Below are 209,348 nucleotides of genomic sequence, written 5' to 3'. Positions count from 1 at the left end.
CTCATTCTTGGCTGACTTGCCCTTTGTTTTGGGTGCCTCTAATGATGCAGGCTGTAAGCACTGCCAAGACTTCTGCATCTTTCAAGCAGCCTGTAGCCTGCTGGGAAAGATATGCACACAATTTAATGCAGTGTAATTAGTTGTGGAATAAAGTTGTGTGGGAAAGCTCCATGAGAAGTTAGAGGTGGTGCATTCGAGCTGGGCCCTGGAGGAGGAGTGAGTGTTTGCTGGGAAAGGAGCATTGCTGGGAAGGAGAACATCCAGGGCGGTGAGGCAGGTGCTCAGGCAGAGTCCAGCTTCGTGGGGCTGCGGTGTGGCCTGGAGGCTGGGGCATGTCAAAGGAAAGACCTTGTGGATTGCACAACTCACTGAGAGGAGAGAGGCATTGGCTGAGGATGTCTGTTCCTTTACATACTAACCCATGTGGTTAGTATACATTTATTCATTCACTGAACAAATACGGCTTGAGTACCTGCTCCATATCAGGCTCCGTCCTAGAGGTGAGGACACATCTAAGAACAGCACACAAACCCCTGCCTCATGCTGCCACCTTTCCAGCGTGAGTCTCATTGGCGCTCAAGTCCTCATCATGGCAAGTTCGCCAAGTGCAGTCTGTCTTCCTGTTTTTGTTACACCAGGAGAGCACTTTTTCAGAGTCAAGAGGAGGAAAAAGTTGTCTTTCTCCTTGTTGACCAATGACTTCTTATTCTAAAAACCACCTAAAATTTTTGAAAGGTTTTTTAAGTTAACTGCATTGGCATTCTGCCTGCAGGTCTGATGAAAAAGGAACTTTCTGGTACTTCTACTTTGGAAAGTGGCCTGCCTTGTCTGCTTTCTCCAAAGAGTAGGGGTGGCAGCTGGGCCCTTTTAGGATGTGTGATTCTAGGATCCATCACTGTGGACAAGCTCCAAATGGAACCCACCTAATAGTGCATTGGTCACAACCTCAACAAAAGCTACGTTCTCTAAAGCATCAGGATCCCTTGTTTACTGTGGTTGCGGAGAGGAAGCTTTGAACTGTAGATAATTAGAAAGACAGCTTTCACATAAAATAGCCTCCCCCACAAGATGACAAATCTTATTTCCGAAGTTTCCTGACTTGTTCACAGTAGCTGGATGAAAAAATATCACTTGTTATGCTGTATGGGCCCATGTCATAACGAGGGTCAGCCCACATTTACTGAGTGCTGACTAAGGGCTGGGTGCGCCACTGCAGGGCCTCCGTGAACCTTCACATTGGCCCTGGGAGGGGAGCGCTAGCATTATCCAAACTTTACAGGTAAGGAAGCTGAGGGAGAGAGAAGTGAGGCATTTTGCCCCAAACCCACAGAGCTAGTGAGGGGTGGGACTGGAAGGGTCACCAGCCGGGCTGCTGAGCCCCACACTCCCTTGCCCCAGTTTTTGCAAGAGCTATGCCAAATTGTCATCAGTCTTCCATATACGGCATCTTTTCCTTTTTAAGCCTTTGAACGAGGCTACCTATTTTCTTTGGAGGGGACCTTATATTCCAGACAGTGGAGCAGAAAAATGGGAATTCACAATACAATTACTAGGCCATGGCTGTCCTCTCAATCTCAACTTCCCTCTGTGCCTATTGTGAAGAAGGACCCCCCTCCTCTACTGCTGATCCTCCTGGGGATCTAGTGGGAATAAACCAGCATGCTCTCAAAGGAAGACACTCTCTCTATCCCATGTCGTCTTGGTGGCGAACCCTGTGACATCACTTATTTATTCAACCAGTATTTACCATACATGACTTCTACTTAGGCCCTGGAGTCCCCATTACCCAGTGCAGCTTTGACTCACCTCTTCGATGTCACTATGACCTAGATGAGGAGGGCCACACCAAGGCTCTCTGCCAAGAGACTATGGAAGGCCCATTGCCCACTTAGGCCTTCCCATCAATAAAGGACACGTAGGCCTGTCGTCCCAGCTGCTCTGGAGGCTGAGATGGGAGGATGGGAGCCCAAGAGGTCGAAGCTTCTTTGAGCTATGATTGTACCACTACACTCCAGCCTGGGCGACAGAGAGAGACCCTGTCTCAAAAAACTAAAACTAAAAAAACAAACCCTTGTAATCTGCACATGCACCCCCTGAATCTAAAATAAAAGTTGGAATTATTTTAAAATATATATAAAAGTAAAGGACATTCAGCTTCCAGTGGCCAAGGGTCCCACAGGCAGGGTCTCTGCAGGAAGTATTGTTCAGGGCTCAGCCCAAACTGGGTGGCAAGGCAGCTCCCTGCCCACTCTGTTCCATGCAGAATTCTGGAGTCATTGCCTCTGCGAGTGTCCTTGTGGAGACTAGATGAGGTAGATGTGGCTGCTGGCTGCTGGCTGGGTTGAACATGTTGCCCAGAGGAAAGGGAAGCTTTATGTTGGGACAGAGTGACTAACCCACTTCCAGGCAGACGGCAGGGCAGGCTCTAACTGGCTGAAGCTTCCGGGAGCCTCCCCGGCTGTGGGTGAAGGCAGCGTGTCTGGTGAAGACAGGCTAGGGATGTAATGGGACAGGCGAACCATCTTATCCAAAGGGATGACCACAGGAAGAGCCAGGACGGAGGCCAAGGGCATGCACCTGAGGCCAGGTCTGAGCGGGTGGACTGGGGGTATTGGAGCTAGAGAGGCCCACTCAGGCCCTGGAGAAAAGGGCAGGGGCTTTTCTAGGATGCTCTTGGCCTTGCCTGGGGGCAGAGGTGAGGAAGACAGTCAACGCAGGGAGCTCTGTGTCAGAAATACGTCTGCCTTCAAAGAAAGCAGCCATCCTGGAGGAGAAGGCACCTGGGAGGGCCTTAGGGATAGGGGAAAGAGAGAAAGGCACTGGCCAACCAACACCATTGGCCAGCCAGACAGCCGGGCTGGGTGACACCTGGAGATAGCCCCCAGCCATGCACAGGGACCAGTGGGCGTGGGAGAACTAGTATCTGTTTAGTTACAAGCAGAACATCCAACACACTCGCCTTGCCACGCTGATACTGTCATCCCCCAGAAGGCGGAAAACACCATTGCTGTGAAGCATTCGAGCCAGTAATGACCAACAGAGACCAATAGGCTGGCCAAGTGGAAATAGAAACTCAGGGGGAGTGCCCATGTCCCCTAGGTACCCCGGAAGGTGGTCCTGGGTGATGGTCACGTGCACAGACTCTGGTCAAATGGAGCTAAGGGTCGATGCCAACTCCACCCTTACACCCTCGGTGACCCCAGGCAAGAATCTGGGACTCTGCTGACCCGGTCTGTAGAGTGAGGATAATAACAGCATGTACTTCCCAGGGCTGCTAGGGGGATTAAGTAAGGTAAAGTATGCAAACAGCTTTTCCCCATGCGTGACATGCAGAAAGCATTCAGTACATATGAGCAATTATGATCATTTTCCCAGCCAAGGAGAGAACGTTCGAACACTGTCTGGCATGTGACTTGGATTTTCAGAATACAAAATTCCAACACTCAGAGAAGAAATAAGCTTGGAAGGGAAAATTACATTAGAGGGTGGGGAAGTGTTCAAATATGTCATTCTGACTGTGCTGTTTAGACAACAAACAGTAGGCAGGAAGTGGTTAAACCGAAAGGGGGAGCAGAGGGTGACTCAGGGACAGAATGTGGGCATTGACAGTGGAGGGGTGGCTATTTTCCAGGTAGTATCTCACCTATGTGCTGTTCGGAAGGTCAAAACGACCCTAAGACCCCGCCAGCCCTACAGGGCAGCTCCTCTCATAGAGAGAGCAGGTCGTACAGAGGTGGCTCAGAGAGAGAGACAGAGCGAAGCCCTTGCTAAAATGCCCATATTTTGCAAGTATCTCATCAGAAGAGGCCAAATGACTTCAGTTCCCGCATTCACACGTACCTTTCTTTGCACTGCAAATTCAGAACAACCGTAGGTAGAGCTCTACCCAGACAGGGACAACTCCACACTTCAAGTATGACCTCTGAGCAACTGCAGAGGTTGTGATGATTCTTGGCTACTTTGCAGTTAATAACTTTGGTCAAAGAAGCTACCAGTCAATGCAGACTAGCACAGGGCATCGAACAGTGTGTGGCCCAGAAGAGGTATCAGTGGAAGAGTAAAGAGATAATCAAGATGGAACCTGGCCCTGCTTTCTCATCACCACACTTTATAATGTTAGGGAAAAGTATTCTTTTGGAACTCATTGCAGCAATCCCATTGCTTTCCCCTGAAAAACAGGTGTGTTTACCTCAGGGAAACAGTGAATCATGCAACAGATCATCTTTCTCTTCTCCCTTTGGCTGTCAGGAAACTCAGAGCCAAATTCACACTTCACCTTTAGTAATTTTGTGAGAACCTGTAATGTGCATGTTTGTGACCCAGTTTCCCCTTAGTCTCTTCTCTGGCCTTGGCTTTTACTCAACATTTTTCCTATTTTAGTATTTGTAATTTTGGAAGTTACTTCCGATCCACCTTTGTAGAGAACAAGAGGATACTGCCATGCGGAATCACAGTGTAAAATAAAAAATGCTTTTGCAAGCAGAGGGAAGTGAGGTTGACTAAGCAGGAGTGAGGTTATTGGGGTCAAGGGTGTGGAGAGGGAAGGTGAATGTGAGGGGTTTTTGGTTTTTTTGTTTGTTTGTTTGGTTATGGAAACAAACTTGCCAAGGACTAGGAGGGAAGTGCCCCAGGGCTGGAAATAATCCCTCCTGTCTAGAAGAACTGGGGCTCCTTTGGGGATATCCGCAGAGGCCAGAGGCAGTGGCAGTGCTGACCTGGGTCTGAGTCCCCTGCCAGAAACAGGAAGGAATGTCACCCTTTCTCCTCAACTGGAGAAAGTTCGTTGGATTGCAAGTAAATGAGAATAGTGGTTCTATGGAACTAGCTTTGAATCCGATGTTACAGATTTTTTAGGAGTAAGCCAGAGAGACAGAGGGAGAACCCGTCTCTCAAAAAAAAAAAAAAAAAAAAAAAAAAAAAAAAAAAAAAAAAATTAGCCGAGGTAGTGGCCTGTGCCTGTGGTCCCAGCTACCTGGGAGGCTGAGGCGGGAGAATTGCTTGAGCCCAGGGAGGTGGAGGCTGCAGTGAGCCACGATTGCACCACCGCACTCCAGCCCGGGCCACAGAGTGAGACCCTGTGTCAAACAAACAATCAAAATTAATCGCTTGCAAATTTCAGTATTTTATTACACCATCCTCGGCCCCACCAAGGTTTGATTAGCAGAGACAGGTCACGGTAGGAAGCTGTCCAGCGGCATGAAGGGGACACTGTCCTCAGCCTGTTCCACTCAACGTCAATACACCCATTTGCAGTCGGGTATGGATGGCACATTGTCTACATCTAGGGATGACCCCGTGGTTGCCAGATGGCACCGAGGGCCTGATAGAACCAGGATCCAAAAGTGCTTGACAGGCCGCAGTGGGGGCAGCTTGGACCAGATGCCTTTAGGAGGGATCAGTGGAGGCTCCGGGCTGGCTGGGAAGGCTTGCAGCCACGGAGGGCGGTGCTGAATACCGCAGCTCGCCCTGGAGGAAAGGGGGCTGGCTGCTCCTACAGAGTGGAGCCCTTTGGTCTCAGGAAGAGGCCCCGAGGGAGGGGGCTGCCCTGCCTCCGGGGCCACCGGACCCCACGGAAGCCTCCGAGGTCCTCTCCCTGTCTCCCGCTCTGCCCACGCCCCCCGCCTCCCCTGTAAATCCTGCCCTCCCGCGAATGCCGTCCCGCTGACAGCACTCAGGCCTCCCCCGCGGCGGGTCCCCACCTGATCGGGCCCTGTCTACCCCTCACCCCTCTCCTCACTCACTCTTCCCTGGACACCTGGGGGCCCCCACTTGGGGAGCCTGCCTGGCCGCTCCCCCCGGCACCTCGCGGCGGACTGCGCTTCACTCAGGTCTCAGTGCAAACGTCCCCGTGTCCTTGAGGACCCCCGAATCCACCTGTATAAAATCGCAGCTCCCTGGTCACTTTCTATCCGCTGTCCGCGCAGTGATGCATTTCACTTTCTCTTATCACCACATGACAACTTGTATTTTACCTGCTTGATGTTCACACGGACCTCTGCCGGAGCAGACCCTGCAGGCCCCCTGCGGCTCTGACCCAGTGCCCAGGACCATGCCTGTGTGTGCTCAGCGATGGCCACTTGGGGATGGATGGGCGAATGAATGAATGAATGAATGAACGAATGAACGAACGAATGAACGCTTTTTAAGAGAGACAGAGGAGAACTTTAGGCTCAGAGCTAAGGCAGGACAAGAGTCTCCAGTATCATATGGCCCCAAGCAGAGGTGATGAAACACAGCCAGTGAGGTTTTTACTAATCACTGGCCTTGATCACCATCGGAATTGTACAGTACAGTGAGGGCCACAGAAAATGCCTGGGTTTTGGAAAAATCCAGGTGACTGGTTCAAAAACAAAAGCAATTGGACAGAAAACAATTTGGTTGAGAACAAGTTGCAGAGGAAACAATTCAGCCCAAAGGACAATTTGGTCTAAAAGTATACTCCACATTATTTTTCAAAAATTAGAATTTTAATGCAGCATGAAGGTGAATTGCATCGTTTTGTGCCTTTTCAAGTATTTTGCTTACATTTCGGCATATTTAGTTTTACCCTGTGCTTTAAATTTCTAGTTAATTTTTTAGTTAACTATTTTCATTCTGTTCATTTTTAATGTTTTTTATCATGATTTGGCACATGCATATGTATTTGTTTGTTTGTTTTTTGAGACAGAGTCTCACTCTTTCGTCCAGGCTGGAGTGCAATGGCACGATCTCAGCTCACTGCAACCTCCGCCTCCCGGGTTCAAGCGATTCTCTTGCCTCAGCCTCCCGAGTAGCTGGGATTACAGGCGTCTGCCACCATACCAAGCTAATTTTTGTATTTTTAGTAGGGATGGGGTTTTGCTATATTGGCCAGGCTGGTCTCGAACTCCTGACCTCAGGTGATCCACCTGCCTCAGCCTCCCAAAGTGCTGGGATTACAGGCATGAGCCACTACGCCCGGCCAGCACATATAGATGTAAAAGTGCGTAAAACATAAAGGTGCTGTTTAATAGTTATTATAAAGTAAGCACCCACAAAAACACAACTGGTGAAGAGCCAGGACATCACTGGCCCCCAGGTACACCTGAGTGTCCTTCCCAACACAGCACCCTTGTTAGCCCTGAAGGACACAGCCACCCTGCTGCTGGAGTAACCGTGTCCTTTTTGCCTTTGTCCTCTTGCCTCCTAAGAATGCATCTCTAAGCCTGGGCTTTAGGTTTGACAATCTGTTTGAGAATACTACACAAATGAAATCATATTGTGTATGTTTTGTGTCTGACTTCTTTCATTCAACACTGTGACATTCGTTTTTCTTGTGTGGTTGCAGTACATTCTTTTTCATTACCATACTGTGAGGTTTATAACAGCAAAATGTTGGAAACAATCTAAATGTTAAAAAATAGGGGAGGCTGGGAGCAGTGGCTCACCCCTGTAATCTCAGCACTTTGGGAGGCCAAGGCGGGTGGATCACTTGAGGTCAGGGGTTCCAGACCAGCCTGGCCAACATGGTGAAAACCTCGCCTCTACTAAACACACAAAAATTAGCCAGGCATGGTGGCTGGCGCCTGTAGTCCCAGCTATTCTGGAGGCTGAGGCTGGAGAATCACTTGAATCCAGGAGGTGGAGTTTGCAGTGAGCTGAGATCACATCACTGCACTCCAGCATGGGCAACAGAGTGGGACTCTGTCTCAAAAATAAATAAATAAATAAATAAATAATAAAAAATAAAATAGGGGATTGGTTTAGTAAAGTATGAAAGTTTACAAAACAGAAATTACCATGTAATCCTATTTTTGTTAAAAGGAAAGAAAGAAAAGGCAAGAATGAGAGAGTGAAAGAGAAAGAATGAAAGAAAATACATTCATATGAGTGTATATAGAGAAAGGTCTGGAAAAATACACCGTGTTTGACCTAAGCAGGGTGAGTGGGTTCAAGGTTCTTATATATGTATATAAAATATGTGAGTGTGTGGCCCAGGCGCAGTGGCTCATGCCTGTAATCCCAGCACTTTGGGAGGCTGAGGCAGGCAGATCACGAGATCAAGAGATCAAGACCATCCTGGCCAACTTGGTGAAACCCCCGTCTCTACTAAAAATATAAAAATTAGCTGGGCATGGTGGCAGGTGCCTGTAGTCCCAGCTACTTGGGAGGCTGAGACAGGAGAATCACTTGAACCCGGGAGGCGGAGCTTGCAGTGAGCCGAGATCACGCCACTGCACTCCAGCCTGGGCAACAGAGCAAGACTCCGTCTCAAAAAAAAAAAAAAAAGTGAGTGTGTGTGTGTGTGTGTGTGTATATATATATCTATATGTATATTTATATATAGATCTATACACACACACACTCATATCATATATATACATACATATCATATATATATCTATATATAAACATATATATACATATCATATATATATCTACATATAAACATATATACATATCATATATATCTATATATAAACATATATATAGATAGATAGATATGATATGTAGCTCTAGATATAGACTGACCAACGTTTCTGCTTTTCCCACAAGGCTCACTCATTGCTTTTGCAATTAAAAAAAAATACTAAAGGAATTTGAACCATGAAAGCATAAACAAAGCAATAAAAATGAACAATCAAAGAAGAGGATGTGGAGTTTCAGGGGTTTTTTCTCTCCTAGTTTATTTTCAGCCAATTATGTCTCCTCTACTTACTCGATGATTTTTTTGGTGAGTTTTTTATTTTCATAAATTGATTTTTAGAATGAATATTTCCAACCACAGTTAACTGTTTTTGAGTTTTGTTAATAACTTATACACTGCTTAGCTAACAAAGACCTAGTTGTTGGTTACTTCAGCTTTTCAAATTCATTTTCACCCACTTGCCTTGCTCTGTTTATAATAGATTAAAACAACCTAAATTCATTTTAATAAAATCTTTGTTTGACCAAACTGTTCCAGCTAACTAAATTGAGTGCTCCAAAGTCAAGCCGGCTTAAATTCCAATCTCAGTTCAGCCACTTACCATTTACACAACACTGGGCAAATTAACCTCTCCCAATCTCAATTCCCCCATCTACTAAATGGGTATAAAACCTACTTTGTAGATGTTTTGTGAGAATTAGAAAGAAATTGCCTGGCCGGGTGCAGTGGCTCACTCCTGTAATCCCAACACTTTGGGCGGGAGAATTGCTTGAGCCCAGGATTTTGAGCAATATGGCAAAACCCCGTCTCTACAAAAAATACAAAAATTAGGCATGGTGGCCCACATCTATAGTCCCAGCTACCAGGAGGCTGAGATGAGGGGATTGCTTGAGCCTGGGAGGACTAGGCCACAATGAGCTGTGATCGTGACACTGCACTCCAGCCTGGGACGACACAGCAAGATCCTGTAAGAAAAGAAAAAGAAAAAGAAAGGAAAAGAAAAGAAAAGGGAAGGGAAGGGAAGAAAAGAAAAGAAAAAAGAAAAGGGAAGGGAAGGGAAGAAAAGAAAAGAAAAGAAAGAAAAGAAAAAGAAAAGGAGAAAAGGAAATGAAAAGAGAAAAGAGATTGCCACATAAGCAAGCTGTGAGTTACTTCATCTGGGGCTGGATAGTTCTTTATTGTGTGGGTTGTTTGGTGCATTGTAGGATGTTTTGCAGCCTCTGACCTTTACTCACTAGATGCCAATAGTCCCCCTCTATCCCCTATCCCCTGGAAGATGTGACAACCAAAAATGTCCCCAGACATTGCCAATACTGCCTTAGACCTGTCCCTCTCTCACCTCCATAACAAATGCCCTTAAGTCCTGTTGGTTCGTCCTTCATGTTACCTTTGGAATCAGTTCCCCTTTCTTACTAGCTGGCTTAGCCCTTCAGCCTGTACCAGGGCAGCACAGAACCCCCAGGGCAACCTCCCTCCATCAGGCCTTCTGCCCTGCCTCCCTCCAGGGGCTGCACAGCGGGGTGAGACATGAAAACATGAAGGTCTGCTTTTGCTCTTTGATTTTCTCCTGTTTCTCCCAGCTCAGGCAAGTAGCCAGGACTTTCATTTTACTGGGCCAAAAGCCAGTGTTGCGTGTAAGACCCAAGACGCTTTTCTTCCCCATCTTCTGTACCTGCCTAAACCATGGATCAGTGTATGACCCAGTGCTCTGGACAGGGAGCTGTGGGTGGTCTCAGGAAGAGTAAGGGAATATGCAGAGGGCAGATCTGGTTTGACAGGGGATGGACAGTGGTCAGTCCTGGGGACAACTGGCACCCACACACCTCTCAGCAGCCTCACTCCAAGCAAGTGGCGGGACAGCACAAGGGGTGGGTGCCTGGCGTCCCTAGAGAGGGAGGACATAAGACGGGGCCTCCTTGTGCCCGTGCATGGCACAGAGAGCAGCACAACCTTGTGGCCGGAAGGGCTCACATGTGCAGGGACGCTGGGCATTTCCATGGACACAGTGTGACCGCGACTGGGCAGTTACGACCTGCAGGGTCCTCTTTCTCTAATGCTTCACTGCTGCATAAGTTTCTGGGACCTTTCCCCCAATCCAGGGTAAAAAGAGCTCACCAAAGTGACTGAGAATGAATTTCTCAAATGCCTGGCTGAATGGGGACTCAGAGTTGGACTTAATTTTCTTTTTTTTTTCTTTTTTTCTTTCTTTCTTTCTTTTTTTTTTGTTTTTGAGAGCAAGTCTCACTCTGTTGCCCAGCCTGAAGTGCAGTGGCACCATCTTGGCTCACTGCAACCTCCACCTCCCAGGTTCAAGCAATTCTCCTGCCTCAGCTTCCCAAGTAGCTGGGATTACAGGCACACGCCACCATGCCCGGCTAATTTTTTTTTTTTTTTTTTTGTATTTTTAGTAGAGACAGGTTTCACCATGTTGGCCAGGCTGGTCTCGAACTCCTGACCTCAGGTTATCTGGCTGCCTCTGCCTCCCGAAGTGTTGGGATTACAGGCATGAGCCATCATGCCTGGCCAATTCACTTTAATTATGGAAAACTTTCTTAAATGACATCTCTCACATCAGCATCTATGAGTTTGTAAACTGAGGTTCAGATGCATCTCATGATGCAGATGCCATCAAGTCACTTTCCTGCCTCCAACCCTGCCCTGGCTCTCCATTGTCTGAGAATGAAGGCTCCTCATGGCCCACCACAGAAGAAGCAGGGGCTCAGCTTCCACTCCTGCTTCCAGGCCAGACATCACTAATCAATCATGGCATCTTGCTGGCTGTGTCTGAATACAGTCCCAGAATCCTTTGCAGCACTGCCCACTAGGCAGCCACATGGGTCTGAGCTGGTCCTTAAGAAGGCAAGTAGTTTCTCTATTTTACCCCCATTTCCCCATTTTACTGCTTCTTAGATCCAGATATACCATTGGCAGATACATTTGCATCGCAGAGGTGGTGGTTGTTTTCTCCAAGAATATTAATAAACTTAAAACACACTTTTGAATTGAGTGCATTTTAGAGCTGAAATAAAAGCAGCATCTCCTTCCCTGGTCTCCTGGAGTTTCCTCAAAGTCCATATGAGAGGATCCATGCTGGCCCCCGTCTTCTCCTCCTGTCTCTGTTAGCCAACACCAGCAGGCTGGTCCTTGCCTCCCTGTTTTCTTCCCTTTCCTCCCTCCACCCCAAATAATCCCGGGAAACATCCATTCATTCATCTTTAAAGACTCAACTTAAAGATCTCTAGGGAGCTGTCCCTGACTGCACAATGTCCCACCCAGCACAGGAGTGGGGAGGAGGTCACAGCACAGGGTCACTCTAAGCCCTGCCTGCCTCCCTCTCCCAGACTGTCCTAGAGGACAGGGCTCCCTTCATGTCCTTCCTAGTGCAGGGAGAGGCTCTGCTAGGAACTCCTAGAGACAGGAAGAGCACCACATGTGCCTTGGAGAAGTCACCACAGTCCAGCTCAGAGTTACACAGTTCTCCAGGCTTGGGGGTTACTGACCCACAATATCAAGCAGTCAAAACTTGAGAGCCAATTGATTAGCCCACAGTGAAAAGCATAACAGCTTTTCTTGCTACCCAGCCAAGAGGCTTCCTTACCCGAGGTTACTTGGCAACGGTGGACTCAGTACAGGAGCAGTGACTGATGGGCCTGGAACGTGAGGTGGCGTCATGTCTGACAGCTGCCCCAGTATCTCCTCAGTGTAGAGGACCAGGTGGGCAGACCAGGTCACCTCCCTGGAGCGTGGAGGCTGGCCCTTCCCTCGCATGGCCACAAGGGCAGGACTCATGGCCTTCAGTCTATGACTCCAGCTGCCCTCTTGATGGACACATCGTGTCCTCAGATAAGGACACACCTTGACACTGGTCCTCGAGGCACTCCCTACACACCTGGGAGACCTCCGCTCTCCCGCCAGCAGCTGCGCTCGGCTTCCTCATTTGTCTTTCTCATTTGCTGCCAAGGGCCACCCACACCTGGCACTGGGTGGGAGATCTGAATGAGTGGGTGCTCCTAAGCTTCTCTTCCATAGGTGCATGGGTTAGCAATTCGGAAACAACTTTCTGGGTATTTTAGAACTGGGCAAATAAGTAACCTGGAGCCAGGTTTCTCATTATTAGAGAAAGAAGTCACAAATCTCAAGGGGAAGGTTACGATCCTTTTGTAGCTTGTAAGCGTGATGATTGGATGTCTGCGAGAGCATGTGTGATGTGCCACCTCGCACCTTGTTACAACATCGGCACAGTAGCTGTGTGACATGAGAAATAATAAATAAAGGGGAAGGTTAGACTAAGTCCTAGAGTGTGGGGTTGGAATTGGAAGTATCAGCAGGAACTCATATTTTAATATATAGAGAGAGGGAGAGAGAGAAATATAGAGAAGTGGACTCTATGGTTTTCTTCTTAGCTCTGACCACTGAGAGGTCCTAGGAGTGATGGCATGCCAGTAGCAAGAAGCACACACACCTGACACCCAGATCCTTGTTTCTGAATATCAGACCCCACTCAAAGGAACCAGAGCTCCTGGAGAAATGGCTGATCCCAGGGCTGGTACAGGGAAGGGACAAGATGAGCCTGGAACATCTTGTGCCAGCAAATAAGGAAGGGCTCTTATGATGATGGGGACACGTCCCAAGGAGACAGGAGCCAGTTTGAAGCTGCCCCCATGGCCAAATCTAAAACAATTTGAGCATCAAAATAAATAATGATTGTAAATGAGTATAACTCATAGAAAAATAAGAATCTCTAAGTCCACATGGTATAAATCAACCAATAAATGAGTAGAGAAAGCTCTTCTGTAGAGTTGAGGGCCAGCTAATAGGTATAGAAGGATAGAATTAGTCCTGTAAGCCCAGCTACTTTGGAGGCTGAGTCAGGAGGATCACTTGAGCCCAGGAGTTTGAGACCAGCTAGGGCAAAAAAGCAAGACCCTGTGAAGAAGAAAGAAGAAAGAAGAAGGAGAAGGAGAAGAGGAAGAAGAAGAAGAAGAAAGCAGAGGAGGAGGGGAGGAGGAGAAGGAGGAGGAGGAGGAGAAGGAGGAGGAGATTAGAAAATCACCATCATTTGGTAATTTGGTAATTTGGTAATATCACAGTGACAATTCAGACAAAGATCACCAATGGGTGCTGAGGCTAGTGGTGACAGTCTTATGAGAAACAAGATATTTATATGGCTTCAGAGTGTCTCCCCACAAGACACTTACTCATGACGGGGGTAAAATAGTTATTTATGGAGTAAAAACCTGGCAAACAGCATTTTGACCAAGTGATGAAACAAGTCGGCAACATATGCCTCCTGATACGATGTACTGAGGATGCACCATCACTTCTGGGTATTCCTGCCCGAAACACACAGCCCGAATCTCACCACAACTGAACATCAGATTCAGCCAAACTGAGGAACATTCTACAGAATAACTGGCCAGGCCTCCTCAAAACTATCAGGGTCATGAAAACAAAGACAGAGGAATTACTCAGATTAAAGGAGATGAAAGAGACACGGCAACTAAATGCAATATGTAGCTGAATTCAGTCCTGGACTAGAAAATAATCTGGGGGCCAACAATGTTCTTGTTGGGATAATTGGAAACATTGGAGTAAGGTCTGAAGATCAGATGATAGTGGTATTACATCAGTGAACTTCCTGATTTTGATAACTGCATCATGGTTATAGAAGAGAATGCCCTTGTTGTTGTTGTTGTTTTCCCCTAGGAAATATACACTGAAGTATTTAGAGATAAAAGTGCATCATATTTGCAATTTTCAAAGGTTCCTATATATATAGATAGGAGAAAAGGAATGAGAATGAGAGAGATGATGAAGTTAATTGGAAAAATGTTAATATTTGGGGAAACTGGGTGAAACGTGGAAATTCTTTGTACTTCTCTTGCAACTTTCCTGTTAGTCTCAAATTAAGACTTAAAGATTTTCTGGATAAAAGCATAAAGAATTATCTAGTATGGTCTGGGGAACTGGCATGCATTCAGTTTGTGGTGGTCATTATTAGAGAAGAAGGCAGCTTGTAGGGGCCCCTTAACTAGAGGTATTAGAATGTTCTAGGCCAGGGCTTTTCAAACTCTTATGTCCCCTAGAATCACTTGGGGATCTTGCTCACTGCAGATTCTGGCGCTGGTCTGGGTGGGGATGGACAGTCTGTATTCCCAACAGGCTCTCAGGTGATGCTGATGCCGCCTTCCTGCTGGTTCATGGATCACCCTTTGGGCAGTACAGGGGTAGATGCCACTGGAATTTAGACCATGGGTTCCCAAGCCTGCTGCACTTTGGGACCACTGGAGGAACTGATGTTCATGGGTCTTCTCTGGTGATTATCATGTGCTCCAAAGGCTAAACCTTCACATTGATCCTGCATCCTCCTTTCCATCATCGCAAAAGCAGACCTTAGGTATAAGGACTGCCATGGTGTCCAAGCAGAGCCTTTGCTGCTGCTTTACTCCATCCTATACCCAGAAGCCAGATGAATCTTCCTACTCTCCCATGGTTCAAACACCCACTGTGGGAGGCAGGTGTGAACTCCTCACCCAGACAGCAAGCCCTCTGTGGTGTGGCCACAACCCACTTTTTCTGGCTTCTCTCCCGGGCTTCTCTGTTGTTTGATACCTGACTTCCCAGAGAGCAGCTGCTCACAGTCCTGCAGCTGGGTTCCACGTTGACGCATCTGCAGCTGTGATCACTCTCACCCGCATGCAGTAGCCATCTCAGCCTCACTCGGGTCTGCCAGTAAGAAGCACCACATGGTCCCTTCCTCCATGGGGGCCGTGCTTCAGATGTCACAGACCCCACCCCTCACTGTGCCCTCTCGGGGGGCCCACATTTCTCTAGGAGAGAAAACTGGCTGAGAGCTGGAGACCTGGGGGCTCAGACAGGCTCTCCTCACTCAGAGCAGGGGAAGAAGGTGTCGGCTGCTGGGACACAGCATCCCATTTGCAATTACCCAGGACAGGGCTCCGCTCCGTGTGGTGTGTGGGAAAGGGCGGGGAGGCTGGGGTATTGCTCTGGAATTCTGGCCTGGCCACCAATTCCTTAGTCCCCTCCCCAGCTCCCCACCCACCCACTTACAGACTCTTTACCCTCCCTCCTTCTACCCAGCACGTGGCTGGGATCCAAAGGACCTGGAGGAAAATAGGTCACAGGGAGGTGCCACCTGGATTGTTCCCTCGGGAGAGGGCTCGGCCCATGAGAGAGCAGCATGCGTTAGGCCACAGAGAGTGGGGCTGAAAATCAAATTTGAGAAGGGGGATGCAGGATCTGGGAGTCATCCAGAGACCACCCTTATCTCCAGTTCCCCCATCGCCTTCTCCAGTTCTCTCACCCCCTTCTCCAGTTCTCCCACCCACTTCTCTAGGCATCACTTTTCTGGAAATAGATTTCCTCCTGATCCCACACCTGTCCTTCCTCCACATGCCCTGGAGCTGATGGAGCTAATTTCGGTTAAGATGCTTGGCTGCCCAGGGAAGGGGCCTCGGTAAACCCCGAGGATTAGGGGCTGAGCCATGCCTCAGTTCCCAGGAGAATCACAGCTGGAATCGGAGGGAAGAAGGGGCCAGGGAGGGGCAGCTGATCCTGGCTCAGATCAGCTTCAAAAAGTCCAGGGGCTTCACTCCTGCCTTCTGTCTCTCTCTCAGGAGCTGTCCAGGTGGGAACTTCAAGAGGCTCATTCCACCCTGGAGGATGGAAAATGGTCCTTCATGCCTCCATCAAGAGGTCTGGGATCCCCGCATGTTCGAGTCTCTGACCTTGTGCCAATCTTCCTGGGCCCAAAGTTTGGAGGGTGCAGGCCACCCTCCCCTGAGAACAGGCTCGCCCGATGTGCTTGGTGGGGAGGCCTGAGATTTGGAACAAACTGGCTCCTCTGTGGAGACTTTTGTCCACTCAGCTCCTCCCTATGAGTTTCAGATTCCCAGCCCTGCTGCATTCCAGAAAAAGAAACAGAAATTTGGAAGCAAATACAAGATGGACCCCTAAAAGAGTTGCACACCCCATTCCCAGATCTGGGAATGTCCTCCCCTCCAACAGGTCATCTAGTTTCAGGCTCTGTTCCAAGTCCCTCCAAGAAGAAGCTGACCTCCCACCACCGGGACCCTGCCTTGCCACAGCCTCCCCCGTCCTCCAGCATGCCCTTGGGCTGCCCCACACAGGTCAACACTTGTCTCCTGGCCCTGCTTTCTGCCTCCGAGTTCTCGCTCCTGGACAGCTGTAAGAACCTATTTGCCCAGCAGACACTTTCCTGTTTGTTTATCATAACCATAATTTCCCAATCCCCAATCAAGACATCTCACATAAAACTTTAGGGTCACTTTTGGGTATAGAGGCAATTTGTATGCTAAAATACTACAGATTGAAATAAGTAGAGGAATTATGACGATTCAAAATAATGAGAGCAATTCTGGAGGGAATAAGTCAAAATATTTTATGCTGAGACTGTCTTAGAAAATCCAAGACCTGTCATCCCTGTGTATATGTTCTTATACCTCCAGCTAGGCACTCAGTAGACATGTGAATCTTCCTTGTCTTTGATGTTGACTCCCTCTCACATTCCTCTCATCCTCAATCAACACATTACATGGTTTTTCCATGAATCAATCTTTATTGGTGTTTGCAGCAATTGAATTATTGGCACAAGGCACAATAGGCTTCAAAGCAAATGACAGAAAGAAAATACGATTGTACAGGTGGAAAGGCTCTTCAGGGAGGTGTCCCAGAGCAACTGTGACCCTCACAAAGACCCTGCAGCTAGGACCCAGCCCAACTGAGACAGGCTTTGAGGACCTGAGAGTGACCAAGCCATACCTCAGGGAATCTGAAGGGGTCCCACAGTTCTTTCAAAGACAAGCATTTCTAGCTTCCTTGGGAGCTCTTCCAGCCTTTGAGTCTTTGTCATCAATAGCAGCTTGATGACCATGGGGACCCTGTCCCTCTAAGCCAGCCTGCTCTCCCTCACCTGTGCCTGTTCAGTGGAAGCCTCCCCTACCAGGGGCAGATTAAGGCCCCTGCAGAGGGAGGCAAAGGGGAGAGAAGAGCAAGAGTTGATAAGCAGACTGGCCAAGCCCAGTGACCCCCATGAGGATATGCACCCCCCCCCCCACAGCGGTGGGTCTTCCCACCAATATTTAGGAGGTTAAAGAAAAGGTGGCTTCTCAGTGGGATAGCTCCTGCCGCCCTTCTTCTGAGGAGGGGTCCTCCTCTATGAGCTCCAGGTCAAACTCATCTTCCAGGGACCCTCCCACAGGCAGAAGGCGAAACTTCTTCCCTTTCAGGGTGCATGTGCGGTGCTCAAAGTCCAGGATAGCATTGTGGTCCTGGAGCACATCAGTGCCAATGATGGCTTCCTCGGCACTCGCATTGGCCACTAGGAACTGTGCCTTCAGCTTCAGCTTGCCTAGGGACACCGCTGTATCCCAGACACCCAGGATCTTCATTTCAGCACCATTGGCCACCTTTACCACATTCTCAAAGGGCTGCAGGGTGTCCAGATCGCCATCAGTGACCTCCTCCCACAAGTTTGGGTGGACCACAGAGACCTGGGCCCCAGAGTCCACCAGGAACCTCACGGGCACTTTGCCAATCTTCCCCTTGAGATAGTAGCCCTTACCCATGCTGTTGGCAAAGACGATCTCTTTGGGCAGGTGGCTGGGGGCAGCCCCAGGGACCCCAAAGGCCTTCAGGAGGGCCTCTTTCACAGTCCCATAGTCTCCCTGGTCCTGGGGACTGAGCCTATTGTAGACATCCAGGGCCTCTCCTCTGAGGGACTCTTTCAGGAACCTTAGCTTGGTGATATTGTCCCAATGGTTGAGGTCATTGATGACTTCAAAGCGGTGCAGCCAGACGTTTGGGACGACATTGGCCCCATCAAAAGGTTCCGGGACGAAGGCATGCTGCCGGCGGCCTTCCTCACTCCTGGCTCCGCTCCCGGCCATCCTGCTGCTCTCCTCTGGAACCTCAGCAGCAACCCACGCCAAGAAGAGAAACCCACAGAGCAGTGTCGGCGCAATCACGCTGGAAAACGGGGCCTCTCGAAGCAGAGCGGGGATGACTTGCCCGGCCTTGGGCAAGCAGGAGGGAGCAGGCGCGGTCGGCTGGCTGACTGCTGGGGCAGAGGCAGGCAGTGCTGTGGCCTTTTCGCTCTGCAGAGCCTTTTTGATGCCTAGGCTGGCCCCTGGGCTCCCCATTCTCCTTTGTTCTGGAAGCTCCGCCCCTCCTCACCCCGCCCTCCTGCCAGCATCCGGCCGGACTAGCAGGATGGGTGCCTCACCCTCTGCATCCATCCTTGGACCAACACCAGCCAGCCCACATCCCAAGAAAGGCAAGCCTCTGTTGAAGGGGGACTACCCTGTACCCTCCCTGGCCTGTGTTCCAGAATAACAGATGAGGACACGGAGGATGTGATGACATTCAGGTATTTGTCATCAGCCAGTGAAGGAAGGGGAGGCAGGGACCAGACGCCCATCAGCTCAGAGACCGGGGAAGCCGCCATTGGCCTCCCCAACAAGTGACTACTTTGAGTGGTCAAAGGAAAAGAGTTTACATGTACTGAGCTCCTACCACGTGCCAGGCACTGGGAAGTGTCTCACACACATTCTAAAGCAGGTATGGGATCCTATGGGATTTCCTGGAGAGGGAGGCAGAGGAGGGTTCCAGAATAAAGAATGCACAGAAATGGTCTTTTTTAAGTGAGTGAGGACACACACCCACACACACACACACACACGTGCACAATCATCTTACATGGACTCAATTGCTGCAGTAATTTTCCTTCATTGATCACCCCTGATTCAGAGGCAGAGGGGTGGCCAAGCAACTCTGGGTAGGCCCCATACTGCACTCCATGAGCATTGTCTCCACCCTATCCACCCCTCTCCCTTTCCAGGAACTGTTCCAAGGGCCCCTTCCCCAGGCACTGCAGCACTTCCTCTCCCACTCCCCAAGCTGGTCATTTGTGGAAAGATCACGGGGAAATTTCACTCCCTTTTCATTCTGAGAGGGAAAATGTCCACTATGTTGGTGATGCCAGTGGTGAGGACCCGGAGGGCTCTGGCTCTGTGCCCCTCGCTGCAGGGGTAAAGGGTGGCACGGGAGGACATCCAGTCGTCTACAGAGGACATATGTGAGTCCAAGGGCTGGAGGCCTGACTTGGGGCTGTGCAGGGGCTGTTGAAGGGATCCACTTTTATGTCCCCATTCAAAGGTCACTCCATGGAGCCTTCTGCCTATCCCTAGAAAGGGCACCCACTCCTCGTTGAGCGTGTTTTACGGTGTGATCTGGTGGTTTGCTCACAAGTCTGCCTCTTGCTATGAACCAGAGTCTGGGGCTCACAAACCTGGCATTTGTGATTGTCTCCAGCCCCCAGAACAACTTCCTCTGGGACCCAGGGGCTCTTTGCTGGGCTCCAGGCCTAGCTGTGTGCTGTCACCAAACAGGAGTGATTAAGGATGGGAGAGGAGGAAGACTCGATGGCACACCTGTGGCTCTGGGGCTGTTTTTCCTGGCCAAGAGCCTGTCCCTCTCCAGCTCCCTATGCCATGCATCACCCAGTGCCTGGCGGAATCCCAGCAGTACCCTGCCTTTGGACAGTCCTGCCTCTGGATGGCCCAGGTCCCCAACCACAATGCAAGACTGTGCTGTCCCCAGCCCCTTCCACCTGATTCAGTGAGCCAGCAGAGAGGCAGTTGGGTCAACACCTCTCATCACAGCTGCCTGGCTAAGGTGGGGCCATTGTGGCATTCCAGGAGCCCAGAGGAGGGGAAATGGAGTCACCGAGAAGGTGTTGAGAGCAGGTGTTTCTTTGAGAAGACTGTATAATGAAAAACCTGCATCCAGAGAAATGGCCCAGCCACACGCAAGACCAGGAAGCCCTTTCTGCAGATGGACTTTTGCAGATAGCTTCCCAGCTGCTGGGATGAGTGTTGTTCTGTGGCTCAAAGAACTGATCCAGTGGTTTCCTGATTCCCTGGTATTCATTACCTCTGCACATCTGGTCCCCTGGAAGTGGAAATGAGTGAGGAGGTTAGCATGCGACCAAGGGAGGAGCGAGGCAGGTGGCTTGTCAGCTGACAAGCTGGGACTGCCAAATGCCCTGAACCGGCTTTTCAAACCATAGTGGTAGATGTTGAATTCCGATCTCCCTACTGCCCTTAGACTAGAAATCGGTGGTCCCTTGGGACCTCATTTGAGTGGGTTTGGTGTTCACTTTGGCAAAGCATTTTACACACATCACCTCCGTGAGGAGTATAACAACCTGGGAAGAAGACCAGCTCCGCTCCAGGACCCTGGAGCACAGGAGCTTCAATGGCCTCAGGTCCCAGGCTTTCCAGCGGCCAGAGAAGGGGATTTTGCAAGGACAGGGAGGTGAAGCGCTGGGCTGAGAGAGGTATAGCATAGGCGCCGGGGGCAGGGGTCTGGTGGGCAGTGGGCAAAGAGCTGCTTGTTAAATATTCAGGAATTTGGTGAGTCAATTGTTAAACCAATTGGTACTTGAAATCAGATTTGGTGGAAGTATTTACATCACCAAAATTGGCAAATGCTAAATCAAGACTTTTTCCCCCTCTGGAATGCCAGTTCCATCACACCCCTGCATGGAAGCCTTGGTCACACTGACTCTCTAGGGCAGGCAAAGCACTGTGGCTGGTGATGAACAAGCCCTACTTAGCTGCTTGGGCCCAAATCACCTCTCTCACCAAGGAGCCCAAGCCCACCTAGGCGCCATCCTTCCCCACAATCTTTAGAATTCTGTGCTGCTGTGGCTTGAGGCAGATGGCCCTTCAGGCTGTGTCTGTCCATACAGTTCCCTCTGGGACCTCCACAGCAGAAACACGCAGGGGCCTCATGGTTACCGTGAGAGCTGGAAGGAGTCGGCATCAGCCTCTGGCCGAGTCTGGGAGTCTGTCTCTGGCTAGGATCAGGAACATGGGTAAAGGTCAGTTCTCAAGTTCCCTTATGCCTTGGGAGGTACCCATCCCTAGAACAGCCTGGAAGCACACAGAGACCTTGGAATGGCTACGCCAGAGGTGCCCCATGAGCTAAACCAGCCAGGGCAGGCCAGGTGCCACTACCTCCTCCCAGAACCTAGGAAATCATGGTTAATTATTGACAAGTATAGGTATTGGGGCGGGACACCCTCATTATCACCCATTAGCATCTCCTGGGTGTACCCTGAAGCAGGCACACCGCACTGAACCCTGCAGGAGCAAAGCAGGACAATAAACAGGAAGGAGTGGGGCTCCCTACCCTCCACGCCCCCTCACTGAGATTTCTGGGCTGTGAGCTCAACCAGCCCAATTCTTTCTCAGCTCCCTGGTTCCCTTTTGCTGTTTCTTTTCTGCTGTTTTTTTGAAATTGTTTCACTTCTTATATTCACCTGGATCCTTTGCCTGCTTTAGTCTCCCTCAGGCCAGTTGGGCAAATCAAGACAAGCCCAAGACTGGGCCCATCAAGACAAGCCCAAGACTGGGCCCATCGGGCCTCCTGAGACCTGAAGCCCTTGGTGGGCAGTGAGTTCACTCCAAACACTTTATTATTTATTTATTTATTGAGATGGAGTCTCACTCTGTCGCCCAGGCTGCAGTGCAGTGGCGTGATCTCGGCTCACTGCAACCTCTGCCTCCTGGGCTCAAGCGATTCTCCTGCTTCAGCCTTCTGAGTAGCTGGGATTACACCACCACACCTGGCTAATTTTTCATATTTTTAGTAAAGACAGGTTTCACCGTGTTAGCCAGGATGGATCTCCTGACCTTGTGATCCGCCCGCCTCGGCCTCCCAAAGTGCTGGGATTACAGGCGTGAGCCACCATGCCTGGCCCACCTCAAACACTTTAGACCAGGGGTCCAATTATTTGGCTTCCCTGGGCGACACCAGAATTGTCTTGGGCCATGCATAAAATACACTAACACTAACGATAGCTGGTGGGCTAAAAAAAAACAAAAACAAAACAAACAAACAAACAAAAAACTCATAAACTCATAATGTTTTAAGAAAGTTTACAAATTTGTGTTGGGCCACATTCAAAGCGGGCAGGACACGTTTGCTTTAGATTGTTCCTGCGGCCTGACGACTTCCCAGAACACAGTGGCAGCTTGCACAGGAGCCTTTTTGAGCCAAGAGCCCAGGGCAAGAGACACCTTACGGACTGGGGTGCCCCTAGTGAGGCCCAGGCTGGAAGAGGAGGGTCAGGAAAGGGTAAGACCAGCACAGCCCTCAGCCACTCAGCCAGCCCACCTTGGCCACTTCCCCACACTGCCAAGGTCAAGGCCACCCTGGGAAGCCGGTGGGGAGAGAGCAAAGAGGGACCTAGGGGCCTTCCAAGGTGGCACGGGAAGGTTGGAAGGATACAAGGAGGTGCACTCCTCTGTGGGTGTGAGACCCACTCTGCGCTCAGAAAGGCCCCAGTTTGGGGTGATGCTCTGCTGTTTCTGTCTTGAAATTCCTGATAATTTTGAATGAGGGCCCCATGTTTTTCTTTTACACTGGGACCCTGCAAATTAAGTAGCTGGCTCTATCCCCACCCAATCTGGTGGTGGAGTCTTCTCTTCATACACATGCACGTACACGCAGACACACACGCTCCCTACTACACACTACATACATGTCCATCCACAAAAACACACTACCCCACACTGCACACACATCCTGCACCTGTAAAACACACACGGTACCCACAGTCACACTACAGTTCTCAGTGCAAAACGTCTGAGCAATTGCGTAACTTGCACATATAATTCAGATCCCACCTTTCATTTCATGTTTTTGCACCCACATTTACATTGAGTATTAAAATCCTATTTATTGGAGGCACCTGCTGTTTATTAGCCTCTGGGCACACTTGCTGCTTCAGAAGACCAGGTAGGTCCCCATGGCCACGGCTTACAAGCCAATGAAAACAGGATCTAGATGTTTAACAGCCAAGTTTTGAAGAGTTTAAGACCAATGTATATATGCAGGCTGACCCACTTAAAGCAGCCCCCATCACAACCACGCTGCTTTGAAAGGAACCAGTCTCTAAGTGGGTCAGCCTGCCTCCTGCTCCTGCCACCTGGTGAGGGCAGGGACTGAGGCCTCCATCCCCTGACACCCCCACCCCTCCCACCTCTGGCCATGGCCACCAAGACCAAGGCCCCCCATCTTCCCGCCCCTCTCCTGCACAACTGGGCCCCCCAGCCCATCCGAGGCCCCGGCCCAGAGTTGGTGTGAGTGTGTGTGGGGTTGATGGCACAGCTCCTCCGAGCACCGTCCCTAGCTGCATTCTGCTTCCAGCATTCCGCATCAGTAGGCTTATGGCACCAGGTCTTCAAACTGAAAAGAGACATGAAGAGGTGAATTTGGCACAAAAATCTGGTCAGGAATTCAGATCAAAGCTGGGTGGGCTTTGACCACAGCAAGATACATTTGGAAATCCAAGGCACCTGCAGTTTCCTTATCCCCAAACCTAAACCCCCAGACCACCCATGCCTGCTCCTACCACGTGGGCACCACCCAGCATTCACAGTCAGTCATGGCCAAGGGCACACGGGCAGGACAGCTTGACCTTGACTGGACCCCATCTTGGTCCCTGCCAAACCTCCTCAACATGAGCGTTCCTGCCACACTCCTCACCCAGTAGGCCAGTGTCACCGCTGAAGGACAGAGCTCTCCTGCCTGCAGGGCCCTTCCCCAGCTTGCCACTGTTCCAGAACCTGTTCTTCCCATTTGGGTCTCCCTCCTACCCTTCTTTGCCCCTAGCTCAGAACCCCTCTAACCAAAGTGGCCCAGCGCAGCCCACCAGCCAAATCCACTATGTCAGGAGGCAGCAAAATGCTTAATGCGAGTCCCAACCCTGGGGGGTCCTGGAGGTGTTTGGGGAGCAGTGGTCCTGGCCCCAGTGCCATTGCAAGCCTCCAGGCCTGGGGTCAAGGCCAGGACCAACCAAGAGTTGGTCAGACCAAGTTGCTGACTAACTCCTAGAAGTCCAATTTGCCAAAACCGGTTCTCCCCTGTTTTTATCTTTCAATCAAAGATGAAGATTACTAAGATGTCCTGAAGGCCTTCTCAGTTGCCTCCTCAGGGCCCAGCCCTCTGAATTGGGTTTCTGCCTTTTTCCCAATTGCTGGTGCCCCCACCCTAGACCAAGCCGTCATCCTTTCCTGCCCCATCCTTGCCACGGAGGGCCAGGGCCCTGCCTGGCAAGAGGGGCTGGCTCTAAGGAAAGACCCTATGCAGATTCCCTTCCTCCCATCCCCTCTTCAGGGTCCCCTCTGCTTAACTGAGGTTGGGAGTGGGACTTGTAACACAGGTCCAGACAGCTTTGGGGACATTAAGTCACTTTTGACAAACACCCCTGCAATTAGTGAAATATTCAGGCAATCAAAACATTCAGATTGGGTAATCTCCAACTACAAGTGGGCTTCTAATGACACCAGGAAACTTGGCTTAGAGCTGAACACATAGAGGGCTTCTGTCCAACTTAAATACCTCAAAGGCAGCTTTGAACTAATCTGGAAATAGTTTGAATTGTCTCTAATGATAACTAGTATTGTGAGCAATTAAAACCTATCAAATATCCTCAGCGCAGGAAGTTGTGTCTTTTCAATCAACTGCCAACCTAGCTTTGCTCCTAACATACAGAAGATGGGGGGCGGCGACAGAGAGGGGGTACCTTCCCTCTGGCATGTCAAAGTGATCCAGAAGATGTGGGAGAGGCAGGAGAGAGAGAAACGGAAAAACAGAAGAGCCCTTACATGTATAGAAATCTCCAGGTGGCTGGGCGCACCATCCACACACATTTATTGAGCACCTACTGTGTGCCAGACACCATGCTCGTGGCTGTAAATCAGTGTCAGGCACTCAGAGAGTCTGTGCCATAGACAGGAATGGACAATGCCAAATAGGTGGGTTGATTCAATTCCATACATACTTACTGAGGCCAACACCGCCTCACTTGGAGAGATGAATCAGACCTGCGCCCTACCCTCACAGAGTTCACAGATAAGTAAGAGAGACAGACTCCAACCTAGCTACTCAGGGATGAGCATAGGAGGTGCGGGGCACACTGGAGTCTTCCGGGCAAGATGGCAGCCCAAGGAGCCTCAGGCAACTCCCGCAACCAGATATCAGCCAGTATCACCAGAGAAAAACAAACATGAAAGGAATATTACAGGGGAAACATGCAGTAGCCCTGAAACCAGGGAACAAGGGCATCCACAGACCAAAATCTTGGATTAATTTTTGTTGCTAAAGGCAAACCATCTGAGGGGGGGATGTGGATAGTGAAGGCCCTGAGAATGAGTTAGTGCATGTGGATGCACAGGATAGGATGCCTCGGAGGGATTGGGATAGTCTCTGGGTAAAATGGAAACAGTGTCTATGAACACAGAAAAAAGACTAGGAAGAAAGACACCAAAACAATGACAGTGGTTATTTTGGGGTAGTAGAATCATGAATGATCTTAACTTTCTTCTACAGATATTCTGTAAATATATCCTCTAATAAGAAAAAGTTATTTCAAATTAAGAAAACTTGTTCTTGCCATTTTCTGTAAGCTTAAAATTATTTCCAAATAGGCCAGGCATGGTGGCTCATGCCTGTAATCCCAACACTTTGGGAGGCTGAGGTGGGTGGATCACCTGAGGTCAGGAGTTCCAGACCAGCCTGGCCAACATGGTGAAACCCTGTCTCTACTAAAAATTACAAAAATTAGTTGGGCGTGGTGGCGCATGCCTGTAGTCCTGGCTACTTGGTAGGTTGAGGCAGGAGAATTGCTTGAACCCAGAAGGCGAAGGTTGCAGTGAGCTAAGATAGAGCCACTGCACTCCAGCCTGGGTGACAGAGCAAGACTCTGTCTCAAAAAAATAAAAAATAAAAATAATTTCCAAATAAAGTTTTTTAATAGGGAATAAATAGGAAACCTCTGTACCTTTCACTCAGTTTTGCTGTGAAATCTAAAACTACTCTAAAAATAAAGTCTATTAAAATTTTAAGTTTTTTAAAGGGTGCTTTAAAAACTGGTACATCGACCAGGCATGGTGGCTCACACTTGTAATTCCAGCACTTTGGGAGGCCAAGGTGGGTAGATCGCTTGAGGCCAGGAGTTCAAGGCCAACATGACAACACCCTGTCTCTACTAAAAATACAAAAACTAGCAGAGGATGGTGGCACATGCCTGTAGTCCCAGCTACTTGGGAGGATGAAGTAGGAGAATCACTTGAACCCAGGAGGTGGAGGTCGTGGTGAGCCGAGATTGCACCACTGCACTCCAGCCTGGATGACACAGTGAGACCCTGTCTTGGAAAGCAAACAAACACAAAAAAAACTGGTCCATAAAATAAGATTGGCAGTATTAATTATTGTTAAAGCTAGAAAATAGATCTAAGAGGGTTTATTTGAGTTTCTCACCACTTTGGGGTGTGTTTGAAACTTTCCCATAGTAAAAAGTAAATAATAAGTAAGCAAAGGCTGTGCCAAGACCCTCCCCAGCCTGGCCTGCCCAGCTCTTGGCCCACTCCTGGGCCGTCTGCATGGGCCTGAGTCTCGGGCACTGGAACCCCTGGTCGCTGGGGATAAGCAGTCCCGACTGTGGCTCAGTGTCCCTGGTCTGTGTGGCGGCTGCTGAGCGGACTCTCCCCTGCAGCATGGGCGTCTCCCAGGGCAGCCGCTCCAGCCTTGCACCCTCCTGCCTCGTGTCATGTACACTCTTTTCCTGAATCTCCAAATTCTCACTCTCCGTGGGTTCCCTGCCTTTATCCAAATTAGCACACATGAGACTTTCACATCTTAAAAAAGAAAACCCTCACATGATCCTGTATCTCCTTGGTCAATGACCACTTGTTGCCTTCCTTGCCAGGCAGTTTCTAGAAGGGTTGGTCCACACTCACAGGGCCAAGGTGCACAGATGTCCCACTGTGGGGCAGGTGGAGGCTGAGGCGTAGCCTGCACTCCTCTTGCCAAGCCTATGTGCCAGAACGAGGGGTTGAATCTGCCTGGAGGAAGGGGTGCCCCTTTCTAATTTGCACACGGTGTGGCATGGTCCAAGGCAGCCCGCTTACACTCTGCCTCATGGTGTTACCTCCATTCACACACAAAGCCTCACCGCCCTCTGCCGTCAGCCTTGCCAGGGACATTGGCGGTTCCCCGAGGCTGCAGTCTGGCCCTCTCAGCCTCAAGGACTCTGGCCTTCTGAAGCCCTCGCACTGCTGTTTTCCTCCTAGGTCTTCTCTGCGCCTTTGGTTTCTGTGTCCCAAGTTTCTGGGTCTTCTGCCACTACGACCACTCCCCTCTGTCCTTTGTGGGTTCCTCTCTCCCTGGATACTCACAGATGTGGCTCCCTGAGGCTCTGTCTACAGGCTATTCCCCCTCATTCCACACACTCTCCAGGCCAGGGACACCCCTCTCTGCACCACTTACCCATCCTCTCCCCACTGCCCCAGCTGCCCACCTTACATGTCTGCCTACGAGTCCACTTTCAACAGTGAACATGCTGTCTTCTCACCAGACTCCCTCTGCCTCCTGTGTTTTTTGTTTGTTTCGTCACCTAGGCTGAAATGCCATGGCTCCCTGAAGCCTTGACCTCCCGGGCTGAAGCAATCCTCCCACCTCAGCTCCAGTTCCACCTTAGAGGGGATCAGAGGTGCACACCACCACATCTGCCTAATTCTCTTAAATTTTTTTTTTTTTTTTTGGTAAAGACAGGGTCTCCCTACATTGCCCAGGCTGGTCTCTAACTCCTGGGCTCAAGCAATCCTCCCGCCTTGGCCTCCCAAAGTGCCAGGATTACAGGCATGAGCCACCACACCTGGCCCTCTGTGTTCTTTATCTGGCAATGGCACTACTATCTAGCCAGCCCTCGGAGTCACAGACACAGGGGGCTTCCTCACCTCCACCCCTTTCTCACGGCCCCACCTGGACTGCTGGGTCGCCAGTGCCCTCAGCTCCTCCTCCTGAGTCTCTCTCCCGCCTCCATGCCTCTTCACACCCTGGCCTCGGGGCACCCTGCTGAGGTTGGTAGTCATCCTACAGGACTCCTTGCCTCCTGCCTCCTCTCCATTAATCCACCCTCCTCAGGCCACCAGAGTCATCTTCCAAAGATGTAAGTCTGCTCATGCCATTCTTCTGCTCAAAATTCCTCCATGGCTCTTCATCCCAAAATAAAATCTTGACACTCAACAAGACTCACGAAGTCCCCCTCCCTAGTTCATGCTCTACCTACACAAAATGGCGTGTAGCTCCCCAAACAGGACGGGCTTTCTCATACCTTTTCACAAGCCACTCAGCCAGATGAGCCCTCTGACACCCCTGTTCTCCTGGCAAACACTGAGAAGTCAACTAAGACACTACCACCTCCAGGAAGTCTCCTTTGGTTTCCCTAGCAAACTCAGGGTCTCCCTCCTCTAAGGTGCTATCACAAGGGACTGCCAGGCCCAGCTCCTCTCTGAGTTGCAGCACTGGTACAGTCTAAACATGAAAGTCCCGGTGTTTCTTGGCCTTTGGTCTCATCCACAACCTGCACATCCTCCAGCCCAGGCTGTCCTCACCCTTTTCCCATGAAGCATTGCCTGATCTTCCTCAGCAATTGCTTCTGCCTCGATGGCTTTGAATATCAGGCCTGGCAGTGCTCTTTATCTGCAGATGAGCAGCATTCAAAGTTGCCTTTTTTTGGCCGGGCGCAGTGGCTCATGCCTGTAATCCCAACACTTTGGAAGGCCGAGGCGGGCAGATCGCCTGAGGTCAGGAGTTCGAGACCAGCCTGGCCAACATGGTGAAACCCTGTCTCTACTAAAAATACAAAAATTTGCCAAGTGTGGTGGTGGGCACCTGCAATCCCAGCTACTTGGGAGGCTGAGGCAGGAGAATTGCTTGAACCTGGGAGGTGGAGGTTGCAGTGAGCTGAGATCATGTCACTGGACTCCAGCTTGGGTGACAGAGTAAGACTCTGCCTCAAAAAAAAAAAGTTGCTTTTTTTTACTGTACTCATAGTAAAAAGACATTTTTCATCATAATCCAGTACACATATCCATGAAGATATATGTAGCTAAAACAAAATGTATTTACTATGTGTAATATATTCTGATATTTTCTATTTGGGGCCACTTCTTTTTTAACTCTTTTAATGACACTGAAAACTAATCTCCCAACCCACTAATTGATCCCCACCCACCATTTGGAAAACTGCTATAGCCAGCAGGGATGACTAAGGGCTCCCAGCAAGGGATCAACGTGATTAGAATAGAACGTTAGGACCCTGCCTCTCAAATGTTCTAAGGTGCAGGATCGTTTTGTAAATTTCCAATCTGTCACATACTTTACTATTTAAAAACACAATAAGAATGAATTATCTGAAGGTAAAATAACAAAGATATTTAAAAATGCAAGTCTAGATTCATTATAATTAGATTCAACAGACAGCGCGGGGTGCTAAGAGCATCAGGTGCAAGAATGTTTGGGGAGGCCGGAGATGTGAGACGGCTTTGCCAGCCTTAGGATGCCCACAAGCCCTTGACATGTAGCCACGCCAGCCCTGCCAATCTCTGTCCTGGAGCATTTGAACTTGCATCATCTGGGGGAGCTTTGCTGAGGAGAAAGGTGCCTCTGCGCAGTCTTTTGCCTTGTCAAGAGGGCCAGGCTGCCTAAATTCAACTCCTGACTCAGCCACTAACTGGCTGCAAGCTGTGGATAAATGACTTAATTCTTTCAAGCCTTGGTTTCCTCCTAGGATTGTCCTGGGAGATTATTCAAGCAATCCGTACCATGGGGCTTAGCCAGTACTGCACCTGGTTACACTCGACCCTCTTGCTTTCATGGCTGTGATTCGGTTGCTGTCTTCTAGGTTTTCTTTACCATTTGTTTTTTTTTTTGAGACGGAGTCTCACACTGTCACCCAGGCTGGAGTGCAGTGGCGCGATCTCGGCTCACTGCAACCTCCGCCTCCCGGGTTCAAGAGATTCTCCTGCCTCAGCCTCCCCAGTCGCTGAGATTATAGGCACCCACCACCACGCCTGGCTAATTTTTTGTATTTTTAGTAGACATGGAGTTTCACTATGTTGGTCAGGCTGGTCTCCAACTCCTGACCTCGTGATCCTCCTGCCTCAGCCTCCCAAAGTTATGGGATTACAGGTGTGAGCCACCGTGCCCGGCCCTTTTTTTTTTTTCAAGATGGAGTCTTGCTCTGTCGCCCAGGCTGGAGCGCAGTGGCATGATCTCGGCTCACTGCAACGTCTGTCTCCCAGGTTCAAATGATTCTCCTGCCTCAGCCTCCCAAGTAGCTGGGATTACAGGCTCCCGCCACCATGCCCGGCTATTTTTTGTAATTTTAGTAGAGACGGGGTTTCACTGTGTTTGCGGGACTGATCTGGAACTCCTGACCTCAGGTGATCTGCTTGCCTCAGCCTCCTAAAGTGCTGGGATTACAGGCGTGAGCCATTCGCCAGGCCTGCCGTCCTCTCGGTTTTCACGAGTGTTCTGCAGTCCTCCTTACTCTTCCTCTTCCTCCTTGGTCCCTTTTCTTGGCCCCACACTGACTACTCAGGCCAAACCTTCACCCTTCCTCACTTCTCCACCTCCTGCTTGCAGAAGATGGCTTGGGTCCTGCTTGGCAGAGAAACGGCGAGCTCTCACTCCACCCTACCCCAGGTTTTCTTCACTCCTACATCCCTTTTCAGGGACTCTGTGCCTGGCTAGGCTAATCCTTCCACCTGAGGCCCCTCCAACCTCCTCAATAGCCTCTTTCCATCAGCCATTCCCACCCTCTTCTGGGAATCTTTCCAAAGAGTCAAATCTCTGGCCACTCCTCAGACTAAGGCAACCTGCCCAGTAGTATGCTGGTAGATGTTTAATTAACAATGAGCTCTCTGGGGAAAATGCATGCATATATACACATACATACATTTATGATAAATTTTATTGACACAAAGGATGGCTAATAATTTACAAATAATAAAAAATATATACTACTCTTTACTGTAAATTGCACATGGCCATTTGGGTCTTACAGGATGCTTTCATTGATTTTTGCCAACCTGCTGAATCTATAGCCAGCCTACAGTTGTAACTGATAAATGAATGTAGTTCCAACATGAATGTTAACTGATATTTTTGTTTGTACCAACTAGCAAGAAAAAAGTGAAGCCAGAAAGACAGATGTTGGAACTTCACTTGTTGTTTTTTTTTTTACAGAATGGGTTGCCCAGAACTTGGAGTGCAGTGGAATGATCATAGCTCACTGTAACCACAAACTCCTGGGCTCAAGAGATCCTCCTGCCTCAGATAGTGCACACCACGCCCAGCTAACTTTTTTATTTTTTTGTAGAGAACTGGTTTAGTTATGTTGCCCAGGCTGGTCTTGGACTCCTGGCCTCGAGCAATCCTCCCGCCTGGACCTCCCAAAGTGCTGGGATCACAGGCAAGAGCCACTGCACCTGGCCAGAACTTTACTTGTTTGTCAATGGTGTTAGCAATTTCTTTACTGAAGCAGAGAATAGTTTTTGAATACTGGAAGAATATTTCCTTCATTTTTCTGTGCCATTCACAATGCAATGGCCATTGGCAAAACATACATTTAAGTTTAATGTGCATTATTAGCATTTTCTCCATAACCTTCTTAAGTCTAGATAGTCAACCAAATAATGAATAAAGCCCTGATTTGTGGTGGTTGCTGCCCACTTCTGTGGTGTAAATATTCCCACTGTGGCTGATTTCAATCCACCAATATGATGTCACTGAAAGCAGACTTGGGGAAAAAGCGCAGTAACACAACATTATATAGTATTTCCACAGATGTAATAGATGTACATAATCTTAAAAGAATAAAGAATAATAAAATATAAAATTATTGCCAGGCATGGTGGCTCATGCCTGTAATCCCAACACTTTGGGAGACCGAGGCGGGCAAATCACCTGACGTCAGGAGTTCGAGACCAGCCTGACCAACAAGGAGAAACCCTGTCTCTAATAACAATACAAAATTAGCCAGGCATGGTGGTGCATGCCTGTTTTCCCAGCTACTCAGGAGGCTGAGGCAGGAGCATCCCTTGGACCTGGGAGGCGGAGGTTGCAATGAGCTGAGATCGCGCCATTGCACTCCAGCCTGAGCAACAAGAATGAAACTCCATCTCAAAAAAAAAAAAAAAAATTATTAGGAAGTGACGGTTTTTGAAAATTTATTATTTTTGCCTTAATATAATTCATTTAATTGTAAGTTTATATAATTTAAATTTAATTTTTCATAATAGCTGGGTCTAACCATTGGTTCACGAAATTCCTGAAGATTTAATAATCAGCTCATAGGAGCCGGTATGATCTGAGCACACCTGGATCTGAACCCCAAGACCAGCTCTTCCTTGAGCAGGGCCCTCAAAAGGCTCTCCAAAACCTGATGGCCCTGCCCAATGTATATTTTTCAGATCTATCAGCGAAACTGAACTCATTTTCTTTCTCTCCAGTCTGCTCCTCTGTGGGCTGCCATGTTGGTGGAGGGCTTCGCCATTCACCCTGGGGTGGCAGGAGTTGTGGATGAGAACTCTGGACAGGAAGAAGGCTGGGATCAGAGGATGGGGATTTTGGAATTGTTTAGAGCAGAGGTGAAATAGTTTTGGGTAATGACAATGTTGGGTGGGTGAAGAGTCCCTGGGCTGAGGAGGGCACAGAACCGTAAGGCTAGGCTGTTCCTGGAGGTCGGGGTATGGGCTGATGGCATGTTCACACTCCTGTTACATCTTCTGTCAACTAGCCTCCCTGCAACAAGCTGTGTCTGACAGTCCTCCAGAGCTCCTGGGGCAGGGGTCCCAGAGCCGACTGTGGGTCACACGCGACAAACTCCCACACCCATATTCCTCTGGGATTGCTCCAGGCTAAGGTTGGATTCTCAGGCAGGAGGAAGGAGGATCAGCCTTGGCCAGAGGCACAGAAAGCTGCAAAGCCCCCAGCCCCTCCCTTGAAGGGCAGAGCTCCTTTTGAGGACAGAGAAGGATCTGGAGGGGATGTGGAGGCAGGTGTTTAACAGAGGACTTGAATGTATCTGGGATTTCCATGGCAGTGATGCCTGGACGGAGGCCAGAGTGTCCTAGGTGAAGTGGGGGATTCTGAATGGAGCCCACAGACAGCAAGAGCCCAGCCTGCAACCCACCTTTCCTTTCACGTCACCTGACTCCCTGTCCGCACTGCTGCCCCTCGGCCTCCCTGCCGGTGCTGCTCCTCCCCCGAGAAGCTTCCCTGCCTCCTCCCATGTACTTCAGGGAACTGGTAAGTTTGGAAAGCACCCAGAATTACTTGAAGAAAAGACTGTAGCAAGTACAATTTGAATTTGCCAAGAGACTTTGCCACCAACTTCACTTGCCTAGAGAGAGAGGCGAAGTCCATGGGTTTCTCCCTGTGGTTCTGTGGCTTCACCGGGAAAATGTGGGCCTTGCTGAGCTATGGAGGGGAAAGGAGTGGAGCGTGAAGGAGACAGTGCCCAGCACGCAGTAGGGGCCGAGATGATGTGCTGAATGATGGGCCTCATGGTCATGTGAGTGGAAGGCCAGGCAGAGCTGCTTGTTTAATGTCTCCTACTCTTTCCCCCGTGGTCAGTGAATTTGCTTTTGGTTTTGAATTCGCTTTGGCTGAACCAGGGACAATTTCTACATGGCCTTGAGGCCACAGGCATATGTAGTCAACTGCACACCTCAGGGTGCAAGGGGTTACACCTGTTCCTTGCTCAAAAGTCATGGGAAGTTGCTAAACAGACCAAAAGAAGAACCAGCACGCTTACTGCTCTCCGTCCTCCCCTTCCCCACCCCACCCCCAGCTGTTAGCTCACAGAGGGTCAAAACAGGCAAGATAAAATCTGTCCAACTCACAGCTTCAAAGGAACACAAGTTAGACATGTGACCCAACCGCACCCAGCCTTGTCCCTCCCAGGTGCATGGCCCTGGAAGGCCCAACCCTCTGGCCACGTGGTCCGTGTAGAGGCCAGGTGGGCAAAGGCCCGGTGCTGCCCTCCCATGAGATCCCAATCTGATTTTGGTCTTCTTGTAGCTCTCCTTGGAAGCCAGGCCCAGCCCCACACTGCCTCCTCCTCACGCTCACCTGGCTCCCTCCAATCCGATCTGGGGCAGGAGGCGATGCGGACCGCAGTCTTCACCGCAACCTCGACCCTGAGGGCCCAGAGTCAGTGCTGGAGCCACCTACCAGGAGTCACTTCCATAGCCCTTGAGGCTGAATGAGAGCCCTCGGGTTCTTGGATAGCAGAGAACACAACCCAGACATGGCTCTGGATATGAAACAAATCCTTTCTGAACCTGACACCAGACTTTTCCCCAGAGGTGATTTTTTAAAATTATTTTTTGAATGCTTTCCAGATTTGACTGAATGAATGGGTGACAATGACCCTAAGTCATGAGCCTTCAAGGCCTGTACACTTGTGGGTTAAGAAAGCCCTTTCTCAGCCTGGCATGGCTGGCCCCCTCCCTTTCCCCCTCCAGGCACAGAGTGTCCTGGTAAGGTATGATGGCACAATACAGCCTCTCCACGCCTTATTTCCACCATCTCCTGTCACTGTGCCCCCATCAAAGCACACACAAAGAGAGTCCCAAATCAGACCAACCTATAGGAACAGAGTGCCCCTGACAAAACACACACACTCATACACTGAGGAGACACAAATTGGGCAAAAATGGGACAGGCAAGGTGACTCATGCCTGTAATTCCAGCACTTTGGGAAGCCGCGGCAGGTGGATCGCCTGAGGTCAGGAGTTCGAGACCAGCCTGGCCAACATGGTGAAACCCCGTCTCTACTAAAAATACAAAACTTGGCCAGGCATGGTGGCGCGCACCTGTAGTCCCAGCTACTCGGGAGGCTGAGGCAGGAGAATCACTTGAACGTGGGAGGAGGAGGTTGCACCACTGCACTCCAGCCTGGGCTACAGAGTGAGACTCTGTAAAAAAAATAAAAATAAAAAGGAAAAAAATTGGGCAAAAATGTAGAAATTCAATTTTACTGAACTTTTTAAAAAAATTATGGGAATTCCCAGTGTCTCAAAAGAAAATGACAACCTCCAGACAAGCACATTTAAGTAAACAACATAAAGGCACTGACAGCCACTGTGGGTGGGAAGTCACCGGCAATGGGAGCCCTGCCCCCTCAGGGTTCCGTCATTGTTTTGCAGGTGCGATTCCTGCTTCCCCCACCATTCTGTAAGTTGTGTAAGATGCTGTCGAAAGATCACGGGGCTGAAAGGCAGGAACCTCATGTTCCAAACCCAAGACTGGCCCGGTATCTGCGTGACCTTGGGCGAGGTCCTCTGCATCTCTGAACTATCGTGTCTCCATCTGTAAAATGAAGGTTGACCTTCCTGGAAAATTTCGTCTTGGGTTTCTACTGTACTCTCACTCTACCTGGCCCATTACCACCTAGGAGGGGCCTAATAAATACAAATGAAAAGAAGTGGCCCCAAATGATCTTTTAGTCAATATAACCCCAATTCTGGTTTCAGCTAAGATTTGGATACAGAAAGTACCATTTCCCCACTAGTTCAATGGGAAAGTTGGGTGGAATGCATCTTTGGAGGGTCACAAAGTGGAAATTAGTAACTCCAGAGGGGGGAGTGAAAAAAAGGAGGTGACAAAGTAGCCAGTGGGACCTGTTGGTGTCACCCTGAGTTGTGTCATTCCAGGCTGTCTGGCCTGTCCTCTAGGTCATGAGCCCCAGAAGTGGGTCCATGCCCTTGGGTGGTGAATGACAAGTGTGGGTATGGATCCCCTAGACACTAAATTCAAACTCAGACATCCCCTACCCTGCCCCAGCCCATAAAGGAAGCAGGCTGGGGCCCTATGGGCTTCCTTTGCACAAATGCAACTGGCCAGGTGCCTGTTTCTGGCTACAACCCTCTGCAGGGCGGGTGTGCTGGCAGTCTTGGGGCTTAAGGCCAGGCAGTGATCCCAGCATTCTGAGAAATGCTTGCTCCAACCCCCAGAGAAGCCTCTTCCCCAGGGGGCTCTGTACTCTCCCAACACTCTTTCCACCCCTCCAAGCCTCCAGGGGAGTCTCCTTGGGGAAAGTTTTCCCAGGCTGGTTCTGAGCGTGGTCACACACTCATCCCTGGATAGTTGCCCCACAGAGGGGACACAACCCGGAGGGCCAGGGAGCTCAGTCTGAGAATGGGACCAGCACTGCCTCACCCACTAGGCCACCTTAGGAAAACAACTTTGGGCCCCATTTTCCCCTTCACAAAATGAAAACGACAGGCCCAGCCCATCAAGCAGTTATGCGGATTAAAGGAGATAACGCATAACAGCCTTAGGCCAAACCCAGAGCTATCTCCCATTCACCCTGATGATTACGCAGAGCTACAAAAGCCCTCACAGATTACACCAACGACGGGCCACAGCAAGGCATGACAAGGTTAAGAAAGCCCTTTCCCAGCCTGACACGGGTGAGGGTGTCCTGGTGAGGCAGTGACTGGGAAAGGCCCCGAACACCGGAAGCAAACCTCGCGCCCTCCAACGTGGTAGCAGCCCGTGGACAGGAGAGCCGGGCTGCCTCAGAGGTCATGGAACCCTCCCCTTCATTGCACAACTGAGGAAACTCCCAGACGATGGGTGACTTGTCAGAGGCCACACGGCAGGTCTGTGCCATTTGGACAAGAGGCCATATCTTCATATTTCTTCTCTGTGTGGCCAGATTATTTCCTTAGATACTCATGTGTGTTTCAATGGTTGCATTTTTCCTCCCCCTCCCATTCCAAGAAGGTCTTGGACCTGTCCTCTTTTGGGTGTCCCTGTTGCAGGGGACGTGTTTTTTGTTTGTTTTTGTTTTTTTGAGACAAAGTCTCATTCTGTCACTAGGCTGGAGTGCAGTGGTGTGATCTCGGCTCACCGCAACCTCCACCTCCTGGATTCAAGCGATTCTTCTGCCTCAGCCTCCTGAGTAGCTGGGACTACAGGTGCCCGGCACCACACCCAGCTAATTTTTGTATTTTTAGTAGAGATGGGGTTTCACCATGTTGGCCAGGATGGTCTCAATCTCCTGACCTCATGATCCACCTGCCTCGGCCTCCCAAAGTGCTGGGATTATAGGTGTGAGCCACCACGCCCGGCCAGGGACGTTTGAGTTTCAGGACCAGGCAGAAGCCACCCCAGGCCCTTCTCTCCTTTGCCTCTTTGTTTCAGTGTCTGGGCTCCTTGTAGTCTCTGAGGGAAGAGTCTTGGGAGAAAATGAGAACAGAGAGGGGAGGAGGAACTGGGGAGTGGGAAGAGGGCAGAGGCCTGTACTATGTCCCTCTGGGAGGGGCAGGACACAGAGGTGGGGAGGCCAGCCCTGGACATGGGACCCCCCTCAGACTGGGCACAAAGGCCCCCAAAATGGCCTGGGGGCAGAGTCTCAGCCTCATGAGGCCCTTGAGAGTGACAGGCCCCTTGCCTGTCCACATTTCTGGGCAACCTCCTGGATTCTTGGGTGACCCTCACTGGATGGAGCCTAAAAATGACCAAGATGAAGTTTCCTCCTCCTCAGGCACCATGGGAGCTCAGAGTTGGAGCTGAGTTGATTTCAGGAGTGTTTCCTGCCACCTGGGTTGGTGGACTGAGCTCCACGCTCTCCATATGAGGCACTGCTCAGTCCCCTTCACCACATTGCTCTCTACAACACCATCACCCACTTGTAGGATGCTTTACACAGTGACTTCACGATCATCTTCTAGTACCTGAACAGGCCTAAATTGTGCCCATTTAATGGGTGAAAAAACTAGGGCTCAGAAAATAGAACGAGATTTCCCCCTGCCGCTGGCCTGCCCCAGAGAGCAGGGAGCCTCATTGTCGCTGGGTTCCACCGCCCTGGGCAGGCCTCCGAGGGAGAAACCAAGTCTGTACAGGGAGCACGTGGGCAGCCTGCCCTCCCCCATGGCCCCTTCAGTGACTTAGTAGGATGCAGCACCAGTCACAGCTTCTAGATGCTCACCTGACTCTGGCTGTGTGTCACCTTGAATGGAAGCTAAAGATCTAAACACTGACAAAAATTCCTGCAGGTGATTGAGAAATCAAAAACAAAGAAAAGCAACTGGCCACCAAACAGATGAAAAAATCCGTAAACTCATTAGCAATGAATTAATGCCCACTAAAGCCACATTGTTATTATTGCTGTTTCTCTTTTAAGTTGGCAAAGTCTTTTTCTCATTCCCTGCAATGCTATTTGTGGGAATATAAATTTATATGATTTTCAAGTGTATATGCACACACATACATACAAATGTGTATGTATGTGTATATTTATCTAAGAAGTCTCACAAATATTCACACCCTAAATACAACATGCTATCCTGGAATGTATCCCAGAACAGTAAAGGACATTCATGGAAAAAATGATGAAATCCCAAAATATCTGGAGTTTACTTAACAGTATCATACCAATGTTAGTTTATTAGTTTTGGCAAATGTACCCTGGTTAGGTAAGATAGGAATGTTAGAGGAAGCTGGATAAAAGATATATGGGAATTCTCTCTACTATCTTTTCAACTTTCTATAAATCTAAAATTATTTTATTTATTTATTTATTTACTTATTTATTTTGAGACAGAGTTTCGCTCTTGTCGCCCAGGATGGAGTGCAATGGAGAGATCTCAGCTCACTGCAATCTCCCCCTCCTGGATTCAAGTGATTTTCCAGCCTCAGCCTCCCGAGTAGCTGGGATTACAGGCGCCCGCCACCACGCCCGGCTAATTTTTGTATTTTTGGTAGAGATGGGGTTTCTCCATTTTGGCCAGGCTGGTCTCAAACTCCTGACTTCAGATGATCTGCCCACCTTGGCCTCCCAGAGTGCTGGGATTACAGGCGTGAGCCACTGCGTCTGGCCTAAAATTATTTTAAAATAAAAGGTCTTTTTTAAAGCTCACATTCTTTTACCCAGAATTTCACTTCTAAGATTTTATCTAAACTTATCAGAGAAATAGATGGACATCCTTTACTTGCAAGGATATTGCACCACTTGTGATAATTACAAAAAAGTATGAAAATTATCTATATGTCCAAGAACAGTAAGTAGATTAAATAAATTATGCTGCATCCAATGATGATGGAAAGTGGCCAGAAAGTATTACATTATAATATTTATTGACGTGGAAAATGCTTACAATAGAAGGTTAAGCGAAATAATTAGGACACAAAACTAGATACACTTTAAGCTCAATAAAATTTTTTAAACTACGTACCATATATTAAGAGTAGTTACAAATGGATCATATAATTAGAGTGAATCATAGTTTCTTCTAAATGCATTTATAAATTTTTACACAAAGAAATATGTTTATAATCAGGAGAAAAGGTTTTCTTTGTTGTTGTTTGTTTGTTTTGGGATGGAGTCTTACTCTGTTACCCAGGCTGGAGTGCAGTGGCGCGATCTCGGCTCACTGCAACCTCCGCCTCCCGGGTTCGAGCAATTATCCTGCCTCAGCCTCCTGGGTAGCTGGGTTTACAGGCACATGCCACAATGCTCAGCTAATTTTTTTGTATTTTTAGTAGAGATGAGGTTTCACCATGTTGGCCAGGCTGGTCCTGAACTCATGACCTCAAGTGATCCGCCTGCCTTGGCCTCCCAAAGTGCTGGGATTATAGGCGTGAGCCACCGCGCTCGGCTATTTTCTCTACTTTTAAATGATGCACAGGTTGGTAGAGCCCAGTTGCCTGTACCCCCAGAGCCAGGTCTATGTCGGCAGAGCAGGTGGCCATCTGCATGATGGAAGGGGCCCTGAGGAAGTGATCCTAACTGCAAATCTCTCCCTACGGGCTCCTTCCTCTCTCCCTCCCTCTCATCTATCCATCCATCCATCCATCCATCCATCCATCCTTCCATCCATCAAGCACAAGAGCTGCAATGCTCAGGAGGCCTTACAACAAGGATCTACTCTTCAGAGCTACCCTTTGAAGTGGACACTCTGTGATTAAATCTCTTCTATTAAGGCTAGGCATGGTGGCTCATGCCTATAAAGGAGGATCATTTGAGCCCAGGAGTTCGAGACCAGCCTGGGCAAGAGAGAGAGACCTCATCCCTACTAAAAAAAGAAAAATAGCCGGGCCTCTTGGCACATGCCTGTAGAGCCAGCTACTTGGGAGGCTGAGTTGGGAGGATCACTCAAGCCCAGAAGTTCAAGGCTGGAATGAGCTGTGATTCTGCCACTGCACTCCAGCCTGGGTGACAGAGCAAAACCCTGTCTCAAAAAATAAGTTTTCTAAGATTTTTAAATTGACCACCTATGTGGGAATTAATTGATCAGAGCTTTCTGGCCATATGGGTAGCTGAAAGGGGAGGAGGCACAGGAGGTACCAGCTGTACTAAAGAAAAAATAAAGGGAGAGGTTGGCGGCAACTGGTGCCTCATGGGACAGACGCACCTGGGTGAGGACAGGAGGACACTGGGCACTAGGAGTCGTCAAGCAGAGCAGGGAAGACAGAGTCATGCAGGCTGGGCAGTCCTGGGGGCTGCTTCCCCCTTCTCAGGCCTGCAGCTGGTCACCACAAAACCTTAGGCCTCTGAAGTGTGGCCCCTCAGACCTGGAAGCCCTTTAAGATGCCCTGAGCAGATGGCATCGCTGCGTCAGAACCCTGGAGCAGAAAGGGCTAGCAAGGCTGGCAGATGGGCCCCTCCCCTCACCCTGTGGGGGCCTCTGGAACCCTGAGTATTTATTTATTTTTTTGAGATGGAGTCTTGCCCTGTCACCCAGGCTGGAGTGCAGTGGTGTGATCTTGGCTCACTGCAACCTCCATCTCCAGCGTTCAAGTGATTCTCCTGCTCCAGCCTCCTGAGTAGCTGGGATTACAGGTGTGTGCCACCACGCCCGGCTAATTTTTGTATCTTTAGTAGAGACAGGGTTTCACCATGTTGGCCAGGTCGGTCTCGAACTTCCGAGCTCAGGCAATCCGCCCACCATGGCCTCCCAAAGTGCTGGGATTCCAGGAGTGAGCCACCATGTCTGGCTGGAACCCTGAGTATTTCTGTCTTCTTCTCATTGGAGCGTCTTGTACTGGATGCTCAAGTTCTAGTGGCCTCCCCATGAACACATTTTTGCAGGATTTGGCCAAGAGCGAAGTAAAAAGAAGAGCTGGTTTTGAAAAGGCAGAAGTAGGAAGAAGCAAATGGGGATTTCAGCACTGGCCTGAGTTCTGTTCCCTAGGGCATAGGGAATTCTGTGAAGAGCAGGTGAGGATTTGGCCTGGGACTCTCAGGGAGGGACCAGAAGGCAGGAGGCCTCAGAGCAGGGCAGCCTTTTGGGCAAAGCTGCCACCTCCTGCTCGGGCCCAGCTAGGCTGAGCTGGGCTGGGCTGGATGTGGCAGGCAGGGAGATGGTGTGTTGAAATTAAAATTGGTGGAGGAATCTGAGGAATGGGGGAGGGTAGGGGAGCAGTAATTACACAGTTCTGTGAATGAGGGCTGACCTGGAGGACCTAAGCGGGCACTGGTGTGGAGGTGGGAAGGTGAGGGATTCTCATGTGCGGTGGTCAACAGTTCTGCTTGTCCAGCAACTTCTGCTTCCCTTATTCTGGACAGCACCTCACTTTTCTGAGGGGGAACTACTTCTCCCCCAGTTCCATCATGGTCCTGGTGGGGCTGTCAGCACAGGATCCAAGCCAGCCAGTAAGACTGTCTGAGAGATTTGAACCTGGAGGTCACACAAGGAGACTAGCACTGCCTCTGCCCAGAAGCAGTCTTCCTATTCCTGAAACCCCAGTCCCTCCTTTCCCAGCCTTCCTGAGGTCTTGGGATTCAACCCTTTCTTCAACTCTATGAACGAGGAGGTTTTATTTTTATTTTTATTTGAGACAGAGTCTCACTCTGTTGCCCAGGCTGGAGTGCAGTGGTGCAATCTCAGCTCACTGAAACTTCCACATCCCAGGTTTAAGCAATTCTCCTGCCTTAGCCTCCCAAGTAGCTGGGATTACAGGGGTGCACCACCACACCCAGCTAATTTTTGTATTTTTAGTAGAGACGAGGTTTCACCATGTTGGCCAGGCTGGTCTCAAATTCCTGACCTCAGGTGATCCACCTGCCTCAGCCTCCCAAAGTGCTGGGATTACAGGTGTGAGCCACCGCACCCAGCCAGAAGTTTTTAAATAAATGCTCTTTTTGGCTTAAGTTCATTAAATCCAAACTGATACCTCATGCAAAACCTGAGCTATGGTAATACTAATCCCCATTATTTACAGCATGAATACACTGAGTTCTACCATGTGCTGAGAACAGTGTGGGACACATCACACACATTAATCTAATCTAATTCTCGTTTTACAGATGCAGAAACTAGGACATAGAGATAGAGACCATGTCTATAGATCCACACTTAAAAGAGATAGAAAGGGGATTCAGGTCCAGCTTTTTTTTTTTTTTTTTTTTTTTTGAGACAGAGTCTTGCTCTGTCACCCAGGCTGGAGTGCAATATTGCGATCTCGGCTCCCTGCAACCTCTACCTCCCAGGTTCAAGCGATTCTCCTGCCTCAGCCTACCGAGTAGCTGGGATTGCAGCCGCCTGGCACCACGCCCAGCTAATTTTTTTGTATCTTTAGTAGAGACAGATTTTCACCATGTTGGACAGGCTGGTCTCAAACTCCTGTCAGGGCCAGCTTTTTTTTTTTTTTTGAGGCAGAGTCTCGCTCTGTCGCCCAGGCTAGAGGGCAGTGGCGCAATCTCGGCTCACTGCAAGCTCTGCCTCCCGGGTTCACGCCATTCTCCTGCCTCAGCCTCCTGAGTAGCTGGGACTACAGGCACCCACCACCACGCCCAGCTAATTTTTTGTATTTTTAGTAGAGACGGGGTTTCACTGTGTTAGCCAGGATGGTCTCGATCTCCTGACCTTGTGATCTGCCCACCTCGGCCTCCCGAAGTGTTGGGATTACGGGCGTGAGCCACGGCGCCCGGCCCAGGTCCAGCTTTATCTGGCTTCCAAACCTACGCTCTTTTCTTTGCTCTTTCCTCTCTTCCTTCCTTCCTTCTCTCCTTCCCTTCTTTCCTTCCTTCCCTTTCTTCTCTTTCTTTTGGAATCAGACCTCAGGGACAGATTGCTGAGTTAACCACACTCCTCATTTCCTGGCACCTGATCGCCACTGGTTCATGCGAAGTCCTTCCCTTGTTTCATGACGCACATTCTTCCCATCTCACTAAATCCCCTTCCCATGGCCCCATGATCATGGCTCACATGTGATGGGCCCTGGCCTTTCACCAACACTCACTCCAGATACTTGGTTGAGTCAAGCCTTTGGGTTTCTTTGTGTCCTTGGGGATCAAAATCCACTTAGACTTAGGAAACTTTTCAGCAGTTCCATCCATTGGCCAACCCATCAGCCCTGTTAGGGGCTCAGCTCTGGGCTGGGCTGAGATATAGAACTAGTAAGAAAGGGAAACTTCAAGAAGTTTAAAATTCCTTCCATTCAACAAATGCATATGGGGCACTGACTTCCTGTGCAGGTCCAGGATAGAAAGATGAATACAACTTTCTGGCGCCTGAGAGCCATGAGCAATTAAGCAATTACTACCTTGGGTCACAGACTGCTGTAGACGAGGTGGTGAAGAGCTCAGACAGACATGGAACCCAGCCCTGGACATGAAGCAGATGGCAGTGTTAGCCACAGAAATCACGAAGAACCACACACCTACGTAAGCACAACCGTTTCTGCTCACCCGTCTCGGCATTGTGCAATCACAGTTGGCAAGACGGCTCATCGAATTTGGAGGGGAAGTTTGGAATGGCCAGACTTAAAACGCAGACTATGTGGCAAGCAGTAATAAAAACTCACTGTCGGGACAGGGGGAACACCTCAGAGAAGGAAGCAGTCATCCTTGACTTATGGAGACTCAGAGCAGGGGGCCTGTCAGACTGTTGAGTGGGACACAGATGTCCCCATCCATATATGCCTGCCCATGAACAAGTAAGCAAGGCGTCTAATATGAATCCCAATCAAAAGACACAAGTGCAGAAAGCTCTGCCCTCAGGTAGATTCATAGCTGAGCCTGCTTCCTGCATGGGCAACTCTATCTACATGAGGCCCAGGACACATGGCAGTGGGTAGTTTAGCTAACAGGGGGAATGGTCCTCCCCAGCAACCCCTCTGCTTAGCAGCTGAGAAGGCAGCAGTGAGCACTCCCCTCGCTCAGAGAGACACAAGTGTGCCCAGAATGGAATCTGCTCATGAGGGGCTGCCCTCTGGGGTAGGTCAAGGCCTCCCAAACCAGCACATCCACGTGGGAACACCTACAAAGGCTCTATAACTCAGGTCTGTGTCCCCAGCCCAGCAGTGCTGAGCAGGAGGGAGCCCACACTGGAAGTGGGATGACAACTTCCCAGACCCTCGTTCATGCAGCAGACCACAGGCGCTGCCCTGGGTTCTGATAGCAGTACCAGCTCCTCTTCAGGACCTGGGGACCCTTTAATCCAGATGGTGGGGGACAAGAGAACCATGAGACCCCTTTCTAGGGGGCCCTAACTGCTGCCCTGCTGGGCCAGGTGTCACCTTGCTGTGTCTGCTTTGATCACACCCATTGGGACACCATTTGTGGTTCCAGCTGTGCACACGTCTCACTGTGAGCCAGGAGAGTGGGAAAGGACTGGGAGGTCACTTAGTGGGCAGACTCTCAGCCTGCTCTGGCTGGAGCTGAAGAGGCGTCCTGTCGCACAGTACACAACACATACTATGCAATGCTGTCCACCCCAGCCTTGCCTTGTGGGGTCTGGGGCCTGGCAGAGAGGGGGCTTAGAACTGTGGAGAAAGCCCTGCAGAGGATGTGCACCTTCCTCTGGGCTTTGAGAGATGAGCCACCTTGGGTTAAGAAGGAGGAGTAGGAATGCTGCTCCCGGAAAAGGGATCAGGGAACAGCCGGAACGAAGATGCAGGGGTGGGAATGGGCGAGAAGTCTGGTCTGAGTGAGGGAAAGGCATTGGGAGGAAGAGTTCTGAAACACAGCAAACCACTAGGCCAATCGCCATCCCCTCCTGGTTCTTTCACTACAGCACCAGACACAGAAGCCGCGATGTTCCCCAAGGCTACATCCTTCTGGGCATCTCCTGTCTCCCTTCTCCTATCCCTCATCCCTGGTCCAAACAGCCAAGCCCCAGGATCACAGGAAACCCACGGTGGGCTATCCTTGGCCCCTGCCACTTCAGTCCCATTCCTCTGGGCCTCTTGACTCTTATCTTTGCCCTGGATGGACTTTTACATTCATGTTAAAAAAAAAATCAGTTCGGGGTGGTGGCTCACATCTGTAATCCCAGGGCTTTGGGAGGCCAAGGCAGGAGGATCACTTGAGGCCAGGAGCTCTAGACCAGTGCAGGCAACAAAGTGAGACCTCATCTCTACAAAAAAAAAAAAAAAAAAAAAAAAAAATTTAGCCGGGCAGCACATGCCTGTAGTCCCAGCTACTTGGGAGGCTGAGGTGGGAAGATCACTTGAGCCCACGAGTTCGAGGCTGTAGTGAGCTATGATCTTGCCACTGCACTCCAGCCTGCACCACAGTGAAACCTTGTTTCAATAAATAAATAAATAACAAATAAAGGATGGTTGTCTCAGAGCTGAACAGGGACTGGAATGGGAAGGTCTTGGGACCCTGTGTGGGTAGGACACTTACTGACTGGGTGCCACCTTCAGGTAGGAGAGTTCCCAGGTACAGCTGCTCTGAGGCCAAGGCCTCCCATTCATTCATCCAACAAATACTTATCAAGCACCTACAATGTGCCAGGCACTGCCCTAGTCTCCGGGGGTGCACCCGTGATGAAGAGGTTTAAAACCCCTGCCACACTGGGGAGAATGTGGAGAAACTGGAATCTGTGTGCATTGCCAGTGGGTATGTAAAGTAGTATACAGCCACTGTGGAAAATGATATGGTGGTTCCCCAAGTTAAACATAGAATTACCATATGATGCAGCAATTCCACTTCTTTAGGTATAGACCCAAAAGAACTGAAAGCAGGGATTCGAACAGATATTTGCGCACCCATGTTCACAGCAGCATTATTGGTTTGTAATAGCTGAAAGGAAGAAACAACCCAAGCGCCCACGCATGGCTGAACAGATGAACATGTGGTACAGTTACACAATGGAATATTATTCAGCCGTAAAAAGGAATGAAGTTCTGACACATGCTACAACATGGATGAATCTTGAAAACATTATGCTAAGTGAAAGAACCAGACATAAAAGGACAAATACTCTATGATTCTACTTACATGAGGTGTCTAGAGTAGTCAAGTTCATAGAGACAGAAAGTAGAGCGGTGGTTGCAGGAGCTGCAGGGAGGGAAATGTTTGGTGGGTAGTGGGAGTTAGTGTTTAGTGGGTAGAGAGTTTCAGTGTGGGAAGATGAAGAAGTTCTGAAGATGAATGGTGTTGATGGTTACATGATATTGTAAATATACTTAATGTCACTGAATTGTACACTCAAAAATCATTAAAATGGTCAATTTTATGTTATATATATTTTATATATATTTTACCACAATTAGAAACAAACAAAAAACCTTCCCCATGGAACTTACGTTCTTCTGAGTTGCCCCAGACGAGAGCTTATAACGAAGAGTAGTGTTAACTCTGCCACCTCAAAGCAGGGGTCAACAGGGGGTTCTGCAGAAGAGTCTGGAGTAGGATGGGAGGGGTCAGGAAGCAAGAGGTCACACACAGGTTCCCCTCAATCTCTGTATCCAGAACGGCTCTCCTGTTACCAATTTTGAGTGTATTCTGATAAAATTTTATTTGACAAAAAGGCTGCCACCACTAAAGAACTTTTTTTTTTTCCTAAACCACTGCCTTCCTTCTCTAAAACAACCACTGACCAGGAGATGCTTCCATGAAGAGTGAGCAGGCAGCGGCCACTTTGCAAGAATCTGCATGGGCAGGGGATAGGGCCCAGAGGGCAGGGCTCTCACAGCCCCGTCACACTTCTCCCGGGCTGGAGGGTCAGTTTTCAGATTTCTGGCTCCATCTCCTCCTGGAGGGCAGGGTTCTTGGCTGAGTCACCTCTGGTCTTGCCCAGGGTGGGGTATGGAAACGGCACCTGATTTTGGCATTGGAAACCTTGGCTCCAAGTCCTGGCTGGGCCTTTTATAAGACATTTAATGTCCCAGCCTATTTTCTTAGCTGTAAAATGAGAATGACCCTGACACCACCCATCTCCCAGGATCAGACACAACACCACAGCACAGCACAGGACAGTGCTTGGCACAGAGGCGGTGCACGTACATGGGGGGCCTCAGAGTTCAGGCCTTAAGGCCCAGGAATTGGGGGCTGTGGGCCCCAGGTGTGCCCAAGAGGCCCTGGGGCGGGTCCCTGAGCCCTTGGACCTGCCCAGCCAGCCCTGCCAGTCCTGGCCAGTCCCGGCGCTCATTTGGGGCGTGGAGGGGGCACTAAGTGCACAGCCGCCCCCAGAGTAAACAGCCTGATGAGCACGGGAAAACAAGATGCTGAAATGCTTCTGAGCCACGTCATGGTTTCAGAGGCCCTGGCCCGCCAACCCCAGGAGCCTTCCTGGGCCCCACCCAGGTGATGTGACCACACCCTGTGCTGCCCCTAACCCATCTCTGCATGTGACAATTCTGTGCTTTCTATGCTGGGCTGTGACTTCTTGAAGGTGGGGACCCACCCTACTGGTCTCTACTCCCCTGACACATAGACAGGGGTCAGTAACTGCATGTTAAATCAGCGGTGATGATGATGATGGTGACAATGACAGTTGCAGCAGCTATCCAGCACATGGCCCTTGCCATGGGTGTGGCCACAATGCTAAGAATCTTCATTTAACTCTTTTAACCCTCACGGAAATCCTCGCAGGTGTGTCCTGTTGCCATGATCCTCATTTTTAATGAAGGCACTGAGGCACAGAGAGCTTAAGTACCTTGCCAAAGGTCATACAAAGTGACAGAGGCAGGGCTTGAACCCCAGTGCCTTGGTTTGCCCTTTTTATTTTTGTTTGTTTATGTATTTTTATTTTATTTTATTTTTTTGAAACAGAGTCTCACTCTATTGTCCAGGCTGGAGTACAATGGCGAGATCTTGGCTCACTGCAACCTCCACCTCCTGGGTTCATGCGATTCTCATTCCTCAGCCTCCCGAGTAGCTGGGATTACAGGCCCCCACCACCATGTCCGGCTAATATTTGTATTTGTATTAGAGATAGGGTTTCAGCATGTTGGCCAGGCTGGTCACGAACTCCTGACCTCAAATGATCCTCCCACCTCAGCCTCCCAAAGTGCTTGGATTACAGGCATGAGCCACTGTGCCCAGCCTGTTCATTTATGTAGACAGGGTCTCACTCTGCGGCCCAGGCTGGAGTGCAGTGGTGTGATCAGGGCTTTCTGTAGCCTCGACATCCAGGGCTCATGTGATCCTCCAACCTGAGCCTCCTGCCACACTTCGCTAATTTTTTAAAAAATGTTTTGTGGAGATGAGGTCTTACTATGTTGCCCGGGCTGGTCTCTAAGTCCTGGACTCAAGCCATCTCCCTGCCTTGGCCTCCCAAAGTGCAGGGATTACAGATGTGAGCCACCACACCTGGCCTCCCTTTTAACCACTCCTCCCAACTGCCTGGACAAGGACACTTTCTCTCCTACTGACTCCTCATCCATGGTAATCATCAACTTCTCGGGAAGGGACATTAGGCGCCCTCGGGCCACCTTCATACGCAGCCTCTAAGATCCCTTCTGAGGTGTACCCTGGCAGAGAGGCCATCTTGAGACTGTGTAGACCCTCCTTTGGCAGGGAACTCCGCACCACACCGGCACTCATCTCAGATGGGACCCCAGCCAGCCTCCTCAAACGTGGCCTGCTGGACATAAAGAACGGTCCCTCTCTCATCTTTGGTGGCCTTTCAGCTATATAAATTCACCTCTCCTCTGGCTAACAGCCCCTGCATCGTCACCACTGCTCTGCCCCCACACCCCCTTCCTCTTGGTGACCTGCCTGGGGAATTCCTACTTGGCTGGGATCTGAGAGCTGCACCCCACACACGGGCAGTTGGCCCAAGAAGCGGGGATGGAGAAAGGCTGCAGCCCTCCCTGTGCTAGGTCCTTGCCTCCCATGTGTGGGGGGCTCTCCTGATCTTCACACTCTAGGTCCATAAGGAACCCATGGAAAACCAGTCCCCTTGGGCCCCCACACTCCTCCACTATGTATTTGAAGAAATCATTTTAGTGAACCCAAACATAAAATGTTACATTTTCCCTTGTAAAATGTCTTCTTTTTTCCACCCTGACAAGACTACTTTGAGTCATGACTTTGTTACCCCAAAGTCATTTATTGTTCCTCCGGGGGCTGGGTCACCTGCAGCCCAGAGAAGCCTCCCTTCAGGGGCTTTATTTGTTATTTTTTTGAGATGGAGTCTCACTCTCATTGCCCAGGCTGGAGTGCAATGGCCCGATCTCGGCTCACCACAATCTTCGCCTCCCAGGTTCAAGCGATTCTCCTGCCTCAGTCTCCCGAGTAGCTGGGATTACAGGTATGCACCACCAGACCTGGCTAATTTTGTATTTTTAGTAGAGAGGGGTTTCACCATGTTGGCCAGGCTGGTCTTGAACTCCCGACCTCAGGCAATCCGCCCACCTCGGCCTCCCAAAGTGCTGGGATTACAGGCGTGAGCCACTGCGGGGCTTTATTTAAAAAAAAAGAAAAGAGAAAAAACACATTGCTCAGCAAGTTTCTCTTCTCTGTCTTGAAATTTAGGACTAATAAATGGATTTGTCTCTGGTCATGCCACCTCTCTCCAGAAGTGCTGCTTTGGGGGCTCTGGCCAACCTGGATGACCACCCGTGGGGAACGTGACCACCTATGGGGAATGTGACCACCTATGGGGAATGTGACAAGTGGGTCGTTTTCTAGGACAGAGTTGAGAGAGCTCTATTTTACATTTTCTCTACTGTTAGGGGCTTCATTTCACTCTTAATGATCTTTGTTCCACTTTTTTTTTTCTGCCAGTGCGAGGACTATTCTCAAGGGAAGTAGAATTGGAAACAAAATGGGAATTGTGCACTTTTTTGTTCTCTCTACTCTGCGTCTTCGCCTAGCCAAGGGGAGTCGCTGCCTTGTCCATCCTCTTGCTCCAAACAGACCAATAAGGAAGCAAACAAACAACTTTGGTGCTGACCAGGATTCCTTTACAATCGTTGCTAATTCTAGACTTCGGTCCTTCTGGACATTCTGACATACCCATGGTATATCACAGCCAAGGCATCAGGCAGTGTGAAAACCCAGCAGGTTCATTGAAAACCTACACTCATCTGTTCTCCTTGGCTGCTGCCTGCCCCCTTCCTCCCTGTTAAAATCATTTGCGATTTCATCATCAAAATCTAATTTCCACTAGGTGGAATGCTTATGCCTGGCAGGTTTTCCTCTACCCCTCACATTATTCTAATCCCACTGAAATAATAATTCCTTTAGGCAGCTTGTTTGAGACCACCATTTTGATCAAGCCCTACTCCATTCTCGCCTTGGGGACATGTCACAGAGTGGTTTGTCTAAAATCTTTTCCTAGAACTTTGATATTGTTATTTTAGGTTATTATTGTGATTTCATGTTATCCTCCCCCCCTTTGGGAGAAATGGTTTCATCATTTTGTAATTAAATTAGATTTGCAAAATGTCAACAATAGGATGTGCAATGCATTACACGTGCATTACGTAGTAATCTATTGTCAAGACAGAGACCTCCTGGTGAGGTGACAGAGCCCTGGGCCCCACTGCCTTCTACTAGACTGTTGCTTTCTCAGATGGTGAGGAATAAATCATCCTTATCTAAGAATCCTTGTCTAAGAAATACCTGGCTTTTCTTTGAGATCCCCTCACTGACTGAAGCACCCCTGCAGTCACTCAGGGTGATTCACAGAAGCAGATCTGAGGACCACGTGGCCAGGGAGCGGGGAGGAATCAGGCTACCAAAGAAACAGAGACCTGGCCCTGCCTCGGCAAGTGGGCTGCCCTGGCTCAGGCCACGTAGCGAAGCAGGCAGAATTTGTCCTCAAGCCCACACCTGCCTACCCCTCCGCCACTGCTCCACAAACTGCACCCCTAGCCCAAATCTGAGTTGCTGTGTCCTGTCCCATGGCTACTTAGGCCATCCCACCAGGCCTGCCATCCCCAGGAAGTGTCCAGCTCAGAGTCCTCTCTCCACACCTGTCTCCAAGTGTCAGCAAGCTTTCAGACTGGAAAGGATTTATTCACAAACTCATGTGGGTGAACAAAGGAGTCCAACAGTAAGGGAGACATTTTCAGCTGTGAGGCCAACTAGGGCTGTGTGGAGAGGACTTGCCCCCTGAACCTGAGATCACAGTGACCTTGGTCTCCAAGGTCCTGTGAGAAGCACGGCCGGCCCAAGTCAGAGCCACTCAACAGCATCTTATTCATCCAGAGTCACTGAGGTTCCCATCAATTACATTTTCTGAAAATGAAACTTGAATTGCCAAAACACTATTTTAACCTTTGAAAATAAATCTTCCTAAAAGGTGGCCCATAGTCCCTAATGACTTAAAACCTCTCCTTTTCCCACTGAAGTGGTCATCATTATCCCTATGGAATGGGACAATAATGTGATTGCGTTTCCATGTGCTGTTTAATTACAACCTTCCTTACAAGCCTTCACTTTCCTGTTATCTACAAGTCTCTCTCTAAAAACCACCTTCCACCAGCCACCCTTCCAGGCTGTTTCTTTTGCAGAGCGTTGGGAAATCAGACAGCACTCCTGTTAGGACAGTGTGCTCCACAGATGTCAGCGAAGCTTGAGGCCCACAGAGAAATAAGGCACTTGGTTCAGACGCAGGGATTTTGATTAAGCTATTTCTGAGGGTCTTCTTTCCAATACCTTCCAGTTCACGGCTAAAATCCAAAGGCAGATGGGGCCAAGACTCACTTGCACGTGGAATGCTCCTTGAATCTATTTCTCATGGTCCTCTGACTGGTAAGATGTTTCTGTCGTCGTGTCACTGTCAGGCAGGAGTTCCAGGGCTTGCTCTGCTTCTATTTGTTATGTGTGGCCCTGCTAGATGAGCAGCGTTGGTGAAACCCCTAGACCTGAGAGGTCCCATTAAGAGGGATGAGATCAAGAGAGGTGAGATGTGCAGCCTGTGTCCCTGACCCTGACCTGGCATCCTTCTCTTACGTGTCTAGTGTGTTCTATAGACTTCAACCTCCTGACACAGCATCTGTGGCCATGGCCATTTTACAGCATGACCAACGGAGCAGTGAGAGTCTGTGGAAAGAGCAGAGCCCCTCAGGGAGACCACTTGGATGAGCTCATCATGTGCTAGCTCTTCAAGGAACCCGGGTTGCAGCGTGTGGGCGGTACAGTAACGGGCAGCCTGGGCTGTGTTTGGAGCTGCTCTGAGTTGGGAAGGGCTGGCTGTCACAGCTGGGGCAAAGATGCAGCCAGGATCTCACTCTATGTTGCTCACCTGGTGGGTTGTGACTCGCTACTGGGTCATGAAATCAATTTAGTGGGTCACAACCAGCCTTTCTCTTTAAAAAAATAAACAGAATAGGACAGGTGCAGTGGCTTATGCCTGTAATCCCAGCACTTTGGGAGGCCGAGGAGGGCGGATCATGAGGTCAGGAGATCAAGACCATCCTGGCTAACACGGTGAAACCCTGTCTCTATTAAAAATACAAAAAAAAAAATTAGCTGGGTGTGGTGGCAGGCACCTGTAGTCCCAGCTACTCAGGAGACTGAGGCAGGAAAATGGCGTGAACCTGGGAGGCAGAGCTTGCAGTGAGCCGAGATCACGCCGCTGCACTCCGGCCTGGGCGACAGAGCGAGACTCCGTCTCAAAAAATAAATAAATAAATAAATTAATTAATTAAACAGAATAATATCCAAGCACATCACATGTAGTCAGGGTGAATATTGTTTTGACAAAACTTTTGCGGCTGGGTGCAGTGGCTCACGCCTGTAATCCCAGCACTTTGGGAGGCCGAGGCAGGCAGATCACGAGGTCAGGAGATCGAGACCATCCTGGCTAACACAGTGAAACCCCGTCTGTACTAAAAATACAAAAAAAAAATTAGCCAGGCGTGGTAACGGGCACCTGTAGTCCCAGCTACTCGGGAGGCTGAGGCAGAAGAATGGTGTGAACCCGGGAGGCGGAGCTTGCAGTGAGCCAAGATCACGCCACTGCACTCCAGCCTGGGTGACAGAGCAAGACTCTGCCTCAAAAAAAAAAACAAAAAACTTTTGCTTCAGTGCTATGTATCCATACATTGAGGTGTGTCCTGGTTGGGACAGGAGATATCTTTCTCACCATAAGCAGTGGTCGAAGAAGTCGGAAATACAGTGGTTACACGCACATCCATCCTGCAGTTGATCTTCCTAAGACCCATCCCTGCCACCTTACCCTCAGTTGGGAAGCCAAATGGAATTTGTTCAGGGCCCTAGAACTAGCCTCACCTGGAAGGGACAGAGGAGTCTGGGAAGCCTTCTTGGAGGAGGTGGGGCTTGCTGTGGTGGGAGCAGGAAGAGGGACACAGGGCAGAAGGGAGGGCAGGGGCAATGGTCCCAAGGTGGGAAGAGCAGGAAGAAGGAAGCCTGGAGAGGCCTGGGAGGGGCAGTACTAGACACCGCCTTCTCATGCAGGCAGAATGAGGGCTGAGGCCAGGGTTAGGGGGAGAAAGAAAGCCCATTTGGTTTCGATGTGGAAACAGCCAAGTAATCTTCTACTTGATGCCTGCTTTTGCAGATGGTTGGAATCATCCTTAGTTAAGAACCAAGGCCTCCTCCTCCTTTATTCCAAATCCCTTTGGGGAGCACTTGGTAGTGGAGCAGTCAGGTGGGGTATCAGCGTAACATCCCTAGCTCTCACCAACCCAGAGAATACAACTTCATAGTGCCTGCTTTCCTTTTTTCAGTTTAAATTACAATTTTAAGGTGGGGTGTCGAGGTTCACCCCTGTAATCCCAGCACTTTGGGATGCCAAGGGAGGATCGCTTGAGCCCAGGAGTTTGAGACCAGCCTGGGCAATATAGGGAGACCCCATCTCTCAAAAAAAAAAAAAAACAAAACAATTAGCTGGGTGTGGTGGCACACACCTGTGGTCCCAGCTACTTGGGAGGCTGAGGTGGGAGGATTATGTGAGTCCAGGAGGTCAAAGCTGCAATGAGCCATGATCACAGCACTGCACTCCAGCGTGGGTGACAGAGTAAGACCTTGTCTCAAAAAAAAATTCAATTTTAATTCATTAAAATGAAAAAATCTAGTTCCTCAGTCACACTGGACACATCTCAAATGTTCAATAGCCACATGTGGCCAGTAGCTACTTCATGGAACAGCACAGAGAACATTACTATCATCATGGTAAATTCTAGTGGGCAGTGATGTTCCAGAACAACAAAATGAATAATTTATTCATTCCTTCAGGAATGCAACGTCTTTCATTACTTCTATGACACCTGAAATTCTAAATGCAAATGCTTCTGAGAGAGGCACTGGAATGACTTAAGTTCTTACCAAATAGTAACTGGTTGATGTCAAGGGTCCAAAGAAAGCCACCATCTACGGAAACCATCTACCTGAGGCTGAGTCTGTGTGACACATGGGGGCTGCAGGGATGTCGGACGGTCAGATACTGTCCCTAACCGGAGGTGCTGTCTGAGAATGCTGATGGATAAGGGTTAAGCACCTCCGTCAAGGAGTGTGGAAAATTCTGTGACCTGTGAAGAAAGAAAATGACCCAAAGTTATTATTCATCTTCAGATGAGGGGACAGTTTATTTTCCAACAGTCCTCAGCAGGGGTTATTGCATGAGAAACAAGCTCTTCTCTATTTCTAGGTAAGGCAGAATAAGAAGTGGACACACAAGGAGGCTGGGTGTGGGGCTCACGCCTATAGTTCCAACACTTTGGGAAGTTAAGGCAGGAGGATGGCTTAAGCCCAGAAGTTGAAAGCTACAGTGAGCTATGATCGCACCACTGCACTCTAGCCTGGGTGACAGAGCAAGACCCAGTCTATTAAAAAAAAAAAAAAAAATGGACGCAGGCCTTTGCAGAGGAGGATGCTTGTGAACTTGGCCCTCCTCTGCCCTCTACATTTTACTCAATGACCAAGCCCATGGCTTTATCCATCTCCTCCGCACCAACATCTCCCAGAACCATAGTACCGACCTAGGCCTAGAGATCTAAATACTAACTTATCCTCACCAGGAGCCCAGAAGGAATTGTCACAATCTCTGTGCCCTGCCCCCACCACTTCTCTTCCTGTAGTCCCTACCCTGGCTCATCCTCCACCACACTTGTCCAAGTCAGCACCTGTGAGTCACCCCGGGCTTCTCCTCCTTCCTCCCTCCCCTGTGCAAAGTCACCATGTCTTGGCCACCTCTCCTGTCTGCCTCAAGTCAGCCCTGCTCTCCTCCTCGCCAGCCCTGCCCCAGCTGCGTCCTCCTCCTGCCACACCTGCTCTCTGGCAGGGGCTGCCTGCTGGCTTCCCTGCTTCCAGTCATGGCCACCTCCAGCCCGGTGGCACTGAACCACAGATGAGCAACAGAATGACCTGGGGAGGCATTTAAAATCTAGATCCTGACTCAGTTGATCTGGCCGGGTCAAGCATGTGTATTTTTGCAAAAGTGCCCCAGGTGATTCTGACACATACTCCTAGTTAAGAACCACAGTTACGGCCGCCTCTTCCTCATCGTTATTAATAACAAGAGAAACAACAATTGACATTTTTTGTGCACTTACGTGCACTGCCTCATGTAATCTTCATGACAATGCTATGAGACAGGAGCTGTCTTCTACTCCCATTTTACAGTTGTTGAAACTGAGGCATAGAAAGTCTCATGGCTAGTGAGGGGCAGGACCAGCTCATGACCAGCCTGACTTCTAACCACTGTGCTCTCCATACCCCTTTATAAAGCCGAAATTCATATGTGGCTACCCTCCTCACACCATTTCCTGATAGTTCTAGAAAAAAAAAAAAAGCAGTGTGGGGACACATTTATGATTTCCCTCTCCACCCAACCTCCCACCAATAGCTTCTTAATGCTAAAAGAAGTCTCTTGATCAGGGTAGTGGGGACATAGTGAATACCTATGTAAAAATTCACTGAGATGTATGCTTAGGATTTGTGACTTTATGTTTGTTATTCCCTAATAAGAAAAGATCCTTTAAAAAGTCACTTAAAAAAAAAAAGAACCTAGCAAATCTGAAACAGAGAAAAATATGCATCTGCTAAAGAAACTGGGGAAAGGCCATAAAAATGCCAGCAACTGTGAAGAATTCTTTCTGGTGCCGGGCGCAGTGGCTCACGCCTGTAATCCCAGCACTTTGGGAGGCTGAGGCGGGTGGATCATGAGGTCAGATCGAGACCACGGTGAAACCCCGTCTCTACTAAAAATACAAAAAAAAATTAGCCGGGCACGGTGGTGGGCGCCTGTAGTCCCAGCTACTCAGGAGGCTGAGGCAGGAGAATGGCGTGAACCCGGGAGGCGGATCTTGCAGTGAGCAGAGATCGTGCCACTGCACTCCAGCCTGGGTGACAGAGCAAGACTCCGTCTCAAAAAAAAAAATAAAGATTTCTTTCTGGCAATAACACAGGTAAGAACAGGCTAGGAAAAGATCCCCAGAGCTAACCCGCAGGAAATGCTCGAAAGAAACCAGGCTGGGAGAGGGCATTGGCTAGAGGCAGGGCTCCGGGCATGACTGACAGGAAACCCCAACACAGTGGGCTTGATGGCAGTCGGCAGTCGGGCACAGGCCAAGAGCCATAGCAGTAACAGCAGCAGCGACACAGGGACTCTGAGGGCCCACAGGACTGTCTCTGGGCCAGGGACTGGGGGCTGCCCCAGGTGGAGGTCAATGACAGTGAGTTAACTCCTTAACTTTCACAATTCACAAAAATACTACAGATTCCATCTAGATTAATATTTATTTTATTTTTTGGAAACAGGGTTTCACTACGTAGCCCAGGCTGGAGTGCAGTGGCTAGTCACAGGTGCAATCGCAACGCACTACAGCCTTCAGCTCCTAGGCCTGAGCATTCCTCCTGCCTCCGCCTCCCAGGTAGCTGGGACTCCAGGTGCACACCACTGTGCCCAGCTAGATTAAGATTCAAATTAAAAAAAAAAAAAAACTCACTAAAATATTGAGATAATTTGTGTGAATATATTAATATAAATTCTGTAGCAGAAGTATTCCTGAAACTGATATAAAGACAGAAACAATGCCTATAATCCCAGTATTTTGGGAGGCCAAGGAGGGCAGATCACTTGAGCTCAGGAGTTCAACACAAGACTGGCCAACATGGTGAAACCTAGTCTCTACTACAAAATTACAAAAACTAGCCGGTGTGGTGGGGCATGCCTGTAATCCTGGCTACTCGGCAGGCTAAGGCAGGATAATCACTTGAACACAGGAGGCAGAGGTTTCAGTGAGCTGAAATCGTGCCACTGCACTCCAGCCTGAGCGACAGAGCAAGACTCTGTCTCAAAAAAAAAAAAAAAAAAAAAAAAAAAAAAAGACAGAAACCAGCCCAGTCCTAGTGATCCAAATACCAGTGACTTATCCGGCCAGGAGCCTCCACACAACAATCCCAAAGGGAATTGTCACGATCTCTGCACCCCACCCCCACCACTCCCCTTCCTATAGTCCCAATCCTGGCTCATCCTCTACCTGCTCACACCCTGCCCTCCTCCAGGTCAGCACCTGTGAGTCACCCCGGGCTCCTCCTCCTTCCTCCCTCTCCCACCCAAGGTCACCACATCTTGGTCCCCTCTCTCATCTGCCTTGAGTTGGCCCCGCTCGCCTCCTCTCTAGCCCTGCCCCACCTTCGGCCTCATCCTGCCACATCTGCACTCTGGCAGGGGCCGCCTCCCTGCTGGCCTCCCTGCTTCGAGTCATGGCCACCTCTAGCCTCATGGTTTGGAAAGCCTATACAGACTACCTTGATTACATGGATATTTTAGATTCATGAATGCTTTAAAAATGAACAAGACTAAATGACAAGTGATAATCTAGGATAAAATATTTGTAATATATGAGAATTGGGCAAGGTGGCTCACACCTGTAATCCCAGCGACTGGGCAGGCTAAGGCAGGAGTATAACTTGAGGCCAGATGTTTGAGGCCAGCCTCGGCAACATAGTGAAACCCTCATCTCCAAAAAAAAAAAAAAAAACCACACACACACACACACACACACGTAATATATGACAGACAAGGAGTTAATAGCCTGAATACATCTTTAAAATAAATAAGAAAAAAATAATATACCACACTAAATAATAATAATAAACTACACAAATGAAGTGGGAAAAATGGAGAAATATATCAATAGAAAACAGAAAACTGACTGGGCTCGGTGGCTCACGCCTGTAATCCCAACACTTTGGGAGGCCGAGGTGGGCGGATTGCTTGGGCTCAGGAACTTGAGACCAGCCTGGCCAACACGGCAAAACCCTGTCTCTACTTAAAATACAAAAACTAGCTGGGTATGGTGGCATGCGCCTATAGTCCCAGTTACTTGGGAAGCTGAGGTGGGGGATCACCTGAGCCCAGGAGGTTGAGGCTGCAGTGAGCTGTGATCACGCCACTGCACTCCAGCCTGGGCAACAGAGCAAGACCCTGCCTCAAAAAAAAAAAAAAAAAGAAAGAAAGAAAAAGAAAAGAAAACTAGATAAAGCACATAAGCAGATAATTCATCAGAAAGAATTACCAACGGCTGGCCTGTAAAAGATTCCAAGTAATAAAAAAAGAAAAGGAAAAGGAAAGCAAACTAAAGCAACAATGATATACTATTTGTTTTTGCTTATCAAATTTGCAAAATTTTCAAAAATGCTAATCCCCAGTGTTGGGAAGGACATAGTGAAGGAGGCATTCTCATAGGATTGGTGACGAGAGCCTAAGTTGATACATCCTTCCTGGAAGGCAATTTGACAATATGTACCAAATCCTTGAAAGTGTGCATACTCCTTGATCTACTCTATTTAACTTTTTAAATTAAAAAAAAAAACATTAAAGTATTGAGATAGTTTGTTTGAATATATTAATATAAACTCTGTAGCAGAAGTCTTTCTGAAACTGACATAAAGACAGAAACCATGCCTATAATCCCAGCACTTTGGGAGGCCGAGGAGGATGAATTACTTGAGCTCAGGAGTTCAAGACAAGCCTGGCCAACATGGTGAAACCCTGTCTCTACTAAAAAATACAAAAGTTAGCCAATGTGGTGGTGCATGCCTGTAATCTCAGCTACTTGGGAGGCTAAAGCAGTAGATCCCCTTCTACTTAAGGGGATGAAAATAAGGATGTGGCTGGGGTTGGTGGTTCACACCTATAGTCCCAGCACTTTGTGAGGCCGAGGCAGGTGGATCACCTGAGGTCAGGAGTTCAAGACCAGCCTGACCAACATGGTGACACCCTGTCTCTATTAAAAATACAAAAACATTATTAAAAATACAAAAACATTAGCCAGGCATGGTGGCACATACCTGTAACTCTGGCTACTCAGGAGGCTGAGGCAGGAGAATCGCTTAAGCCCAGGAGATGGAGGTTGCAGTGAGCCAAGATCTCCCCATTGCACCCCAGCCTGAGCAGCAAGAGCAAAACTCCATCTCATAAAAAGAATAATGATAATAATAATAAGGATGTGCACAGAGTCAGAATTATATATAATGGCCACAATTGTTAATAACCTAAAGTGGCAATAAGAAGGGATTCGTTAAATCATGGTAAATTCATAGTGAAATATAAGCGATCAATAAAAATTTCATTGACAAGAAAAAATGTTCACAATGTATTGCTAAGTACAAAAAGCGAGTCATAGAACAGACGTACAGTATGAACCCATTTATGTAATAAAATATATATGCACAGAAAAAATATCTCAAAGGATATAACCAAAACCATAGCAATGTGTATCTCTGACAAATATTAGCATGATTTTTAATTTTCTTTTTCTGTTTCCTACTTCTCTTGTAAGAAACATGGCAGTGTGCACTGGCAGAAACCCCGCAGGTAATGCAGACCCCACCATACCCCTACCTTTCCATCTACCTGGTGGGGTTCCCTGTCCAGAGCTGCCCTGTAGCTCTGAGCATTGATACCCTTTGTATGAGACATAAATGCTATTTCTTGTGCTGCTGTTTTAACTTTTCAAGCTTAATCTTGCCTCCTCAATTTGCTGTGGTAAGACTGGGTAAGGTTTGTGTCTCACATTTCTTGTGTGTTCTTCACACTGCCTACTACATAGCAAGTTCACAGCAAACAGCCTAAGAAAGAATGTGTCACTTCTGTGCCCAAGATCTCGTGGGCTGGCTGGCCCCACAGGTGTGGCATCTGAAAGAGCTCAGTTCTAGGCCAGCTTGAGGCTGCATGTTGTGGGCTACCTGTCAATCTAGTTCTATGAAGATGCCTATTGTCCTGCTAATTACTGTAGAGTGATGGGGCTGCTTGTTTAAAGCATAGGTTATTGCCCTCACACCCAGAGGCAAAGCCAATCCTGTGGCATCCTGTAATTAATGAGCCCATAGCATTTCTTCCTGCCTCTAGTGCAAAGTTGGCTTTGATCCAAGGGAGCACTTCCCCTCCATCTACAACTTCACATCTTTGCTGTTGGAGGCCTCTTCTGAGAAAGTACCTCCTTTCTTAAACTGGGGGGCTGATCAGAATAGCCCTATGTCCCTGGTGTTCAAAGTCAGCTTCACCAGCTCCCCCTTGTCCTTCTGAGTGATAGAGTATGCTCTTAAGTCCAAGCAAATCTACTATCCAACCAGCTCAGTTTATAGGCCCAGAGGCCAAAAGAACCCTAGAGACCACTGCAGGGGTGACAGACGGTTTATTCATTCAAATTCAAAAAGTAAATGTTTATAGTTGTCGATAATCTCTGCAATCAGCACTCACTTCAGTTAAATCCTCTGTAGAAAAATGAGTTAAATCCTCTGGAGAGGGAGTCAGAATCAGGGAGAGGCCAGACAACTGCCTCTTTTTCTCCTTGTGTATGTGTGAATGTGTCTGGTGCTCACAAGGTTCTTGAAGGAGTGGACGGAGGAGAGAAGTCCTGAAGTCTTTGCCAAGAGCACATGTGAGAGGCTTTATGGAGGCCAAGCCCAGACTTCCATCATGGGGACCTTGGCCAAGGTACTTCACAGCTCTGTGCCTCAGCTTCCTCATCTGTAAAATGGGATGATCATAGAGGACCTGCCTCACAGAGTGGTTGTTAATGGATGTTAAGCACGTAGAACACTGCCCAGCCCAAGGTGAACAGGACACAAGTATTTGCCACTGTTAACAAAAGCAGAGGGAGCCTTCTGAAAATGTCATCTTTTGAGTCCCCTGAGCACTCTCTTGCTCTCTCTGTGAAGAAAGATTCCACACAGCCTGGCATGAGAGCAAGCTCCCTTCCCAGGTGCTTTAGAAGCCAAAGAAGTGGCTGTAGCTGAGCTGGAAGACAGCTACTGGCCACAGAACATTCCTTTGGAAACTATTCTCCAAGCAGCCCACCAAGGGCCTTGGGTGTTGAGAGAGCCCAGCCAGCCATGACGGCTGCCAGAGGCCTAAAACGAGGGTTGTGCTGCGGTTTCAATGTTTCTCCCAGAAAGCATGTGTTGGAAACTTAATTCCCAATGCAAGTGCTGGGATGTGGGGCCTGAGAAGTGATCAGGCCATGGGGCAGAGTGAATGAATGCTATTATCATGGGAGTGGGTTCCTCACAAAAGGACAAGTTTGGCTCCCTTTTCTCTCTTCCACTCTTTTCCCCTTTCCACCTTCCACCATGGGCTGACGCAGCAAAGCCCCTCGATCTTGGACTTCCTAGCCTCTAGAACTGTAGGAAGTAAATCTCTGCTCATTATAAATTGCCCAGTCTGTGGTATTCTGTAATAGCAGCACAAAATGGACTAATACAGGGTGTTTGAGAGGAATCCCACACTGGCTTACGGGAGGGCCATCTGCCACAAACGGAGTCTTCTAAGGGTGAGGGTTGGCCAAGGCTCCAATTCTTGGAGGAAAGGTTTCTTTTCTGTAGCCTGAGAGTCTGAGATAGAAAAGCAGAAGAGGAATAGGAACCAACTCCAGATGGAGTCCTTGTTTTTAAGAGGTGGGGTAAGCCAGGCGCGGTGGCTCATGCCTGTAATCCCAGCACTTTGGGAGGCCGAGGCGGGCGGATGACGAGGTCAGGAGATCCAGACCATCCTGGCCAACATGGTAAAACCCCGTCTCTACTAAAATACAAAAAATTAGCCAGGTGCGGTGGTGCGCACCTGTAGTCCCAGCTACTCAGCAGGCTGAGGCAGGGGAATCGCTTGAACCTAGGAGGTAGAGGTTGCAGTGAGCTGAGATCGTGCCACTGTACTCCAGCCTGGCAACACAGCAAAACTCCATCTCAAAAAAAAAAAAAAAAAAAAAAGAAGTGGGGTAATTGAGTGCTAGTCAGTTGGTCTCATGGCAGGACACTACTTCAGACACATCAGTATTTGGTAAGAAGATAGACTACCTGAGTCATTAAGAAACTTTCATTTTCTTATATGGTAGAATCTGTTCTTCCCTCTGAACCTAGACTTTCTGAAAGGAAGTTAAACCTCTTCTCGTCTCCTGCTCTATCTCCTCACCTAAGCCTCAGCATTTTCTTGTTCAATCAACAAACATCTTGGTTCCAGGCACTTGAACCAGCCTTGGGCCTCAGGTGAATTGATGTCACTGGTCCCCGTCTGTTGTTACCTGCTCACTGGGGCTCAGAATGCCACTGCCTTTTGTCTATTTTGTTAAATGCTGTACCCCCAGTGTTTAGAATAGTGCCTGGCTCACAGTATGTGCTCAGCAAATAGCTGTTAAATGAATGCATGAAGATGTTGCAGTGTCCATCGCCCTCCCTCAAGCCCATGCCACCCTCACACAGAGAGGTTCCACTATGGTTTCTTATTATTATTATTATTTTGAGTCAGGGTCTCATTCTGTTTCCCAAGCTGGAGTGCAGTGGTAATCGCAGCTCATTGCAGCCTGGACCTCCAGGGCTCAAGCAATCCTCCCACCTCAGCCTCCTGAGTAGCTGGGACTACAGGCACAAGCTACTATACTCTGCTAATTTTTAAACTTTTTGTGGAGACGGGGTTTCCCTATGTTTCCCAGGCTGGTCTTGAACTCCTGGGCTCAGGCAATCTTCCCACCTTGGCCTCCCAAAGTGCTGGGATTATAGGAGTGAGCCACCATGTGCACCCAGCCTGTGGTTTCTTTTATCAATGTTTTTGTTCCACTTCTACATCCACTTTTATCTAATTCTGTTGTCTTCTTGACACGCATGCCAAATTGTCAATTTTATTTGTCTTAAATGTATTTATTAAAGTTACAGATTTTCTTGTTTCTAATTCATTAACTTCTTTTATCTTAATTTCCTCCAGTTCCTTCTTGTCAGTTTATTTTTTGTTGTCTTGCTTCTTGAGTGTCCAACTTGCTCAGTTAAATTCTATCTGGTTTAATAATAAAGCATTTAATTCCAAGCATTTTTCTTTGAGAATAGCTGAGCCACATTTAGTAAACTTTGTAGTGTCTTCAACATCCTTAATTTCTCCATAGCTTGTGACTGCATGTACAGAATGACAATCTATCCCACTACCCACCCCCAAACTTCACTAGCCATTCTCCTGTTCTTTGAGAGGGAAATTCGCATCTACTCATTGTTTATAAAAAGCTTTTTGTAAATACACCTTCAAGCCACTTCCCTTCAACCCAGACACCACCCACCCCTCAGCCCCTGTTACATAGAGACTCAGGAGCCATGGGGGAGAGCCATGCGCTGGGCACTGTCTGCCCTTCGATAGCCCAGGGTTTCTCAATGTCAGCACTATTGACACTTTGAGCTGGATAATTCTTTGTGGCCAGGCTGTCCTGTGCATTGTAGGATGTTTGGCAGCATCCTGGCCTCTTTCTACCCACTAGATGCCAGTAGAATATGTGCACATGCACATGCCCATGCCCATGTGCGCACACACACATACACCCCAAGTTGTGACGACTAAAAATATCTCCAGACATTGCCAGATGTCCTGTGCTGGGGCTGGGGGGTAAAACTGTCCCTGTTTGAGAACCACTGATACAGTCCTATAAAAGCCACAGCCATAGAGAAGCCAGGACACACAATCTTACCTCCCACCTCCGCAAAGGTCTGGGAGGACCAAGGCCTGGAGGTCCCACATTGGGGCCCCCTATGGTTAGGTGTAGGAGCTGCAAATGAGGAGGCAAAGGAGGCCAATTCTGTTTCCTTAGGTGGGTGTAAATTTTCCCTCTTGCAGATGGAAAGAAAATGGGATCTAGGTGGCTTCTAGCTGGGAGGTACCTTCAAACTTAGGAGACCAAGAGGGTACAGGGGCAGGCTTCTCCAGCACCCAGTGGCCTTGGCCTCGGTTAGAGGGCATAAGAGGACACCAAGACTCATGGGAGCCCAGTCCAGTCCAGAGGGGAGAGGGCCAGATACGATTCAGAGCTGAAGCCCTGGCCAAAGCAGAGAGAACACCCTTACTTCATAGAGCCTCAGGGTACAAGAACATCAGCAGCCCCTCTGTTCTCAGGAAGCAAGTGGGATCTGTACTTGGTCATAAAAAGAAGCCCATTACCCTTTACATAAAATAACATCCTGATCATTTAGTGCTATTAATGTGTAAAATGCACATACCCTTGACCTAGCAGGTACATTGCTATGAGTGTATTTTATGGCTATACCAGCACAAGTGCTCGGGGTCTACAGAGGGGCTGTGGCATACTAATCCAGAGTGCAGCCTTGGGTTGGGGCCTGGCTGCCTGGGTTCAAGTCCCAGATCTACCACCTACCAGGTATGTGATCTTGGGAAAGTTATTGACCTCTTTGCAACAGAGTTCCTTCATTGTGACATACAGGCAGTAAAAGGACCTATCTCTTGGGCTGCTACAAAGATTATGTAACTTACCATATTCCAACAACATAGTCTGTGGTCAATAAATGCTAGCTAAAAATCTGGGAATTTAAATGCCAATCATTGGTTAAATACATGTGACATATCCATTCTGTGAAATACTGGGTAGCCATTGAAAGAAATGAAGTAGAACTCTATCTACTTAAGCCGGGCGCGGGTTGCTCACGCCTGTAATCCCAGCACCTTGGGAGGCTGAGGCGGGTGGATCACCTGAGGTCAGGAGTCCTAGACCAGCCTAACCAACATGGAGAAACTCCGTTTCTACTTAAAAAAAATACAAAATGAGCCGGGCGTGTTGGCACATGCCTGTAATTCCAGCTACTTGGCAGGCTGAGGCAGAATTGCTTGAACCCTGGAGGCGCAGGTTGCGGTAAGCCAAGATCGCACCATTGCACTCGGCGTGGGCAACAAGAACGAAACCCTACCTCAAAAAAAAAAAGAACTATATCTACTTAAATAAGTAGAGCTTATTTAATAATAAGTAATAAATATGAATATATATAATAGAAAAATTGTGCTAAATTTTATAATATAGATGATACACATGCAGAAAAGTATATATCATTTGAGCTTATTTGCATATAAAAAGAGCTATGTATAAATAGCTATGTGACTTTAACTGCATAGAAAGTTTCTAGAACCCTCAAGAAGCTCATTATATCTAGGGAGTGGGACTGGAGGACCAGGGAACTTTTGCTTTCTCCTTTGATATTGTTTGAGTCTCCTACTATGAGTATGTATTTTTATTTATTTATTTAGCGACAAAGAGTCTCACTTTGTCGCCCAGGATGGAGTGCAGTGGTGTGATCTCAGCTCACTGCAACCTCTGCCTCCTGGGTTCATGCAATTCTCGTGCCTCAGTCTCCCGAGTAGCTGGGACTACAGGTACGCTCCATCACGCCTGGCTAATTTTTGCATTTTTAGTAGCGACAGGGTTTCACTATGTTGGCCAGGCTGGTCTTGAACTCCTGACCTCAAGTGATCTGCCCACCTCAGCCTCCCAAAGTACTGGGATTATAGGCATGAGCCACCGTGCCCGGTCTATTTTTTTTTAAATAATAATATTCATCTTTTGAATGAGATAGATCTATCTCATTCATTCATTTCCGCTGCTGTGGAAAATTTTTCAAGATTTCTTACTAATTTTTTTAAGTGGCAGAATATGAGTAATATAATACAAGCCATAGGAACGAATCTCCATTCACAAATCCAGGTGTGCAAGAAATCAAATTTTAGTCTATAACTCAACTCATTGATTATGGTAAGCTTCAATCCTGACAATAGAAAACTTAATTTCAGGTATGTCTGAATTCTCCAGAATATTCAGAAGTGCCAGGCATGGGGCTGCCGATGAAGTCAGCAGAGGCCAGGTCTGGCAGCCTCTGCTGCTCTGTGCCTCTTGGGGCAGCCAGGAACCTTGGATCAGGTTGCCTGTGTCTTCATGGCCTAGTCCAACCTTGTCCAACCCACAGCCTGTGGGCCGCATGCAGCCCAGGACAGCTTTGAATGTGGCCCAATGCAAATTTGTAAACTTTCTTAAAACATTATGAGATGTTTTTGTGTGATTTTTTTTTTTTAAGTTCATCAACTATTGTGTTAGTGTATTTTAGGTGTGGCCCAGACAATGCTTCTTCTTCCAATGTGGCCCAGGGAAGCCAAAAGACTGGACACCCCTGGCTAGCCCTACCATACGACTGCCTCCTTCTGGGATTGTAGTCCTGCCCCCAGCCAGCCTGGGGAGGACAGGGCTAAAAGGGTTGGGGTCCTTTCCACTCCCAAGGAAATCCTTCTTCCATCGTTTCCAGTCAAGGCATTCAGTCTGTGCAAGAGAATCCTCATCCTTTGATGAGCCACTCAGCAAATCCTGGATTTGCCCTAAATGCTTAAGCTTTCAGCACACAAAAGCCAGAGATACCTGAAGATTAATTCAGTTTTCTAACCTGAAAAGCTGCTCTGGAGGTAATGAGCTCCATAAATGTGAGGGCAGAAAAAGGGAAAATTCAGGGGAGAAAAAAATTAATTTCTCAGATACTATCCCTGCCACTCACATGTGTAAATGCAAAGCAAAAAGTGTAAACATTTCCACCAAATAATTAACAGTGCCTACCTGTATGGTAGGCTTTAGGATGGGGAAAGGGGTGCAAGAAGAGCATTTATATACTTCTCTATATATTTCCAAACTGTTTGGATTTTTAAATGATGAAGCTGTATTCAGCACTGCTTATATAATTTATTGTCTTATTTATATATATATATATATATTTATTTATTTATTTAGAGATGGAGTCTTGCTCTGTTGCCCAGGTTGGAGTGCAGTGGCACGATCTTGGCTCACTGCAACCTCCGCCTCCTGGGTTCAAGCGATTCTCCTGCCTCAGCCTCCCGAGTAGCTGGGATTACAGGCATGCACCACCATGCCCAGCTAATTTTTGTATTTTTTAGTGGAGGCGGGGTTTACCATGTTGGCCAGGCTGGTCTCAAACTCCTGGCTTCAGGTGATCCACCCACCTCGGCCTCCCAAAGTGCTGGGATTACAGGCGTGAGCCACCACACCGGGCCATAACTTACTATTTTAAATAAATACCCACACATCCTTTGCCTCCAGGGGGACAATGCAGGCCACATCTGTCTAGTAGGCTGGTGGGCAGACCTTTGGGAAGCCTATTTTCATGAGGGGTAGAAGGGTTCTGAAGGAAATAACTCTTTCTAAGGGAAGAAGGAAAACAGGCACAACAAGCTGACCCAGAGACAGTTGCGTTCAACAGCAAGAACTGATTCTGGGCTGGACTGGTATTTGTAATTTAGATGTATCTGTAGGGCGAAGCCCCATGGCTCTATAAGGCAATGCAGGGACCAGCAGCCCCACAGCACTGCTGCTATAGGAGTGTCCGTGACTCCCAGCAGGTATGGGGTGCCTGATGGGTGTGGCCGTGTCCAGCAAAACTGATAGCTACATGGGGTGTGGTAGGGGCAAAGGGAAGTCACAGAGCTGGAGAAGGGGAAAAGACGAAAAGGTAATGGTAATTGTCTAACCTTGTCCACTAGCACAGGGGAGTCACACACCCTGGGGATGCCCAAAATGCTCATGGGATGAGGGTATGTGAACTAGACAGGGGTCTAGTTCCCACACTGTCAAGTAGAGGCAAGGGAGACGCACAAGTGGAAAAGCTCTAAGGACGTGATAAGGGCACAAGAGTCCAGGTGTGTGTACAGGTGGGAAGCACAAGAGAGGGAGCCACAAAGTCTACAGGGGAGGGGCCAGGAAGGTCTCCTGAACAGCTGACATGGGGTGATTCACAGTTGGATAGATAGGCAGTAGGGATTTGCGTGGCAAGGGTGGAGGGCACAAGGAACTGCATGTGCAAAGGCCTGGAGCTGAGAGAGTGAGCAAGCAGCGTTTGGGGGAACTGAAAGCAGTTCAAGCTGATGACAATGAATACAGGGGAGTGGCAGACAACGAGGCCACAAAGGTTGTGTTTCATGATAAGGAATTTGGACTTGATCCTGCAGGCAGTGGTGAAGCTCACAAGAGAAGTATTTAACAGGGAAATTAAATGATCAAACTTTCCAGTAAAGTTTTTCACCACAACACTCCCATCTCTTTTAGTTAACTCCCACCCAGGCTGCAGACTGAACATGAGAGCTGCTTCCTCCAGGAAGTGCTCCCTGAACACCCTCAGACTCAGCCCTCAGTCAAAACTTCTAGGGGTTCCCAAGCACCTCTGCCATCTTTCCCCAGTGCACTGGGTCCTAATGACCTGTGCCCTGTCCTTTTCTCTCCTCCTTCATATACTGTGAGTGCTGGAGGTCAGGACAGTATCTGTTATGTCCTATTTTGTATTCCCACAGCCTGCACAGAGCCTGGTATGGTAAGTACTCGATATGTATTTATTTAATGAAAAACACATTATCCTTAGCAAACTAATGCAGGAACAGAAAACCAACTACCACGTTCTAACTTACAAGTGGGAGCTAAATGATGAGAACTCATGAACACAAAGAGGGGAGCAATACACACTGGGACCTCCTTGAGGGTGGAGGGTAGCGGGGGTGGGAAAAGGGAAAGGAGCGAAAAAAATAACTCTTGGGTACTAGGCTTAGTACCTGAGTGATGAAATAATCTGTACAACAAACCCCTGTGACACGAGTTTAACTATATAACAAACTTGCACATGTACCCCTGAACCTAAATTAAAAGTTAAAAAAAAAAAAGTGTGAGAAGATAACTCTTGTGGTTTCCAACCAGAACTGTAGAGTACAGGTTGAAAACAGGGGGCAGGGGGCCAGGGAGAAGACCCTTGCAATCGTTTAGGTGAGAAGGGATGAGCGCCTGAGCTGAGGCAGTGGTGGTGGGGCTGGAGAGCAGGGAGAGATTGGGAAAATGTTTAGGAGGCAGAACTGATAGGCCAGGTGAGCAGATGAGGGAAGGGAGGGAGCCAGATAAGGGGAGGAGGACTCCTGGGATTCTGGCTTAAGCATTTGAGCAGATGATGGATTAACCAAGACTGTCTATTCTGGAAGAGGAAGCAATGTGTAGGGGAAGACGAAGAAACCAGTTTAGACATGCTGACTTTGACTTGCCTGTAAAGCATATAGGTGGAAAGGTCTCAGGTGGAACCACAAAACTGGAGCCTGGGACAGACATCTGGATTGAAGATAGAGATTTGGGAGCTGTCAGCCTGCAGGTGATGGTTAAAGACCAGGGAGGAAGTAAGATCATCCAGGGAAAGGAGGAGGAGACGAAACAAGAAGAATGCCAACCTGTAAAGAGTGAGGGGAAGAGGAGCCACGGAGAGAAAGGGAGGCATGAGAGAGGGAGGAAAAGCAGGAGCTGAAAGCAGCATCACCGCTAAGGGAGAAGCAGCTTCAGGGGCTAGCAAACAGGGTCCAACAGTGTGAAGAAACAGAGCCTGCCCAGGCCTCCCTTTACGACTGAGGAAAATGAGGCCGAGGGAGGCTGATGGAGGGTGCTGGAGGCATGTGCTATTAGTACCCATGGTCGTATAGGCCATGGCTCTCAAATTATGATCCCTGGACTCCTGGGTCCCCAAGACCCTTCCCGGGGGATCCAAGAGATCAACATCATTTTTTTTTTTTTTTTTTTTTGAGATGAGTCTCGCTCTGTGGCCCAGGGTGGAGTGCAGTAGTGCAATCTCGGCTCACTGCAAGCTCCGCCTCCCGGGTTCATGCCATGCTCCTGCCTCAGCCTCCCGAGTAGCTGGGACTACAGGCACCCGCAACCACGCCCGACTAATTTTTTGTATTTTTAGTAGAGACAGGGTTTTACCGTGTTAGCCAGGATGGTCTCAATCTCCCAACCTCATGATCCGCCCACCTCGGCCTCCCAAAGTGCTGGGATTACAGGCGTGAGCCACCGCGCCCGGCCAAGGTCAACATCATTTTTATAATAATACCAAGAGTTTTTCTGCAGCATTCACTTTTCGGACATTTGCACTGATGATGCAAAAGCAACAGTATTTGGTGCCTTCTAGAGCCTTAAGTCAATGAAGAGGCACCAAACTGCACCAGGAGTCACAGTCTTCACCCCCATGTACTTGCAGTTCAACATAAAGGCAAACTTCATGTAAAAATGTCCATGATAGAGTAATAATTATTAATTTTATTAAAACTTATCCCTTGAATACATGTCTTATTAATACTCTGTACACAAAGCACTTCTGCTGAATACCTAAGTACTGGAAGCACTTACCTGATTGTTTGAATTACAAGCTGACTACCTGCTTTTTCATAGAACATCATTTTTATTAGGAAAAAAATGACTAACAAACTATGATTATTCAGACTTGGGTATTTGGCAAACATTTTCTCAAAAATGAATGAAGTGAACCTGTCACCTCATAGAAAACAACTGACAGTATTTGTTGCCAACTGTAAAATTTGAGCTGTCAAGTGAAGATTTAAAATTTTGGAAAATGTGTATCCATGCTGGTAGATACCTAAAGACTTCTTAACACCTCAAGACTTTTCTGATGAAATCAGTGGTAACACTGACAAATATGTTTTTGATATTATAGACTGAAATGTGCCTACATTTAGAAGATGTGCATAATTCACTGAACCATCATTTTCAAAATGACCAATGCATGATGTTACAAAATCAGGCATGAATAAAAGACCCATTCAAAGTGCAAGATAGAGCAATGAAGTTTAATATAGAAAAGTATGAGTTCACTGATATGGATTCAACTAATTTTTTACACACATTACAACTAATTTTTCAGAAACTGCCATTTGTCTAATTTTGATGACATAACAAAGAAGAGTATCCACCATGATCTAAAAAGGTTATTAAAATACTATTTTTTCCAACTCCAAATCTGTATGTAGCTGGATTTCCTTCATCTACTTCAATCAAAACATACACAACAGACTGAATACAAAAACAGATACGAGAATCCAACTATCTTCTATTAAGCCAAACATTAAAGAGAGTTGCAAAACTATAAAATGATACTACTATTATCTACATTTTTTTGTTGTTTTAGAGAAGACAGTTGTTTTTATAAAAAGTATGTTGGCCTGGTGCAGTGGCTCATGCCCGTAATCCCAGCACTTTGGGAGGCCAAGGTGGGTGGATCACTTGAAGTCTGGAGTTCAAGACCAGCCTGGCCAATACGGTGAAACCCCATCTCTACAAAAATTAGCCGGGTGTGGTGGTGAGCACCTGTAATCCCAGCTACTCAGGAGGCTGAGGCATGAGAATCACTTGAGCCTGGGAGGCGAAGACTACAGTGAGCTGCAATCGCACCACTGCACTCCAGCCTGGGCAAAAGAGTGAAACTCCGTCTCAAAAAAAAAAAAAAAAAAAAAAACAGTATGTTCACATGTAATGGATTCATTGTTGTTACTTTTAAATCATTAGTTTCTAATATGGCATTTTTCCAAAATACTAATTTTAATGTTTATCATATTTCAGACATGGTAAATATTGTTAAAACCACTAAATAAAAGTTATTTGGGGTTGTCTATAATTTTTAAGAGTGTAAAAGAGCATATCATTGGATTTGTCAATGATTTCTTGAATATAACACCCAAGGCACAGGCAACAAAAGAAAAAATAGATATATTGGACCTCATGAAAATTAAACACTTTTTTGCACCAAACGGCACTTTCAGCAGAGTAAAAAAGGTGATGCACAGAATGGGGGAAAATATTTGAAAAGCATATCTCTAGTATGGCTTAACATTGAGGATACATAGAGAAATTTAAATATTCCACAACAGAAAAACCAAACAACCCCATTCAAAAAAGGGCAAAGGAATTGAACAGACATTTCTCCAAAGAAGATATACAAGCACAATAAGCCCACAAAAAGATGCTAGAAATCGTAAAAAGCATGGGGAAAAAAAAGGAGACATATGGGACTACATCAAACTTAAAAATTTCTGTGCAACAGAGGATACAATTAGTGAAAAGGCAGCCGGGTGCAGTGGCTCACACCTGTAATCCTAATACTTTGGGAGGCTGAGGCAGACAAATCACTTGAGCCTAGGAGTTCAAGAACAGCCTGGGTAATATGGTGAAATCTCATCTCTACAAAAAATAAAAAATTAGCCAGATGTGGTGACATGTGTCTATAGTCCCAGCTATTTGGGAGGCTGAGGTGGAAGCATCCCTTGAGCCAGGAAGGTCGAGACTGCAGTGAGCTACATTCACGCCATTGTACTCCAGTGATAATAGAGCAAGACCTTGTCTCAAAAAAAAAAAAAAAAAAAAAAGAAAAGAAAAAGAGTGAAAAGACAACCCACAGAATGGGAAAAAACATTTGCAAATCTTATATCTGAAAAGGATTTACTATCCAGAATATATTTTTAAAATTCCTACAACTCAACAACAAAGGGCAAATGCCTTCATTTTTAAAATGGGTAAAGGACTTTGAATAGTCTCCAAAGAAGGGACACAAATGGCCAACAATCATATGTAAAGATGCTCAACATCACTAATCATTAGAGAAATGCAAAGCAAAACCACAAAGAATTATCACCTCACACCCATTAGGTTGGATACTATCAAAAATTTAAAAACAGACCCAACTATATGTGGCCTATGAAGATTAACTTCACATTTAAGAACACACATAGAATGAAAGTGAAACGCTAGAAAAAGACATTTCAGGCAAATGGAAACCAAAGAGAGCAGGGGTAGCTATACTTAAATAAAACAGACTAAGTAAAAACTGTAAAACAAGACAAAGAACATCATTACATAATGACAGAGGATCAATTTATCAAGACAATATAACAACTGTAAATATACAGCTGACCCTTGAACAACACGGGTTTGAACTGCACAGGTCCACTTATATGCAGATTTTTTCCAACCAAATGAGGATCAAAAATACAGTATTCACAGGATGGGAAACCCATGTACATGGACGGCCAACTTTTCATATACAGAGGTTTCGCAGGGCAACTGTGGGACTTGAATGGTGCAGCTTTTGTTACACACAGAGGTACTGGAAGCAATCCCACACCAAGGGACAACTGTAAATACATCCAACATCAAAGCTTCTAGATACATAAGGCAAATATCAATACATCTAGAGAGAGAGAGATTATAATACAATAATAGTAGGGGACTTTAGGCCAGGTGTGGTGGCTCACACCTGTAACCCCAGCACTTTGGGAGGCCGACGTGGGCAGATCACTGGAACTCAAGGGTTCAAGATGGCGAAATCACATCTCTACTAAAAATACAAAAATTAGCTGGACATGGTGGCTCCCACCTGTAATCTCAGCTACTCAGGAGGCTGAGGGAGGAGAATCACTCGAACCCGGGAGGAGGAGGTTTCAGTGAGCCGAGATTTTGCCACTGCACTCCAGCCTGGGTGACAGAGCAGGACTCCATTTCCATAATAATAATAATAGTAGGAGACTTCAATAGTCCACTTTCAATAAAGCCAGAAAATCAAAAAGGAAACATCAAACTTGAACTACACTTTAGACCAAAGGAAACTAACAGACATATAAAGAACATTCCATCCAACAGCAGCAGAAAATACATTCTTCCCAAGTGCACATGGAACATTCTTGAGGACAACTCACATGTTAGGCCACAAAACGAGTCTTAATAAACTTTAGAAGACTGAAATCATACCAAGTATCTTTTCTGACCACAATGGTATGAAACTAGAAATAATAAAAAGAATTTTGGAAAATTTCACAAATACAAAGAAATTGAACAACATGCTCGTGAACAATAGCCAGACAAGGACACTACAAGAAAAGAAAATTATAGACCAATGGGACTACATCAGCATAGATGCAAAAATCCTCAATAAGGCCAGGTGCAATGTGGCTCACACCTGTAATACCAGCACTTTAAAAGACTGAGACAGGAGGATTACTTGAGCCCAGGAGTTTAAGGCTGCAGTAAACCAAGATTATGCCACTGCACTCCAGCCTGGGTGACAAAGCAAGACCAGCAAACCAAATTCAACAACACATTAAAAAGATCATCCAGGCCAGGCTCATGTCTGTAATCCCAGCACTTTGGGAGGTGAAGGCAGGCAGACTTGAGGTCAGGAGTTTGAGACCAGCTTGGCCAACATGGTGAAGACCCATCTCTACTGAAAATACAAAAACTAGCCAGGCATGGTGGCAAATGCCTGTAATCCCAGCTACTCAGGAGGCTGAGGCATGAGAATTGCTTGAACCTACGAGGCAGAGGTTGCAGTGAGCTGAGATCACACCATTGTCCTCCAGCCTGGACAACAAGGCAACAGAGTGAAACTCTGTCCCCACCAAGGGAGAAAAAAAAAAAGATAATCCATTATGATCAATTGGGATTTATTCCTGGGATGCAAGGATGGTTCAACATATACAAATCAATAAATATGATACACCACATTAACAGAAGGAAGGACAAAAGCCCTATGATCATCTCAATTTTTTTTTTTTTTTTACACGGAGTCTGGCTCTGTCACCCAGGCTGCAGTGCAGTGGCGTGATCTCAGATCACTGCAAGCTCTGCCTCCCGGGTTCATGCCATTCTCCTGCCTCAGCCTCCCAAGTAGCTGGGACTACAGGTGCCCACCACCATGCCCGGCTAATTTTTTTGTATTTTTAGTAGAGACAGGGTTTCACCATGTTAGCCAGGATGGTCTCCATCTCCTGATCTTGTGATCCGCCCACCTCAGCCTCCCAAAGTGCTGGGATTACAGGCATGAGCCACCACGCCCAGCCTGATCATCTCAATTGATGGAGAAAGGTATTCAACAAAATTAAACATCCTTTCATGATTAAAAACTTTCAATAAATTAGGCACAGAAGGAATGGACCTCAACACAGTAAGGGTCATGTACGATAAGCCCACAGCTAACATCATACTGAATAGTGAAAATTGAAAGTTTTTTTCGTAAGATTAGTAATAAGACAAGAATGCTTATTTCAGACACTTCTATTGAAAACAGTATTGGAAATCCTAGCCAGAACAATTAGTCAAGAGAAAGAAATAAAATTTGTCCAAATCGCAAAGGAAAAAGTTAAATTGTCTGTCTGTTGATGACATGATCTTTAGATAGACAATAGTAAAGACTCACCAAAAAACTGTTAGAACTGATAAACATATTCAGTAAAGTTGCAGGATACAAAATCAACATGCATTTGCTTGTCTATTAGTATTTTTTTAAAAAAAGAAACAAAATCAACATGCAAAATTCAGTAGTGTTTATATACAATAACAACGAACTATCAAAAAAATGAAGAAAACAATCTCATTTACAATAGCTATTTAAAAATACTTCGGAATAGGCTGGGCGCAGTGGCTCGCGCCTGCAATCCCAGCACTTTGGGAGGCCAAGGTGGGAGGATCGCCTGAGCTCAGGAATTTGAGACCACACTGGGCAACATGGTGAAACCCCATCTCTACTAAAATACAAAAAATTAGCCAGGTGTCATAGTGCGTACCTGTAGTCCCAGCTACTCAGGAGGCTGAGGCACGAGAATCACTTGAGCCCAGGAGGCGGAGGTTGCAGTGAGTCGAGATCACACCACTCCAGCTTGGGCTACAGAGTGAGACTCCACCTCAAAAATAAATAAATAAATAAAATAAAATAAATGAATAAAAAATACTTAGGAATAAATTTAATCAAGGAAATGAAAGATCTGTACATGGAAAACACTGTTGAAACACTGATGAAAGAAACTGAAGAGGACACACACAAAACATGGAAAGATATGCTGTGTCCACAGTTTGGAAGAATTAATATTAAAATGCTCATACTACCCAAAATGACCTACAGATTCAAAGCAATCTCTATCAAAATACTAATAAAATTCTTCACAAAAATTGAAAAAACAACTCTGAAATTCCTATGGAACCACAAAAGACCCCAAATAGCCAAAGCAATCTGCAGCAAAAAGAACAAGGCTAGAGGTATCATACTGTCTGTCTCCAAAATATACTACAAAGCTGTAGTAACCAAAACAGCATGGTACCACCAAAAAACAGACACATAGACTAAAGGAACAAAATAAAGAACCCAGAAATAAATCTATGTATTTACAGTCAACTGATTTTCAATAAAGGTCCCAAGAACATACACTGGGGAAAGGACAGCCTACTCAATAAATGGTGCTGGAAAAACTGGATATTCAAATACAGAAGAATGAAATTAGACGTTCATTTCACACCATATACAAAAATCAAATAAAAGTGGATTAAAGACAAACATAAGACCTGAAACTGTAACACTACTAGAAGAAAGCATGGGGAAAAAGCTTCATGACATTGGTCTGGGCAAAAATTTTGGATATGACTCCAAAAGCTCAGGCAACAAAAGCAAAATAGGATTACATCAAACTGAAACCCTTCCACACAGTAAAGGAAACAATACAGTGAAGAGAGAACTTACAGAGTGAGAGAATACATTTGCAAACCATGTATCTGAGAAGGGGTTGTTATGATCTAAAGTGTAGATAAGAAACTCAAACAACTCAGTAGGAAGAAAACAAATAACCAGAGTTTTAAAATGATCAAAGGACTTGAACAGACATTTCCCAAAATACGACACATAAATGGCCAACAGGAATCTGAAAAGGTGCTGAACTGCACTAATCACCAGAGAAATGCAATTCAAAACAATGACATATCACCTCACTCTTGTTAGAATGGCTATTACAAAAAAGAAGAAAGATGACAAGCATTGGCAAGGATGCTGAGAAAAGGAAACCTTTGCACATTACTGACGCAAATGTGAATTAGTACAGCCATTATGGAAAACACTATGGTGGTTCCTCAAAAATTTAAAAGTAGAACTATCATATGATCCAGCAATACCACTACTGGGCATATATCTAAGGGAAATGAAATCAGTATGTTGAAGAGATATTCACACTCCCATATTCATTACAGCATTATTCACAATAGCCAAGATATAAAATCAATGTAAGTGTCCATCAGCAGATGAATGGATAAAGAAAATGTGGTACATATACACAATGGAGTACCATTCATCCTTTAAAAGGAAGGAAATCCTGTCGTTTGTGACAACATGAGCGAACCTGGAGGATACTATGTCAAGTGAAATAAGCCAGGTACAGAAAGACAAGTACCACACGACCTCACTTACATATGGAGTATAAAATAGTTGAACTCATAGAAATAGAGAGTAAAATGGTGGTTACCAGAGGATGGCAGGTGGGGAGATTGGAAGGATGTTGGTCAAAGGACACAAAATTTGTTAGACAGGAGGAACAAGTTCAAGAGATCCACTGTACATCATGCTGACTACAGTTAGTAACAATATATTGTATATTTGAAAATTGCTGAGAATAAATTAAGTGGTCTTATTACAAAAAAATGGGAAGTATATGAGGCAATGCATATGTTCAATAGGTTAATTTAGCCATTCCACAATGTGTGTGTATATATATATATATATCAAAACATCATGTTGTATACCATAAATCCATACAATTTTTACTTGTCAAAACACACATTTTTCAAAAATCAAAAATAACAAGTGTCGCAACGATATGGGGAAATTGAACCTCTCATGTAGAGTTACTGGGAATGCAAAATGGTGTAGCTGCTGGAGAAAACAACATGGCAGTTCCTCAAATAATTAAAAATAGAATTACCATATGATCTAGCAATTCCACTCTCGTTATATATACAATTGAATTGAAAGTAGAGTCCTGAAGAGGTTATTTATTCACTCATGTTTGTTGCGGTATTATCACAATAGCAAGCAAGGTACAAGCAACCCAAATGTCTATCAGTGATGAATGGATGGACAAAATGTGGTGTATACATACAATGAAATGTTGTTCCATAAAGAGGAAGTTCTGAAACATGCTACAATATAAACATTTAAGATGTTGTGGGCCGGGCACGGTGGCTCATGCCTGTGATCCCACCACTTCGAGAGGCAGAGGTGGGCAGATCATCCGAGGTCAGGAGTTTGAGACTAGCCTGGCTAACATGGTGAAATCCCGTTTCTACAAAAACACAAAAAATTAGCCGGTGTGGTGGCACGCATCTGTAATCCCAGCTACTTGGGAGGCTGAGGCAGGAGAATCATTTGAACCTGGGAGGCGGAGGTTGCAGTGAGCTGAGATCATGCCATTGCACTCCAGCCTGGGCAAAAAAAACAAAAAAGACATTGTGCAGAGTGATGTAAGCCACACAGGGAGATGTGCTATATGATTCCACTTACTTGGGGTGCCTAATCAGATGCATGGAGAACAGAGGGTACTAGTGGTGATCAGGGGCTGAGGGAGGGGAGAATAGGGAGTTTTCATTTCATATGGATAGAGTTTCAATTTTCAAGATGAAAAGAATTCTAGAGATAAAGAGCGGTGATGGTTGCACAATATAAATGTACTCAATACTACTGAACAGTATACTTAAAAATTTTATGTGTATTTTACCACAGCTTTTTAAATTTTTAAATTATATAATGGAAGCTGTATGTCCATTGAAAAATGCTCACCATTGCTCCCTCCCCCAGTCCCTGGTGGCCACCATTCCATTCTTATGTATGTGGAATATGCATCACATAGGTAGAATCACATGGTGTTTTTCCTTCTGTAACTGGCTTGTTTCACTTGGCACAGTATTCTTTAGGTTTATCCATGTTATCACAGATAGCAGGATTTCCTTCTTTTTTAAAGTTGTATAGTATTCCATGGTGTGTACATACCATTTTCTTCATCCATTGTTCTGTATGCAAGATGAATAAATTCTTTTTTTTTTTTTTTGAGACAGAGTCTCGCTCTGTCACCCAGGCTGGAGTGCAGTGGCGTGATCTCAGCTCACTGCAAGCTCCACCTTCCGAGTTCACGACATTCTCCTGCCTCAGCCTTCCCAGCAGCTAGGACTACAGGTGCACACTGCCACGCCCGGCTAATTTTTTGTATTTTTGGTAGAGACGGGGCTTCACCGTGTTAGCCAGGATGGTCTCCATCTCCTGACCTCATGATCTGCCCACCTCGGCCTCCCAAAGTGCTGGGATTACAGGTGTGAGCCACCACGCCTGGCCAAGATGAATAAATTCTAGATATCTGCTGTACAATATAGTACCTATAGTTAACAATAAGGTATTGTGCACTTTAAAATACGTTAAGAGAATACTTTTTTTTTTTTTTTTTTTTTTGAGACAGAGTCTCACTCTGTCACCAGGCTGGAGTGAGGTGGCGCGATCTCGGCTCACTGCAACCTCTGCCTCCCGGGTTCATGCGATTCTCCTGCGTCAGCCTCCTGAGTAGCTGGGACTACAGGAGTGTGCCACCATACCCAGCTAATTTTTTTTGTATTTTTAGTAGAGATGGGGTTTCACCATGTTAGCCAAGATGGTCTCGATCTCTTGACCTCGTGATCCGCCCACCTCAGCCTCTCAAAGTGCTGGGATTACAGGTGTGAGCCACCGCACCCAGCCAATACATTTTGTTTTGTTTTGTTTTGTTTTGTTTGAGATGGAGTCTGGCTCTGTCACCCAAGCTGGAGTGCAGTGGTGCGATCTTGGCTCACTGCAAGCTCCACCTCCCAGGTTCATGCCATTCTCCCGCCTCAGCCTCCTGAGTAGCTGGGACTACAGGTGCCCACTACCATGCCCGGCTAATTTTTTTGTATTTTTAGTAGAGACGGGGTTTCACCGTGTTAGCCAGGGTGGTCTCAATCTCCTGACCTCATGATCCGCCTGCCTTGGCCTCCCAAAGTGCTGGGATTACAGGCATGAGCCACCATGCCAGGCCTAATACATGTTGTCTTAAGTGTTCTTACCAAAACACACACACACACTTACACACACACACACACACACAAACACAAGCAGGCCAGGCACAGTGGCTCATGCCTGTAATCCCAGCACTTTGGGAGGCCAAGGCAGGAGGATCACTTGAGTCTGGGATATTGAGACCAGCCTGGGCAACATAGTGAGACCTCAACTCTACAAAAAACAAAAAAAAAGTTAGTGGGGGCATGGTGGCACATGCCTGTAGTCCCAGCTACTTAGGAAGCTGAAGTGGGAGCATCATTTGAGCCTAGGAGGTCAAGGCTGCAGTGAGCTGAGATCGCACCACTGCACTCCAGCCTGGGTGACAGAGTGAGACCCTGTTTAAAAAAAAAATAACACAAGCAAATTTTTGGAGGTAATGGATAAGTTTAGCATTTTGGTTGTGGAGATGGTCTCATGGGTGTATGCACATGTTCAAACTTGCCAAGATGTATACTCATCAAGACACATAAACCAAATGCATACTATTTTTTGTGTATAAATTATAACTCAATAAAGCTAAAAAAAAAATGAAGAAGGAAAAAGGGTATAAAAGGGTCCTGAGACCAAAACTGCTGATACAGGACATCCATTTCTGCCTCCTGGTTTTTAGGCCCAGTTTCCAACACACCTTCCCCTCTCATGCTTCTCCACAGAATACAGAATCATAAAATCCTAAAAACAAAATCAAAATCAAAACTAAAGAAGAGATAAGCCAGAAAGCACAATGAGCTAGAAAGAGAATAAGATCCACTCTTTCTTTTCAAAATAATTTTCCTTTAAGGGCAGGGCCTGATAAGTAGTCCCGCCAGAACAGTCTGGTTTCACCGACAACCCCTCCCCACTGCCACATGTGGGAGAAGAAAGATGGGGGCGAGGGCCTGAGCAGGAGTTCAGGTGTCTTGTCTTCTTCACCTTCTGAATCTGATGTGATACAACAGCCAATCAGGCAAAGCAGGTGGGGACATTTTTTATTAGTCATGATTTGCAGGGGAGGGAAGAGAGGTCTATGCCTTGCTGATTACTAGTAAATAAAAGACAGGGCTGAGAGCAGGGTGACCTCCCGGCTGTAGCCCAGGGTGCCCTCCATTGGGCACTCTCTCTCTACAGTAGATGCCTCTCTGAAGCTGCCTCTCTTCTCCACTCAGGCCTAGAGGTCCACCATTAAAAGATGCATTGTTGGCCAGGCATGGTGGCACACACCTGTAATCCCAGCTACTTGGGAGGCTGAGGCACAAGAATCACTTGAACCCCAGGAGGCAGAGGTTGCAGTGAGCCAAGAATGCAGCACTGTACTCCAGCCTGGGCAACGGAGCAAGACTCTGTCTCAAAAAAAAAAAAAAAGATGCATGGTTGTACTTGCTAATAAAGTATTTTCTTGCATTTATAAACCATGTAGATTTCTTTTTTAAAAGTCCTTTTTTCTATTATTTTGGATTGTTGGTCTTTTTATAATCGTTTGTAAGTGAAAGTGACCCATTGTATTACTTTTCAATTGCAAAATTAGTTTTTAAATATTAGAAAGAAAAAGTTAATGAAATAGAAGACAAACAATAGAGATGACAAAACAGGTCCTCAAAGAAAAGACAGACCACTAGTAAAACAGATCATAAAAAAAGGCTGAGGCCAGGCACAGTAGCTCACACCTGTAATCCTAGCACTTTAGGAGGCGAGGACAGGAGGACTGCTTGAGGCTAAGAGTTCAAGACCAACCTGGCCAACATAGCAAAATCCCGTCACTATTAAAAAAAAAAAAAAAAAGGCTAAAGTATTAAATAATATTAGCATGAAAAATGGAAGATAAACTCAAGCTTTAAAATATAGTAAGACTATGAAAAATTTATTCCAATAATTTAAAAACTTTTTTTGAGAAAAAAATAAAAATTACCAAAATTGACTGGATGAGAAGGAGAATAGTTTGGGTAATACTTAATAGTGGCAGCAGAAGTGATATACTAGGATCTCGTCATAAAGTGCAAACCCGTCAAGGCAGTCAGAACTAGTAAGTCGTTCATCAGTTGCAGTCTTCTGTGACAAAAGAAATGGCTCTTGCCAGCCTGGGCCTGTCAGTCTGGTTTGGAAGGAAAGGAGATGCTGAGAGAACAGAGAGGGGCTGGTACTGCCTTGTGGAGTCAGATTACTCCAGGGCTGAGCCAGGATGCCAAGAAATCTCCTACTTGCCTCCCCAAGGGGCAGCACCCCTGTCAATCTGGCTCAGCCCTAAGGTTGCCCTGACCACAATCCCCTTCTCACTAACCCTCTTCCTCCTTCCCTCCTCTCCTCACTTCTTCTCCCTCTTTCTCAATCCTCTTTCCTTTCCCTGCCTCCCCTATTTTCTGTTGGAAGACAGTTGTAGCTCCAGGTGTGACTGGTGTCATCGGGTGCCACACCACTTCTCCCCACATTTCGCCCCCTCCCTACCCCAACCTCCTGAAACTTCCAGACAGAGGAGTTGCAGCAAATAGGTGGAGTTCTAAGGCCTAACCCTCAGCCTGTCTTGCCCCATTCCCCAAACTCATTCCTAAGTCTGATCTCATGGACACAGAAGAGGTCTAGGAAGGGAAGGGTATGCAGTAAAGGGTGACAGATGTCATAGCTCTGAGCCCTGGTACTAGAGTTAATGCAAAAGATCCACCTTTTGAACCTTGCACTGTCTGTAGCTCAAATAAATGTTCCACATATATAAACACTATTGTGTCTCAAATTTGTCAATGTGATTGGATGTATAAAAATTAAATATATTTAAATTTGTTATTATTTTCATACCAGCTTATAACCACTTGTATTATCTCAATAGACACTAGACAGACACTAGAAGCACCACCATTATGACACGCATACACGCATGCATGTGAATGTGTGTGTGTTGGGGATTAGAAATGCATTAAATATTTTAATGATAGAAAGAGTGATCTCCTTCAGGAAAAGTATGGAGCAGGAGATGGAGGCTCATGCTTGTAGTTCCAGCTACTCAGGAGGCTGAGGCAGGAGAACCACTTGATCTCAGGAGCTCAAGGCCAGCCTGGGCAACACAGCAAGACTCCATCTCCAAAGGAAAAAAAGAGAGAGAAAAAGAGAAAAGAGGAGGAGGAGGAGGAAGAGAAGGGAAAGAAAAGGATGGAGATGACCAGTGTACCCAACATTGCTGTGGTCAAGTTCTGATGTCTCCTTATGGTTCTATCCATGGGGTGGGAGGAAAGGAGGCCACAACAGAGAGTTGGGTTTATGTAGAAAGGATTCTTTTGTGGATCGTGCCAATGATTTACTCCTGGACTGATGCTAGCCCTTAGCAGCCCCTCAGGCAGGTGCTTTGGTAAACCATCTACCTTGCTCAAAGCCTGGAAGGTGGGGTGAGATTTGGAGAGCAGATGCTCTCTGTGAACTCCAGCTTCTGCTGACACAAATGGTCTGGAGTAGCCTGACTATCCAGATACACAGATACTGATGCTGCAATGGCTGTGACCATACCAAAGGCCAGGACACTTGACCAGGCATGTCCAAATGCATTAATGGACACAATGGGTTGAAAGAATTAAAATATGGACCATACCAGAAGTTTGTGCTCCTTACCAAAGTCAGCTTCTGGTGAGAATATGGATTGGAATCTAGCATCAGAGAACTAAAAACCTGTAAGGATGAGAAAGAGATGCCACATCATGGGCACTTCCCAGTCCTCCTCTAAGATATGGAACAACAGCCAGGCACAGTGGCTCATGCCTATAATCCCAGCACTTTGGGAGGCCAAGGTGGGTGGATTACCTGAGGTCAGGAGTTCAAGACCAGCCTAACATGGTAAAACCCTGTCTCTACTAAAAATACAAAAATTAGTCAGTCATGATGGCGCACGCCTGTAATCCCAGCTACTTGGGAGGCTGAGGCAGGAGAATCACTTGGGCACTCCAGCCTGGAAAACAAGAGTGAAACTCCGTCTCAAAATAATAATATATATACATATGGAATGAGAAAAGGATGCTCACTTTCACTACCTTTATTTAACATAGACCTGGAAGTCCTAGCCAGAGCAATCAGAAAAAAAAAAAGAAATAAAGGGCATCCAGATTGGAAAGGAAGAAGTCAAATTATTCTTGTTTACAACAACCTAAAAACCTAAAGACTCCACCAAAAAACTGTTAGAAGTCAACAAAGAAATTCAGTAAAGTTGCAGGATACAAAACCAACATACGAAAATCAGGAGCATTTCTATACAACAGCAAAGAATCACAAAACAAAATCAAGAAAGGAATTCCACTAACAATAGCAAAAAATAAAATAAAATAAAATACTTAGGTACAAATTTAACCAAAGTAAAAGATCTCTACAATAAAAACTATAAAACAATGATGAAAGAAATTTAAGAGGATACAAAAAATGAAAAGATATCTCATGCTCATAGATTGGAAAAATTTATACTGTTAAAATGCCCATATTACCCAAAGCAATCTACAGATTCAATGCAATCTCTACCAAAATACCAACGACATTCTTCACAGAAATAGAAAAAACAACCCTAACATTCCTAGGGAACCACAAAAGACCCCAAATAGCCAAAGCAATCCTGAGCAGAAAGACCAAAACTAGAGGCATCGCACTACCTGACTTCAAAACATACTACAAAGCTATAGCAGGCTGGGTGTGGACACTCACGCCTGTAATCCCAACACTTTGGGAGGCTGAGGCAGGAGGACTACTTGCATCCAGGATTTTCACACCAGCTGGGCAACATAGTGAGATCCCGCCTCTAAAAAAAATTTAAAAATTAAAAAATTAGCTGGGCGTGATGATGTGCACCTGTAGTCCCAGCTACGCAGGAGGCTGATGTGGGAGGACCACTTGAGCCTGGGAGGTCCAGGCTGCAGTAAGCCAAGATCCTGGCCACTGCACTCAGCCTGGGCGACAGAGCAAGACCCTGTCTCTCAAAAAAAAAAAAAAAAAAAAAAAAAAAAAAAGCTGGGGGTGGAGCAGGATGTAAGTTAGTATAGCCACTGTGGAAAGTAGTATGAAAGTTCCTCAAGAAACTAAAAATATATCTACCATATGATCCAGCAATCCTACTGCTAGGCATAATACATACAAAAGAAAGGAAATCAGTATATTAAAGAGATATCTGCACTCCCATGTTTACTGCAGCAGCAGTCACAATAGCCAAGATGTGGAATCAACCTAAGAGTCTATCAACAGAAGAATGGATTAAAATGTGGTATATATACAAATACAGCCTAAAAAAGAATGAAATTCTGTCATTTGCAGTAACATGGATAAAACCAAGGCCATTATGTTAACTGAAATAAATCAAGCACAAAAAAGGTGATCTCATGGAAGTAGAGAGTAAAATGGTGGTTACTACAGGCCAGGAAGGGTAGGAGAGAGACTGATGAGAGGTTGGTTAATGGTTACAAACATATAGTTAGATAAAAGGAATAAGTTCTAGTATTCAATAGCACACAAGGGTGACTACAGTTAATAATCTGTCATGTTTCAAAATAACTAGAAGATTTAGAATGTTACCAACACAAAGGAATGACAAGGGTTTGAGGTGATGGATATGCTAATTAACCTGATTTGGTCATTATACATTGTATGTATCAGAATATCACATGTACCCCCATAAGTATGTTCAATTATTATGTAGTCAAGAAAACCCTACAGGGTAAGAAAGAGGTGCCACATCATGGGCACTTCCCGGTCCAGGGTACTGTAATTAAAGGTCCCTAAGGAAGGTCCTCAGATCCTCCAACATATCTAGTGAAATGATACCTAAAACCCATAATTAGAACTCTCGCTTCCTTTCACTGCAATTCCACTAGGTTGGGCCACATTGGGTGAGGCTGGGTGGAGCTAGAACCAGCATTATTCTGAGCTGTTGGCACTCTTTTCCACCCCAATACAGAAGAAGATACTGAGAACGGAGTGTGATGGGGTAGGTGTGGAAATAGATGGAAGTAATGACGAGAAGACAACTTTCTAGTATTACCCACAATTGATTCATTTCAGGTCTCTCTCCCATGAACCCCACTGAACTTATTTGCACTGAGTCTTTGGAAATTAGCAAGCACCTTCTTCAAAGTACTCACCCCTCCATGCCACCTGAGACCTAGGAAATAGGGTGCTTCCTGCATGGGCTCTCTGATGGCTCAAGGGCTACAAATTATGAAGTGATTAACTCAAAACCTTCCTCTCTGGGTGCCTCTGGAGGTGACATAGTAGGAACCCTGGTGCTGTGGTTTGAATGCATCCACCAAAGTTCATGTGTTGGAAACTTAATCCCCAATGCATCAGTGTTGAGAGGTAGGATCTTTAAGAGGTGATTAGGTCATGAGGGCTGTGCTCTCACAAATAGATTCATGTCATAGTCACAAGACTGGGTTCCTGATAAAAGGATAAGTCTGGCCCCCTCCTCCCTTGCGCATGTATACTTTCTTGCCCTTCTACATTCCACCATGGGATGACGCAACAAAAAATAGCCAGGCGTGGTGGCACGAGCCTGTAGTCCCAGCTACTCGGGAGGCTGAGGCAGGAGAATCACTTGAACCCAGGAGGCGGAGGGTGCAGTGAGCTGAGGCCGTGCCACTGCACTCCAGCCTGGGCGACAGAGAGACTCCGTCTCCAAAAAAATAAATAAATAAAATAAATTCTCCTTCCCAAAATATCAACCCTGGCACCTAAACTTCCACCACCAGAGAGGCCCTAAAGTTACTCAATGTCTCTCTGTTAAAATACAAATATCCCTCAACTCAGAGTAGGGGGTAGGGGACTGGTGTGATGTCATTCGAGAGCAAACCCATTGTAACCCTGCAATTTCTATATCTGGGGCTTATGAGTGGCAATCCAGCAGAAAGAGGATTGGGGCAGGGAAGTGGCAGGTAATTACATTGAATATTTATCTGGAATAACTTTGGCCAAGGGACTGACAGAAATTTGGGATGCTAAAGACATATAAGTGACGCCCTGACTACCATTCCAGCAAGAGAAACAAGTTGAGTGCAAAGACATTGGCAATAAAAACAAAAACAAAAACAGGAGTTCGGCCGGGCACGGTAGCTCACACCTGTAATCCTAGCACTTGGGGAGGCTGAGGTGGGTGGATCACAAGCTCAGGAGATTGAGACCATTCTGGCCAACATGGTGAAACCCCGTCTCTGCTAAAATACAAAAAATGAGCCGGGCGTGGTGGTGCGCACCTGCAGTCCCAGCTACTCAGGAGGCTAAGGCAGGGGAATCACTTGAACCCAGGAGGCAGAAGTTGCAGTGAGCCGAGATTGTGCCACTGCACTCCACCCTGGTGACAGAGCAAGACTCCGTCTCAAAAACAAAACAAAACAAAATAGGAGTCCTGGACTTAGTGGAGGACATCAGATTCAACTCCCTCCCCTACTTGGCCACTTTGCTTGTCAGAAGCAGGTAAGCACACCAAGGCTGAGCTAAGAAATATCCACAAGGGGTCTTGTGTCCTCAGAATTCTCATCAAGGACCCCTCCCTAGAGGAGGCTGAGGAGGGAGTACAGGTCCTTGGGCCACAAATGGTGGGAGAAAGGCACAGTGAATTGTGAGCTGTCTTATCCAGTCACATGATCTCTTTTTCTCCCTCCTCCTCTGGTCTCTCCCTCTCCACCCTTCCCCTCCCTTTGCTCTGTTTTCAAGATTTGGTTAAAATAGATGCAAACTCCAGTCTTTTCTATTTTTAATACCGAGCCATTACATAATCCACACAGTAATTGCTGACTTGAAAAACTATTGGCAACATTAGAAAATCCCCAGAGTTTTAAACAGGAAAAGGATTACTACAGCACAAAAGCCTTTGGTAGTTTCACTGACTAGTAAACCATTGGTAATCGTCACTTGCCAGTGGAAGTCACATGGGCCCTGGGAAACACTCCCCTATCTCAGGGAAAGCAGGCTGGGGGAAGGGATGAAATGCAGCCTCAGCTGGGAGGAGGAGGCTGCTGGTGGGGTGGTGTGCTGAGCTCTGAGTGGGGCTCCAACAAGTGACCTCCAGCCAAAAGTGCTGAAGGAGTGAGCTTCAGGTTGTCCTCGGGCCACCTTTTACTGCTTTTGTTTCTTGCTAGGGAGTGAGTGAAGTCTCCAGCGGCCCAGTCCTTTCCCTCTCGGTTTCCCACCTTCCTACAGCCTCCAACATATTCCTGTAAGAGCCTGAGGGAGGGTGGACTACTCCAGTTAAATAGATTTTATAAAGACACAGGAGCAGGGAAGGCTGCCTGTTTATCACAAAGACCTAACCCACTCCTCTGCAAGGCTTTCCAGACATTAGGCCAGAACCACACTATTTAATTCTTCAATAAAATGATCCAATGAAAGTTTAAGAACCAGTGGTTTGGTTTACAACCAAGCAGAAGTTAATTATCTAATTGAGACAAAATTCTCTGTATGTGTATGTGTGTTGGGAGTGTGGGCAGTGTATAAGATACAGAGGGGACAGGGACTACTCTCCCTGATTTTGCCACTTCTGCCACAATCCTAACCCCAATAATCAAGGAGGATCCGAATAACCACATGGCCATTCATTCAATAAACATATGCTGAATGCCACATACCAGACTAGGTGCTGGGGATGCAACACAGCAAAATCACTGCCCTGCTAGAACTGCTAGGTCAGTGAAGGAGAGACATTCATCAAAATATTACATAAACATATCATTACAATGATAATGAAGGCTTATGAGGGGAAGGTACAGGGCACTAGGAGCATTTAGAATAGGGGTATCAGATTGGGTCTGAGGGTTCCTAGATTATCCTTAGGACTCCAGGGTTCTTTTAAATCAGTACCCCTTCTTCTTCCCCTCACCCCACTCCTTCCTTGCTTCCTGTAGTTAATATTTACTGGTTTTTTTCTATGAGGAGGATAATGCCAGGTTCTTCACATGCATGATCTCATGTGATTCTCATGACAAACTTACAATTCAGCACTTTATGACAAAGGATTTGCTGAGAAAGGCTGATCCACATTTTGCAAGGAGAACTATATAAAATGTATGGCACTGATTAGTTAAAACTCTTCTGGCTGCAGGTGGCAAAATTCCAAATCAAATTTTCAAAAGGAGGGGTAAAAAAAGGGAAAACCTGAGGGCTGGGTGCAGTGGCTCACGCCTGTAATCCCAGCACTTTGGGAGGCCGAGGCGGGCGGATCATGAGGTCAGGAGATCAAGACCATCCCGGCTAACACGGTAAAACCCCGTCTCTACTAAAAATACAAAAAATTAGCTGGGAGTGGTGGTGGGCGCCTGTTGTCCCAGCTACTTGTGAGGCTAAGGCAGGAGAATGGCGTGAACCCGGGAGGTGGAGCTTGCAGTGAGCCGAGATTGAGCTACTGCACTCCAGCCTGGGCGACAGAGCAAGACTCCATCCAAAAAAAAAGAAAACCTGGGCTCATGTCAATGAAATGATGAAATGTTCAGGGTTAGACTAGCTTAAGGCACAGTTAGATCCAGGTGCTCCAAAGATGTCATGTGGCCTTCATCTTGCTCCATCTCACAGCTCAGCTTTTACTTATGCTGGTTTCATTCTCAGGCAGCGTTTCCCTCAGGGTGGCAAGATGGCCCTCAGCAGCATAAGGCTTACATTTTACAGGCTTGGGAACCCACCTGGAAAAGAAATGAGGTCACTTTCTTAACAGTTCCAACAGAAATCCAGAGTCGTGATTGGCCTGGATTTGGAACCATGCCCACGTCAACTGCTATTCTCTGACCGCAGTCATGTGTCCTCCAAGGGACTTATCCCACCAGAATCTGGTCTGAGAGTGGGGAAGGATGTGGTCCCCAAAAGGAAAATCAAAGTGTTCTTACCTAAGAATGGAGACTGCATGCTGGGCAGTCAAAGCCCACTGATCTCTATCGTCCTCAAAGTTTGGAATTACAGTGGATGTTAAGACTACGAGATAAATTCTTCTATCAACCAGGTCCTCCTCCCTAAGGAATGAGCAAGAGTGTTTTGTTCAGTGTGGCACTAGCTGCATTCACTCTGGGCCTCCCTCAGCTGCTCAGACACCTTGGCTTAGGATAGTGATTGGAGTTAATATTTGCTTAAGACCAAGTGTGGTGGCTCACAATTATAATCTCAGCATTTTGGGAGGCTAACACGGGAGGGCTGCTTGAGCACCAGAAGTTCGAGATCAGCCTAAGCAACCTGGCAAGACTTGGTCTCTACAAAAAAAAAAAAAAAATGATCTGGGCATGGTGGTATGCACCTGTAGTCTCAGCTACTCAAGAGGCTGAGGCAGGAGGATTGCTTGAGCCCAGGAGGTTAAGGCTACAGTAAGCCATGATTGCACTACTGCACTTCAGCCTGGGTGACAGAGTGAGATCCTATCTCAAAAAAATTTATTTTGCTTAGGTCCTTGCTGAGAGCAGTCTTCAAGTCCCAAGACTTTGTGTAAGACTTTGCCCAACCTCTTTACCCCTAATGATATATCCTACTCAGCAATGGTGTGGCTGAGGAGGCTGCAGCTCTCCGACTTTTTTAACTAGCATCCTCAGGTTCTGTGTAACTCATAAGGCAGGAAGAGTATAACAAAGTCCTTTGTTGGGAAGTTTGCTGTCCCCCTTTGGAGTCTGAATAGAGAGAGGAATAACATGATGGTTCCTGAAGCATACACAGAGCAGGATCTTGGGGACCACTGTTAAACACTGTATGAGTTACACAGCACTACAGCAATCAGATATCAGCTACAACCACCCTGTCCTTGGGCATGTTTTAAAAACTCCCTGAACCTCCCTATCCCAAGTTCTATGAGAAGTCCAAAGGCCTTCCCAGAATTTCTGCAAATCCCAGGAGCTAATGCTCTTCATAGTCCCTTTGGCTCTGACTCCATTTCTTGCTGGACTTCTTATCTCACTCACTTCTCACCTCCTGAGGCGGATCTCTTCCTCTGCTCTAAGCTGTCCCAGATACAGGACTCAGTCCCCCTTTTCCATGCTTTATCAAACAGAAAACACACACACACACACATATATATGCACTCACTCAAAACACTGTGTGCCCATCAGACTTTCCTGAAGGTATGAAAAGACTGAGGGGTTATTACCACACTGCTTGGCCCCTTTATCCTCTTCAAATGCTTCTCACATTGTGTTTGTGTAATAGGGCGGGAGAGAAATCCCCCTTATATTATTCAGAACAACTTAGCTCTCCACTCCCTTTTCTCTGACTTCCAATGACCCATAGCTGGAGTCACCCATAGTATGAACCATCCACTCCAGGTTCTATCTTTTCTACCCTTGATCAGCACCGAGGAACAAAAAGAAGTTTTGAACTTTCACTCACCACTACCATTCTGTAGTGGTAAAGGGAATGGAATAATTTTTTCCCCTATGAATACGAATTAAGCCACCCCTCTTTAGAAGAAGAACTGGCCACAGCCATTTTTTGTTTTAAATAAATTTCTATTATATCTCTCTATATCAACTCTCCAGCTCTAAGTAAAGCCTATGTAACAAGCCTGAAACAATTCCCATACACTCACTGGCAGTCTTCTGACACTGAGAATGTGATTAAGGAAAGCAATGCTGGCTGGGCGCGGTGGCTCACGCCTGTAATCCCAGCACTTTGGGAGGCCGAGGCGGGCAGATCACGAGGTCAGGAGATCGAGACCATCCTTGCTAACACGGTGAAACCCCGTCTCTACTAAAAATACAAAAAATTAGCCGGGCGAGGTGGTGGGCGCCTGTAGTCCCAGCTACACGGGAGGCTGAGGCAGGAGAATGGCGTGAACCCCGGGGGGTGGAGCCTGCAGTGAGCCGAGATCGTGCCACTGCACTCCAGCCTAAGCGACAGCGAGACTCCATCTCATAAAAAAAAAAAAGGAAAGCAATGCTTCTGTCCCTAAGACACTGGCTATCTTTTATTTATTTATATGTTTTTTGAGACGGAGTTTCGCTCTTGTTGCCCAGGCTGGAGTGCAATGGCGTGATCTCAGCTCACTGCAACCCCTGCCTCCCAGATTCAAGTGATTCTCCAGCCTCAGCCTCCCGAGTAGCTGGGACTACAGGCATGCGCCACCACACCCAGCTAATTTTTGTATTTTTAGTAGAGATGGGATTTCACCATGTTGGCCAGGCTGGTCTTGAACTCCTGACCTCAAGAGATCCACCCGCCTCGGCCTCCCAAAGTGCTGGGATTATAAACGTGAGCCACCGCGCCTGGCCAACACTGTCTATCTTTAAAAGAGAAAGGACTTGCTGTCCCTGTGCCACCTTATGATAGAATCCCTGTTGTTTCTAGACTGTAGCTTTGAAGCCTCAAATCCCAGTGAAATAGGCAGAATTAGAGTGAGCTTAAAGTACTCCACTCACCTAGGTTGATGGGGGTCTGAGACCAAGATTAAAACCAGCTGAGGGGCCTCTCCAAAAGAGAGGCAAGGACAAATGTGAGGGACAGGTTTCCTCCAATGACTGAGGTCAGCTCTAAACCTTGCCTTCCTGGGCCACTCAGGTTTATCTTCCCTTTTGAAGGAGATGAAGCAAGCAAGGCCTCCTATGCAGAGGCCCCAGCCCCTCCAACTGCAACAAAGGCAGGGGCAGAGAGGCTCTTGCACGGCTGTACATACCAAAAGTAAGGAAATCCTAGGAAAGAAGGAACCTGAACTTTGAATTCCATTATTCATCATACCAAAAAGTGCAACTGCAGACATCATGGCCTAGCAGCCTCCCTCAGGAATCCTTTTAGGCTAGGCACAGTGGCTTACGCCTGTAAACCCAGCTCTTCGGGAAGCTGAGGCAGAAGGACTGCTTGAGCCCAGGAGTTGGGAGACCAATCAGAGCAACACGGTGAGACCTCGTCTCTATAGAAGATTTTAAAATTAGCTTAGTTGGGCGTGGTGGTGTGCACCTGGAATCCTGGCTACTCTGGAGGCTGAGGCAAGAGGATCACAAGAGCCTGGGAGGTTGAGGCTGCAGTGAGCCGTGAGCATACCACTGCAATCCAGCCTAGACGAGAGAACAAGAAAGACCATGTCTCAAAAAAATAAAAATAAAAATGAAAATAAAAATTAAGATTTTTAAAAAAGGAATCCTTTTAGTCCGTGGGAACAGAAGGGTAGTGAGAGTTCTCTAAATCTTTTCCAAGGGCTAGAATTTATAATACAAGATTAAACTAAAAAAAAGAGGAAGGTGAGGATGCGAGGATGGGGAATAAGTCTTTTATCTTACATAAAAGAAAATCAAAGGTTAACATTTCATTCATTAAGATCATAATTAGTAAAATACAGCCTTGTCCAGGTGCGGTGGCTCATGCCTGTAAACCCAGCACTTTCGGAGGCAGAGGCGGGTGGATCACCTGAGGAGTTCCAAGACCAGTCTGGCCAACACGGCAAAACTCTGTCTCTATTAAAAATACAAAAAATCAGCCAGGGGTGGTGGTGGGTGCCTGTAATCCCAGCTACTTGGGAGGCTGAGGCAGGAGAATCACTTGAACCTGGGATGCAGAGGTTGCAGTAAGCCAAGACTGCACCATCGCACTCCAGCCTGGGTGACAGAGCAAGACTCTGCCTCGAAAAAAAAAAGAAAAACACAGCCTTAAATTTTAACCTAAAGGCACCCACAAATAAAATTTAAAACAGGCGCCAGGCACGGTGGCTCACACCTGTAATCCCAGCACTTTGGGAGGCCGAGGCGGGAGGATCACTTGAGGTCAAGAGTTTGAGACCAGCCTGGCCAACAATGGTGAAACCCCATCTCTACTAAAAATACAAAATTAGCCAGGTGTAGTGGCAGGCACCTGTAATCCCAGATACTTGGGAGGCTGAGGCAGGAGAATCACTCGAACCTGGGAGGCGGAGGTTGCAGTGAGCTGAGATTGCGCCATTGCACTCCACCTGGGTGACAAGAGCAAAACTCCATCTCGAAAAAAGAAAAAAAAAAAAAGTTAAAATTTAAAACAGGTTATATGTTTTTGTTTTGTTTTTTTTTGGAAACAGAGTCTGGCTCTGTCGCCCAGGCTGGAGTGCAGTCATATGATCTCAGCTCACTGCAACCTCTGCCTGCTAGGATCAAGCTATCCTCCCACCTCAGTTGGCTCAGTAGTAGAGACAGAGTCTCTCTTTATTGCCCAGGCTGGTCTTGAACTCCTGAGCTCAAAAGATCCACCCACCTCAGCCTCCCAAAGTGCTGGGATTACAGGGATAAGCCACTGTGCCCAGCCCAATATACACATTCTAAATCAAATAATTATATATTTTTTTTAATAAATGGGTGCCAGACAAGGTAGCTAATGTCTGTAAACCCAGCACTTTGGGATGCTGAGGCAGAAGAATTGATTGAGTTCAAAAGCAGCATGAGCAACATAGTGTGACCTCATCTCTACTAAAAATAAAAATAAATTAGCCAGACACGATGATGTGAGCCTGTAGTCCCAGCTACTCAGGAAGCTGAGGCGGGACGATCACTTGAGCCTGGAAGATCAAGGCTGCAGTGAGCTATGATTGAACCACTGCACTCCAGCCTGGGATACAGAGGAAGACCCTGTCTCAATCAATCAATCAATGTACCCATCAATGGGGACCATGCATGGTGGCTCATGCCTGTAATCCCAAATCGTGAGATTACACTTTGAGAGGCAGAGATGGGAGGATAGCTTGAAGCCAGTAGTTGGAAGCTGCAGTGTGCTATGATGGCACCACTGTACTCCAGCCTGAATGAAAAAGCAAGATGTTGTCTCTAAAAAGAAATTTAAGCCAGGCGCGGTGGCTCAGGCCTGTAATCCCAGCACTTTGGGAGGCCAAGGTGGGTGGATCACTTGCAGTCAGGAGTTTGAGACCAGCCTGGCCAACATGGAGAAACCCCATCTCTACTAAAAATACAAAAATTAGCGGGGCTTGGTGGCACACACCCGTAGTTCTAGCTACTCAGGAGGCTGAGGCTGGAGAATCACTTGAACCCAGGAAGCAGAAGTTGAGCCAAGATCACACCATTGTCCTCCAGGCTGGGCAACAGCAAGACTCCGTCTCAAAAAATAAAATTAAATTTAAAAATAAAAAACAAATGAGAACATTCTATCCATATTTTTCCTCACTCGCTTTTTTCACTGATACAGAAAGCTGCTTCCATCTTTTAACAGCCACATGGTATTTCATACTACACCTACTTGTAGATATTTACCACTGCAATAAACATCCTTGTCTAGAGAACTCTGTGCTCAAGGGTAAGCACTTCTTTGTATTTGCCCATTTTCTACCAAGGTTTGTCTTTTTCTTATTCTTTGTATTTGCCCATTTTCTACCAAGGTTTGTCTTTGTCTAAGATTTGTATAAACTCTTTATAGATATTAGCCTATATTGTCTACTATATATATATCGCAAAAATTTTCTCCCAACCTATTGGCTGTCTTCTAACTTTGTTTATAATGACTTTTGTCAGATAGAAGTTTCTCATTTTTATGTAGCAAAACCCATTACAAACTATTTAAAAGTACAGAGACGGCCAGGTGGGGTGGCTCATACCTGTAATCCCAGCACTTTGGGAGCCTGAGGTGGGTGGATCACCTGAGGTCAGGAGTTCAAGACCAGCCTGGTCAACATAGTGAAAGCCCATCTCTACTAAAAATACAAAAATTAGCTGGGTGTGGCAGTGAACACCTGTAGTCCCAGCTACTTGGGAGGCTAAGGCAGGAGAATTGCTTGAACCTGGGAGGTGGAGGTTGCGGTGAGCCGAGATTTGTGCCACTGCACTCCAGCCTTCATGACAGCGAGACTCCCTCTCAAAGAAAAAAAAAAAAAAAGAAGTACAGAGACAGGAGCAGTGCACCCCAAGCTCTGATCCAAACAGCCTCTTTTGCTTAGGTTCCTGTGGTGAAATGGCTGTTTAGGCAATCATTTTCTGAGCTGTTCACATCTGGTTTTACAGCCAGAGTGGTGGTAAAAATGCGTCAAGGTAAAAAGGGGTAAAAAGAATTGTGAAGATTTTAATGTATTTGTTTGAGTAATTTGGAAGTTGCTTTTTAAATGTTTGGGGTCATGAATTAACAATGTTGAAAGAATCCTGAACCACTGAAAATTCAAAAACATCTCTGTGAACAATTATCTGAGTATTTCCAGACTCTTTCAAACTATGTGGACTTTTTAGGGCATTTTCTGCTGTCACTGTGAAGCTGATGACTGAATACAGCTCAAGAAAAATAAATTTCAGACCCCAAAGGAACAGAAAGGCTCAAGAGTCCATTGACTCCTAGAGTTCTAAGCAAGAAACCTTTTTAAAAGCTTCCATTCAGCCTCTCACAGATGATTAGCATTGGCTCAGGCTCAATCTGATCCTAAACAGTTAAAAAATCCTAGCAGCCAAATGGGATTTTGCCTGCAAGAGGGCCACAGGTTTTTCCCCCAAGAGTTCATGGCGCCTGTTACCTGCAAAGGAAGGTCCAGGACTTTGTGGAGCTTGTCCTACTTGGCCAGAACACCCCAGGCCCCATTAAGACTCTACATTATTTAGACAGGCAGTACAGAAAGCAAGCCTGAAAGGTGGTCCTAGCCACCTTCCCTCTAGCTGAAACTTGATACTCATTTAACTTGTTTTCTGGAAAATGAAAGTCATGCCATGAAATCATTCTTCAGGACCTAGCAATACTAGAAGAAGCCCTGGAGTTCGGGGCTCCAGTGAACTAAGATTGTGCCAAGCCTGGGAGACACAGCAACACCCTGTCCAAAAAAAAAAACACCCCACAAGGAGGAGAAACAGACATTCGCCTCAATGCTACGTTTTTTTTTTTGTTGTTTTTTTTTTTTGAGATGGAGTCTTGTTCTGTCATTCAGGTTGGAGTGCAGTGGCGCAATCTTGGCTCACTGCAACCTCCACCTCCTGGGTTCAAGTGATTTGCCTGCCTCAGCTGGGATTATAGGCGCCAGCCATCATGCCCGGCTAATTTATGTATTTTTAGTAGAGACAGGGTTTCACCATGTTGGCCAAGCTGGTCTCGAATTCCTGACCTCAAGTGATCTGCCCACCTCAGCCTCCCAGAGTGTTAGGATGACAGGCGTAGGCCACCACGCCCAGCCTCGGTGCTACTCTGAAGCCATTATTCCTACAAAAAATCCTTCCTTTGCTGAGGCTCATGCCAAACAACTACACTCTTCCTCACTGCTATCATCTGCAGACCTTCTGGTCATCAAGGACTTTGGCCTCTGAGGCACAGTATGCCTTTCCACCTCAAGTCAGACCCTTTGCCTGGTCATGGCCTTCTATATTTCTGCCTCTCCTTGTTTTTACTTCTACAGCTTCTGTTCTTCAACTTCATTGGGATTTCCAGCCCCTTGACAGCCCCACTCCCTATCATAATATGCCACCTATCACTCCTCTCCTGGGTTCATTTCTTTCTCTAGCCAGCTAGAGGCCAACCACTCTCCTACCGATACCCTAGACCCCCTTATTCCATGTCTTCCATTTGCCCCACAAAACACAGCTACTATCTGAACACAAATGTCCTCCTTTGTTTTAATCCCAAGTTGCTTTGTGCTGCTAAAGCAACCATGAAGTCATGAGGGCTACTTTCTCTAAAATTCATCATCTCCAATGTTAGCTGGGTCTTCAGCACAGCTCAGGTGTCCTCCTACAGCAGCTTTTAAAAACCATACCACTCTGCCCACTCCCAGCAGATGACCTCAACTTCTGCCCACAGAAATCAAAGCCCAAAAGAAGAAAACTCCAACTTTCTGTCTCGCAGAATCTTACCAAATCCCTCTGCCCAATTACATCCCTTGCCCCATCAAATGAAATTTAAAAGTGCCTAAAAGGGCCTGGCATGATGGCACGTCTGTAGTCCCAGTTACTTGGGAGGCCGAGGCAGGAGGATTGTTTGAGTCCAGGACTCTGAAGACAGTCTGGGCAACACAGTAAGACCCTGTCTCTAAAAAATATGAATAAATTTAAATCTTTAAAAAAAAATGCTCGGCCAAGTGCAGTGGTTCTCACCTATAATCCCAGCACTTTAGGAGGCCAAGATGGGAGGATTCTTTGAGCTCAGAAGTTCAAGACCAGGCTGGGCGCAGTGGCTCAAGCCTGTAATCCCAACATTTTGGGAGGCCGAGGCAGGTGGATCACCTGAGATCAGGAGTTCGAGACCAGCCTGGCCAACATGGTGAAACTCTTGTCTCTACTAAAAAACAAAAATTGGCCAGGCGTGGTGGCACGCACCTGTAGTCCCAGCTACTCGGGAGGCTGAGGTGGGAGAATCGCTTGAACCCAGGAGGCAGAGGTTGCAGTGAGCCGAGATTGTGCCACTGCACTCCAGCCTGGGCGACGGAGTAAGACTTCATCTCTACTAAAAATTTTTAAAATGGCCGGGTGCAGTGGCTCATGCCTATAATCCTAGCACTTTGGGAGGCTGAGGCGGGCAGACTGCTTGAGCTCAGGAGTTCATGACTAGCCCAGGCAACATGGAAAAACCCTATCTCTACAAAAAATACAAAAACTTGATTGGGCATGGTGGTGCATGCCTGTAGCCCCAGCTACTCAGGAGACTGAAGCAGGAGGATCACTTGAGCCCAGGAGATGGAGGCTGCAGTGAGCTATAATTGCACTACTGCACTCCAGCTTGAGCAACAGAGACCTTGTTTAAAAAAAATGTTCAGCAGAGTGTTGGCAAAAAATAGGAAAGCAATAAAGGGTGCTTTATTGCACCCGGCCAATAATTTTTAATACTATGAATGATAATAGATTTTCCTTTGTATTAATGCTACTTCTGACCACAGTATAAGCATAACTGTTTAAAGAATTCTTTAAAACAATCCTGTTTTCACAAAACTCACCTAGTTCTCTAGAACCAAAAGCTGGAAACAATCTCTCCCCCCTCTGAATTCCCACAGATTAGGTGGTGGTAATGATGTTAATCTCAGTGGTAGCCCTGTCTTTTGTTCAGCTCAAGTTTAATCTCTCTGCCAGTACTCAGGATTTAGTAACCCCTTCTCCCCAGGGGCCTTGCTCAACAATTTTTATTTCTATTTTGGATTAATTATTATTTATTTTAGAGACGAGGTCTCACTCTGTGGCCCAGGCTGGAGTACAGTAGCATGATCACAGCTCACTGCAGTCTCGACCTCCCAGGCTCAAGCGATCCTCCCACCTCAGTCTCCCAAGTAACTGGGACTACAGGTGCATGCCACCATGTCTGGCTAATTTTTTAATTTTTTTGTGGAGACAGGGTCTCAACATGTTGCCCAGGCTGTTCTCAAATTCCTGGGCTCAAGTGATCCTCCACTTCAGCCCCTCAAAGTGTTTGTTTATTTTTCCTATCTTCAACTTCTCCCTCTCATCTAGCTCTTTCTCCACAGCAAAAGGACATGCTTGGGTCTCAAAATGTAAATCAATAGCCCTCTCTACATCCCATGTCTTCCTTTCACTAACTTTTCTCATTTTACAGACAAGCTTCTTGAAAGTACGGCTTCCCTGACTGGGTCCACATCCTTGCTTCCCATTCACTAGCTACAGAGCTACCATCCAGTAAAAGAGTGAATTCCTCTTACTTACCAAAGGTTCTGCTCTTTGGAAAATGGTTTTAGTGATTATTAAAGAAGCACAATGAAAAGAAGTATACTGTATTGCTATTAACTCAGAGTTTTAATAATATTAATGAGTTTTTTTTTTTTTTTTGAGACAGTCTCGCTCTGTCACAAGTTGGAGTGCACTGGCACAATCTCAGCTCACTCCGCCTCCGCCTCCTGGATTCAAATTATTCTCCTGCCTCAGCCTTCCAAGTAGCTGGGATTACAGGCACACACCACCATGCCTGGCTAATTTTTGTATTTTTAGTAGAGATGGGGTTTCGCCATGTTGGCCAGGCTGGTCTCGATCTCCTGACCTCAGGTGATTCACCCGCCTCGGCCTCCCAAAGTGCTGGATTACAGACATGAGTCACCACACCCAGCCAATAATTTTTAATACTATGAATAATAGATTCTCCTTTGAATTAATGCTACCTCTGACCATAGTATAAGCAAAACTGTTTAAAGCGTTCTTTAAAACAAGATTGTTTTCACAAAACTCACCTAGCTCCCTAGACCCAAAAGCTGCAAACAATCTCTCCTGCCTCTGAATTCCCACAGATTAGTCTATATCTGTCACATCCTAACACTCTATCTACAAGTAAAATTATTTTTATACTGAACAAAAGTTCCTCAAAAGCAGGCTCAATTCAAGTTATCACAGAACTCTCTGCAGTTAATAAATATTTGAAAATGAATAAATGGACTTTTATAAGCACCTGCTATAGAAGGGCTAATTTTAATTATAAATCAGTCTAATCAACTCATTAAATCAGGCCACCTGAAAAACCTCCACTGTCATTTTGCTAACTTAATGTTAGTTTTCCTTATGTATTGAAGCTAATAAAGCTGCATTCACTCATTCATATCCTATAATTTAGGCTTTCACTCATTGAAACATGCCTTGAAAAGTCTCAAATACTGACACTCATGATACTGTGTCATTTTGGTTTCAGTCTGGAAGAACTAAGGTAAGTCACTGAGGTCGGCATTACCCAGTCTGAAGGGAATGAGCAGGGCATTCCTATGGGAGGAATGCATTTGCCTCCTCCCTCACCCAAAAAATACCCTGGGAAATGCTCGTCCAGGAAAGACTGAGACTTACTCTCAGGCATGCCTGCTCCCCTCTGCTTCAATTCCTTTCATATAAGCTGAGTGTCAGCTCCTCATCATGGGCATGGCTTTGCCACTAGCTGGACCTTCCTAGGTTTGCTCATTTCTGAAATAAGAAAATTTGCCTTGGGAACCTCAAGCGTTTTTGTTTGTTTTGTTTTTTTTAATAGAGAAGGGGTCTCACTATGTTGCTGGAGCTGGTCTCCAAGTTCTGGGCTCAAGTGATCCTCCTGCCTCAGCCTCCCAAAGTACTGGGATAATAGGTGTGAGCCACTGCACCCAACCCCTCAAACATTTTTTCATGCTGATATTCTGCGAATAATCATACATTATTTACCCATTTGAAAATCAGATTTCAGGCTGGGCACAGTGGCTCATGCCTATAATCCCAGCACTTTGGGAGGCCGAGGCGGGCAGAACACCTGAGGTCAGGAGTTCAAGACTAGCCTGGCCAACATGGTGAAACCCCCGTCTCTACTAAAAATACAAAAAATTAGCCAGGCATGGTGGCGCATGCCTGTAGTCCCAGCTACTCAGGAGGCTGAGGCAGGAGAATCACTTGAACCCGGGAGGTGGACGTTGCAGTAAGCAGGGATCGCGCCACTGCACTTGAGCCTGGGCGACAGAGCGAGACTTTGTCTCAAAAAAAAAAAAAAAAAAAGAAAATCAGATTTTATTTTGAAAAGCAGGTCCAATACTTAAAGAACCTGGTGGGAAATCCTTCTGTGGTATGATACCACTGCCCACAGACACCTCCAATATAACTGTTAGATCATCTATATGAGACCAACAATTCTCCCAAGGCAGGATGTGGCGGTTGCTGTCAGGAGCTTCTTCCAAAGCACTAACATTCCTGCCCCCACAGACCCTCTGAAGAAGGTAGTCTCTTCTAATCCTTACCCAGGCAGAATTATGGGCTTTGAGTTGGTGTGCTAAGGGTAAAAAGGCGGCCAAGAATACTCACCAGGAAACACAGGCAGGACCAGGTGACAGGCCCCAGACCCCAGTCCCCCTGGAGCCAGAACCAGCACCTCCCAGTTTGCTTTACCCTTGTAGAGAGTGTAACTTCCAGCAGGGCTAAAAATCACAAATGGCATACAGCCAGAGGGCAGGGCCAGGCTGTGTAAGCAAAAACCAGAGATGTGCCAGAGAAGTTCCGGATTTAGAATCCAAGCAATGAGAAGGAAGGGAGGTGAAGAGCCTCCTACAGCGGACCTATAAAGTAGGGGCCCTCTCTGGGCAAGATCCAGGTTGCCAGTAGGAAATCTCCCACCTCCATGAGCCTCCTCAATTGTTCCAGGGACTCTCAGCAGCCTGATCTTTTAGGAGGAGAGATCCAGTGACTGGGACTCAAGTGATACCAGCTTACCAGTTCTGAAAACACTCCTCTGTGGAATTACCAGCTCACAGAGCAGAAAAGTCCTATGGTGCCTCCATTTCCTCCCTCTCACTATAAAATCTGAGCAATATGACTTGTCCCTAAACAACCCAGCAAAACTACAGTGTGAGGCTATGGGAAGACTGTTTCACACAGCTCAACATGCCTCAAGGAAAAAGATTCCACTAGTTCTTCACTCACTCACTCATTTACTCGACCATCATTTTCTGACTGCCCACAATGCACCAAGCACTGAGGTGCAAGATGCCTTGCAGGATTCTTAGCAGACACCAGTCTAGCAATTCCAAGAAAATTTCTGTTAACACTAACCCTGTTGATTCTGGACTCCTCATACGAGATAATTACATTTTGTGTTTATGCTATCTGAATGAGTCAGTTAAATAATTTAATCCCATAAGTATGACTGCCAGTTGGAAAACTGAAGTGACTTAAGGGACTCTTGATTTTCTACTCATTAAAGTAGCTCCTCTCAGGATCTCTATCAGCTAGCGAATACACAAGTGGAGGTACCATGGAATTCCAAAAATAAACAAACCTAATGACTTCACAAAAATTTTTTTTTCATTTAACTAACTCAAGCCCTTCTGTCACTGGTCTAAGTCAATATGCTTTTACTGTATTACTTTCAAAGAAATGAAGCCAGAATTCAATAAAGAAATTAGAAATGAACTTTGAGGCTGAATATCTGAGTTTGAATCCTAATTCTGCATTTTCAGACATTCAGCCTCAAAGTTCATTTCTCATTTCTCCACTCCCTGTCTCTTACAGATGAATTTTCCAAAGAGGGGCAGACAGAGCAAAAGCTGCAGCCTGGAGCTAGGAGCAGTGAAGAGGTGGGCGGAAAAAGAGACACCCTGTTACTTGAATATGGTGGGTGGGCTGAAACCGGACAAAATTATTTTACCTTGGTGGGCTTGGTAATGAAGAGCCATTGTAGGCTCTTGAGCAGATAGTGGTGATAAAAGCAGTGATCAGGGCAGATTTTATGTTGTAGCATGCAAAATGAATGAAGCAGAAAATGAAATTAGAGAAACCAGTTAGTAAGCTGCAATGGCAACACAAGTCTGAAATAATAAGGTAGCAACTAGCGTGGGCGGGTGGGATTATAAAGAAATGGATCAATCTAAAGACACTTTATAGAATAAGTGCTGATTTGACAGTCTCTCAGGCAGGAAGAGGAGAACAGAGTAACAAGTCACTGATAATGCCAAGGTGTTTGTCTACACCAAAATTGGAAGTGTACATATAAACACAAAACAAAAAAAAGTAATAATCTAAAACACACAGGATTCTGTTACTTAAGTCACTATAGTGTCACTTTCTAAAGTAATTTTTATTTTTTTCCAAGACAGGGACTCACTCTGTCACCCAGGCTGGAGTGCAGTGGCACGATCATGGCTCACTGCAGCCTCGAACTCCTAGGCTCAGGGGATCCTCCCACCTCAGCCTCCCAAAGCGCTGGGATTACAGGTATGAGCCACTGCGCCTGGCCTAAAGTAATTTTTAAATGCTGTTGTGGCTGTTGTTTATGATTACTGCCCACTCCTACCTCTCCCCAGTCTCTACTCTTCATGTTCTAATTGAGACCACACACTCCTCTCCAGTCTCTCTCAAGGAGACTTCTGGCAGGAAGGGAAGAACCAAAATACCACCTCCCCTCCAAGCCTGTCAAAGGTGCCAAATCTAGGGAGTCTCCACTCCCACCTATTGCTTCTACTTTAGAAGTAAATTTTTTCTCTAAATGGAAATCTCCAGCCTATGGAACATTTCCTCTTGGATGTACCTCTAGCTCTTCAAATTCAACTCCAGGAAACAAATCCATCTTCCCCTTCTAGAGGAGTGGCTCCCCTTTCCAGTTAGCCCCATTTCCATCATGATAGGTAACCTTCCAATTTTGGTGTAGATAAACACCTTGGCATAATCAGTGACTTGTTATCGTCTGTTCTCAAACTCCTGAGCTCAAGCAATCTGCCTGCCTCAACTTCCCAAAGTGCTGGGATTACAGGCATGAGTCTTGCTCTGTCACTCAGGCTGGGGCACAGTGTCGTGATCTCAGGTGACTGCAACCTCCGCCTCCTGCGTTCAGGCCGTTCTCGTGCCTCAGCCTCCTGAGCTACTGCTGGGACTACAGGTGTGCACCACCCCTCCTGGCTAATTCATTTTTGTAAAAACCTCCCAAAGTGTTGGGATTACAGGCATGAGGCACTGCGCCTGGCTGAAATAGCCTTTTTCTATATGCTTTGTTAGTCACATTTGAATTTATTCTTCTATGACTTTGGCCCATTTTTTTGTGGTATTTTTTTTCCTATTAACGTGTAAAAGCTCTGTGCACATTAGAGATACGTTGAAAATTGTTTTTAACCAGTTTGTCATCTACTTTTGCTTATGCTGTTACTTTTTTTTAGCTAATTCATCACATATTTTCCTTTATAGTTTCTGCCTTTAGTGCCATACTTCAAAAAAAAAAAAAATTATCTTCTAGTACATTTATTACTTTAGTTTTTATGTAAAAACTTGTAATCCATTTAGAATTAATTTTGCTATATGGTGACAGAAATTTTTTTTCTTGTCAGCCAGCTGTCCTGTATCATTTGTCCTAACACTATCCTTTCCTGCTGAAACCTAGGTCTGTTTCTGGATTTTCTAATCTATTGTGAGCTCTCCTCCTTGACAAGAATTCTTCTGCCCAGTTGGACTACTTTTTCATTTGTCCACAACAGGTTTTATGAAGGTTGCTGCTTTTATTGTTGCTTTTACCTAGAATATCCTATTTTTCCTCCATAGATCCTTCAATGTAAAACCATTATGCAGATAAGCAGTAAGTGCTACTCAAAACAAGAAATACCTTCAAAAGACGGAAGATAATGGAAAAGTAAACATCAGAGGGTCTACATATTATTCTTTGTGTAGCTAAAGAAATGCAGGAAGGCTGGGCAGAGTGGCTCATGCTTGTATTCCCAACACTTTGGGAGGCCAAGAAAGTTGAACTGCTTGAGGCTAGTGGCCTGGGCAACCAGGCTGGGCAACATACCAAGTTCAAGACCAGCCTGGGCAACATACCAAGACCCTGTCACTAAAAGACAAAAAAAATAGTAGCCAGGTGTGGTGGTGATCACCTGTAAGTGCTAGCTACTCAGGAGGCTAAGGTGGGAGGATTGCCTGAGGCCAAGAGTTTGAGGTTACAATGAGCTATGACATCATAGCACTTCACTCCAGCCTTGGCAACAGAACAAAACCATGTCTCAAGGGGAAAAAAAAAGCGTATGAAGCTGTTTATTCCCCCTTGGTAGGCTCTGGACACACAGAAGTGAACCCAGAAGTGATTTTAGGAGGAAGAGTTTGAGAGAGTTAAATTGCTTGCAAAATAGAATGACAGAAGTATTTGGAGTTCTAGTGGTAATATGCTAAGGAGAGTTTGCAGAGGAGAGAAAGATAAGATGATAAAAGACCAAGGCCAGCTGGGTGGGGTGGCTTACGCCTGTAATCCCAGCACTTTGGGAAGCCGAGGTGGGCGGATCACCTGAGGTTGGGAGTTCGAGACCAGCCTGACCAACATGGAGAAACCCTGTCTCTACTAAAAATACAAAAATTAGCCAGGCATAGTGGCACATGCCTGTAATCCCAGCTACCTGGGAGGCTGAGGTAGGAGAATCACTTGAACGTGGGAGGCAAAGGTTTGCAGTGAGCCGAGATCATGCCATTGCACTCCAGCCGGGGCAACAAGAGCAAAACTCCATCTCAAAAAAAAAAAAAAAAAACAAAGCCAACATATGTGGGTGATATGAATAATGACAAATCCCTAGTGGAGGGGTGGGCAAAAGTACTCTGAGGAACAGGAATAACCAGTATTAGAATTCAAGTTGCTTACTTTGTTGCAATGTTGAATTCTCTCCATTATCCCAAACCTTTGATAAAGTCTGCAACGCATATAAAGGCTTTAGCTGGGAGTTCTACATCTGTATCATTGTGGATGGAAACAGGGTCAGTGTACTTGATCTAGTAAACCATCCATAATCTAAACAAATTCAACGGAAGCAAGAGCTCAAAATCAGAGCTCCTGGGAATTTGAAGAAATCTGAAGAAGGAATCAGAACAACTTGCTGTAAGTTGAAGAATGACATTTTCAGCCAAAACTTTAAGGAGAAGGATGACTCCAGCTAGCTGATGGGTTATACTAGGATGCTCAATCCTTAGACGTTTAAACCAGATTACATGAGGTTCCACAGTGATTTACAGAAACAGCCAGCAGGGGAGGTGCCAATTACTCTGCTTGCACAAGAAACAAACTGAGGATCATATGCCCCACCTCTTCTCCATTCTGCATGCTCCTAAAGAGGTCTTCTGGCCCCTACTGCACCTAAGGGTGGCCTTAGTCAACTCTCACGTTTTCTTCCAAGGTTCTAGCCCTCAGATGCTTCCTCTCCAGGACTTCCATTTTACTTAGAGTCTGAATCTCAGCTTAACCTTTCATTGTTCTTGAATAAGAAAAGAAAGAACCACATCCTAAACATCTTACATTACAACCGGAGACTATTAAATTCCCAGTGGGGGAATAGAAAACAGTAATGCAAAAGCATGTTAACAAATGACGCTAGACAGTGATGCTCCTAAATCAAGGAAATGAGGAGGAGGAGGAGGTTTGGAAAGGGAAAGAGAATGGTGTGATGAACAATATAATTTGGCTTGAGACATGTTGAGTTTAAGGCGCTTAAGAGCTATCCAGGTTACAATGCCAATAGTGTTTGGCTATTATGAGTAAGAAACTCAGAAGAGAGAAAAATCTAGGTGGAGGATGATGGTATTAAAGTACTTGATGTATTAGTGGTAGCTGAACCAATAAATATAGATGCCATCATCTAGAGACAGTATATAGAGGGAGTAGAGACAGTTGGGCATAGTGGCACCCACCTATGTAATCTCAGCTACTCAGGGAGGCTGAGACAGGAAGATTGCTTGAGCTCAGAAGTTTGAAGCTGCAGTGAACTGTGATCACACCACCACACTCTAGCCTGAGTGACAGAGCAAGACTTTGTCTCTTTATTTTTTAAATTTTTATTCATTTATTTTGAGATGGAGTCTTGCTCTGTCACCCAGGCCGGAGTGCAATGGCCTGATCTCAGCTCACTGCAACCTAAGACTTTCCCTAACAGCCTTCCTAAAGCTGTTAACAAGTTTTCCACAGTTATAAGCCAATTAATACTTAGAAAATACCGGCTGGGCACGGTGGCTCACGCCTGTAATCCCAGCACTTTGGGAGGCCGAGGCAGGTGGATCACGAGGTCAAAAGTTCAAGACCAGCCTGGCCAAGATGGTGAAACTTCGTCTTTACTAAAAGTACAAAAATTAGCCGGGTGCAGTGGCAGGCACCTGTAATCTGACCTACTCGGGAGGCTGAGGCAGGAATCACTTGAACCCGGGAGGCAGAGGTTTCAGTGAGCCGAGATCACACCACTGTATTCCAGCCTGGGTGACAGAGTGAGACTCCGACTCAAAACTAAACTAAACTAAACTAACGTGGCAAATACTTGTAGACTGACCAAATAAACTACAAGCTCTATTTAAGATCTCTGAATGCCCATTTCAAGCCCTCTTCCCACTTTCCTATAAGCGAGCTGACTCCCTGGTCTTCAGTTAAAACCATAGTCTTTCAGAAGAAGTGGCAAAAATGGACAAATGCCATAGGCTAAGGCCCCAAGGGTGGGGCTTGTCTATGGAGAATGCTGCTTACTGGATGTTCAAAGAACATACCTAAGGACATGGTCCATCCATATCTAAGGTCATGGTCAAAGCTGAGCCTTTCCATCTAGTTTATGATTAGCTAAGCCAACTGAGATCAGCCAACTAATGATCTCACTCACGACAATAAAGACACATACATGAGGGTCTCAAGAGGACCTAGTAATTTCTTCATCAGAAGTCTTAGAGATTTCTTTCAGGTGGTCTTTCCCCAGCTGTGCTGGTTGGGAATGGCATGCAGGGGAAGTAACTGGCTTGTTCTTTGGTTACTAGCTAAGCCAACTTCCATTCCTGGTACGTGGTCACCCACCCAGTCAGATTTAAATGGCGACCCACCTGTAACACCGCCCTGCCCACAGAGCATGAGCTTATCTCCATTCAAGGATTGAAAAAAAATTATAGTCTGGACTGCCCACAAGATATAGAAGAGAAATTTAATAGGGAAAGGAGAAAATTTATGTCATACCCATTCCATAAAAATGAGCTACATCCCATTTGGCACTGATCCCCATGTGTAACATCAAAATCCTGAACTAGCAGTTAAACTTGAGACTGATGCTGAGATGAATATAGTCCCAGAGTAGAAGGAAGGGTGCTCAGGAGCACTCTAGAGAAATTCTGAGAGGTCCAATCTAGGGAAGAGAGCCTCAGAGAAGCCCTCCTATCTTGTATCCAGAAGCCAGTGACGACCATGGCCGTGATGGCACCATTGCATTTACCACTTCCTGTTTCCATTGGGAAGAAGAGGATTCAAAGTGGAAGAAAGAATGCAGAATTCTTCCTTCCTCCCTATTTTAGAGTTCCACTGCGGATTAGAGCTATCCTTATGCAGACACACAGGAAATAGTGATTACTACCTTCATCTGGAATTGCAGATGAAGGTAATAGTAACATTATCTTCATCTGGAATTACTCTATTTGATGTCCATTCCTTTGGGATAAAGATTCACTCTTTCCAAAACTGTATTCCACCAAACACATATTCTGTAAGATTTTAATAAATATTCCTTCAGGAAAAAAAATGGATCTCTAGTTAAATACGTTTGAAAAATGTTATATATTCTATTTCCCTTTTGGAGTTTTACAATGCATATTAAAAACTCTTTTTGAGGTGCAGGCAGCTGGACAGCTAACATGAAATCCAGGGCAAGAGCTCAACAAAGCTAAGAGCCTTGTTCCAGAAGGCAGCAGGACAGACTAGCATGGCATCTAATTAGCACAAAGAGCACTAGGCGAAGTTCAAGGTGGTCAACACAGGGAGATCTGTGCATGGACAGAACTCTACCTACTAAAGCCTAGATGCAAGAAAAGGCTCTAGTATCAGATAAGTGACCTGGCCAGGGAAAGTGTGGAAAGTCCCTGGTGAGGGACTGACAGCAGGGCTTTAGTCCTGGACAGGGTTAGGAAGTCCAGGCAGAGGAACAAGACAAAGCTTGTACTTCTAGGTAAAAGCCAAAATAAAGGTGAGATGGAGGGAAAGCAGAAACTGATAGGCAGAGAGCTGTCATTCAGGGCATAGAACACATGCCCAGGAGTTCTTCCCTACTGGAGACACTGGCTCTAATATCCTAGTGATCAGCAGATCCTGCTTTCCACTAGACCTCGTGTATGAGGCTGCAGGGGTTGAGGGGAGAGGAAACGGTGTAGGATGTTCAGAAATCTCAAGTAGTGCTGATTCCATTAAGGTAGGGGGTACAGACCTTGCCAAACTTTGGGGGATAGGGAGGACAGGCCATTCCTAGGCTGCCCACTAGGGAAATGTGTCCAAAAAAATTAGCTAGAACCCAAGAGGCCTCAGTGAAGCCAAAAGTCTGGATCAAAAATAAAGTGCTCCAGACTTAGAATAGGAACATGGACAGTGAAATTGAACCTCAGGGTGGAGGCATCTATAAACCCAATTGTAAGGAGTTCAGAAAGGCACTGAGATTTGAGTTGCCTCTGTAAAATATGCCCTTGGGGGAGAAAACGCTGTGAGAATTCTAATCATAAAGGCAGTTAGAGAACACTGGTGAATGAAAGATGATGCCAAGTCAACTAGGAAGGGTCTCTCTTTGGAAGAACTCAGGCCAAAAAAGCTGTATGCCTTCTCTGGGAGGCCGAGGCGGGTGTATCACCTGAGGTCAGGAGTTCAAGACCAGCCTGGCCAACATGGTGAAACCCCATCTCCACTAAAAATACAAAAATTAGCTGGGCATGGTGGTGCGCGCCTGTAATCCCAGCTACTTGGGACGCTAAGGCAGGAAAATCACTTGAACCCAGGAGGCGGAAGTTGCAGTGAGCCAAGATTGCTCTACTGCACTCCAGCCTGGGTGGCAGAGTAAGACAGAGTCTCGCATTTAAAAAAAAAAAAAGTTGTATGTCTTAATCACAGGGACTATCTTTGCAGCTTCTGGATCAGCTCTTTTGGCTCCACAAAATTAGTGGACAAGGGGGAACTGCACCTTTGCATGGATACCCCAAGTGCTTTGTCATCGCTTTTTGCATGGCTTATTTTGCTTTCTGGTAAAGTTCTTAGCATAGCTCATTGGGAAATTGAGACCACAAGTTGTCCGTGACCACCAGCCACGAAGGAAATGCCCTGCCCTTGTTGCCACTGGTGGCCTCTTTTGCGCCACCATTTTGCATCATTTCTCGGAAGCTGTGCCTCCCCCTTCTAAGATCTGTGACAGTCTTGTCTCAGTACATCACAGTAAACCACAGACCCAAAGGTCCAGCACTCCTGGTTACATTACAGCTGTCAGCTGCTCTCCAGACAACATTGTGCCTCCATCCGAACATGCTGGTGGGCTATCTACTCAGCACAACCTCTTTTGGGGTCATGGGCCTCCATAACCAGCACCCTCAGCTGCTTGTCTTTTCTCAGACAAAACTGTGAAGGAAACCAAGTATTTCTTTAGAGACCCAGCATCTCTCTTCAAGGCCTTTATCTCAAACTCATTGGTGTCTCCTTCTTGTCCCTGCAACTAGGGGCACAGTGCCTTCTCCTCTCTATCCCTTCCTCAGTCTGGTTCTCAGAAATCAATCTTATAAACTCATTCATACTTCCAGTTAACATGACCAAAATGTTTCACAATCAAAACTCTTCCTGGAGTCTCTTCATTTTTAATAGGGTCTCAAAGATTTAAATCAAGAAAAAGAAATTTCAATTGTGGGATTCCAAGCAATAGCAAACAGCTAGGGCAAGTTTTTGAGGGGCAGGACACATTCTTGGTCCCCTGAAATTATACCACTTGACAGACCAGCTCTTTTTATTCCATCACCTGACACCTTCAAGCCATCTCTTCTGCTAGCCCAGGGGCCAGGATCCCTGGATGTGTGCCAGCACCCACTGCTATCTGGTCTCCCTTGGAGAAAAAAAAAGGAGACACCTAATTTTTTGTTTTGTTTTTCTGAGACAGAGTTCCACTCCTGTTGCCCAGGCTAGAGTGCAATGACACGATCTCGGCTCATGGCAACCACCGCCTCCCGGATTCAGGCGATTCTCCTGCCACAGCCTCCCAAGTGGCTGGGATCACAGGCATGAGCCACCACGCCCAGCTAATTTTGTATTTTTAGTAGAGACGGGGTTTCTCCATGTTGGTCAGGCTGGTCTCAAACTCCCAACCTCAGGTGATCCGCCCACCTCGGCCTCCCAAAGTGCTGGGATTCCGGGCGTGAGCCACCACGCCTGGCTGAGACACCTCTTATTTACTCAGTAATCATTCACTGTAGTAGTCACACAACAGGTGCCACCAGCTCCAGTACATGCAGTGAGGATACACCACACCCTCACCTCTGGCCCCATCACACCTGACTTTGTGAGCCACATCAACAGATTTTATGTAGATGATAGGACAGAGCCACTTAAGCAGTAAACCAATTACCAGTGGTGTTTTGACACGTGTGGCCTATGCTGTGATGAAGAACAAAGGCTTTTTGAAATCCTCACCTACAGCCAATTGGTATATTTCCCACATATGTTGCTGCAGCATCTCTATATATAGAATCTAGTATTCTATAAACAGAATGTTCTGGCTAAACACGTCCCAACAAGCAAAATCGCAAGATGGGTAAAGATGGCATCTCATCACCCTTCTTTCTCCTACCCTCCTTTCCTAAATCTCACCAGGGACAGAAAAGCTTTGTGAAAACAGCATGGGCTTTGGCGTTGTACAGACTTGAGGAGAAATAAATCCTAGCTCAGCCTTTTTATTAGCTGTGTGACCTTGGGCAAGTTACATAACTTCTTTGACTTTCAGCTTGCCCATGTGCAAAAGATGGGAATACTTTATTGGTTTGTATTACAATTAAATAATGTATGAAAGCATCTAATATATGCCTGGCTCTCAAGGGACACAAGTTTCTGTTATCCATCTAAATTATCATGTACCTGGTATCCTCAAGCTATCAAAGCCAAGGTGTGTGCCCCACACAAATATTCCTTTCCTTTCCTAAACCCTACTGAAGCTGCCATCCCCTCTAAGAGCTGATCTAATCACACTGTTAAAAGGAATGCAATTCTGATGAAACGAATTCAAGTAAAACATAAACAACATTGCTGGGTTTCCATATTAACTCTGGGGGTGGGCGGTTTCTGCATTTAAAAAAGAAGCCTGGTTGGGAGGCCGAGGTGGGTGGATCACTTGAGGTCAGGAGTTCGAGACTAGCCTGGCCAACATGGTGAAACCCTGTCTCTACTAAAAACACAAAAATTAGCCAGGCATGGTGGCACACACCTATAATTCCAGCTACTTGGGAGGCTGAGGTGAGAGAATCGCTTAAACCCAAAGGCAGAGGTTGCAGTGAGCCGAGATCACACCACTGCACTCCAATCTGGGCAATAGAGCGAGACTCTAAAAAAGCCTGGAAATTCAAATGAGAGGCAGGACGTGTAATGGTGAAGCTCTCCTAAAGGACAGAAGACCAGTGTTCACCTTTTCCCCTGCAAGAACAGCCTCTTTCACTCTCTCTGCAGAAGATGAGAAACCAATCAGAGCTACAGAACATCAGCTCAGATTGCTGAATGTCACACCTCGAATCAACAACAGGTCCAGAATAGAACTTGGAGCCTTGGCTACCCCTCCTGCTCTAGTCAGCACATGTCACTTCCTTACCCAGGAAGATGTGGTGTTTTGTTTTTTGTTTTTTCCCTAGGAGGTTTCCAACACTATTTTAAACTCTTTGGACTCAAGCAACAGGATCTGACTATGGTCACAGCCTTGAAACAGTGTGCAGGAGGCCTGGACCTTACTTCTAGCATCACACCTTTCTTTAAATGGTCTCAACAAGGCCCAGATTAACACAGGTGGTAGAATGGACCTATGTCTTGACTTGTCTCTTAGTGATCCAGGAAGGAGGATCACAGAGAAATTTCTAGGCTTCCCACATACAGGATCACAGAAGCAGATTATTAAGGCTAAAATCAGCCTAAGTATAATCACCTGACACATGTGCTATGCTGACTATAAATCACAATTCAGGATGGGAGTTCTTATTATTAGGTACTCTTTGGCGGTATGAATGTTCTCCTTTGCTTTCCTGGCAAGACCCTAGGAAGCCAAGGGCACTAGCTCAGGCTGGGGTCTGAGAAGCCAAACACCCCTGGGGGAGGGAGGGTGGTCGAAAAGGCTGGCTGGCAGCTTCAGCAGGTGGTATAAAGGGGAACTGAAGGTGAAGTCTAGGGTGAGGGAAGGACTGGTCCAGGCAGGATTACTCAACAGCATGTGCTCAGGGAACTGGCAAAACAAGAACAACAACAACAACAAATATTTTAAGTTACTTTATATTTATGAAAGTGGTAACCAAGGTAAAAATCAGAATTTTGCTGCATTTTCTTTATATTTTGCTAGGTTTCTTTATACTTGTTTTGCATTTACGCTGTTTTTAAAATACATACGGAGGGATGAAAGTATGAGGGACATAATAATTTTTCTATTGCCTAAGACTATTAAACAAATTCTTAATCTGGCCCCTGACTTCAGGAAGAAGCAAGGAAAACCAAGACTTTGAACTTTCCAGGTCAATATTCATTTCTTCATTCAATAAATATTTCCTGAGGTGTTAGTAAGCATCAGGCCTTTGCTCAGTCCTGGGATACAGCAGCAAACAAAAGAGATGTGGTTCCTGGAGTTCAGTTTAGTGAGAGTGGGTAAGAACAAGAACAGGATCTAAAGCCAAAGGTCTATATTGGAAAACAGGCAAGATTCCACAGCCAGCAATTAAATGCCAACAGAAAAGCCCAGGGGCATGCAAGAAGCTATTCAGGAAGATGAGCTGGTTCAGAAAATGCTCTCATCCCCTCACTCACTTTGACAGGGGAGACAGCCACTGTGGTGGGTTGAATTCATCAATGTAAGTGCCCTCACAGCCAATGCCACCATGAAACTGCCCATTCTCTGTTCACAGCCATGTAACTATAAGCTATGTGCAAGATCTTGAAAGCTCCAAAGAAAAACACAAGATTTGAATTGTCTACTGACAGAAATTCTAGAAGGTACAGCACACCAAAAGTGGGAAGTATAAAACCAACTACCAGAGGCAGCTGGGGGATCCTCCCCCGACATAGTCACTACACTTCTCTGACACTGCACGAAAAGTAAAAATAGCAAAGGGAAAATAAAGGGGAGAGGGGAAGAGGGACTGGAGAAGAGATCAGGTGAGATGGTCAGGCTACAGTCAGAAGCCTCCTGAGAGGAGTTTCTGATTTACAGTATGAAGCAGGCAAAACATGAAGAAAGGCTATGGCCTGGTGTGTTAGAAAAACAAGTCATAGGCCAGGCGTGGTGACTCATGCCTGTAATCCCAGCACTTTGGGAGGCTAAGGCAGGTGGATCACAAGGTCAAGAGATCGAGACCATCCTGGCCAACATGGTGAAATGCCGTCTCTACTAAAAGCACAAAAATTAGCTGGGCGTGGTGGCGTGTGCCTGTAATCCCAGCTACTCAGGAGGCTGAGGCAGGAGAACTGCTTAAATCCGGGAGGCAGAGGTTGCAGTGAGCCGAGATCGCGCCACTGCACTCCAGCCTGGTGACAGAGCGAGACTCCATCTCAAAAAAAAAAAGAGGCCAGGCATGGTGGCTCACCCCTGTAATCCCAGCATTTTGGGAGGCCGAGGCGGGCAGATCACGAGGTCAGGAGATCGAGGCCATCCTGGCTAACACAGTGAAACCCCATCTCTACTAAAAATACAAAAAATTAGCCGGGCGTGGTGGCAGGTGCCTGTAGTCCCAGCTACTTGGGAGGCTGAGGCAGGAGAATGGCGTGAACCCAGGAAGCAAAGGTTGCAGTGAGCCGAGATCGCACCACTGCACTCCAACCTGGGGGACAGTGCGAAACTCTGTCTTAAAAGAAAAAAAAAAAGAAAAAAGAAAAGTTATTCCAGCAGCTCAGCTCCAGCACTGTCAGGAGGTGATGGCCATGGTAAAGGTGGAGACCCAACAACAGCAACAGCAGGAGGTATGGAATCTATGCACAGCCAGCACAGTAGGGGCCTACAGAGATCTCAAAGTATTTGACTTCTCTGGGCCTCAGTTTCCTTTATCTGAAAATGAAGATGGTAAGAGTGTACATTAATTACCTAGGACTGCCATAACAAATTACCACAAACTATATGGCTTAAAACAACAGAAATTTATTCTCTTGCAGTTTAGGAAGCTACAAGTTTGAAATCCAGGTGTCAGTAGGGCCATGCTCCCTCTGAAGGCTCTAGGGAAGAATGCTTCCTTGTCTCTTCTAGTTTCTGGTGGTTATCAGCAACCCTTGGAGGGCCAGAGCCATTCCTTAGTTTGCAGCAGCATAACTGCAATCTCTGCCTCCATCTTCATGTGGCCATCTTCCCTCTGTGTCCCTCTCTTCTTATGACAACACCAGTCACTAGACTAAGACTTTCCAGTAAAACTTCATCTCAACTTGATCATATGTGCAAAGACCTTATTTCCAAGTAAGATCACTTTCTTTTTTTTTTTTATTTTTTTATTTTATTATTATTATACTTTAAGTTTTAGGGTACATGTGCACAATGTGCAGGTTAGTTACATATGTATACATGTAACTAACCAGCCATGCTGGTGTGCTGCACCCATTAACTCGTCATTTAGCATTAGGTATATCTCCTAATGCTATCCCTCCCCCCTCCCCTCTCCCCCAAGTAAGATCACTTTCATAGGTTCTGGGACAACATGAATTTTGGGGGATACTATTCAATTCGGTACAGAGCACCAACCTTATAATAAGTTTATACATGTAAGGTATTATACTTAGGACTATGACTGGCACACAATATGTGCTGTGTAAAGGTTGGCTACTCTTCTTCAACATCTCTGGCAGGTAGCTGCTGCCAAAAGGATATGTGGGTGTGTTCTCTTATGTAAAAATCACTCTCCCTCCATTTTGAGTCAGAGGCAAGAAACTGAATCAAACTAGAGTTCTGAAATAAGCTGATTAGCGCAGAGCTAGAGCACATGTTTATTACCATTCAGTACCCCTTTATCAATATCCCACCAATATTCTCAGTCTGGAGTGAAAAAATACCTGCTACAAGCATTTGTTTTTTGAACAACATAGACTTTATCATTCCAAATGAACAATGGCCCTTCAAAGCAGTCCCCTGGTTAGGATCTGCCTTCAAAGAGCCTTCAGAGCCAGCCAAGAAGCTGTAGCAGAGAGACAGCAGTCTCATCACTTACAATTCAGACTGTGAGTTCTGATCCCAAACTGCTTTACATGGTATATTCACCCCATCGTTTGGTAATGAAACGACTTTTGGCTGTATCCAAACATTAAATCCATTCTCTGAGATGGAGATGTGCTATTTCAGAGAAAGTGATATTCAAAATAACAAGCTACTTTCAAATTAGGGAAGAGGAGAACAGATTAAAGGTTCTTGCTCTTGCTTCTCCTTTAACAAATGAATTAGGGACAGCTACCCAAACTGAAAAAAATACAAGGCTGGGCGCAGTGGCTCACGCCTGTAATCCCAGCACTTTTCGAGGCTGAGGTGGGCAGATCACAAGGTCAGGAGTTCGAGACCAGCCTGGCCAAATAGGGAAACCATCTCTATTAAAAATACAAATATCAGCCGGGCATGGTGGCGAGTGCCTGTAGTCCCAGGTACTTGGGAGGCTGAGGCAGGAGAATCGCTTGAACCCAGGAAGCAGAGATTGTGGTGAGCCGAGATCATGCCATTGCACTCCAGCCTGAGCAACAGTGAGACTTCGTCAAAAAAAGAAAAAAGAAAAAAAAAGAAAAAAGAAATACAGCCAGATCCCAACCACTCTCTTCATATCAAAATAAATACCAGATGGATCAAAGACTTAAATTTAAAGATTAAAGATTTAAACACACACAGTACTCAAAAAGAACAAGTAACTATTTTTATAATTTTGAGGTGGGGAAGCACGCTTTTTTCTAAACATTGGTCTAGTAGCAGAAAAAATTACAAGGGAAGAGATTTTCTGACTACCTAAAAATGTAAAATTTGCACACAGAAAAAAAGCTACATAGACAAAGTTGAAAGGAAATGACAAAATGGGAACAATTCTATATTATATATGATAGTCGACATGTTAACTCTTACAAATTAATTTAAAAAATTATTGGAAAAAATGTGTAGGCAAGGTGCAGTGCTTCACACGTGTAACCCCAATGCTTTGAGAGGCCAAGGCAGGAGGAGCACTTCAGGCCAAAGCTCAAGACCAGTCTGGGCTGCAAGAACCCATCTCTACAAAAAATAAAAAATTAGCCAGGTGTGGTAGCAGGCGCCTGTAGGCCCAGCTACTCACGAGGCTGAGGCAGGAGGATCTCTTGAGCCCAAGAGTTCAAGGCTACAATGAGCTATGATTGCACCACTGCATTCCAGCCTAGACAACAAACCAAGACCCTGTCTCTAAAAGAAAAAAAAAAGTTCAAAAGTCATGAACAAGTGATTTAAAGAAAAAATACAAAGGTCCAAAACACCTCTGAAAATTCAACCTTTAATATTCAAATAAATGAAAATTAAAGCATTCCTAATGAGTGCTATGTTTCAGTTACTATTCTAAGCATTTTACTTGGATTTATTCCTCACAATAACCCTATAAAATAGGTGCTATCATTATCCCTACTTTACCGAGATGAAACTGAGGGACAGAGAAGGTAAATGACTTACCTAAGGTCACACAGTTAGTAAATGGCTGAGTCAGAATTCAGCCCCTAGCAGGCTGGCTCCAAAGTCACATTCTTAACCACTGTGTTACAAGACCACGTCTCACCTGTCAGATGAGGAAGACAAAAAATACAACACCCAATGTTATTAAAAACATGGGAAAACAGGCAATCTCATGTGCTAATAGAAGTTTATATTCTTAAGGGTAGTTTGGCTCCGTGAATTGACATTTTAAATATGCATACCCTTTAACTCAGCTGGCAAATTTCTTGGAATTTATCCTAAAGAGATAGTGCACAAGCATGCAAAGATGTATATACCAAGTGTTTATCATAGAATGCTCACAATAATCAAAATATTGCAAATAAAAAGCCCAATAAATATACCAAATGTCCAACAAATTCATTCACTCAACAAATATTTATTAAGCATCAGTGATGTACCAGGAACTGTTCTCAATACCAAGTATAGAGCATGGATAAAAGAAAAAAGGGCCAGGTGTGGTGGTTGACACCTGTAATCCCAGCACTTTGGGAGGCTGAGGAGGGAGGATTGCTTGAACCTAGGAGTTTGAGACCAGACTGGGCAACACATTGAGACCCCATCTTTAGAAAAAATTTTTAAAAATAGCTGGGTGAAGCAGCACATGCCTGTAGTCCCAATTACTTGAGAGGCTGAGGTAAGAGGATCACTTAAGCCCAGGAGGTGAAGGTTGCAGTGAGATGAGATCATGCCACTGCACTCCAGTGTGGGTGACAGAGCGAGACCCTGTCTCCAAAAAAAAGGGGGAGAAACACTCATTCTATGATATAGAATGAGATGCTGCCTGATTCTAGCATAATAAAACAATCTTTAAAAGAAAAATCCCTGTCTTCATGGAGCTTATATTCTAATGGAGAGAAGTTAGGCAATAAGCAAATAAATAAGAAAAGTATATATCAGATGATGCTAAATGCTATAGAGAAAAATATAGAAGGGAAGAGAGATAGGGAAGAAAAGAGGATTGTTATCTTGTTACGGGAGTCAAAGAAGACCCCACTGATAACAGATAAAATAAATGGATTAAATATTAGAGAATAATAGCAGTATTATATCCACTCACTGAACTATAATTCAGCCATTTATTCTGTATTTATTGACATGAAAATGTCCTCAATCAAGTGAAATCAAGTGAAAAAAAGATGGTAAAACAGTAACAAGATATGACTCCACTGATATAAAATTACACATATATATGCTCATATTCCAACTGGGAGAGTAGACCAACATCTAACAAGATTAATAATACTGAGTAAGGGTCCAGGCTGAGTGCCAGGCAACAGTATAAGCAGCGTATCTGTTCACGCACCCATTCACTGATCCTCCTCCCAATACCTATACTTTGCTCCAGAAAGAATTTAAGGACAGCAAATCTACACACCTCCTCAAGTTCTTTATTTCTCTAATCCTTTCTCTCTTCTTCCCAGAAGCCAGGCCAGTGACAGTGTGAAAAAGGGACATAAGAAGGATGGAAGGAAACCTCCACAGAATCTGGATGGGATTCCTCTTATTTCAATACATAGGAAACAGGTCCTGGGGAGGCACAACTCCTCCCTGCACACCTGCAGGATTTGAAGCAAGGCCACCTGACTCAGACTCCCTATTTTCATCCCCTACAAAACCCAAGATGCCCTGCAGGGACAGCTGGGAGCAAGCCTGGCTCATCATATGGAGGTGAAAGGCCACAGGAGGCCAGAGCTCTACCCTTGGCACACAAGGCCTACATCTTTCTATGAGCAGAAAGGACAGAGTCAAGCCCTTTTTGGCCCCTACCATGTCCTCTCCTCCATGCCTGTACTCATAAGCTATCCTGGCTAAGTTAATTCATGCTCAACCCCCCATATCCACCGCCTTGCCCATTTACCGCAGAGATTCACAGATTTCCCCACTAAGGTTCTTGAGACTAAGTCCCTACGAAGAAAGCTGCAGAGGGTGACCAGACATGTTAGTTTGATTCAAACATTTTCAGTCTGGGGTGAGGGTAGCCAGGGTTCAGATCTATCTGCTCTTACATATGTAAGAGCAGACTACACTTCTTGTTTGAGCATAATGCCACAAACAAGGAACTGGAAACTTCCCAAAGGTGAAATCCACATTGTTAGTGCCTGTATCTTTAGCCTGGGGTGGGGGGTATAGGCACATGAGTGGAGGCAGGGCACTCAGGGAAAGACTCAACTACTTCAAAACATTTCTCATATACTCTCTGTCACCTCTTGGACACCAACTATAAGCCAGGCTCTGTGTTAAGTGCTTTCATACACTATTGACAAAAAAAGTAACATCACTTTTATCAAACATTCCTACTATGTACTACTGAATTTAAGACGCCTAAAGCACATTCAGGTCCAGCTGCCCTGCTGATAGTTAAATATTCAGGCTTGTTGTTAAGCAGAGGATAGAAACCTGAGATTCTCTCCTCAGGGTTATCACAGAAGTCTACAAACTATCAAGTCTGATTCTTCAGGCCCCAATCTGGCTTCAGCTCTCTTACCTGTGCTTTCGGCAGGAAACATCACAAACACTCATGTACGCATCTCAAGTCCCCAACACACTTGGTCTGCAAGTGGAAGAAATTCCCTGCTAGAAATGGGTACCACATGAGGTAGACAAAACCCAAAAGTAATCACACTTCTTCAGCAGAGGAACCTCTTTCTCTCTCCACCTCTCTCATCTTTGCCAAATGTGTATTTATTGAACTCGTATTATGCTCATCACTACAGGATATAAGAGATGCCTCCTGCCTTCAAAAATTTACCCCAATAGGGAAAACAAAATCAACACATAGGAAGCATGTTATAAAAATAAGAGGGCTCACCAGGCGCGGTGGCTCACGCCTGTAATCCCAGCACTTTGGGAGGCTGAGGCGTGGGGATCACAAGGTGAGGAGTTCAAGACCAGCCTGGCCAAAATGGTGAAACCCCGTCTCTACTGTAATCCCAGCTAGTCAGGAGGCTGAGGCAGGAGAATCGCTTGAACCCAGGAGACGGAGATTGCAGTGAGCCGGTATCGTGCCACTGCACTCCAGCCTGGGTGACAGAGTGAGACTCCGTCTCAAAAAATAAAAAATAGCTGGGCGCGGTGGCTCACACCTGTAATCCCAGCACTTTGGGAGGCCGAGGCGGGTGGGTCACAAGGTCAGGAGATCAAGACCACGGTGAAACCCCGTCTCTACTAAAAATACACACAAAAAAAATTAGCCCGGCGCGGTGGCAGGCGCCTGTAGTCCCAGCTACTCAGGAGGCTGAGGCAGAATTGCGTGAACCCGGAAGGCGGAGTTTGCAGTTAGCCGAGATCGCGCCACTGCACTCCAGCCTGGGTGACAGAGCAAGACTCCGTCTCAATAAATAAATAAATAAATAAATAAATAATAAAAAAATAATAAGAGGGCTCCAAGATTTCTAGTGCATGGAACAGGAAAACAAAGATGCTGGTAAAACAAATGGAGAAGTGGGTAAAGTAAGACAAACGATAGGATGTCCTGGTATATACAGCTATCTTCAATTTCAAATAACCACATCTCCCCCTTTTTGGTTCCATTCCTAGTAGAGGTATGTTTTACTTCAAGAAAAATCTCTAATACAAACATCTGAGACATAAAGTTGGGGATCATTCACAAGACAAAAAAGAGTCTCCTCTTTGCTGTAAAGTTAACTAAGATATTATTTAACCACCCCTTAAACTATCCATCATACATACATACATACATATATATACATACAATGTTTATACCCAGCTTTTCAGGATCACATTTATAAGGTGAAGCAAAGTACTTTTAAAAAACACTCAGGACAGGCGAGGTGGCTCACGCCTATAATCCCAGCACTTTGGGAGGCCGAGACAGGTGGATTACCTGAGGTCAGGAGTTTGAGACCAGTCTGGCCAACGTGGTGAAACCCTGTCTCTATTAAAAATACAAAAATTAGCCAGGCATGGTGGCGCACGCCTGTAATCCCAGCTACTCAGGAGGGCTGAGGCAGGAGAATCACTGGAACCTGGGAGGTGGAGGTTGCAGTGAGCAGAGATCGTGCCACTGCACTCTGATGCCACTGGGCGACAGAGCAAGACTCCGTCTCAAAAAAAAGAAAAAGACACACGCACACGTATGTTTATTACAGCACTATTTACAATAACAAAGACATGGAACCAACCCAAATGCCCATTAATGATAGACTGGATAAAGAAAATATGGTACATATAAACCATGGAATACTATGCAGCCATAAAAAGCAATGAGATCATATCCTTTGCAGGGACATGGATGAAGCTGGAATCATCCTCAGCAAACTAACACAGGAACATAATACCAAACACCACACATTCTCACTCATAAGTGGGAGTTGAACATTGAGAACACATGGACACAGAGAAGGGAATAACACACATCAGGGCTGTTGGGGGGTGGGGGTGAGGGGAGGGAACTTACAGGATAGGTCAATAGGTGCAGCAAACCACCATGGCACACGTACAGCTATGTAACAAACCTGCATGTTCTGCACATGTATCCAGTTTTGTTTTTTCTGGTTTTTAGAATAAAGAAAAAAAAATTTATAAAGGCAATGTATCAGGTTGGGTGTGATAGCACATGCCTGTAATCCTGACACTTGGGAGGCCAAGACGAGAGGATCGCTTGAGGTGAGGAGTTCAAGACCAGCCTGGGCAACATAGCAAGACTCCGTCTCTACAAAAAAATTAAAAATTAAAATTTTTAAAAAGGCAACGTATTGATGAATGAATGGCTAAACTATGATGCATACATAAAATGGATTATTATTCAACCTTAAACCAGAAACAAATCCTGTCACATGCTACAGCATGAATGAACCCTAACACATTATGCTAAGTAAAATAAGCCCATCACACACACAAAAATACTGTATGACTCTATTTATATGAGGCAGTAAAGTATCCAAATTCATAGAAACACAAAGTAGAATGGTGGTACCAGAGAGAAAGGAGGGGTAGGGCAAGAAGAGTTGTTGTTTAATGGGTACAGAGCTTCAGTTTTGCAAGATGAAAAAGTTCTGGAGATCCGTTGCACAAAATGTGAATATACCTAAGACTACCAAAACGTAAAGACTTAAAAGTGGTTAAAATGGCAAATTTTACGTTTGTTTTTTACAATTTCTCATACCCTTAAAAATGGTTAAGATGGTAAATTTTATGTGTGTTTTTTTACAACTGCTTTTTTTTGTTTTGTTTTGTTTTAGACAGAGTCTTGCTCTGTCACACAGGCTGGAGCGCAGTGGCACAATCTCGGCTCCCTGCCACTGCAACCTTCACCTCCTGGGTTCAAGTGATTCTCCCGTCTCAGCCTCCCGAGTAGCTGGGATTATAGGCGTGCGCCACCTCACCCAGCTAATTTTTTTGTATTTTTAGTAGAGACTGGGTTTTGCCATGTTAGGCAAGCTGGTCTCAAACTCCTGACCTCAGGTGATCTGCCCGCCTCAGCCTCCCAAAGTGCTAGGATTATAGGCGTGAGCCACCGCGCCCAGCTCACAACTACTCTTTTTAAAAAGGTAATGTTCATATGGGAAAAAAAAAAATTCAGCAACAGAGAAGGATATTAAAAAACAAAAAGGCCAGGCATGGTGGCTCATGCCTGTAATCCCAGCACTTTGGGAGGCCAAGGTAGGTGGATTGCTTGAGTCCACGTGTTCTAGACCAGCCTGGGCAACACAGGGAAACCCCATCTCTATTTAAAAAAAAGAAAGAAAGAAAGAAAAAGAAAATTTTCAGAAACCGTATGGGTATATAACAAGTATACAGAGTTTCTCCTCTTTTTACATATAAATGCTAACACTAGCACACTAACCATAAATACAATTTTGCACTTTTCTTTAGTTTTCTCTTAATGACAGATCTTGGAGATTGTTCCACATCAGCTTGTTTATGTATATCTGTGTCATTTTTCTTCTTCCTGCAACCAACCATCCATTATGTATCTTTTTTTTTTTTTGAAACAGGATCTTGCTCTGTTGCCCGGGCTGGAGTGCAGTGGTGTGATCTTGGCTCACTGCAACCTCTGCCTCCCAGGTTCCAGCAATTCTCTTGCTTCAGCCTCCCAAGTAGCTGGGATTACAGGCATGCACCACCACGTCCAGCTAATTATTGTAGTTTTAGTAAAGATGGGGTTTCATCATTTTAGCCAGGCTGGTCTTGAACTCCTGACCTCAAGTGATTCACCCGCCTCGGCCTCCCAAAGTGCTGGGATTATAGGCATGAGCCACTGCACCCAGCCAGTAAAACGATTTTTTTGTTTTGTTTTTTTTTTAGACAGAGTCTCGCTCTGTGGCTAGGCTGAAATGCAGTGGCACAATCTCAGCTCACTGCAACCTCTGCCTCCCAGGTTCAAGCGATTCTCCTGCCTCAGCCTCCCGAGTAGCTGGGACTACAGGCACATGCCACCATGCCCAGCTAATTTTTTGTATTTTTAGTAGAGACAGCGTTTCACCATGTTGGCCAGGATGGTCTTGATCGTGATCCGCCCACCTCAACCTCCCCAAGTGCTGGGATTACAGGCGTGAGCCAACACGCATGGCCAAGCTCATTTCTACCAGGCTGTATGTGTTGGCTTTATCAGTACCACAAGGAATCACGGATATGATCAAGGAAATACATGAAATACACATCATCTTCTCAATGCTATGGTCACCCTTTACACTCTGCTGTCTTTATAAATTTCTTGTCAAAATTATTCATTTTACGTGTTTAACTCTGAGGAAACTGAGTCTCACTCTGTCACCCAGGCTGGAGTTAACCTCCACCTCTTGGGTTCAAGCAACCTTCACCTCCCGGGTTCATGCGATTCTCCTGCCTCAGCCTCCCAAGTAGCTGGGATTACAGGCACGCGCCACTGCACTCAGTTATTTTTGTATTTTTTATAGAGACAGTGTTTTGCCATGTGGGCCAGGCTGGCCTGGAACTCCTGGCCTCAAGTGATAGCCTGCGTCAGCCTACCAAAGTGCTACAATTACAGGTGTAAACCACCACGCCTGGACTCCGAAGAAATTTTTTTTTTTTTTTTTTTGAGACAAAGTCTCGCTCTTGTCCCCCAGGCTAGAGGGCAACGGTATGATCTTGGCTCACTGCAACCTCCACCTCCCAGGTTCAGGCGATTCTCCTGCCTCAGCCTCCTGAGTAGCTGGGATTACAGGCGCCTGCCAGCACACCCGGCTAATTTTTGTATTTTTAGTAGAGACAGGGTTTCACCATGTTGGCCAGGCTGGTCTTGAACTCCTGACCTCAGGTGGTCCTCCCGCCTCAGCCTCCCAAAATGCTGGGATTATAGGCAGAAATTACGCACCTGGCCAGAAATTTTTTTTTAAGTTTTATTACCCAACTTTTTTTTTTTTTTTTTTTTGAGACAGAGTCTCACTCTGTCACCCAAGCTGGAATGCAGTGGCACCAATCCCGGCTCACTGCAAGCTCCGCCTCCCGGGTTCACGCCATTCTCCTGGCCTCAGCCTCCTGAGTAGCTGGGACTACAGGCGCCCGCCACTACGCCCGGCTAATTTTTTGTATTTTTTTTTGTAGAGACAGGGTTTTCACCACGTTAGCCAGGATGGTCTCGATCTCCTGACCTCGTGATCCGCCCACCTCGGCCTCCCAAAGTGCTGGGATTACAGGCGTGAGCCACCGTGCCCGGCCCACCAACTAATTTTTTTAAAAGCACCTTTTTCACTTCAGTGTCTCTCAGTCTGCTGATTGGTTTTCTTTTTTTTTTTTTTTTAATGGTAAATTGAATTTTTTTTTTAATTATACTTTAAGTTCTGGGCTACATGTGCAGAACATGCAGGTTTGTTACATACGTATGCACACTGATTGGTTTTCTTAGAGGGAGCATAGTGAGGTAGAAATGAGGGCTCCTTAGATACATCAGGGTTCAAGTATCAGTTCTGCCATTTCCAAGTTAATTAATCTCTTAGAGCAGACGTCCCCAACCTTTTTGGCATCAGGGACCCGTTTCATGAAAGACAATTTTTCCATGGACAAAGGGGAGGGAATGGTCTCAGGATAATTCAAGTACATTACATTTATTGTGCACGTTATTTCTATTATTATTATGTTGTAATATATAATGAAATAATCATACAACTCACCATAATGTACAATCAGTGGGAGCCCTGAGCTTGTTTTCCTGCAATTAGATGAGATAGGAGACAGTGACAGATCATCAGGCATTAGATTCTCATAAGAAGCATGCAACCTAGATCCCTCACTTGCTCAGTTCACAATAGAGTTCCCACTCCTATGAGAATTTAATGCTGCGCTGATCTGACAGGAGGCACAGCTCGGGCAGTAATGCGAGTGATGGTTGTAAAAACACAGATGAAGCTTTGCTCACTCGCCCACCACTCACTCACCTCCTGCTGTGCAACCTGTTCCTAATGAGCCACAGACTAGGGTTGGGGACACCTGTCTTAGAGCCTCTGGGTTGTCAACTGTAAAAGACAGACGCTACCATCTATCTCCTACACAGGTAAAATCACAATATATGGTTGAAAAGCCTGTTAGAAGGCTAGGTGTGGTGGCTAATGCCTGTAATCCCAGCACTTTGAGAGACCGAAGCAGGCGGATCACCTGAGCTCAGGAAATTGCTACCAGCCTGGCCAACATGGTAAAACCCATGTTCACTAAAAATACAAAAATTAGCTGGGTGTGGTGGCGCACATCTGTAATTCCAGCTACTCAGGAGGCTGAGGCATGAGAATTACTTGAACTCAGGAGGCAGAGGTTGCAGTAAGCCAAGATCACACCACCACGCTCCAGCCTGGGCAACAGAGTGAGACTCCATCTCAAAAAAAAAAAAAAAAGCCTATTAAAGAGGACAAAGTGCTGTCTCTGTTGAACCTGCACTGTCTCAGAAGTCAAAGAAATGCTTAAAGAAGTAGTAAAGGACAAGAAGGAATCTGCCAAATTGACATGAGAAAGGGTGTTTCTGGCAAAGGCAACAATACATACAAAGGGCAAGAGTTGGGCATAGTCGCCGGGCACAGTGGCTTACGCCTGTAATCCCAGCACTTTGGGAGGCCGAGGCAGGTGGATCACCTGAGGTCAGGAGTTTGAGACCAGCCTGACCACCACGGTGAAACCCCGTCTCTACTAAAAAAAAATACAAAATTAACCAGGTGTGGTGGCACATGCCTGTAATCCCAGCTACTTGGGAGGCTGAGGCAGAAAAACTGCTTGAACCTGCAAGGCAGAGGCTGCAGTAAGCCGAGATCGCTCCACTGCACTCCCGCCCGGGCAACAAGAGCGAAACTCTGTCTCAATTTAAAAAAGTTGTGCAGACACACAATCCAACAACACAGATACTAACATGAAAATAAAAATGTGGATTAGTCAACAAGTAGTTATTGAGTGCCTCTACATACTAGGCCCTGAAAATACATAACCAGGAACAAGTTCCCTGCCTTCAGAGCTTATAACCCACCAGGAGAGAAAGACAAACAGTTAAGTGGTCTTATGTAAACAAATGGGGTGCTAACAGTTTCTTTATATAGAGCGGCCAGAAAAGCCCTTCAAAAGGAGATAATGCTTACTTGACAATTAAAGGCAAAGGACAGGCCGGGCGCGGTGGCTCATGCCTGTAATCCCAGCACTTTGGGAGGCCGAGGCAGGTGAATCACTTGAGGTCAGGAGTTCAAGACCAGCCTGGCTAACATGGAGAAACCCCGTCTCTATGAAAAATACAAAATTAGCCGGGCATGGTGGCGCACGCCTGTAGTCCCAGCTACTCGAGAAGCTGAGACAGGAGAATCGCTTGAACCTGGGAGGCAGAGGTTGTAGTGAGCTGAGATCATGCCACTGCACTCCAGCCTGGGTGATAGAGTGAGACTGTCTCAAAAAAAACCAAAAAACAAAAAAAAACCTAGGGATAGTTAATTGAGGCATTATGCACAGTAAAGAGTGTTCCAGGCAGAGGCTATACAGCACTGCAAAGGCCTTCAGGCCAGAAACTGCTGGAGAAGGGGTCAACGAACTGTGAGCAGATGAAGGTGCCAGCAGTAGGGAAGAAGGGGCCTGGGATGAGACTTGAGAAACATGCAGGGACCAGATACTGCAGGATCCAAGTAAAGAACTCAAATCTTTTCCCTGCCCCTTTAAGGGTAGAGAAGTGGCAGAGTCCTCTAAGTCAAAATTTCTCTAAATATGGTCTGGAGGACCAGGTGCAGTGGCTCACACCTGTAATCCCAGCACTTTGGGAGGCAAGTGGATCACCTGAGGTCAAGAGTTCAAGACTAGCCTGGCCAACATAGCGAAACCCTGTCTCTACTAAAAATACAAAAATAAAAATAAAAAATTTAGCTGGGTGTGGTGGTGGACGCCTGCATTCCCAGCTACTCTGCAGGCTGAGGCAGGAGAATCTCTTGAACCTGGGAGATGGAGGCTGCAGTAAGCTGAGATCACTCCATTGCACTGCAGCCTGGGCGACAAGAGCAAAACTCTGTCTCAAAAAAAAAAAAAGGAGAAAATAGATATCATAGATATCTTTGGCTGAGCACGGTGGCTCACACCTGTAATCCCAGCACTGTGGGAGGCTGAGGTGGGTGGATTGCCTGAGGTCAGGAGTTCGAGACCAGCCTGGCCAACATAGTGAAACCCCGTCTCTACTAAAAATACAAAAAATTAAAAAAAAAAAAAATTAGCTGGGCATAGTGGCGGGTGCCTGTAATCCCAGCTACTTGGGAGGTTGAGGCAGGAGAACTGCTTGAACCTGGGAGGCAGAGATTGCAGTGAGCCAAGATCGTGCCATTGCACTCCAGCCTGGGCAACAAGAGCGAAACTCCATCTCAAAAAAATACATATATATATGATCTGGAGACCAGATGACTGGTGTCAGAATCACCTGGGAGGCTGATCAAGCTGCAGATTCCTGGTCACCACCCCAAACCTACTCAATTAGAGTATCTAGCAGTTGATACCAGGAAATCTGCATTTTAAACAAGTATCCAGCGCCCCCTCTCTCACCCTCATGGGTAATTCTGATGCACTAAAGCTTCAAAACCATGGCTCTAGGAAGAAGGCTAATGAAGAAAGGCCCTTACTTGAAGCTGGCTGTCAATGTCATAATTAGAGTACTATGTAAAGCCAGAGCCAAGCTGGGCATTAAGTAATCTAGACAGAGCAGTCTGAGCTAAGTGTGATGGTGCACACCTATATCCCGGCAACTTGGGTGGCTGAGGCAGAAGGGTCATTTGAGCTCAAGTTCAGTGCTGTAGTGTGCTATGATCACGCCTGTGAACAGCCACCACACTCCAGCTTGGGCAACATAGCGAGACCTTGTCTCTAGAAAGAGAAGTCTGAATGAATTATGGAATTTGAAGGTCCCAAAGCAGAAAATAGAAGGCAGGACATTACAGCCATGGGACTTAAGAGAACAGAAGGAGCAAGCAAAGACAGTTAGCAGTCTCGGGGAAATCACTAACAGTAGTCATGATCTCCAGCTCTCTTAGGTTGGTTTTCCCAGCATGGCCCTAGGAAGGAAATGCAGGTGCCTCACCTCACAGAGACTAGATAACCAGGCCATAGACTGCCCAGTCTGTGCACATAACCACTCCATCCAATCTTCAAAACAGAACACACCGTTCCTCAGTAAGTACTCTATGTTCATGAATCCCCATCAGCCTGCAAAAGAGCTCTGAGCTACATACAAAAACATTCAGAACACCTCTAAGGGCCAAGGACTAGCGCTACCCCTCAAGACTCTCTACTTGGCACATGAGTGCCCCCTAACGCTGTCAAAATTTAAGAGCCAGGTCAGAAACCTTGATGCCCACTCCTACATACCTTCAGATCCCACCATTCACGCACATCCAGCCAGTCTTCCAGTACTTTTTGCTATGCCTCACTGACAGAGTCCCGTACTATATTCTACAGAATACTCTCTCCCCAAAATTCAGAGAGAAATTCCACAGATTCATGTTGAACAGAGTCCTGAACCCCTAAGGCTGCTGAGGCCAGCTCCTACGCCTGGTTCAGTGGGAGGAGGTAGCCTGAAGAGAGCTCACTCCCTTCACCCTGTCTGAAGGAAGCTCCAGGACTACTGCAGGCTTCTGTACATGCAACTTGTTTCAAAGATAAGGGAGTTGAACCTGACATATTTAAAAGAATGGATAGGCTCTTGGCAGCAGAAATTTAGGTGGGGGAAAAGTTAAGGTAGGATTTCTGGGGATTTCATTTTAAAGTAAAGAGCCCATAAAATACAGAGAAAATAATATACACTCTCACTCAAATCCTTGTATGTCAACTATCTGATCCTTTCTATAATCCAAAAGCTGGTTCCAAACTAAAGAGGTAAGAATGCTAAAAGATGATTTAAGTAATCCCCAAGATTATTTATGACTCTAATCCTGAATTGCTTGCCCTGTTCCTTCTTACACTCTACTCACTATCCAGGTGCTCCAGGTTTATGATTTAAACCTTTTGCTTCCTTCCTTGCTTAGAATTCTACTCCACTGTCAGTTATTCTGCCCTCAGCTACCTGAAGTTAATAATATGCCTACCCAGATTCTCAACCTTTATCCTCAGGACACATGCTCCCTTCATGAGCAAGTGTTTTGTGTCAGGCTCACCCTGGTTTCATGGATATGACTTAATCATTTTAGATGGTTCATCCAGGCAAACAAGGGAATTACCAAAGATGAACGAAATAGGAAGAATGACAATGAACCAAGGGCCAGTGTTTAAAACTCACCCTGACATCCTAAAGCACACCTTCCTAGACCTCAGGTGCTGCCCCCAATACTCTATCCCCCTCCCTAGTGCCCCACCTCAAAGGTCCTTCTAGCCACTGCTGATAAGCTTTGACTAGGAATTCATGGTGAGCACAACATAAGCTTACAGTCTAGTGAAGGACACAGACAACAAAATAATTACAATACATATGATAATTAATGGCAATGCATGCAGAATTGTAGGATCAAGGCTAATCAGGTGAAGTTATATGTATACTAAGCTGTAACTTAGATGATGAATAGGAGATATCCAGGCAGTGGCAGAGCATGGGAGGAAGAGTGTTCTAGGCACAATGAAGAGCACATGCAAAGGCCTTGCAGCAAGAAAGCACATCTAAAGAGATGTCATGAGCTGGAGGATGGGAAGGTCAAGATAGGGGACTGATGCAGATGATGCTGGAGAGGCCAAAAGGGCCTAATAGGACAAAGAAAGTTGTTTTACTATTCACTTCACAAGTATTGTCAATAATGTGTCAGACATTGTCCTAGGTGCTAGGAATACAACAATGAATAAAACAAACAATATCAGCCAGGCACAGTGGCTCACACCTGTAATCCCAGCACTTTGGGAGGCCAAGGCAGGCGGAACGTTTGAGGTCAGGAGCTCAAGACCAGCCTGGTTAACATGGTGAAACCTTGTTCCTACTAAAAATACAAAACTTAAGCCAGGCATGGTGGCATGTGCCTCTAATCCCAGCTACCGAGGAGGCTGAGGCACAAGAATCGCTTGAACCCGGGAGACAGACATTGCAGTAAGCCGAGATCGAACCACTGCACTCCAGCCTGGGCAACAGAGCCAGACTCCATCTCAAAACAAAAAACAAAAAACAAAAAAAAGGCCAGGTGCGGTGGGTGGCTCATGCCTGTAATCCCAGCACTTTGCGAGGTTGAGGCAGGTGGATCATGAGGTCAGGAGATCGAGATCATCCTGGCTAACACGGTGAAACCCCGTCTCTACTAAAAGTACAAAAAATTAGCGCCTATAGTCCCAGCTACTCAGGAGGCTGAGGCAGGAGAATGGCATGAACCCAGGAGGCGGAGCTTGCAATGAGCCGAGATGGCGCTACTACACTCCAGCCTGGGTAACAGTGCAAGACACCATCTCAAAAAAAAAAAAAAAAAAAAAAAAAGACAATATTCCTGTTCTCTTTTAATTGGAGAAGACTATAAACAAATATGTAAATAAACCAGAAAATTATAATATATTGATAAGTGCAATCACAGAATTAAAATCAGGTGATGTAATAAAAGCATATGGGTAGATACTTTAGAATCATTAGATAGTCAAGGGAAGACCTGTCTGAAGAGATAGCATTTAAAAGCAGGGGCAGGGTGCAGTGGCACAGAGACCAGCTGTGAGACCTCGTTTCTACAAAAAATTTTTTTAAAAATTAGCCAGGTGTGGTGGTGCATGCCTTTAGTCCCAGCTACTGGGGATGCTGAGGCAGGAAGATCCCTTGAGCCCAGAGCGGTACAGTGAGTTATGATCACACCACTACACTACAGCCTGGGTGACAGAACGAGGCTTTTGACTCAAAAAAAAAAAAAAAAAAAAGAAAGAAAAAGAAAAGGAAGGAAGGAAAGAAAAGAAAAATCAGGTATCTCAATAAAATGAAGTCATTAAAAGCTCAATGGAGGCTGGGTGCAGTGGCTCACGCCTGTACTCTCAGAATTTCAGGAGGCTGAGGTGGGCAGATCACTTGAGGCCAGGAGGTCGAGACCAGCCTAACCAACATGGTGAAACCCCATCTCTACTAAAAATAACAAAAATTAGCTGGGCATGGTGGTGCACACCCATAATCCCAGCACTTTGGGAGGCCGAGGCAGGACAATCGCTTGAAACTGGGAGGCAGAGGCTGCATGAGCCGAAATCATGCTACTGCACTCAAGCCCAGGAGACAGAGATCTGTCTCCAAAACACAAAGCAGTTCAATGGAAACATCACTAACATCTAACATCATTTTTTTTTTTGAGATGGAGTTTCGCTCTTGTTGCCCAGGCTGGAGTACAATGGCGCAATCTCAGCTCACTGCAACCTCCACCTCCCAGGTTCAAGTGATTCTCCTACCTCAGCCTCCCGAGTAGCTGGGATTACAGGTGCCTGCCACCACGCCCAGCTAATTTTTGTATTTTTAGTAGAGATGGGGTTTCACCATGTTGGCCAGGCTGGTCTCGAACTCCTGACCTCAGATGATCCACCTGCCTTGGCCTCCCTCCTAAAGTGCTGGGATTACAGGCATGAGCCACTGCGGCGCCTGGCCTCACTGACATCTTTTTAAGCAGGAGAATTATCATTTAAGCAATCATTCTTACATTTTACTTTTTTTTTTTGAGACAAGGTCTCGCTCTGTCACCAAGGCTGGAGTGCAGTGGCATCATTACAGTTCGTTGCAGCTTCAACCTCCCAAGCTCAAATGATCCTCCCACTTCAGCCTCCCAAGTATCTGGGACCACAGATGTTCACCAGCACCACACTTGGCTAATTTGTTATTTTTTGTAGAGACATGGTCTCACTATGTTGCCTTGAACTCCTGGGCTCAAGCGATCCTCCCACCTCGGCCTCCCAAATTGCTGGGATTACAGGCATGCGCCACCACGCCTGGCCCATTCTTCCATTTTATGAAGATCACTCTGGCTGCAGTGTGGAGACTGGAATGGAGGTAGGGGTGAATAAAATTAAGACTGGAAGCAGTGATGATAATGGATTATATAAACTAAGATGATGATAATAACAACTAAGATTCACATAGCAATTAGTAGGTACCAATCTATTATTCTAAGCATCTTATATATATTAATTCACTTAATCCTCAGAAGTACTCTTTTATAAATTTAAAAACTAACGTACAGGGTAGTAGCAATGGAGAGGGAAAATGATTAGATTCAAGAAATATTGAGGAGGTAGGGAGGACAAGTCCTAGTGACTGGTTGTCAGACGTGGGAAGGGAAGGAAGGAATGATTAATCATTACTGGGTTTGGGGCTTTAGCCGCTGCATACTGTCTATAATGTATATGATTGGGCACTGGAGAAGGAGCAAGTGAGAAAAAGCAGGGGGCTGCAAGACATCCCAGTGGGGTTGTAAGCAATTGGATAATCTGGTCTAGAGATCTGGGCTGGAGATTTGGGAATCATCCACGTGTAGATGGTAACTGAAGCTGCCAAAGAGGTTGAGATCACCCAAAAACTGGAAATACCTTAATGTCTTGATAGAAAAACAGCCAAATAAAATACAGCATATCCATTCTATGAAATACTATCCAGCACCAAGAAGAATGAGATACGCCTGGTTTGTACTAACATGGAATACTGTCAAAGCATGTTATTAAATCATAGAAGAAAATACCAGAATGATACATAAGATGTTATACCACTTGTATAGAGAATTAAATAAAACAAAAAATAATACTTTAAATTTTTTCTGGGTTCATACATGTGTAAATAAACACACAGGAAGAAGTATGGCAGGTACATTCCAAACCACCAATACATTACCTCTAGTGAATACAGAAATAACTGAAATGGGAAGACAGGAATAGCCAAAATATGATCTACAATGTTTTAGTATTTTAAAAATATCATTTATTATATTCTCTGTAAATTAAATAATTTTTCAAAAAGAATGGGCAGGAGGAGAAGCTTACAAAGGTCATCTTTTGCTTCAGATACTAAATTCTCTCTGTCCTTCCCATCCTCCACTGGCCTTGAGGTTCACATATTCTGGCTTCTCATCTGTCTACCTCTGAAATATTAACACCAAGCCCCCTAAGTCCACACTCTATATTCCAAATCCTTGGCTCCAGGCAAGCCCTGGTCACCAATCTCTGAGCCTGGGCTATAGCCCCAGGAAGAGAGATCAGACACCAAAATCTCAACACACACAGGGGAAATGGGTATAGATGCCAGCTTCAAGGACAGTGATCAAGTGGCCTTGCTGGCCTCCTGGCCAGCAGAAATTTCAAAGAGCAAAAGGTATCTGAAAGTATCTGGCCATTTGGAGGCAGCTCTGGAGTGCTGAGGAATGGGGCTGAAGTACAGTCAGGCAAAGTCAGGGGTGAAGTGGTAAGGAGTGGGTTGAAGAAAGAGCTAGTTTCACTTGTAAAGATTCCAAGTGAAGTGCTGCAATCTTATGGAAACCAGGTTTACAGAAAAAGGAGGCGGCAAGCTGCATTCTGTGAGTCTGGCTGGAGAACGGGGGTTTCTAGGGGTATCTAGAGGAGTCACTTCCAAAGCACCAATTCCAAAAGGCACATTATGTAAAGGTTTAGTAGCTAGAGCAGCAGCAGGAAGCTAGAGATGTGAATAGAAAGGAGGTAAGGAAGATCTACAAATGAGGAAAGATGAAGGCAAGTTAAAGCCTTTCCTTCAGCCAGGCACAGTGGCTCACGCCTGTAATCCCAACACTTTGGGAGGCCAAGGCGGGCGGATCACCTGACTCAGGTCAGGAGTTCGAGACCAGCCTGACCAACATGGAGAAAACGCGTCTCTACTAAAAAAAAAAAAATAACAAAATTAGCCAGTCGTGGTGGCACATGCCTATAATCCCAGCTACTCAGGAGGTTGAGGCAGGAGAATCACTTGAACCCAGGAGGCGGAGGTTGCAGTGAGCAGAGATTGTGCCATTGCACTCCAGCCTGGGCAACAAGAGCAAAACTCTTGTCTCAAAAAAAAAAAAAAAAAAAAAAAAAAGCCTTTCCTTCGTCAGTAAACCAAAGGCAGAGATCATGGGCAGCTTTCCTGTGATTGTACCCTTAAGTTTCAACTTTCTATAGATGAAAGACAATATATTTGGTCATGTTTTCCTGGTTACCCAAAAAATGACACAGCCCAGGCCTTACCCAACAGCTGATTCACCATCAATTAATCTGTATCACAGCCTGCTGAGCCTCACACCTCACACAGTCACACACTAGACAGCTCTAGGGGAAAAAAACAACCCAAGGTGAGCTGTCAAAGTCCTCTTTGTAACCTGACCTCGCCCTCTGGGGTAGGTTTCATTTCAAAACTGAAAGGGACTGAAGGGCTGGGGAAATCCGAAGATCAACAGAGCCAGGAACAAGTGGTTCCCACAGAAGCGTCCCAGGTTGGAACTCAAAACAGAAACCAGACCACTGATAAGACATGGTTTATGATGTCTGTCTCCAAGCCTTCAGATGCCATTTATATGTTTTTGATATTTACAATAGGGCATGACCACATTTATCCAACTCCTGACTACTAAAAATCTAATTCTCCAAGTGCTCAAGCAACTTCCTGGTTTTACTACATTTTAGAGCTTCGGGGGTAGCTCCAATAACTGGGATACCAGGGAACTTGCGAATTCTTTAGCCCTTCAAATGGGCCACAAATAATGAATTTTATCTCTTCTTCCTTCTTCATCTCCCCACAAAGGCTTGGCAAAATTCCTGTCTCACTAAAAAGTTTCTAAGTTGTTCATAATGGCCCTCTCAATGGAGCAATATTCAATACACAAAAGTCTAGTTCATCAAAGCATTGCACTCCAGCCTGGGTGACAGAGTGAGACTCCGTATCAAAAAAAAAAAAAGGAAATGTCCCAGGCAATTAACATTTAACTGTAACAAAGCCAGGAAAGACAAACTATATAAAAAACATGTTTCCCCTCCCCAACAAAAACCTTTTAATGAGTTTGGACCAGATGACTTCGAATGGCCTTTCCAAGTATAAACAGAAACTGCCCTGTACACCACAGTCCCTGGCAGTCTGGGTTTGTGAGTTGTTCATCACCTAGTGGCCTGATGAAGTAAATGCAGTTTGTCAAGTGCCCGGATAAACTTCCAGCCATTTTGTGAGCTCTGATGGCGTATGCAGCAGGGCAGCAGCCTGACCTCCTAATGATTACAAGAGTAGGAGACTGCAAACCCTCCAAACTCATAGACAGTTGTAAAGACTTAGCTCACCATCAATTCATTCTTCAAGGAGGAAAGGAAAGCATACTCACCATGTAACTAAATAATCCTAAGTGAAGCACAGATTTGTCAGGCTGCATTTACAAAGTAGGGAGAAGTAGAAATTGTTTCTGTGCAGAATGATCTGAACTGAAAGCAAGTTTAGGTATTAGGATAAACTACAAATATGTCTTACACATAGGAAGACTGTCTTCAAAGGTTCATGAGTTGGCACGTGGAAGATGTATTATATTTATTCTATATAGTTCCGGGGTACTGGTCTAAAATTAGGCCGGGCACAGTGCCTCACGCCTGTAATCCCGGCACTTTGGGAGGCTGAGGTGGGAGGATCACCTGAGGTCAGGAGTTCCAGACCAGCTTGGCCAACATGGTGAAACCCCATCTCTACTGAAAATATAAAAATTAGCCAGGCGTAGTGGCACACACCTGTAATCCCAGCTACTCAGGAGGCCAAGGCAGAAGAATCACTTGAACCCAGGAGGTGGAGGTTGCAGTGAGCCGATATCGTGCCACTGCACTCCAGCCTGGGTGACAGAGTGGGACTCCGTCTCAAATATAAATAAATAAAAACAAAAATTAAATTAAATTAATGAGAAGTCTCAATTAGATTTCAATTCAAAAGAAGAAATAATTTTCAGCAGGGCGCAGTGGCTCATGCCTGTAATCCCAGCACTTTGGGAGGCCAAGGCAGGAGGACTGATTGAGGTCAGGAGTCCAAGACCAACCCAGGCAACATAGCGAGACCCAGTCTCTACAAAAATTTTTCTTTCTTTTTTTTTTTATGAGAAAGAGTCTCGCTCTATTGCCCAGGCTGGAGTGCAGTGGCACGATCTCAGCTCACTGCTACCTCTGCCTCCTGGGTTCAAGCAATTCTCATGCCTCAGCCTCCCGAGTAGGTAGGATCACAGATGTGAACCACCATGCCCAGCTAACTTTTGTATTTTTAGTAGAGATGGGGTTTCGCCACATTGGCCAGTCTGGTCTCAAACTCCTGGCCTCAAGTGATCCACCCACCTCGGCCTCCCAAAGTGCTGGGATTACAGGTGTGAGCCACTGCACCCAGCCTCTACAGAAAATTTTTAGAATTAGCCTGGTGTGGTGGCACACAGTAGTCCCAGCTACTCAGAAGACTGAGGCAGGGGGATCACTTGAGCCAGGAGTTCAAGGCTACAGTAAGCTATGATCACACCACTGCACTCTAGCCTGGGTGACAGAGCAAGACCCTATCTCTTAAAAATAAAAAAAGGCCAGGTGGCCGGGCGCGGTGGCTCACGCCTGTAATCTCAGCACTTTGGGAGGCCGAGGCGGGAGGATCACTTGAGGTCAGGAGTTTGAGACCAGCCTAGCCAACATGATGAAACCTGTCTCTACTAAAAATAAAAAAATTAGCCAGGCATGATGGTGAGCGCCTGTACTCCCAGCTACTGGGGAGGCTGAGGCAGGAGAATCACTTGAACTCAGGAGGCAGAGGTTGCAGTAAGCCAATATTGTGCCACTGCACTCTGTCCTGGGCGACAGAGCAAGATTTCGTCTCAAAAATAAAATGAAATAAAATAAAATAGAAACAAAAAATAATAATTTTTTGCAGGGCATGGTGGCTCATGCCTGTAATCCCAGCACTTCAGGAGGTCAAGGCAGAAGGATCACTTGACCCCAGGAATTCGAGACCAGTCTGAATAATATAGTGAAACCTTGTCTCTATAAAAAACTAAAAAAAAAAAAAAAAAAAAAAAAAACAGCCGGGCATGGTGGCATGTGCCTGTAGTCCCAGCTACTTGGACAAGGGAGAAGCTGAGGGGGAGGATCGCTTGTGCCAGGGAGCTTGAGGCTGCAGTGAGCTGTAATCCAACACTGCACTCCAGCCTGTGTGACAGAGCAAGACCCTGTCTCAAAAAATGATGATTATATTTCTACCGATGAGAGCTTTTCAACAACAATGTCCTAAGAACTGATGAGCTCCCCTATTAATGGAGGTATTCAAAGAGAACTTGAAAGATCATTTGTCAGGAGAATGATAGAAAACATTCCTGTAATTGGATGGCAGGCTGGAGACAAGGAGACCGCATAAAATTACTTCAAAGGCTCTTTTCAGCTCCAAGAGTTTTTATTCTAAATAAAAACAAAACAAACAAAAACCACTAATAAATAACTAAGAAGTCCCTCTTCTATTTTTTTAAAGATCCAACCAGGCAGTACAACTTAGTAGCTAAAAGTATGGGTTTGATACTACTTTCTCTTGAGTAAATCTGGACAAATTACTTAACTCTACTTGCCTCTGTTTAGAATAAGAGTACCTATTTTGTAAGATTACTGTGAAGATTAAATGATACTTCATTTAATCTTTAACGATACTTAACGATACTTTGTTAAGTATTTAAAACAGTGTCTGACACATGAATGTGTTTAAAACTAGCAGCTTAACAAGGAAAGAAAAAGGAAAGGTGGAGATGGGAGAAAGGCAAGGAATGAAACCTAAATGTGCGGCTTGTTTTCATTATGTGTACCCAAGCCTCAACCAAAGCATTCCTGGCTGTTGCTGGCCAGAGGCTGGGTTCCCTTGGCAACCAGCCTCAAAAAAGAACCTAGATCTACCTTCTTCAGGGAGACGGCTCATCCCTTGCCCTAGAATCTGGCATCTTCCCTGCACAAGGCACTCTCTCTAAGAACTCACAGCCGGGTGCGGTGACTCACACCTGTAATCCCAGCACTTTGGGAGGCCGAAATGGGCAGATCACGAGGTCAGGAGATGGAGACCATCCTGGCTAACACGGTGAAATCCCATCTCTACTAAAAATACAAAAAAATTAGCCGGGCATGGTGGCGGGGGCCTGTAGTCCCAGCTACTCGGGAGGGTGAGGCAGGAGAATGGCGTGAACCCAGGAGGCGGAGCTTGCAGTGAGCCGAGATCTCGCCACTGCGCTCCTGCCCGGGCAATGGAGCAAAACTTCATCTCAAAAAAAAAAAAAAAAGAAATCACAAATACCATTGCCCCAAACTCAAGGAGCTAAGCAGGTGTTAAGCAGGTGTTACTCTTACTTCCTTTGATCAATTACAGAACATCAGAGTTCAAAGAGATTTCAGAGGCCGTCTAGAGCAACCGCTTTTTTTTTTTTTGGAGACAGAGTCTTGCTCTGTCGCCCAGGCTGGAGTGCAGTGGCACAATCTTGGCTCACTGCAACCTCTGCCTCCTGGGTTCACGCAATTCTCCTGCCTCAGCCTCCCGAGTAGCTGGGACTACAGGCACACGCCACCACACCTGGCCTTTTTTTGTATTTTTAGTAGAGACAGAGTTTCACCATATTGGCCAGGCTCCTGACCTCGTAATCTGCCCACCTCGACCTCCCAAAGTACTGGGATTACAGGCATGAGCCACCGCGCCTGGCCCCAACCCCTTTGTTTAATTAATAAGGACCATAAAACTAAAAAAAGTGAAGTCCTAAATATGGCAAGTTGGTGGCAGGGTCAAGTCAAGATCACAGTCCTCTTTATTCCTAGTCCAGTGGTCAAAATCTTCCCATTTTTCATATGAGAAAAACAGAGCTGGCCCTACTACTCTTATACCACACAGTCCATACTACCTACTTAACAGAGGTAAGAAAAGACTACAAGCAGTAGAGTGCAGAGGTTAAGAGCATGAACTCGGGGCCAGGCGCAGTGGCTCACGCCTATAATCCCAGCACTTTGGGAAGCCGAGGCAGGTGGATCACGAGGTCAAGAAATCGAGCATCCTGGCCAACATGGTGAAACCCTGTCTCTACTAAAAAATAGAAAAATTAGCTGGGCATGCTGGCATGCGCCTGTAGTCCCAGCTACATGGGAGGCTGAGGCAGGAGAATCGCTTGAACCCAGGAGATGGAGGTGGTTGCAGTGAGCCAAGATTGCGCCCCTGCACTCCAGCCTGGCCACAGAGCAAGATAACATCTCTTTTTTTTTTTTGAAACGGAGTCTCGCTCTGTCGCCCAGGCTGGAGTGCAGTGGCGCGATCTCGGCTCACTGAAATCTCCGCCTCCCGGGTTCACGCCATTCTCCTGCCTCAGCCTCCCGAGTAGCTGGGACTACAGGCGCCTGCCACTATGCCCAGCTGATTTTTTTTGTATTTTTAGTAGAGACGCGGTTTCACCGTGTTAGCCAGAATGGTCAGAGCAAGACAACATCTCAAAAAAAAAAAAGCAAGCATGAACTCAGGATGGACTGCCTTATTTAAATCCCTGCTCTACTACTTATTAACTGTGCAACTTGAAGCAAGTTTTCTAACCTCTCTTCAACTCTATAAAACGGGGATAAGAGTCACCATGAGGTTATTTTTAAGGATTAAATGAGATAATCCATGTAGAGTACATAGCATGTAGAAAATTCTCACTGTGTGGCCGGGCACAGTGGCTCACGCCTGTAATCCCAGCACTTAGGGAGGCTGAGGCAGGCAGATCACCTGAGGCTGGGAGTTCAAGACCAGCCTGAGGAACATTGAGAAACCCTGTCTCTACTAAAAATACAAAATTAGCCGGGCTTGGTGTCACATGCCCGTAATCCCAGCTACTACTTGGGAGGCTGAGGCAGGAGAATTGCCTGAACCCGGGAGGTGGAGGTTGCGGTGAGGTGAGATCACGCCATTGCATTCCAGCCTGGGCAACAAGAGCAAAACTCCGTCTCAAAGAAAAAAAAAAAAAAGAAAATTCTCAATGTGTATGCTGTTCTGCTTCTCATCATTACCAGTCATGTGAAAAAATAAACAAGCATAATAACAAGAGAGGCCGGACAAGCTCTCACTTATGGTCCAAAAAGCACTGAGACATAGGTGTTTGTTTAGCTCCATTTCCTGGTCCAGGGAACACCCAATCCCTCAGCAGGAGAAGAATATAACTAACCTATCATTCATGTCTTTGGATCTAGGGAAGAATCAATTCAGAGAATAATCAAGGCACATGCTACACTGATAAGATGCTTAAGATCACAATGAAGGTTAGGTAAGTCAGAACTCAAGCCTGACCTTTACCCCTACACTCAAGTTTGACAAGATGCAGTTTTTGCCCAGTCTTCCTCTCAACCTACTAAGGTGATGCAGCGTAATGGTTAGCAAAAGCTCTGGAGTTTGACTGCCTGGGTGCAAACTAGTTCCGTCATTTATATGCTGTGTGACTTACGCAAATTACTTTATTTACCTTATTTCTCTAAGCCTTTGTTTATCCATCTTTTAAATGAGAATAACAACTATTTTAATTTTTATGATAATAGCTGACATTTGGTAAGCACTTTCTATGTGCCAAGCACTATGCTAAGCACTTTACATAGCTGATGGCATTTACCCGTCACCACCATCTTAGGAGGCAGGTATTATCATTATCCTCATTGTACAAATACAGATGTTTCTTGACTTATGATGAGGTTACATCTCGAATACCGTAAGTCAAAAACATATTTGATACACTTAGCCTACCAAACATCATAGCTTAGCCTAGACTATCTTAAATATGCTCAGAACACTTACATTAGCCTCTAGCTTGGCAACATCATCTAATACAATGCCTATTATAAACTTGAATATCTCATGGAATTTATTAAACACAGTACAGTGCGCAGTATTGGTTGTTTGCCTTCATGACTGCATGGCTGAGTGGGAGCTGCAGCTTGTTGCTGCAGCCCAGCATCATGAGAACGTGTCAGTAGGCCAGGAAAATATCAAAATTAAGAATTTCAAGTGCAGTTTCTAATTAACATATATGGCTTTTGCATCATCGTAAAGTTGAAAATTTTAAGTCAAACCACTGTAAGTCAGGGACTATCTGTACAAATGAGGCACAGTTTTCTTGTTCAAGGCCACACAGTCAGTTACCGGCAAAACTTAGGTGTCAAAGCAGGAGGTCCGACCCCAGAGTCTATGCTCCTCACTCCTACTACACTTGCTCTACTTCTCATAGTACCGGAATCATATGGTTGTCAGAAGATGGCAACAACATAAAGTTCTTAGCACAGTGCCCGGTTCATCAAAGCTGGCCATTACTATTATTTTTGTTATCATCATTATCAATCCCTTTAAGCCTCTCCCAAAGATTACTATCTCCTAAGTTCCAATTTCATCTAAAAGGAAAGGGTTGTTTTCTTACCTAGCTACCACCTCACTGAGTAGCTGGGAGTGGGGTTGCAGTCTTTTTATTTCATTTCCTTCATGTAATACAGGATAAGTACTTGGGTGGAGAAAAAGGGAAATATTTATTGGAAACATGTTACTCTATAAAAAGCAATATTCTAAAGTCCTTGTTTTTAAAAATAAAACCTTTATTACCCTCATTAGGAAAAAAAACCATACACATATTATAAAACTTTTTTTTTTCAAAATAAAGCAGAGATACATAGTATTTACTTTAAACAGAAACTGTCAGCCAGGCACAGTGGCTCACACCTGTAATCCCAGCACTTTGGGAGGCCGAGGTGGGCAGATCACCCAATGTCAGGAGTTCGAGACCAGCCTGGCCAACATGGTGAAACCCCGCCTCTACTATAAACACAAAATATTATCTGGGCATGGTGGCGTCCGCCTGCTGTCCCAGCTACACAGGAGGCTGAGGCAGGAGAATCACTTGAATACGGGAGGCAGAGGTTGCAGTGAGCTGAGACGACGCCATTGCACGCCAGCCTGGACAACAAGAGCGAAACTCTGTCTCAAAAAAAATAAAATAAAAATTAAATAAATTAGCCGGGCATGGTGGCTCACACCTATAATCCCAGCACTCTGGGAGGCGGAGGTGGGGTGGATCATGAGGTCAGGAGTTTGAGACCAGCCTGACCAACATGATGAAACCCCGTCTCTACTAAAAATACAAAAATTAGCCAGGCGTGGTGGCACACGCCTGTAATCCCAGCTACTCAGGAGGCTGAGGCAGGAGACCTGGGAGGCGGAAGTTGCACTGTGCCGAGATCGCGCCACTGCACTCCAGCCTGGGCGACAGAGCAAGACTCTGTCTCAAAAAAAAAAAAAATAATTAAATAAATTTATTAATTCAGCTCCTATGTTACAGGCACTGTTCTAGCAGTTGGGCTATAGCAATGAGCAAAACAAAGTCCTAACCATCATGAAATTTACATTCTAGTGGGTGGTGACATGTAATAAACTATGGTAGAGAGTCCCTAAAACACAATGCCTGGCACCAGCAGACAGCACTCAATAAATACTTGCTAAATAATGAACAATGAATGAATAAACAATATGTCAAATAGCAAGTGCTATGCAGAAAAAACAGGGAAGGGGAGCAGAGAAAGCAGAAGGCAGAGAGATAGCTTTTATTTTAAACAAGGCAGTTAAGGTATATTTCACTGATTAAGTGACAGTTGAGCAGAAACCTGAAGGAGATAAGGGAGAAGGCCATACTAACATCTGGAAAAATGATGTTCCTGGCAGAAAAAGCAACTACAAAGGCCCCAAGGCCTGGCATGCTGGAGCAACTGCAAAGGAGACCAGTGTGGCTACAGCACAAGGGGAAGTGGTAGGAAATGAAGTCAGAGCAGCTGGGAGAGAGTGGTGTGAATCCTACATGGTCTTATAGACCATGGTAGGGACACTACCTTTTAATCCAGGTGGGATTTTAATCTGGGCACCCAGGTGACAGTTTTCAGCAAAGCAGTGACTTGATCTGATATATACTTAAAAGGATTATTCTGGTCACTGTTAAAATTAGATTGAGGGGGCAAAGAGCAAAAGGAGGAAGACCACTTAGAAAGCTATTCCAGTAGCAGCAGGGCAGGTGGTGGGAAGTGTTTAAATACTGGATATATTTTAAGGTGAAGTTGACAGGACCTGCTGGTGGACTGGATGAAGAGAATGAAAAAACAGATTTAAGGGAGACTCTCTATATATTCAATACACAGATGGATAGCAACTCTGAAATGGGGAGGACCTTCCAGAGATGCAGATTTGAGAGGAGATGTTCTGAAGTTTTTTAATAAGTTCAACAGACTATTAGACACCCAAGTGGAGATATCCAGTGAATAGTTGGATATAAGTCTTGAGTTCAGGGAAAGACATTCAAGCTAATAATGTAAACTCATGAATTGTCAGGGAATAACGGCATTTAAAGTCTTGATCGAATCCAGCCTCAGCAACATAGTGAGACCCTGTCTCTACAAAAAAAAATAATAAATTAGCCAGGCATGGTGGTGGGTACCTGTAGTACTAGCTACTGAGGAGGGGAGGGAGGATTTCTTGAGACCAGGAATTCAAGGCTACAGTCAACTATTATCATGCCACTGCAGTCCGGCCTGGACAACAGAGTGAGAATCTGTCTCTAAAAAATAAAGTCTTGAAAGAGAGCACCTAGGAAAAGAGTGTAGACAGAGAAGGGATCCAAGGACTGCTCTGAGTACTCCACCAATGGAGAGTGAGGAGATGAAGAATAAGAAAAAAAAAAATTGAGAAGGAGGAACCAGTGAGGCAGGAACAGCATCAAGGGAGTGACATCCTGGAAGACAAGTGAAGCTAGGGTGCAACAGAGTATCAAATGCTACTGAGATATCAAGAATAAAAATGGGTGAGAAATGACCACTGACTCTACATACATTTTCTAAACCTGTTCTTTCCTATTCCACGCATAACACTTTTCTTCTCTTTTAATCCATATAAAAATCCCAGTACTATCCAATGAACACACAGAAGGTTTCTATTTAATTCAGCTATATCCGTGTCTCAGAAATACAAAAAGCAAAAATCAATGCTCTTAATCGGGACACAACAAATATTACACAGTGAATAATGTTGAACAAATGCTTTGTCTGGTTGAAGTAACTGTCTCTCTGAAACAAAATCCGTTAAGTCTTGCTTGTGCTTAGTAAGTGGGATCAGAGAAACGAGTTATTTAAATGTATTTTTTTTGTTCTGCATAAAGTAGCAATCATTCTTGAACTCCTTTCTCTCCCCTCTAACTCAAACCTCCTAACCAGCTTAACAAAGACCCTAAATTTCCATACATACCCCTCCTCAAAAAGCAAAACATGGTAAGATTCAAAAGTTAGAGAGAAAGGAGTAGGCTGTGCCCTGCCCCTTCTGTTTTTTTTTTTTTTTGAGACAGTTTCACTCTTGTTGCCTGGGCTGAAGTGCAATGGCACGATCTTGGGTCACTGCAACCTCCGCCTCCCAGGTTCAAGCAATTCTCCTACCTCAGCCACCCAAGTAGCTGGGATTATAGGCATGTGCCACCACACTCAGCTAATTTTTGTATTTTTAGTAGAGACGGGGTTTCACCACGTTGGCCAGGATGGTCTCGAACTCCTGACCTCAGGTGATCTGCCCGCCTCAGCCGCCCAAAGTGCTGGGATTACAGGCGTGAGCCACTGTGCCCGGCCACCCCTTCTTTCTTTTATGGGACAGACAGTTATCAATCATTTGCTAACTCAAAGGTCAGGTTTAATTTACATTTTCTCCTTAGAATCTCTGGACAGGAAGTATAATTTCTGATGTCTTCACCTTAAAAGAGAATTATTGCTATAAAATAAAGCCTTTAACTTTCTGTGCTCTAGCAAGTATAGTCAAATCTCAATAATATACACTAGTGAAGTAGCAAAACAACAGTCACCGAAAACTGGATAATGTAAACATCCTTCATTCATATCTTTCTGAAATGACTACAACTTCTCAATTGACTGTGCTTTCTTTGACTTCAGGCCTTTGCTTCCTCTGCCTGGAATACCCTTCCCTGTCCTCCACTTTGCAGTCTGCTAGTTTGAAACTCCTTACCTCAACCTGCCCAGCAGCTGGACTAACTGTTTTGGTAGACACAGGGTCTCCCTATGTTGCCCGGGCTGGTCTTGAATTCGTAGGCTCCAACAATCCTCCTGCCTCGGCGCCAAAGCACAGGGATTACAGGTGTGAGCCACCACACCCAGCTATACCAACCCCAACACATTTCTTACATTTCTCAGAGAACCAAGAAGTGATCTCCTAACAGCAGTGCAGGGTCACCAGCATATGAGGTCAAATTGTTACTATCTACAATATGGGTAAGATACATTGCTTGGAAGTGCCTGTTTCTGGCTTCTGGCTGGAGGCTCACTTCCCAGCATGGCATTTATTTATGAGAAATAAAGCTCTCCTTTCCAAATAAAAAAATTTTCCATCCTGGCTAACACAGTGAAACCCCATCTCTACTAAAAATACTGAAAAATTAGCCAGGCATGGTGGAACACGCCTGTAGTGCCAGCTACTCGGGTGGCTGAGGCAGGAGAATCACTTGAACCCGGGAAGCAGAGGTTGCAGTGAGCCGAGATTGCGCCACTGCACTCCATCCTGGTGACACAGCAAGACTCCATCTTAAAAAAAAAAAAAAAAAAAAATTTTTCAACAGATATATTTCCAACTGTAGTAACCTAGAAAGTAACAAGGGAAAGGCTCTCTCAATTTACTCTTTATTTTTTATTTTCTTTTTTTAGATAGGGTCTCACTCTGTTGTCCGGACTGAAGTGCAGTGACGCGATCATGGCTCAATACAGCCTCAGACTCCTGCGCTCAAGTGTTTCTCCCATCTCAGCCTTGCAAGTAGCTGGGACTACAGGTGCACACCACCACACCCAGTTAATGTTTTTATTTTTTTGTAGAGACAGGGTCTCACCATGTTGCCCAGACAGGTCTCCAACACCTGGACTCAAGTGATCCTCCTGCCTCAGCCTCCCAAAATGCTGGGATTACAGGTGTGAACCACCGTGCCCAGACTACTATTACTTTAAATAAAAGAGAAATACAAAGATAAATCTTAAGAGAGAAAAAGAAACCACTTAAAAAAAAAAAAAAAGCTACGTTAGTAGGGCAATTTTTTATTTTTATTTTTTGAGACAGAGTCTCACTCTGTCGCCCAGGCTGGAGTACAGTGGCACCATCTCAGCTCACTGCAACCTCTGCCTCCCAGGTTCACATTCACATGCCTCAGCCTCCCGAGTAGCTGGGATTACAGGCACGCACCATCACGCCCAGCTAATTTGTGTGTGTGTGTGTTATTTTTAGTAGAGACACAGTTTTGCCATGTTGGTCAGGCTGGTCTCGAACTCCTGACCTCAGATGGTCTACCCGCCTCACCACCTCATCCACAGTACTTGGCCAGTACGGCAACTTTAAATAGCTATAGGCCAGGCATGGTGACTCACACCAGAAATCCCAGGACTTTGGGAGGCTGAGGCAGAAGAATCACTTGAGGTCAGGAATTCAAAACCAACCTGAGCAACACAGCAAGACCTCATCTCTACTAAAAATAAAAACAAAAAAATTAGGCCGGGTGCGGTGGCTCACACCTATAATCCCAGAACTTTGGGAGGCCGGGGCAGGCAGATCACCTGAGGTCAGGAGTTCAAGGCCAGCCTGACCAACATGGAGAAACTCCATCTCTACTAAAAATACACAATCAGCCGGGTGTGGCGGCACATGCCTGTAATCCCAGCTACTCAAGAGGCTGAGGCAGGACAATCGCTTGAACCTGGGAGGCAGTGGTTGTGGTGAGCCAGGATCGCGCCACTGCACTCCATCTTGGGCAACAAGAGCGAAACTCTGTCTCAAAAATAAATACATAAATTAATTTAATTTAAAAATCAGCCGGCATGGTGGGCAAAAATCAGCCGGCATGGTGGGCACACACCTGTAGTCCCAGTTACTGAGGAGGCTGAGGTGGGAGGATTGCTTGAGCCTGGGGGATAGAGGTGGCAGTGAGCTACGATGGAGCCACTACACTCCAGCATGGGTGACAGAGCAAGACCTTCTCTCAAAAAATAAATAAAAATTAAAAATAAAAAAATTAAATAACCATAGTATGCTTGCTGAACCAGGTAGGTTAGAGAAAATAAATGTGGTCCCTGCCCCCAGAGAACATAAGAGTCTTATTGAGGAATCCTTCCCACCCCTTCCAAACCCATAAATGTAAACATCAGGGAAAAGAGGGAAGAGATTTTCTAAAACAAGAGTTAGGAACTTAAGGTAAATGCATTGGCTGTTTGGGGACAGAAAAATAGTAACTGGCTAGAAAGCCTTTTGAGTTTAAGGTAAAGCTATCCCACACATCAAAGTCCACATCACAAGCATCAGAAGCCATGGAAAGGTGTAATCCATAACTAAGAGTCAAGAGGTTCAGCTCAAATTCTAACAGGCTGTGTAACGTTGGGCAAGTCACTTCACTCCTCTAAACCAAAAATGGCTCTTCTGTAAAACGGGCATAAGACCCTACTGGCAAAGTTGTCTGTGATGATTAAACAAGTAACGTGAAAGCACTTTGAAAGGTTTTACGTGACATACCAACTTAACATAAGCAGCAGCAACAATCATTCCTCTGTATGTAGCATAAATCCTGTGGTTCAACTTCCAAAGTCTAAACCTGACTCACCTTCTTAGCCTTGTTAAACCCCTCAACCAACCTGTGGTCACTGAGAGGAGACGAGTCATGTGTGAGGCTCCAGGCAGGGGTGGGGCAGTGACTACTCAGTCAGTTGCTCCATGTCTCAGTGGTTTCATCTATAAAATGGGTGGTGTGGAATTCACTCAGGTATCCACAAGATAATGCAGGTCTGAGGAAGGGAGTGGAGATTTTACCAAAAGTGCAGAAAACATTTACATAAACCTCCCGCCCCCCCAAAGAAAAATAACCAAAGTCATCAAATATCATCAGTCCCTGGACATAAGTAGAAGGACCCTTAGAGATCATTTAATCTCTTGCTTTATAAAAGGGAGAACTGAAACCCTGACAGATGAGTTGTAGAAGTCTCAGAGCTAGACAGGGGCAGAGCTAGGACTAGGGCCCAGAGCCTCAGATTCCAAGGTCCAATGACCTCTTTGCCAGACCACAGCATCACCCAAGGTGTCTGTATGACATGTTACCAACCCCAAGGCACATTACAATTTAACCAACGTCCAAACGTGGGCTACCGAAGGGAGAAACTGTTAAGACTCTGGGGGAAGGAGGGAGGCTAAGAGCTGGGGAAGCTGGGAAAGGGAAGGCTTCACTGAGGAGGTGCACTAAGTCCCAGGAGTACATAACAGGAAATTATGGAAATATTTCAGTAGGTAGTCTTGGAAAGAAAGATCTGACAGATAAAATTTTCTCTAGAGAAGAGAAATAAGTTAGATTTACAAGACCAGAAGAAGGCTTTGTTTGAACATTCCTTGATTATATGCAATTTAGTCCTTTTGTTGTCACCTGAGTTTCTAACACTTGGTACTATTTTTAATTCCCTCATCTATTCTGTCTCCCTATGAGACAGGACTCTCTGCAGAGACCACATCCAGTTTAGTGGTTAAGAATGGAGTCTCTGGACTCAGATTGCCTAAATTCAAATCCTTGCTTTACCACTTAATAGCTGTGTAACCTTGGATAAATTCCTTCACTTATCTGTACCTCTGTAAAACTGACCTAATATCACCACCCATTTCAGGAGGTTTTGTGAGGATTAAATGTGTATAAGCGGTCACAACTTATTAATGGGTTTTTAATCACTTTATAATGTGTCCTTTTTATATATAAAGAATAGAAATTACCCAAGTATATATACTGCATGTAGTAACAAATATTGTTTTGCAAAAATTTTGTTATATATGTGTGCATAAATGTCTTAAGTCATAATGTAAAATTTGTTTCTTACAGTGGTTTTTTTAAAAATGTGAGACACTGAATACATAAAATAAGGCTTAGAACAATGCCCAGCACACAGTAAGCACCTAGTGCTGTAACTGTCATCGTTGCTGTTATGTACCTATTAAATGTTTGTAGAGTTATATAAACTAACATGAAACCACTTTGGAAAATATATCTGATAGTAACGTAAGTTAAAGGCAAAAAGCCCTTCTCTTTGTCTCTCATATCCACGCACAATCAGAGCCCTGCTCAGGCACCAGTTTGTTGCTTGGCCCACTAGCTACGTGTTGCATTGAACTGAAGAGTCCACAGAGTGACCTAACACTCTGTCATGCTCTGTCAATCTCTGCAGAGAAATGGAGGCTTGGTGCCAGAGTGAATTTATTTTTACCTGGTTGGGTTGCTGGGGTGGGGGAGGCAAGAGTCAAGCCCATGGGGAGCTGACGGAAGCAAGTCAGTCATACAAAAAACCATTTGCTCCCCCAGAGGGAGGTAGGCTCAAATGTGCCACAGACAGGGCCAGACCGACAGACACCTGAGCCTCTGGGCAGGGTGAATCACTTCCCCCTCCCTATCCTCACCAGACACTGCATAAGACAGCATTTCAGCCCGCCCGCCCGTTACAGGTGTAGCTCTTATCAGGAAAAGCTGGGAGCTGCCTGATACAAAAAGGGGCTGACTGCACAACAAAAGATTACCTGAAGGGCTCATTTAAATGACAAGCTCACCTAAACGTTTTAAATAATATTTAAATTCCAAAACCCTGATTTACAGAAAAATCTGGAAAATGTGCTCACCAGTAAGGAAATCTGGAGGTCCATCCCCGACATTGTGTGACCTTGAATTAAGCACTTCATCTTTATGTTTGTCTTCCTCTGTTTAAAAGAGAGAGAGAGAGAGAGAGATAAGAACACCTACCTCAGAGGACCATGGTAAAAATTAAAGATAGAATACGGCGAACTGCCTTGCATCGGATGTGCTGGCACTGGCCAATGCACAATAAACGCCTGTCCCTTCTAGACTAAAAATGAACACTTATTTGTGGTAAACTATTAATAAGATTCACCGGCCAACTGTCCTATGAAAAAGTCAGAGGCATTGTAGTCTCTTCGTAGCTCTCGTTCTCTCCAGCACAACAGCCCATGCTAGGAAGTCTAGAAAAGCAGTAATTTATCTCATTCCTTAAATTAAACAGAGGTTTCTAAATGCTTTGGTACTGTGGGGACCCAAATTATCCCTTGATACTGCCCCCTATTATCCACTATTAAGCTTTAAAAAGGCGAGAAATTAAATATTGTGCCCACATTTTACAGCCATTCGCGTTCGCGTTTCAAATTAAAGGGAGGAAAACGCGTTAAAATTAGGCCTCCGACCTTCAGACCAGCCTGTGGGGTTTTTTAAGTCATAAAACTCGCGGAGGTGGAAGGCCCCGGGGAAGAAGGGGGGTGCATTCTAGAGCTTTCGGGCCGACCCCAATTTCTCGTTGGCGACGAATGCTAACCACGTGTCGCCATTTTGTGTTCAGGAAACATGGCGGCAGCCCCCAGGGTAAGGAACAGGGCAGGCGGAGTAGCGCCACGTTAGCCGCTTTCCCTGAGAGACTGTGAAGCACGTTGCGCACGGGGCCCTTTCTGGTCTGGCTTAGCCCAAGGAGGAAGGGGAAAGGGCAGAAATCACAACTCGTAGGCCAGCGTCTTGAGCGACACTTCCTCAGCGGGAGGAACCGGCAGAAAAGGCCTTCCAAGATGGCGGGCCCTGATGGGGCCGCCCCCCTTGAGCCTGGCGCGGTGGCTGCGCCCATGGGCCCGAAAAGCAGCCGCGGGAGCCCAGGCCGCGCGGGGAAAGCCGCAGAAACGTCCTGAAGCCCTGGCCGGCAGCCCCTTAACAAACGAGGCCTCCACAGGTGTACACTATTGTTTCTAATGTCGGAAAAGGGTGCCGCGGTGGAAACGACACAAGGGCAGGAGGTGGGGTTTCTGTGGCTTTAACCGAAAGAAACTTGCGAAACGCAAACAAAGCATTATGTAAATGGACGCCATTCTTTTTAGGACCACGTTTCTAGCACGCCCCACAAACAGCAGAGCCGCGATTCGGCAGGCGGCCGTGAGTGGGTTTCGGTCTTTCTGCCCACCGGCCGCCGCCGGGGAGCAGGAGCTGGGGTGGGGGATCCATGCAGGGCGCCCGGACGCCGGGGACGAAAGGGCCCCACGTGCCCGCCCGCGCGCACCCGCTCCGCAGGCCTCGCCTCGCCGCCCCTCCCCCCCGGAAGACGGCTGCTGCCCCTCCCATTCCCCCCACACCCTCGCGCACGCGCCCTGGTCACCTCACGCGCACGTTTTAAACCCGCGGCGTCCCGGCTTGTGCCTGCAGTTTCCGCCGGGGCTGCCCATGTCGTTCCGCGCACAAGCCCCTCATGTAGGGCAGGAAAATAATGTCTATCCTGCATACACAGCACTAGTATTTTCAGTCACCCGCCAGTGCCGTTAGAGTTAATAAAATACGTAATCATTTTAAAACTTTGCCGGACTCACAGCTTCCGCCCATCGTGCGCTTCATTTTCACTACTGCAGTGTCAGAAGGTTTTTTTTTTAAGGACCATGTAAGGGTTGGCGCAATCTTGTGACCTAAAAGAGACGGGTCCTCATTTTTTTTCAAGGGGTCCTGCGCAGCAAGCACTTCCGGGGTCAGAGGGTACGCGGGGTTGAAAGCGGGCTTCCCGCCCCGCCCAGACCGCCGAGGCTGCCGCCGGAGTCGCCACCGCCGCGCCCTCGCCCACCCGCCCGCCCGCCGCTCCTGGCCCCGCTCGCCCCCTCCGCCGCCGCCGCCCGCCCCTGCGACTACGCTGCGGCCTCCCGCCCGCTCCCGCTCGCTCCCGCGGCCCTCGCTCGCCTCGCGCCGGCAGTTTTGGGCCTACACCTCCCCTCCCCCCGCCAGCCGCCAAAGACTTGACCACGTAACGAGCCCAACTCCCCCGAACGCCGCCCGCCGCTCGCCATGGATGCCGGTGTGACTGAAAGTGGACTAAATGTGACTCTCACCATTCGGCTTCTTATGCACGGAAAGGAAGTAGGAAGCATCATTGGGAAGAAAGGGGAGTCGGTTAAGAGGATCCGCGAGGAGAGTGGCGCGCGGATCAACATCTCGGAGGGGAATTGTCCGGAGAGAATCATCACTCTGACCGGCCCCACCAATGCCATCTTTAAGGCTTTCGCTATGATCATCGACAAGCTGGAGGAAGATATCAACAGCTCCATGACCAACAGTACCGCGGCCAGCAGGCCCCCGGTCACCCTGAGGCTGGTGGTGCCGGCCACCCAGTGCGGCTCCCTGATTGGGAAAGGCGGGTGTAAGATCAAAGAGATCCGCGAGAGTACGGGGGCGCAGGTCCAGGTGGCGGGGGATATGCTGCCCAACTCCACCGAGCGGGCCATCACCATCGCTGGCGTGCCGCAGTCTGTCACCGAGTGTGTCAAGCAGATTTGCCTGGTCATGCTGGAGACGCTCTCCCAGTCTCCGCAAGGGAGAGTCATGACCATTCCGTACCAGCCCATGCCGGCCAGCTCCCCAGTCATCTGCGCGGGCGGCCAAGATCGGTGCAGCGACGCTGCGGGCTACCCCCATGCCACCCATGACCTGGAGGGACCACCTCTAGATGCCTACTCGATTCAAGGACAACACACCATTTCTCCGCTCGATCTGGCCAAGCTGAACCAGGTGGCAAGACAACAGTCTCACTTTGCCATGATGCACGGCGGGACCGGATTCGCCGGAATTGACTCCAGCTCTCCAGAGGTGAAAGGCTATTGGGCAAGTTTGGATGCATCTACTCAAACCACCCATGAACTCACCATTCCAAATAACTTAATTGGCTGCATAATCGGGCGCCAAGGCGCCAACATTAATGAGATCCGCCAGATGTCCGGGGCCCAGATCAAAATTGCCAACCCAGTGGAAGGCTCCTCTGGTAGGCAGGTTACTATCACTGGCTCTGCTGCCAGTATTAGTCTGGCCCAGTATCTAATCAATGCCAGGCTTTCCTCTGAGAAGGGCATGGGGTGCAGCTAGAACAGTGTAGGTTCCCTCAATAACCCCTTTCTGCTGTTTTCCCATGATCCAACTGTGTAATTTCTGGTCAGTGATTCCAGGTTTTAAATAATTTGTAAGTGTTCAGTTTCTACACAACTTTATCATCCGCTAAGAATTTAAAAATCACATTCTCTGTTCAGCTGTTAATGCTGGGATCCATATTTAGTTTTATAAGCTTTTCCCTGTTTTTAGTTTTGTTTTGGGTTTTTTGGCTCATGAATTTTATTTCTGTTTGTCGATAAGAAATGTAAGAGTGGAATGTTAATAAATTTCAGTTTAGTTCTGTAATGTCAAGAATTTAAGAATTAAAAAACGGATTGGTTAAAAAATGCTTCATATTTGAAAAAGCTGGGAATTGCTGTCTTAAACTCTTTGTTGGTGCTTTTTTTTCCCTCCCCTTTTAGCCTGAGGTGTTTGGAGGGAGGAGGGAGAAGGGTGGGCCCGTCCTTGGTATTCTCTCAAGCTCTTCTCACCTTATCGGTAAGATTCCATTCCCTCTGTGCCCCAACAAAGGAACATGGCAGGCTGGGCCTGCTTTGGGATGTTTCCAGAGACAGGGGGGTTCAAGTTCCAGAGAGAGGCCTCTGCCCATTTCTCTGGTAGAAACAAGGTTTTCTCGAGGGGAAAAGGTGTGCCCACTCAGTAGGACCTCTAAATGGCAGAGCGTCCTCTCCATCTAACCAGTTCCCCCCACCCCCACCTCACAGGATAAACTTAGCCAGGAACAAAAAAATATTCTGGGGTGGGAGGAGCCTGGGGAAGGGGTGTGGGGGAGGGAAAGGAAAGGAAGGGAGGGCAGTGGGCCGGGGAGGATTGGGGGCTTGGAGGAGGGCAACAGCTGCCGGGTGGTGGTGGGACTAGCGGGGTCTTGGTTGGGCAGCAGGGGTGGGAAGGGGGGAGGGGACGGTACCAACGAGACGCACGTGTCAAGCATGCACCTGTGGCAAGCAGCCTGTCAGAGGATGTTATTACACCTGCCAAGTGGTGTATCCAGAAACAAAAGAGGCCCAGTTTCCAATTCTTCAGCTGTGTGCAATGTTTAGAGAATCCCTATACCAGGAAATAATCCTGCCTAAATGGGTCAGTCTTCACAAGGCGGGAATGTAGACTGATGCACTGACTATAATCTAAGAATGATCTGAGTGTTAAAGATGCAGATTCCTCTGTCCCACCCCAAAACTAATCAGCTGTATTTTTAACAAACACCCCAAAGGAGTCTTAGATTTGAATGCCACTGATTGTCTTCAGTGGAGGAGGAAGATCCCGCTGTGAAGGCCGTAGCACCCTCACGCCCACATCAGCCAATAGGACTATCCCTGACCTGATGAGAGAAGGAAAACTGCTAGGCAAAGGCAACATTAGAAACAATAGTATGAGAAAATAGAGCCTGAGATGAGGGAAAGAAGAAACAATAGTATCAGACAATAGACCAGTAGGTGCCAAAGTGGGTAGTTGAAACCCCAGGCACTATGGGAGATCACTCATGGCAAAGAGAAGTTCCTGTGGGAGGGGAGTATTATCCACAGTAAATGTTCGTTGAGGCTTATTGTGTGGTCACGCAGGGTTAGGCAAGCAGTCACTGAAAGGAGCCCAAATTCTGGAGTTAGACTTGCTTTCAAATTTGAGTTCTGCCTCCTATTCATGGCTTTGGACAAATTAATCTCTATAAATGAAGATGTTAAAATTAACACCTTCTGGGCTTGTGAAAATAAAATGAAAGCATGTATATAAAACAGAACAGTGCTTAGAACACAGTAAATTTCAGTGTACTCGATTATAAAAAGCCAAAAGGCCCATTTCTGGGGGCTGAGGGTTGGCCACAAAATCTGGGCAGAGAAGACAGATGATTAAAAGGTAGGAAACAAAGCAATGTGTATTAAATGAGTTGGACTGAGAGGCCAAGACAGGTGGGGAGGGAGGGGGACCTAGTGAAGACCCAGAAGTGGGTACCATGCCTTCTGGGAACAATAAGCACAAATCCAAATCAAGGCAAGAGTGGATATAAGCTTGAACCCTCAAACATCAAGCCAAATAGTCTTTGAAGAATCCCTGAAACGCTGGGTGAAGCAGTTTGAATGCCCTATGAAAAGCAGGTCTTAATACCAAAAATTAGGCCAGGTGCAGTGGCTCATGCCTGTAATACCAACACTGGGAGGCCGAGGTGGGCAGATCACTTGAGCTCAGGAGTTTGAGACCAACCTGGGCAACATGGTGAAACCTCGTCTCTACAAAAAAAAAAAAAAAAGAAAGAAAAATTAGACAAGTGTGGTGGTGTGCACCTGTAGTTCCAGCTACTTGGGAGGCTAAAGTGGGAGGACTGCCCTGCACCTGGGAGGTCGAGGCTGCAGTGGCCTGTGATCATACCAATGCACTCAGCCTGAGCGACAGAGCAAGACCCTGTCTCGAAAAAGAAAAAAGAAAAGTAGGCCTCAGACTTTCCTGAAGCTCCTCCCCACTGCATCTTATACTGGGCAAAGCTGGCAATAATTTGTAAAATAATGATTTAGGCAGCAAGGCATAGGACGAATTGCTACTTGGAAAGATGAAAAGCAAGAATAGCAGTTGGCAAACTACCTCAAGGAAGAAGCAGGTTCTAATATAGGCTGGCAAGTGGTATCAATAGGAATGCAAGGAAAGGAACTAGGCAATGGCAGAGATATTGAAACTGGGTGTGGAGGCCAGAGGAAGATGTAAAAAGGGGGAGCAATGAATTCAGGCACGGTGATAGAAGTATATGCAGACAGAAATAGTCAACAAGTAGCTAGAAATAAGACTGAGGTGAAGTCAAAGCTGCATAGGAACAGAGGTAAATGAGGGGAAGGGACTAGAGATGGAGTTTTGGGGTATTTCGTTGGGTTGAAGGACCTAGTTTTCTTATTCACTGGGTACCCTAGTACCTGTCACCATACCTGACACATAGCAGGGACTCAGTAAATATTTGTAAAGTGTATATGGAAGAGGCAGCCAGTGAGGACAGAAGGAATAGTTGAAGCAGCAGGAGAGAAATCAGGAGAGTGCCCTTGAGAGAAGTCAAGGAGGAACAGTCCAGGGCTGACGGAGTGACAATAATGCTGTAAGGAGGTTATTTAACAGATTTGATTGAGCAGCTACTGTGGGCAAAGTACTCTGAACTACATCGTGCTGTTGTGGTACACTTGGAAGATGTCTAGTAGCTGATTATAGTTAAGAGTATGCTCTGTGGTAAAGGGAGGAAGAGGAGGTGGAGGAAGCCGTAAAATTACTTAAGGCTAAATTATCACCAGCATTGAATGCCGTAACAAAGGCTTTGAGCGTCATACTGAAAATCGGTGGTCTCCAAACATTTTCTTAAAGTATAGGCCTTCCATAGCAAGTCTTTAGCATATGTCTTTATAACTTGTTTATTTATAAATTATATATGTATGCTAATCCTTATGCTTGTTTATAAGCTATATATAAGCAGAATCCTAAATATTATATACATTATAAACACAAAAGTTAAATATTACCAGTTTAAAAACAAATGAAATCTGAATCAAAGACAATTTTTTTAATTGAAATCTAAACCATTTATTTACTTATTTATTTTTGAGACAAAGTCTCTATTGCCCAGACTGGAGTGCAATGGCATAGTCTTGGCTCACTGCAACCTCTGCCTCCTGGCTTCAAACAATTCTCCTGCCTCAACCTCCCAAGTAGCTGAGATTACAGGTGCCCACCATTACACCCAGCTAATTTTTGTATTTTTAGTAGAGACACGGTTTCACCATGTTGGCCAGGCTGGTCTTGAACTCCCAACCTCAGGTGATCAACCCACCTTGGCGTCCCAAAGTGCTGGGATTACAGGTGTGAGCCACCACACCCGGCCTAAATTATTTAATTTATTTTGAGACAAGGTCTAACTCTGTCATCCATGTTGGAGTGCAGTGGCACAGTCACGGCTCACTGCAACCTCAACCTCCCTGACTCAGCTGATCCTCCCACCTCAGCCTCCTGGGTAGCTGGGACTACAGGCATGTGCCAACACGCCCGGCTAATTTTTGTATTTTGTTGTAGAAACAGGGCCTCACTATTTGCCCAGGCTGGTCTCGAACTCCTGGGCTCCAGCAATCCGCCCTTCTTAGCCTCCCAAAGTGCTGGAATTACACGTGTGAGCCACCGCCCCTGGCCAAAATCTAAATCTTAATAGTTTTTGTTGTTGTTGTTGTTGTTGTTGTTGTTGAGACTGAGTCTCGCTCTGTCTCCCAGCCTGTAGTGCAGTGGCATGATAGCTCACTGCAACCTCTGCCTCCTGGGTTCAAGCGATTCTCCTGCCTCAGCCTCCTGAGTAGCTGTGATTACAGGTGCGCACCACCACGCCTGGCTAATTTTTTGTATTTTTAGTAGAGATGGGGTTTCACCATGTTGGCCAGGCTGGTCTCAAACTTCTGACCTCAGGTGATCCACCTGTCTCGGCCTCCCAAAGTGCTGGGATTACAGATGTGAACCACCACGCCCAGCCAATCTTAATAGTTTTTTTATCCTTTCTCCCCAGTCCTTTCAGACACCAAAGGAATTCTGGGGAAGACAATTTCACTGGAATGAGTATGTTTGGGGAGCAGAATTTCAGAAGAGTGATGCGGGGAAACCAGTTTGCAGGAGGAGAGGAGGGCATAGTGGGTGAGGAAATGGAGGCAAGGGTGTCCACTGCTCAAATACTTGATGGTGCAAAGGAGGAAAAGAAATAAGTCAAAAAGTTGGCCGGGCGCGGTGGCTCACGCCTGTAATCCCAGCACTTTGGAAGGCCGAGGCGGGCGGATCATGAGGTCAGGAGATCGTAGACCATCCTGGCTAACACGGTGAAACCCCGTCTCTACTAAAAATACAAAAAATTAGCTGAGCGCTGTGGCGGGCGTCTGTAGTCCCAGCTACTTGGGAGGCTGAGGCAGGAGAAGGGCGTGAACCCGGGAGGCGGAGCTTGCAGTGAGCCGAGATAGCGCCACTGCAGTCCGGCCTGGGCAAAAGAGTGAGACTCCGTCTCAAAAAAAAAAAAAAAAATTAAGTCAAAAAGTTGAGCAGTTGAGCGGGAAAATATTGTTTTGTTTTATTGTTTTTGAAAGGAACCTCACTAACAGGAGATAATAAGGAACCAGTAGTAAGCTGAACGTTAAAGGTACAGGTAAGAGAAGACTATGGCTCTAGCCATAGTCTGTTGGACTGTTGGAATTTAACTCTGTCCCCTCTTCCATAGGGACTTGCATCTCAGAATTCCTCTCCTTTGTCCTTTCTCTTTGGGGCAGCTTGAGCATGTCCTGTCCTCTTCTGGATGGAGGACTGGAAATTGATGAGGCCCCTATGCAGTTGCTGATTCTTGTCACAGCCCTGTTCCTGCCTCCAGCTGTTAGGCCATAGCCACTGCCATAGTTGGGAAGAGCTGGAACAGGTTGACAAACACCTGTTGGTCATAGCCATAGTATTTGTATCATGTGTTTAGAAGGCTGGTCTCCCCCGGTCCCCAATCCCCTCCCTTGCCCCACTCAAATATAGACACACACACATGCACACACGTACATGACCACCACGAGCTCTCCTCCAGCCAGTAGTTTGGACAGTGAATCACCACTCTTGGATTCACCCCTAGAGCAGCTACTTACTCCCTGTGACCTGAAAAGTAAGCAGTATTTACCAAGAGCTTCAGGTTTGTGAGTTGAACCCACCTCACCCCTTGCTACTCTTGGCTACCCCAAGTGGTGAACCATATACTGTCCAGCATCCCTGGGCCTGCCACCTCCTGCCAGTGAGACAGCGCCCAGTCAGACATACAAATAGGCAGTCACAGCAAGAGAAGCCTTCCACTACCAAGTCCTCTGCTCACCTCACCTAGCCTGGCCACCTGAGGGGCCTTCCTAAAATTCAGATCTAAACACATGTGTCCCCCGATCAAAGGCCTTCAAGTCCCACCTCACCCCCATGGTCTATGAAAGAAAACCCAAACTGTTCAGCACAGTTTTCCAGGCCCTTGAACATCTGTTCCCCACCAGCCTCACCAGTGCAAGGCCTAACAAGTCTCCTGCCGCTACCTTCAGCCTTCCATACAAAATAACTGGCAGTCCCCCCAAAGTCATTCTGTGTGGGCATCCTTGCCTGTGGGACATCATTGTTTCTTCACTCTTCTGATCCTGGCTGTGCTCTTCTTCCTTACCTCCCTGGGGTTCTGGGGTTCCTGTTCTTTGAGCATCAACATTCTGCAAGGAAAATCACACTGTGCTGAGAATTGGGAGACCTGAATTCTAGTCCTGGCTATGGCATCAGCTCACTGGGAGAGCTTGGACAAATTCCTCCCTCTTTCTGGGTCTTAGTCCTCCATCTGAGAAGACGGGATAAGTTCAGACCCATGATTCTCTGGCTGCCTTGGAAAATAAGGCTTCCTTTGTGGGCACCCATCCCAGCTTCTGCCTCCTGCCACAGGGCTGACTTCTGACACACAGGCCTTCTGTAAATACTCTAACAGAGAAAAGCGGAAGTTGACAAAAAACTGGCAGCAACAAGCCCCAGCTTGGCATTTTGGGTAACTATTCATGGGCACTTGATTGAGGAGGAAGTAGAAAGGAAGAACTGCAGTGAGATTTGCTCGGAACATCCCTGATCTATTGTGCCTGTCGCTTTAGGCTTTTTCTTACTTATTTATTTTATTTATTTATTTATTTATTTTTAAGACGGGGTCATTCACTCTGTGGCCTGGGCTGGACGACAATGGTATGATCACAGCCCACTGCAGCCTCAAACTCCTGGGCTCAACCAATCCTCCTGCTTCAGCCTCCCAAGTAGCTGGGATTATAGGCTATCACTTTAGACTTTGAGGGGAAGATGTAAGGACAGTAGAGGGGAAGAAGACAGACACTCCAGAGAAGGTTACACACGAGGAGAAGTTAATCCCTAAAAGCAGGCCCAAGCCCTCGCCCCTCCTTTCCCCTGCCCTCCTGCCCTCAAAGCAAGGGCTTTGGGAGAGGGCTTGGCTGCCCTGATTTTCCCCTATACCTTGTGTCCACTGAAGTAGGGAGATAGTAACTGTGCTGCCCTCCTTCTCCCAGGGGTGGATTGTGCCTCCAAACATCTGCCACTGGGCTGAGTGAGCCTTGGTAGGGAGCTGAGACCACCGTCCTTCAGCGTCAGCAAACTCATATCATGTCAGCTAGCCACTCGAATGGTGCAAGATGCCAAACTGGTTATTCCCTGAGCAGTTCAGTCACAGTAAGGTTACTCTAAATGGACAGTCTGCACATTTTTCATCTTGTCTGTAATGACTTTTATTGCTCAATTGTTCTTTTTTATTTTTTTAATTTTTATTTTATTTATTTATTTATAATTTTATTTATTTATTTTTTTTGAGGCAGGGTGTCACTGTATTGCCCAGGCTGGAGTGCAGTGGTGTGATCTAGGCTCACTGTAACCTCCGCCTCCTAGGTTTAAGCAATCCTCCCACCTCAGCCTCCCAAGTAGTTGGGACTACAGTCATAAGGCACCACACTGGCTATTTTTTTGTATTTTTAGTAGAGACAAGGTTTTACCGTGTTGCCCAGGGTGGTCTCGAACTCCCCCAAGCGTTCCACCTGCCTCAGCCTCCCAAAGTGCTAGGATTACAGGTGTAAGCCAGCGTGCCCAGCCTGCCCAATTTTTCAGTCAAGAAAACATACATGAAGCCTGGCACGGTGGCTCACACCTATACTCCCAACACTTTGGAAGGCCAAGGCAGGAGGATCAGTTGAGGCCAGGAGTTCGAGACCAGTCTGGGCAACATAGTGAAACCTTGTCTCTATTATGTTTAAAAAAAATAAAAATGTAAAGGCCAGGAACTGTGGTTTATGCCTGTAATCCCAGCACTTTGGGAGGCCAAGGCGAGATGATCAGTTGAGGCCACGAGTTCGAGACCAGTCTGGGCAACATAGTGAGACCTCATCTCTATTATATTAAAAAAAATAGGGACCAGGCATGGTGGCTCATGCCTGTAATCTCAGCACTTTCGGAGGCCGAGGCTGGCGGATCACGTGGTCAGGAAATCAAGACCATCCTGGCTAATACGGTGAAACCGTGTCTCTACTAAAAATACAAAAAATTAGCCGGGCGTGGTGGCGGGTGCCTGTAGTCCCAGCTACTCGGGAGGCTGAGGCATGAGAATGGCGTGAACCCGGGAGGCGGAGCTTGCAGTGAGCCAAGATTGCGCCACTGCACTCCAGCCTGGGCTACAGAGCGAGACTCCGTCTCAAAAAAAAAAAAAGTACAAAAAATTAGCCGGGGGTGGGGACGGGCGCCTGTAGTCCCAGCTACTCCGGAGGCTGAGGCAGGAGAATGGCCTGAACCCGGGAGGCGGAGCTTGCATCGCGCCACGGCACTCCAGCCTGGGCGATGAAGCGAGACTCCGCCTCAATAAATAAATAAATAAATAAATAAATAAATAAATAAATAAAAATTTAAAGGCCAGAAATGGTGGCTCATGCCTGTAATTCCAGCACTTTGGGAAGCCAAGGCTCGGGAAGATTGCTTGAGCCCATGAGTTTGAGACTAGCCTGGGCAACATGGCAAAACCCTGTCTCTACAAAAAATACAAAAAAAAAAAAAAAAAAAATAGCTGGTCTTGGTAGTGCACACCTATGGTCCCCGCTACTTGGAAGGCTGAGGTGGGAGGATCACCTGAGTCCAGGAGGTCCAGGCTGTAGTGATCCGTGACCACGTCACTGCACTCCAGCCTGGGTGACAGAGACCCTGTCTCAAAAAAAAAAAAAAAAAGAAAGCAATATATGTCTTTATAGAGCATACATGAATATCTAACACATATAAAAATCCTTATTGCTATTAACATCCTCTATTCTTTGTTGTATGCATATATAAATATAATACTTTTCAATATATAGAGACGCAGAATATATATATATGCGCATATATATATAGAGAGAGAGAGAGAGAGTGTGTGTGTGTATATAAATACCCCCCCCTTTTTTTTAAGACAGAGTCTCGCTCCATCACCCAGGCTGGAGTGTAGTGGTGCCATCTCGGCTCACTCCAATCTCCATCTCCTGGGTTCAGGTGATTCTCCTGTCTCAGCCTCCTGAGTAGCTGGGATTACAGGTGCCCACCACACCGCCTGGCTAATTTTTGTATTTTTAGAAGAGATAGGATTTCACCATGTTGGCCAGGCTGGTCTCAAACTCCTGACCTCAAGTGATCTGCCCACCTCGACCTCCCAAAGTGCTGGGGTTACAGGCGTGAGCCACTGCGCCCAGCCAAATTCACCATTTTAAAGTGTACAATTTAGTGGTTTTTAGTATATTCACAAGATTGTGTAATCATCATCACTCTCTCATGCCAGTCATTTTCATCACCCCAAAAAGTAACCTTTGCACCTATTACCAGTCATTTCCATCCTCCCTCACCTCCAGTCCCCACCCCCGAGTCCCTGGCAAGCACTAATCTACTTTCTGGCTCTATGGATTTGTTTATTCTGCACATTTCATATAAATAGAATTATATAATATGTGGCCTTTTGCATCTGACTGCTTTCATTTAATATAAGTTTTCAAGGTTTGTCCATGTTGTAGCATGTATCAGTACCTATTTTCTTCTTTTTTTTTTTTTGAGACGGAATCTCGCTCGTCACCAAAGCTGGAGTACAGTGGCACGATCTCAGCTCACTGCAACCTCCGCCTCCCAGGTTCACACCATTCTCCTGCCTCAGCCTCCTGAGTAGCTGGGACTACAGGTGCCAGCCACCATGCCTGGCCTAATGTTTTGTATTTATTTATTTTTTTTTAGTAGAGATGGGGTTTCACCGTGTTAACCAGGATCGTCTCGATCTCCTGACCTCGTGATCCGCCCGCCTCGGCCTCCCAAAGTGCTGGGATTACAGGCGTGAACCACCGCGCCCAGGCTTCTTTTCTTTTAATGGTTGAATATATTCATATTCAAGTGTGATATGGTCATACAATATATGGTATCACATGACCACATGACATTTTATTTAGCCATTCATTAGTTGCTGGACATTTGTATTGTTTCCACTTCCTGACTATTATGAATAATGCTATGGTGAACATTGAACATTTGTGTACAAGTTTTGTATGGACATATGTTTTCATTTCTTTGGAGTATATACCTATCAGTGGAATTACTGGGTTATATGGTAACTCTATGTTTAACTTTTTGAGGACTGCCAAATTTTTTTCACAGTGGCTCTATCATTTTACATTCCCACCAGCAGTATATGAGGGTTCTAATATTTCTACATTCTTGCCAACACTTTTTTTTCTTTTTTTGGGATAGGATCTCACTCCTGTTGCTCAGGCTGGAGTGCAGTGGTGCGACCTCTGCTCACTGCAGCCTCAACTTCCTGAGCTCAGGTGATCCTCCCACCTCAGCCTCCCAAGTAGCTGAGACTACATGCACACGGCACCACACCCGGCTAATTTTTTGTATTTTTAGTAAAGATAAGGTTTTGCCACGTTGCCCAGGCTGGTCTCAAACGATCTGCCTGCCTGCCTTAGTCTCCCAAAGTGCTGGGATTACAAGCTTGAGCCACTGCACCTGGCCACTTTTTTTTTTCTTTTTTTTTACTGTAGCCATCCTGGTGGGTGTAAAGTGACACCTCATTGTGGTTTTGACCTGCATTTCCCTAATTGAGTATCTTTCCATTTGCTTATTGGCTGTTTATATATCTTCTTTGGAGAAACATTTATTAAAATCCTCCCCAACCTGGGCAACATAGTGAAAACCCATCTCTATTAAAAATTAAAAAATTAAAAATTTAAAAAAAATAGCCAGGTGCCATGGTGTGCGCCTGTGGTCCCAGCTACTCGGGAGGCTGAGGCAGGAGAATTGCTTGAACCCGGGAAGTGGAGGTTTAAGTGAGCCGAGATCACGCTATCACAATTCCAGCCTGGGTGACAGAGCGAGAATCCATCTCAAAACAACAAAATAAAATAAAATCCTTTGCCCATTTAAAAAATTAAGTTGTCTTTTTATTATTGCGTTGTAAGAGTTCTATATATATTCTATATACTAGAACCTTATTAGATATATAATTTGTAAATATTTTCTCCCGTTCTGTGAGTTGTCATAACTTTCTTAATAATGTCCTTTGAAGCACAAAAGTTTTTAATTTTGATGAAGACCAATTTTTTCTTTCTGTTTTTTTGGTTGTGGTTGCTTGTGCTTTTATTGTCATATGTAAGAAACCATTGCCTAATCTAAGGTCATGAAGATTTATACTCATGTTTTCTTCTATGAGTTTTATAGTGTAAGAACTAGAACTATAAAACTCTTAGAAGAAAACAAAAATATAAATCTTCATGACCTCGGATTTAGGTCTTTGACTCATTTTATGTTAATTTTTGTATATGGTGTAAGATTCCAGATTTTTTCTGTTGCATATGGATATCCAGTTGTTCCAACATTATTTGTTGAAAAGACTATTCTTTCATTATTTTATATTTTTTTCCTATTTTTTACCTTAAATTGTGAACATTTTCACTACAATAAATACTACAATTTTGTGCGGTTTTTTTTAGCCATATGTTATTTTTTTAACCTCTCTCCTATTTAATGCACATTTGTTTGTACATTTTGCTGTCTTTCTTTCTTTTTCTTTTCTTTTTTTTTTTTTTGAGACAGAGTTTCGCTCTGTCGCCCAGGCTGGAGTGCAGTGGCACGATATCAGCTCAGTTCAAGTGATTCTTATGCCTCAGCCTCCCCGGTAGCTGGGGCTGCAGGCACCCGCCACAGCACTCAGGTAATTTTTGTATTTTTAGGAGAAACGAGGTTTCTTCATGTTGGCCAGGCTGTTCTGGAACTCCAGAACAGACAACGGAGGCCGGGCGCGGTGGCTCACACCTGTAAGTAATCCCAGCACTTTGGGAGGCCGAGGTGGGCGGATCACTTGAGGTCAGAAGTTCCAGACCAGCCTGGCCAACATGGTGAAACCCCGTCTCTCCTAAAAACACAAAAAAGTAGCTGGGCGCGGTGGCGGGTGCCTGTAGTCCCAGCTATCGGGGAGGCTGAGGTGGGAGAATCGCTTGAACCCGGAAGGCAGAGGTTGCAGTGAGCCGAGATCGCACCATTGCACATCAGCCTGGGGGACAGAGCGAGACTCCGTCTCAAAAACAAAAGAACAAAATCAAATTATTCAAAAGAGGAAAGCCTGGATTTAAGGGCAGCTCCATTTCCAAGGCTTTTCATGCACATTATCACTTTGCTATAGAACAGCAGTTCTCAAACTTTTTGATCTTATCCCTTTACACTCTTAAAAATTACTCAGTTTGGCCGATGTGGTGGCTCACGCCTATAATCCCAGCACTTTGGGAGGTCATGGAGGAAGGATCACTTGAGCCCAGAAGGTCATAGACAATCCTGGCCTGGGCAACATGGCAAAGCCTCTTCTCTACAAAAAATACGAAAGTTAGCCAGGTATAGTGCCGAGTGCCTGTGGTCACAGCCACTCGGGAGGCTGAGGTGGGAGGATAACTTGAGCCCATGAGGCCGCAGTGAGCCATGATCGCACCACTGCACTCCAGCCTGGGCAACAGAGTGAGACCCTGTTGCAAAAAAAAAAAAAAAAAAAAATTGAGATTCCTAAAAAGCATTTTTGTTATGTGGTTAACCATCTCACAAATTAAAGCATATAAACATTTTAAATGTTTACATATTAATTATTTTACAAATAACTATAATAAACCCATTAAATGCTAACATAAGTTGATATTTTTTATTAAAAATAACTATTTTCCAGCCGGGCGCGGTGGCTCACGCCTGTAATCCCAGCACTTTGGGCGGCCGAGGCAGGCGGATCACCTGAGGTCGGGAGTTCAAGACCAGCCTGACCGACATGGAGAAACCTCGTCTCTACTGAAATTACAAAATTAGACGGGCGTGGTGACGCATGCCTGTTATCCCAGCTGCTCGGGAGGCTGAGGCAGGAGAATTGCTTGAACTCGGTAGGCGGAGGTTGCAGTGAGCCGAGATGGCGCCATTGCACTCCAACCAGGGCAACGAGAGTAAACTCCATCTAAAAACAAAAACAAACAAAAATATTTCCAAAACAAAAAATACTTAGTGTGAGAAACTATTTTGCACACTAAGATTTACATTTTTGCAAATCTCCTTAATGTCTGACAATAGAATACACTGTCTCCTGTTTGTTTCTGCCTTAATCACGTGATATCACAAATCATCTAACCTCTGGAAAATTACATTCTGTGCCAGTGAGCAAACGAGAGTGAAAAAGGCAAACAAATTTTGTTTTGTTTTGTTTTGTTTTTTTGAGATGGAGTCTTGCTCTGCCTCCTAGGCTGGAGTACTGTGGCACGATCTCGGCTCACTGCAACCTCTGCCTCCTAGGTTCAAGCGATTCTACCTCAGCCTCCTGAATAGCTGGGACTACAGGCGCGCACCACCGCACCCAGTTAATTTTTTTTTTTTTTTTTTTTTTTTTTTTTTTGTAATTTTAGTAAAGACAGGGTTTCACCATGTTGGCCAGGCTGGTCTCAAACTCCTGACCTCAGGTGATCCACCCACCTCAACCTCCCAAAGTGCTGGGATTACAGGTGTGAGCCACCACACCCAGCCACATCTTAGTATTATTATGAAAATAGTTCCGCCGCCATCTTTCTTCCTGGCAGGGGCCGACGCAGGGACCGGCGCGGGGGTGAGAGCGCGCGGCCGGATTCACCACAACATGGCAAATCTTTTTATAAGGAAAATGGTGAACCCTATGCTATATCTCAGTCGTCACACAGTGAAGCCTCGAGCCCTCTCCACATTTCTATTTGGATCCCTTCGAGGTGCAGCCCCCGTGGCTGTGGAACCCGGGGCAGAAGTGCGCTCACTTCTCTCACCCGGCCTCCTGCCCCACCTGCTGCCCGCGCTGGGGTTCAAAAACAAGACTGTCCTTAAGAAGAGCTGCAAGGACTGTTACCTGGTGAAGAGGCGGGGTCAGTGGTACGTCTATTGTAAAATCCATCCGAGGCACAAGCAGAGACAGATGTAGACCCTTTCCCTCCAGAGTCACGCACATACTCGTCATCGCGTCTCTTGGGAGAATGGTTGTATCTTATGGAAGGAATTATCACATCAAGGAGTCAGGGGAAAGTGACTGGAAGCAAACGCCCTAAAAGTTACCCATCACGTTTCAGTGTAAATGAGTAACTATAGAAGACATTGCATTATCTTATTTCCAAAATGTTCCAATTAAAAAACATTTTCCTATTTAAAAAAAGAAAATAGTTTTGACCTCTCAGACCCCTGAAAGGATCTGAGGGCGCCCTAGGGCCCCCCACCACTCTTTGAGAAATGCTACTCTACAGAAAGATTTTACCAAAGTGTACTGTCAGCACTGTGCCCCTTTTTCTGTACCTTCACCAACATTGGGCATCATCTTGCTTTTTTTTTTAGCCTTTGCTGATTTGTTAAACAAAAAGCAGGATCTCTTCGTGATTTTAATTTGCATTCTGAAAGGTTCATGATTTTTGAATTTATATTTTTTCTTTTATAAACCACCTCTTTATATCCTTTGCATGTTTTCTTTCTGGGATGGGCATTTTGTCTCATTTATTATAAGAGCACTGTTGTTGTTTTTTTTTCTGGCTCTATCCCAGGCTGGAGTGCAGTGGCGCGATCTCGGCTCACTTCAACCTCCGCCTCCCAGGTTCAAACGATTCTCCTGCGTCAGCCTCCCCAGTAGCTGGGACAGGCGCCGGCCACCACGTCCGGCTAATTTTTGTAGCTCACCACTGAGAACAAGGTGACAAACATGGAGTTTATTGTACCTGTGTCAGATCAGGATTAGAAGACTGGAGACCTGTGAGTCCCCTGTTCCTCACAGGGGAGGAAGTGGCCCATCTGGGTGGGCTTCTTGGCCTCAAGCCAATGCTGTGATGCCCAGTAGGGGGCTGTCTCACTGTACCCTAAGGTGGGGCCAGTTTATACCCAAAATTTTAACAAGGGATTTGGGTATCCAAGATGTTAAAGCTTTGTTAGGGGAAAATAGGCTAAGCCCTCATGACCCATTTCTTCAGAAAAGATGTTTTAGAATAAGAAAAGGAAACTAGAATTTAACAGTCTGACAGGATATTCTTGCTAACCACAAATTTACAGAATTATAGTTTAGCCATAGAGGTCTTCTCCTTTCTCAACTTTTGCAGATCTCTCCAGTAAATGCCTCTACTGCTTGACTGCTTTCTGAAATAGGAAACCATTATAAAGTAGAATTTGTGTCCAAAGTGACTAGGCCCAGTTAGCTGGGATTTTCTCCATTTCAGTGTTGTTTCCCCCATCCTTAAGCACACTGGAGATTTTTCTTTGCCAGTTTGGCCGGTGAAAAAAATGGTATAGCATTGTTTTAATTTTCATTTCTTGGATTACTGGTGAGTAAAAAGAAATGTTATGTATCTCTCAGCTGTTTGCATTTCTCCTTTAGTGAATTGCCTATTCGTATCTTTTTCACCTTTTTCTATTGGAGTGTTCGTATTTTTCTTAATGATTGAGGATCTCGTTATACAGTAAAATATTAACGCTTCGACATATAATGCATTTTTTTAATGTGTCAGTTTTCTTTTAACTTCTGCTCTGCAGAAGTGTCTAATGATTAAGTAGCTAAATCTATCAATCTTTAACTTTATGGTTTCTGTCTTTAAAGTCAGGTTTGGAAAGTCCTTCCCTAACTTCAATAATTGTTTTTCAAAATTTCCTCTTTTTTCCTCCTAGTATTTTATATTTCCATTTTGTTACACTATTTAAATCTAAACCATCTGACATTTACTTGGGTATATATTATATATGATGGGAAGAGCTAGTAATTTTTTTCCCCCAAATTGCAGGCTCGTTGTCCAGTGATATTTATTGAATAATCCAAGAAGGGAAAATATGTGGTCCGAGTGAATCTGTCTCCCCTTCCCGGGCCCCCGGAAGACATTTCTAATCAAATGCAGAACTCCTGGCTAAACTCAGACTAGGCCTCACAGCCCGATTACAACTGCAAGCAGCTACCTCCAACCTACGAGATTTGTCATCAAGATGAAACATTTTGTCATTCCCTAAGTAATCTATCCTTTTTCCTATTGATGTGTTACTGACATACCTGTCTTTTCTTTCTGTGTTACTGACATACCTGTCTTTTCTTTCTGTGTTACTGACATACCTGTCTTTTCCTGTGCCAGCTCCACACTGTTTGGTTATCACTTCCAAGTACTAAATGGTAATGACTGGTAGCACCAGTCTTATACCATTTTTCAACATTTTAAAATTATTTCCTCAAACAAAAGTCGGACTCAGAATATGTCAGAAAATATTTAAAAATAAAAAATAAAATTATTTTTTCTCATTTAAAGTTTTGATTTTTATTACATCAAAGTATTTCCAAAATAAATTAAAATTTAAAATTCATATTAGATTTTCCAATCTAGGTATACATAGTGTTTCTTTCCATTTTTAAAGATTCCCTTTATTTCTCTGAATTTTTTTTTTCATAATATCTTTCACGTTACTGGTCGACTTTATTCCTGCATATTTTATATTTGTGGTTGCTATCAGAAGTGTAAGTTTTGGCAGGGCGCAGTGACTCACGCCTGTAATCCCAGCACTTTGGGAGGCTGAGGTGGGGGGATCACTTAAGGTCAGGAGTTCGAGACCAGCCTGGCCAACATGGTGAAACCCTGTCTCTACTAAAAATACAAAAATTAGCCTGGCTTGGAGCTGGGCATCTCTAATCCCAGCTGCTAGGAAAGCTGAGGTAGGAGAACCTCTTAAACCCAGGAGGGGGAGGTTGCAGTGAGCCAAGATCACACCACTCCACTCCATCCTGGGTGACGGAGTGAGACTGTCTCAAAACAATAAATAAATAAATTTTAAAAGAGTAAAAGAAGTGGAAGTTTTTTGAATATAATATCTCATTTCTCACTCTGTCACCCAGGCTGGAGTGCAGTGGCATGATCTCAGCTCACTGCAACCTCTGCCTCCCAGGTTCAAACGATTCTCCTGCCTCAGCCTCCTGAGTAGCTGGGATTATAGGCATGCACTACCGCGCCCTTCTAATTTTGTATTTTTAGTAGAGATGGGGTTTCTCCATGTTGGTCAGGCTGGTCTCGAACTTCCAACCTCAGGTGATCCGCCCACCTCAGCCTCCCATAGTGCTGGGATTACAGGCGTAAGCCACCGTGCCTGGCCTTACTTTTTGTATTTTTAGTAGAGGTGGGGTTTCACCATGTTGGCCAGACTGATCTTGAACTCCTGACCTCAAGTGATCCTCCCACCTTGGCCTCCCAAAGTGTTGGGATTACAGGCGTGAGCCACTGTGCCTGGCTTTGTTTCTTATTACTAGAATGTAAGCTTCATGAGAGCAGAGTCCACATATCTTTTGTTCATAATAGCCATAGAGCTGGCTGGGCATGGAGGCTCACACCTGTAATCCCAGCACTTTGAGATGTCAAGGTGGGCGGATCACGAGGTCAGGAGATCGAGACCATCCTGGCCAACATGGTGAAACTCCATCTCTACTAAAAATACAAAAATTAGACAGGTGTGGCAGCACATGCCTGTAATCCCAGTTACTTGGGAGGCTGAGGCAGGAGAATCACTTGAACCCAGGAGGCAGAGGTTGCAGTGAGTCGAGATCGAGCCACTGTACTCCAGCCTGGCGACAGACCTAGACTCCGTCTCAGAAAAAAAAAAAAAAAAAAATAGACTAGAGCTTAAGAAACAGTGCCTCCACACTGTAGATTCTCAATAGAAGTTTTTAAATGAATGAAAGAATAATGGCACAAAGCAATGCTATTATCTTAGTGTTATTAATTTGTAACAGGCGCCCGGCGCAGGGGCTCACTCACGCCTGTAATCCCAGCACTTTGGGAGGCCAAGGTGGGTGGATCACCTGCAGTCAGGAGTTTGAGACCAGCCTGGCCAACATGGTGAAACCTCGTCTCTACTAAAAATACAAAAATTAGCCAGGTGTGGTGGCATGTGCCTGTAATCCCAGCTACTCGGGAGACTGAGGCAGGAGAATTGCTTGAACCCAGGAGGTGGAGGTTGCAGTGAGCCGAGATTGCATCACTGTACTCCAGCGTGGGTGACAGAGCAAGACTCTGTCCCCCCCGAAAGAAAAAAAGAAGGAAAGAGAGAGAGAAGAAAGAAAGAAAAGAAGGAGAGAAAGGAGAGAAGGAAGGAAGGAAGGAAGGAAGGAAAGAAAGAAAGAAAGAAAGAAAGAAAGAAAGAAAGAAAGAAAGAAAAAAGAAAAGAAAAAAGAAAAGAAAAAAGAAAAGAAAAGAAAGAGGAAGAGAAAGAAAGAAAATGAGCAAGGAAGGATTTGGTGGCAAGGAGGTCATTGGTGATCTTAGTGAGTGTGGGGAGTATCTTTGTTGGGCTGGGGCGAAAGCCGCCTGTGATGGTTGAGGAGAGGTGACAATATGCAGACTGCCTCTGGGCAGCTCCTTCAAGAAGCTTAGCAGGGCCAGGCGGTGGTTCACACCCACAATCCCAGCACTTTGGGAAGCCAAGGCATGAGGATCACTGGAGCCCAGGAGTTCAAGACCAGTGTAGGCAACATGCTGAAATCCTGTCTCTTACAAAAAATACAAAAATTAGCTGAGTGAGGCTGGGTGCGGTGGCTCATGCCTGTAATCTCAGCACTTTGGGAGGCCGAGACAGGCGGATCACTTGAGGTCAGGAGTTCAAAACCAGCCTGACCAACACAGTAAAAATCCATCTCTACTAAACAAAAATACAAAAATTTTTGCACCACCGCACTCCATCCTGGGTGAAAGAGTGAGACTCCATCTCAAAAAAAAAAAAAGAAAGAAGAAAAGAAAAGAAATTAGCTCAGTGTGGTGGCTGGCGCCTGTAGTCCCAGCTACTCCAGGGGCTGAGATGGGAGGATTGCTTTAGCCTGGGAGTTCGAGGCTGCAGTGAACCGTGATTGCGCCACTGCCCTCCAGCCTGGGCGACAAAGCGAGACCCTGTCTCAAAAAAAAAAAAAAAAAGAAGAAGAAGAAGCCACTAAGCTAAGAGGTAGGTACTAAGTTGAAGGGGAGACAGAATGGAGATAAGGATTTGGGTTTTTTAGGTGGTAGTGACACAGGGATGTTCATAAGCTGAAGAGGAAAAGACCAACAAACAGACTAAACATTTGAGAACGAGACAGAGGAAAAAGCATATGGAGCAAAGCACAGAGGTCACAGGGTGTGTGGCCAGCAGTGGTGGGGACGCTGCTAGCTTTCTCTGAAGTGGGAGAAAAGGAGTGTTCCTTTCCCTGCACTTTCTCAACCACACTGACTGAGGAAGGACGGGGGGGCCAAGAGAGCAGTGGGGGTGTCCAATCACTGTTCTTGGGCCTGGAAACTGTTGGGGCTGTGGACTCCAGAGTACTGAAGGACTGCTGGACGGAGCATATGGCTCCATCTGAGCCTGTAAATCATAAATCCACCTGGTCAAAGAGTAAAGGCCTCAAAGGTTCTGAGTTAATGGTCTGGTTTTTGACCTGAGCATCAGAAATTTTTTAAGCTCTCTGAGTGAGTCTAACATGCAGCCATGGTTGAGAACCACTGGGGTTAAGAAGTGAATTGAGACGTATGGAGACTTAAATCTCCAACCCTGGGTGGGAGGACAAGGAGAGGCTCTGCCGCCCTGGCTGGAGTAGTGGGGCCCTGTTTGGGTTGTGGACATCCCTTCAGTCATAGGAGGATGAATTCCTGCCTTGTTCCTTTGGTCGGATCTGAATTCTTCCCCAACCTCCTGCCCTAACTGATAGCATACAGGGCTTCCCAGACAGAGACCATCGGCCCCTAGGGTGGCAGAGAAAGGCCAGGTTCAGGAATGTGACATTAATTATGACAAACAATATGTTCTCCCACTTAAGAACTAAGCCTGGTTGGCTGCGCATGTGCGCGCGCGCGCTTGTGTGTGGGTGTGTGGGGGTGTGTGTGTGTGTGTGTCCAGGGCTGCCGATTCAACTGAAAAACAAAAGCGGCTCTGAGTCTGAAGCTAAGGTTTAACAAGTGACCAAGATGACTCATGCTGCTTGGCTGCAAAGGCCACAGGGCTGCCACCCCCAGCGGGGCGGGGCCTGGGTGGGAAGAGTCACAGGTACAGAGGCTCCTGTGACATTCCCACTCTGCCCTTGCATCGGCTGCCTTTGGGGCCAACCAAATACTTTTGTGAAAATTAAGACAGAAGGCTAGGCACGGTGGTTCACGCGTGTAATCCCAGCACTTTGGGAGGCCGAGGCAGGCGGATCACAAGGTCAAGAGATGGAGACCATCCCGGCCCACATGGTGAAACCCTGTTTCTACTAAAAATACAAAAACAGGCAGGGCGTGGTGGCTCATGCTTGTAATCCCAGCACTTTGGGAGGCTGAGGCAGGCAGATCACGAGCTCAGGAGATCGAAACCATCCTGGCTAATACGGTGAAACCCCGTCTCTACTAAAAATACAAAAAATTAGCCGGGTGTGGTGGCACGTGCCTGTAGTCCCAGCTACTCAGGAGGCTGAGGCGGGAGAATTGCTTGAACCCAGGAGGTGGAGGTTGCAGTGAGCCGAGACTGCGCCACCTCACTCCAGCCTGGCAACAGAGTGAGACTCCATCTCAAAAAAAAAAAAAAAAAAAAAGTAACTGGGTGTGGTGGCCCACACCTATAGTCCCAGCTACTCGGGAGGCTGAGGGAGGAGAATCACTTGAACCCAGGAGGCGGAGGTTGCAGTGAGCCGAGATCGTGCCACTGTACTCCAGTCTGGGCGACAGAGCCAGACTCCCTCTCAAAAAAAAACAAAAACAAAAACAAAAAAGAACCAGAAAATGTAACTTTCTTCCTATGGTCGTAAATCTGGTGTAAGCAGGCAAGTCAAAGCGATGTTGAAGCCAATGGATCTTGCAAAGGCATGGCAATGTTTGCACAAGGATGGGATATAGTAAGTTAAAATACATTGGCTTTTTCCAAATGGGCTCAAACTGGAAGAGAAGGTCTAAGCAGAGCATCTGCTGCTGTCAGGAGGGTTCCTCAGCAGGAGACAGGGCACCCCAGGGGCGCATATTTAATAAAAACTTACAATATGCAGGTTTTGGGACATGAAGGAAACATTTAACCTGTCCTGTCCAACACGGCGGCCACTTGTCACATGCGGCAGTTGAATACTTGGAATATGGCTAGTCTGAATAAAGATGTAAAACATATGCCGGATTTTAGACTTAGTACAGGGGTGGGAAAGAGTTTAAAATAGCTCAATATAGGCCGGGCACAGTGGTTCACACCTGTAATCCCAGCACTTTGGGAGGCCAAGGTGGGCGGATCACCTGCAGTCAGGAGTTTGAGACCAGCCTGGCCAACATGGCAAAACCCTGTCACTAATAAAATTACAAAAATTAGCTGGGAATGGTTGCGGGCGCCTGTACTCCCAGCCACTCAGTAGGCTGAGGCAGGAGAATTGCTTGAACCTGGGAGGAAGAGGTTGCAGTGAGCTGAGATCACACCACTGCACTCCAGCCTGGGAGACATAGAGACTCCGTCTCAAAAAAAAAAAACAAAAAAAACCTCTCTCTCCATGTATACATCTGTGTGTGTGTGTGTGTGTGTGTGTGTATTTTTTGTTTGTTTTGTTTTCACGGCTCACTGCAGCCTCAAACCTCTGGGCTCAAGTGTTCCTCCTGCCTCAGCCTCCTGAGCAGCTGGGACTACAGGCGCTCACCACCATGCCAAGCTAACCTTTTACTTTTTTGTAGAGATAGGTTCTTGCTATTATGTCCAGGCTGGTCTCGAGCTCCTGGGCTAAAGTGATCCTCCTGCCTTGGCCTCCCAAAGTGCTGGGATTAATAAACCACCATACCTGGCCAAACTCAATAATTTATTAATACTTTAAAAATACTGACTACGAGCTGGGCACAGTGGCTCATGCCTGTAATCCCAGCACACTTTGAGAGGCTGAGGAAGGCAGATCACTTGAGGTCAGGAGTTCAAGACCAGCCTGGGCAACATGGCAAAACCCCGTCTCTACTAAAAATACAAAAATTAGCTGGGCATAGTGGCACACACCTTTAATCCCAGCTACTCGGGAGGCTGAGGCAGGAGAATCACTTGAACCTGGGAGGCAATGGTTGCAGTGAGCCAAGATCCCGCCACTGCACTCCAGCCTGGGCAACAGAGCGAGACTATTTCTCAAACAAAACAAACAACTCTATCACCCAGGCTGGAATGCATTGACAGGATCCTAGCTCACTGCAGCCTCTAATTCCTGGGCCTAAGTGATCCTCCCGCTTTAGCCTCCTGCGTAGCCACCCCACCAGCCTTAAATGTTTTTTCAACCTGATAGAAAGAGCAATCTGTCTGCTCTCTTTCCTAGTCTTCCTTTTTGTTTTGTTTTGTTTTTTTTTACAAAGATTGCTAAACATTTATGACATGCTGGTAGAATAAGAGATACAGGAAATGGGCAGGGCGCGGTGGCTCACGCCTGTAATCCCAGCACTTTGGGAGGCCAAGGCGGGCGGATCACCTGAGATTGGGAGTTAGAGACCAGCCTGACCAACATGGAAAAACCCTCTCTCTACTAAAAATACAAAATTAGCCAGGCATGGTGGCACATGCCAGTAATCCCAGCTACTCGGGAGGCTGAGGCAGGAGAATTGCTTGAACCGTGGAGGCAGAGGTTGCCAAGATCATGCCATTGCACTCCAGTCTGGGCAACAAGAGCAAAACTCCATCCCAAAAAAGAAATAATAATAATTCTTTCTAAAGAAGGGGTCTCGCTATGTTGCTCAGGCTGAGGCGCAGTGACTGTTCACAGACGTGATCATAACACAGTACAACCTCAAACTCCTGGCCTCAAGGGATTCTCTCGGCTTAGCCTCCGGAGTAGCAGGGACCACAGGCATGCGCCACGGCACCCAGTGTGGCACACTTTAAAAAATGCAGCCACTTAAGGGCACTTTCTGTTGTTTTATTTATCTCTCAAGTTTTACTTATTTATAAATCTATGCACACATACACATGTACTATTGGATGAGAGCAGCAGGAGGCTGTGGAAAGGATACTTGGCATAAAGCCAAGAGCACTTGTCTCCAGGTCTGATCTCCCACTTCCTGGGGCTCAATTTCCCCATTCATAAAATGGGTGGGTTGGCCTAGATAGGACTAAGGACTTTTCCAGCTTAGATATTGCAGGATTCTAGATTGAAGTCAAACTGTTCCTTAGATTTTGTATCTGATCCCACAGCCAGAGAGCAGGGCTGGTTTCCTTGTTAATGCGATCCAGTGCTGTCAGCCATGAGAGACTTCACCTTTGGAACAGAAATTTCCATCTGCATCCTCTGTGCAGATCATGCCTATCCCTCCTCCCCACTCACACCCCTCCTCATGTAAATCAGCCTGGGGAATCAGATCTTGGAGAAACTTCGATCTCTTTATCTGGAAGGCACAAAGATAGCATTGCAAAGCCTGCTGCTGGTGTGGAGGTGGTGTTCAGGAATGCTTCACATTTTTCTAGCAAGTTTCATTCCTAGTAGTATAATCTTGAGGAGAGGCCTTTCCCCAGGGAGGCTTTGGGGAAACTAGCAATGGAATGAGGGAAAGAACATGGACTGGGTGGGAGAGAGCCTTCTTTAGAAGGAAATACTGGCAAAATCCGGTATTGCAAAGTTTTGAAAAAATCCATCCTATTGCATTTGCTTAGAAAGAACCTGGGGCTGGGCAGTCGGCCTGGCTCTGTCACTGTGTGATTTTAAAAGACATTTAATGTTTCCAAGCTACTGAGTACAACAGGTTTCTCACTGAGCTTGATTTTGCACCCCTCCAGCCCACCCTCTATCTACAATGCTGCCAGCACTGACTCTAAAATGCACATGACTCCACCTCCACTCCCACCCCACTGCCTCCATTACCTGTAGCAAAAAATAAAAGAAAATCTAAACTCTTCTCTATGACATTTGAAGCCTTTAAAATCTGGTCCCAGGCTACATTTTTAATCTCATCTCATACTCTCCAGCTCACTGAGCCCCTTCCCCTATTGTCCTGAGTCCCTATCTGCCTCTGGACAGCCATGAGCTCCACTGGGAAGGACAGTGGCTTGGCCACCCCGGCTGTGTTCTTCCCCCAGTACCCTTTCCAGTTCCTGGCACAGAGGCTCAGTAAAGGTTTGATGCCTGAATAACCAACTAAATGGGCAATCATGTAAATCAAGGAAGTCCCATGGACTGGACAACTCCTAAATTCCCTTCCAGCACTAACTTCTGAGTACTGTTCCCCAGGGCAGAGCTCAAAACTGCTTAGGACTTGACCTGGTTCATACTGTTACTGCAGTTTGAAAAACAGAGACAGGTGGTCTGACAAAGGGTTTAAAAGTTTTTTATTCATATGACAATTTTGCATACAGCAGAAAAATTAAAATACAATGCAATTTAAATATTTAAAATTGCTTTAAAACAAGATCATCCTATGGTTACACAACAATGTGGATGTACTTAATGCCATGTACACTTACATGGCTGAGATGGTAAACTTTATGTTATGTGTATTTCACTACAATTGAAAAAAAACAAGACTGCCAGGCACGATGGCTCACGCCTATAATCCCAGCATTTTGGGAAGCCAAGACAGGAAGATCATTTGAGGCCAAGAATTCAAGACCAGCCTGGGCAACACAGCAAAAAAATCTTACAGTTAGTTAGCCATGGTGGTGCATGCCTGTGGTCCCAGCTACTCGGGAGGCTGAGGCAGGAAGATCGCTTGAACCCAGAAGGTTAAGGCTGCAGTGAGTAGCGCTCGTGCCACTGCACCCCAGCCAGGGCGACAGAGTGAGACCCTGTCTCAAACAAACAAACAAAAAGCTCAAGACTTTCCTGGATGTGTAGTTGCTACCACCATGCCCCGGCCCTTCTGTAGAGGGGGCTTTTAAAGAGATAAAACAAACAAAAATCTCAAGTAGCAGAAGTATTGAAACCTTTGATTCCTAGAGAAGATGGAGAAAGAAAGGATTCCTGGTTTAACAAAATGTTAAATGTAGTGAAATTTAAAGTACCCTAATATCACCAATGCCCAGAAGCCTCAGCCATCTGTCACACTGAGGGCTAGGAAATGAGCAAAAATGCCTCTGTGGGACCACAAGAAATATCATTAGACTAATCGAAGAACCAATTTTATGAAGTAGATGATCCCAATTTTTAAAACTGTAAAGAAAGCATTTACGTTTTTGTTTTTGTTTTATAAAGACAGGGCCTCGCTGGGTGCAGTGGCTCACTCCTGTAATCCCAGCACTTTGGGAGGCCGAGGTGGGTGAACCACAAGCTCAGGAGATCGAGACCATCTTGTCTAACATGGTGAAACCCCGTCTCTACTAAAAATACAAAAATTAGTTGGGTGTGGTAGCACGTGCCTGTAATCCCAGCCACTCGGGAGGCTGAGGCTGGAGAATCGCTTGAACCCAGGAGACGGAGATTGCAGTGAGCCGAGATTGCGCCACTGCACTCCAGCCTGGGTGACAGAGTGAGACTCCATCTCAAAAAAAAAAAAAAAGAAAAGACAGGGTAGACCTCTGTTGCCCAGGCTGCAGCGTAGTGGCACAATTATAGCTCACCATAGCCTCAACCTTCTGGCATCAAGCGATCCTTCCACTTCAGCCTCCCAAGTAGCTAGGACCCTAGGTGTGTACCACCATGCCCAGCTAATTTTTTTGGCGGGGGTGTGGGGGAGGGTTCACACTATGTTGCCTAGGCTGATGTCGAATTCCTGGCCGCAAGCAATCCTCCTGCCTTAGCCTCCCAAAGGGCTGGGATTACAAGAGTGAGCCACTGCACCCAGTGGTTACCATTTTATAGTCAAGGAAATTAAAGCTTAGAAAAAGTAACTTGTGGCTGGGTGCCGTGGCTCACGCCTGTAATCCCAGCATTCTGGGAGGCCAAAGGGAGTGGATCACCTGAGGTAGGGAGTTCAAGACCAGCCTGACCAACATGGAGAAACCCTGTCTCTACTAAAAATACAAAATTAGCCAGATGTGGTGGTGCATGCCTGTAATCCCAGATACTCGGAAGGCTGAGGCAGGAGAATCACTTGAACCTGGGAGGTGGAGGTTGCAATGAGCCAAGATCGCACCATTGCACTCCAGCCTGGGCAACAAGAGCAAAACTCCGTCTCAAAAAAAAAGAAAGAAAGAAAGAAAGAAAAAGTAACTTGTGTAAATTTATATATACAGCTGGCCAGTTGAAAACTAAGATTCAAAACTACCTTGGGTGTGGGAAGAGTTTAAAACAAAAAAAAACCAAGTCCATGCTGTTTCCAGTGCCCCATTCCTTATAATGGCTTTCTTGTTAGGCTTGGTTTTGCTTTGAGTCCTCCCAAAGCAACTCTGACTACCTAATCGAAACAGAACATTATTAGAAGGAGCCTAGGGTGGCTCCGGGGACTAAAGGAAGTGCTAACAAACAGCCCTAGACAGGCAGGGACCGCAGCAGATGAGGGACCTTCATTCTAAAACACGAGCATTCATGTGACACTGCTCCAAGCTTGCCAGGCTCAGAAATTCTGTTCAGGTTTCAAATTCCTAGGAGAGAGAATCTGGTTTGCCTGCCTGTGTTAGGTGCCCACAGCCCTATCAGTCAGCTCTGCCCAGGGAGACAGAGTCCTGAACCCTAGACATGGCCACTGGGGTGCATCCTAGGTGTTGGCTCTTCCCAGAGGAGGGAAATCCCTGTGGGTCAGGCAGTCCCCTCAGGTAAGTCCCCAGCAGAAAATTTTCTGCGGGGAGGAAAAAGGGAACAGAAGTAGCCTGTCACCCGAGAAGCCTCCATGGCAACATTTGGAGCTATCAATTCAGCCTCAGCTTCACAGTTTGCTCCCTTCAAGGTTTCACCATTATCAGGGGCTGCAAACCTGCGCAGCATATCTGCAATTTTGGCCTCGCTGTATCCTTCAGTGTTAAAACTCATCTTAACCACACCAAGGTTGCTGGAGCTTGTCTTCCAAAGGCACCCTTGGGGGCTTAGTGGGTGCAAGGGCCGCTCAGGGCAAATGAAAATGAAAGGCACACAACCAAGAAAGCTCAGAGGTGCCTGGAAGGCAGGCTGTGCTCACTCTCCAGAAACCCCTGAAGGCTCTTTCGGAAGAAAGAAAAGAAAAATGTGTGCCATGCATTTGACTCGGTTTAGCTGTGCTTTGGGGCTCATGGCATGGAAACCTGCCCATGCACAGTCAGCCCTAACAAGCAATAACCAGAGGTGTCTGGCCTAAACTCTAAAATGCTCTTAAGGATATTAGAACCATTAACTCTAACTGGAGTTAATCTATAGGCACAAATCACTCGCCAAATTAACTGGCCAGTGGTTTAACAGCCTTTCAAACTCAGGAAGGCCTGTATATAAATCGACAGCAGCAACTACCACTGCTTAGCACCTTACTGCTATTTCAATTGCATTTCTCTACAATCCTGAGAAAGCTGCTATTATTATAACCATTTATGGATGAGAAAGATGAGGCACAGAGTTTTGACGTGACCCAGAACACACAATGTTGGGAAATTCCAGACAGAATGGGGACTTGAATTTAGGTCTTCTGATCCCAAATCCTAGACGGATGTTTCTTATGAGGACTTTCTCATGGATTCATCACTTCTTTATTCACTTTATGTCATCAGCCCTTTTTTCAGAGTAAGTTACCTAATGATTCTCCACCCTTGCACAGTGGGGCTGGCTTCTCCATGCCAGTGTAAATGTACGTACAAAGAATGCATCAGATTAGCTTCTATGCCCAAGAAAGTAATGTCACCCTTGTCTTGGGCTCTAATTGCAAGAACAGCTGAGCTGGAGCAGATCCTGGTGACCATTTGTTGCCAAGTCCAGGATTACACAGTGGACAAGAGGAGTTTTCTAGGACTACACTAAAATGAGTATAGTTAGGGTGAGGATTTCAGGACCATGGAACTAGAAGGAACTTTATTCTAAACCTCAGGCTTGAAATTCAAAACCAGAGTTTTTACCCTTGCCTGTTAGATGTCAATCAGAGTTTAGTTCAGCCTGAGTGCTCCTGCACAAGTCTTCAGTGTTCCTCTATGGATTTATGATTGTCTGGCCTCTCCATCACCCCTCTGGAGTGGGAAATAAGTGAAAGTGGCATGGAAGGAGGTATGATTTGGGCAGAGAGAAAAATCAGCCTCTTCACGGTCCTGACCTGTTTTTCAAACCCTGAGTCAAGAATCCACTGATGGGTTTGTTAAAGCAATTTACTAGGTAAAGACCAACACTTAAAAAATAAGATAAAATTAGTCAAGCAGGAAATATCAGACTATATCACATGTAGTTATGGTACATAATGTTTCACAAAACGTTTTAAAATAATTTTCAAAAATAAATATATTTATGTATAATGGTATGTAAAAATGTATCTTTTACCACAAGTCTTAGTTTAAAAAAAAAAAGTTTGAAAGGCACTGGCTAAGTGGATTGAGAACTGGAATGTCTGAGATTTATAACCCTCTCCACTTAATATGGGATCTCAGATGTCAGGGAATATTATGAGGCCTATTTAAAACTTGCCACCCAGAAACATAAAACCAAAACCAAAAGCTGCAAGGAAAAAGATTTTGTAAAATATTTCTAAATTGTCTATATTAAAACATACAACAGAATTGAAAGGTGTAAAACTGAAAAAACATCTGCATCCACATGTCAAAGTGTCAAATTCTTGCTATTAAAATAATGATTATAAATCAAGAAGTGAAAAAGTCTGATATTCCAACAGAAGAAAAGGGACAGAGGCAAATCATGAGAAAAAGGGAAATAGATAAAAAAATGTTCGCCGGATGCGGTGGTTCAAGCCTGTAATCCCAGACTTTGGGAGGCTAAGGTGGGTAGATCACCTGAGGTCAGGAGTTCTAGACCAGCCTGGCCAACATGTGAAACCCCGTCTCTACTAAAAATACAAAAATTAGCTGAGCATGGTGGCGCATGCCTGTAGGCTCAGCTACTTGGGAGGAGGAGGCACAAGAATCACTTGAACCCAGGAGGCAGAGGTTGCAGTGAGCCAAGAATGCACCACTGCACTCTAGCTTGTGCAACAGAGACTCAGTCTCAAAAATAAATAAATAAATAAAAATAAAAAGATGTTCAACTTCACCAATAATGTCAATTAAGACAGGATCTAATTTTTTTTCAACTCCCGATGTTTTTTAAATACCCAGTTTTGTCAAGGATGTAACACTATAAAAGGCGCCACATATTGCTAGTGGGAGTATAATTAGATAAACTGGGAGAAAAATTGGCAATACACACCAGAAGCCTTGAAAATTGTACCCTTTGTCTTAATAATCCCTCTTCAAATAATTTATCTCAAGGAAACAATCATGGGTGTGTTCAAGGTTGTTAACAATAGTAAAAAACTTGAGGAAAAAAAAAAAAACCCTGGCTGTCCAACAATAGGAATGTTATGATCTTGTTTACAAAATATAATTAATTAATTAATCAGTTAACTAGCAAAGCCCCAACATGGGGCTTGAGTTTGGGCCATTCTGGGGGCTGAAAGCCTGACCACTCCTCTAGTTCATTTTCCTGAGCTGACTGATGAAGGCAGAAGGAGGGAGGAGTTTAGAGAATACAGGCTTGGGGGAGGTGCGATGCAGACAATGGGACTGTTGAACCTCAGCAGAGACGGTTTGAGATGGAAGCTGAGGAGCTATTTTCAAGAGATACTTTGCAAGACTCTAAATCTGAGGCCTGGGATTAACAAAAAAGACATCATAGGTGTGTTGGTAAAAAGTGCCCTGGAGAAGAGTAGAGCAGACAAGAGGGTCTAGGGACTGTGAGGGACTTTGCAGGTTTATTTAGGGTAGGCAGGGAAGGCCCCTCTGATGAGTTGAGATTTACCAGAGACCTGAAGAAATGGTGAGAACTACCAAGGGAGGCTAGGCAGAGGGAACAGCCAGTGCAAAGGCCTTGAGGCAGCACATGCTTGCTGTGTTTTAAGAACAGCAAGGAGGCCAGTGTGGCTGGAGTATGGTGAGCACAGGTGACACTGGCAGGAGACAAGGGCAGCAAAGCAGCCCAGGTTGGGTCATGTAGGACCTTGTGGGCATTCTAAGGATTTGTCATTTACTCTGAGTGAGATGGGGAGCCGTGGGGAGGATTTTGAGTAGGGAAGGGACATGTCCTGACTTAGGTTTTTATTTTTATTTATTTATTTTTTTTTGAGATGGAGTCTTGCTTTGTCGCCGAGGCTGGAGTGCAGTGGCGCAATCTCGGCTTGCTGAAACCTCCCACTCCCGAGCACAAGCGATTTTCCTGCCTCAGCCTCCCTAGTAGCTGGGATTACATGGGTGTGCCACCATGCCCAGCTAATTTTTATATTTTTAGTAGAGACAGGGATTCACCATGTTGGCCAGGCTGATCTTGAACTCCTGACCTCAAGTGATCCATCTGCCTTGGCCTCCCAAAGTGCTAGGGTTACAGGCATAAGCCACTGAGCCCGGCCCTGACTTAGGTTTTTAAAGGATCACTCTAGAGAGTGCAATGTGGAAGACAGGCTTAGGGGACAGGTATGGGGGCTGAAGACAGAAGTTGGACAACACTTACGAGGTTACTGCAATAATCCAGGTAGGAGGTGGTGACTTGGACCAGGATGATGGCAGAGGAAACAGTGAGATGTGTTCAGATCTTGGATCTATTTTGAAGGTAGACTGATAGAATTTGCTAATGGATGGGGTGAGATTTTGTTTGTGTGTGTGTGTGTGTGTGTGTTTGTGTATGAGCAAGAGAACAGGCCGGGCATGGTGGCTCATGCCTGTAATCCCAGCACTTTGGGAGGCCAAGGTGGGTGGATCAATTGGGATCAGGAGTTTGACATGGTGAAACCCCATCTCTACTAAAAATACAAAAATTAGCTGGGTGTGGTGGTGCACATCTGTAATCCCAGCTACTCGGGAGACTGAGGCAGGAGAATCACTTGAACCTGTGAGGCAGAGGTTGCAGCGAGCCAAGATTGCACCATTGCACTCCAGCCTGGTCAACAGAGCAAGACTCCGTCTTAAAAAAAAAAAAAAAAAAAAGAGAGAGAGAGAGAACATGGGGCCCACCTCTCCCCACGTGAACCAGATTCTCTGCAGATGGTTCATGGTATTTCTTTTCTTTTTTTTCCCTTCAAGTTATTGGTGGAGAAAGTTCATGGTATTTCCTAAACACTCCCCAGGAGACACTAATGTGCAGCCAGGGTTAAGAACCACTGCTCTAGATGGTGACGTTATAGGAAACTTTTATTCCTTTTTTTTTGTTTGAGGCAGAGTCTCGCTCTGTCACCCAGGCTGGAGTACAATGGCGCGATCTCAGCTCACCGCAACCTCTGCCTCCCAGGTTCAAGCAATTCTCCTGCCTCAGCCTCCCAAGTAGCTGGGATTACAGGCGTGAGCCACCACACCTGGCTAATTTTGTATTTTTAGTAGAGACAGGGTTTCTCCATTTTGGTCAGGCTGGTCTCGAACTCCCAACCTCAGGTGATCCACCCGCCTCGGCCTCCCAAAGTGCTAGGATTAAAGGCGTGAGCCACTGCACCTGGCCTGGAAACTTTTATTCTTATATTTATTTATTTATGTTTTAATATTCTTATCTTTATTTTCCACATTTTCTACAATAAAAGTTTTAATAAGAGGAGAAAGGGGGCCGGGTGCGGTGGCTCATGCCTGTAATCCCAGCAGTTTGGGAGGCCGAGGTGGGTGGATCACGAGGTCAGGAGATGGAAACCATACTGGCTAACACGGTGAAACCCCATCTCTACTAAAAATACAAAAAAAAATTAGCCAGGCATGGTGGCGGGCACCTGTAGTCCCAGCTACTTGCGAGACTGAGGCAGGAGAATGGTGTGAACCCGGGAGGCAGAGCTTGCAGTGAGCCGAGATCGGGCCACTGCACTCCAGCCTGGGCGACAGTGCGAGACTCCATCTCAAAAAAAAAAAGAGGAGAAAAGGTATTTTAAACAAAACATCTCCCCTCCCCCATCCTGAACTGTGAAATGTAAGATAATAACAATACAACTTTCTTTTAATGATCATATCTCCACTTGCCAAATACCATCCCATGACCAGCATAAATGTCACCTTCTCTCTGGAGCCCCTTGCACTTCCCCAATCACCAGTGACAGCTCATTTTTGCCCTCTCCTGTGGCCCACATGGCCCCTCTTTTTGGAACTTAGTTCTCTCTTTTTCTTTTCTTTTCTTTTTTTTTTTTTTTTTTTTTTTTTTTTTTGAGGCAGTGTCTCGCTCTGTTGCCTTGCCTGGGCTGGAGTGTAGTGGTGTGATCTCAGCTCACTACAACCTCTGCCTCCTGGGTTCAAGCAATTCTCATGCCTCAGCCTCCCAAGTAGCTGGGATTACAGGCACACACCAGCACGCTCGGCTAATTTTTGTATTTTTAAAAGTAGAGACAGGGATTTGCCATGTTGGCCAGGCTGCTCTTGAATTCCTGACCTCAAGTGATCTGCCCTCCTCGGCCTCCCAAAGTGCTGGGATTAGGCGTGAGCCACTGCACCTGGCTAGAGCTTAGTTCTCTAGTGTTGGTAGTTGGAGCCTGCTTTTTTGGAGGAGGTCTTTCCTATAAACCCACTCTGGAAACAGTGTCAAAGCAGGAAGTGAGAGGTTATGTTTGAGGTCCACAGTCCAGCTGGAAGAAGTGGTAGACAGAGGACCTTAGATTGTCAGGCCATTGGGCCACAGAATCAGGGCCTGGATCTGGGACAGTGCTTGGTCTCCCCTGAGGCTCTAGGCTCCTGGTTCACCTGTTCTGAATCCCTGTCTCTTGGGAGGCAGGGAGTGAGCTATTTGTGTAAGACTAAGGCCTTAGAATATGTCCCAAGTTCTCTGGCATCAGACACCCCACTCAGGGGCCAAACAGAAAGCTGTGAAGGGTGGTGAGAAAAGTCTCTTCTTACACCTCCTCTCCACCACTATTTAGTACCTTGCTTTTTTAGCTTTCATGTTATATTATGACTGGTTTCCCATGTCATTAAATATTCTTCAGAAATTTAACTTCGATGATAACATATTATTCCCATTACCCATAACTTCATCATCCTCCAACTGTTCAAAAGTTAGATTATTTCTAGCTTTTACTATTACGGTGTATTAACATCACCTGGTAATTGATCTAAAAGGAATAATTAGGAATCAGTCCCCAAATTTGGAGATGGCAACCAAGAAGTCTTTTTCATTTTCCACAGTTTTCCCACATTTTTGTTTTTTTTTTCAAGAGATGCTCTGCAACTCAGGCTGCAGTGCAGTGGGATGATCATAATTCACTGTAACCTCAAATTCCTGGGCTCAGGCTCCCAAATAGCTAGGATTAATGGCGCATGCCACCATGCCAGGCTAATTTTATTTTTGTAGAGATGGGAGTCTTGCTATGTTGCCCAAGCTGGTTTTGAACTCCTGGGCTCAAGTGATCCTCTTGCCTCGACCTCCCTAAGTGCTAAGTGTTGGGTTTATAGAGATGAGCCACCATGCCTTCTTTTCTTTTCTTTTTTTTTTTTTTAATTCTGTTTTGCAAAGGATATCCCTCTTGCCAGCATCTGAATAATATCTATCTTTAACTATTATTATTTATGTCTGTAAATAGCTTTACAGTTCACAAAGCATTTTCTTATATAATGTCTCATCTAATCAACACAGCAACACTATGAAATAAGTTACTATTTCCATTTTACATTTGGAGAAATTAAGGCTCAGAAAGGCTATGTGACATGTTCAAGGTAACACATTTAGTGTCAGAGCTGGGACGTGGACCCGGGTCTTGGGACTCCCGAAACCATATCCTTTACCGTGGGCAAAGTGCTATGCTAAGGTCTTACCAGAAACATAAATGGCATTGGAAGAAGGACAAGTATGGAACAGCACCCCAGGCAGAGTGGGCGATGCCACTGGTAAGATACAGAGAAAGTACTACAGACAGTGGCTTTGCAAGGACAGAGCAGTTCCTCCCACAGAGGGCATGCAGTAGGCTTTGGGAAGAAACGTGGCCAAGTCGGGTCTTCAAAGGTGAATAGGATCTAGATATTCAGATTAAGAGAGAGGGCTTTCCACAGGCTCAGTGAATGGGAAAGGAAAGTGTGGCTGATTGGGGAAAGCGCTAGCACAGGGAGCAAGAGATGGGGCGTGGCTGGGGAGGAATGGAATTGTAATTCTAGCCTCACAAAGGCTAGAGCCAGCAGGGCCTTGGGATCATGTGGGGAGGAAACCAGAGATGTGTGGAACAATTTGCTGAAGGCAGAACCAGGCAGGGAAAGGGCAGGGTCAGGTTCGTACCCTTGCCTCTGGCCACCAGGGCCAATGCTCCTTCCCTGCAGTAAACCCGATTAATCTCCTCAAACTCAGGTGCCATCGCCTTGGAATAGTATTTACCGCGGGGCGCGGTGGCTCACGCCTGTAATCTCAGCGCTTTGGGAGGCTGAGGTGGGAGGATCCCTTGAGCCTAGGGGTTCGAGACCAGCCTGGGCAACATAGCGAGACCCTGTGGTTAAAAAAAAATTAAAATTAGCCAATAGTGGTGGCACGCGCCTGTAGTACCAGCTTCTTAGGAAGCTGAGGCAGGAGGATCACCTGTGCCCAGAGAGGGCGAGGCTGCAGTGGGCCATCATCGTGCCACTGTACTCCAGCCTGGGCGACAGTTCGAGACCTTTTCTCAAAAAAAGAAAAAAAAAAAGTTGTTCAAATTGTGTAGTGCACGGGAGGAAAGAAGTATGACAATAACATAGGACAGCAGCCGGCTCTTTTTTTCATCAGGATGTGGAGAGTGGGCGCCTTGGGAAGATGAAATTGAGTATGTGCGGGGGAGGGGTCATATGAAACAAGGTCGGGAAGGGGGCGGGGAGAGCTGGGGCTCTGGAGGAGCTTGGGGCTCGCGCTGCGGGGGAGGAAGCGCCTTCCGCGGTCGCTGGGGGGAAGTGGTTAGGAGGAAGCAAGGGCAGTGGAGGGGACTGCTGGGGGGTCCCGTCTGGGAAAGCAGGCACGGATGCGGGGACATTTCCGCCCGTCACCCTGGCAAAGCGCTCGCAGGACTGGAGGGACAGAGTTCTCAGATCCAAGTAGAGAAAACCGGGAACGGTTCCGGCTCTGGGGACTGACATTCATCGCGGCAGTTTCTGGTGGCAAAACAGAGGAAACAAAGGAATGATGAAATGAACTGAGCTGCCTTCATGCCCCGGATGAATGTTCAGCCATTAGAAAAGAGTGAATCCCAGCTGGGATTTGGGGTTCCACGGTGTACTAGAAAAGCAAAACAAAGAGAAGCGCCTACTAGATGCCATCTTGGAAAACAAAAGCAAACGTGTGTGTGTGTGTGTGTGTGTATGTGTGTGTGATGTTACATGGGCATGGGGAAATTACGGAAGTAAATACTAATGCTTGCGGCCGGGCGCGTGGCTGACGCCTGTAATCCCAGCACTTTGGGAGGCCGAGGCGGACGGATCACGAGGTCAGGAGATCGAGACCACGGTGACACCCCGTCTCTACTAAAAATACAAAAAGCCGGGTGTAGTGGCGGGCGCCTGTAGTCCCAGCTACTCGGGAGGCTAAGGCAGGAGAATGGCGTGAACCCAGGAGGCGGAGCTTGCAGTGAGCCGAGATCGCGCCACTGCACTCCAGCCTGGGTGACAGAGCGAGACTCCGTCTCAAAAAAAAAAAAAAAAAAAAATACTAATGCTTGTGTAAATTGGGATGGTGGAAAATGAGGAAGAGGGCGGCAGGGGAATCCTTAGTACTTACAGAGAAAACGGAGCAAGTGTACAAGCACGCCAACCCCCCGGGTGCCCAAGCTCGGCGCTCACGCGGCTAGGATGACGCCCGTGGGACGCCCCAGGGGCCCTGCTCGCAGCCACTCTGCTCAGGGTCATTTATAGTCTCTCCGCTCTTTGTTAAATAAAGACGGTGAGACACGGACGGGCTGGAGCCGTCAGGGGTAGTGGAGGGCAGAGGGGACGGGTCGGGGCGCCCCTCGCTCCTGCCACGCTGCCGCCGCCCCAGACAAAGACAGCTGCGTACGGCGGGAGCGCAGGGGCGCCTGCGCGCAGCGCCTGAATCGCCTGTCCCGTCTCCCCCTGACGCCCACACACCCAAGCGGCAGCCCACTCCCCTTCTACCCCGCAGCCATTTGCTTCCCATCCCTTGATTTTCTTTTTTCTTTTCCCCTCCCCTCAGCATCCCCCCAACCTCCTCTGATACTTTGTCTAATTGTCTAATGAATTTACCTATTCTAGGTATTTCGTATAAGTGGAATCATATAATATTCGTCCTTCTGTGTCGGCTTATTTTGCTTAGCACAATGTTTTTTATTTATTTATTTTTTTTCTTTGTGACAGGGTCTCGTTCTGTCGCCCAGGCTGGGGCACAGTGGCGCTCAGCTCACTGCAACCTCCACCTCCGGGTTTCAAGTGATCCTCCCACCTCAGCCTCCCAAATAGCTGGGACTACAGGTGCGCTGCCACCACTGCCTAGCTAATTTTTGTATTTTTGGTAGAGACGAGGTTTCGCCATGTTGCCCACGCTGGTTTCCAGCTCCTTAGCTCAAACGATCCTCCTGCCACAGCCTCCCAAAGTGCTGTAATTACAGGCATGTGAGCCACCATGCCCGGCCGCTTAGCATGAATCTTTTCAAGGTTCATCCCTGCTGCAGCACATATGAGAACTTCATTTCTTTTATTGTATTTGTGGTAATATGTACACAACATAAAGCTTCTTATTTTAATCAATTTTTAAGTGTACAGTTTAGTGGCACTAGTCACATGGTTGTGCACTCACCACCATCATCCATCTCTAGAACTCTTCCATCATCCTAAACTGAAACTCTGTACCCATGAAACAGCTCCCTCATTCCCCTCTACCCCGCTCCTGGCAACCACCATTCTACTTTCTGCCCCTGTGCACTTGGGAGCATCACCTTTCTGGGACATCTGCAATGGTTCTCTGGAGGATTGTCTCCCCTTTTTTAAAAATGTATTTTCTTTTCTTTCTTTCTTTTTTTTTTTTTTTTTGGTAGAGAAGGGGTCTCACTTCATTGCCCAGGCTGGTGTCCAACTTCTGGGCTCAAGGAATCTGCCTGCCTTGGCTTCCCAAAGTGTTGGGATTACAAGCATGAGCCACTGTGCCCCGCCTGTGGTCTCATTTTGGAGGGCAAGAGGGATAGAGATAGCCATAACCTGGAGAATATTGAGATGTGGACAACAAGGATGACAAAATTTGGTCCTATGAGAAATCATCTGTGAGGAAGAGTGGAGAGAACTGAGCTTGTTCAAGACAGTGAGGTCCTGGGATGATCTCAATTCATGTAAGAAAACCAGGAAGCAAGGAGGTTTCAGTTTATCAACAGATTTAAAAGGCGCAAGCCTTTTGATATAACTAGAGAAGAGAAGACTCAGGTGATCACACAGACTGTCTTCACCCAAGTGAAGGATGATTATGTAGGAAAGTGGATAGAAGATGCTGTCAATAGAAATGTAAACAGAATCATGTTAACAATTTTTCAGTAGCCACATTTTTTTTTTTTTTTTTGAGATGGAGTCTTGCTCTGTTGCCCAGGCTGGCGTGCAGTGGTGCGATCTTGGCTCACTGCAACCTCCTGGGTTCAAGCGATTCTCCTGCCTCAGCCTTCTGGGTGGCTGGGATTACAGGCATGCCATCATGCCCGGCTAATTTTTGTATTTTTAGTAGAGACAGTTTCACCTTGTTGGTCAGGATGGTCTCAAACTCTTGACCTCAGGTGATCTGCCTGCCTCAGCCTCCCAAAGTGCTGGGATTATAGGCATAAGCCATCACACCTGGCCAATTTTTAAATTAATAATGAGAGGCTGGGCATGGTGGCACACACCTGTGATTCCAGCCACTCAGAAGGCTGAGGTGGGAGGATTGTTTGAGCCCAGGAAGTTGAGGCTGCAGTGAGCTGTGTTCACACCACTGCACTCCAGCCTGGGCGACAAAGCAAGACCCTGTTGAAAAAAAATTTTTTTAATAATGAGATATCTGACATTCTTTTTTTTACACTTGGTCTCTGAAATCAGGCTGGCTACATTTGAAGTGCTCTATAGCTACCTGCGGTCACTGTATTGGACAGTGCAGGGTTGGAAACTGGACTTAGGAGTCAGGGCTGGGTTCAAGCCCCACATTCCATCCCTTACTAGGCTGGGTAACTAGGCACGTTACTTAGCCTCTCCTATTTCTGTTTCTTCATCTATAAAATGAAACTAAAAATAGTACCTACTTTATAGGGTAATTTTGTGGATTAATGGCACATGAAGCATATGGTGCATGTTCAGTAAATGTTGGCGATTATTAGCAGTAAATTCGGTGGTTATCGAATTAGTGACATTGCAGTATCACTGTTAGGGTGACCTCCATTCCCATCAGATGATGTGGCTTGAAGCTATTCCAAACGGGCAAGGTTAAAAAACAATAGGCAAACCGGGAAAACCTATTTGCAACACACATGAAAACAAAATGTTGTTATTCTTGCTATGTAGGAAGTGCTTGCAAATAAATAAGAAAATGAATACCAATGGAAAATTCAAAAGAAACAAACATCTGAAGTGATTTTTTTTTAAAGCAAGACCCACTTTAAATAAGTTCAACTCTCCTTGGAATCAGACATAAAAATAAACAAAAGACATTTTTTGTTGTTGTTGAGTAACAGATCAACAGCCAGAATTTGGTGGCACCTAATATTGAAGAAGGTGTGGGGAGATCCCTTCTCTTTTTAAATAAAGATTTCCTGAAGTTTCCATTGTTATATCTGACCACAGACTATCCAGAGAAACAAGCTGAGTTCTTGCTTCAAGGAGGAACTAGCCAGAGAGCCTTTTCTACCCACTTTTTCCCTTGTCCAGATAAAGCTAAACAGCCAACAAACCCCTCCTAGCAAGTTGACTTTTTTCTTGTCATGTGTGCAGACTCTGCACATTAGCTTTGCTAATAGTCCTTTACCACAGGTGTTGACATTTCACGTGGCTTGAAATAGCCCCCAGCATTGTTCTACATTTGGACAGGGCTGACACACTTAAGCCACAATACCCCCAGAATATTCTTAGGCTTCTGGCTACCTCCTTCAGGAATGTTTTATCTGCCAGCAGGATTGGCTACATAATTTTTGGGGCCCAGGGGAAAATGAAAATATGGGCCCCTTTCTCATAAAAGGATGAAAAAAGCTCTTTCATTTTTTCTACAGTCTCTCTCTCAACCTGTCATGATGTTTTTATTTGCTATTTATTGTTGCACTCCCTTGGACATGGAGATACTTCAGAGGTCAGTGCAGGCCCTCACAGATGCCCAGGACCCTGCCGCAAGACAGCATGCATTTTCCAGTTTGGGAAAGCTTTTTGTTTTTTTTTTTTTTTGACACGGAGTCTCACACTGTCGCCCAGGCTAGAGTGCAGTGGTGCGATCTCTGCTCACTGCAAGCTCCACCTCCCGGGTTCACACCATTCTCCTGCCTCGGCCTCCCGAGTAGCTAGGACTACAGGTGCCCACCACCATGCCTGGCTAATTTTTTGTATTTTTAGTAGAGACGGGGTTTCACCATGTTAGCCAGGATGGTCTCGATCTCCTGACCTCGTGATCTACCCGCCTCGGCCTCCCAAATTGTTGGGTTTACAGGCGTGAGCCATGGCGCCCGGCCCAGTCTGGGAAAACTTGATGGGGAGTCGGGTGAAGAGACTAATGCTTTTTTTTTTTTTTTTTCAAGATGGAGTTTTCACTCTTGTTGCCCAGTGCAATGGCGCAATCTCGGCTCACTGCAACCTCCGCCTCCCAGGTTAAAGTGATTATCCTGCTTCAGCCTCCCATGTAGCTGGGATGACAGCTGCCCACCACCATGCCCAGATAATTTTGTATTTTTTTTTTAGCAGAGACGGGGTTTCACCATGTTGGCCAGGCTGGTCTTGAACTCCTGACCTCAGGTGATCCACCCACCTCGGCCTCCCAAAGTGCTGGGATTATAGGCTTGAGCCACCACACTCACCCTATTTTAACCAATTTTTTTTTTTTTTTTTTTTTTTTTTTTTGAGACGGAGTCTCGCTCTGTGGCCCAGACTGGAGTGCAGTGGCACAATCTCGAGCCAAGATGGTCTCGATCTCCTGACCTCGTGATCCGCCCGCCTCGGCCTCCCAAAGTGCTGGGATTACAGGCGTGAGCCACCGCGCCCGGCCCTATTTTAACCAATTTTTTAAGTGTACAGTTTAGTGGCACTAAATATAGTCACATGGTTGTGCACTCACCACCATCATCCATCTCTAGAACTCTTCCATCATCCTAAACTGAAACTCTGTACCCATGAAACAACTCCTCCCTCATTCCCCTCTACCCAGCTCCTGGCAACCACCATTCTACTTTCTGTCCCTGTGCACTTGGGAGCATCACCTTTCTGGGACATCTGCAATGGTTCTCTGGAGGATTCTGTCTCCCCTTTTTTAAAAATTTATTTTGTTTTCTTTCTTTTTCTTTTTTTTTTTGATAGAGAAGGGGTCTCACTTCATTGCCCAGGCTGGTGTCCAACTTCTGGGCTCAAGCAGTCTGCCTGCCTTGGCTTCCCAAAGTGTTGGGATTACAAGCGTGTGGTCTCATTTTGGAGGGCAAGAGGGATAGAGATAGCCATAACCTGGAGAATACTGAGATGTGGACAACAAGGATGACAAAACTTGGTTCTATGAGAAATGATCTGTAAGGAAGAGTGGAGGGAACTGAGCATGTTCAAGACAGTGAGGTCCCGGGATGATCTCAGTTCCGGAGGTTTCAGTTTATCAACAGATTTGAAAGGAGCAAGCAGGCTGGGCGTGGTGGCTCACGCCTGTAATCCCAGCACTTTGGGAGGCCGAGGCGGGCAGATCACAAGGTCAAGAGATTGAGACCATCCTGGCTAACATGGTGAAACCCCATCTCTACTAAAAATACAAAAATTAGCTGGGCATGGTTGTGCGTGCCTGTAGTACCAGCTACTTGGGAGACTGAGGCAGAAGAATTGCTTGAACCTGGGAGGCGGAGGTTGCAGTGAGCCGAGACTGTGCCACTGCACTCCAGCCTGGCAAGAGAGCGAGACTCCGTCTGAAAAAAAATAAAAAATAAAAGGCGCAAGCAGTGTGATATAACTGGAGAAGAGAAGACTCAGGCGATCACACGGACCGTCTTCACCCAAGCGAAGGATGATTATGTAGGAAAGTGCATAGAAGATGCTGTCAATAGCAATATAAAGTGAATCATGTTAACAATTTTTCAGTGGCCATATTTTTTTTTTTTTTTGAGGAGTCTTGCTCTGTTGCCCAGGCTGGAGTGCAGTGGCGTGATCTCGGCTCACTGCAACCTCCAACTCCTGGCAAAACCCCATGTCTACTAAAAATACAAAAATTAGCCAGGCGTGGTGTTGCACACCTGTAATCCCAGCTACTCGGGAGGCTGAGGCAGGAGAATCACTTGAACCTGGAGGGCGGAGGTTGCAGAGAGCCGAGATTGCATCACTGCACTCCAGCCTGGGTGACAGAGCAAGACTGTCTCAAAAAATAATCAAACACATTTTTTTTTTAGAGTCAGGGTCTTGCTCTTTCACCCAGGCTGGAGTGCAGTAGTGGGCTCAAGAGATCCTCCTGCTTCAGCCTCCCAAGTAGCTGGGATTATAGGCATGTGCCACCATGCCTGGCTAATTTTTTTATTTTTACTTTTGAAGAGGTAGGGTCTTGTTCTGTTGCTCAGTCTGGTCTTGAATTCCTGGTCTCAAGCAGTCCTTCTTGAGACCTTGGCCTCCCAAAGCGTGGGGATTACAGGCATGAGCCAGGGGTCCTGATCAGTATTCTTTTTTTCAAGAATAAATTTGAATATGCTTCATTGCAAGGTATATTGTTTCCACTGAGCACCTAGGATTTCTCAAGTTCTTTGTATATTATATGAGTCTTTCACAGCAATGTTAAGGGACAGGTGAAATAAACGTAAAATAATACCTGGCCGGGTGCAGTGGCTCATGCCTGTAATCCCAACACTTTGGGAGGCCGAGGCGGGTGGATCATCTGAGGTCAGCAGTTCGAGACCAGCCTGACCAACATGGCGAAACCCCGTCTCTACTAAAAATACAAAATTAGCCGGGCATGGTGGCACATGCCTGTAATCCCAGCCACTTGGGAGACTGAGGCTGGAGAATCTCTTGAACCCAGGAGGCGGGGGTTGCAGTGAGCTGAGATCGCGCCATTGCACTCCATCCTGGGCAACAAGAGCAAAACTCTGTCTCAAACAAACAAAAAATTCCTCTTTACAGAGGAGGCAATTAAGACCCATTGTCAATCATCTAGTAGGCATCGGGACTGGGGTTTGAAAGCACATGTCTCTAAAGTCCATGCTTTTATTTGTAATGCCAAAAGACTGGAAACAATCTAAACACCCCTTGATGGGAACCAGTTAAATTATAGTAGTCCATACAATGTAATACTCTACAGCCACAAAGATAGATAAAAATGAGGATACTCTCATATACCGATAAGGAAATGTCACCAAGATAGGGTGTTAAAGCGGGGGAAAAACCCAACAAACGTGTAGAACGTGTACAGACTGGCACTATATATGTTAAAATGGAGTAAGGAAGGGTATAGATTTGTTTTAGCTTGTATGTGTAGAAAAACAACGTTAGAAGGATAAACAAAAACCTTATAACAGGGTTATCTATTTAGGGTGGGGGAAATGGGCATTTGGGGGACAGGGACAGAAGAGATGTACATCTTTTCATTTTTTTTTTTTAGTTTTGAACATATAAATAAATAACCTGTTCAAAAAAGCAAATGCATATAAACATTTTTTTAAGCAACATGAAATTAAACAAAACTGCTGTCCCTTCCTTCCACTGTACCATGTGCCTTAGACATCTTTGGAGGGCAGTCTGTCCCCTTTTCCAGTGAGTTGCACAGGGCAGCGGGCCTTGGGACACCCTGGCAGCTCTAAGGATGGCTTCAGCACAGCCTGGGGAAGGGAGCCCTGCCAGCAGGCAGCGCCAGGCCAAGTGTACCCTCTTTCCTTATCCCTGACTTAGAAAAACAAAACCGATAGGCAAATCCACTCATCGGCATTTCTGAATCCATTTGTTAACCAATCCTCTTCCTGCCCTTTACTCTCCTTTTCTTCCTTTTTCCAGAAAATCCTGGAAAGCTCTGCAGCTACTTTGCAAAGTGCTTTACTAGCTCTGTCTGCCTTGTTGTTTTCCTTTTCTCATTTGGCCTGTGTCATCCTCTCAGGCAAGTACTGCAGTCAGACTTCCTGCCAGCTTGCCTGCTGGGTTCATCTGTCTTTAAAAAACAAAACGAAACAAAAAGCCTGTATTTTCATAGAACCTACAAACCTCAAATTCGAAGTTATTTTGTCCAACTCTCCACCCAGAGCAGAAGATCCTAGTTGTAAAATTTAGCAGAGTAAATCTACTTGGTTTTAAAGCCCAATTCTGTGGTTTCACTTTGTCCATCCAATCAACTCGGAGTAACAGCTCTCATAAAATATTTGCTCTTGTGAAGAATCCCATGGGGCAGGTCTATTTGTGTGTGGAGTCTAGTGGTGCAGTGAGCACCAGTAAATTTCCATTCAGTAATTCAGTGACTGTTAATCGACACCTAATATGTATCCATCACTGTCTGAGGCCCTGTGCTAGGGACAGAAACAAACACCGAGACTCAGCCCCTGCCCTCAAATCTCTAACAGCCATGTTAGGATACCTTCGGGTCATCAAGCCAGGTCATTAGTGCCTGGCCTAATTTGTTTTGTTTTTAAAAAGCCATTTGCAAGGTATCAGTTATATCACTGTGTTGTGGACATTTTCATGGTGAGCTATGTGTCGGAAATATGATTTATGGGAATGGCTTTCTTTTCTCTCTTTTTTAAGGTTTTGGGGAAATAGCTTTTATACTGCAAAGATAATGGCCAAAGCTCAAACTCTAGGTAATGTAATCCATATAAGATTAATTAGCCTCTCAGGGTGTTAATTTTGTCATAACAGTGTCATAGCTTTCAGCTTTCATTAGCTAGAATTCCTTGGCTAATGTGCAGGAAATTTGAGATGCCTGCCAGGTGTGTTCGGTGAAAGATTTTGCAAAATCAAATGTGAGTCTAAAAGCAAGTCATTTTGAGAGACACTGAGCTTGGCAGAGATTCAGGTGTCTAGAACCATACCATATACTCCCCAGAGAACGCTGGGCAGAACATGTCTTCCCTTGAGCGTTGTTCAATTCACTGGGCACACGGAGCAGAGGACTCCGTGGAGGCAGCATGCTCACTCCCCATTACACACGCACAGCGTCACCAGGAACCATACCTCGACATTCATTCTTTGCTGGCTTATTCTCAAAGGAAAACCCCAACCAGAAGATAATGAACACCACAGACTGTTGGAAGCAGCAAGAAGCTACCGCACATTTGTGGCTCCCACACATCCACCCAAAACACACCAGCAGGAAGAAAGAGCAATATATTACTCAGGTTTCCTGTCAGGACATCCTGGCTTGAAACACAGGTCTGTCACTTAAAAATATTAAGATAACCCGCAGATGGGAAACTGCTTCATGATGTCCTTGGGAATCTCAGAAAACTGTCAGCTTATGAAATAGAGCTCAAAAGCAAGTAGAAAATCACCCATTCCCATTGACGATGGGTAGTTTTTCTTCCAGGCAAAGAGGATCACAGGAACATGGGGGCATGAAATGACTCAAGGAATCTGGGCTGGGGAAGGCCCTATGCAGTTTCTGGGCAGACTGGGTCTTGTCTCAGACCAACAACCTTGGTCCAAATTTGTCATAAGGACATGACAAACTCAGTATACAAGCATTATCGCATAAGTAGTAGGCCCTATTTTGTTGGTGACTGAAGATTGCCTTTGAATTCCCCAGTGCCCATAGGCCCTGCACGCCTCACCATCTGCCATTGAACAGTGTAAGGTGTAAGCAGATCAGCTCAGCAGAACAGTATAAGGCTACACTTTGAACAGTAGCTGTCTCCTTGGGGGAACCCTACAATGAAGGGGAATCCATTAAAAGGAGGATATAGGCTAGATGTCTGTTCTCCAGGCTTGTCATGGCAAGCTCAGGATCAGAGAGACCACCCATCCATTCATCAATGCATTCATTCACTCATTCAATAGACATCTATAGAGCACTTTTTTTTTTTAGACAGAGTCTCCCGGTTGCCCAGGCTGGAATGCAGTAGTGCGATCTAGGCTCACTGCAACTTCCGCCTCCTGGGTTCAAGCAATTCATCTGCCTCAGCCTCCCGAGCAGCTGGGACTACAGGCATTAGCCACCACGCCTGGCTAATTTTTAAAATATTTTTAGTAGACATAGGGTTTTACCATGTTGGTCAGCCTCGTCTCGAACTCCTGACCTCAAATGATCTGCCTGCCTCGCCTCCCAAAGTTGTGGGATTACAGAAATGAGCCACCACATCCGGACTTTTTTTTTTTTTTTTTTTTGAGACAGGGTCTTGCTCTGTCACTCAGGCTGGAGTGCAGTGGTGCAATCACGGCTCACTGCAGTCTCAACCTCCTGGGCTCAAGCAATCCTCCCTCCTCAGCCTCCCAAGTAACTGGTACTACTGGCGTGTGCCACCATGCCCAGTTAATTTTTGTATGTTTTGTAAAGACAGGGTCTTATGTTACTCAGGCTAGTCTTGAACTCCTAGGCTCAACCAATCCTCCAGCTTTGGCCTTCCAAAGTGTTGGAATAACAGGTACTGTTATTCCAAGTAACTGGTACTACTGGCGTGCGCCACCATGCCCAGCTAATTTTTGTATTTTTTGTAGAGACAAGGTCTTACTATGTTACCCAGGCTATTCTCGAACTCCTAGGCTCAACCAATCCTCCAGCTTTGGCCTTCCAAAGTGCTGGAATAACAGGTGTGGGCCACTGTGCCTGGCCACTGCAAATTCTTGGGAGCCTGCTGTCTCTCTTAGCCAGGTTACAATGGATACTCTTAGCCAGGTTACAATGGATACTATCTGTTAACACTAGTATTCCTACTATCCCATATTCAATCTTTACTCCTCAACCACAAACTTTTTTTTTTTTTTTGAGACAGAGTCTCATGCTGTCCCCCAGGCTGGAGAGCAGTGGCGCGGTCTCGGCTCACTGCAAGCTCCGCCTCCCGGGTTCACACCATCCTCCTGCCTCAGCCTCCCGAGCAGCTGGGACTATAGTCGCCCGCCACCACACCCAGCTAATTTTTTTGTATTTTTAGTAGAGATGGGGTTTCACCATGTTAGCCAGGATGGTCTCAATCTCCTGACCTCGTGATCCACCCACCTCAGCCTCCCAAAGTGCTGGGATTACAGGCGTGAGCCACCGCATCCTGCCCTCAACCACAAACTTTTATTTCCTTCTGCTATTCTATCCCATGATTCTCATAAACCATCAAAATGTCTTCAGAATGCCAATTTTTTGTGTGTTCCGATTTCATCTCTGGCATAATAAACTTTATAGCTCTGAAACTCTTGGTTCAAAAAATAGTGCCGTGGAGAGCTAGGTGGTCACCCTGAGACCACAACTTGCAGTCCCTCCAGGCTCATGCCTGTATCTGTGAACAGGGAATCTCCTGAGGAAATACACGTGGTCTCCACAGATTCCACAGCCACACCCATCTCATGACCTGGATTCCTCCCCTCCCCCCTGCCCAGCCTCCACCCCCTGGGCAGGAAAAGAAGCCGAGAAAGTGAGTCTTCAGCTCCTTCCTCTTCTGTACTTAGATCTATCACATCTCACCACATCAACACTGTTATTTTCTTAGAACTATATAGTGTTTATATTTGGGGTCTAGGGTAAAATTCCATTTTCATCTATCATTGCAACTGGCTTTTCTGGCTTTCTCCTTTGGAGATCTTGGCTTATTTTTCCCCAGGGAGTGAGTCATATTCACAAACACGCCTTATCTCCTGGGACACAACCTGGTCAGTTAGCTACCCCAACTCACAGAAAATGATCACAAAGATTTTGTGTCCCTTTTACCTTTTTTTTTTTTTTTTTTTGAGATGGAGTTTCACTCTTGTTGCCCAGGCTGGAGTGCAATGGCATGATCTCGGCTCACCGCAACCTCCGCCTCCCGGGTTCAAACGATTTGCCTGCCTCAGCCTACTGAGGAGCTGGGATTACAGGCACCCGCCACCACGCCTGGCTAAGTTTTGTATTTTTAGTAGAGACGGGGTTTCACCATGTTGGCCAGACTGGTCTCCAACTCCTGACCTAAGGTGATCCGCCCGCCTCAGCCTCCCAAAGTGCTGGAATTACAGGCGCGAGCCATCGCGTCTGGCCCCCTTTTACCTTTATATCACTCACTTCCACAAAATTTATTTAAAATTTAGAGGAAAACCTCTGTACTTCCTCCTGCCTCCCACCCCTTGTTTTTTTTTTTTTATTTTTATTTTTTGAGACAGACTCTTGCTCTGTCACCAGGCTGGAGTGCGGTGGCACAATATCAATTCACTACAACCTCCGCCACCCGGGTTCAAGCAATTCCCCTGCCTCAGCCTCCCAAGTCGCTGGGATTACAGGCACCCATCACTACCCCCGGCTAATTTTTTGTATTTTAGTAGAGACGGGGTTCCACCATGTTGGCAAAGATGGTCTTGATCTCCTGACCTCGTGATCTGCCAGCCTCGGCCTCCCAAAGTGCTGGTATTACAGGCGTGAGCCACCGCGCCTGGCCCCCTTGTTTTAATTTTCTCCGTAGCACTTGTCACTATCGACATACTAGACAGCTTATTCATTTGTTCCTCATTCATTCATTGTTTGTCTCTCTCTCTTTCCTCACTGGAATGTAAACTTTTGGCCAGACATGGTGGCTCACACCTGTAATCCCAGCACTTTTGGAGGCCGAGGCTGGCAGATCACTTGAGGTCAGGAGTTCAAGAACAGCCTCTGGCCAACATGGTGAAACCCCATCTCTACTAAAAATACAAAAAAAATTAGCCAGGCATGGTGGTGCATGCCTGTAGGTTGCAGTGAGCCGAGATTGCGCCACTGCACTCCAGCCTGGGCGACAGAACCAGACTCCATCTCAAAAAAAAAAAAAAAAAGAATGTAAACTTTTTGAGGGCAGGGCTTTTTTGTTTGTTTTGTATATTGCTGTATTCCCAGGCCCAGCTCAGTGCCTGGCACATAAAAAATACTCAATAAAGGTTGAACAAATAAATTGGTGAATAAATAGTTGATTTTTCCTTCCTTGTCTCTGAGGCCTACCACTTCCCTCTCCTGCCACAATGTCTTTCCATTGGCTCAATCCCTAAGACATCAGATGACTGTATGTTCTGTGTAAGCTGCGGAGGCGAACCACCAAAACAGTGGGTAGTTCCTCTCCATCTCCTGCATCTCCATCTACTGATAGCACAAACATTTTGCAAGTCCCACTCACCTCCTCTGTGGCACCATCCCTTAACCTCCCACAGCGATCTCACCTTCTTCTGAACTCACAGCATCCAGTGCATGTATCATTCATCTACAATTTAGCACTTTCTGCCTTGTGTGGATAATATAATTCTCCTGAATGTGAGCAAAGCTGGCTTCCTGCACCAACCCCTTCCCCTTTCCAGCAGCTCCTCACTTCTTACCTCGCGGAATTTAAACAAGGACCTAGATGTGGGACTTAACACTTTCAGGCTGGCCCAGTACGAGGGGACTCATCTCTCAAACACCTAGAGAGTTCACATAATGTTGAGGGACATATAAATCAAATGTCAATTTACTCACACTGAGGAATGACAGACATTCAAAATGGACTGCAACGCTTGAACTGGCCTGACTGGCCGATGTCCCCATGGGCTAAGGATTGCTTAGTAAAATGCAAACTTAGAACAAAAGTAACCAACCTAAAGTCAGGTCTCACTTTTAAGGCAGAAGATCCTCTTTCCTGCAACAGGAGCAGCAGCCTGACCAAGGAACTCACGGAGCTCACCTGTTCTCCCACTAGCCCTGGGTCCTGCCAGGGCTGTACTTGGAAGCACAGGTACTTTCAAGGATGGCCAAACCCCTCCTGTTAAGTTTGCCAAACTGGTTTATAACCCAATTGATTAAACTTCACCTAAATTACAACCACTTTCCAGCCCCTCTCCTATTAGACTATAAGCTCCCGAGGGCCCATGCCTTGCAGGTTTCTTTTTTTCTTTTTTTTTTAAGATGGAGTTTCGCTCTTGTTGCCCAGGCTGGAGTGCAATGGCACAATCTCGGCTCACCGCAACCTCTGCCTCCCAGGTTCAAGCAATTCTCCTGCCTCAGCCTCCCAAGTAGCTGGGATTACAGGCATGCACCACCATGCCCAGCTAATTTTGTTTTTTTGATTTTTTTTTTTTTGAGACGGAGTCTTGCCCTGTCGCCCAGGCTGTAGTGCAGTGGCGCAGTCTCGGCTCACTGCAACCTCCACTTCCCAGGTTCAAGTGATTCTCCTGCCCCAGCCTCCCAAGTAGCTGGGATTACAGCCGTGTGCCTCCATGCCCAGCTCATTTTTTCATTTTTAGTAGAGACGGGGTTTCACCATGTTGGTCAGGCTGGTCTAGAACTCCTGACCTCATGATCTGCCCGCCTCGGCCTCCCAAAGTGCTGGGATTACAGGCGTGAGCCACCGCTCCCAGCCTTAATTTTGTATTTTTAGTAGAGATGGGGTTTCTCCATGTTGAGGCTGGTCTCGTACTCCTGACCTCAGGTGGTCCACCCGCCTCGGCCTCCCAAAGTGCTGGGATTACAGGCGTGAGCCACCCCGCCCGGCCAGCAGGTTTCAATAAGTATGTTGTGACAGAAAGGGCCGCTTTGTCAGCAAAGAAAGAAAGAGAAAAACTCACTCCGCCCACAGTTTTTTTTTTTTTTTTAAGAGACAGGGTCTCTCTCCGTCACCCAGGCTGGAGTGCGATCACAGCTCACTGCAGCCTTAATCTCCAGGGCTCAAGCTTTCGCCCTACCCTCAGCCTCCCAGGTAGCTAGGACTACAAGCGTGCATCACAACGCTGACTAGTGGTTTTTTTTTTTTTTTTCTTTTTTAAATAGAGATGGGGTTTCACCATGTTGCCCAGGCTGGTCTGGAACTCCTGGGTTCAAGGGATCCTCCCACCTCAGCCTCCCAAATTGCTGGGATTACAGGCATGAGCCACCTCCCCTGGCCTCACTCCCCGTTTAAAGTGTCCCTGGGCCAGGTGCTGTGGCTCATGCCTGTAATCCTAGTGCTTTGGGAGGCTGAGGCGAAAGGATCACTCAAGGCCAAGAATTCCAGACCAGGCTGGGTAGCATATCGAGACCCCCATCTCTACAAAAAATTTTAAAAATTAGCCGGGCGTCGTGGCATGTGCTTGTTGTGGTCCTAGCTACTCAGGAAGCTGAGGTGGGATGGTGGCTTGACCCCAGGAGTTTGAGGTTAACTGAGCTATAATTGTGCCACTGCACTTAGCCTGGGCAACAGAGAGGGTCCTTGATCTAAAACAAAACGAAACAAAAAACAAACAAACAAACAAAACGTGTCCCTGGGTCAATCAGGCTCATCCACTCTTGCTTTTTTTTTTTTTTTTTTTTTCTGAGATGGAGTCCTGCTCTGTTGCTCAGGCTGGAGTGCAGTGGTGCGATCTTGGCTCACTGCAACCCCCGCCTTCCGGTTCGAGCAATCCTCCATCCTCCCACCTCAGCCTCCGGAGTAGTTGGGATTACAATTGTGTGCCACCACACCCAGCTAATGTTTTTATTTTTAGTAAAGACAGGGTTTCACCATGTTGGCCACGCTGGTCTCAAACTTCTGACCTCAAGTGATTTGCCCACTTCAACCTACATCCACTCCTTGATCTGAAACACTGAAGCTACCTGCCTTGTTCAAAGCCAAAAAGCGTCTACCTACAAAGCCCTGGGGATTTTTTGTTTGTTTTATTTGAGACGGAGTCTCACTCACCCAAGATGGAGGGCAATGGCGTGGTCTTGGCTCCTGACCTCGTGATCTGCCCGCCTCAGTTTTGAAGGACAAATGCCTGCGCCCTTATTTGTTTGCCTTCTCCTGGGAATTTCTCTATCCAATCCTACAGGCAAGTTGTTTTTTTTTTTTTTTTTTGGAGACAGAGTCTCGCTCTGTTGCCAGGCTGCAGTGCAGTGGCACAATCTCGGCTCACTGTAATCTCCGCCTCCGTGGTTCAAGCGATTCTCCTGCCTCAGCCTCCTGAGTAGCTGGGACTACAGGCACGCGCCACCACGTCCAGCTGATTTTTGTATTTTCAGTAGAGACGGGGTTTCATCATGTTTGCCAGGATGGTCTCGATCTTGACCTCGTGATCCGTCTGCCTTGGCCTCCCAAAGTGCTGGGATTACAGGCATGAGACACCGTGCCCGGCGACAAGATAATTTTAAAAGGAGAGGGGACTTCTGCTTTTGTTGCCTTTCTCTTGTCTTTTGTGGTTCCACATACAACACAGCAGTGTCTATGGGCTGTCAATCGCAACATAATGCAGACAACACAATTGTCTCTGGGGTCCACTGAATCCAAATCACACACGCACACACACGCCTTTTGCACTGCTGACTGCCAAGTGAACAATGTTTTGTAGAAGCAGCAAGTGTGAGGAGAGGTGACTTCTGCCAGATGGTGCTAAAAAAGGCCCAAGTCTGATACACAGACTGATGGAGATACACAGGTTAATGGAGTCCTTCCATTAACCCATCCATGACCAAAGCAAAGTGTGTGTGGGGTGAGGGGTGGAAGGAATTGCCCTGTCTTTGCCCTTTGGGGCTTCTTCTGCCTCGAACACTATCCATCTGTCACCTAACCTGGTTTTGCCTTGATATAAATGGCAGGGGTGGCCAAGAGAATGCGGTGACAGGGGGGAAACCCACGGTGTTACATGCTTTCACCCATACCCTCCAGGATGGCCCTGAGCGTCTCACACCCTAGGGGCCTGACCAGGTACTGACGCTTTCTTGCCAAAGCCCTACAACCATCACCTCCCTACTGTGAAATGTGAGGTAAATTGCTTAGACCGGCGGAACCAGTTTCCTCAACTACCTAGAGGGATGATGATTCCCCCTAGCTAACAGGACCGCTGTGGGAATCAAATGAGATCACTCATGTGAAAAGCCTAGCACAACCCCTGACACATGACACAAGCACTTCAGGACACATTCATGTTCCTCCTTCCAGGAGAGGACCTTACACTGTCTACTCTGGTAGACCAGCCTCATATAAGCTCCTGGAGGCTGGCGTGTCCCCAGGAGTCAGGCCATCCCAGAAACGATGACTTGACCATAGTCACGTCATGAGGTGAGAGATTCCGGGAAGGGGTAGCAACAGGAGAAAGAAGCGAAGGGCGCCCCAAGGTAATGTGTGCCCTAGACAGCGCTCCTAGCCATAAGCACTTATGCAAGTGCGGGGCACAGAGAAAATTCTGGTAACACTCCTCCCCTCAATTCTGATCAGGTCCCAGGCTCAACTAATCAGTTCAGGGATGGGCCCTTTGCCACCTTTTCCTAACCAAAGCCACTCTCAAGGGGAAACTTCTATTAACAGCCAGTAAGCAAGACACACAAAGCTTTTTTGTTTGTTTCAAAGCTTTTTGAAAACTACCCAGGCGTTAGTGCCCTTCCACACCGGCTCTAGTGACTGGCGGGAAGAAGGGGAAAAAGAATTAGTTTATTTGGACACAACACCCAGCATGTGCTAGGCAGAAACTAAGTGTGCGAAGCGGATCCCGCTGTACAAAGGGAAAAACGGCGGCTGGGAGAGCCTGAGCCGCGGGCTCCAGGCGGCCAGTCGCGGTCCTCCCGGCGCGTGCCCTCCTCCTCCCCGACCTGGCCGGAGCTGCCCGGGGCGGGTGTAGGCCCGGGGGCGGAAGGGCGACGGGATCCCAGGTAGGGCGGGGCCTGGCTCCGGGCGCGACGGCTCTTTGCTCGCAGCGCCGCGCCGTCTCGAGGTCGGGGTGCGGCCCGACCCCACGTGCCCCAAGTCCCCCCCGCTGCCCTGGAAAACCTGCGGGCCCCGGTCCAGGCGTGGTCCCGCTCGCACGAGGGAGCGGTCGCCCAGGGTGCCAGGAAGTCGGGGACCGGCCAGCCGCCGACCGGCCGCACCCCTCCCCACCGAGCTCGCGCGCCCGCCTCGTCAGCACCTTTCCCGCAGCGCAGCCCCACAGTGGGTCACGAGGCGGGCGCGGCCCGGTCAGCCCCGGCTAGACTAGGCATCGGCGCCACCCACCTCGCCCCTCCCCGTCCCGCTGGTTTCCCCTCCCCCTCCTTCCCCTCCCCCTCTCTGTTCTCCTATCCCTCCCGATACCCGGGCGGGCCGCAGCGCGCCACGTACCTGGCCCCGCCCCTGCGAGCCACGCAGGGAACCCCGGTGACGTCACCACCCTCCGGCGCTCGCATTCCCGCGCTCTCCAGAAAAGACGCGAAGGTGGTGACGTGTCCGGTGCGCCAGGGCGGCTGCGCAGGATGCAATGGCAACTGAGCGTCCTGCGGCGCCGCCTGGTGGAAGCAAAGCAGCCGAGCCCCCCGGAAGCGGCGGCGCGGGCGAGTGGAGAACGTGACTTACGTCATCTGGCGGAGGCGTGGGGGCGGCTGCCGCGTGACCAGCCCCAGCCAGGCGCGGTCGGCGCGTTTCTCTTTCTCTTCTCCTACTCTCAGTGGAGCGGGTGGAAGCTTGATTTCATGCCCTTTATTTTACTTTGACTGTTTTCAAACCTATCAAGTTAATATTGTTAATTATAGAAAACGTGGGGGGAAAAGGGAAAAGATAGGTAGAAAATGATTCTTAGCACCCCCAAGCATCTTTAACCTTTCATTATGTTTACTTCCAGCCTTTTTCATGAAACAAAATTGTGGTCTGACTGTATACAGTGGTATTAACTACAAAGATTCCTAAGAAGGGACAAAAAGCACCTTTTAGCTTCAAGGCTAATTTAGAAGAACAGGTAGAAGAGGAAAAAGTTCAAACAATGGACAAAATGAGTGATTCGTCCACGGTATCTAATCACTGTTCACATCATCCGGAGGAAACGGGCTCAGAGTCATGCCCAAGGCCGCGCATAAGAGAGTGGTAGACTGGGGTTTCAAACCCAGGCTCTGAACTGTGAACCTGCAAGATGATGGGAGTGGGGAAGACAGTGAAAAGTTGTGCAGGGAATTCACAGAACTACAGAACCCACTTTGTACTTCTGGAACTGCTGAGTGGGGAACTAGTTCTAAGGAACAAGGTTAGTTGGAGCAATTTGGTGAGAGAGTGGCACAAAGCTGACACTGGTACATGGCCCTGGCCACTGGTTGTTAAGTTCCGCCGATCTCCAGCACTGCCCTCCCCATGAGTGACAGTGAAAGGTGGGAGGGACGTTACAGGACTGTATCAGGCATTAGACCTGCTACTCCAAGTGCAGTCTGGTGCAGTCTGCAGGCCAGCAGCATCCCTGCTGTCCAGCACTTTACGCATCACTTGGAAGGTTGATGGAAATGCAGAATCTTGGACCACACTTTAAAGCTTCTGAATCGGGCGGCATGCGATGCCTCATGCTTGTAATCCCAGCACTTTGGGAGGCCAAGGTGGGTGGATCACCTGAGGTCAGGAGTTTTGAGACCACCCTGGCCAACATGTTGGCCCCGTCTCTACTAAACCCCGTCTCTACTAAAAATACAAAAATTAGCCGGGCATGGTGGCGGGCGCCTGTAATCCCAGCTACTTGGGAGGCTGAAACAGGAGGATCGCTTGAACCCGGGAGGCAGAGGTTGCATTGAGCCAAAACTGTTCCATTGCACTCCAGCCTGGGCAACCAAGA

The 209,348-nt window shown here is 46.4% G+C and overlaps 3 protein-coding genes, 2 long non-coding RNA genes and 1 other non-coding gene across 35 annotated transcripts; 3 read left to right on the top strand and 3 right to left on the bottom strand.

Moving 5' to 3' along the window:
- The first annotated feature begins 12,538 nt into the window (after positions 1-12,538).
- LOC112208290 (small nucleolar RNA U13) lies at positions 12,539-12,641 on the top strand. The gene has a single exon (XR_002942702.1). It is a non-coding gene; the product is annotated as a small nucleolar RNA U13 (small nucleolar RNA).
- A 4,324-nt stretch (positions 12,642-16,965) lies between these two features.
- On the bottom strand, positions 16,966-153,192 carry ASPRV1 (aspartic peptidase retroviral like 1). 30 transcript variants are annotated; one of them, XM_063789754.1, is made up of 13 exons: positions 151,946-152,215; positions 151,370-151,447; positions 149,328-149,508; positions 126,420-126,457; positions 122,907-122,998; positions 118,285-118,387; positions 93,276-93,373; positions 90,236-90,358; positions 54,777-54,979; positions 46,838-46,934; positions 23,187-23,683; positions 21,091-21,287; positions 16,966-20,377 (listed from the first exon to the last, which is right to left on the bottom strand). In XM_063789754.1, exon 13 carries the CDS (start codon positions 18,565-18,567, stop codon positions 17,536-17,538), a length of 1,032 nt encoding a protein of 343 aa, XP_063645824.1. In that variant the 5' UTR covers positions 18,568-20,377; positions 21,091-21,287; positions 23,187-23,683; positions 46,838-46,934; positions 54,777-54,979; positions 90,236-90,358; positions 93,276-93,373; positions 118,285-118,387; positions 122,907-122,998; positions 126,420-126,457; positions 149,328-149,508; positions 151,370-151,447; positions 151,946-152,215; the 3' UTR covers positions 16,966-17,535. The 30 variants fall into 30 exon arrangements, 4 of the variants coding, with proteins under 4 accessions (XP_063645824.1, XP_063645825.1, XP_054534459.1 ...); XM_063789755.1 differs by lacking the exons at positions 90,236-90,358; positions 93,276-93,373; positions 151,946-152,215 and adding an exon at positions 153,104-153,192 and having other exon boundaries at positions 149,359-149,508; XM_054678484.2 differs by lacking the exons at positions 90,236-90,358; positions 93,276-93,373; positions 126,420-126,457 and adding an exon at positions 143,085-143,165 and having other exon boundaries at positions 149,359-149,508; positions 151,639-152,710.
- A 40-nt stretch (positions 153,193-153,232) lies between these two features.
- PCBP1 (poly(rC) binding protein 1) lies at positions 153,233-154,987 on the top strand. The gene has a single exon (XM_515530.7). The coding sequence runs from the start codon at positions 153,567-153,569 to the stop codon at positions 154,635-154,637; it is 1,071 nt and encodes a 356-aa protein (XP_515530.2). The 5' UTR covers positions 153,233-153,566; the 3' UTR covers positions 154,638-154,987.
- Positions 154,988-159,695: 4,708 nt separating this feature from the next.
- LOC134807890 (uncharacterized) lies at positions 159,696-160,280 on the bottom strand. Its single transcript, XR_010149414.1, has 2 exons — positions 160,188-160,280; positions 159,696-160,071 (listed from the first exon to the last, which is right to left on the bottom strand). It is a non-coding gene; the product is annotated as an uncharacterized LOC134807890 (long non-coding RNA).
- An 8,000-nt stretch (positions 160,281-168,280) lies between these two features.
- Positions 168,281-168,878, top strand: LOC104005022 (39S ribosomal protein L36, mitochondrial-like). The gene has a single exon (NM_001329980.1). It carries the CDS (start codon positions 168,337-168,339, stop codon positions 168,646-168,648), a length of 312 nt encoding a protein of 103 aa, NP_001316909.1. The 5' UTR covers positions 168,281-168,336; the 3' UTR covers positions 168,649-168,878.
- Positions 168,879-189,346: 20,468 nt separating this feature from the next.
- Positions 189,347-190,653, bottom strand: LOC134807889 (uncharacterized). The gene is made up of 2 exons (XR_010149413.1): positions 190,357-190,653; positions 189,347-189,734 (listed from the first exon to the last, which is right to left on the bottom strand). It is a non-coding gene; the product is annotated as an uncharacterized LOC134807889 (long non-coding RNA).
- Between the last annotated feature and the right edge of the window lie 18,695 nt (positions 190,654-209,348).

The sequence above is a fragment of the Pan troglodytes genome, chromosome 12, assembly GCF_028858775.2.
Source record: "Pan troglodytes isolate AG18354 chromosome 12, NHGRI_mPanTro3-v2.0_pri, whole genome shotgun sequence".
Classification (NCBI taxonomy): domain Eukaryota; kingdom Metazoa; phylum Chordata; class Mammalia; order Primates; family Hominidae; genus Pan; species Pan troglodytes.
Note: the sequence above shows the minus strand (reverse complement) of the source record. Positions and strands in the feature narration are given on the sequence as shown.

Excerpts from the sequence above, each read along its gene's own strand:
- ASPRV1 (XM_063789755.1), bottom strand. The coding sequence starts at position 18,567 with ATGGGGAGCCCAGGGGCCAGCCTAGGCATCAAAAAGGCTCTGCAGAGC.
- PCBP1 (XM_515530.7), top strand. The coding sequence starts at position 153,567 with ATGGATGCCGGTGTGACTGAAAGTGGACTAAATGTGACTCTCACCATT.
- LOC104005022 (NM_001329980.1), top strand. The coding sequence starts at position 168,337 with ATGGCAAATCTTTTTATAAGGAAAATGGTGAACCCTATGCTATATCTC.